This window comes from Nothobranchius furzeri, chromosome 2 (assembly GCF_043380555.1).
Source record: "Nothobranchius furzeri strain GRZ-AD chromosome 2, NfurGRZ-RIMD1, whole genome shotgun sequence".
Taxonomy (NCBI): Eukaryota; Metazoa; Chordata; class Actinopteri; order Cyprinodontiformes; family Nothobranchiidae; genus Nothobranchius; species Nothobranchius furzeri.
In genome coordinates, this window is record NC_091742.1 from 74,746,496 (window position 1) to 75,034,853 (window position 288,358).

At 41.9% G+C, this 288,358-nt stretch overlaps 10 protein-coding genes, 2 long non-coding RNA genes and 1 other non-coding gene across 22 annotated transcripts; 6 read left to right on the forward strand and 7 right to left on the reverse strand.

Moving 5' to 3' along the window:
* Window positions 1-1,866: 1,866 nt before the first annotated feature.
* Window positions 1,867-5,448, reverse strand: LOC107377112 (uncharacterized). Its single transcript, XR_001571901.3, has 3 exons — window positions 3,442-5,448; window positions 3,074-3,359; window positions 1,867-2,788 (listed from the first exon to the last, which is right to left on the reverse strand). It is a non-coding gene; the product is annotated as an uncharacterized lncRNA (long non-coding RNA).
* Window positions 5,449-17,808: 12,360 nt separating this feature from the next.
* Window positions 17,809-66,402, reverse strand: clcn3 (chloride channel 3). Of its 7 annotated transcripts, XM_070547952.1 has the most exons (16): window positions 66,262-66,402; window positions 48,741-48,922; window positions 29,162-29,322; window positions 27,129-27,228; window positions 26,457-26,644; window positions 26,209-26,331; window positions 25,823-26,029; window positions 25,636-25,716; window positions 25,315-25,567; window positions 24,928-25,220; window positions 24,658-24,844; window positions 23,029-23,427; window positions 22,706-22,922; window positions 22,077-22,152; window positions 19,672-19,700; window positions 18,039-18,174 (listed from the first exon to the last, which is right to left on the reverse strand). In XM_070547952.1, the coding sequence occupies exons 2-15, from the start codon at window positions 48,901-48,903 to the stop codon at window positions 19,683-19,685; spliced, it is 2,466 nt and encodes an 821-aa protein (XP_070404053.1). In that variant the 5' UTR covers window positions 48,904-48,922; window positions 66,262-66,402; the 3' UTR covers window positions 18,039-18,174; window positions 19,672-19,682. The 7 variants fall into 7 exon arrangements, with proteins under 7 accessions (XP_070404050.1, XP_070404051.1, XP_070404052.1 ...); XM_070547949.1 differs by lacking the exon at window positions 19,672-19,700 and having other exon boundaries at window positions 17,809-18,174; XM_070547950.1 differs by lacking the exons at window positions 19,672-19,700; window positions 66,262-66,402 and adding an exon at window positions 50,567-50,616 and having other exon boundaries at window positions 17,809-18,174.
* Window positions 66,403-67,145: 743 nt separating this feature from the next.
* Window positions 67,146-74,438, reverse strand: nit1 (nitrilase 1). Its single transcript, XM_015946425.3, has 6 exons — window positions 74,254-74,438; window positions 73,764-73,997; window positions 70,019-70,122; window positions 68,564-68,700; window positions 68,226-68,351; window positions 67,146-67,610 (listed from the first exon to the last, which is right to left on the reverse strand). Exons 1-6 carry the CDS (start codon window positions 74,328-74,330, stop codon window positions 67,341-67,343), a joined length of 948 nt encoding a protein of 315 aa, XP_015801911.3. The 5' UTR covers window positions 74,331-74,438; the 3' UTR covers window positions 67,146-67,340.
* Window positions 74,439-75,708: 1,270 nt separating this feature from the next.
* pfdn2 (prefoldin subunit 2) lies at window positions 75,709-77,889 on the forward strand. Its single transcript, XM_015946419.3, has 4 exons — window positions 75,709-76,011; window positions 76,856-76,944; window positions 77,063-77,186; window positions 77,415-77,889. The coding sequence occupies exons 1-4, from the start codon at window positions 75,931-75,933 to the stop codon at window positions 77,604-77,606; spliced, it is 486 nt and encodes a 161-aa protein (XP_015801905.3). The 5' UTR covers window positions 75,709-75,930; the 3' UTR covers window positions 77,607-77,889.
* Window positions 77,890-82,781: 4,892 nt separating this feature from the next.
* On the reverse strand, window positions 82,782-82,863 carry trnas-gcu (transfer RNA serine (anticodon GCU)). The gene has a single exon. It is a non-coding gene; the product is annotated as a tRNA-Ser (tRNA).
* Window positions 82,864-83,501: 638 nt separating this feature from the next.
* On the forward strand, window positions 83,502-88,993 carry b4gat1 (beta-1,4-glucuronyltransferase 1). Its single transcript, XM_015946417.3, has 2 exons — window positions 83,502-84,857; window positions 84,998-88,993. Exons 1-2 carry the CDS (start codon window positions 83,760-83,762, stop codon window positions 85,187-85,189), a joined length of 1,290 nt encoding a protein of 429 aa, XP_015801903.1. The 5' UTR covers window positions 83,502-83,759; the 3' UTR covers window positions 85,190-88,993.
* Window positions 88,994-113,525: 24,532 nt separating this feature from the next.
* Window positions 113,526-116,847, forward strand: six7 (SIX homeobox 7). Of its 2 annotated transcripts, none has more exons than XM_054747486.2 (3): window positions 113,526-114,133; window positions 115,599-115,762; window positions 115,889-116,847. In XM_054747486.2, the coding sequence occupies exons 1-3, from the start codon at window positions 113,714-113,716 to the stop codon at window positions 116,094-116,096; spliced, it is 792 nt and encodes a 263-aa protein (XP_054603461.1). In that variant the 5' UTR covers window positions 113,526-113,713; the 3' UTR covers window positions 116,097-116,847. The 2 variants fall into 2 exon arrangements, with proteins under 2 accessions (XP_054603461.1, XP_015801902.1); XM_015946416.3 differs by having other exon boundaries at window positions 113,526-114,121.
* An 875-nt stretch (window positions 116,848-117,722) lies between these two features.
* On the forward strand, window positions 117,723-124,008 carry zgc:101810 (actin-related protein 2). Its single transcript, XM_015946415.3, has 9 exons — window positions 117,723-118,874; window positions 119,629-119,739; window positions 120,197-120,355; window positions 121,002-121,131; window positions 121,242-121,378; window positions 121,468-121,617; window positions 123,099-123,244; window positions 123,348-123,480; window positions 123,679-124,008. Exons 1-9 carry the CDS (start codon window positions 118,827-118,829, stop codon window positions 123,847-123,849), a joined length of 1,185 nt encoding a protein of 394 aa, XP_015801901.3. The 5' UTR covers window positions 117,723-118,826; the 3' UTR covers window positions 123,850-124,008.
* Window positions 124,009-125,257: 1,249 nt separating this feature from the next.
* Window positions 125,258-181,257, reverse strand: rin1b (Ras and Rab interactor 1b). 3 transcript variants are annotated; one of them, XM_070547956.1, is made up of 13 exons: window positions 180,883-181,254; window positions 180,204-180,292; window positions 153,716-153,850; window positions 149,369-149,483; window positions 149,049-149,121; window positions 147,402-147,493; window positions 142,656-142,831; window positions 142,292-142,570; window positions 141,621-142,158; window positions 135,262-135,570; window positions 135,036-135,167; window positions 132,627-132,796; window positions 125,258-127,180 (listed from the first exon to the last, which is right to left on the reverse strand). In XM_070547956.1, the coding sequence occupies exons 3-13, from the start codon at window positions 153,848-153,850 to the stop codon at window positions 126,857-126,859; spliced, it is 2,343 nt and encodes a 780-aa protein (XP_070404057.1). In that variant the 5' UTR covers window positions 180,204-180,292; window positions 180,883-181,254; the 3' UTR covers window positions 125,258-126,856. The 3 variants fall into 3 exon arrangements, with proteins under 3 accessions (XP_070404057.1, XP_015801899.1, XP_015801898.1); XM_015946413.3 differs by lacking the exon at window positions 180,204-180,292 and having other exon boundaries at window positions 142,292-142,567; window positions 180,883-181,257; XM_015946412.3 differs by lacking the exon at window positions 180,204-180,292 and having other exon boundaries at window positions 180,883-181,252.
* Window positions 181,258-227,320: 46,063 nt separating this feature from the next.
* On the reverse strand, window positions 227,321-227,982 carry LOC129165134 (uncharacterized). The gene is made up of 3 exons (XR_008564549.2): window positions 227,825-227,982; window positions 227,549-227,642; window positions 227,321-227,425 (listed from the first exon to the last, which is right to left on the reverse strand). It is a non-coding gene; the product is annotated as an uncharacterized lncRNA (long non-coding RNA).
* A 3,773-nt stretch (window positions 227,983-231,755) lies between these two features.
* LOC139062046 (uncharacterized) lies at window positions 231,756-238,823 on the forward strand. Its single transcript, XM_070542200.1, has 3 exons — window positions 231,756-231,814; window positions 233,104-233,221; window positions 237,958-238,823. Exons 1-3 carry the CDS (start codon window positions 231,756-231,758, stop codon window positions 238,750-238,752), a joined length of 972 nt encoding a protein of 323 aa, XP_070398301.1. The 3' UTR covers window positions 238,753-238,823.
* A 20,756-nt stretch (window positions 238,824-259,579) lies between these two features.
* LOC107377037 (galactose-3-O-sulfotransferase 3) lies at window positions 259,580-261,327 on the forward strand. The gene has a single exon (XM_054748585.2). The coding sequence runs from the start codon at window positions 259,857-259,859 to the stop codon at window positions 260,952-260,954; it is 1,098 nt and encodes a 365-aa protein (XP_054604560.2). The 5' UTR covers window positions 259,580-259,856; the 3' UTR covers window positions 260,955-261,327.
* A 22,154-nt stretch (window positions 261,328-283,481) lies between these two features.
* Window positions 283,482-286,219, reverse strand: LOC107376889 (galactose-3-O-sulfotransferase 3-like). Its single transcript, XM_070548738.1, has one exon. The coding sequence runs from the start codon at window positions 286,031-286,033 to the stop codon at window positions 285,044-285,046; it is 990 nt and encodes a 329-aa protein (XP_070404839.1). The 5' UTR covers window positions 286,034-286,219; the 3' UTR covers window positions 283,482-285,043.
* Window positions 286,220-288,358: the final 2,139 nt, after the last annotated feature.

Genomic DNA, 288,358 nt, shown 5'->3' on the forward strand with positions numbered 1-288,358 from the left:
AAATAATAAAATTAACACTTGTACCTAAATTCTCCACCAGGAGCACAAGACACGATGTTTCTCAACCCTGGTCCTCAGTGTCCCCGTGTCCTGTATGTTTTCCATGTCTCTATGGCACACCTGGTTCACATATTTGCATTGCCTCCTTAGGATAACATCAAGTGCTGCATAGGCCTGTTAATCACTCATTCATTTAAGTCAGGTGTGTGGCAGCAGAGAAACAATGCTGTTGGAAACGGCAACATAGAAAACATGCAGGACAGGGCAGCGCTGAGGACCATGGTTGAGAAACACTGCCTTAGAGGTACCTAGTGCATTTTTTGTGCAGGCAGCAGTACTTTTTGAATAACTTTGGCTGTGATGATGCAATTCCTTAAATTTTTTTTATCCTGGTGTGTATTTTTGGGGAGATTTACCAAAAAAAAAAAAAAACCCTACTCCATTTAGAACATTGCATAGACAAAATAGTAACATAGACGTCCCTTGACATTTTTTGTACCATCGATTCATTCAACCGACATTTTTCCGAACAAAGCTAAATAGGGAACCTAAGTCTCCTCCCTTTTCGGTCGGTTCACGGGTCCCTGGAAAACAAAAAAAAAATGAATGCAAGTCACCGGGGCTAAAAGAGCTGTTTTCTAATCCGCTTTGCCTTACGCCCTGGATTGCATATATGTTGTACTGCAATTTAAATTAAAACTAATCATGGGTGTTTTGACCATACCTGTCACGTACTTTGAGATTTATCAGCTTGTAAAAGTTTGTAATTAGCATGACTAAAAATTAGACATCGGTACGTCACATATATGACGTCACCACAGAATTTCTCCTCTGGCGTTCGAAAATAAGCGCGTTCTTGGTATCAAAATGTGCATTTAAAATTGACGGACATCATGCGTGAAATCCATGGCTACATAACAAGTGGAATTAGAAAATAGTGTTTGCCTAAGTCACGCACATCTACTTCCGGATCATGGGTCCCCGAGGGCGTCATTTGGAATTCTAGGATGTCCAAGGAAGACATTTTGACTTGATAGTTCAAAGGTGCTGCTGTCATAACTTGTCATTTTGACGACACTGACACTTTCATTTGAAGAACAAATGATCCATTTTGATTAAGGGACTTGCTTTTGAAGCATGAACTACCCATTTAGAGCTACTGACTTGCTTTTGCAGGTTGTCTACCATGTTTTGTACTTTGGACTAATTGTTTGGAGAAATACCTTAGCAGTGGTGCAAACTTTAATACTGTTGTGAGCAATGCACCAAAGCAACAGACAGAAAACTAAACAAACTGTGGTTGAAATATTCGTCACAAGGCTGTTAAAGAAGTGGTAATGCTCCCCTCAGAGTCTTACTCCACCCACGTATCAATTTTAAAAACTGCAACATTAGTAGGCGTTGCCTGGAGGACCGAGAGGGCGGAGCCGCGGCAGTGACACACAGACGATGGGTAACGAGACGATGCTAGCTCCCTTCACTCTGAGCAGTTATTAGAAGTGGAGGACGTTTCTCCCCCTCCTTACCCAGACACTCGAGAAGAAAGGGACCAAGTCTATTTGGAGGAGACAAGCGGACCTGAGCCTTATTGTTTTGAGCTTGTGAGTTGCCTGAAACTAGCGGAACCGACCCAACAGAACCAGCTCTGAATGGTAAGTAGCTGTTAGCCATAGCATTAGAGCTGCAGGGTTTGGCTCCACGGCCCCAGAGAGCTAGTATTCAGCATGTTTTAGAGGTTTATCTGCTTCAACACACCTGGTTTTAATCAGCAACAAATAGCTGAGCTGCTTAACAGCTAATCTAACCTGTTAAAGCAGGAAAACCACTGAAACATGCTGGATAGCAGTTCTCCAGGAGCCCTGGGCTCAAGTTACAATCTGCTGCATAGAAAGTTACGAAACTACCCCATGAGAAAATTATTCTGTAATGTGTTCATTTATGTTACACAATCCCAAACAGCCCACTAAAACTGCTCTGATTTCATTATTTATTTACTGATACTAGCTGCTCTTGGTCGTAGGTGATCCTCTGGTGTCTGCAGCTGGTCTCCTTCTGGTGTCATCAGGATCAGAAGCTTCCAGAAGAATGTGCCTTTCAATGACTCTTCCCCCCTTATTTGTTATATTAATTAAATAAATCTCAATTTATATATTTCCTGTTTTTGTTCATGTCCATGAATAAAGCAGCATCGACTCTGCTGTGCATTCAATGAGTAAAGGATGTAAAATAAACACATCAAGTGTTTAATCTTTGCAAACATTGAGTAATTTGTCTTAAATACACACTCTTGTGTTATTTTTTTCAAACACTTGTAGTTTTTTATTCGTTTTGATTAATTATGAAAACAATTCAGCTCCATTTTTAGACAAGATCACAATGATGTTAGGTTATTGCTGTCAGTGTGTGAGGCTGAGTTTATGAATGCAGCAGATCAAAGAGCTCTGCCTTCATTTACTGGGCAAACTGAATCATAGCAACACACACGTAACGTGCTGAAGGAGCTATTCCACCGAAGATTATTTACCCTCTCTCCTCAGATGCCTCTGGTGGGCGGGGCCTGCAGCAGAGAACAGGAAGAGGGCAGAGTGATTGACAGCTGGCAGGGTGGCATTCTGTGTTGAGGTGGAGGTGATGAAGATGAGCTGGAAGGAACCGCCTTGGTACTGAGGTGTGATGGAGCACATGATGCTGAAATCTGAGCCAATGGGAACCTCAGACCCCTGTTTTATGGCTTTGGAGACCCCGTCAGTGGAGGGAGAGAGGAAGATCTGTGGCTCCACCAACAAACCTGGTAGCAAGATAGAAATAGCTTCAGTTTGTTATCAAACATTCAATGAAAAATGTCATGAGACTCATTAGTTGCCATGGTTACAAGCATGTATAAACATGACAGCTTCATTTGTGGGAAGGGCTGTTAGAGGACAAGCTGAAGCACAACATAGAGGGCCTGAAAGTGGAATAGACTCTAATGTTAACAAAACGTTCATCTACAGGTTCACCAGTTCCAGTGTTTTATTAGCAAGAAGTGAAACCTGCTGAAAAGTTACTAAACATGTGGAGAGTTCAGGATCACCTGAGCAGATCACCTCCAGGGTCTCATCAAAGTAATACTCATCATGATATAAACACTCTATCAGCAGAGATGCTGACTGCAGACAGGATGGATCTATCCTCTATGCAGGTCTTTGTGATATTCCTTTGATGTGTTAATCGAAACAGCAGAACCACAACCCAGGTTAGAACAAATTACAGCAGCCGAGTTCTTGTTCCAGACACTAGGCCAGTCCCCCACTGATCCTGGTCAAACACCTCCAGCTTCCCAGCACAGCGACTGGCCTCTCCCATCAACCCGATTTTATCTTAATGTGAGAAAAGACAGAAAAATCTAGAATAAATAAAATAAACCAGTTAACTGAATCAGGAGTGTAGCTCCTCCTCTACCTGAACAGGTGAGTTCAACAGCTTAACCAGGTGAGCTGGTGCTTCCATCTGAACCTGAGCTTCTACAGTCCAACAGAGCAGTCTCGTTGCCTTCACACTGGAACTCTTTGCTCCATGTTGGAGCCTCTGTTTCTCCAAAGAGCGCCCCCTGGAGGACTGAAGAAAGCCCACAGCCCAGCTCCCTGCAGACCACCTGCATCCTGCTGGTCAAAAGCACCTTCACCCACTGAGGACCAGGACTGGTCCAGGTTCACCTCCAGTCTGCCTGAACACCGGTTAATCCCATCCAGCGGTCTGACTGAGTCTGGACAGAGAGAGGAAGAGGATCAGCTGTTTAAAGGGAACTCCTGGTTTCTTCATGTCAGATATTTGATCATTTCTACCAGTTTACTAGAGTCAGCTGATGCTGCTCACATGCAGCTCAAACATTTGTCAACTCCTGGACTTAATGATGATTATTGAGCTCCTCCATTCACATTACAGAGCAGACAGATCAGACCCAGATCTACATGGAGGCTGCTTGTTATCAACACCTCTACAACCTCATGTTTTTCTGTATCTACACACAAATATTTGAACCATAACATCAAGGTTCTATAGCCTCAGCCATGTTGTTGCATCAGAAAAATACATTTAGTTCTAATATTATAGAGACGACTTCTTCTGATGAAACTTAGTTTAAAGTTCAGTTTGATTTAAAATGATTTTGTTCTGGTTTAGTTTTATTCTCCACCAGAAACACAGACAGAAGCAAATAACTCAACCTGAACAGCTGATCTTCATGGGTTTATAATAAACTCTACTTATCGGCACCACAGGTCCACAGTCCAGCTGTCTGCACACTTCAGCTGCTGATGTCAGGTTCCAGTCCAGGTCCTGGTCCACCACCTCCCACCAGTCTCCCTGATCCTTCTTCTGCAGGTCTCCATGACAATGACTAGTTCCCCGCTCCAGTCTGATTTCAGACGTCGCTGAACAGAAGCACAAAAGAAACATGAAAAAGATTCTGAGCTCCAGATATAAGAAAGAAGAAGAACCTGGATTCATCAGCTAGTTTATTCAGCTTGTGTGTTTCTAAAGGAGTAAAGTAATAATTATGAATCAGGTGAATCTTGACAGGAACGGTAAAACCAACTAAACTGCAGCAGAAATTAGATACTGAGATGAATTCTTTCTGTGTGTAACTGACGTGTGTCCAGCAGGGGGCAGCCATGTTTAATGTGACTGAGTTTCATCAGAGATGATGATGATGTCATCAGTGACTCAGCTTTTATCAGACTGATCAGCTGCGACTGAATGAAGCTAAATAAGAAAAGAATGAAAATCAGATTAAAAATGTCCAAATATTCTAAATCCAATTCAATTCAGCAAAAGGCTAGGTTATCCAGAGTTATCTCAGTAGTTATGCTGCTATAGGCTTAGATTGCTGGAGGACATTTCCGCACTCGACTACTTTCTTCTACAATTTGCTCTTTAACTGCATTATTTTTTGCTATTTCAGCTGTTAACTTTATTTTTTCTCTAAGTGTTTTTCTCCCCAGAAGAAGCTACAATGGTGTTCTGCTGAGCTGTGGTGGCCTCATGGAGGGGGCCATTGGCTGAACACTGCTGCTAACCATTTAAACATTCTCCCTCTCCTGATAATAATATTTTACCTTCTTTGACAATGAATGTGCTACTACAAGTTTACCCATTTAATTATAGATTCACTAGGATAAATACAATAAAGTTTATCTCTCACCAAATAGATAATTTACTAAGAAATCCCAATGTAACTATAGAAACATTACTTGGTATATATGTTGTGTGTGTGGATGGGTTGGTGTTGGTGTTTGCGTGTTCTGTCTTCTCGATCCCCAGTGAGTCATGGTGGATGGCTGCTTAAACTGAGCCAGGATTCTCTGGAGGTTTCTTCCTGTTAAAAGGGAGTTTTCCACTCCACTGTCGCTAAATGCTTGCTTAGTATGAGGATTACTGTGAAGTCACTGACACTAGTCAGTGACTTGATGCAATTTGCTGGGTTCCTTATATAGGAAACTTTTTTCTGATTGGCTTAATGAACTGACCTGTATGGGAATGTTTACTGTGTGAAGGTCCTTGAGACAACTCTTGTCGTGATTTGGCGCTATATAAATAAACTTGAATTGAATTGAATTCTATTGTATTTAACAGGCAGCCGATGTAGAGAAGCTACAACTTTTAACTACATTCTGTGGACTTCCTGAGAGTAATGAATTACAGTAATCCAGTATTGATGTAATAAATGCATTAACTAGTTTTTCAGCATCACTCCTGGAAAGGGTGCTTCTAATCTTAGCAAAATTCCGAAGGTGGAAAAAGAAAATCCTACAAACTTGTTAAACGTGGGATTTGAATGACATGTCCTGGTCAAAGTTAACACCAAGGTTCCATACTTTGATCTCGGAAATTAGTTTAATGCCATTCAGCTCAGGTGATTGACAAAGCAATTTCCTTTTCTGAATTTCGGGTCCAAAGATGAGAACTTCAGTCTTGTCTTGATTTGATTTTTATGTCTTCAAGACAAGCCTGTAATCTACCTAACCGATCAGGTTCATCAGGGTTAATGGATAAATATAACTGAGTATCGTCAGCATAACAGTGGAAGTTTATCCCATGCTGTCTAATGATTTTACCAATTGGAAGCATATATATATATATATATATATATATATATATATATATATATATATATATATATATATATATATATATATATATATATATATATATATATATATATATATATATATATACAGTATATATGTGTGTGTGTGTGTGTGTGTGTGTGTGTATAGTAAAAAGAATTGGTCCAAGCACTGAACCCTGTTGTACTCCACAAGTAACCCTGGAGTATGAAGAAGATTTGTCATGTAAATTTACAAAATGAAAGTTATCAGACAGGTAGGATTTAAACCAGCCTAGCGCTGTTCCTTTGATCCCTACAACATGTTCAAGTCTTTCTAAAAGAACATTGTGATCAACTGTGTCAAAGGCAGCACTGAGATCTAACAAGACTAGAACAGACACAAGATTCTTATCTGAGACCATGAGAATATAATTTGTAACTTTCACTAATGCAGTTTCAGTGCTGTGATACTCTCTAAAACCAGACTGAAATTCCTCAAGCAGATCATTAGTGTTTAGATGCTCACATACTTGGTCGGCCACTAGTTTCTCAAGGACTTTGGATAAAAATGGAAGGTTAGATATTGGTTAGAGAAGGCTTCTTAAGTAAAGGTTTGATTACAGCAACCGTAAAATCCTGTGGTACATACCCATTTACTAAGAATATATTGATTATATCTAGAATGGGGGCAGTAACTAAAGGAAATGCTTCTTTAAATAATTTGGTTGGGATTGGATCTAAAATGCAAGTTGAAGGTTTAGATGAAGCTAATATTTTTAATAACTCTGAAAGCTCAATTGGATCAAAACGGTTCAAACACAGATGAGGTTCTACAGTTACCTCTGATGCTGCCTCACTTACTGGGGAAGAAGAAATCACATTAGGGAGGAGGCTAGTGATTTTGTTTCTAATAGAATTAATTTTACTTGTAAAAAATCCCATAAAGTCATTGCTGCTGAGGGCTAAGGGAATAGATGTTTCAGAGCTATGATTCTGTGTAAGTTTGGCAACTGTATTGAAAAGAAATTTAGGATTATTCTTATTCTCTTCAATTAGCGATGAAAAATAAGCAGTTCTAGCTTATCTAAGCTTATTTTTATAAAGCACAAAACTATTTTTCCAGGATAAGTAGGACTCCTCCTGGTGTGTAGAGCGTCATGTTCGCTCCCATTTTCTAGAATTTTGTTTTAAAGTTCGTCAATGAGAATTAAACCTGGGAGCCAACTTCCTGTGCCTAATTATTTTCATTTTTAAAGGGGCAACAACATCTAAAACCACATGTAAAGAGGAATTAACATGATGAACTAATGCATCAATTTGTGAGGGGCTAGAACTGAAAATATTGCCCTCTGCTACATGCCTCTGATGCTGAGGACAGTAAAGATGGAACAGTTGATTTAAAAGATGCAACTGCATTGTCAGATAGAGACCGACTATAGTGAAATTTACTTTCATGTCTCGAGAACTCAGTTATATAAAACTCAAAGGTTATCAGAAAGTGGTCCGAGAGAACTGGATTATGTGGAAAGAACGTTATTTCCTCACACTCTATGCCATAAGTCAGCACAAGGTCTAATGTATGATGGCAGGAGTGGGTGGAGCTATGTATTCTCTGGGTAAAACCAATTGAGTCTAAGATATTACTAAAGGCTACATTGAGGCTATCATTTTCAATGTCCACATGAATATTAAAATCCCCCACTATAATGACCTTCAGGGGCGGAGTTAGGCCCAGCTACTTGGGCTGAAGTCCCAGATGTTTCATTAAAAGCCCCGGATCTAAATCGCGGAAGTAACATGCAGTACCAAAGTCCAACAGAGAGGGAGCAGCTAGCAGTAGTTTGTATACAGCCTGCCTGAGCCTCCACCACTGAAGAAGAAGCCCTTCAGCAGCCGGCTTCTTCTACACTCTGCCTGAAACGCATGTGTGAAGATGGACATAAGGACGTTTTTTAGACCAAAAGTACCGCAACAGAACCCCAGCTTTGATGAGACTGGTGTTGACTCAGGTTTGTGAGTCTTATTTGAAAATATTTGTTGTGCTGCTGGTTTGCCTAAAGTTAGCTTACTATCAGGTAAAGTTGAAGGAGAAAGAAAGAGAATATTTACTATCATCTCACACTAAACACTAACAGGAACAATACTCTGCCCTGAATATGCTTAATATGTAGCTTCAGATTAAAAATTATGTGGTACAAGACATGTATGATGTTGACTAGTGCGTGTCACGTGTGTGTGCGCGCGTGTGTGTTAAGCCCCGGATCTTCTTCAGTCCTAAATCCGCCCCTGATGACCTTATCAGTATTTAGCACCAAATCAGATAAAAAATCAGAGATCTGAACCAAAAACTCAGAGTAAGCGCCTGTGGACGATACAAAACTACAAACAAGAGTGGTTTTACAGTTTTGCAATCTGGATTAGGAAAAGTAAGAATAAGATGTTTGAACGAACTGTAGCTATTAATTGGTAAGGGATTGATTAATAGGTCTGAATGAAAAATTGTTGCTACTCCTCCTCCTCACCCTGTACTTTGAGCAATATGATGATTTAAATAATTTGAAGGAGTCAACTCGTTTAAGCTAACATAGTCCTCCTTCAGGATTCTGAGAGAGAGCAAAGAGATCTGATTATCACAAATCAAGACATTAACTAACAAAGTCTTAGAAAAACTAGACCTAATGTTCAATAACCCACATTTAATTTTTCTAGTTTTCTGCTGAGTTGAATTTTTTCTAATATTTATGAGATTTCCATGATTTGCTTTATTAAGCCTGATATTTAATCTGTGTGATTTTGGCCGTGGGCAGGACACTGTCTCCATTTGATATGATTTTAAGTCTTTTATTAACTGATGGACTAGATTCTGGTCCTTCACATCAACAACCAGCTTTAAGACCTAAAACTGATCAGTTATTTACAGAAGCAACAACATTTATTTCACTTTTTACTCATCTGGTCATCATTTCTACAGGTGCTGGTCAGAAAATGAGATTATCAGGACAACGTTTTTTATTTCAGTAATTCCATTCAAAAAAGGAAACTTCTATATTAGATTATAACTGATAACTAATGAAAACCCCAAATTCAGCATCTCAGCATATTAGAATAGCAATTAAGCAATTGCAATTGTTAATGCAAAACAAGGAGTTTTAGAAATGTTGGCCAACTTAAAAGTATGAACATGTACAGACTCAGTATTTAGTCGGTGGCCCTGCTCAGGTGTTAGGAGAGCCCATGTTGCTCTGATAGTGACCTTCAGCTCTTCTGAACTGTTGGGTCTGGCCTAATGCATCTTCCTCTCCACAACACCCCATAGATGTTCTACGGGCTTAAGGTCAGGTGAGTTTGCTGGCCAATCAAGAACAGGGATACCATGGTCCTTAAACCAGGTCCTGGTAGCTTTGGCGCTGTGTGCAGGTGCCAAGTCCTGCTGGAAAATGAAATCTGCATTTCCATAAAGCTGGTAGCAGGAAGCATGAAGTGCTCTAAAACTTCCTGGTAGACAGCTGCGTTGACCTTGGACCTCAGAAACACAATGGACCAACACCAGCAGGTGACATGGTGCCCCACTCCTGAGCTGCTGCTGCCCTAAAACATCTGGATAAGTAAGGGTGAAACAGCTGTGTGCACCTGAGATGGGCAGCCTCACCTCTGTCAGTGCGGCCCAGGGCCGCTGTGACTACATCGTAGATCATCACCAGCAGTGTGTGAAAGGATGAATGATGTGCTTTGGAGTCCTCTGAAAGGCGCTATAGGAAGTGCGGGTCATTGATGATGAAAGCCGATGCCTACCTGAGCTGCAGAGAGACACCAACACCATCAGTGCTGTGTGATCCATGTTCCCTCTGCATGTGATGTGAAGCGTCGTCTGGTGAGCTTAGTCTCTGCTCGTCTCTTTATCAGAGCAGGAGTCAGGTCCTGCCCTCTGAAGGCTTCCTGATCAAACTTTTTACATCGGTTACTTCCTGTCAGTCAGAGCTCAGGGGCCACTGATGATGTCCCAACTTCCAGAAACCCAATCAGATGTTGTAGTTTTATTAAATAAGAACATTTCAAATGTGATCAAACAGGAAGCATCAGGTTTCTTTCTTCCTGCCATCAGAACACTAAATGATGACAGAACTAACAGTTTTATTGAGGACCAGATAAGGAGCATCAGGGTTTCTATTCCAGCCTCTTCATATGACTCATACCATACCATACTTTATTTATATAGCACATTTAAAACGCAGCATGGGAGCTGCCCAAAGTGCAGCACAGGCTGGACCAAAACACAATCAATCAAAGCAATAAAACAGAAGATAAAAATACTGATCAATAAAAGCAAATAAAAAATTAGGAATACTAAGAACACAATAAAACACTAAAACGAGTCATGGTCTAAAAGCCAAATCATAGAAGAGGGTCTTTAAACGAGATTTAACAATCGCCAATGATGGAGCCTGTCCAACTATAATAGGTAAAGACTTCCACAGGTTTGGGGCAGGATGGACAAATGCTCATTTACCCCATGATTTGTGTCGCATCCGGGGAGTGCAAAGCAGCAGGAGGTCAGCTGACCTCAACATGCACGTGGGTACATAGGGAGTGAGTAGGTCAGAGAGATAGGGAGGTGCCAGGTCACTGAGTGCTTTAAAGACAAAAGTCAATAGCTTAAACTGTACTCGGAAAATGACAGTGAAGACACACCAGGATAGGGGTAATATGGCTACGGTTGTGCGTGTTTGTCAAGAACCTGGTAGCAGCGTTTTGGACGACCTGCAGCTGATTCAGGGCAGAGACAGGAGCACCAACTAGGAAGGCATTTGCATAGTCCAGGCGAGAGGTAATGAAGGCATGGATGACTGATTCCAAGTGCCTCCGCTTCAAGATTAGTCTGAGGCGAGTAAGGTGGCGAAGCTGGTAAAAGCAAGACCTCACGACTGAGTTAATCTGTGGGGCCAGCATCTAGCTTTACCCTGAGACTTGTCATGCACTGTTTGGGGCTGAAGGTTAAAGGGTCACAAACAGCCATGGTGGTTGCGGGGGTCAAAAACAATAAACTGAACAGTAGTCTTCCTTTCGTTTATCTTTGAGAAATTGGATGCCAGCCAGCCTTTCACGTCTTTAAACATGCAGCAAATCGCGAGCCCACGTTATCCTCATCCGTTGCTACATATATTTGGCAGTCATCAGCATAAATATGATAGCTCAGCCCGTGCTGATTCAGGATTTTGCCCAGTGGCAGAAGGTAGATAGAAAACAGCAGTGGCCCAAGAATGGAGCCTTGTGGCACCTCCCAAGGCAGTGGGAGACAGGAGGATGCACAGTCACCAATCTGGACAGTAATGGATCGGTTGAATAGGTAGAAGCGGAACCATTGATGTGCCACTCCCGTCACCCCAACCCAAGACCCAAGCCGGTCCAATAAAATATGGTGATCGACCGTATCAAAAGCTGCCGAGAGGTCCAGCAGGAGCAGCAGTACCCTAGACCCAGAGTCAGATACCACCACAATGTCCTTTAGCACTCTAATCAAAGCAGACTCAGTGCTATGCTGTGGTATGAAGGCGGACTGAAACACATCCAACAACGAGTTGCTGTCCATATGTGCAGAAATCTGTCCATGAACAATTTTCTCCAGGACCTTCGAGAGGAACGGGACTTTTGATATAGGGTGGAAGTTCTCATAAATGGAGTGATCTAGACCAGGTTTCTTCAATATCGGCTGAAGACCCGCATCTTTAAAAACCTTAGGGGACACTCCAGTGCTGAGGCTAATGTTAAAAATGTTCATGAGTGCCAGGCTCAGTGCAGACACTGAGTCGCGCACCAATTTAGCCAGGAGGCAGTCTACCAAAGATCCAGCTGGCTTCATGAAGCTAATCAGTTTCACTAAGTCAGCAAGATGAATGGAGCAAAGTCCGAGAAGGCAGGTGAGCCAGGCAGTTCCACATGAATGGTCAGAATTTCAGAGTTACCCTGTTTAGTAGGGGACACTGCAGACATCCTAAACCTATCAAAGCAAAACCGGATGACATTCAGATCTCATTAGATCTCCAGAATTTGCACACCTGTATCCCACACACAGCAGGGATTGATGCTCTCTGCCACTTTCTACAGAAACGGCCACCTGACTCCATGCCTCATGATCAGTTTCTACTCGAAATCTCCTGAAGAATTCTCTATAAGAATTATTTTAAAGACCTAGATGATTTGTATCTGTAAATACTAGCTACAGCGATGGGAAGCACCTTTACCACTCGTATGCATGGCTCACCATGGGACTGTGGGAAGATACATTTATTCAGGAACAGCAGATTTCTCCTGCAGATTCCCACATGAAAGATATACACTGCTCACAAAAATTAAAGGAACACTTTCAAGAAACACATTAGATACATCAGATCTCAATATGAAGTTGGATATCTACACAAATAATGACAGGGCAATGTGTTAGGAACAAAAGGATGCCAAGTCTTTGAATGGAAATAAAAGTCATCAGCCTACAGAGGGCTCAATTGTGTAGACACCCTAAAATCGGAGTGAAATGAAGATGTGGCAGGCTAGTCCATTATTTCAAAAATGTAATTTCTGCAACTCAAATTGCTTTTCAGTATCTTGTGTGGCCCCATGAGCTTGTGTGCATGCTTGACAATGTCGGGGCATGCTCCTAATGAGACAACGGATGGTGTCTTGTGGCATTTCCTCCCAGATCTGTGTGAGGGCATCCCTGAGCTCTTGTACAGTCTGAGGAGCAACCTGGCGCCGCCTAACGGACCGAAACATGATGTCCCACAGATGTTCTATTGGGTTTAAGTCAGGGGATCGTGAAGGCCATTCAATGGTTTCAATTCCTTCATCCTCCAGATACTGCCTGCATACTCATGCCACATGAGGCCGGGCATTGTCGTGCATTAGGAGAAAACCAGGACCTGCTGCATCAGCGTAGGGTCTGACAAAGGGTTCAAGGATTCCATCTCGATACCTTATGGCAGTCAGAGCACCATTTCCTAGGCAGTAGAGGTCTGTGCGTCCCTCCATGGATATGCCTCCCCAGACCATCACTGACCCACCACCAAACCTGTCATGTTGAACGACGTTGCAGGCAGCATAACGTTCTCCTTGTCTTCTCCAGACTCTTTCATGTCTATCATTGGTGCTCAGGGTGAACCTGCTCTCGTCTGTAAAAATACAGGGCGCCAGTGGCGGACTTGCCAATTCTGGTGCTCTTGAGCAAATGCCAGTCGAGCTCTACGGTGCTGGGCAGTGAGCACAGGCCCACTACAGGACGTCGGGCCCTCAGGTCATCTTCATGAAGTTTGTTCCTGATTGTTTGGGTAGAGACATTCACACCAGTGGCCCCCTGGAGGTCATTCTGTAGGGCACGAGCGGTGCTCCGCCTGTTCCGCCTTGCACAAAGGAGCAGGTATTGGTCCTGCTGATGGGTTGCGGACCTTCTTCGGCCCTGTCCAGCTCTCCGAGAATAACCGCCAGTCTCCTGAAATCTCCTCCATGATCTGGAGATTGTGCTGGAAGACACATTAAACCTTCTTGCTGCAGCACGTGTGGATGTGCCATCCTGGAGAAGTTGGACAACCTGTGCAACTTCTGTAGGGTTAAGGAATCGCCTCATACTGCCAGGAGAGAGCCAAAACTAGCACGAGTGGAAAACCAGCCGAAAAAGATCAAGAGGGAGAAACTTGAAATGACCTCTACACGTTAAACCAGTCCTGTTTTGAGGGTTTTGTAATTGTTGCCACTTTAGTGCACCTGCCGTTAAGTCCATGAACACCAATACAGCTGAAAGTGATTAACAATGCCCTCAGCTGCTTAATCAACCAGGAAATTATCAAACAGGTTTAATTGATTTCATGCCAGGTCCAATAAAAAAAGTGTTCCTTTAATTCTTGTGAGCAGTGTATATTGGTGACATACTCTTGATCTGGAGAGGCAGTCAGAAGGGATTTCAGGAATTCAAAGATTTTATTAACTCCTCAAACACCTTTCTCCGGTTCACAATGCAACAAAGCCTAGTCTCCATCAAGTCTCTAGATCCAAACATCTACAAGATCACTGATCTAGAAATGGAAACATCCATCTGTCAGAAGTCCATGAGCAGAAACACGCTGCTAAGAGTCGACAGGAGAAACTGCAGCTCCGCCATGGAGTTTGGGCCGATGGCTGCAAATACAAGAGGATTTTTTTTGTCCATGGTGGTGAGTTGGGAAAGCAAAGAAAATCCATTTCTGTGTCCCCCTCTACTGTGGACCCACAGCCTGCAGGAGTGATTCTATTCTGGCTTAAATGCTGCTATCAACAAGTCACTAACTGACAGAAGATATTTTAAACTTGAATGTTCTGCTTTTATTAACAACATCTCTAACCTGAACATAGAGTCACAAAGAAGAAGAAAACTGAATGCTTGGACACGTCAGCTCTGCTCTTCCTGTCAGATTAAGTCTCCATCTTTTAACCAGAGCATCAAGATGCTGCAGTTCTGATCATGTGACTCAGGTTTCCTGGAACAAAAGCTGATCAGAGATCAGTTTCATTCAAAGTCACTTTGTTGTGTTTTTATAACAAAATGATTTTTTCATCTTTTAAAGTTTTTCCACCTTTGGACAGAAAGTTGATCCTGCATCCAGAGAAAAATCTACTGAAACAGTCAAAATAAAAGTCTGAAGCTTTTGTGTGTTTGCATGAGGATGCTGAGTCATGTTTATCTGAGGTTATAACACCCGCATACACACACAGTTTTACTACGGTGAGGACTGAAGCTAAGGACACAATTTGTGTAAAAAAAAAATTGACTTTTGAAATATATTTTAATTTGACCTTTTGCTAGGAGTGAAATTATGGAATAGTTTGGCTGAAGAAATGAAATAAAATATTAATATTTACCAGTTTAAAACAAGATATAAAAAACAAATATTAAACATATGAATGAGGAAAAGGGGGTGAATTGTAATTGAAGTGATGTTTTGGTTTGTATTGTTTATTTTTTTTCTCTTTTCATTATTTGTAAATCACAAACCTCATATTAGCTTGTGTGGAATGACAAACACACTGTGGGGGTGGGGCTAAATGCGTGTTTACTTCTGCCTACTCCATTTCAAACACGTGACTGGAAGGATGAATTGTAGTGAAGGTGTATGCACATGTTTGAAAGAAATATACTACTACTACTCCTACAATGTACTTATTGTGCGTAGGGACCATAGTGAGTTTTTCTGAATATCTGACACTACACAAAAAATATTTTTATGCCCATTTGTGACTCTCCAAAGCCCCGACAATTCACCCCAAAACACGTCCTCTGGACTTAACACACAAAAACTGATTAAATCTTATTTTTTATTTTTTTTTATAAAACATGGCCCCAAAGGGGTTAAATCTCAAAAACAAATATTTTACTGTTTGGTGAGGCCTGAAGCTAAGGATGGAATTTGTGTAAAAAATTTTGACTTTTTAAATTTATAATTTTAATGACATATTAATCAGTCATTTTTTTGTACGAAGGGTCCCCAAAATAGCTTATGTTAAAGAGCAAGTCACCTCCATATCAACTTTTTTCTGATAAACTATATAAATTGGTCTAATTGTGCTGCAGACACATGTAGTCACGTTTTGCACTTTAGTGCATTTAAGTTAAAATTTAAATTTTCTATCTAAAACTGTCAGTGTTGTGCCGTTGTCAGGTAAAAACTCTGCACTGCATTTGAATTTAAATCTGCCATCGCTATTGGCTAAGAGGTACCCTAGGACGTTAGCTGGTACCATATGATGCCACAATGTCGTTGTGAGCCTGTGTGTGTGTGTGTGTGTGTGTGTGTGTATTTGTTAGCGACTACGCCCTCTCTGTCTGCTAGGCAACAGCATTTGTTGCATTTTTCAAACAGGAAGTGAGAGTTGAGTAAAAATCTAGTAGGGGGTGACTTGCTCTTTAAAGGAACCTCCATGGGATATACTGATCATCTTAAACTGGTGTGTTGTCCCATGACTGACATATTCCCCTCATTTGGTTGTTCGGTTAGAGCCATTCATTTAAATAAAATGTTTTAAACTAATTAGCTCAATCATCTGGTGTTACGGAGTCAGGATTCGTAGTACTGTTTCTCACAAAAATACATTTATAATAACTAATTAATAACCTGGTAGACGCTTGACTCTGACCACAAACTAAGACTCACCTGTGCAGCTTGAACATTTTCTCCTTTTAATTTAAAACATTTTTCTTTACATATTTCTCTTTTAATGTACAATCAAACAATGTAATCATACATAAAATTCTGTGCAATAATAATAATAATTCACAACTCTATTGACACTACCCATGAATTAGAAAATGAAGAAAAACATTGAGATCAGTATGAAACACAATGTTAGGCAACACCACTGGTGGACGAGGATGATGCTCCGTTTCCTGTTGGACCTCAGCAGGGCAGTCACGGGCAACACACACACACACACTTCACAGGTAAAGGCGCTTCCTTTTCCTCCAACTTTTAGCTAATCAGTGAGCTGATGATAAAGCATCAAATCAGCCTGAAAGCAGCTTGTTTCTTCTCGTTTTTTGATCAAATCAACATCATTTTCAGAAACTACAGGGATGTTTTTAAAAGCCAAGTTAAAGCACTTGGGTAACTTCATTTCATGTCGTCATGTCACGTGATTACATTTCATGTGATTACATTTGGAACGTTGGTTATTTTTGCTTCATTTTTAACATCTTTAGATCAAACAGTAAAACTTGAACCATTAGTTTAAGTTGACGGATACAATGAAACGAGGATTAATTCAAGTATTAAACTGAACAACAGCCTGAACAGTTTCTGTTACAGTGGTGCGTTCAGGTGCCAAAAAAGCCTTTATGCTGTAAAATCAGAGGATCCTAATAAACGATCATTTAGCTACCTGGAGTTCTGCCTCTTGATGTCTAAGATGTCATTTCTGGAAAACAGCAGAAACAAAGTCAGTCTGATGCTTAATCATAATGGTTCTTCTGGTTTAACAACTTGGACCAGTTTAAAATGGATTTCCAGTTTAGTTTTGCTTCAGGATGCAACTATTCACTCAGACTGATTAGTTTTATAATCCATGAATAAACTCACCCTGCCTTCATAAGAAATTGACTGGACACACACACACACACACACACACACACACACACACACACACACACACACACACCTGATATTGGCTCAAAAATGAAATTTAACTTTTTGCATTTCTTCCTTTAGAAAGCGAATGTTTTTGTAACGAAAATACAGTACCAACACTACTTCAATACCTTTCTTTTACTCTCACACACACACACGCACACACACACCTCAAGCCCTGTGTGGACCAGTTGAAATATCTCGTTTCCACGGTAATCTGGCTGGAATGTGAAGGTGAGACACACACACACACACACACACACACACGTAAACAGTTTTTTCCAGAAGACGGGCAGGTCAGAGGTGAGTGTGTGTGCGTGAACCAGGAGGCTTCAAGGTCCCTCATCGCTTCCCTCGTTTGCGGTTCATTTTGACCTTTGACCCCAGCCAGGCGAGGCACACAAAGAGTGCAAATAATGGGTGTAGCATTTCAGGTGAGGGAGTCTCAGGTGTGTGTGGTGGGACAGCATGCATGTTTGAGGTGTCTGCAAGTGCAAAAGTGTGTTTTTCTGTGTGTAAAAAGTGCATTGTGTGTGTGTGTGTGTGTGTGTGTGTGTGTGTGTGTGTGTGTGTGTGTGTGTGTGTGTGTGTGTGTGCCTTCAACACTTGACCTTTTAGTGTTTCTTCAGCAGCCAGATGATAACAGTTTTTTATTTCAATCATCCTTTTGTCCTTCCTGTGGCCCGTTAGTCTCTGGAAACCACAGTCAGTGAGGTTTAGGGTCCACATAGCGGAACGCTAACATGACAAAAAATAAACAAAACAAAACAGGTCCGTATGTCAGAGGTTAGAGCCATTCAGGAGGCACACCTCCTCCTCGTCCTCCTCCCTCCTGCCGTCCTGGAAGGAGCGTATCAGTTGAACATGATGGACTCTGGATCTTGGTTCGCCATTTGAGCCATGTGACGAAGGATATCTTTTTTTGTGATAATACCAAGAAGGCGCCTGCAGGGGGAGACAAAGAGGATGAACGGATTTAGGGATGTGAAGAAGAGCAATGCAGGAGAGAAAACAACTCCTCGTGTTTTTGTTGGCAACCTTTGGAATAATGAGGATTTTTATTAGATTTATTGGATTAAAAAGGATAAAATCAACACCAACAAAAACACAATTCCCCCAGAGAAGCAGCGGTTAGGAGAAGGGGTGGAAGCAGAGCAGAAACAGCACCCGCTTCCTCAAAGGGTGACGTTTCAGACACTACCATGACCTTTTATCTTCAGCTCAAAAAGATGGTGAGACAAGGAAGAGCTGGAATGACAGGAAACAGGAAGAACTAGAGCAAGAGAAGTGTTAGGATAGGAGATGCTACCAGAGTCAGGGTACACTCAGCTGACTGTTAATGTGCTTAAACATTAGTAATGATCAGAGCGCGAGGTAGGATTTGGTGTCAGGTGAGGAGGATCATCTGAAGCCAGGCTAGCACAGTGGAGCTGGATCCAAAAGGTCCACACAAGGGGTTTCATTCATGTAATCATTTGAAGCCTCGAAGCACACAGGAGCGAACATTTGAACCGAGGTCTGGATTTAAGCGGTGTATGTGTAATGGAGGGTAGGTGGTTACAGCCACAGTAGAGGGGGGTACTGGTAACAGCTGACACAGATCAGACCGGGTTTGGGACACCAGCAACAGATCAGATCAGTGTTCCCACTGACACCAGCAGAATCCAGCCCTCTAATCCAGGCCAGCATAGGAAATAAGACTCAACAGATCAGTTAGGACTAATCAAGTATTTGTGGTAACTGGTGGTGAATGGCCGAATATGAACAGTTTTGGAGCTAGAAAGTATGGAGGTGAGACAGATCCCTGGCTTTTTTAAATTGAGTAAAACTGACAACCCCTCAGCTGGTTGAGAATTAAATCTGTTTCTGTGTAAACTTCCTTCCAACATGACTGAGACAGACTGTTTTGTGATTATTTCACTGTAGTTCTTGCTTATTGCACCTTTAATTTAGTTTGAAAATGAATTAGAGCTAACTATTGTTTACTCGTTTGCGTCGTTTCATTTTGGAGTCTCTCAGAATTGTATCATCACGTTAATCAAATACAAATTGAAAAAATGTCGCAAAGGAAAAAACCACATTTTTTGTAAAAAACTGCTAGAACTTTTTTAAATCAACAAAGCTTAATTTTAACAAGCAATCAAATAAAAGATAAACATCTGTTCAAATACCTGTGCGACAGTAATGAACTTTTACATGACTAAATTGAGAAGGATCGGACTCTGCTGGCTCATGGGAACACTGGCAGGTTAAAGGATGAGAGCTACCCCATCAAAAATCACACACTGATGAGCTAAACTACAGCTACAGGCAGCACTCGACACTCTTAACACACGCATCAACACTACAGGTGGAGGGAAATATCAGATTTCTACAGATCATCCCCCCCTTTGTAGTAAAAGAAAACTATGATCCGCTTTCCCAAGGCGGCTAACTACTCGCCAAGTTGTTGTTTAGTTGATGCCGTCGATCTGCGGAGACCCCCGGGAAATGGTTGGGTCATGCACAAAAAATAAATAAAAGGAAAGACCATACGTTAACTTAGACAGAAATCCGCAGGTGAGTACATTTGAGAATGAAGTGATGAACTGCTGTTGTGATGAAAGGGTGGAAGGAATCGTGAGTTTTTGACTGCAGACATGCTTTGCCATGATTACTGTATTCAGCCCAGATATATTCACACCCTTCAAGGGGACCTTTTATTTGATTCGTAGGTTTTGATCGGCAGTGGCAAGTGAAAAAACAAGATCGATGATCGGTTACTTAGGAGTAGATGACTTTGGATGTTTTAAGAATTAAAAGAAGCAATTTTTTACTTGCTTATTCCAGCCAGATAAAACCAATCAATCAAATTTGAATAATTTTGGGCACAACGAGTGGGTGTGGGGTGCTAGCATGAAGCTGCTGACTCAGCGCTAAGCAGAGTTACCGTTTAATGTAGTTGAATGGGACGAGATGCAAAGCTGCACTAAGACTGTTTAGCTGAGCCCCTTTCAGATAGAAAAACCTGCTTCAATAGCAGCTTTCTTTGACTCGTGACGTGACTAACAGTCAAGAGAAAGCTAAAGGAATGATGAGCTAATGAAATGATGGGATTTATAGAGATATGAGTCACTTTGAACCAGTAACTCAAACGAAACCTACATGGACGTGGAGTACCACCTGGGTTGATTCTTGGTCCTCTTCTGTTTAATGTGCTCTTACTTGGGTCCATCATTAGACAGCACACTGTATCTGATCACTATATACTGATAATAAACAGTTATATACATAGTTTTTCTATGAACTATCTCAACCTAATAAATAACCCCAATCAGTCCTTCGCATTTAATACATATTGGTTATAATTGAAGTTGGGCGATATGTAAAAATGTTTCCAAAAATTATTAATCAATCTAACAAATGACGATGAGTGACATATTTACACTAGTGACTTTTATATAATCACGATCATTCTTAATCAGTTTGCAGAAGCAGACCACAGAGGTCCTTAATTAACCAGCTGTTTTTACTAAATGTCATTGGTTATTGGATATGCCAGTCAATAATATACTGCACCACAATTGGTTTAATCTACAGAAGTGAGAATGGGGGCGGTCCTTCTGACCTATCGACTGACAGTTGAAGACTTAGCCCCAGCAGAGGGGGTGTAACCCTTCACCTGTTGGAACAGGTAAAACGTTTATCAGAAGTTTGAAGGAAATGTAAGGATGCTAACAAAGGTTATGATGAAAACGTGCAAAAGAGACACCTGAAGGTAAGTTTTATGTTTTCACCAGTATTATGTGTGGACGGAAGACTTGTTGTGGACGAACCATTTTATTGAAATACTTTAATTGGACCCTTGTGGATGTAAAATGTTTGTTTTTGTTGCAGATGGCTCTGGTTCGTCAATATGATATGATACGAGCTGGACATTATTTTGGATTCTGCATGGTTTGACTAAAAAGTTTACCGTGCCTACAGTTATGATAGCATCCTAGATTGGCATATATCACTGGAATTGCAAGAATCACAGCTTCCTAATCATGTATATTATGTATATGTACATAGAGTGTTGCAAAAATGATGCTGATTTGAGCTGGAAGTGTGCAACAGCCTGTCCACGAGATTAATTTATGACTTAGAAAAAGAAATCTTATAAAACGGTCGGTGAATGCCTATCATCGATGGTCGATGTATTTGTCCAATCACCCAACCTTACACATAATGATTTTTTAAAGCAAAACAATTAGAAATCAGTAACTTTAGGTTGGTCTTGAGCTTTTAAAGTATTTCATTTATGCTTTGTTGTGTCTTTTTCATGCAGCACATGAGGTCATTCTGAATAAAAAGCTTGTGGAATTAATGGGATGTGGAGTTTTATTTATTTGGTGTTATGAAACTTTTGCAAAGCTATGGCCGTTATGTTTACAAAAACATAAATAATGTGTGTTCAAGTGTTAGAAGAGTCACAGATAATAAAAATATACATAAATCAGGCCTGAAAGGGGCTCTCAGGTGATGAGGGTGACAGTTCCCACTGTGGTAAACAGTACTGGACCCACAATCACCATTAAGACTTCACACAGCGAGACCAATAAAACCAGAGCAGCTACAAACTACACACATGTAGGTCAGAGAGCATCTATCTGAAGGTGTTTCTCAACAACAAACCAACCCACCAACAGGAAGGGTGTGAAGTGAGACAGAAGGAGGAGAGCCCTAATATTACTTTGGGAACTGTCAAGAGGGGTTCACACCACTTTTCATGCATCCGTTCTGAGAGTTGTGGCCAAAGAGAAAGGTGTGATAGTGAAGGGAGGGGGGTTAAAGGTCACGTGTGTGAAAGGGGCGGGGCTAGTCACCAGGGGCTCCGTGTGCTGCTTGAGCTCCTCCAGATGCTCTAAAATATTCTTCTTTGTGATGATGCCCAACACAATCCTGAAACACACACCTGTTACTAGGCAGACTGGACACGACAACAAAAACAAATAAACACAAAAAAAGGAGGCAGAGAGAAAACAAACAGCAGCACAAATCATACTAAACAAAGTGATGGAACAAAAATAAACAAAATCTGATGTTAAAATGAAATAAAATTACTCAAAAAGATGTAAATTAGGTTCATGTTATAATAATAAGTGTGGAACTACTTTATCTTTCTACGGTCATCACTGAAAACCAAAAATAAAACAGAAATAAACAACAAATTAAAAGCTGCTGCTCTGTTTATCTCCAGACGTCACAGCAAACTAAGACACCAGTAGAAAACACCAAACTAGACCAGGAGGGCACCAACAATCTAATTCTTCTACCGTGGCAGCAGTTGTGTGTTTGTGATTAGTTTATTTTTTAGTCTGCCGGCTCAGAGCAGAGACAAAAGGAAGTGCAGCACAGTGATTAGACCGACTCATGCTGGGAGGCCATGCAACACCAGCCAGTGTGTACATGAGGGCTTTTATTTGTTCATTTGCCAACCTCATCCCATCCTTACCCGTTGTGTGTGACCAAGCACTGGCGCAGCCCCAGCTTTCTGAAAATGTCCACCACGATCTCCATGGGGGTGTGGTCTGTGACGGTGAAAGGGCTCATGTCCAGGATGGAGCGCAGCTTTAGGGGTCGGGGGCTGTCGGCCGGCAGGGTGGGGGCGTGCTGGGTGAAGTACACCCTGGAGTTCAACAAGATGCCCTCCTGCTTACGACGAGCATTTTCTGTCATGAAAAAGCATAAGTATAAGAATATTTGACATTTCGTCAATTAAAAAACAAATAAAGTTATCAAATTACAGAAGCTCCTAAAACGGGCGTGCAGCTTTACCTATAGCAATAGTAATGTCCCTGCGTAGGGCGAAGCCCACCAGTCTCTGAGACTCCTTGGACACGATCACTGGGAAACCATTATAACTGGTTTCATTGATGACGCTCTGCAGCTCTTCCACTGTCAGGTCATCCTGTGTCAGCACCGCCAGCGGCGGGTCACTGCTGCGGGGCCTCATCACATCCCTGGCCAAAGTGGTGTGTGTGAATTCCTCTTTAGCGTCCAGGAAGGGGTACCCGTTCAGACGGATGTGGGCCTCGTAGATTCCCTCTCGTCCAAATGCGTCCCCGACCCATTTGCTGGTCATGACGGCAGCCATGAGGGGGACGATGTACTCCAGACCACCGGTCAGCTCGAACACAATGACGACTAGGGAGACAGTCATTCGTGTGACACCCCCTAGGGAAGGACAAGAGTAGTTCCAATCTAAATAATACAACATCTCCCACAAATACATTGTAGTAAAATGACCAGAAAGACAGAAAGAGAAAATAACACCAGAAGATTCTAGACTAATTACAGGTAAGAAGGTCTTAACCAGTCCCACAGCATGATGCTGCCACCACCATGCTTAACAAATGGCTGTGTTTTTAGCTTTCCTCATCTTGTAAGCATCACTAAAGAGTTTCTAACACTATAAGGTATTGCTTTTAAACTGGTTTCAGTTATTTTTGAACCAGAAACTCAAGAAACTTCATACGGAACATAACTCTGCTGCCCTCTGCTGACCAGAAACTACACTTAGCCGTTTCGTGGTTCAGGTAGGAACTAGAGTTTTGTAAAATGTTTTGAGTTTAATAATTGATGTTCAATAAATATTAAGATATTTATTTACTTATTTAATTTATATTGCACATAGTGGGTGTTCAGTTGTCTTTTACAGTCAATGTGACGCTAAAATGTATATATCGGCCTAATAATCGGCTTTAGATATCGGCCATCTGCAACAAAATTCTTTAAAAATCTGTGTCCGCATCGGCCTTAAAAAAATCCATATTGGTCGGCCTCTAGTAGGATTGCTAATGGGAGATCTCTACCTGCTTTGTGGCAATAGCGGTTTACTCTGTTGGCAGCTAATATTAAGACTAGCAGTTAGCTTTTTAAGTTTGCCAATCATCAATAAAAAGAGAAGAAGGAGAAGCAGTTTGTTTTTCTGTTGGCATCGTGGCGAAGCCTGTAAGTAAAAGTCAGAGAGTAATATCTTTGGAGATCAAGCAAAGAGCTAACACCAGAGAGAACATCGGTGTGGCCTACACTAGTTTGGGGGAGCTAAAGGAGGCTACAAAATAACAGACCGATGGTGACCTGGCTTTATTGCTACTGGACTTGTAAGTAATAATATTGTTGTCCAACAGTGTGGATCTTTCTACTTCGTGATTTACTTTAGTATTAGTTGGCTCATGCTAGCGTTAGCTCGTTGTTAGCGCTACTTACAGCAAACTGCAGCAGGGTTGTTTATGACAGTTGTAATTCCAGTTTCAACCAGTAGGGCAGAGAATAAAAAAACTTAAGTGTTGCTTTATTAGTCTAACCTTAGATAAAGAATTATTCAAACTGACTTTCATGTTCAGGATGAGTGAATATAAACTTTGGACTGTAATTGTAGACGCAGCAGCCTAAATGACCTACCCAGACACGCTGCGGCCCCCACCATGGCGTAGAGCCCGGGAGTGATGCAGTCAGCTCCCACCTCGCACCACTCTTTAAACAGAAACCAGTCGTGGTGGTAATAGGCCAGCTGCTCCATGGCGATGCCGACGATTCGCCCTGCGATCGCCCCGATGGCCATGCTGGGGATGAACAAACCCGACGGTACCTACGGCCGAGACAGTGAGTCGTTTTATTTTACAGTTGTTAACAATCCAACAGTCTTCCTGGGATAGGTCCAGCAGGTATTACCTTCAGTCCAAATGTGAATATAGTCATGATGATTTTGAAGATGAGGGCCAGGCACAGCTGCCACATGGCGGAGTAGACGCCGGGCCCCGCTGGCCGGTTCGGGTTGTCAGTGAACGCTTTGCTGCCGTTCATCTGGCTGCGGTACTGGCAGAGCTGTGAAGATTCCAGCGGGCCGCAGTCAGTGAACAGCTCCTTTATCAGCTCGCTGGTGTTCTGACGCGTGTACGGGTTTGGGAACGCGACCACTGCTGTGATGGCTGCCACCAGGATCACCTCCAGCACTGGGTACTTACCTGGAGAGAGAGAACATAGTCACATGTCACACGAGCAACTACAATTACACGGAATCTGATGTATGATCCAAATCCAGGGCAGGGAGGTACTCGCCAAAACGCGTGGACTTTCGCCTCCGACACCAGGCGATGTTGGCCCGGATAAAGAAGGCACCCCAGAGCCCTCCGAACACCCCCAGGAGGATGAATGGGAGGAGTTCAAAGATGTACCACGGCGTGTGGTACTCCACGTAGAACAGAACCAGGCGGCTGTTCCCAAAAGGGTTGATGGAGCGAAGCACGAAGGCTGCCACCAGGGCAGCAAAGAAGGAGCGCCACAGAGTCTTCAGAGGGAAGTAGTAGCTCACCTGGAGGAAAGATGGGTGATTAATGGTTTACGTTACATAAGGAGCGTTTTAACAGTGAGCAGACGCACCTCCTCCAAACTGAAGAGAACTCCTCCAATTGGTGCTCCAAAAGCAACGGACACCCCAGCAGCCGAGGCAGCAGACAAAACCTGAGAGGAGCAAACAAAAACATCAACAGGTGTTTAAACGCACCACTAAAAAACAACCACATGGACTCCAAGGTAGTCACACGGTGCTTAAATATCCTATTTTCACCTCTCGCTTCTTGGCTTCGTTCTTGCTGTACTTTGGAAAGAGGTAGGAGAAGATGTTCCCACAGCAGCAGGCCACGTGGACCAGGGGTCCTTCCTTCCCCAGGCTGAGGCCAGAAGCCACAGCCAGAACCAGGGTGATGGTCTTGATCATCAACGTCCACTTGCCCAGGTAGCCCCGGATGATGAACCCGCTCAGGATTGTCTTGATCTGGAGGAGCAGAACTTAGTGCTTGGTTCCCAACAGGTACTACAGTTAAAGAGCTCTGAAGATGTTTGCTCGGTTTGGTATAACATCGAGCGGTCTGTTAAGATTTCTAACTGAAAATTAACCTTTAACAGACGTTTCAAAGGGCCGTTAGAAAGCTGCGTTACCAACGTTCTCCTCACCTCAGGAATCCCTGAGCCACAGGCGTACGGAGCAAAGACTTTGACCAGACAGACGGCCAGGAAGGCGAAGGACAGAGCCCAGTAGATGTACATGAAGTAGTTCATGATATATGAGCCGGGGCCCTGCAGAGAGGGAGAGGAAGAAGTCAAAAATGATGAGTGTACATCTGGGGGAACAGTCAAACTTCGAGAGGACTAGATATTTGATGCCTTGGTTTGTTTTTTGGCAGCAGAAACATTTCGTCTACCTCAGCCTGCCCCAGTATTAGCTCAGCCCAGCTCTTCCACTGCGGACACTTGTCCCTCTCAGCAAAGGTGGTCTCGTTGGACGTCCAGCAGCACTGCTCGTGGTTGAACCACATGGCGCTGAGACACACGCCCTCCTTCAGGTCATTCATCCAATCGGCAGCAATGTCAATCAGGCCAGCCAAAGCCCCTAGCAGGGGGACGGAGACAGGAGAGGACAGACGTCAGGCAACAGGAACCCTTAAACCAGCTTCTTTTTGTTACTTTGATCTAATAAATGTAAGAATAGACAAAACTGACTACATTTTGCATTTTCATCATACGCCCTGGTCATATATAAAACACAAGTGTTGTTGCAGTGTCATTTCAACGAGTCCCAACCCAGTCAGAATCTGGTCTTAACCAAGAAAGGCTTAAATGTGTCAGGCTATCCAGTAACATGAGGAAACTACTAAATTACCGACACAGATGTCAAAAAACGCTCACAGATTTTCTCCGTTATGGTCCCTTCTGGTCAGATTGTGTCTAAAACGACTGGAGCGTGTTTGGTGAGGCTCTACAGGACCGACTTGTGAGGAATGCTCATAAAAGACGTGCAGCAGAAAACAGAGAGATGGAGCAGAAAGAGCCTGGAGGCAGAGCATGTGAGTCACCAGTAGAGGAGAGTTTACTACCTGATGCCAGGCCGGTGAGCGTCACGACCAGCCAGCCGGACCAGGCGTCGTACAGGCTCTTGGTGAACTCCCATGCGGACTCTTTTTTTTTGCTGTTGATCTGAACAGAAATCACAACCCATCAACACAAGTGGGTCAAAGGTTGGTTTCTATTTAGTAATCTAGTAGTTCGTTAAACTATGAGACATCATTTCCACTGTCGCTACAATAAAAATGTTTATGATACCACTTGACATGAAGAGGGCAATAGCCGGTCATAAAACTAAGTATTCAAACACTGGCGCTTACCCTCTGACAGAAGCCTCTGAGGAAAGAGTGCTGAAATACCGAGTCATTATTCGAAAAAGTCAGTGTTTAATCTTTTTGTAGCTTGAGGATCATTGTCCTTCTACAACGGAGATGAAAAATCTATGCAGGAAATATATTTCATTTATATTTGATTATCATTCTCCAAAATAATGGTTAGCTTGAAAATAATGTGAAAAGTTGCAATCGGTACCTCCTAGATTTTACTCAAAGGATGTTTTCTCTCCACCATCTTCTCTGTGATCTTTAAAGGGAAATTGTAATTTTGTCCGTTGACACGTTTCCCAGCGATAGACAAGTTGGAAAAAAACATTTTTAACCAGCCCAGTCATTCTCCTGACCCGGCTGTACTCCTTTAGCTTTAGCTTAGCATAAAACACTGTAAGTGAATGGATCCAACTAGCATTGTGAGTAAAAAGGTCCTCTGTGTTTACAGAAGCATGCGTCTTTCGGACTGCCAGTGGAAGCTTACAGCTGTGCGTTGTCATAAAGTAGTCCCAAATCTAAAATGGCACCTGTGGTTCCTTTATGTTACTAATTATTTTCACTTGTAGTCAGTCTGATCATTTAGGTCGCCAAGCAGAATTGAGATCCCTGCTGAGTTATTGTAAAGAAAGGAAAAAATCGTTAATATAGCACCTCTCAAGATAAAAATCATGAAGCGCTTCACAAAAACAAAAAATGTAAAATATAAAAATGATTTATTAAAAAATGTTAGGAAAGGGAGAAAGAAAATGAATAGGAAAGAGAGAAATCGGTGGATCCCTGGAAAAGCAGAATAAAACCAGCTCAGTGGTCTAATGGTAGTGTGTCCGCCCTGGGACTGGGAGATCGGGGTTTGATTCGCGGTCGGGTCATACCAAATACTTTAGAAATGGGATCCAATGCCCCCCTGCTTGACACTCCGCTTAAAGGGGTTGGATTGGGGCGTTAAACCACCAAATAGTTCCCTAGCGCAGCCACTGCTGCAGCTCACCGCTACCCTCCATAGGGATGGGTCAAATGAGGAGGTGAATTTCACTGTGCGATGATGACTATGTCTAAACTTTAGTAGAAAGAACAGAATAAGGAGAGGGTGGTGATGATGGTCACACCAAAGCCAGTCTGAATAGGTGTTTTCAGCTGCTTTTTAAAGGAGACCACTGAGTCCACTGATCTCAGGCCCAGGGGGAGAGAGTTCCAGAGTCTGGGGGCCACAGCAGCAAATGATCGGTCACCTTTGGTCTTTAGCCTGGTGCTGCACAACCAGTAGGCTTTGGGTTTGGCGTGAGAAGAAAGCTGACCAAGAGAGACTCTGAGTTTAAGGACTTTTCAACCCACAATGCTAGTTGGATCCATTCACTTACTGCGTTTTATGCTAAGCTAAAGCTAAAGGGGAACAACCAGGTCAGGAGAATGACTGGTTCAAAATTTGTTCTCCACTTATCTAACTCTGGGAAAAGGGTCAGATAAAATTTCAACTTTAGGTGGAATAATCCTTTAAGCAGGAGGAAGCCTGAAGCTTCCTGTCCACCAGGAAGGGTTTCTGTTACTGCTGACTGAAGCTTAGTACTACTAAGGCTGTGTGAACGGATTGTGAAGATAACTGTTAGTTCGGAGGATGTGTATGATTCATGCAAAACAGACCGCTAACTCAAACATCTCAGGTGTAACGATCTGTAAAGATCTTTTCTTACATAAAAATGTCTCGTTTAGATTTAAGAGAATCCTGATATTCTCATCCTTACCTTTCTGTGTCTCTCTCGATCCTTACACTTCTCGCGGACCCAGTCGATGGTGTGGAAGTCGTCGTAGGTGCCCACTCCAGGAATGGGCTCCTCCAGGAAGTCCAGCAGGTGGGTAGAGCTGCTGGGGCCCCCGCCCCCATTAGACATGGTGTAATTAGACCCTGAGGAGATTATGAGAACATTTAGAGTCCGAGTTCCCACACCATGGTACATTTAGATCATCTTAAAAACGTAACCACTGATAATCCAAAGGGAATCATCTCTTTGTTTTCATTACAAGGTCTTCTGTCAGTCAGTGAGATAGAAAACTGGAGTTAAAAGAAAAAAAATGAGTTCACTCCATTATGACTGACATCTGAGTCACAACTGATTGGTTAACTTGGTCCATGTCTATAGAAAACAGATTTTTTCAAATGGTTCATTGGTGACCCCGTTATACAACACATTCTCACATCCATGGTGTCAAAATATGGCGCGTGTTTGACCAAGCCTCAATATATGACGATTCGGGACGCCCCAGCGCGTCAGTAGACAACGATCAGGGACATGCTGGGTCACGTGGCTCCACTGGCGTCTCTGTTAGACGCGCAAGGTCACACGGACATTATTCCACTATTTGACCTTTCCCTCACCCCTATCCTAACCTTAAGGTCCATAAACTGTGACCTTATGGTTAGGATTGGGGTGAGGGGAAGGTTAAGTAGTTCACAAGTAGTTCTAATGCCCGTCTCACCACCGGCGTCGGATACCGACGCTCTGGGACGCTGCGTCAGCTGTTTGTCCATGAATGTCGTGTCCTGACGCGCTGGGGCGTCCCGAATCATCATATATTGAGGCTTGGCCACACGCGTCATATTTTGACATCTTGGGTGTGAGAATGTGTTGCGTTATAGGGTCGACTTCAAACTCAACAAGAGAAGAAGAACAGGTCTTTTGGGTTGTGTCCATTCAAATCCACACAGCAGTTCATGAGATATTTTGCTAAGCAAAACAAAAACGTCAGGACTATGGACCTACCCATTTATCTTATTTACTGTTGGAACAAACACCTAATTAGTCCACTGGGTAAGTGAAAGAAATGAACTCATCTTCCTGAACCTGGTTCTACCAGTTCTGAAGGCAGCCATAACATGACCAACTCATTTCTACACACATTTAAGAAGCATGAAAAAGCAGCAAAGAGGCTCAATTTCTTTACTATTTACATCACAGGATTTACACAACAACCAATTTGGTAACTGATGTGTCGTCATCCTTTGAAACAGATCAACTACAGATGGATAGTCACAAAATAAATTCAAAGAAACATTCCTTAAACATCTAATTTTTGTTCATGGGCACTGTCTGATTAAGTGAAAAGGTTTAAATCATGGTAAATGGCCTGTATTTGACATTGCGTCTTCTAGAGTCCTGGAACCCCCCCAGGCGCTTTACAACACAATCAGTCATTCACACCCTGGTGGTGATGAGCTACATTGTAGCCACAGCTGCCCCCGGGCACACTGATAGAGGTGAGGTGGCTGTACACAGGCAGGGTAGGTTAAGTGTCTTGCCCAGGGGCACAACAACAGCCGCAGACTGAGCGGGGCCAACTCCTATGCCACCATCACCCATCTCATCATATTAGAAATTAGATGTTTTGTTGTTTAATGGTAAGATTTTAAGGGGACCTTTCAAAATAAGAAATCAATCCTACTCAAGGATGTGCCAATAAAGACTCAAAGCAATGTCTGAGTGACAAATTAGAAAAAAGCCATCTAGTGACATTTGAAACAGCAAAAAGGCAGAGCCTCCTACAAGAAATCATCTGAAAGACAAAGACTGTGGTGTGTGTGTGTGTGTGTGTGTGTGTGCGTGTGCGTGTGCGCGCGCGTGTGTGTGTGTGTGTTTAATATTGAGGCGAAATGTATTCTCCTGGTCTGGGGCATTCTGCAGCATCAGGCTACTTCCTATAAACATGGTTGTATTTTGACAATAAAATCATGTCCACTTGGTGGAAGACATGCATTCTAAATACACGTAGACTCTGTAAAGCTAAACTGCACAAATAATGGGCTCTGATGTGTGTACAGCTCATACCAGGATGTTTGCCGTTAAAGAGGAGTAATTTAATAAAAAACAAAGAGAAGGTCATCCTACGCCATGTTTGTTGTGTAACTGAAGCCAAAGTTAAACTGTCTTCAACATCTGTCAACAAATCGAAACAATAGTCTCACTATTCACTAAATTGACAGAAAAGGTTACCGTGTTGTTCATCCTTATCGGAATAGAAAGTTACTTAACTTAGCATGAGGTTTCGATCATATCGTGAATTACCTGTCACAACCCAGGGAGGGGTCGATGACAAAATAACAAATGAGATAAACAGCAAAAAAAAAAATCCAAGTCACAATTAACACACTTGGTGGTTAAACTATAAAGCTATTCACCAACAATGACATCCTGGTGAGATGCTGGATTTAACCAATTTGACTTGCATTAAAAGTCTCATTCAACCATTTTTTTCTCAATAAATCTGCTGTGGTCTCTAGCGTGAATGAATGCCTTGTGAGTCGTTTGCTGTGAAAAAAGCTCAGGTGCTCCTGCTATAAGGAGTTGAAGTTTGTCGGAGGAATAAGGGGCAGAAATCGACTGTATTGTGAGTCTTACTCTTTAATAATAGTCATGATATGCAAATGTATCGCCTCTCATTGGCTAGCAGCAATGTGACAGATTTTACCACAGGATGTCATTTTCACTTCATTTCTACATAATGCACATTTCAAACTGAATTTAATTGGAAAACTCGGGCCAGATGCTTCCAAGACACATTCAGGGTTTTCACGAGATGCCATTGTTCTGTCAGAGTAAAAGTGGTAAAAACTGCTGCCACCTAGAAGTAAATACAGTAAATATTTGCATGTAAATTCTCAATAAAAATTGATCCACTGCTTAAAATATTGACTCAGTATCATAACAAAACACTGTGATATCTCAGTGCATCAATTGTTTTTAGATCTCCGACTCATACTAGACTAAAAATTGGGGATGCAAGAAAATCTTGATATGGCAATATATCACAATCTCTTTTCCTGCGATAATGTATGAATATTCAAAAGCCGTGTATTAAATTTTTGGACGAATTTACATGAAAACATTTGTGCAGTTTTTTTCTTTTGGTGCAATTCAAACACTGACAGCTAGTTGGCAGCAGAGCGCAATGGGCTTTGTTTCCACCACTGAAATGTAAATCCCTCTATTACAGTTCAGATACCTCATGTTAAACCTGTTAATTATCAGTTTGGACTGTTTATTGAATTTTTCTACGATAAATTCTGTCTAAAAAAATTGCTAATATTGTCTGGCTGAATGTGTCACAATATATTGCGCTATATCGTATCGACTCCACCAGAATTTCACCAATACACATCCCTACTAAAAATACATGCATCGGAAAATTACCCCCAAAGTCATCTTCTACAGGAAATGGTAAAGCCAGAAAATGTTGTGGGAAAAAGTTTTCCTTTTTCTTACCTGATATGAAAATTCATAACATTAACCAACATCTTCAGCACAGACCCCCTTTGTAAAAGCCAAATCCCGGTTTTAATGAAGCTAACCAAGCAAGACGTGGCAAGATTTGTGGTTGATGTTTGGAAAAACAATAATTAGAGAGAGTTCCGATTATGGTTTGGCAGTTTATAAAATAAAAGCAAATCCTTCTTTCACTTAAATACAGTAAATAACTCCATGTAAAAGTGTAAAGGAGAGCTGGAAGGATCAGGACCATGAGGTTGACTCAACAAGAGAAAAATGATACGGATGTGTGGTTTCTAGAATTCACTGATGCGTGACATTTCAGAGCCTGTAAACAAAACTACTTCACATTTGTTGGGAAAACAAGGACGGATGAAACAAAAAAGCTCTGAGGTTAGGTGACACTCAGACCAGTGTTTTTGTATTTATGATCAAGTTTCCTATGAGTCATCAAGTCTATGGAGGATAGTAACCCAGAGAGAGTGAGTGACACAAAAACAAATGAACACTAAAATTATAATTTTTCATGAAAATATAAACTACAAATGTTTCTTCCCAATGGGAGGTTTTGACATTGTTCTAGATCACAAGTGTTTGTGAGAGGAACTTCTATTAATGATGGTAGCCAGATATGGTGAGTGTCACCCATATAACATATTTACATTAACAACATCCAAAAGGCTCCAGTGACTAATTCAACATTAGTCCTTGTTTGAGTTGATCAACCACTGATCATATAATAAAGACACCAGATCAAAGAGTTGTTGCATACTGGTTGCCTTTAAACACACGAGTCAAAATTAATAACATCAAATAAAATAATTATATGTTTTACTAATATTTCCTATTTCATTACCAACTTAAATTCTGAGATTAAACAGAAAGTTGTTAAAACTTTTACATTCATGTCAATTATTTCTGTAAAAATATGTGTGGGAATGGCTGCATGTTATTGCAGCTGGTGTTTCCTCTGCTTGGTGGTCCCACATCAACACGCTTTGGTCTTGGCCTGGATTTGTACCAGGGCTGGATGATATAGGAAAAAGTTAATTGATTAAAAAAAAAATAACAATAACAATAATTATTGAAAACTTTATGAAAAATATAGAAAATATATTTTAAGTGCAGCCCTGGCCATTTTATGTAATTACTTTATGATACAACAAGTTGGTGGCGTTATCAGACTTGGTTTTTATTGATTCTCTGCAAATTTTGCAAACCACAGTTGTTTGTTTTTTTAAGACTTGTAAGAATGAAAATATTGCCACACTGGTAAACTACTGTAACCTGTTTTGGGACAATTTCTTCCACCTCTCATTGCTACAAGCTATCGTTTAAGTCACATTGCTGTCTGTTTAGGTTTGAGAGGGGAGGGCTTGGTGATGAAGTATGCTTGGGTCTGTGTTTTTGATTGGTTGGGTATGAGGAATTACTCTAGTGAAGCTACCTGATAGGTTATAATGGAAAAAGGAAACTTTTGATTGAAGTTTTTATTGATCCATTTTTTTCCCCTATTGAACCACACATCTATTGATCGATTTATATCGTTATTGAATTATTGTCCGGCCCTAATTTGTACTTGCTGTTAGCTCAACAGTCCTGTAGGATATTTAAATTTTACTTTATGATGATGAAAAGTCATTTATTGTGTTTAAATGTTGAAGTCTTGTATTTTTCCTGACTTGTTTATGCTTGCTGCTACTTAGCTGGCACATAATACTTCTAGTTAAAACCAGCACAAGCTCCTGCCAGCTCAACCTTTACAGGAAAAGTGTTTTCAACTCAGCTGACTAAAGGTTGGTTTATGCTTGACGTGTCCGCGAGGTTCGCACGGCGAAATTGCATCATTTTAACAACCATGCCCCTCCACCGTGCCTCCGCACGGCCCAAAATTTCCGCAACACGCACCTAGGAAAATTTCTAACCACGCGGACGGTCGGACGCGGAAAAACATGGGGAACCGGCAAGAACTAGTATGGCAGAGGTTTGTAAATACAGACAATTGTGTGATTTAGCTCTCAAAGATCACCGTGATCAACATGTTGTTAATAATTCTTGGAGAGAAATAGCTCGCACTGTCGGAAAAGACGAGGACGCTGTTAAAAATGCTGGAATGCCATGTTGTAAACAGTCATTTTTACTTCTACTATGGTGTAGTGTTGGATGCATGCTGTAGAGCTCCATGCTGCCCCCTTCTGTTTGGGAGAATATTGGCTCACCGCAGAGACAAGCCGCATGAACCATAAACGCTGCAAGTTGTGAAGCGCGTTCCATCCGCGAGCCGCATCACCAAGCAGAAAGTGAATGCGTCAAGCATAAACCAAGCTTAAGGAGAAAATTGAAATATTAAAGATTATTTACTTTTTTTATAAAACTGGGTCAGATGGTCAAATTTAAACATTTTTAAAGTTATTTCACATTTAAAACTTACGTACCCTGCCTTTAAGCATATGCCATCACCAAGCGGAAAGTAAACGCATCGAGCATAAACCAAGCTTAGCTATGAGACCTGAAAAAGCTCCATTCACTACAAGTGAGCCAAGTAATCAGGACAGGACGCATAAGAGCCACTACTAGCATCAATGTTATGGATCAATTATCTTTATTTTTCCTTTTTCAAAACAACACACTTTGAGCAGGGGCTCTGTACCATCTGTTTTCAAACATGCAGCTGTTGAATCCATCCTTAAAAAAACAAGTTTGGACTCATCTCAGCCTAAAAATTACAGACCCATTTCTAAATTACCCTTTATCTCTAAAATATTGGAAAAGGTTGTAGTAGATCAACTGTTAAAGCCTTATGCACCAACCCGAGCCCTCAAGTCCCACCCAGAACCTTCTAGAAGTTCCAAAGACCAGATATAAAAGTTGAGGTGATCACTCCTTCCAGACTGTTGCATCCCGACTTTGGATTGATCTTTCTTTATCCTTACGCAGCATTGACAGTCTGGACACTTTAAAAAACAGCTAAAGACCCTTTTATTTAAATTAAATTTATTTTTATTTTCTTATTTTAACTCAAATTTGTAATCTTTCACCTGTTTATGAACATTTTTAATTTTATGACTATTTTTTCTGATGCTAATCTAAATCTGTTTTGAGATCATTATGATTTTATTACTTTGTTTTATGTTGTTTTGATCTATGTGAAGCACTTTGTTATTCTATGTCTGTGATAAGTGCTACACAATGTACTAACACACACACACACACACACACACACACACACACACACACACACACACACACACACACACACACACACACACACACACACACACACACACACACACACACACACACACACACACACACACACACACAGTTATATATGATACAGAAAAATTTCACAAAAAACAAATACTTAAAAATGCAAATAGCTGAAGGCTGTAAAAATTGATACATTCTTACAGCAGAGGGGGATGAATGACCTACGGTATTGTTCTGTTTCACATCTGGGATGTCATATGTATCCATTTGTAATTTTTTAATATACATTTTATTGTAGAAATCAATAAATATCAGTTATTGGGCATAGCAGCAATATTAATATTGGAGATTGATATTGGCCCAAATTTTCATACCAGTGCTTTTCTAATTTGGACAAAAAGAAACGGTTTTAATTTGTAACAGAACATATAAAATAAATACTAATTACAGACCAGGCCTGATGCTGCACTACTGGGCAACTGTCAGCTGAATAAGAGGCTTGGAGCCCAGCGATAGTGACGACATGGAAATGGAAACTGAAGGGGGAGTGTCTGCAGCGGCATGCGGCCATGGTTCAAAGAGCGTAAAGACAAAAGACACACTATTAAGGGTTTGGTTCCATTGCATCAGCTGTGACTATGCACTTTCTGTTTAAAAGAACTGAAAGCCACGCCAAGTGCACACACAGGTTTGCTACCAGATCCTTATCTAGATAAATTCAGCCCATTTTACTGAAACATCTCAGCTGTCCCCCCACCCCTCTACTCCACTATTGCTGAGTAAATCAGATCAGGAGGGTTTAGAGGCAGCTGGGTTAGACACTCTGGATCAGCAGGGTTAGTCTTCTCAGCCATCATGTGATCATAAAATGACCCCAACAACCTCACTGCAGCCTGAGGAGTCCTGCTGCTGACCGATGCTGGGATCTCTGGATTTACTGGGAGGGCTGACCAATGAACGCACCAAAGTCTATAAATGCGGGAGTTTAGGAGGAAAAGAAACAACTTTGTGCATTCACCACTTCTAAAACTGTTGAAATGAAAAATAAAATAAATGCACAGTTTGGACTAGGGATGAGCGAGTACACCACTATCTGTATCTGCTCAACCATCTAAATTATCTGTGTCTGTATCTGTACTCGGAATGGGCGTGGTATAACCCGGAAGTGGGCGTGGTTTACATCAATATATTATTTTAAGTCTGAAATTGATATGGAATTATCAGAAGTTGATATGTGTATTGTTTATTTGAAAACTATTTACAGAGCAGCCTCAGAATTCAGATGAAATATTTTTGATCACAATAGAAAAGGAACTATTACAGAACAAGTGTTTCAATAAAATCAGAACATTAATATTTAAGTGCATGGATTAATACATCTGAACTCATGCAGTAGGAACTAGGAAATATGAAATGCTAGAACCAGACACAACTTAATGTATATTTTTTTATTTTAATTTGATTAAAAAGATTTTTTTCTTAACGTTCTTGGCATTTTGCCCCACACAAAGTTAAACAAAACGATGTTGATTAAGGTGTGTGTGTGTGTGTCTGAGAGAGATGGAGAGGGTGAGAGGGAGAGAGATGGATATTTCAGGGTATTTCAGGTTAACGACCTCAGGATGACTGAATCACTATGTTTTTGTTTTGCAACAGTTCAAATCTCTTCATTTGAACTTGACTTCCTATTTGCTAATGAACGCAATGAGGAAAATAGTCATTTATCTAACACAAGCAACCAGAAAACTGTTTTTCAAGCAAAAAAGAACAAAAACATCTCTGTATAGCCAGAAGAAATGGCCGCATCCCAGACTTAGTAGCAGTGTTTTGTCTCCGTTCACCCACTGTCACAATCAATCAAGGACCTAGTGAACACACACACACACCCCTCTTACGCCATAAGGAAAACACAGAGATGATAAGACAGTTCATGGACTAAAAAAGCCATGACGTAAATCATCAAACGTAATCTAAACTTGCTGAAGCAGTTCAACCCGATTTCATCCAACAGGTCTCCTCACAAACATACGTGTACAAATGCACAACGCTCAGATCAACGTGTTTCAGGAGGGAAAAGGCTCTGTGTTGTCCCTGTAGCTGCTGGGTACAGGCCCAAGCCATCACACTGAATCAAGTCTTTATCTCGTCATCTTTGGCACACACACACACACACACACACACACACGCACACACACACACGCACACGCACAGCTGTTAATGTGTAACATGGAGCTCAGTAGGTACACTGGTATAAGTAAGACTAATCCTCGCAGGTTTTCCTGTTTCCCTACCTCATCAGCAGCAGAGGAGGTGATTATTTAACCTGTCTGCCTGTCATGGTCTCACACTCTCACCGAGAAAGGAGGAGGAGGTCGGCCTCGCTCACAACAGAAGCGTGAGGAAATGAGCGAGTGGAAAAAAGAACAAGGAGACGTGGTGTACCTCTTCTAGGGATCTCCTGCAGGGGAATGGTGTCCCCTCCCCCGTCGTAGGGCAGATAGGGGTCGGCTGCAGCGTTCTCCTCCTCCATGTTGACAGCTAAGATGAAGCTAGGCTAAACTGGGCTAGTCTCCAATGGGATCTGCTTGCTGCTCATGCTATTCGCTGCTGCCATGCTTACTAAAGGAAGACAAGCAGAGCTGTGAGAGCTTGAGAGAGAGCTTGAGAGAGAGAGAGAGAGAGAGAGAGAGAGAGAGAGAGAGAGAGAGAGAACAAGTGTGTGTATATGAGAGTGGGAGAGAGAGAAAATATGTGTGAATGTACAGCAGTACTCTCTCTCTCCCCTCCCTTTTCTGTCTTGCTCACTCTACACTGCAGCAGCTGACTGCAAAAGCTGATGATGTCAGCACACACGTTCACAACAGGCCGAACAGCCCCGCCTGCTCTGGTTGCTAGGGGAGATCGTCGAGCCCGGCCTGTATGGTAGAAACCACGCTGTTGGGTCACAGGGGTGTGTCTGTAGTGGGTTTAAATGGACCGGTCCACAGGGAAATAATCAAAACTTTTATTTTTACCAAATGTCTTTTTGCAGTTTGAGACTTTGCTAATAAATAGTTGAAACAACTGATAAAATTAGTAAAATCTAATTATAATCTTGCTGTTTTTTTTATCATATCTGGTAAATAATATGTTGCAATTTACTGAAAACTAAAAACAATTTTTTTTAACTTATTCTACTTTAAAGCTGCAATTGCAAATTTGATAAACACGTCAACTTAAATTTTGTCAAGCCTCTTAAAAACATTCTAACATAGTATAGCTATAAAAATATTGTGGAGATTAAAAAAATGAATAAAATGGTTCTCTCACATTTGTGAGAGCCAATAGCACGTTTCGGACTGGTGGCAACTATTGGAACATCCAGTTGTCAGTCTCGCCGAACCACAGCACTTCCCTGGGTTCTCCATTCATTATGCACTTGTGTATTTAACAACAGAACACCACTGGTGTGAGAGGTTCTCTGCTCAATAGTATCAGAGAAGGAGAAACAGCCGACTGCTACCACGTCAACTTTAGGACAAATACAGGAATCTCCCAGAAGCAATCTGGACAAGCTGGAGGCGAGCTATGGCACTCTGACTCACTCCAAATAAGAGTTACTGTAGTCCAGGTGCAAAGTTTATGAACTCATTCACAATGATTTCAAGGTCGCGTCTAGACAGAAATCATTTAACCTTAGCCAAGCGTCACAGATGATAGAATGAGGCTGCCACAACTTCATTTATGTGACCATTAAAAAAAAAGGCATCATCAGTCTTAACCACCAAATTAACAACCAAATCAATCATATGTCAAAATAAACCACAGAGGCATCAGTATAACAATTGGGACCAAAGAGCACTGCTTCGATCTTCTTTTATACCCAGAAAGGTCTCTGCCATCCATGCCTTGACTTCAACCAAACAATCCAAAAACTTTTTTGGTCGGTAAATACAGCTGACAGCCATCAGCATATTGGTGAGAAGCAATAACATGCTTCTGTAGGATATCACCCAATGGCAAAATGTAGACACAAAACACAGCACTATTGAACTATGGCCAAGGATGTCACCATTGATTCTAATACCGATTAGGGTTGTCACGATAATAAAATTTCAAACTCGATTCGATACTTGAAAAAAAAACTCGATACTCGATTTCGATACTATTTAAAAACACCAATTTATTGAACAAGTTTATTCCAAAAATAACATTCCTCAATTTATATTGCAAAAATTAAATGTTAAGAATTAAGTGTATAAAGTGCTCAACCCTTTCAAGTATGAGCATTTTTTAAAACGTGCATACAAAAACTGGCGAAAGTTAACACTTTAAATCATGAATTGTCTCACTATATATACACTATTTGCAGAGTGATGTTTTGCTGCTTAAACTCTGTTCAAGGTGCATTTTTGTCATAAGATGTAATGCCGTATGTTTTGTTCTGTACTTTTGAACAACTCTGTTGGTCAATAAAGGGAGAAAACGAATTTCTCCACAGTAGGACAAAGGTACATCTACCGGTAATCTTAATAAAAACTGATAGGCGCACGGCAGTGACATCATTAAAAGCACCGGTTAATTAGCCACAGCTAGTCTGTTTACGCCTAGAAATCCCAGACCCGCTCCAAACGAACAGGGGAATCACGTTAATGATTCCTAACAAAACCTTTCGACATGAAGATGTTTTGGTGCAGATAATGTCTTATTTAGAGGCTGCACCATGGGTGCCCGTCCGCACCCGTTATATGGATATACACTGACGGCGATTCGCTGATGGATCTACGGTAAATACCCCAGGGAATCCAAGTAGCACCAAAGTTGTCAGCGTGAGTAAACAAACGTACTGCATGCTAGAAATTAAGTCCGGATTGCAATAAACGGGAGTTTTCCTTTAAGCACATAAGCGTGAATATACAACTACGTGTCGGACTTGGTATGCTAATTAAGTTGGGCTGTGAAGCGCCTCCCAAATTCGCTGTTTATGTTTTTGTTTATTTATTTGGCAGACAAAACTTGGATCGGAGACAACTCGCGTGGGAAATTGCAATGTAGCCATGCGGCGTCTTCTTCTGTTTGTCTGGGAGGCGGAGGTTGCTTTACGGCATCTGGCTGTCGTGCGTGTCGGTGTACTTGAAGAAGGCTGTGTATAATAGTCCATAATATCGATACCACAGGGATGGAATATCTAATTTAGATACCACTTTTAGTATCGATTTATATCTAGGTATCGATTTTTTTGACAACACTAACACCGATTCAATTAAAGATGGCCACCACAGTTTACTGACATAAACAAAAACATCTCCAAAACTGCCTGCAATTCAGTTAATTTAACAAAGTTGAAATACATGTACAGAATTATGTTATATACACACACATATATATATATATATATATATATATATACACACATATACATATATATATATATATATACATACACATATACATATATATATATATATACACACACATACACATATACATATATACATATATACACATATATACATATATACACACACATACATATATACACACACATATATATATATATATATATATATATATATATATATACATATATATATATACATATATATATATATATACATATATATATATACATATATATATATATACATATATATATATATACATATATATATATATACATATATATATATATATATATATATATATATATATATATATATATATATATATATATATATATATATATATATATATATATATATAACATACATATACATACAGGGTCCGAAATTAACACTCGCCAAATGCGAGTAAATTGCTCCATTTGGCGAGTAAATTTTTGAGCTCTATCTGCCACATGGCGAGTAAATGTTTGCACCAAATTAGTTACGTTTATCAGTCATCTTCCATGGATTTCTGATACTCCTCCCGCCTGCATGCAACGTACACCAACGTACGCGAAACGTGAGCACCGCACCCAACGTCATTTCCACCTATCCCATTCAATCAGTTTATCAAGTTAGCAGTTAGCTTCGTGTTAAAACTAGCGGTGAAATGTGGTGGTTTTTAACTGGAGTCAGCCAGCCTTCCACAAGAAAACTCGTTGAACTGGAAGGAAAACCACCAGGACCAGTGGCAACCAGAAGATTTTGTGAAAAGAGGCAAACTGGAGATGGTGGAGTCGTGAGACAATGGCTACATTATGACGGACACGTAGCGTTGCTGCCTTTCACAGACAACTGTCCCTCTGCGTTCTTCAGATATCCAAAAAATGTCCGTACTTCCGACTTTGTCTTCTTTGAGGGATAATAAATGTCCTGAGCACTCTTTCATTGGCCATTATTTCAGCTTTAGCTTAAAGTTTTGGTTGTAAACAACAAAGTGCGCATGTGCCGCCAGCAACTGCAGCAGATGATACGGTGGCTGGTAAGGGTCACCGCGCCTACACCGCAGCCACGGTAATCCACCGAGATAATATTTTTTTTTAAAACAAGACGGTTATTATTATTGTCTACTTTTTTACCAGGGTTTACCGCTACACCGGTTACCGTGACAACCCTAGCCCTGACACACTTTCAGATATTCTCATGGTGCAGCTGTGTTCTCCAGAGATCAAGGACTATGACCCAAATGAGGCTGTAATGCTTTGGCACAAAGATGGTGTCAGAAGCAGGAGGCCAGACTTCATGGACAGAGAAAGCAAGGAGTCTGACTAGATTTCAATGAAAGAGTTCATAAAAACATCTCTAAAAATAAATAAATAAATAGTAAAAATGACAAAAGAGTTGTTTTTCTTATTAACTGATGTTTTAATTATTTTGTCACTCTGTTTGGAATCAACATAATATAGAATTACATGCTTTAGGTATATCTAAATCATTTAGAATTTTGGCCGGTAGACTTTCATCATCTACCAGCCAACTTGGCCGGTGAGTAAAAAATTTGATTTTGGACCCTGGATGTGTGTATATATATATATATATATATATATATATATATACATATATATATATATATATATACACATTTACATTGCCCAGCCAAAACAAAACGTTTTCACCTGGATTTAACTAAGCAAATAGGTCCAAGCCTCCTATTGGATAATTCAGGGTATCTGCAGGTTTAAGGGAGCCAAATTTAAGACTTTTTAAGACCTTTTTTAAGGCCACTTTGACCAAATTTAAGCTACTTTTGAAATTTAAGCTATAATTTCGAGCTATTGCCTGGAACCGCGCAAACATGGAATTAACCATCCATCAAACTTGCACTTCCCCATGACGCAAGCTCCCACTAGCTTAACCAGCTAATGTGCTCATCTAAAAATAGTCCCCTTTCACAACCAACTGAATGTGTACGGTTCTGCTTACGCCAACATCACAAAAAATGCGGAATCCTAACTAGAAATTCACAAAATTTAATAGAAACAAAATGATTTTGTTCATTGGGTTTTTGGTAATTTAAGACCTTTGGAAACTGTATTTAAGGATTATTTGTCATTTTTAAGGATTTTTAAGGCCTTAAATTTGGAAAAGCAAATTTAAGACTTTTTAAGACTTTTTAAGGACCCACGGATACCCTGATAATTTTTTCATAGGCGATTATCAAAGATTTTAACCCCAACTGGTGTAATGAGTTGATTCTCATTTCTTAAAGGGACATTATGGAAGTTTGACAGCCAAAACATGTATAGAAATAATAAATTTCTTCTTCATACATTCTCCTGCAATGCTCTGGTCCTGTAGAATGAGCCCTGGCATTTTTACTGTGATTGCCTATTTTTCTGTAAAATAACAGAAAAAGAGAGCTGCTCGGGTCGAGCAGGCTGCTTCATGCGCGTTCATGCTCAGGCATAGCCCGTAGCATTTGCTATCTGTAGCTTTAGCAGCAGAGAGTGAGATAGTGCCAACTCAGCGACTTTGTCGCTGTTCCTAACGCCTAGTGATGGACCTAACTACAGTTCTGAGGACCCTTAGCTACTTTCTGTAGAACTTTCTTCTAGATATTTCCTGCAAATTAGCAACAAAATAGCCATTTTCGCTGCGAACCGCTTTGGTTTGACGTTGTTTCATGTGTCATCAAGGATATAAAAGTTACAGATACCGTGAATGCCACTAGTGTAGCTCACCTTGTAAGATATCTGACTCCCATACAGAAGACCTGGGTATGATTCTCGGTGGGAACATAGTTCATTTAGAGTTTCTTTTTTACATTAAAGGTATATTTTTTTACAGTAAGATGCCCAAATTTTTATTTGAGACTCGCCAAATGGCATTGAATTCACAGATAAAAAGATGTGGGTTCAACTTTCATTTTGGAACAATTTTCAAGCAAGGGAAGGGCATGATCTGAGCATGCAGGACTGACCCATCATAAACCTTTGTCGGCTGTGCTGAAGAGAAAGGTACAGAACCAAATTATTTAATTAATTAGCTGCGTGTTCTCCTGTCCTCTGTCCTCCGGGCCACACACACACAAAAGGGACTATCTCAGCTGTTATTTTCGTTAAGGAGTGTGCACGTACAGCATGCGCGCCTCGTGCACGAACCTACTATTGAAACTGCCGTTACGCTTTTGCCCTGAGGGGGCAATCGCGAGCATAAAAATTCAAAAGTCTGCAAAGTCCCTTTAAACAACCACGTTGAAAGACACACCTCATGGCCATGGAAAAGATTTTAGTCGTTTCTGTTAGTCTGCAGAAATGACTAACATTGTGTTAAGAACTGTTAAATGCCTACCGTTTTCCACCCCCCCGCCACCAGTTTGCCCTGCTTGTTGAAATCAGAAACTGCACTGATCCTGCTGCTGTTTCGTAGACCAGTTCCTTTCTAAATGGTAAAGTAAATAACCTAGTGTTTGTGGTAGTGTACAATGCCTATTGTATATTTACCTTTCAATTAAACACATTTGTTTGTATTCACATTTATTAAATCCATCTTTTGCTGCAAAAACAGCATTTAAAATTGTGGAAACACTATGTTTCTCCGCAGGAGTGTGTGTGTGTGTGTTCATTTTCATCTCTCTAGTCTGTTTAGATACACAAAAATGTTCACATTTATTAATCGTGATGTTTTATTTTGAAAATTTTCTTTTATTTTGTTAAATTTACTGGCCTGCCTCTTCTGCTTTGGTTTGACTTCCTGCCTCATTCGTCATTCGCCTATTCACAAGCTGGTGGTGATGAGCTACCATGTAGCCACAGCTCCTCTGGGATGCACTGACGGAGTCGAGGCTGCAGAGCACTGGCGCCATCGGTCCCTCCGACCACCATCAGGCAAGGGGGGTTAAATGTCTTGCCCAAGGACACAATGACAGCGACAAATTGAGTGGGCTTGAACCTGCAACAGTCTGATTACGGAGCGAGCACTTAACTCCCGTGCCACTGTCACCCCAATACACAACATTTTGAATTTATCACCTGGTGTTTAATTGTTACACAAAACCACTTCCCTCTTATCTGAAGTGAAATGCTGTGAAAGTGATGCAATGGCTCTGAGCAAAAGTATAATAAACAGGTCCATGTGTTGAAAGCAAGAAAAAGTACACAACTTTGGAAAATGAGCAACTGCGGCTTTGTGTAATAATTCAAGTCGGTTGTGGGGGAAAAAACTACCTAAACCTGCAAAAAGTGTAAAATACAGAGAAGAGGCAACGTGGTAGTGGACACCCAAGATTAGACAGGCTGGAAAATCTTTTTGATCTAGTAGAACCACCAGTGTAGCTCAGTAGTTTAAAAAGTCAATGAAAGCTACGAATTGAAGGTTTTATTACACGAAGTGACTGAAATTCTATTGAAAGACTCACAATTACAATGCACAAGTGAGAGTGACCTGGTCAAATCAATCTCTTTCTAATTATGTGGGTGGCCAGGTTTAAGCTCAACTGGGAAGGATATGGAACCTGAACGGATTATTGTGTGAAGGCTTGAATTGTGTTCTACTGGGAAACAACAGGTTCTCAATCAGTATTCAGTAATCAGGTTTACATGCAGTGCCAGAAAACCAAATAATTGTCTTGGTCCGACTGAAGTCACGCTTTTTAAATGCACGAATACGCCTCAGTTCGGCTTAAGTCAAGCCTCACTGAACTACTCCTAATCGAGCTGAGGTACCCAGATGATGCAGTTAGAAAACCGAATTTCTCTGCATGTAAGCAATATCCCAGCTTAGCCAAGCTACGGCCAGCCTGGGCACTCCCCCTTCCGAAAGTGCTAACACACCTCATGTGGCAACTTGCTCTTTGCATCACAACAATCGTACATTTGTACTGATTTCAAAAGTAAAGTCTGTCTTTTTTTAGTAATACCATTTTATTATGATCGCTAATAACAAGTCCAATGGATGGAGCTGGCCGATACTTACAGCTTAGTGCCAGATCCATCAGTTCTATGGAGGTCTGTTGGAGGTTGTGTCATCATGTCAGAGTTGTAGCTTTGACTTAAAAAGTATACGTAGATGATGTATTAAACACATGAAATTTTCACTCTGTCCTTCATATTATTGCATCAAACAACACAACGAGATCTTTCCATTCTTGTTCTTGCAATTCCCATTTTAAATATAGAAATACTGTTTGCATTTTGGTCCTTCTCAGTCAATTTTGCCTTTCAGTTCTAAAGTAAAGTCCAAACCCGATCACAGCCACTGTGTTTCTACAGTGTTTTGTAAACTCAGTGTAATGGTGTGTTATTACAAGACATAGAAAAGGTAACTCGTGGTTTTTAACTATGTTTTCAGTTCCCAGACAAAAACCAGTCATATTTAGATTCAGCATGTTGACTGGTATCAGTGTTAAATGAATAGATTATAAAACTTATTGCTTCTTACCTTGCAGCAACAAGGGTGACTCAAACTCCAGATTTTCATCTCCTTCCTCGAGGATTACAAGTGAGAACATTAATTTGCCCAATTTTTCTTTGTTATTTTTTAAGCTAACAAAAACATTCAGGTATAAATCTTTTTGGGACTACACAGAATTTGATGATGAGGCCAAATTTGTGAGATTTTCTCAGAACACACCCCGCCCCATTACACGACAATAAAAAATAAAAAACAGCAGCACAAAGACATTAATGAATAGCATTAATCTAAAGACTTCCAGGAAGACTTTCTCAAAGCTGCTGGCCTCCAGACTAGCTCACAGGACTGTTGTTTCACATGCATCAGATAAAGATCCAGACTGAACTAACTGCTAGATGAACCCAAGGAGGTAAAGTCTGCAATTGTATGTTTGACAGTATGAGAAACGAGGGGTGGTGCGGGTCTTTTTACACATTTCTTTTGCGTACCGGTTTGTTTCAACGTTCCACTGAAACTTGGCGTGCTTGTAGAAGTAACAAAAACTGTACAAGAGGATGACGACGAAGGTCAGGAAGAACAAAAGGTGAAAATCAAACCAGATGTGGAGATTCAATTTCAGAGTGAAAACACAAGCTAAGGACAAGGCAGTGAGTGGAAAATTAAAATAACATCAGATAAAAATGTCCCCATCTTTGTTACCGTTTACAAAAGAGCAACAAAGCAGACAGAATAACAATACAACATTCCAAGAAGTGCTACAGATAGCTAGCTCCACCAGTAGAAAGATGAGGCTAAATTTACACCAGTTTACAATTTCTAAAAATAGATTTTCAAATAAACGGTTATGGTATTTTTAGCTTTACAATGTTTAAAAACAAAATAAATCCCCTTACTGTGACTAGCTGTTAGCTTATCGATCCAGTCAGAATTCTCCAAACTGAGAAAGATCTGCACCAATGCTTTAAAAATAATCATGATTTCCGATTGATGGGGTGGAAAATTATGCAAAAATAAAATTTAAAGGCATATTATGAAGCTTTTTCATATTTTTAAATCATTTTCTAGAGCCAGTATGTGCTAAAAGGACCCTTTACAGAGTAAACGAAATGTCACTCAGACCCCCACCACCTCTTCTGGCCAGAAAATAGCACTAGCAACTTCAGAGTGCCACTCTGGTCTTTGTTGGACTTAGTAAAGTAGAGCAAACATAGCCAACATGCCTGGCACTGGAGTCTGGTTACAGCATGTTTCCTACATGTTTTTAGACCATGAACACAGCTGATTTGTTTAATTTAGTGATGAATCACTCCTGTAGACACTTAGGAAGGCTGGGGAGACATTTCAGTGTTAAAAACCCAAACGCACAGTGATGAGTAGTTTACCTTTTGCTTTGACTAACGGACACTAGGGGGTGCTAAAAGTAAGCCAAAACCCGTAGTCTCCTTTTAAATAATTATTAATAAAAAGCTACAGCATGACTTTTACTTTATTTTTTTTTCCTTTTTGTGCTGCAAAAAAAAGAAATCCTTTTCTGCTCCATTTGTTGGTCTAAACTTGTTGGAATTAGCAAGCGAAAGACCAAAATCCTGTAAAAACAATCGCTCTCGCTGCTCAGGTGTTCATAAAGTCGGTGTTACCATTAGCCAACTTAGTCAGGCTGCTAATGAATAATTTGTAGAAATTGAAAACATGAAAGCCTGATAGCTGAGCACAAAAGTGTTTATGTCAAGCATGGATGATGTAGGAACACACATCTAAACCCACTAAGCTAGTGACTTCACCAAGACTGCAGGGAACTGCAGGAGTTCAAAAGAGGTCAGAGCTAAACAGGTAGCAGAAAAAAAGGAATCCTGTCTCAGACAGGGTCTGCAACACAACCCTACAAATTACAAAAGAATAATCTTACAAAAGGCCTAAAAAGTAGTTTTTGGTGTTTAACTTGACAAACTTTGATAAACCAGACATCTAAAGTCTGATGATGCATTTTTTATCATCATGAATGTCTCAGAGTTATGACGGAGAAGCTCTGTGTGTCCAAAGTTTAACCAAACTAATTGCACAGTGAGGTGTCCCCCTACCTCGGGAGGCAGCGTCCCCGTCGAGCAGGTTGTCATCCTCAGTGGTGTGGAAGTCCATGACGATGCCGGCTCCATCCAGCAGCTCCTCGTCACTGCTGGCGCTGGCGATGCTGTTGTAGCTGTTCCTGCAGTAGCCCCTGTGGTACAGCTGCTCTGACTCCATTTAGCAACGCGCCTTTATCCTGAAGGAGGAGAGCGGTGTAGCCAAGTGATGTTAGGAAAATATTGTTAAATATTCCAATGGCAAGATCAATTGAGGTATACCAAGTTTCTGAATTTTTTTTTTCTGCCTAGGAATAAAAGATAAACTTTAAATAACTCTTTTTGTTGACAATAATACGCAACTCTTTGGTCTTTCAAGCCCACATGTGCAACTATATACCCAGTTATTAAAATGACACATAGCTGCATACTACCACTACCACTACTACTACTACTAATAATAATAAAATCAACACCAGCACTGACTCTCTTGTTGGCAAAAACCTCCCCCTTGTGGACAAGTTAGAAGACATAATTACAGGAAACCCAACAGGACATGGACTGAGAGAGACATGCCTAGCAGTCATCCTCACGGTTTCATGGTTACCACCACAGTTTGATTACACCAGCCACTAACCAATACTCAGATTAAAGAGAAAACTCAACTCACACTATCAATCTGAGAATAAACAAAGACGTTAGCCAGTTCATTAGTCCCATCCTGACTGGTTTTAATAACCTCCTGAAGGCAAAATTAAGAGCTTTTAAAAGGCCTTACGTTTTTGAGAAATTGTCAAAATAATTTCAATTCCTTCTGTCTGGTTTTGATTTTTAAAACAGCAGGAAATTAGAGAGAGAAGTAGAACAGTTGGTTAAAAGTGGAGTTCCCATAAAAAGTGCTTAAGTAGTGAATACTCTTCCTGCTGTAGAAACAACCCGTTTCCGTGTTTAAACAGGGTCGTTTTGTGTTTCCTGGAGGCATGCTGACCATCATATGTAGCAGTTTGACCACAAGTACAACAACTAGTCAGCTTTTGTACCTGCTGCAGCTCAAGGAAGTCACGATATTCCCTAATGTTTACCTCATTCAGCTCTATTTTACTTGACTATAAAAAGATGCACTACATTCAAAGCACACTGATTAAAAACCCAACAAAGAAGAAAGTCCCATGAGTTAGAAGAAGAAACTTTCTTTTCTATAGCGCCTCTCAAGATAAAAATTACGAGGCGCTTCACAAAAACAAAAAAATTTTAGATATAAAAAAAAAAAGAATTTAGAAAATGATTAAAAATATGTTTTTGGAAGGTTGCAGGTTCAAGCCCTGCTCAGTCTGTCGCTGTGCCCTTGGGCAAGACTCTTAACCCCCCTTGCCTGCTGGTGGTGGTCGGAGGGATCGGGAGCGCCAGTGCTCGGCAGCCTCGCCTCAGTCAGTGCGGCCCAGTGCAGCTGTGGCTACGTAGCTCATCCCCACCAGCGTGCAAATGTGTGTGTGAATGGGTGAATGACTGTGTTGTAAAGCGCCTAGGGGGGGGGGGGGGTTCAAGAACTCTAGAAGGTGCTAGATCAAATACAGGCCATTTACCATGTTTAAAATATGCAAAAACAGACAATTGTGATTAAAAAATGTAAAGAGAGAGAGAGAGAGAGAGAGAGAGAGAGAGAGAGAGAGAGAGAGAGAGAGAGAGAGAGAGAGAGAAGGAAAGAGGGAAATCAGTGGATCCTGAGGAAGGTGGAATAAGTGGGGAGAGCAGAACAAGGAGAGGGTGAAGAAGGTCATACAAAAGCCAGCTTGAACAAGTGAGTTTTCAGCTGCTTTTTAAAGGAGACCACTGAGTCCACTGACCTCAGGCTCAGGGGGAGAGAGTTCCCGAGTCTGGGGGCCACAGCAGCAAATGATCTGTCACCTTTGGTCTTAAGCCTGGTGCTGCACAACCAGTAGGCTTTGATCACTGGACCTCAGGGACCTGCTGGGGGTGTAGGGACTGAGAACATCACCAATGTATGATGGTGCTTGTTAAACTGATGAAAGTATTAAAGCCCGGCACCATACGTATAACAATCAACCAGCATATTATTAATCAATATTTTGAGTTTTTCTGTCAAACCTCAGTTCTACAGAAGAGGGAGTGAAGCCTGAAAGTGAAGCTCTAGACTTACAGGTTGATCAACATTCCAAACCTAACCTACAATAATCAGTTTTGGGTAATTACTAAAAAGAACGAGATCACATTTCCAACTCACCTAAATTAGTTACCATAGCTTTTCACTGCATGACGTAACTGACGCATTTTACCCGCAACATTAGTGACACAAAGAAACAGCTAACATGTGCAGGATGGTAGCCCTCAAGGAACAAAGTTGGTGACACCTGGTTTAAACTTTCTCTGATATGTGAAATATATAATATTTTGATGAAAACTGCAATGGTTTTAAAACATTCAAGTGAGGAAATAGAGATTTGAACTCTAAATTGACACACTTTTCTTGTTTTTATTCTAATCAGAGTAGGGTCAACAAGGGCAATGTTTTAAACATGCATAGCTCAGGGAAAGTGACAAAAGTTTTTTTTTGTTTTAAAAATAAAAGTTTGTGACCATAGCCTGCCCCAAAATGTAACCAGCAATCCCCAATGAAACAAACTCTACCCAGTGAGATAAAGAAGAAAATTCCCGAGTTGACAATCACACACATTCAATATGAAACAGGACTTCCCTCTGAGCCTTATCAAATCAGTGTCTCCTGTAAACCTAATTCAGCTGGTTTCCAGACAACCCTGAGGCAGGGAGCTTCTTGCAGAACTCGTGACACTGTGTTTGACCTCTTATTGCAGGGAAAATGGTCAGGCTACAAAAAAACCACAACTCATGTCAGTGTCTTTGTTTTTAAATGTTAGAAGAAAGAATCTTAATGTTTTATTATTATAATTATAACAAAATGCATCCTAAACAGTGTGTGTAAGACTAGAGTGTGCTGATAACCGATAGATCTTTATTTGGTGGTTATAACGAATGATAACTGTCACACAATCAGCAGCAGCAGAAGGAGAATGCATTGACAATACTACACAACTAGCTGAGCAGCAACAGAACTTATCTTCTTCCTTCTGGTCACTATGGAGGTGTTGCCTTGGCGACTGTTGCCGAGATGTGACTCAGCCTTTTGATTCTTCTAATGGACAGACTCACCTCCTCCACAGATGGCCAACACGCTGCAGTGCACATGGTTCAGAGACAGCAGGTGGTCAATATTTAGGTCACTTTCTAGCTAAATTTAAAACAATTTTTCAACAACTGCTTTAAAATGAAAGCCCTTTCATTTTAGTTTTAGCCCTTTAAAGGTGTGGAACACCAAAGAACCCTTTTTAAATCTTAGTTCTGATCATAATAAGTCACTCAGAGTTTTTCATGCAGACTGAACATGAAAACAGTCTCCTACACCAATCTCCTACATTAGCTTCTGATAGAAAATGGTCTGTGACACTCTAGGATTTAAAAAGCCTGAGAGATCTACGTCACACTGTCACTTAAACATTCAAGGATTCACGCATCTTGACCATCGACATATAAATATTGGACAATGGGTTTCCATAGCCTCCAATAACATGTTTTTGAAGAAAAATGGGAGGTGGCCACCACCGCCATTTTGACCGTGTCACAGGTTCCGTCAAGCCAAGACAATTCCAAAAAAGAGAAGAGAGGAGGAGCTGAGGGTAGGGCTGTCACGGTAACCGCAAAAATGAAATATTGCAATATGAAGAAGCCCACCGCGCTGCATCATGGGCCACCGCAATTACTGAACTTGATTCAACTCAATGATGCATGTTGAGAAGGATGGCTGCACTGGTATCAAAAGGAAACATTACTTCGCTCCTTTGGGAGCACTTTGGTTTCCAGTACGTCAGCTGCTGCGCAGCCAGAGTCCTTGGCCGAGACAGAGCTGCCACCTGCGGCAAATAAATAAATAAACGCTCGGAGACCTGCTGAAGTCCCGGACAAGCACTGCTTCTGCAACCGTCCCGAAGAGAGTTTGAGCCGAGCTGGAGCTCACTCGCTGCCTGCAGGAGGAATGCATCCACCCTAAAGAAACCCCCCTGACATGGTGGAGCAACAACCGGGAGAGATTCCCTTTGCTCGCCTGTCGCACGCAAGTATGTGTGCGTTAGTGCAACGAGCGCACCATCTGAGAGGGTTTTCAGTGTTGCTGGAAATGTTGCCACCCCTCTCAGATCCTCTCTCAAACCGTATATGGCTAACATGCTGGTTTTCCTTGTGGGTAACAAGGACGTGACAGCTATAAATCACCGTCATTCGTGTGTGAAAGTGAAATGGGGACTTGTTTGTTATTTGTTAGATGCTGCAGCCATATTTGTATTTAAAAGTTTAACCTTCTCCTGAATTTTGTTGTTTTTAATTTCACTCGGACTCAGACTGTCGGAGAAACAAATGTTACTGCGATCTGTGTTGTTACTGCCCTTTGATCTGCATTCAGTAAAGTGTTATAAAAGAAGGCACGGCAATTTTTAACCTTTTTTAAATGTGTAAACATTATGTTTAGATAGTACTGCAATAAAAAAAGTGCTGCAATAATATCGCACACCGCAATATTAAGCCACCCTGAATCACCGCAGGGGGAATTCCTCAACCGCAACAGCCCTAACTGAGGGTGGGGCTGTAAGGCTGGGATCAACTGACGACACCGGTCGAACTAGCTACAAGCTAACCTGAAGCTAACTCAAAGCTTGACTCTTTTTCTTGACTCATGGCGGGGAAGGCGAATGTTGATTTAGCATCCAGGAAACAGCAGACAATGTCTTGGCTAGAAGAAGCTATGTGTAAACATTAGCAACTCCACCACACGACAGACGCTCCTCCAGTCTTGTGTTATTTGTGGAGATAAAACAGCAATGTTGCAAGTCAGTGGTAGAGTTGCGTTGCCGTTATCCAATTTGGGGCAAGATGTCCAAATATCAGGAAATAAAACTCCAGATCACGTTTTCTGAAGCTCAGCTGTGAAATGCGCAACTTCTAGTTCAAGGAAATTGTGCACCGGTATATTCAGCATGATGTCTTTCTGCCTTTGCAGGTGCTCAGGACAAGTCTGAGGAGCTGGAGAACAGTGTGAGCGGGTGGTCATTAGTATGTTATCCTGCTCTTCTCTCCTGTGGCGTAGGAGCAGTAGCGTTACGTACTGCTGGGCCTGTAGCTTAGTTAGGGCTGGGCGATATGGCAAAAATAGAATATCACGATTTTTCCAATATTTTATCACGATTTCGATTTTATCACGATTTTTTATCCATGAATAGCATAACTTCAATTGCGTATGAAAGAAGAGAAACATTGAATAAATAAAAATTTATTCATATTAGGGATAATCAACACAGTGCTAACACACTTATATTTTAAACTCACACCAGAGATGATAAAAGCCCTGAGAGAAACAATTACAAAAATCAGTTTTTCTCGTTTTTCAAGTAACTTAACATAAATTAAAATCGTAAACATATTTAAAGTGCAAACATGTCAATTGCAAACGTATTGTGCAAACATTAACTTGTTCAAAATACTATGTAGCTCCCAGTTGCTCATGTAGTGGATAGTTAAGCTCAAATACGGCTCTGACGTGCGGCTGGACCAGAGATCGCTTGTGGTAGCAAATAACTGCGCATTCTGAATATTTTCTGCAACTCTCACTTTGCATTCAGCGTACATGCGTGGAATGGCGATGTTCGAAAAATAGTTGCGGCTGGAAAACTCGTAGCGTGGATCCAATGTTTTTATCATGTTCTTAAATCCCGCTCCTACTGTTCGCACAGGACACAAATCTTTAACCAAGTGGTACATCACTGCATCTGTCACACTGTTCCATCGTCTGCTGTCTCTGTCGTAAGGAGTGAGTTTTGAGTTTCTGTTAGCGTTTGCTGCCTGGAAGAAGCACTAGCCGCTGTAGCCGCAGGCTTTTTAGCTTTAGCTGCCAGCTGGCTCTCATTGTATTGTTTGGGATGCCTTCTTTTCAAGTGATTAAACAAGTTTGTGGTGTTGCCATCACTTGCCTTGACGCTCTCCTTGCAAATGACGTTTCGCTGCTCTTTGTCGTCTGGTGAAAAACCAAACCAGTTCCATATAACGGACGAGGCGTTCCTCTTCGGAACGAAAACCTCGCTATCGCTCTCAGCCGCGGCCGAAGCCATGTTTGTTCACACACAGGTGAAAACAAGCGGGGCACTAATATATTACTGTGACTCACTCTGATTGGTTAAGGGTCAAACAAAGGCGTGTCATTTGCCGGAGGTAAGTTCCCTTTTCATTCAGAGGCAGAATTTCAACAGCAGAGCTGTGAATCGTGATAAAAAGGTCTCTCAAAAATGACAGACCGTCAGATGTGTAGATCGTAAAACGGTCTAAAATCGTCATATCGCCCAGCCCTAAGCTTAGTTAAAGTGATCAGTAAAAACAAAAGCATACATGTAGAAATGCGAAGAAGACGTAAGTCAAGGGACAAAGCAAGAGTATAAGAAAATAAAATGCGAGGGGAAAGAGGTGCGGACAAGATGACGTTTGTTTACAATTTTTTTTCCAGGAAAGACAGCTCTGTGCATGCTCAACCAATTTAATCTGACCGAATGCTTGGAGCATGTATACTCAAAGCATGATCAGATCATTTCAGTAACCCCGGCTTTCCACAGGAGCCGTCAGCAGCACGTTACTGCAGCAGCACGTCATAGCTGCTGATAGGAACCGCTGTGGTCAACAGAACCTTTTCCACTGGAGCCGTCAGCAGCGCGAGTCGGCCGTGTCTCAGGAGCAGCATGTTGCGGCCTTTACGCGCCGGTTCTATTTTCTACGCGCAACGCCTCTGAAACGGGTCAAGCTCGACATTTTTGGGGAAGGAAATACAGGAAATCGGACGTGGAAATGGAGAGAAGCTACCAAGATTTTCAGAATAAAGAATGTACTGCCTTCCGGTTGCTTTACTTAAAAAAAAAAGTTACTAACTGTGCGTCCCTGTGAGAAGTTATCACCTAGCTAGCGGTCTCCTTTGTTTTTCAGGTCCGTATTGGCGATTATAAAACGGACAGAACACAAAACACAAACCATGCTGTAGTTTTCTCCTGCTTGTTGTTGTGTTTACTGACGAAGTCACTCGTGTGACTTCGTGCCCTGTCGGTGACAGCTGCTCCCCTGCTGCTTCGCGTCTCGTGGGAAGGGCCAAGCAGCAGTTTACGCGAGCAAGACGTGCTGCTGCAGTAACGTGCTGCTGACGGCTCCCGTGGAAAGCTGGGGTAAGCGTCCATATTAACAGAGATTTTGGAAATTTTTTATTTTTTTTACCCAGCTAATAGTTTGAGCGCTTAATTTGTTTATATCCGCGGGTAAACGAAGAAGGAAGTGACACCATCATTAGCGGCCAGCTCTGAAGAAGATCGCAGGAACGATCAAAACTATTAGCAAGGTAAAAAAAAACTTTCCTGTGTTTAAAAAATAAAAAAACTTAAAAAAGCGTTTAGAAGAAAAACACATAGAGTGAATATACAAAAGATGTTTGGAGATTTGGGATTTCCAAATAACTAAGATTTGAATCAGATTGGGGAAATTTGGCGCATGTAAATGTAGTTAGTGATATTTGAGAAATCAAACAAGTTTATAGGATTTACAGGAAGTGCAATAATTGTTTAAACAAAATTAGGCAGGAGCAAAACTTTTGGCACCATTGTCATTTGATTGATTCCAAACCCTTTAGAACTAATTATTGGAACTCAGGATTGGTTTGGTAATCTCAGTGACCCTTGACCTCCACACACAGGTGAATCCAGTTATGAGAAAGAATATTTAAGGAGGCCAATTGTAAGTTTCCCTCCTCTTTGAACATTCTCTGAAGAGCAGCAACATGGGGGTCTCAAAAAAAACCCACATGAGCTGAAAACAAAGACTGTTCACCATCGTGGTTTAGGGGAAGGGTACAGAAAGCTGTCTCAGATCTCAGCTGTCTGTCTCCACAGTTAGGAACATATTGAGGAGATGGAAGACCACAGGAACAGTTCAAGTTAAGGTTCCAAGTAGCAGACCAAGAAAAATCTCAGATAAACAGAAGTGAAGAATGGTGAGAACAGTCAGAGTCAACCCACAGATGGAGTCACTGTGCATCGTTCAACTATTCAGCACACTTTACACAAGGAGATGCTGCATGTGAGAAAGATGCAAAGGAAGCCTTTTCTCCTCCCAAAGCACAAACAGAGATGCTTGAGGTCTACTAAAGCACATTTGAGGTGAGTACCTGTACTTTTGGTATCATGTTATTAATTTTCTTCTTACTTTACTAAGAGTATGTGCTGCTGTAACGAGTGAATTTCCCCACTGTGGGATTAATAGAGTCTATTCTATTTTACAAATAGAATCAAAACATAATTGTGCAAAAAAAAAAAAAAAAAAAAAAAGGCAGCAGGGGGCAAAACTTTTACTGCATTTGTTGATAGAAGTGTTGGTTGTAAATCCTAACAGCTGCTGGGAGGAAGGTCCTACAGGGTGAGACACCGAGTCTAGATTAGAATATTGAACTTAACAATATTCTAATTGTCTGAAAATTAGAATTTGGGGTTTCATAAGCTGTAAGCCATAATCATCACAATTCTGTCACTTTCAGTCACTTGGTCAGAATACAATATAAATACAACAAGAATTGATGCATTTGCATTTTATAATTTTGCCTTTAAAAAACAAACCTGCTGTAGATTACAGCAGCATAAAGTGGTGCATTTTCATTTATTCTATCACCAAAAACCTAAAAGTACACTCTCACTTCACCTCGTGAATTTATCGTTAGGATTATGTTTACCAGACTCGCACAAACAAGCTAACGCTCAACTTATGTGTCACTCAGAAGCATAAAAGGGAAGTAGTGCTTTGTCCCAACATTTTTGCTGACAAGACTCCTTGTCTTGGTTTTACTTCACGTGTTTAAACTAGAATTGTTAGAAAAAGATCAGTTAATGGCACACACAAAGAAAATAGCCACCAGTTAAAATACTACAGATAGCCTTTGCTTTAGTTAACTTCTATCTCTGCATTTCTTGCAGAATTTTCAGTTGAATTAGTTGAAAGCAAATATTATTAATCGATAAAAATGGGTAAAGGGTTTTGGGTCTCTAAATGAGTTCTGACAAACACTAAAACATGTCCCCGTCCACAGGAAGAGTAAAAAATACTTATTGATACAAACTTTCACTGTGCACGATCAGTAAGGCTCCTTCAGCTAACAACTTCCCTCAGAAAATATCCCTTTACCTGGAAGCTAACAGTGGCTACACCCTCCAGTAGAACATGGATTTAATTATAATGTTCTTGAATGAAAATAAAGTCCATTTGAGGAATTTAAGACTGACAGAATATTTTAATGAGAAAAATCACATTTGTCTTTGACTTATTTAGATTGAGCTTAAAAATTACTGTACATCATTAAAACCGCATTAATTTAAGTTTAGATCATCACGTACAAAACTGGTTTTCCATGTCTGATAGAGAAGTTATCACTGACCCACCAAATAGAACTGAAACAAACAACATTTATAAAAAAAAAAACAAGGGAAGAGCTGAAGGCAGACATAAGAAAATGAAGCTAGCAGATTACCCAATACAGCAAGTCGATCATGAGTGTGGCATGCGTAAGGTCTGACGTGTTAACCGCCAGAGGGAAAAGTCAAACCTGCCTCAGCAGTCATACACAGAACTGTCAGCTAATAACATATGTTTATGTTTATTGTTTATGTTTATTCATTTAGCAAATGCTTTTATCCAAAGCGACTTACAATTTATAACCTATAGGGCATGTTGGGATCTGTGGGGGAAACCAGGAGTACCCGCAGGAAACCCACGCATGCATGGGGAGAACACGCAACTCCACGCAGAAAGGCCGCAGCCGAGTTTCGAACCTGCAACCTTCGTGCTGCGAGGCAACAGTGCTAACCACTGCGCCACCATGCAGCCCATATCTCAAACATAAACAGAAAAATGAGTTTTGCATTAAAGGCTCCATTAATTCTCATTGGCAATACTTTATTGATTTAATTTGCAAAATGTTTGCTTGATTTAAAAAAGCTATTTAAGGAACAAAACGAGCCAAGTATGTGCTTGTTAATGAATTTCCAGTGTAGTTTTACAACTTCATGTGTGTATCTAAAGCTGCAATAGCAAATCTGCAAACCAAGCTTGCTTTTAAACTCAAACATGGCCACAAAATTCTCATCTCTCCCGTCAGCTTTCACCCCCAGGACATGTCCCACTGACACAGGAACCCGCATTGCCAGAGTAAACAAGAGAGCACTAAACACCTGTCACCGTTTTCTAGGCACAAACATATTTTATTGTCTGTGACTTCAAATGGTGCGTTTCTTTTTCGGACTCTGGAAATTTGTCCTAAAGTTGAAGTGGTAGCAGCCGGCTGTTTCTCCATCTCTAATATTATTGAGAAAAGAACCTCTCGCATCAGGGGTGTTCTGTTGCAAAATGTGAGTGTGTATTGAATGGAGGGAACCCAGGAAAATGCGGAGGTTCTGTGAGATCGACAAACGGATGGTTCAATTATTGTGCTGGTGAAGGTTCTGTCATCCAGGTCATGGTAATCCTCTAAAAAGGGTTCAACTGAAGGCAACTGGACTTCTTTGGTTTCTTGAAGATGTTTCGCTTCTCATCCGAGGAGCTTATTTACACTTGACTCTCCCATAATCCAGTCAGAATTGACAAAGCTCCTGGATGAGAAGAGAACAGAAATCCAGTTGCCTTCATCTGGACCCTTTTGGGTTCAATCATTGGTTTCAGATCGACCTGTTACTAACTGAGGTTTTTAGACAAATGCAAGCAAACCACTTCATTAATTTTTTTATCTCCACAAAATATTTATAGCTATACTATGTTGGAACATTAAGAACGTTGGTTACGTATTGTAACCCCAGATTCTATGAGTCTAGTCGCAGCCCTTAAGCGAGCTGCTATTGGAAGGATGATCTCCGCATCAGCCAATCATGAAGAGCTTAAATGTACGCCCACCAATAGTGGGCCCCCTCGTGGTATATAACCGCAGTGACCCCACTGCTCGCCTCCAATGGCTCTTATTCCATCATAACCAGTGGGGCCAAGTGGCTTAAGGGCTGCGACTAGACTCATAGAATCTGGGGTTACAATACGTAACCAACGTTCTATTTCGTCTAGTCTTAGCCCTTAAGCGAGCTGCTATTGGAAAAAAGCGCAGCTGGATGGGTTTACGCCACACTGGTTAACACAACCAATGGACACACCCAATCAATCTCCTTTAGTGAGGGACGTTCAGCCTCAGACCAGGCTTAAAGACTGAGGCAGCCACGATAAGAGAGGGGCCCTCACTAAAAAAACATCATCCACGAGAGGATGACATCCATCTCAGCAAGGCCAATGAGGTGCCATAAGCATTCATTCAGCCTGCTGGGGTCCAAGCACTGAACGAGTGATGGAACCTGAAGACACATCTCGTAAATAATAACAAGTAAAGGAACAGGATGAAGCCCATGAAGCAGCCTGACAAATGTCTTCCATCGACACACCACTGTGGAGCGCCATCGAAGAGGAAATCCCCCTGGCTGAGTGAGCCCTGAGTGCCTCAGGGGAATCCTGCCCCGATGACGTGTAAGCGAGGGAAATGGCTTCACACAGCCAGTGCGAAAGACGCTGGGTCGACAGCGCCTGACCAAGGGAAGACTCCCTGTAGTGCACAAACAGGTTTTGTGAACGACGAATCTCCGAAGTGCGTGACACATACCGTACAAGCGCGCGCACCGGGCAGAGAAGGTGAGAAGCCGCTTCCTCCTCAGAATTATGGGGAGGAGGAAAAAGTCCAGCCAACGAAATTGACCTGGATTTGAAGGAAGCATTAATGCTTTTGGGCACAAAGGCTGGATTGGGGCATAAAACAGCAGACCCGCCATCTTCCCGGATCCTGAGGCATGCGGGAGCCACTGAAAGGGCGGTCAGGTCACTCACTCTCTTAACTGATGCTAGCGCTAGCAGCAATGCAGTTTTAAGTGACAGGAACTTGAGTGAGACCTGGTCCAAGGGTTCAAATGGGGCTTTGGATAAGCCGTGCAGAACCACCGTTAGATCCCACTGGGGAAAAAGCGGGCGGGACACAGGTCTGTTCCTCCTGACACCTTTTAGAAAACATTTTGTGAGGGGATGATTGAAAACAGATCTATCTCCAAACCCTTGGTGACAGGATGAGATAGCTGCAGCATATGTTTTAATAGTGCTGAAGGCGAGGCCCCTGTCCATCAGTATCTGCAGAAACGATAGGACATCCGCCAGCTGGCAGGAGAGCGCTTGAACATTCCGCTCTGTGCACCATTTCTGGAAAGCTGCCCATTTAGCAGCGTAAGACGCAATGGTAGAGGGCGCCCGCGCACTCTGAATCGTGGCGACCACATCATGCGGCAGCCCAGAAGCCTCTAAGCGTGACCGCTCAGCGGCCAGACCCACAACCGTTGGCCTATTTCCGGAGGATGTTTGATTATTCCATCCGCCTGGAGAAGGGCGTCCGCCCTCCACGGGGAGCCGGACACTAGCGCTTGCAGGTCCGGAAACCATGACGCGGACAAGCGCCTGGGAGCCACCAGAATCACCGGGAGCCGTTCCGACCGAATTCGGTCTAAGAGACGGGGAATCAGAGGGACTGGCGGAAACGCATAAAGGAGCGCTCGAGGGCAGGGCTGGTGTGAGAAGGCGTCCGCCCCGAGCGGAGGTCCGTCCCGGGGACTCAGGGAAAACCACAGGCGACACTGAGCGTTTTCGCGAGCCGCAAACAGATCCACAGACGGTTCCCCGAACCTGATCCAGATCTGTGATATCAGTGCGGGATGCAGACGCCAGTCGGAGTCGCGGGGTCCCCCTCTCGACAGGATGTCTGCCGCTACATTCAGGACCCCCGGAATGTAGATGGCTCTGATGGACAGCAGGTGGACATGTGTCCAACACAGTAAATCTGTGGCGACACGCAACAGAGGGAGGGATCGAACTCCCCCTTGGCGATTTATGTAGGCTGCCGCCACCTGGTTGTCTGTGTGAACTTCGACATGACGGCCCTCGAGAAGGGCAGCAAAGTGTCTGATCACATTCCTCACTGTCATAAGCTCCAACACATTTATGTGCTCGTGCGTGTGGGAGGGCCAACGATCTGCCACCGTATGGGACAAGCACGTGCCTCCCCACCCCGACAGTGACGCATCCGTAAACACAGATACGTGTGACGCAGGACGTCCGATGGGAACCCTGCGTGAGAGGATGCAGGGGTTCCCCCAGTGCGCGAGGTCCCCGCCCACTGAAGGGGGAATCCTCAACATACGTCTCTTCTGACGTATCGGGTGCACCCGGAGGCGGGTGAACCAACGTTGCAAGCGCCTCGTGTGCAGCAAGCCTAGCGGCACCACCGAATGGGCTGCGGACATCATGCCCAGGAGTTTCATGACTAACAGGGCTCTCACGATCTTGCGGGGTTGTACACGGGAGATCACCGTGGAGAGATCTGCCGCTCTTGCAGGCGACAAACGTGCTCTCATTAGGGAGGCGTCCAACTCCACCCCGAGATACACAATCGACTGGGATGGAAGAACGGAGCTCTTTTCCCAGTTTATAGAAAACCCCAGGGTCGACAGATGCTCTGTCAACCTCCTGGTTTGCCGTGACGCCTCGTCCTTGGACCGAGCGCACAGGAGAAGATCGTCCAAGTAAAATAAAACCCTCATTCCCTCCGTGCGCAGTGGCTGCAGCGCGGTCTCCAGACATTTGGAGAAGGAGCGCGGGGCTAGCGAGTAGCCGAAAGGGAGGCGATTGAACTGATATTGAACTCCCTTGAACGAAAAACGCAGAAACTTCCGGTGATTTGGAATTACTGGTATGTGGAAGTATGCGTCTTTCAGGTCGATTGACGTGAACCAATCCCCGGGGCGCACATATTCCAGGACTTGTCTCATCGTTAACATGCGGAAATGCATTACTGCTATGGAGCAGTTGAACAGGGACAGGTCGAGAATCGGTCTCATTCCTCCCGACTTCTTCGGTACTATGAAGTAGCGGGAGTAGTAGCCCGAGAGCTCTTGTCCGCGAGGGACTCGTGAAATAGCGTCCTTGGACAGAAGTTCCCGCAACTCCAGCTCTAGGGCCTGAGACTGTACTTGCGATGTGAACGTCGTCTCCACGATCCCGTTGAAGGGAGGTGGAGTGACCTGAAAATGAAGTGTGTGACCGCAATGAATGGTGTCCGAAATCCATTTGCTCATGATACAAAGGCGGCGCCACTCGTGCGCGCGCTCCGACAGTAGACGCGTGTGCGCGGTCGCGTGAGCAACGACTGAGGGTTGTGCATGCGCCCTTACCGCCGTCGCCCGTACCAGAGAACTGGGGGCGACCCATGGAGGGCTGCGCTCGAAAGGGCGAGTGCGAAACAGCTGGAACAGGCTGGTCCGCACCGCGGAGCGTGGAGTCCGAGAGTGAAGGACGAGTGGGAGCCGAGCCTGTGCACGGGGGCGACAGAGTGCCCGCGGATGAAGCCGCGCACTGTGCCGCCGCGCGTGGTCGAGACAGCGACCTGACATCTCGCCCCACCCGACGATGTAGTGAGAGCTGGGAGAGTTGGGCCCGGCCGGATGCTGGGGCCGGAGCGCAAATGGAGCGCACCCTTACGGTTGGCCGTATATTATGACTGCCTGCAGAAACATGTATGCGTGCAGCAGTGCTTGGTGTGGGGAACATGTGAGAGAACTCGGCAGAGGATTCTGCGGAGGACTGTAGGATTGTGCTCTTTGAGTGACATGTTTTGGGTTTTATTTCAAAACCAACATCAACATCATTACAATCATGTACACACACATTCCCCCCAAAGAGTCACTTCCGTGGCTGTTTTCGGCGAGGCTCGTGCACCTGGGACTGCCAAGACGGCGTCTGCTGGCCCCGCCGGAACCGTTGCCCGCCATCTCGCTGGTCCCGCTGATGCGGAGCCGAAGCGGGAGGCCGGCTCCGTGGAGCGGACGGTGCAGCTGGGCGTTTGAAGCTTCCGCGCCGTTCGTCCCATCCTCTGGCAGAACGGCCGGAGTGCGAGGCTGACCGAGGGTGAACCAGGTCTCGTACCGTAGCCGATAGTTCGGCCGTCTTCTGAGCCCTCTCAATGACGCCCCTAAGATGGGGACCAAACAGAACATCGGTGGTGATGGGGCCGTCCAGCATCACCCTTTGCAGATGTTCCGGAATGGACGGCAGGGCCTTGAGCCAGATCGCTCGCTGGATGAGGGTCTGCCAGGCAGCGATGCGAGCAGAACCGGTGAGCACAGCAGCACACAAATTGAGGATAGCATCAGCAGTCTTACTAATGACGGCTTTCGACTCCTCGGGGGCTTCCAGCTCCTCCATCATCCTCGAGACGCCGAAGGCAAGGAGGGCGATGTTATTCCCTGCAGCGCCGGTCTGAAAGGCACACTGATGTGCGCGGTCGGTGAGCCGCGTCAGCAGCTGGTCATGTTTTGAAGCGGGAACAGCTCGCGGGCCAGCGAGGTGGTTCTTGGCGCCAAACAGCGAGGCCAAGTCCGGCTCTAGAGGAGGAACGGACGGCCAGCCTTGGTCGGAAAACCCCTCGACCTTGGTGATGGGCGCATAGGTGGAGACTGGCGCCTTGAGCTTGGCAGGCTCGGAGAAGGCGGCAGACCAGCAGCTCATAGCAGCGGGAAAGCGCGGCCAAATAGGGTCTAGACAGCGTGTCTGAGTTGCCCCGAAGATTCCCGCCAAATCATCCGCTTCAGGCGGGGCTGGTTCTGGCACAGCTAGCCCCTTGTGGGCTGCTGCCGCAGAAATGATGGCGGGCAGCTCCTGGAGCAGTGCTCTTACTGCTGGCAGGGAGGAGCGAGAAGCCACTGGGACAGAAGGACCCGCTGGGCGGAGCTCATCGACCTCCGTTATGTCTAGGAGGGATGCCGCCTCGTCGTAGTTCTCGCTGTCGGTGACGTCATCCAGCCGGTTGAAGCCAGCCGGCTCCTGACCGGCGTCGAAGAAATCCAACGCCTTGTCCAGCGGGTACGAGTCAGCCACCGGAAATTCTTCGTCGGCGGCGGGAGTGAAGTACTCGACCCGGCGAATCTTCTCTGCCACGGGCAGAGCGGCACAGAATGGGCACGAGGCCTGCGGGGTCAAGGCCAGGCCAGCGTGGTGAGCCCCGAGACAGACCTCACACTTAGCGTGCAGGTCTCCGCTGGAAATGGAGCCCGACTGGCAGGTCGGGCAGGGTCTGGCGTCGCTGGACATGGCTGGTAAGTCTTCTCGGATAATCTTGCTCTTTCTGGATAAATTTGCTCTTTAAGAAGCTCTCAGCTTGGCATGAAGAGAAAAAGGAGGCGAGCAGTGGGGTCACTGCGGTTATATACCACGAGGGGGCCCACTATTGGTGGGCGTACATTTAAGCTCTTCATGATTGGCTGATGCGGAGATCATCCTTCCAATAGCAGCTCGCTTAAGGGCTAAGACTAGACGAAATAGAAGCATGAACATTTTTTAAGCTAGCTAGTTTTGCATGCCATTGTAGCTTTAAATACAGGCTTTCCATGCAGAAAATAATGCTATTTTTGGTGTTATTTACATTATTTTTGGTTTCATTTAGAGCTGGAATTGGAATACAAATGTATGCACATCTACTTTGTACTACTGTAACTAGCTGTTAGCATGTCGAGCTGATTGAATTACCTCAAAATTGAAGTTGTTCAATCTGCTATCCGCCAAAATACAAACTGTTGAGAACATTTATTCACCCTCCTCCACTTGGCCACCACGCTGAGGTGACAATTACAAGCAAGAGTCACGTTGTCAGTTGGAGTTAACTATGAAATTTTTATTTTGCAACCGACAGCGTTTCGTTTATCTGATAAACCAAGAAGTCTGTGAGTGAGGCGGGCTAACTTTGTAAACTGTGTGGTTTTTAGATGGCTTTCACAACAGAGAAACATTACAGGAATGTAATGTAGGAGAGTGCGTGTTTCTGGAATCATAATAATCAAAGGCAGCGTTTGTTTCAGCGCTAATGGTGGAAACAACCTTTTCAGAGCTAGCATAGCAGCACTTTGAGAGCGCTAGCTGCGCGTGCATGAACCGTTATATCTGTAGCCCGTGTTAGCTACTATTCTTAACGGAAATGACCAGCGATATTAAAATTTCAGAAGAAGGCATGAATGGTGGCATGAATGAATGCATGCAGTAGTTTATATCTGCAGCCGACGGCTCTGTTTCTTCACATTATCCCCCCAAACCAATTCAGACAATTCCACGCAGGCTGGTGAATTTCCACTCGGGTCTCTTTTAAGTGAGCGCTACCGAGCTGGTAGAGACGGGGCACCCTCGGAGGCTAAAGGGGCTAGCACCTGTTCGGCAGCAAGATGGATGAGGAATCAAGAGTTCACCACATTAGACAGCTACAAAGGTGAAGGAAGGGTAGAGGCAGGAGTAGTTAGCCTCAGACTACATAAATAAATAAATACACAAAGCAACGTACCTTCCTAGTGCTTCAGTTCTAGCTCGGACAGAACTATTCATCCTTCTCGTGATTTAAGCCTGAATTTGTTTAGCTTACGACACTAAAGGGTTTAACATCCTTCTCATCGAGATGGTGTTTTCATCCTTCAGCCACTATCCCCAAGTCAGTCAGTGAAGTCCACTTCCGGTTCCCAGCCCCACCATCAACAGCCCAGCGGCAGAGATCAAACACGAAGCCTCCGTCACGACAGAGGAAGGGCTGGAGGGAGATCATCTGAACAATAATTAATCCAAGGGCGGATTTTAAATGTACTGGAACGGCTAATTGTAAAGAACGCCAGTAGTTTCTCATGATGTTCATTCAGAACCAAGACTAAGTTAATAATAATCCATGTATTTTGCATTAGTCTTCTATCTTTAATCTTTATTTTGGCTTCCAAAGAACCAGTCATCAATAGCTTGATTAGTAATGATCTTCTTTCCCCACACATGCATGTGTTTTGTTCTTATTTTTTTATAGCTTTTTTATGTTTTATGTGCTGTTTTATGTAGTGTCCAACACTTGGGCTGCCTTGATTAGTGGTTTGAAAGTGCTTCATGAATAAAAGTGATGACATAAAAAAGACTCCTGATATCAATTGTCTCGACAAAAAATAAAAAAATACAAAAAAGTTGAATGTCACACAGTTAGTTCCTGTGTGTGTGGGCAACACATTTACTCTAAAACAGAACTATCAGTACATCAGAAAGTCACCAGTCAAGAACTCCAGCCATGGTTTCTTTTATTCGTATTGTCCAGCAGTGTCATTTGTAGCTCATTTACAGACTGCTAAAAGAACTTGGGCTGGGTGGATTTCTTGATCAGAACAATCAAAAGGCAGCAGAAATCAGATTATCAACAACAGTTAAGTATGACTCAAAATATCATCAATAAAGGAAAGATAGGTACATCAATCATTACATCACCAATGGTTGTTATTAAAAAAACTCATTCTTAGAGATGCAGCAGGATCTCTACAGACAAATAAATAAATAAATTTAAAAAATCACATAGACACTAAATTTGTCCATATAAATTAAACTTGCCATTAAGCCTGGTTACTTTGGGTTAGCTTTGACACAGTAAAACGCCTCATCTCTGCGGTGCTGTTGGACCGGCATGTTCCTTCTGGTTCTAACCACTCTGTCCATGTCAACCTCCACCAGTACCACACCTGGCTGCTCCCCTCCACAGTCGCCCACCACCTCGCCCCAGGGGTCCACAGCGAGGGCGTGGCCGTACGATGCGCGTTTCTCATGGTGCCGGCCAACTTGCGCTGCTGCAAAGACAAAACACTGGGTCTCGATTGCTCGAGCACGAAGTAACACCTGGAAACAAATAGAATCAGTGATGTATATTTTTATACAGTTAATTATTGGGACTGTAAGAAAATATCGATACACTGAAATATTGCAGTATTTGGTGTCATGATACTAAACTGATAACACTGGATGTAGATAGATAGATAGATAGATAGATAGATAGATAGATAGATAGATAGATAGATAGATAGATAGATAGATAGATAGATAGATAGATAGATAGATAGATAGATAGATAGATAGATAGATAGATAGATAGATAGAGATAGATAGAGATAGATAGATAGATAGATAGATAGATAGATAGAGATAGATAGATAGATAGATAGATAGATAGATAGATAGAGATAGATAGATAGATAGATAGATAGATAGATAGATAGATAGATAGATAGATAGATAGAGATAGATAGATAGAGATAGATAGATAGATAGAGATAGATAGATAGATAGATAGATAGATAGATAGATAGATAGATAGATAGATAGATAGATAGATAGATAGATAGATAGACAGATAGATAGACAGATAGACAGATAGACAGATAGACAGATAGACAGATAGACAGATCGATAGATCGATAGATAGATACTTTCTTTTTTGTTTTGTTATCAGCCCACCTCCCAGTGTGCAGCTCCTGTTGCTACGGTGAAGGCTGATGGGTAAGTGAGGATTTCAGCTCCATGTCTTTGCAAAGCAAGTGATAACTCAGGGAATCTTAGATCATAGCAGATCCCCAGTCCTACCTGGAAGCAGCCACCACAGGGTTAGTCAATAAGCATATTTCATCATCCCCTAACCCTTTGGTGCATCGCTGCTAGCAGGAAGTAAACACAATTCATGGGTAATCATGTATTTTGTAAAACTATAAAGGTAAATACACTCTATTCAGCATGTTACTTTTGCCTTCAGAAGTACTAATATGAATATTTTGTGTGATGGGCATGGTAAACTCCACCTTGCCAATTGGAGTTTGGACTGGTGACACCAGAGCTGGTCCAGGGATGGTGAAGGCACTCTCTTTGAGGGACACGCCTTTCTCTGGCAGTTCAACATCAAACAAATGGGACTTCCTGTACACAGACGTGATGTCACCTGGTACAATGTTAGAAATTGGTAGAGAAAGTGCGGAGTGTTCTTGTTGAACATATACTGCAGGAGTCAATTATTCACATGAGCTAAAGAATTATTTGAGATAAAAAAATGTTTATGTGACAAAAATGTTAGTGGGGCCCTAGAAAACTTTTTTTTACAACTGGAAACTGCTCTTTGAGTCCTCTGGAAGTCAAAATGGCCCAGGACCCCTGGTTAATGACTAAACACAACCCTATAATAAAGCCCTACAAGACTGGTTAACCCAGCTAACTCAACCAGGACATGAATATTAAATGAGCTGCATGCTGATTGGTCAGCTAACCTGATTGTTCTGTGATGCTGCCTGAAGCCCTGTTCAGTATCTGGATAACTCAGTAGGCAAGCTAAGAAGCTATCGGGCATTCATTCATAGTCTGGATATTCCCAGAACATCCTTGAACATCACGTGTGCTCCGGCATTCTTCTTTGTTGCTTCTCTCTCAATGAACAAAGGATGTTAGCAGTTGCTCAGGCTAGCATTAGCAGTAGCTCGGGCTAGTGTTCTAAAGTTAGCATTACCGCCACCAACATTTATTTAATGCCGACAGGGACAGGATGTTGGCACATGCAAATTTAAGAGTATGTGTCTTAGCTTGTGACGTGTTAAAAATCAGCTTTTGTCAGACTGAAACGTTTCTCTGTGGCCATGTCAACATTATTATTTGCATAGGATAGCAGGTCATAGAGGGCCAAGACTTTTGGTAAGGTATGTCTGACACCCCAAGCTGCCTATAATCAACAAGTGTGGATTTTAATTCTAAGACCACTTTAAAATCTTACTAGTAGATAGCTCTGAACAACATCAGTTTGAAGAAAGAGGGATTAGTTCAGAATGAAGTGATGAGACAGCAGCTAGTCACAGCAGGGCCAAAACTACTGTGGGTTTCTGCAGTTTAAAAATAACTAATGTAAAAAGAAATCATAATTCTCTGAAAAGTGACGAATTTGAGATAATCTGGAATTGTGAAAAATAAAACATGAAAAAAAGAAGAAGTCCTGAAAGACTTAAATAAATGTTGCTTTTGCCAAAATAACATTTTTGAAATGAGAATTGTATTAAAATGACAAATCTGCTTTGGAATTGGCCACACTATGACTAGTGGTTAGCTCATCGATCAAGTCAGAACTAATCTTTATCTCTGAAGTTGTTTGAGGAGCTTTCTTCAATGGGTAATATATTAACTTTTAACAGAAACTCACTTTACAAGAACTACTTTTTTAATGAGCCAGTTTCTTTGAGTGACAGAAAGTAGAGAAACGATGTTACGCAGGCGCATACCTTCATTATTGATTATAACATGACTATTGTAAATCCGTCGATCATTCTCCCAGTCATGTCCTCGTTCATGAAATCCTCCAAGAGAAAGCCACAACTCCAGTTTCCTAAAGCAAAGAGAAGAAAAACATTATGAAGCGTCGTCGTCGTCTTCCTCCGCTTATCCGGGTCCGGGTCGCGGGGGCAGCATCCCAACTAGGGAGCTCCAGACCGTCCTCTCCCCGGCCACCTCCACCAGCTCCTCCGGCAGGACCCCAAGGCGTTCCCGGACCAGATTGGAGATGTAACCTCTCCAACGTGTCCTGGGTCGACCCGGGGGCCTTCTGCCGGCAGGACATGCCCGAAACACCTCCCCAGGGAGGCGTCCAGGAGGCATCCTGACCAGATGCCCAAACCCCCTCAACTGATTCCTTTCAATCCGGAGGAGCAGCGGTTCTACTCCGAGTCCCTCCCGAATGTCCGAGCTCCTCACCCTATCTCTAAGGCTGAGCCCGGCCACCCTACGGAGGAAACTCATTTCGGCCGCTTGTATCCGCGATCTCGTTCTTTCGGTCATTGCGCAAAGCTCATGACCATAGGTGAGGATTGGGATGTAGATCGACCGGTAAATCGAGAGCCTGGCTTTCTGGCTCAGCTCCCTCTTCACGACAGATCGGCTCAGCGTCCACATCACTGCAGATGATGAACCAATCTGCCTGTCGATCTCCCGATCCCTCCTACCCTCACTCATGAACAAGACCCCGAGATACTTAAACTCCTCCACTTGAGGTAGGACCTCTCTCCCGACCCGGAGTTGGCAAGCCACCCTTTTCCGGTCGAGAACCATGGTCTCAGATTTGGAGGTGTTGATCCTCATCCCAGCCGCTTCACACTCGGCTGCGAACCTACCCAGCAAGAGCTGAAGGTCAGAGCTGGATGAAGCTAGGAGGAAAAGCAGAGACGAGATTCTCCTGCCACCAAACTCGACACACACCACACCACGGCTGAGCCTAGAAATTCTGTCCATAAAGGTAATGAACAGAACCGGTGACAAAGGGCAGCCCTGGCGGAGGCCAACCCTCACCGGGAACAGGTCCAACTTATTACTGGCTATGCTGACCAAACTCACGCTCCTCTGGTAAAGGGACTGAATGGCCCTTAATAGAAATCCACCCACCCCATACTCCTGGAGCATCCCCCACAGGGTGCCCCTGGGGACACGGTCATAAGCCTTCTCCAAATCCACAAAGCACATGTGGATTGGTTGGGCAAACTCCCATGCCCCCTCCATCACCCTTGCAAGGGTATAGAGCTGGTCCACAGTTCCACTGCCAGGACGAAAACCACATTGTTCCTCCTCAATCTGAGATTCAACTATCGATCGGACCCTCCTCTCCAGTACCTTGGAGTAAACCTTTCCAGGGAGGCTGAGGAGTGTGATCCCCCTATAATTGGAACACACCCTCAGGTCACCCTTCTTAAAGATGGGGACCACCACCCCGGTCTGCCACTCCACAGGAACTGCCCCAATGACCACGCAATGTTGTAGAGACGTGTCAACCATGACAGCCCTACAACATCCATAGCCTTGAGATACACAGGACGAATCTCATCCGCCCCCGGGGCTCCGCCGCTGTGTAGTTGTTTGACTACCTCAGCAACTTCTGCCCCCGAGATTGGACAGTCCATCCCCAGGTCTCCCAGCTCTGGTTCCTCCTCGGAATGCGCATAGGTGTGATTGAGGAGCTCCTCAAAGTATTCCTCCCACCATCCGACTATAGCCCCAGTTGATGTCAGCTGCTCCCCATCCCCACTGTAAACAGTGTGAGCGAGTTGCTGCCTTCCTCTCCTGAGGTGCCGAACAGTTTGCCAGAACCTCTTTGGAGCCAATCGATAGTCTTTCTCCTTGGCCTCACCAAACTCCTCCCAGGTCAGAGATTTTGCCTCTGCAACTGCCACTGCTGCACTCCGCTTGGCTATCCGGTACCTGTCTGCTGCCTCCGGAGACCCACAGACCAGCCACGCCCTGTAGGCCTCCTTCTTCAGCCTGACGACTCCCCGAACCTCTGGTGCCCACCAGCGGGTACAGGGGTTGCCACCACGACTGGTACCGGCCACCTTGCGACCACAGCTAGCAACAGCCGCCTCAACAATCGCAGAGTGGAACAAGGCCCACTCGGAGTCAATGTCCCCCACTGCTCTCAGGACGTGGTCAAAGCTCTGCCGGAGGTGGGAGTTGAAGACCGTCTTAACAGGTTCTTCTGCCAGGCGTTCCCAGCAGACCTTCACTATGCGTTTGGGTCTGCCAAGTCTACGAGGCATCTTCCCCTGCCATCTGATCAAACTCACCACCAGGTGGTGATCAGTTGACAGCTCCGCCCCTCTCTTCACTTGGGTGTCCAAAACATACAGCCGCAGGTCAGATGATACGACTACAAAATCTATCATCGACCTGCGACCTAGGCTGCACTGCTACCAAGTGTACCGATGGGCATCCTTATGTTCAAACACGGTGTTCATTATGGCCAAACTGCGGCTTGCACAGAACTCCAATAACGAAACACCACTCGAGTTCAGATCAAGCGGACCGTTTCTCCCAATCACACCCCTCCAGGTCAAGCTGTCATTGCCCACGTGAGCATTGAAGTTCCCCAGCAGGACAATGGAGTCCCCTGATGGAGCACTATCTAGCACTCGTCCCAGGGACTCCATAAAGGGTGGGTACTCTGAACTAATATTTTGCCCATAAGCACAAACAACAGTCAGGACCCATTCCCCGACCCGAAGGCGCAGGGAAGCTACCCTCTCGTCCCCCGGGGTAAACCCCAACACACAGGCAGAGAGTCTTGGGGCTAACAAAAAGCCAACCCCAGCCCTCCGCCTCTCACCCGGAGCAACTCCAGCAAAGGAGAGTGTACAACAAGGACAACAAGGACTTGGGTTCCAGAGCCAATGCAATGTGTCGAGGTGAGTCCAACTATATCTAGCCGGTACCGCTCAACCTCTGCCACAAGCTCCTGCTCCTTCCCCGCCAGCGAGGTGACGTTCCATGTCCCAAAAACCAGTTTTCTTGTCCGGGGATCGGACCGCCAAGGCTCCCGCCTTGGTCTGCCACCCGATCCAGATTGCACCGGACCCTTCATGTTCCTCCTGCGGGTGGTGGGTCCACAGTTGGATGAGCCCATGTATCTGGTTTGGGCTGGGGCCGGCCGGGCACCATGGGTGAAAGCCCGGTCACCAGGCGCTCGCTCACGGGCCCCAACCCCAGGCCTGGCTCCAGAGTGGGACCCCGGTAACCCTCCGGGCCGGGTACTCCGACTGTTTGACTTTACCTCCATGAAAGATCCTGTGAACCGTTCTTTGTCTCACCCTTCACCTAAGACCAATTTGTCATGGGAGACCCTACCAGGGGCACAAAGTGCCCCAGACAACATAGCTCCTAGGATCATTAGGGCACTCAAACTCCTCTACCACGATAAGGAGACGGTTCAAGGAGGAGACAGTATGAAGCAAACAAGTATACTGATTTTTAACTTCTTTGGTGCGTTCTTACTGTGTTTAGTTTCTAATTCCATTTTTGGTTATTTTTAAAACACAGGAAAGGGTTTTCCTTACCTTGCTGCTGACATACGTTTCGTTTGCGTCAGCAGCAAGGTAAAGAAAAACCTTTCCTGTGTTTTAATAGGAACCAAAAATGGAATTTCATTTTTAACTTCTTTAACATTTCACAAAGTTTCATTAGAATAAAACTCGAAATGTGTTAATAAACCTGGCAAGTTGAGCATATTTTGAGATCGTGTCTCCTCCCAGTGTCTCTGAAAGGGACAGTGTCTCTTCTCTGCTGGACCCGATGTAATCAAACCCCTCAGGCAGGAAGACCATGCAGGCGCCTCTCTCTTTAGCTTCCTGCACCAGCTGCTCACAGACAGAGAAGTTGGCTTCCTTGTCAGGGGTAGATGTCACTTGACACACTGCGGCCAACGGGGCACGTGAGCTGGACATCCTGTGGAAAACAAACTTTTACAAATCCAGTGATCACAAGATGAAGCATTTCAAGTCAGGGATGGTTGCTCCCTGATTCCTGTCTCTGTTATGTTGCATTTTGTACACATTTACTACTCCTCCAGGTGACACAAATCGTGAATATGTGAGAATTTATGCTCCATATTTTTGTTGTTTGCAGAACAAATGCACGTGACAAAATTCTTATAAAATCTAGCAGTGCGTTGTTTGGTTTCAGTACTTATAAACAAACGCACCTGTTTTGCAGCAACGTCGGCAGAGAAGCCAAGTACTTCACAGACGATCTCAAAATGCACCTGGACATTGGTCCCATACAGCGTCACCTGAGGAGTTTAAACCCAGCTGGTGTTATTATAACGTTTGGTTAACCATCGACAATTACATAACGCGAGCAGCCCCTTCTTCTCTGCGATGCAAAAAATGACCAGAAATGTACATATAGCACCCTACTGCCACCTACTGGAGACTTTTTATAACAATATGTGGTAATAACAAAAAAACAAAAATAAATAAATAAAATAAAATAAAACTTTAAATGTAATGAAAAGTCCATTGTTTTAGGATGTGGAATAGTTTTTGAGTTGGCAATGTTTTTATACTCCTAAAATTGTTTTTAAAGTATTATAAATGCATCATAATCATTCAAATATAACACAGGTTTATAAATAACTATCAAAAATACCCTTAAACCAGACTGAATAAATATATTATTTTGCAAAGCAAACGTTTGGTCTAGTTCACTAATAAGATATAAACAGCACGTATACGTCGCATTTCAGTCAACTTTGAAGACATATTGACAATAATATTGTGTGTTTCTCAATTACAACTCTTTTCGTAATCATTCTGATTATTATGGCAAAGTTTTACATTAATAAATTTAAGTTCAGGTGCACTAAACCATGCATTGTTGCTTTTGAAAACAAATTCAAACAACACATTTAATGTGTTCAATCTTCTGAAAACCCCAGAGCAAATAAAAATCTAGAGGTCTGTATGAGGTTAATCCGCTTTCAGCAGTCCTTTACAGCGTTTGAATTATAAAAATAAAAAAATGTCGATAAATGCATTTAAGTGTATTTTTGTATTAAAAATTTACATGTATTTCTTCATTTGTTTTTAATTATTGATTTTAATTTATGTACGGTGTGCTTCTGATTATTGTCTAACATGAAAACTTTTGTTATTTTTGTTCATTTTTGTTTTGCTTTTGATGTTACCTATAGGCTGCTGTAAAGCACATTAAGTTACCTTTGTATAGGAAATGTGCTATACAAATAAAGCTGTCTTGTCTTGTCTTGGCGGTGTGCAAATTAATTAATTTAATGATTAATATGTCCTTTGGCTGAAATAAAGAATATTTGAAAGAGAAAAAACACGTCTAAAACTCCACGATGCAGAAACTGCTTTAATAAATAAGCTAGATTCGGAAAATGGGCTGCATGGTGGCGCAGTTGTTAGCACTGTTGCCTCGCAGCACGAAGGTTGCAGGTTCGAAACTCGGCTGCGGCCTTTCTGCGTGTTGCGTGTTCTCCCCATTCATGCGTGGGTTTCCTCCGGGTACTCCTGTTTCCCCCACAGATCAAAACATGCCCCATACGTTATAAATTGCAAGTCACTTTGGATAAAAGCCTCTGCCAAATAAATAAACATAAACATAAAATAAAAAAGCGTATGCACGAAAAAACAAAAACAATACAAAGTTGATGGAAGTTAATAGAAATTATTCCTTCAAATGCCATTTTATTTTATGTTGAATTAAGTTGTATTTTGTTTGCGGTTCTGCTTCTGAGTTTTTACATGAAAAAGTAAAAGATGGTTGCAAAGTAATTTAGATGTTTTACAAGCCGCATTTGCACTCAGGCAATCTCATTAGATAGCTGCAGGGTCCTAATTGGCAACACCCTTCCAAGATGGCAGCGAACGGTAGCAGCACGGGTAGCAAGTCCAGCAGCAGCGCCGGCGGAAAACAGTCCGGACTTTCAGCTGAACAGGTACTCTCAATTATATAAAAAGGTTTCATTTGTCGTTACAATTATTTCTGTTGTTGTTTGGCTCAGTTTGGTAAAGCAGAACTAAAAGTATAGCCCCTAGCTAGTCTAAGCTAACATTAGCATTCCTGTCGCGATCATCTGGCTCAAAACCCAAATTTGGACATCGGGAACCGTTAGGAGTCTAATAAGGACATTATGAGAGTTTACATCAAACTCTTACTTCTAACAATTTTTACGTTAGTCTATGTATTTACGGTTTTGAAATAATGTGTTTGGTTTGGTGTGACTAAGCATAAAGCTATTTTTGTCCACCTAACCCTAATAAATTATTACTCAGACCATATTAAACAAATCACTGCTGTAATGTCTGTAATACAGTGCACTGTAGTCCGTAATATATCCTTTAACAACAATAATGGCAACATTAGAGTCGAGCAATACCTTCAAATATGTGTCAAAACCTTTATTGATCAGGTTTTACAAAAATAATAATAAAATGTAAATATTGCCATATTGTATCATAACCTTTTTGTTATTTTCTTACATATAAAGTCTATGACTCTGCGTAAATGGTGATTAAAACCATCAAATAAACAAAGTTTATGTCCACTACTTCTAAAAAGTTGTAGATTAAATCTGATAATAAAATTAAACCTTTACCATTAATGAGTTGCTGCATTATGTACATTTATTTAATAATCTTTTAAACAAAATTGTAATATGCTAATTACCAGTTATGACTTTAAGAGTTTGGTTTCAGTAGACAACTAAGGAGTAGCAGCATCTGTTTTTTATTTATTTATTATACTTAATAAAAAAATGATCAAATTCCATTTGTTTTCAGGTGGTAGCAACATTTCAGAGGATGCGTCAGGAGCAGCGTAGTATGGCTTCGAAAGCTGCTGAGCTGGAGATGGATGTCAACGAGCACAGGTTGGTGGAGCATCATCTACATTTATGTTCTAGACACAAATGTTTCACAAGATTTTGTAGGGGAAACAATCCAAAAGACAGACCGTTTAATACCTTTGCTATTTCTTTTCATATTTAGTTTAGTAATTGAGACCCTAAAGGAAGTGGATCCTTCCAGGAAATGCTTTCGTCTGGTTGGAGGAGTGTTGGTGGAAAGGACAGTAAAAGAAGTTCTACCAGCCTTAGAAAACAACAAAGAAAAGGTAATGTTATTTATTTCGGTCACAGGAATGATCAGGAGAATAAACTGAGACATTTTAAATCACTTATTTAACACCAAAATAACAATAAGTGTACATCGAGTTAATCTACATAATTTCACAAGAAAGAGTTTTGTTTATAGGTTTTGAAGTCAAAAATAAACGTTTAGGTGTCAACTGCAGGATGTTTCGTTTGTCTGATTTCTCATCCATCTTCCTCTGTTCTAATAGATTTCCAAAATAATCGAGACCATCAACACACAGATGCAGGCAAAAGGACAGGAGCTCACAGAGTACAGAGAACGTTACAATATCCGGCTGGTTGGAGAGGGTGAAGGAGAGGCGCAGGGCCAGTCGGCAGCAAACTCGCAAGACAATGAAGGAGGAGGATCCAAAAGTGGAGCAGGAGTTCTGGTCTCATAATGCTTTGAGGATGGACAGGGACAGCAGTGCCCTGTTATTTCTGCAGCACTGAAGAAGAAATGAAAACTAGCTCAAGTCAAGGAATTTAGGTGGAAAACTGAACTTTTCATAATGTTCCTTTTAGTTTTCTTGTTTAACTGTAATTTCCTGGAAGTTGTAATAATCATGGTCATCTGCTTCTCTGTTCAGTTGTTTATGTCCTCATTAAGGTCATTTGCCTTGCAGATGTTTTTTAAAATGCTGTCATACATTCAGCAAATAAATTAAAATGCCATAAAAAGGATTTTGAAGTTGCTGACATAAGTAAAAACATTTATCTTTCTCATCTAGCATATAAATCCTGTTGCACTGGGATGAAATTTTTAAAGACATTAAAAAAAAGTTAATGTCAGAATTAGATCCTTTTGCATTGTCATTAAGCATACACAATCGAAATTTATTGGTATGTCAGCTTTGAAAACGCACAAAGCTTTAAAAATGATGTACATTTTTGCGAAAAGGATGTAAAGGACTGAAAAACAACAAATAATTAAACGTGACTCATGAACAGGAGCCAGTACACAAAAGGAAAAATGGAGAAAAGGAAGAGGTTTCTCATGCTCACCAGATTATGTCATTGCGGCAGAGCCTGCCTCAACTCGACAGTACAGTGAGCTCTCACTCGGTTTTTACACTGCACACACTTCCAAAGCTTTACGGAAATAGTGCTTATGAACGCTTTCAAAGTAAAAGCCAGTCTCTGAAACGTGTTTTCAGACTTATTTCAAACGAACCATTCTAGAAAAAAAAATTTGAATCCAAAAGTGATCAACAAAAATTTTTATCACCATTTTAACTGTTTTTTCAAAACAAAGGCATATTGAAATTTGTTAAAATGTCTAAAAAACGAACAGGAGAAGCCCAAACATGGGTTTATTTAAATGAAAGACATTAAAATTTTCTTACTTTTCGTTTAGTTAATTTTTTGTTATCTTGTAGAGTAACATATAAACGGACCATATTAAATGTTACACATGACCACAGCACATTATAACAATATCACAAAAAAATAATAAAAAAACAGATTCTGTAGCCAAAGGTTAATTAGCAAACCCAGTTGGCTGGATTTTCCAATACTGCAAAGATAAAGTGAATCAGTAACGAATCAATAACTGGATAAACACTCAAACGATGTTGTTAGGACAATCAAGATGATTTATGTTCATAAAAAAAGTTGCCAAAGTACATGCGTAGGCCTATATTGTGGTAATAGCGGAAAGCTACCCTGGCTAGCCAGAATTAATAAATATATTATTGCAAGGCAAGAATTTGGGTTCACTAGGCTAGCGGAAAGCAGCAATCATAGCAAGCTAGCTAAACGACTTTAGATTTCATCACATGACAGCCCAAAAAACTAAGGTCTCCATAAAACGACTAACAGCGCTGTACAGCTTTGAAAACCTATTTCAAAAACTATATTTTAATATTAAAACAAGTCTAAAAGGTACTTATGTGTAGTTACAGAACCTAAGCTGTGTAAGCATGGTTGAGACTCGGAGGGAGACTATCCAGCTTTTTGACTGGCGCCCAAAAACTGATTGGTCCAATGCTTGCACCCAAAAGTCTGGTTCTCAAAAGTTGGAACAAATATGAACATTTGATTGGTTAAACCCTGCACGGAAATGGAACATTGAAACTGAGAGATTTCGCTCATCCCTTCAACCTGACCTCAGATTTGTCCATGCACATTTGATTATGGCGTGCTCGTAGCCTTGTGAGCTAGACCAAATAATTGCTTTGCAAAATTTAAATAATATATTTATTTAGTCTGGCTTGACAGCTAGTGTGCTTGTGCAGGCAAGCGTCCCTCTCTCCTTGCCGGAGTAAGTCTTCAGGTAGGTGTTTTGAGTTTTTATGTGTGTTTTCGTTTTGACTAAACGTTGCAGATTGGTAATTGAGAGGTGAGAAACAGATAAGTGACCATTACCAGTATTGACAAGATAAAACCTTGTTCCCTCACTTGTTCCGGTTGAGTTGCAATTGTTTATGGTTCCTCCGTACTTCACGAAAATTGCTGGCTGTTTTAATTATTTGGTCAAACTGAAGTATTTCTTTTAATTACTGTATCAAATTTGTGAAATTGGCAAACATGATCACATTTACAGTTTTTCTCAATTGCTAAAGCACAATTCCTGAAACCTTGCTCCCTTTTCTCAAAACATCAAACACAAAACCTCAGCTTCAAGCACGATTTACACAACCTCTCATTCCTCTTGCAAAATCAAACTTTCGCCTCAAAACGGTTTTAGCTGTGCTCAAAATCAAACACTACTCTCGAATCGCAAACAAATTACTCAAAATTACATATACCAACAAGCAGTCAGTAAACAGTAAACCAAAAAACAGAAAGCACAATGTTCAGGGCCATACAATGTGTTTATTGTACCATAAACAGCCTGCAGTCCATTGTGCTACAGTGTACAATGACAGTGAAAAAAAATACATAAAATGAAAAACATAGAATGACTAAACATGTTATCAATGGACCTCTTCTTGTCTGTGGGCTGGGTCAGGCCACAGCACATCATCAACATCACATGCAATATTTTCCCTCCTGAGGCTCAAATTGGGTTGCTTTCGTAAGTCCTGCTTCCCTCATTGTCAGCCCATGGGCAACAACATGGTCTATGATTGTTGCTCAAATTTAATCCATCCATCCATTTTCATCCGCTTATACGGAGTCGGGTCGCAGGGGCAGTAGCCTAAGGCGAGAGGCCCAGACTTCCCTCTCCCCAGCCACTTGGGCCAGCTCCTCCGGGGGAATCCCAATGCGTTCCCTGGCCAGGTCAGAGACATAGTCCCTCCACCATGTCCTGGGTCTACCTTTAGGCCTCCTCCCAGTTGGACGTGCCCGGAAAACCTCACCAGGGAGGCGTCCAGGAGGCATTCTGACCAGATGCCCGAGCCACCTCAACTGGCTCCTCTCGATGTGGAGGAGCAGCAGGTCTACTCTGAGCCCCTCCCGATAGAGCCAATTTCTCAACCTATCTCTAAGGGAGAGCCCAGCCACTCTTCGGAGAAAACTCATTTCGGCCGCTTGTATCCGCGATCTCGTTCTTTTGGTCACTACCCAAAGCTCATGACCATAGGTAAGGGAAGGAACGCAGATCAACCGGTAAATCAAGAGCTTCGCCTTCTGACTCAGCTCTCTCTTCATCACGGCAGACCGGTACAACTCCCACATCACTGCAGATGCAGCACCAATCCGCCTATCGATCTCACGCTCCAGTTTTCCCTCACCCGTGAACAAGACCCCGAGATACTTAAACTCCTCCACTTGGGGCAGGACCTCATCCCTGACCCGGAGAAGGCATTCTACCCTTTTCCAAATCAAGACCATGGTCTCAGATTTTGATGAGCTGATTCTCATCCCAGCTGCTTCACACTCGGCTCTGAACCGTTCCAGCGAAAGCTGAAGATCACATACTGATGAAGCCAACAGGACCACATCATCTGCAAAACGTAGAGACCTGATCCTCAGACCACCAAAACGGATGCCCTCCACACCTTGGCTGTGCCTAGAAATCCTGTCCATAAAGGTTATGAACAGAATCGGTGACAAAGGGCAGCCTTGGCGGAGTCCAGCTCTCAGTGGGAACGAGCCCGACTTACTGCTGGCAATGCGGACCAAGCTCTAATACCGGTCATACAGGGACCTAACAGCCCGTATCAGAGGGCCTGGTACCCCATACTCCCGGAGTACCCCCACAGGGCCCCCCGAGGGACGCAGTCAAATGCCTTCTCCAAATCCACTAAACACATGTAGACTGGTTGGGCAAATTCCCACGCACCCTCCAGCATCCCCCTAAGGGTATAGAGCTGGTCCAGTGTTCCACGACCAGGACGAAAACCGCATTGCTCCTTCTGAATCTTAGGTTCAACAATCCGACAGACCCTCCTCTCCAGAACCCCTGAATAGACCTTACCATGAAGGCTCAGGAGTGTGATCCCCCTGTAGTTGGAACACATCCTGCAGTCCCCCTTTTTAAATAAGGAGACCACCACCCCGGTCTGCCAGTCCAGTGTTGCTCCTTGTCCTCTCATGAATTCTTCATTCAATTCAATTCCTTCAACAACCTGTTTGCTCTCTGAACTTGCTTACATTGGTTGTCACATCATTTGAAACAAGTGAAATCTATTTTGACTGATTGTGTTCAATCAATGACATTTGTGCTCTTGTTATGGGTAAATGTGGGCCACTTGTGTTTACCATTATGGATGACATGTACATTAGAGTGCAGAATGTGTTTTAAGAATGAGAATGTGTTTAGAGTTTTGCTAAACCGTGTGAAATGGTTTAAGGTTTTGACAACAGGCTCAACAGTTAGCTTAATGAGTTCAAGCAACTGGGAACTTTCTTCAGTCAATGGATTTTAGTGTTATAGCAATTGAGAAAAACTGTAATTGCTGTTCTGCATGTGTTTGTTTCTCCTCCAGGCATCAGACATTCAGACAGTGATGCCTGGTGTCAGGTTGTTGCCATTACAGTTAATTTAATATTAAATGAAATGAGGTTTCATTTAATTCCCTCCAGTTTTAATGGTTTTATACCACACACACACACACACACACACACACACACACACACACACACACACACACACACACACACACACACACACACACACACACACACGCAAGCACACACACACGCACGTTTATTCATCAGGTAGTCCAGACAGGACAAGGTACATCGAAAGTTAAGTGAATCACGACCTGTTTGGCAGTTTATCTAACTCAGGAGTGGAGCAGTAAAGCTTATAAACACTCATCAGAAAGCAGGCAGTGTCCAGATCTTGTAAAGGTTAGGATGGACACCCTGATCATGTTCTGTCTGTGCATTTCAGATGCCGTTCTTCCAAGGTAATCTGTTCGAGGAGGGGCAGCAAGTCACTTTATGTTCTCATGCAGTCCACCCTGCAGTCTGACATGTTCATACAGTGCTTAGGTGTTTTTAAAATGAATTTTAACCTCATCAGCAACACCATAAGTAAGGGGGTGTTTGTCCAGAGGCCCTATAAATACATCTGAGACACTCACTGGGCATCGTTAGCTCGCTAACAGATATACTAAAATTTGAATGATAAAGAGGAGATTAGCATGGTCCCCTGTCAAAATATGGGTAAAATCGAATGTCGACGAGGATGGGATTCGAACCCACGCGTGCAGAGCACAATGGATTAGCAGTCCATCGCCTTAACCACTCGGCCACCTCGTCTGAATTACACTGTCTCCTCCAAAAATTTTATTTATCAGTGACAAAAAGCGAGCTAGTACGTGTCAAGACGTTTTTTGGGACAGCTTCAAAATGAGTGCTTGATTTTTAAGGGTACTTAATTTATTTTGTTGTGGCAACAAGAAATATGCTCACGTTAGTAACACCAACAGCTAAAGAAAACCTACGAGAGCGGCGCCTCTCATCCTGACACTACGGCTTACACATCGCCATGCGCCGCTGTCGCGGCAGAGGAAGAGCTACGCTACCATATTGGATGGGCCACTGACGCTCCAAACCCAAAAGAGTGGGCTACTATGCCCGTTTTTTGTGCCGCACAACCGACGCGCTATTGAAAACAGCTCACGTGGGACATTTTTGTTACTTTTCTAGCCTACTTATTGGGATTTTATAATTTATTTGTTTATTTATTTTTGTTTATGTCGTAATTATAATGCCAAGTCGTGGCCTAATTTGGTGAAAAAGCATAATAAAATGTGTTTTCATTTGGGTAAGCGCCTTCCTAAATACACTGGGGACAATAGAGACCCATCCGAGATGGCGGCCCGCTGCTACGCTAGCTCCAAAAGGCATCGCCAGTCTACGTCGCGTCTACGTAAATGATGTCTGCGCCTGTAAGTGTTGATATTTGATAGAGATGATTGAAACGTGCATCATTCCATCGCTTATTCGTGTTCTCTCGAAGCGTAAAAAGATCTGAGTTAACGCTTCTTTACGCTAGCAAACCATGAAATCAACAACAACGTTCCCCAGCTATGTGGTCTGTTGCGTTAGCACTGAAGCTTGGATGTAGTTAGCTGGAACACATAGCGGTAACCTGCTGTGGGATTGTTTTTGTTTTTTTACACAGATCGAACCATTTTTTTAGTTCGTCTGGTATGCATTTCTCCAAGAAATGTTCCGTCTTCAAAGTGGTGCTGAGTGCTCTTTTAATAGTAGCTCTGCTGCAGCTGATATACCTGTCATTTCTGTCAAAATTTCACGGTAAGCAGCAACGGTACCGCTACTCTGAGCTCTTTGGAGGCTCCGCGGCCAAGAAGAATGCCTACCCCGAGAAAAACACGCGAAAAGAGCGTCTGAGATATTCCTTATCCACTGGTGGGATCTTCGACAATAGCGGCCAGTACCGGGTATACAAAAACCTGATCAAAAGTGACTTCACCACTAATCTGATAGCAGGCTCTGACGTCAACGTCCTGACTTTAGCCACACACACCACTATCAACAACCTGCATCACCTGGAATCTCTTTTAGAAAGGTGGCAGAACCCACTCTCCGTGGCTATATTTGCACATGGCGAGGATGTTAAGTTTGCCACAGCTCTGGTCTATGCACTCAGCTTTTTCTGCCCTCAGATCCAAGCCCTGGTGGACTTTCATCTGGTCTGCCTCTCAGGAGAGATTGCCAGTTTCCCGGAACAGGACCACGAGCACTTTGCCGGGCTTGAGGACTGCGCTTCTGTCTTCTCCAGGCTGGAAACCCACAAGGATAAATACAAAAACTACGCCATCAACGGAAACATCTCCTACCCCAACAACCTCCTCCGTAATGTTGCCCGAGGTGGTACAGAGTCCTCCTATATCCTGGTCCTTGACATTGACATGATGCCAAGTGCTGATCTATACCACCATTTCCAGGCCATGATCATGAAGCGTGAGCCAGCAAGCGACGAGGTATTTGTTTTGCCAGCTTTTGAGATCCGCCATGCCAGAAAGATTCCTGCCAGCAAGGCGGAGTTGGTACAGCTCTACCAGGTGGGAGAAGTGCGGCCGTTTTATGAGGAGCTGTGTCCTCGTTGTCAAGCTCCCACCAACTATTCCCAATGGGTCAACAGTCATGTCAGAGAGATGAGTACCCTGGAAGTTGCCTACACCCTCAACTGGATTGACCCCTGGGAGCCTTTCTACATCGGCCCTCACACTGTGCCCCTCTATGATGAGATCTTCAAGCAGTACGGCTTCAATCGAATAAGCCAGGTTGGTACAATCTGAGATTGACTACCTTCCTGAAAAAACTATAACATGATTCTCAAGTAACTTGTCAACTTTTGTTCTCTTCCTATTTTTCTTCTACATCTATTTCTGCCTTCTCACCCCATTGTCTCGTCTGCCTCCAGGCCTGTGAGCTCCATGTGGCCGGATACAGGTTCTCTGTGCTGAGCTCAGCTTTCGTTGTGCACCGGGGCTTCAAGATCCAGGGGGAGTTCCACTCTAAGAAAGAAGAGGAGAACAAACAGAATCGAGTTCTGTTTCGCAGCTTCAAAGAGGGCCTGAAAACCAAATACCCATCCTCCACCCGGCGATGCTGAAAACAAGACGAGGTTTCTGTTTTTGTAGCTCTTTCTGCCCATCGTTCAAAGTCAGCACAAAATAAACGTCCTAGAGTCTTCTCATTAATCAGAGAAGAATCAGCCGGAGTTTCAATAAATCCAGTTCATTTCAAGTCTGAAACTTTGCAACGTGGAAGTTCAAAGAGGCCTAATTTAGACTGAAAAGACAATTTATAGTGATCACCAAATGCACAAACAGTCGGCTGATTGCATTTGAGAAATATGTTTTAATATTTTTCATTTGTGAAGATGCTAAAACATTAAGTAACGAAACGTTTTTAACACTTCAAGTCAATTAATTAAACATCCCTTTTCTACCTAAGTCACAGGTGACATCGCATCTGCAAAGATTTACTTTAGAAGAAGTCAAACATTTAAAAAACTAAAACTAAAAACCACAATGGTCATTGATGGACACTAATCTGCATGCTTTACATTCAAATTCAGTAGTTCTCAAGTTCTACAGATTCCAGGTATTCACTCATTCATTAGAACCAGTTGTAAAAAGTAGAGAAAAATCCAAAAGATGTAGGAAAGTGGCCTTAAATACGGGAGCGTATCTCCGTCATCGGGATGGAAAAAAAAGGCATCAATATCTCGGAATAACGAGGATGTTGCTTGTTACAATGTTATATAAACCTTGTTTTGACGGGAAACATTCTTGTAGTAACAATATATAAAAGAGGTTTTAAATGAGAAAGGTCGTAACAGTAAAATGGTGATGGTGTGTTGTGTCGTACACCTCTGCTCCACAACAAAAAGGCGGAAAACTGGTGCATAGCTCAACATATTATATTCACTAGCTAGCTATCGTTACTTACAAACAACTTACAGCTTTTCGTGCTGAGAGGTTGCACAAACGAAATAGGAGCATAAAAACACCCAAACTTTCCCAACACAAAGAAAACACGTCTAATGCAATATCGGGATATACTTATTTTTTGTATATCATTTTCTTAATGTAAAAAGGTTTTAAATTTTTTTTTTAATGTGGAAAAAGCACAAAATGGAAATCAAATTTTACTTTGAAAAGTGTAATTTAGCCAGAAAGCGGCAGTATCGCATTTTGTGTGGGAAAGAAAATCAAATATGTTTCTCTGACAAATGAAAGTTTCTTAAAATGAATGAAGAGGCTCCCTCTGAGTCCATCTTCTCCCATCGTTTCTTCTGGATGGGATTCCAACGTCCCGCGAGATGTCTGTGTTTTACCGTTATGAGAAATTAAACAGGTTTTTACGAGAAACATTCTCTTAATAATGTGTTTTAGTATCTCATAATATGTTTTATGATTTTGTGAAAATGCGATTTAGTATCTCATATTAACTGTTTTGGTTTCTCTTAATAACGTGATTCAGTAGCTCCCTATAACATGTTTAATATTTCCTAATAACGCGTTTTAGTATCTCGTAAAAACACGATTCAGTATCTACTAATAAGATGTTTAATATTTCATAATAACGCGCTTTAGTATCTCGTAATAACACGATTCAGTATCTACTAATAACGTGTTTTAGTATGTCATAGTAACTGTTTTGCTTTCTCTTAATAATGTGATTCAGTATCTCCTAATAGCATGTTTTAGTATTTCATAATAACATGTTTTAGTATGTCATAGTAATTATTTTGGTTTCACTTAATAATGCGATTCAGTATCTCCTAAAAACGTGTTTTTGCATTTCATAATACGTTTCATGATCTCGTGAAAATGCGATTTAGTATCTCATTGTTTCTCTTAATAACACGATTCAGTATCTCCGTATAACATGTTTAATATTTCATAATAACGCATTTTAGTCTGTCATAGTAACTCTTGCTTTCTCTTAACACATTTCAGTAGCTCTCTATAACATGTTTAATATTTCCTAATAACGCGTTTTAGTATCTCGTAATAACACGATTCAGTATCTACTAATAAGATGTTTAATATTTCATAATAACGCGCTTTAGTATCTCGTAATAACACGATTCAGTATCTACTAATAACGTGTTTTATATTTCCTAATAACGTGTTTGAGTATGTCATAGTAACTGTTTTGCTTTCTCTTAATAATGTGATTCAGTATCTCCTAATAACATGTTTTAGTATTTCATAATAACATGTTTTAGTATGTCATAGTAATTATTTTGGTTTCACTTAATAATGCGATTCAGTATCTCCTAAAAACGTGTTTTTGCATTTCATAATACGTTTCATGATCTCGTGAAAATGCGATTTAGTATCTCATTGTTTCTCTTAATAACACGATTCAGTATCTCCTTATAACATGTTTAATATTTCATAATAACGCATTTTAGTATGTCATAGTAACTGTCTTGCTTTCTCTTAACACATTTCAGTAGCTCCCTATAACATGTTTAATATTTCCTAATAACGCGTTTTAGTATCTCGTAATAACACGATTCAATATCTACTAATAATGTGTTTAATATTTCCTAATAACGCGTTTTAATATGTCATAGTAACTGTTTTGCTTTCTGTTAATAATGCAATTCAGTATTCTCTAATAACGTGTCTAGTATTTCTCAATAACACATTTTAGTATCTCGTAATAACATGTTTCAAGATCTCATAACGCATTTCAGTAGCTCATTAACACAATTTAGTATCTGCTAATAACACGTTTTAGTTTCTCAAAATAACATGTTATAATATTTTATAACAAGAAACATTCTCGTTATTATAAGACACTGGTCTTTTTTTTTCTTTCACTGACGGCAAAATGCTTCCATATTCAAAGACCAAAGATTGGAGTAGGTGATTAATTTTGTCAGATAGGAGTTTAAAATAGTGAAAATAAATAAATGTGTAAGAATTCATTTTTGAAAAAATAGTCTTAATTTAACATAAATGCCTCAAGAACTGTACGGACTAAACAGCAAAGACTTTTATAAAAGCATCTATAGGCCTGATTATATTGTCAGTAATGACCTCTGACCACTTGGTGGTGACTGTCACTTCAGAATTGAGTGCACAGTGACTGAATCCTGTATGGTTTCCTGCATCGTAGCTCGGGGGGTTGATGCTCAGAAGGATGTGACTTTACTCCACACCTCAGCTGTTGGCACATTTCTGATAGCTTCAGCACCTTGTGACTGCTTGTTTGTTGACTCATTAAAACAAGTTGAGATGATGAGAACAAAACTCTCAAGCCTTCCGTACAGATACTAGCTTTGTGCTAATGCTAGCTGTACTGAAACATTGAGAATCAGATGCTTATTGTCTGCTTATGAATCTTTATTGTAGCCAAGGTAAAAACCACAATCAAAAGCAACCTGTGTTATTAAGAGAGTGACTGGAAAATGCTTCTCTTAACACCATAAGTCAATTAAAAGGTAATTATTAGGTCTCAGACGTTTAGCAAACACAGATACAATTGTACAGTATTAAACCATGACAACTCATTTCTCATGTCTGTAAATGCATAAATAAATGTTCCTATTTGACTATGTTTTACAGTTAGATTGTTTCTTTTTTAATGTTTTTCCTTTTCTACTTGTTTTGCCTTTATTTATTTTAACAATGTTTTATTGAAAAAAAAAAGTATTGGCTGTACCTATTTTTGAAAACCCAAGCAAAAAACTGTAGCATGAATCTGTGTTGGATTTTATTATTGTGCTGTTTTTATGTTTACCACTATAAATTAATTTGTGTGACGTTTCAGAAGTTTTTAAAAGTGTAATTTAGTGATGTTTGTCCATTTCAGATATTTTATTTTTGTGCTTTTAGATTAAAATACCTGATTTGTATAGTTTTACCTGCTATTAAATACATTGTACAACTTTTGTAAACAGTGATTCATTTTAGTATTAGTGGTTGTATAAGACCCAGTCATAGCAGCTTCTGAACAACATCCACACTCATTGGAAATCCTTTTAGAGCACTTAGAAACATACATATCCAGTCAGTTTCCTTCAGCTGGGGGATTTGTAAAGCCAACCGCATTTCTAGGAGTATTGCTAAAATGGAAGAAGAACCAGGGCATCTACGGGTTAGAGGCTAACACGTAGAGCTACAATGGCAAATATGGAAAGCAAGCTAGCTTAAAACATTTTTTTATGACTCTAACCTTCTAACATAGCTATAAATATGTTGAAGAGATAAAAAAAAAGAAAATTATGTGGTTCTCTCATTTGTCAACAAAACCTCCACCAATACCACATTTCGGAGCAAAAGCAGCTGTTAGAACATCCGATTGTTGGTCCCACTGAACCGCCGCACCTCCCTGGGTCCTTTACTCTTTACACACTCGCGTATTTAGAACCAGTGCACCACTGGTGTGAGAGGATTTCTGCTCAATAATATCAGAGAAGGTGAAACAGCTGGCTGCTACCACTTTAACTTTAGAACAAACGGAAACACTTAACAGGATTGTAAAGTGGTCGGGTCGTCTGCTTGGAAAACCAGTGTAAAGTGTGGCACAGCTGTACAGTGGGCAGGTAGAGAGAATTGCCAAAGCTAATGTTAGGGCCACGGGCCACCCACTGCATGCCCAGTGTACTCTCCTGGCATCTGGATGGAGATTTATAGTGCCAAAGTGCAGGACCAAGAAGTGTGAAATGAGCTTTATTCCTGAGGCAGTAACGTTACTCAATAAGAATTGAGTCTGGCGTGGCTATTTTATTTTATTTTAATTCATGTATTGTTTACATTTCTTATTGATGTGTGTGTTTTATGACTGTGTGTGTAACCTGGGCGCTAATTCTCGTGTCACATGGCAAATCAAATTTACCTGCGGGTATTAATAAAGTTACCTTGACCTTGGAGTTACCTTGAACTGACATGCATTTTGGTCCCATGCCATTGAGTGATTTATAAACTAGTAAGAGCACTTTGAAATCTATTCTGTAGTTTACTGGTAACCAGTGTAGGGATCTAAGAACAGGAGTGATGTGCTCCGTTCTCTTAGTTCTTGTTAAGACTCTAGCAGCAGCATTCTGAACAAGCTGCAGTTGCTTCACATCTTCTTTGGGAAGACCAGTTAGGAGACCATTGCAGTAGTCCAACCACCTGGAAATATAGAGAGCATGTAGAGATTAAAGAGTAGCAGTCCTAGAATTGAGCCTTGGGGACCCCACATGTCATGGTGATCAACTTTGATATGTGATCCCCAGTGGAGACAACACAGCCTCTGTCTTTCAGATATGACTGGGACCAGGCAAGGACTGTACCCACCCAATTTGTGAGCCTGTCAAGGAGTATGTTGTGGTCCACTGTATCAAAAGCTGCACTGAGGTCGAGCATCATCAGGACAGATGCTTTACCTGTACTCTTAGCACTCGTTTCCTCTGGCAGTGCGGGTTTCCGGTTCTGGTGGACATGGATCCAGGGAAAGATACCCGAGAGGAGGGGTGAGTGTTCTGTGACTGTGTTTATATTCAAAAATTAGCTTGTTTACAGATGTACTATACCATCTTTAAATAGTAACTAGTGTTCACGTGTGTGTGTGTGTGTGTGTGTGTGTGTGTGTGTGTGTGTGTGTGTGTGTGTGTGCGTGCATGGACGAGTTTGTGGGTGAATTATGTCCACTTTGGAAGGTGGGTGCAGGAGGGGAACCATAATTGTCAATAGTTTTATACTTGGGGAGGGGGGCTGGGATGGGAATATGGGATCTATGGGGCCATTTTAATCTGTGAAGCACTTTGAGTTGCATTTTTTTGTATGAAAAGTGCTATATAAATAAAGTTGATTTGATTTGATTTGAACTAAACTGAACTTACATGAGAGTGTGAATGACTGTTCATGTCTTGGATTGTTTTCAGCCAACTAGGTCCAGTGCAACCTTATGTATAACATTAGCTTTTTCATCGATGTTCAAAGCTCTGACTATTCAGATACGGGCTCATTGTGATCACAATCCAAGTGTGATCACTGATTTAAAATCTTCTAATTTAAAGATGTGGAACGCTGAAATTTTTTTTAAAAATCTTATTTCTGATTATCATTCTGAGATTCTCATGCAGGCTGAACATGAAAATAGTCTCCTACACCTATCTCCTGCATTAGCTTCTTCTGATAGAAAATAGACGGTGAAACTCTAGGATTAGAAAATCTTGACAGATCTACATCACACTATCACTGAACATTCATGGACTCACCCATCTTGACTCACGACGGGGAAGGCTGTTGTTTATTTAGTGTTCAGGAAACAGCAGAGCACTTCATTTGCTAGTAGAAGCTAACTGCTAGCATTAGCAACTTCACCACACAGCAGAACTCCTTCAGGCTTGTGTTATTTGTGGTGGTGACAAAAGCGGTCACTGGTAGAGCCGCGTTGCTGTTAGCCAATCAGAGGTATGATTTCCAAATATCAGCAAATGAGACTCCAAACTAGCAACTGAATGGTCCAGTTGCTGGTTTCGTACCGAGCCCTGTTATTGTCTGAGCTTTTTGTACAAATGAGAGAACCACCTCATTCAGTTTTGTGTGTTTTTCATTTATCTCATCAGTTTGTTTTGCAGATTTGCTATTGTAGCATTAAGACCCAGATGCAGAAACCTCTAGTACAGTGGTTCCTAACCTGGGGGTCCCGACCCCCACAAGGGGGCGCCAAAGCCTCTCAGTGGGTCGCCCGGACCTCTCCACTTTAAGGGGTTAAAACTTCATTTATTACTTGTTTATAGCCTACATTTTGCTCACATTTTTTTTCATGAGGGAAAAATTTACTGATATTAAGACAGGAAATAATTAGTACAGAAAAAGTAACACACTTTTAAGAACATTTTGCTCAGCTCACTGTTTTATTTTCAAGTGTCAAAAGTTCATTAAAGATAGGACTGGTTGATCAATCACAGCCTTTACAGTAAATAATCTAGTATAAACAGTAAATAATCTAGTGTAAACAGTAATATACACATTTAAGTACATTTTGCTCAGTGTATTTTTTATGTGTCAAACGTTTATTGAAAGGAATGATTGATTTATCAGTGTTTACAAGAAACAATGTGTTCAGAAAAGTAATACAAACTGTCAAGCACATTATGCTCTGTTTGGTTTTGTTAATGACTTTGTTCTGTACTGGAGTCTACTACTACTGTTATCTATTGAATCAAAGCATATTAAAATGTGCTTGAACAATTTTATCATTTCTTAATAATGTTTGTACTGGAAGAGAGAATGGGAGGGGGTCGTCAAAAATTTTACTGGTAAAAAACAGGGTCCCTTGGGAAAAAGGTTGGGAACCACTGCTCTAGTAGAAAAATCCTATCTGTGGCCCTACCCAAGGCATTCTCCACCCCTTTCCCAAAGACCACTGAAGATACCAGCTCCTGGTAACCCTAAACAAGATCAAGCTTGTATAGAAAATGGATGGACATTGGTTCAGAAACCCAAATATCTGCTGTAGTGTCATCTGCTGAGCACCTGACATGACTTACATTAACCTGTGGTGTAACACAGCTCAAGATTGAGGTTTAAAGGCATCCCTGCATCAGTTCAACGAGCGATTATAAGGTGACTGGGGGCCAGCATCCAATTAAAAACTCCTACTTAGTAATCACAATCTGAATTAAAAGTGGACTTTAAGAAATTCTCAGTAAAGCCTCGGTTTGATTAGGACAAAAATACTTCTGAAACACCAGTTCAACATTTAAGCTACACGAACAATCAAACAAGATGCAAAACACCAGTCCTGTACGTGTTGGTGCAGCTTGATCGGTGAGCCAGCCATCTGCTGGTATAAAACGAAACACGTGTGACATTCAGCACTTGACAACTATCTGAGGCGCTGTGGCATTTTGTGGTTAAGCTTGCATTATTGGGTTAGTTAATGAGGCATCGGCACACGAGAGCTAGCATCACGCAACCCTGTGCTAGATCGACTCCACTAAGAACATCATCGTCACTCCTAAATATAATTGATTTAGTCCCTCCTCTTGAAGAAAACCTGACTTTCAGCAATAAGGAGAATAGCCTTAAATGATTTTCACATTTTGTTATCTAGGTTTCTGTTCCTTGAATTTAGTCACCGAACATTAAAAAAACTTTTGTCAATTAATTTTTTTTAGCCCAAATGACCTAATAAATGGTTGCCCCCTCTACCAGTCCCCTTACTCAGTGGGGTAATAATGTGGCAGAAGGTGCATACATGTTAAGTAGGGGTGGTGGATCAGGAGAGGCAGGTTTGGTGAGGTAAAGTGGGGTTTATCTCAACAGCTTTGGGGAGTGAAGGCTTATCTGGGTCAGAGATCTTTGTGACATACGCAATTAGGGTTGCCATCTCTTGTGTATGCTAGCAGGAGGGCGGCCTCCCGCCACTGAGATTAGCCAACATGAGGCCAAGAGAGCTTCTGGACGGAGGAGGGAACCAGCTGGAGTGCGCGATGAGCAGGCAGCGAGGTGGGGGCGTTCAAGGGTGTGAGCAGAGAGAGGGAGAGAGAGAAACAAGGCTTGTTCTAAAAGGTTCAATGAATGGGTGAAAGAGAAAGAATCGATGACCCATAATGATGGAAGGAATTTGCGAAATTAATCTACTAATGTGGGGATTTTCTCATCAAAGCATGCTCATTAAGACTATTAAAAGATGTAGCCAACAGAAGACGTTTATATCACTTAACATCAGGTGTCTTCTCTTGAGCTACTCGACTGGAAGTATTCACAACAGATTTTTGGCTCAGAAAAGCAGGAGTCACCAGAAAGTCTGGTTTTAGGTTGTCAGTCTAAATGAGAGCTGCCAATGTCACAAATAGATGTCCCAAACCCATCAGAGAAAATGCAGCGACATTTAAATTTATTCCAAATCACCATTCCTGCTAGCATACAAAACCTACTTGGTAAACATCATCCATTTTGTTTGCTAAGTTTTTGGTATCTAGTTTGAATATATCATTTATGTTATGTATCTATGTTAATTTCTGTAGAAAACCATGGCCATACGCAAATCTTACATGAGTAATCTTTGATTTTAAGTAGGAATGCTTGATATCGGTCCTTGTCAGGTGAAGTAGCAGGTGCTGTTACATGATGGGATAGCTAGGTGTATAAACAAAGGAAGTGTTGGGTGCTTTTTGTGTTGTTGTGAGCTTATAAACCTGCAGAAAATGGTACACTCGAGTTGTGTGAAGGGCTGCCATGCTATCTTCACAAGCAGGCCAAACAGGTAAATGTAGGCTGGGATTGTGTTAACTGGATATTTATATATTTCTTTGTATATATTTTCCGTATTTGAGCGTTAATTTTTTGATGGAGAAATCATTTTGACAGTCTGGAATTATCCCGACGCATACAGGTGTGCAGACATTTTAAATGTTACACACAGAAAACATTGCAGAGGTAATAAAACATATTAAGAAAAGATTCCCATCAGAACATCTGAGCATTATCTCAGACCTGGACACCATGATCAGCACAGATTGCTATCAGCGTGCTGAGGAGATGTGGAAGCAGCTCGGAGCGTCTGTGGGTCACAGGCCAGCAGCAGAAAAGAAGTGTTCCTAAGTGAAATCGATGTAACATCAATCTGTCACTGGACACGCTGGTCAGCTTCCATTTCTTGTTTTCTTACACAGTTTAGTAAAAAAAAGTTTTTTACCTGACATGTTTCAGCTAGTATCTCTAGCCATCATCAGGGATACGGCGATCTCAAATATACTGGGGTTAGGGTTAGGGTTTCCTGTTTTAAAAGGTGGAAGTTTAGACGAGAGACCCCTAAATAAACCCTAACCCTGACCCACCAGACAAGCTTGTTTATTAGGATTCTTCTAATTATATTTGATAAAAAATTTATTAAATAAACAATGCTAACAACACAACTGCATTTTTATGCTTTTAACATTTGTACCACCAGATGTTATCCTTACATTTAAAACTATGGTACTCGCTTTTAACCTTTTAACTTCCACACAAAGTAAAAAGCTATGAAAAATGTTTTATTTTTGTTTAATTGTTTGAGGCAGTGAGGGTAAAAATATAATAATAATAATAATAATAATAATAATAATAATAATAATACTACTACTACTACTACTACTACTACTACTACTACTACTACTACTACTACTACTACTAATAATAATAATAATGATGATGATAATAATATAAGGTAATATTGATGGAATAATATTCAAACTTTCCTTTTTCAAAAGGTTTATTTCATAGTTAATTGAAATATTTAACAATTAAGTAAAGTTAATTTTTCAACATGCTATAGGGACTAAAACACGTCTTTCCAAGAGTTTGAGTTAGGGTTCGGGTTAGCCTCACAGCTTAAAAAGTCAGTTTGTGTAACAAAAGTATTTTTCTATATAATTATATGCATATTTCACATAAACAAACACGTATATTTTAATAAGTTATTCACACTGACAGATTGTAGAGACTTGTTGAGGATATCTTGTTGTTCGAGGTGCTTGGATGGGATCCATTTCACTTAAACAAATGACGGCTTACCAGCCATCAGTGCCAGCTTTGGAAGAAGTTTACTTGTGTACGTACTGAAATAAAAGCCTCTCAGGCAAAGGACAGACATATCACTGTGTTCTACACCTGGTATTCTTGGACCGACAGGCTGCTGGGCATTTTAAACGTAACCAGCTAAAGCCAGACTATCCGGGCTGAAGGACAGAAGTAATGAGACGTGACACTGCCTGGGGGAGAGAAAAGGAGGACTAACAGATATAGGTAATCCCTCTCACCAAGCCAGCAAACCCCCCCCCCCCCCCCCCCACACACACACACACCTCCTACACCAACACCACAACACCACCCCTGCTGTCCCATGATCTCAGATACTACACAAACACACACAGGACACCAAGTAATCGATAACTGCCACGGTGTTTCCTGTTTTAAAAGGTGGAAGTTCAGACGAGTGACCCCTAAATAAACCATGACCATATGGTCCACACACACACACACACACACACACACACACACACACACACACACACACACACACACACACACACACACACACACACACACACACACACACACACACACACACACACACACACACACACACACACACACACGTGCGCACACACACTTCTGCTTCAACTAACATACAGACTTACTGTTCATTTTGCTCAATAATTCAGCAGCAGATGATGAAAGCCATGATTCAACAGTCCTAATGTCTGCACAACACAACTGGGTGAAAGCCAAAAACGTCTCACAGATTACTAAACAGATTTGGGAAGGCAGATTATTTTTCACTAAAGTAACAATAACTAAAAAGAAACACTTGTTATTTTTTGTATTCCTGATCAATGTAAAACTCATTTAATGTCCTTCATTTAATTAAATTGGGCCCAAAAATACCAAACTATTGATAACAACCCACTTAACAGGGCAGTTGTCAAACAGGAGATTAGGTAGGATTTATATGACAGATTAAACTGTCATCAACGGACCACACAACACCGCTTGATTCAAAATCAATATAAGCCATCAGCGAGGGGGATATTATTTGTTTTCACTGTTTGGGGGACTTTCTTGCAGCCGCAGTGCCAGAGTTTGTGATATTTTAGCACAAAACGTTGCCTGTCGACCAGACACGAAAAATCGTATATATTTCCAATCCAATCCAATCCAGTTTTATTTATAAAGCACTTTAAAAGACCCAGCACAGGAACAAAGTGCTGTACAGAAAATACATTAAAACAATTGACTAAACAGAAAACAGCAAAGATAAATAAATAAAACACATGATACATAAAATTAAAATAGCCCTATATTAAAAAATAAAAACTTGATAAAACCGCATTGAATCACCTAAACATACTTGAATAAAGTTAGTTAAAGACCAAGTTCAGTGAACAGCTGTTTTTTTTACTTGTTATTTTTGAAAAATAACTGGTCACTCTGAGTTTAAGTTGTCGTAACATGCAGACTAAACGTCAAAATGGCCTTCTACCCAAATAGTTTGCCCACCTTTCCTGCATTAGCCACTGTTAGAAGATAGATGGGGAAACACTTGAATGAGAAAAGCCAGCCAGATCTATGTCACTTTGAAAATGAGCATCTATGGACTCACCCACATCTTAGCTCAAGACAGGAAAGGCTGTTGTTGAGTTAGTGTCCAGGAGAGAGCAGAGCGCATCTTAGCTAGTAGAAGCTAACTGTCAGCATTAGCAAAATTTGTGTTTTGTGTTCTTTGTGGAGATAAAACACCAACAGCAAAGCAAAGGGAGGTAGTGATAGAGTTGCATTGTTGTTATAGGCAATCAGAAGTGAAATGTCCAAATATCAGGAAACAAGACTTCAAATCTTCTCGTGTTTATACTAGAGACCACATGTGTTGAAAAAGCGAGCGAACTTGGTCTTAACTAAAAACTGGGAACATTTCTACAAGAGGTCAGAAAGTTTTACTGAAACGGTTTGTTTAGAGGACAGCCAACCACCATCTTATACTGTTGTTGATAAATTCCAACTCTAACATAGCTAATTGTATTTAATCACCAACTACTTAAGCTAATTTTGCAGTCACCCAGACTGTGTTGAAATTCAGGGGCTGCATCCTTCGAAGGACCCCTCCTACTCAGTTGACGTAGGCTAAGTCGTCAACCGTGAAGACTGGAAACGAGTGAATTTGGATGTTTGTTCAGATTAATTGCCATGTTTACATTTGTGTGTTTACGTTTGTGCTTAGCAACTGTGACAATGTCAAACCAGAAGTTTAAACTAAACTAAACTAAACTAAATTAAATTAAACTAAACTAAACTAAAACTTAAAAAACATTTTTTTGACAAAACTCTTTCAAAAAAACCCTATGCAAACAAATAAATCCTAACACAATCCCTTTAAGCTTTTACATTTTGTTCTTATACTTAAAACTGTTCTCCTCTCCTGCGTCATTCTCTATTGTTGCTAAAAAAATCTCTTGTTCGACCCACCCGTCCTTCAAATCCTGGTAAAAGAAGGTTGCATTCGGAGGAGCCTTGGAATTCGAACAGCCTTTTGTCACATTGCTGTGACGTAAACATCAGCTTCTTAAGCACACAAATCGGAAGTGTTTCCACTATTGTTTCAATGCACATTTTGAGGTTATGTATCTGCCAAGACAAAGATTACAAATTAAAAGAGTAAAGAAAACCTTTTCAGTTGAAATGAGAGTTGTTTCCCAGAAAAGCAAATGAAAACACCCTATAGGAATCACTTCTGATAGAAAAATAACAAAAATGAAATGTCCAATCTACAAGAAAACACAGACACGCGCGCACACACACACACACACACACACACACACACACACACACACACACACACACACACACACACACACACACACACACACACACACACACACACACACACACACACACATATAAAATTGAAATTTTTTAAATTAATTTATTTATTTTGTGTCCTCCCTCCTAACTGGAAACAAAAATCATTAACAGATATCTTTAAGATACCATTAGAATACCAAATGAGTGCTCTTTTTTTATTAAGGCCATGTCAGTTTTTACCATATGCTTATGGAGAGGCTGGATGGGGAGGTCCAGAGATCAGGGGAGGTAAGACACCAAAGCAGGAATTAATGAGTATTATAGTATTAGGTAAAAATAAGACCTGCATTAAATCCCTGTAGATCCTGAAACAATTCCTGTAACACCTGTCAGGTGATGAAATAAGAGACAATCTGCATAAGTTAGAGAATCAAATGGTTATTTATGCTGCTTTTCAAAATTTGTTCAAAATATTCTTATTTTTTCTGACATTTAAACTGACTACTTCATATAATGGAAGGTATTTCACATTTTAACCTTTTGCTATTGAAGTTTTCAAAATAAAATATGTATAATATCTACCATTTTTACAGCAAAATATTAAGACTAAGTAAAATAACCAAGACATTTTAGTTTAACAATTCTTGGATTTTATTCTGTTCAGTGAGACTATTTGATGTCAAGAAAGTCAAAAAGGCTATGCTTGAACTACTTGATAAATGCAGAGCTATAAAAATGTAAATGAACAGAGTCCAAATTGTTAAAAAAAGTTTAATAAAGCTTCGTCAATACATATTTATACTGTTTAATCATTTCCCTCAATTGAAAACTATGCAAATTGTGGTTATTTTGTAGCAATAGCCTAAAGAAGTAGGTTCACAAATGGTAAACAAGACAACAAACAGTTCAGCGCAAGCAGCAGTCAGCGGAGCTATTTTTCTAAGGGCTTAAATTAGAGCTTGTCGGCTAACTGCGAGCTTGTGGTTAAGCTGATCCTCAAACAGTGAGCATGATACTGTCTGGAAGATGAAGGAGAGACAAACCTGCCAATTGTTTACCTACACTTGGAAAAAGTACACCACAATAAAATGTCATCTGTAGACACTTTTAGGTCTAAAAAGGGGGCTTGTTGTTAGGACTTGCCTGATAATTCCCAGAAACGACTTTTACCTTATTGAAGATTGAAAGCTAAGATTGGCTTACTCTGAATAAATTATCAATCATGTTGGTTAAACTCAGATAAAAGTACTGACTTAATTCAGAAACACTAGAGAAGAGAGCGATTTATAGAAATGCTCTTTTAACCCTCTGGAGGCAGGCGTTGCAGATTTGCAACGCTAAAACCTACCTACCTGGTTGCTCCACATACATATTTCATGAGCATTTTTTAACGCAGAAGTACCGCTGAAGGACTTAGTTGTTCATCCTTTTATCAAAACTTATTTTGAGCCTGAGAGGGATTTTGTTGGATTCAATTGCCGTAGAATATATAGAGAAAAAAAGCTTTAATGTTACTGTGGACGCTTTTTAGTGCTGATCAGTGACATCACTGCTGAAGCAGTAGCGATTTGCTCACGTCTGTGCAAAGTCCTGGGATGGCTGAATTTGTATGGAGACACAACAGCCGAGAGCACTGAGCCGTCTTATTTCCTGGTGAATTCCCCCTCCCAGATTACCCTGAAGTCCTGACGATGAAAACACATCTAATTTCTTAGATAATTGGGACTGAAATCAGTGGTGGACTGACAAATTAATACAATTAAAATAAACACACACACACACACACACACACACACACACACACACACATTATATGCTGATTAGACAGCACGAATAATGTACAGGTGTGCCTTAGGCTGCCCACAATAAAAGGCCACCCTGAAATGTGCACAGTTTAGCTTTTTTGGGGGGGGGGGGGGGGGGACCAGTCAGTATCTGGTGTGGCCACCATTTGTGTCACGCAGGGCAACACAGGTTGTTGATTGTGACCTGTGGAATGTTGATCCACTCCTCTTCAATAGCTGTGTGAAGTTGCTGAATATTGTCAGGAAGTGGAACACGCTGTTGTATACGCCGATCCAGAGCATTCCAAACATGCTCAATGGGTGACATGTCTGGTGAGGATGCTGGCCATGCAAGAACTGGGATGTTTTCAGCTTCCAGGAATTGTGTCCAGATCCTTGCAATATTGGGCCGTGCATTATCGTGTTGCAACATGAGGTGATGGTCGTGGATGAATGGCACAACAATGGGCCTCAGGATCTTGTCACGGTACCTCTGTGCATTCAAATTGCCATCAATAGAATGCACCTGAGTTTGTTGTCCATAACATATGCCTGCCCATACCAGTACCCCACTGCTACCATGGGCAACTTGTTCCACAACGTTGACATCAGCAAACCGCTCACCCACACAACGCCACACACGCAGTCTGCAATCTACCCTAAAGAGTGAAAACCGGGACTCATCTGTGAACGGAACACCTCTCCAACAAGCCAAATGTCACCGTATGTGAGTGTTTGTCCACTCAAGTCGCTTACGACGATGGACTGCAGTCAGGTCCAGACCCCTATGAGGACGACATGCATGCAGATGAGTTTCCCTGAGATAGTTTCTGACAGTTTGCGCAGAAATTCTCTGGTTGTGCACAATCGATTGTTGCTGCAGCTGTCCTGGTGGCTGGTCTCAGGCGATCCTGGAGGTGAACATGCTGGATGTGAAGGTCCTGGGCTGGTGTGGTCACACGTGGTCTGCGGTTGTGAGGCCGGTTGGATGTATTGCCAAATTCTCTAAAACGCCTTTGGAGATGGCTTATGGTAGAGAAATTAACGTTCATTCCACGAGCAACAGCTCTGGTAGACATTCCTGCAGTCAGCATGGACAGCAGTAACATCCCGCCCACCAAAATGATGGAGCGCTGTGATTGGCCAGAAACAATTCTGGTCTTCGCTGCTGAGGCTCTAATGGAGCATGACTAGAACACAATGTAGAGCAAAATCATTTAGCTTCTACTACTGTCTGTCTAGATTTCTGGGATACTGTAGATGTACATCCAAAGATTACATATTGGCAAGAATCTGGCAATTTGACATCCACATCACAGTACAGGGGAGACTATACAATATGATATGACACTAAAAACCAGATGATATTTGCAATTTTTAGGACTGTATTTGAAAACTCAGGTCAGGCGCTTCTATCACTTTTAACATTAAAAAGCCACTACAGTGTTTGGGGCGATGGGGCTTAAGAGTTCACCTTAAGAATTCACCTGTAGCCCCCAAGGGGAGCTACTGCCTCGGGGGCAGCAGTAGCTCAACAGGTTGAGCCGGGTGTCCAGTTAACGGAAGGTTGCAGGTTAGATCCGGACAGAGAATTCTGCTGTTGTGTCCTTGGGCAAGACACCTAACCCCTGCCTGCTGGTGGTGGTCGGAGGAACCGGTGGCGCCTGTGCTCAGAGACCTCGCTTCTGTCAGTGTGTCCCAGGGTAGCTTCGGTTACATCGTAGCTCATCACCATAAGTGTGTGAATGGATGAATGATATAATGTAGTGTGAAGCGCTTTGGAGTCCCCTGACTCTGAAAGGTGCTATACAAGTGTGGGTCATTTATCATTTAACCCTTTGATGCATAATAGTCACTACAGTGAACAGGTACTCAAAATTGTTATTTATTTGTTTTTGCTATTACGCACAGCTGTTGAAGACTTTGTTGCATTTGAGCCCCTCCGTTTGGACTTCAGTAAGCCAAGCCAACATATTTCATGTTCTGAATGCACGCTGTCCACTGAGGTGGACATGTAATAAACTATTTGTAAATTATAAAATTTTACAAAAAAATTGTTGAAATTTGTTTCATTCACACAAAGATGAATGAAAAAAACTGTTAAAAAATCATGGTTGAAGATTTCATAATTCATGCATCAAAGGGTTGTGTCTTACCACAAAATACTGTGAAAATAGACACAAATATTCCATCACTTGGTTCTTTTCTAAACACAGTGTAGTAAAGATTTGTTTATACCTTTGCATTTGTTTTACTTTGATCTTAAATCTTTATTACGCTGTGTTTAGAAAAGAATCAAGAAATGGAATTTGACAGAATACACAGATATACAGACATTATTAATAGGGATGGACAATATATTGGCATCAATATCGCTATCGGCCGATGTTAGTCATTTTTAACATATCGGCATCGGTCCGATAAGAAAAAAAAAGGGCAGATGTTATCAACCGATATTTTTTCCATCTTGTCACCATTTGTTTGCCTGTTTCAGAGAGTGAGAGGGGTAATGTGTATTTGTTTAGGCATGTCACAGTGATTGTAATCATCTCTGAAGCGTAAAAGTGTGTGGTGTGTGTACATAATAACGTAAATTCAGTTCTACAGTTTTTGCCCATTGCTTGAACACTATAGACACATGCTTAAACCAGAGTAGCATAACTTGAAGTTATTGTCACTATACCTTAAACAAAGTGTAACCATACCTTAAACAAAAGTGCTGCTTAGCACTTTAGTTGCAATTCTGCAACACACTTGGTCCTGCACATTTCACACATTTTCATACATGAGACACTTAGTTCAAAAAAGGAATCTCAGGGTACTATTGGGAAAACACATACAATCAAATTACAGAACAAATTGGGTAATTGAAAATACTTAGACAAACACCAGAAAATACTTACTCACAAAACAGAACACCAATCAGCCAGCTACAAAAAGACTCACTTAAGCCACTCTGAGAATTTTGCATGGAAGAAGGGAGAGAGAGAGAGAGAGAGAGAGAGAGAGAGAGAGAGAGAGAGAGAGAGAGAGAGAGAGAGAGAGAGAGAGAGAGAGAGAGAGAGAGAGAGAGACATGGTCGAAGAGGCCATGCAAGGACCATTATTTCTGTTGACATAAGAGCAACTTTGGTGGACCATGTCATAAACCATGGTCTGACTATGAGGGAAGCTGGGCAGAGAGTCCACCCTAATTTAGGCCGTTTCACAGTTCCATCCATAATTAGGACATTCATACTGGAAAACAGGTATGTCTCTCTACTTAGACATTTACTGTATTTCAGGATGCTCCTTTTAGAACAAAAGTAGTAGTTTTGTGAAACATACGGTATTGTAACATGTTGAGATGTTTCAGTACTGTTTATGGTATACACAGTAAAGTACAGAATCAACAGTACTGTAAAAATAAGCCAACCAATAACAATTTATTGTTGCATTTTTCTACAGAATGGCTAGAAGACCTACTGGGGGTGGATGCCAACTCCTGTTCACCCAACAGCAGGAACTTGCAATTGTCATCCTAGTCGGGCTGGAGGCAATATCACATTGTGTGCTGCCATTGGCCTCCGAGGGCTACTGCACCATCACGCCAAACTGGGTCCATATAATGCACAACACACAATCACATTTCTAGATGCACTTCAGGATGTAGTTGTACAGGACAGACCGGAGCAGCCCAGGTTTGTTGTTGTCTGGGATAAAGTCAGCTTCCATCAGGCTGCTATCGTACGGGACTGGTTCGCCAACCATGATCAATTTGAAGTTGTGTATATGTCGCCTTACTCGCCATTTCTCAACCCTATAGAGGAGTTTTTTTCTGCTTGGAGATGGCGCGTATATGACTGCCAACCACACGCCCTCATGCCTCTTCTGCAGGCAATAGAACAGGCCTGCAGAGACATTGAGGTAAGGTCAATCCATGGCTGGATACGGCACACAAGAGGATATTTTCCCCGGTGCTTAGCAAGAGAAGACATTGCCTGTGATGTTGATGAGATCCTGTGGCCAGACCCCAACAGACAGCAGGATCCATAAGGCCACTCACACAATTGTGTTTTTCTATGTTTACAGTAGTTTATTGTTTGTTGTTTTTATTTAAATTTTTTGTTGCTTTAATTGAATTTACTGCACTGTAAAGTACACAATTATAAAATACCGTATTTAGTATTTCTGGGTGTTGTGGAAATGTGCCTTCTGTGGAACAGAATAAAAACAATGGAAACAAAAGCTGGTAGTGTTTTATATAAAGTAGACTAGTGTGTTGCTGCTGATTTGAAAGTTTATTCGAATGATGCAAGTGGGTACAATTTGTCATTTTGACAAAGGATTGTTAGGTTTTGATAGCAGAGTCTCAATTTGACATAGATGTGAATGGTTTATTTACCAGTGTTGTGTCTTATTTTCTTGTGTGCAAAATTTTGTCAAGCAATTAGCAAAAACTAATAATTTTTATTCTGTACAAAATCTGCTGATTTTAGAAGCATTATTGTCAGTATATCTATATCGGCTAGGGATGCTCCGATCAGGTTTTAATCTGCCGATCACCAATACCAATCAGCCAAGAGGCAGATCATGGCCAATCAGCCGATTACCGATACCAATTACATAGATTGGCTGTAAATTGTTCATTTAGCTATGGTGAGTTCTAATGCATGTGTTACATATTAATTCAGAAAAAACATGGTTTTACTTCACTTCAAATTATGTAATATCAGTAACAATTTATAAGAAATTGAAAACATTAAGGCTCTCTTTAGGCTACAAATAGTGCAAAAAAAGTCAATATCTCACATCACCGCCTAAATCAAATTAAGTAACCAAGGATACATTCAGATACATCCAGTGAGCTGTTAAGCTCAGCATTGACACAGGACTGACATCTGAGCTCCAAATGTCACTTGTGAAACTCACAGAGGATGAGACGCTTTCTTTAAGGAGTCCCTCGATGAAAGAATACACTGCCTGGTGGAGCTCTGGAAGGGCTACGTCGGCAAAATATTTACGTCCTGGTAGCATGTAGCGAGGTTCCAAGTGGGTTAGTAGTCGGCGGAATCCGGCGTCTTCCACAACTGAAAAAGGCTGGTCGTCTAGTCCAATAAACTCGATGATTTTACGGGTAATTTGCTTAGCCTTTTGACTGTCACGCTCATATGGGCGAGTGTTTCCAAGCGTCGGCTGCGTTAGCTGCCGTCTGACTGTGGCTGCATTAGCATTAGCTGGCTTCTTTTCATTGTCTGCGGTGAGCCTCAAAAACTCACCATGCTCCGCCAAGTGTTTAGTCTTTAAATGTCGGATCAAATTCGTTGTGTTGAATTTTTTTGAAGTGCTTCCTCCGCGGGGTATGTTTTTGTTGCAAGTGTTGCAAGACGCAAACTTAATATCACTCTCGCACACCGTAAAGAAGTTCCACACGGCAGACATGTTTGTCTTTGCGGGTTTGCCGCCACGCGCATGCGCACTAAGTGGAGAGAAGCGGAAGGGTGAACTACCGGCCGGGAAGAGTAAGCGCCAGTGCCAGATCGGAAATGAAAGGCAGTGATCGGCGATCACAGATCACACACTTTTGTAGGAAAATCAGCCGATAATTATCTGTGGCCGATCAATCGGAGCACCCCTAATATCGGCAAATATCGGTTATCGGCCATAACAGTGATCTTAATATCAGACATTGGTATCGGCCCAAAAAATTTCATATCGGTACATCACTAATTATTACAGTTTTTCTCAATTGTTTACACACATTTTCTGAAAGCATGCCTCATATTCTCACAACTCTACACACAAATAAAAAAAACAAAACAAAACAAAACAAAAAAAAACACAATGGGCAAACCCCCTCAGTTAACCTGCAAAATGAAACTTCACATTCAAAACAATGTTATTTCTCCTCACAATGTGATTTTGTTATCACACAAACCATCATATGAATAGACATTTATAAGAACTAGCAGAACACTTATGTGCTCAATGTGAAACACTATGATGAATGGAAAACACGTCTTCTCCATTCATAATGATTTAAGCCTTTTTGGTTCAGTGTTACACTTACTACAGACAGTGTGTACATACATGTGTTGTAAAATATTTCAGAATATTGTTTTTACACTGAACACACAAATACATGGTAGAAATTATTTTATTTTTCCCGCAAAACACTGTACACAATGTTTATTCCATTCCCAACTAACACAAAGTTGATAAGCTGACCCTATCAATATTTTGAACCATGCCATTGTTTTCTATTATTTTTCTTTGTATTTGCCATAATGTTACGGCATTGTTTTCTAGGACCATGTTCATGATTTCAGTTACCTGTTCAGGAGACAGAAGACGTTCCCGACCTCCTCGTGTTGGTAATCTTTCAGTTCTGCCAAACAAATAGTAAAATACTGTGAATACAAAGTAGGTATACATTTCCTAAATACTGGAAACATGCTTTTACAGTATTTTTACTGTCCAACAAAACAGTCCACAGGATATACTACTACTTTACTCATTGAATACTGATTGTATTGATATGCAGTGCTGCATTTTCTAGTGAGAAGATTTCTTACCTATTCTCATTTCGGAAGGTCTGGATGATGGATGCTACAGTGTACCTGCTCAAAATGGCTGTACTCTTTTCCCAGGCTCCCTCATTGTAAGACCATGGTTGACCACATGATCAACCAAAGTGGCTCGGATCTCATCAGATATTACGGTCCTTGGCCTTCCTCGTCCTCCCCGTCCTCCTCCTCTTACTCTCACTCCTCTGGCTCTGCCTCTGTTTCCAATGTTGGCATCCATTGCTCCAAAACAGAAGAGCTCACCTGTTGCCCTTTTATGCTAAAGCTCTGATTGCTAATTGTAAAACTGTGTGACAGGTGTTTGCCCTTGTGATGAGTCAGTGTGCACATTTGTATAGCTGTGTGTTCCTTGTGAAAACAAGCCATTTTCTGCATGAAAACAGCATTCTCTGCCAACAGCAGAGAAGTGTGTGTAGTGTTTTGAAAAAAGTGTGTTTTAGATTTGCAATTTGAGTACAAAGCAGGAATTGCGCTTGCAGTTTGGCAGAATTGGATAAGAGGGTTGGTGAATTGGTTACGTGTTGTGGCCATTGCGTCTCAAGTACCAGAAAATGTGTGTAAACAATTGAGAAAAACCATAACAAACATTATTTCCTGTCTTTCACCTCTGGCGGCAGTCACTGCATGAATCTCACAAGGGAGAAAGAAGTCAAATCTGTCAAATGCAAATGGATAAAAAATAATACAAATAACAAAAAAATACCTAGCTATTTCACATTCATTAATGATTTAGTTGTTTAAATTCAAACTCTAATAAGTTCAGGGAGGACCCAAAGACATTTCACCTCTCATCCAAGGAGTTTTATTAATTTACAAGGAAAATGCAAACGGAAAGTTTGATGACTTTAGATGTTTGTTGTACTGTTTTTACTGGCACCACTGTCATGTTCCTGAGCCGAGGTGAGTGGCGCCATCCCCATCTCACTTTATCAGTCTGATTTCCCACAGGTGACAGCGGAGGGGGCCGCAGCTGCAGAAGATCCACAATCAGGGACGCGGGTATAAAAGGAGGATGGAGACACCTCACTACGCCAGATGATTGTTCCTGTATAGGTAGCACCAGCCACTCGCTCTTGTTTTGTGGACTTGTCACTCGTATACTGGATATCCTGGATTATTGAACTTGGACTGCTCTGATTGCTCTTTTAGATTACCCTGAAATCTGGTGTTGTTTGTTCTCTCCAGAATCTCATTCAACCTGACTCAACTTGCTGTTTTACTGACTGGATATTCACACCTCCTCCGCTGTGTCTGGTTGGTTCCCTTCCGCTATCAAACCTGTTTTTCTGATCACCCTTGGACTGATCTGAGCTCACCTCGGCTTCCTCACCTCGTTCTGCCGAACGTTTATGGACTCGAGCTATTGCTCACACCCCCCACAGGACTTCCCTGTGCATTTTTTGTTCTCGTTTAAAATAAAAGACTTTAAGTTCATCCTACCTGCTCGTCGAGTCAGATTTCTGCATGTCTTGGGTTAAACACGTGCCACGAGTCATGACAACTACTTCATATCCATGAATGTTTTGTGGTTTTTTTTACTATCTAGTTTTTACTTTTTAGGGTTCCTGTGTGTTTTGGGCAGTTTTGAACTGGTTCCTTGTTTTATTGCTGTAAAGTGTCCGTGTGTTTTGTGAAAGGCGCGTATAAATAAAATGTATTATTATTATTATCCATATTAACTTTATCATGTTCACTAATATTTACTGAATTACAATTCCTTGTTCTCTCTCACCTCCAAACCCTATAAATGTGGAAGTAATTTTCCTCGTTAGTTTGGAGGTTCCTTCCCCTCCTCCTGGCACGGCCTGAGAGCTAGAGCTAAACACACGTCTCTTAAAACGAGGGGAAGGGAGGATGCAGGGGAGAGACCTGTCTGAGAGGACCAGGACGCTCCTATTTAGTTGTAAATGAGCTGGTAATTAGCTCTTACACGTTTGCCTGGAGGGTATGAGTGTGTGTGTGTGTGTGTTTGTGTGGGTTTTCAACCCATTTTCCCTTGAATAGGGATAACGATGTTAAGCAGATAATACTAATTACTTCTCCTCCCAATTCCTTGTTAATTGAGCTTGGTACACACACACACACACACACACACACACACACACACACACACACACACACACACACACACACACACACACACACACACACACACACACACACACACACACACACACATCAATCCTGCTCTGCCTGTTAACAAAATCAACAAGTATTTTTAATCACGACAATTGTGTTTAAGCCATATGTTAATTATGCTAAGTGGGGATATACCACGCTCAGTGTGGGGGGGGTGTGTTGGAGGGTTGGGATTTTTTGTTCTTATGGTCCATTTCTGGTGATCCTGTGTGACTTGAAGAAGAAGAAGACTTTATTGTCGCTGGACCAGCCATTGTAGCTTCAGTTTCCTGTCCTTAGGTGACAGAAGTGACACCCGGTGTGTTCCTTTGCCTTTTTTTAAGGTTCAGCATGCCGTGTTCTGAGTTTGTATTCTACAGACCTAAGTTGTAATGAGTGGTTATTTAACCATGACACATTCATGTGTTCCCATCATTCTGCTCAGGAAAAATACAGGCTTGGAAAGACATTCTTTGAAGTTCACAAAACAATGACACATGTATTGTTTCATACCTAAATGATTTTTAAATGCAAATTTTCTAGAAACCTGTGAAACCCCTGCTAAAACTCCCACAACATCTGTTGCACCCCATCACCGTCTTATTATTCATCTTATTCCAACGGCTTGGGTGTGCTTAAGCAGATTTTGTTTCAGTCTGCTTAAAAAATGTTAAACAGATTGGGACGGGGGTTTCTTGTAATGAAGATTGAAGGGGTATGCGTGTGCATGTGTGTGCGTGTGTGTGTGTGTGTGTGTGTGTGTGTGTGTGTGTGTGTGTGTGTGTGTGTAGTGTATAAAACTTTGAAGGGTAAGATTAGCTGTGAGCATGATCTTCACAAAGCTAATTTCTCCCCTTCTGTATAATACATACACACGCACGTGCGTGCCTGCGCGCGCACACACACACACACACACACTTGACCCCCTTCCCAATCAGCCATCGACACCAAATGGTATTTTAATCTAGATTTAAGATCTAACAAGTATCAAATTATTGCCAACAGCTTACAAAGTAATTCCATGTGCCGTTTACACCCAGAGGGATAAGTTGTCTAGCCATCAGACTTTATCAAGGTAAAGTCCCATTAGTCATCACCACTGTGGCGCCAAGGCACTTGTCAGAATGACCCTCATGCGCTCCGGAGGAAAAGTAATACTGAGGAGGCCGTTGTCCAGTGCAGACCCAAGTGTACTTTATTTACATTTAACAAAATTAAAATCTAGGCAGCACAAATCCATGCCTGCCGCTCCATCCAACACTCAACTCTCTCCAACAAACACAGAGCTGTATTTATAACAGGTGTGCCTAATTGGATTGATCCTAAAACTCAGACACAGGTAAATACAAAAATACAATCTTTCAATACTCTTAAATTATACTTAAATCTTCATCTCTAAGATCTCATTAAATAATTACAATACAAAAATAGAAACATCCTTAATCAATCGTAAAAACATTCAGTGAAACTAATCTGCATTCCTGGAGCAATTTCACAGGTCACCCCTCCCATTCCTACTGAATGGAATGCTCCAGAACCTTCTTTAGGTGCTCCAGCTCCCCGGGGACTATTTTAGCTGGAACACTTGCAGAAGCATAAGGGAAACAGGTAAGCACAAACATTCAATCATTTATTTACCACTTTAAATCTTCTATATTCATACCAACTCTTCTTACAGGTCCAAACGCTTCCCCCTTTCAAATAAACATTAAAACATTCATTGAGTCTGGTTTCATTTATCCTTCAATCATAGAAAAACCTGTGTAATGGACTTGCTACATTACAACCACACACCGGTGAAATTCATCTATGCATTTGACCCATCCCCGCAAGGAGCAGTGAGCTGCACTGCAGCTGCACTCAGAAACTATTTGGTGGTTTAACGACAAAAAAAAGAAGCACGACAAAATGAATGTAAGTCAATGGGGCTACAAACACTATTTTCTAATCCATTTTGCTATGTTCCATGGATTTCACATAAGATGTCTGTAATTTTGAAAGATACATTTTGATGCTATCAAAGCTGTTATTTTTGAACGGGGGCAAACATTATTTTAGGTTTTGTGTGAAAATACATCCAGGGCTACAAATGCGCATCACCAAATTGACGTCATTGAACCAGTAACGAAGAAAAGCAGAGGAAAAATGGCTGTGAGTTCAGCTCAGTTTGAATCCTTCGACCAGGAAGACAGAACCGTCCTAAATCTCACCATGTGGTAAATTGCTGCTATGCTGGGCAGAGAAGATTCAGTAGTGATGTCATATTCGAGACATGCTGACTTTTAGTTATCAGGCTTGTCTCTTGTGGAACCAGCTCCCAGCTTTAGTCCGTGAGGCAGACACCTTGTCTACTTTTAAGAATAGGCTTAAAACATTTTTATTTGATAGGGCCTATGGTTAAAATCTGATGTTAGCCTAAATCTGGACAAGTGGGGGAGTAGAGGGAGGGGGAATGTACAGTCGGTAAAGACAGCTCTCCCTTGCCCTGCTTCCAACATGCCTCCATCTAAAAGGCTAGGTTATCCAGAGTTATCTCAGTAGTTATGCTGCTATAGGCTTAGACTGCTGGAGGACATACTGACCACTTTCCACACTCTATTACTTTCTTCTACAATCTGCTCTTTAACTGTAATATTTCCTGCAATTTCAACTGTTAACTTTATTTTTCTAAGTGTTTTTCTCCCCAGAAGAAGCTACAATGGTGTTCTGCTGAGCTGTGGTGGCCTCATGGAAGGGGCCATTGGCTTGAACACTGTTGCTAACCTTTTAAACATTCTCCCTCTCCTGATAATAACTTTTTACTTTCTTTGACATTGAATGTGCTACTACTAGTTTACCCGTTTAATTATAGATTCACTAGGATAAAGATAAAAAAGTTTATCTCTTACCAAATAGAATATTTACCAAGAAATCACAATGTAACCATAGACACACACACACACACACACAATGGGTAAGTGTGTGTGTGTGTGTGTGTGTGTGTGTGTGTGTGTGTGTGTGTGTGTGTGTGTATCTGCTCTGTCTTCTCAATCCCCAGTGAGTCGTGGAGGATGGCTGCTTATACTGAGCCAGGATCCTCTGAAGGTTTCTTCCTGTTAAGAGAGTTTTCCTCTCCACTGTCGCTGCATGCTTGCTTATTATGAGGATTGCTGTAAAGACACTGACACTAGTCAGTGACTTGATGCAACCTGCTGGGTTCCTGAAATAGGAAACTTTTTACTGATTGGCTTAATGAACTGACTTGTATTGGAATGTTTACTATGTGAGGTTGCCTTGAGACGACTCTTGTCGTGATTTGGTGCTATGTAAATAAACTTGAAATGAATTTAATCTGATTTATAGTTGTAGGAAATGAAAACGTTTACAAGCTGATAAATCTCAAAGTACGTGACAGGCATGGTCAAAACACACATCCTTACTTTTCATTCAAATTGAAGTACAACACATCTGCGATTCATGGGCGAATGGCAAAGCAGATTAGAAAATAGCACTTTTAGTCCCATTGCCATTAATTTTTTCATTTTTCCAGGGACCCATAAGCCGACCAGAAAGGCTCCCAGTTGCAGTTCCAATTTCCCATGGGCGCTTTGGCAGGGCCATCCTACCGTGGGTGGCACAGGGGGGCAAAACCCTTAAATCTTAGACCCCCTATGTGCCTTCATCAATTGTCATTGGTTGCTGTAGCTGTTTGTAAGTGTGTAAAACTCGTTCATCGTCATCATCACCATCATCATCATCACCATCGCTATCATCATCATCATCATCATCATCAACTTTATGACAGTAACATCAAAACGAGCATAGACAGCAAATGTCCATTGATGTCCACGTTCATCATTTTAGCGTCTTCTTTGTTGTTTAAACCACACAAACCCTAACCTCACTGCAGCCTTTCAGCTTTAATCTCCCCATGTCTACTCTATGTCTGCTTTCAGAGGTTCTGCTGTACAATAAAATTAAACTTTTTAAATGAGATGGTCTACTGGTATATACCCGCTTCGGGCTACTTTGGACAAATAAAGTGTAATATGTTTTGACAATAGCTGACAGATGCTTAAAGGGTCCTTAGTCTGATTAATAAGAAAATTGTACTAAGACTGATTAATGAGCTACTGAGATCAGGACTGAACTAGGCTGCAGATTATTAACACTGTCCTGACTTGCTCTGTCATTTACATCGGCGTCCAGGGGTGTTAGCATTATGTCGCCGTCTGAAGTGAGGTCACGGAGGATAATTTATCTGCGACCTATGTCTGCTTTAATTACATGGGTATTAGCTGGTGGGGGAATGATACTGACCTGTGTCTCAGATTTATCTTTTGATTAAATGTTTTGGGCATTTAATGACTGTGCAAAGACTGGTTAAGAGGACCAATAAGCTTATAAATATAAAGCTTTCGAATAGCTATAATTTGTATTCCTGCCCACTTTTGCTTCCTAGCTTCATCTGCCTCTAAGGCATATCCTCAAGATCAGACCTTTTAAATGATCTTTCCTCACTTGTTTGCTCACTGCACTCATCCGGGCAGTCAATGAGTCCTCAGGCTAAGCCAAACAAGCTGATCAGCCAGGCACCTCTGCACATACTACCCCCCACTAAGAGGCTAATGGCTGGGATGTTTAATCCTTCTCAAAACAACCACAGAGATGCTAATTGTATCTATCTATAAATACAGTCAACCACTTGTCCTCTTTCTTCATTTGTCCCCTGCTCCTCCAAAGGTAGCATCACGACGGACTTCCCCGAAGTATCAGAGCAAGTACCAGGAAAGGCACAGGCATGCAGGAGAGGCTGCACGTGTGAATGAACTAGAGGTGGATATACCATTTTTGGGACTTGCAAACGTTTTCTGAAGCGGTGAGGTGAGATGTTCCCATTGCCGATGTTTACGCCAGACCAGGTGGCTCGGGTGTGTGAGAACCTGGAGGAGACCGGGGATATCGATCGCCTCGGTCGTTTCCTTTGGTCCTTGCCCGCTGCTGTCCCCGGCTCTGCCGGGGAAGCGCTCAATCGACACGAGTCAGTAATGCGAGCTCGAGCGCTGGTCGCTTTCCACAGGGGAAACTTTGAGGCTCTTTATCAAATCCTCCAGAGCCACAGGTTTACACGTGAATCGCACGCCAAGCTCCAAGACCTGTGGCTAGACGCGCACTACAGAGAGGCGGAAAGACTCCGAGGGCGGCCGCTGGGGCCGGTGGAGAAGTATCGAATCCGCAAAAAATTCCCTCTGCCACGCACCATTTGGGACGGAGAACAAAAGACACATTGCTTCAAGGTAAAAACTCAGGTAGAGATTTTTTATTGACTTATATTTAATCCCTGCTGAAAGCTGATGATGGGCGGGGTGGGGGAAACAACGATCCAAACCACGTGCTTCCTTGTTTTGGGGCTACACAGAGGGAACATCCTCACACCACTTAGACACGGCAAATCTCATTCTCGTGTGAATGTGATGTGTCGCCTGATGGCTGAGGCCAGCCGCCTGTAGCTTCTGAGCTCTTAAGGTGATAACGTTCAGAGCCACAGTTATCCTCATGGCTTCAAGTGTAAAGTGCGTCATCCTTCTGCTATGAGATCAAAAACATCCCACAACAACAATCGTGTAGGATCTTTTACTTTTTTTAAATACAAAAGACATGCTTGAATCAAAATGTTATTATGTTGGTACATTAAAAAACTCAAACTGCACCATCGTACATAAAATACAATGCAAATATTGTTTTGCAGCTATTTCATGATGCCCATTCATTGACATTAATCCTGCCCAACTCACATTCAGTCTGATTAAGCTTCATAACCTTCAATCTGCTACAAAAGTCCAAATTGAAACTTACGTTACGGGTGTCCCTAAAACAACAACATGGTTTTACAAAAAGGGAGAAGAAAGAGACATCTTGTGTCATTTAAAGATTTTCTTGTCCAAAAAAAAAAAGGACAAATATAAATAAAATACTGTTTAATTTGAAGGTCAGATATTTTATGAGGTATCATGTGAGAAAAATCTGAGCAGAACCAACTCTACCTCTCTGTTAGGAGCTGTGAACAGCTGTGTACATGATCACCCTCTGGTGGTAGTTGCTCGTTATCATGTAATCTTTAGCCTCAGGAGGGGATGTGCTGGCCTTCAGTCTCTTAAACATCTTAACACTATCCCTTTTAACTGCAGGAAAAGGTTTTGTGTAATTCAAATAGTCCCTATATACCATAAATCCAAGCTAATGCGTTAATCCTACATGAAAGATAGGGCTATTCACTGTAAGAAATAAAATGTTGAAGTTTCTTAACCAAGTTATATGAACTGGCTTCACTAAACCCAGTTGCTTTAGTGTAAAGAGTAGCATGCATTTACTTTTAATGAAACAACCTGTAACAATGATTATTACGCTTTACAATTAAGCAACGAGGTTTAATGGAACCAGTTGACATAACGTTATGTTTTTTCAAATTTTTATTCACCCTATGTCTTATTGATTTTTAGCTGTTATTTTTGGGAATTTTGTTGTATTTCCTTTTTATCTTTTATCTGTGTTCGACATGTTTGTATAACGCCGGTTTAATTAACCAACATTTTTAGTGTACAGCGCCTTGTTTGGTTGTAATGCCTTATGAATAAAATTGGATTGGATTGGATGTATAATTCCCTTTTTCATTTTTTAGAGTGTTGTTGAGCTGCTATGTGATCTCCTCATGTCAAAGTATTTCAAACAGGTCAGCCTGCGCTGATTTATGAGACGTACATGTGCTTTGTGCAGGAAAGAACTCGCAGCTTGTTGAGAGAGTGGTATCTTCAAGATCCCTACCCTAATCCGTCCAGGAAACGCCACTTGGCCCAAGCCACAGGACTCACGCCGACACAAGTGGGTAACTGGTTCAAGAACCGGCGCCAACGAGACCGTGCTGCATCAGCAAAGAACAGGTAACTCACAACATTTCAGTCGTCTGGAAAGAAATTCTTGTTTACTTAACAAAGCGGGTCAACAGTTTGAGACTTAAGGAAACAGCAAAGGTCAAGTCATGGAGGAAGCTCTCTCTCTGTACCCAGGCTCCAGCAGGATTCTTCCCTTATGCCTGAAGGCTCACACGAAAGCTCCCTTGAAGAGCGCCACCCCCACCCCCACATGCTGCCCGCCTCTCCTCGCCACCTGGGCAGCCCGGAGGAGAGCGACTGCAGCACCGAAGCCGAGCGCAGAGGAACAGGAGCGTCGACTCCAGAGATCTCCATCAGCAGCGACAGCGAGTTTGAGTCCTGAGACTTCCGTTCCTCCAGACACCCAGGGAAAACCTTTTTTGGACTCATGACAGTGTTTCAGACTCAAAGGAGTTTTGGCTAAGACCACTTCCATGATGTATCGGAGAGAAAGACACTTATATGAGGATGTAAATGTGGGTGTGTTATATTAGTATTTAGCTGATCATGAATCGGCACTATAGACTGGTAAGCAATTATGGGTAAAAAAAATATTTTAAAGCTTCAGGCAAAGTATATTTTTTCAATAATCTCAACTGATTTTAGTATTTTTGTTAGACATAGGTCTTTTTGCGACTTGTGGTTTTTAAAAGCTACATCCATTTGCTCTAAAAGTTGCAAAAACACAATTAATAATGCCTTTCTTGCTTCAGTGTGAGTATATCAATATGCACACTAACTACTCAGGATTGGGCGGAACAAGGAGAGTGAATCCTGCAGACAAATTCTATTTTTTTTAACAAACAATAAAGCAAACACATGGAAATGTGCAGGCTTTATATTGATTAGGTTTAAATGACTTTATTTTTATTGAACAAGTTAGTTTTCCAGAATCAGGAGTCAGAGAAGAACTTAATGCACTCATCTGTTCAATGCTCTATGTGCCTATTTTTGCATAAAACCCAGTCTTCAGCGACACTCACAGGCCTGCTGTCTGTCTTACAACCATCACATCTCACCACACATGTCTACATTGCATTGAAACTGCATTTTGTAAATGTTTTTGTGTAAATAAACAAACATATTTTTATCCACTTATCGTGATTGTACATCTATTTATACATTTAGGTCATTCTGAAGTCCTCAACTTGAACTACTGCCATCTTAAAACGAGATTACAGTGGTTCGTGTGAATGTTCTATTACATAAATTTGCACCAGTTTTGTATAACTTTTTTATTCACATGGAAATCTTTAGCTGTTTACAAGTATGAATGTCACTAGCAGCCACAAAATCAAATCAAATCAAATCAAACTTTATTTATATAGCACTGTTCATGCACAGGATGCAACATAAAGTGCTTAACAGATTAAAATGACCCATATAACCCACATTCCCTCCCTTTCCCACACTTAAAACAGTTATGACAGTTTCACCCCCAATCCACACACCATTCTCACACACACACACACACACACACACACACACACACACACACACACACACACACACACACACACACACACACACACACACACACACACACTCGTCCACATAACGCATTAAAAGACCACAGTAAACACGGCTGAGCTCAGATTGGACAGGTAATGAAAGACACGCCATCAAGGGAGCCATCTGCCTCGACAGCAGCAGATCGACGGCAACAGCCAAGACACCAATCCAGGGCGCCCTGGGAGGGAGGGTAGCAACCCCTACCACTACCTGGGCACTACCCAAGGAGCGCCCCAGCCGCCGCCACCGACCACCGGTCCCGAGGCAGAGAGCTACACAGAGGAAACACTGGAAGGATTAAAATACGTGACATGTAAAACCACAAAAGCTAATATGGATAGCAAAATATCCAATAAAATGTGATTATAGAAATAAAACAACATAAATGTTTAACACAACATTAATTAAAATAAATAAATAAGTAAAACAAGCAATGCAATAAATAATAATCAGTTCAAAGCTAAACTAAAAAGGTGGGTCTTAACATGAAGAATCTGAATATTCCTGCAGAAATGTCTGTAATATTCATCAGTTCTGCAGGAAATATGTACAACTTCTGCAAACAGAAGCATTTGTTTTTGTGCAATTTAGTTTTTAAGCCAAGACAAACAAACATTATTGTATTGTTCTTTGATTATTAATTCCATTTTGCAAATGCAGCAAAGTTGAGATCCTAAAACTTCGATGACATCACCACCTTGCATTTCCACATGCTGAGAGTTGATGCTGGAGGCAGGCGTTGCAGATTTGCAATGTTAAAACCTACCTACCTGGTTACTCCACATAAGTATTTCATGAGCATTGTTTTAACTCAGAAGTACCCCTGAAGGACTTAGTTAATCAAAACTTATTTTGAGCCTGAGAGAGGGTTAAAAGCAGCTGAAACTCACTTGTTCACACCAGGCTGGCAAATCAGCATAATACTGTCGCCCTGGAGTGTTATGAAAGTGCCATGGCGGTGTGGGAATTTTGCTGCATTTGTGCCGCCACGCTTATAGTAGAGTAATATCATCACAACGCTTGACTTGTGAATGCATATTATGCCTTGGTGCAACAGAAAGAGGTGTCATGATCACTTGGGTAGTTACTGCCGACTTCCGTCCGTACACAGAATTAAAAATAAAAGTAAAGGTTATGAAGCGATTGTGTTAAAAATTCCATAGCAAAACGTTACTGTGACCTGGAAATGACTAAAAAACCAGGACGCATTTCACCAGAGGTCTGTAACAACCCACCTGGAGAGAGAGAGCAGGCTTCTCAGGCATTTAGGGAGTTCACATGTTGTTAATGATAGAAAAATAACAGCTTCACATTTAATTCCAAACGCATTATAAACAGCAACAAAAACTCCAGCTGCTTCACACACAGAAAACAATGCTGTTTCCCCTCCTCCGTCCATGGAAAATGGGTGACTCCACCCACACACCAAGACTTCTTCCTACCTGTCAGCATTCTTCTTGCTATACCTATGTGAGCTCGCCTGTGCTGTTTTTATTTGTTAGTCTGACTTCTGCTCAGACAGGTGGGAGCTATTTGAGCTGCTTCTAACATTTGCCAAATCATGGACAGCCAGGGGAGGAAAGTGGTGGTGTGTGACAATGGAACAGGGGTAAGTTAAACCCAAAATGTCCACAGGCTTTTACTGCAGCTTGTTACATCTGCATCATTCTTTCTCCTTTCCATTACCTTGGAGTTACTACTACTATATGTTAATGCCAACTCACTTGTCACATGTCTGACACGAACATGCTTTCTCATACATTGTTAAATAAGAAAGCCCAGCAGGGTGTGAAAGTGTGTGTTCACAGTTTCCATGTTGTCTGAACTTGTCGCTGCTGTCTTAACACACACACACACACATCCTTAAATGGTTATGATGCATTAAACTGAGTGCACATTGGATGAGAAGCAGGAAAAGAAATCTGAGAGGCTAAAATACGAGTTTAAGTACTACTAGTTTTTGTATTTAGATGATAGTACTACAATACTACTAACTTTTTTTTGTTTTTTTCTTCTAGTTAGGAATGTATTGTGTTGCTTCAGGCTAAGGAATGTGTTATTGGTACTTAGACAAGTCGAGACAGTAAAGTGGGAGGTGTGGTCTTGACAGACCGTCTGTAGGTAATTCCATGCCGTTTAAAAACTGTGTAGTACTATATATATTTAAACATGCCCTCAATGTGTCTTTTATAGTTGCATTCTTCCAGTGTTGCTCCACTTAAGAAAAATTAAACGTTTTCTGCACGTTAAATTCAAAACAATGAAATAAATGAAGTTTCATTTTCAGTTAAAATGCAGAAACGAGAACATTAAAGGTGCATGTAAACAATAAACTTGTGTGTTTTTTTCACTTCCCTTCATAGTTTGTCAAGTGTGGCTTTGCAGGGTCCAACTTCCCACAGCACATCTTCCCCGCCATGGTGGGTCGACCAATCATACGGTCCTCCACCAAAGTGGGAAACATTGAGATCAAGGTGGGAACTGTAGATTTCACTAAACTGTTTATTGAAGGTTCACATAAGGAAAAAACTTTAAAACAACTGAAATTGCTAAATGGATGCAAATTACATCAAAGGACATTAATATGCTTTAAAGACAGTCTTCAATATATATTTTTTTTAAATATGCATTTAAAAAAGGAAATTGTAAGTAACCAACCAGTTACAGAAATCTCTGCGGAGTATTTCCATCAACGTTATAAATAACAGACAGTTCGCATGGCATAAGAGGTCCAACCTGGTACTGGTGAGGTGTGCTCAATGAACTCTGGAAATTCTATTATGGCTTTTGGTTTTAGTTAGCTACCCCAAGATCATCAGAACCCCCCCTTTGGTCACTTTTTAAAGAATTTTCTGTTGTTGACCCCTAATTAATCATGAACTCTTCATTTTTTTTAGTTCTGTTCTCACAAGTTCTGAACTCTTCCACCAGGACCTGATGGTTGGGGATGAGGCCAGTGAGTGCCGCTCCATGCTGGAGGTGTCCTACCCCATGGAAAATGGCATGGTGCGTAACTGGGAGGACATGCTGCACCTGTGGGACTACACCTTTGGCCCGCAGCGCCTCAACATCAACCCATCGGAATGTAAAGTATGGAAACAGATGCAAGTGCTTGCCACTTTTTGATCTGACAGTTTTAAAGTGACAGTGTGTAGTTTCCCAGGTGATAGAGGGCAGCACATACCTAAATGATTGCAAGCAAGCATTACGTTTGTGTTTGAGTAAGACCTTACCAACGGATGGCCACTAGGGTCAAAAATCCCAGGGAGCACAACCTCCAGCAAAATAGCAAAAACATCAGATTCCCTTTCATCACTGGCAACGAGTGAAGATTAAAAGTGTAAAACAACAATGTTTATTAATGGTGAAAGCTTTGTAACAATTTGTTACAAATCAGTAAATGTGTTTTGTCCTTGCGGCCTTCCGTAGAAGGAAACACAGCTTCCAATATGGCGTCGCCCAGAGACTTAGACCCGCTCCCATGCATTTTAGACCAGATTTTTATGGGTATATGTTATAAAACTGTCAATATTTTTCAAAAAACTGGGCATCTTTTAATTCATTTACAACAACATTTCAACGAATATTTCCAGAGATTAATGGTAAAAACTACACATTGTCACTTTGAAATAATAAAACCAGGACAGGTAACTGTCTAAAAATCAAACGGATAAGTTATTTTTATTGGTGCAGGAATCACATCTTAGTAATTGAAGTCTATGATTTTGTCTTAAAGATCTTGCTCACTGAACCTCCCTTGAATCCCACAAAGAACCGTGAGAAAGTAGCTGAGGTGATGTTTGAAAACTACCAGTTCCACGGCATCTATGTGGCTATTCAGGCTGTGCTCACTCTGTATGCTCAGGGTAAGAAATTAAGTGTTACGTCTGTGTCCTGCTTTCACACTCCCAAACCCTCCTGTAGTTGTCAGATATTTCCAGATGCAACCAAAATAATGTTTGAATTTTGCCTCCAGGTTTGCTTACTGGCGTGGTTGTGGACTCCGGAGATGGTGTCACCCACATCTGTCCAGTTTATGAAGGCTTTTCTTTACCCCATCTCACCCGCAGGCTGGACATTGCAGGGCGAGACATCACACGCTACCTGATTAAGGTACGCTGAAAAAACACCAGTGCCAGAAGGCCGAATCACAAAAATACAAGCAAACATGCAATATCTTACACGCTTTAATGTTCCATCAGCTCCTTCTGCTGCGCGGCTACGCCTTCAATCACACAGCTGATTTTGAGACAGTGAGGATGCTGAAGGAACAGCTCTGCTATGTGGGATACAACATTGAGCAGGAGCAGCGTCTGGCCACAGAGACCACCTTTCTGGTTGAGTCCTACGAGGTATATTGGTCATACGAGCAACTTCCACACATTTTGACAGAGTTAAATTATGCTGAAATAGATATGTGAATCTTGCTTAAAGGCCTCCTGGAGGGTACGTGGAAGTTCGCCCAACCAATCTACATGTGCTTTGTGGATTTGGAGAAAGCGTTCGACCGCGTCCCTTGGGAGGCCCTGGGGGGTACTCTGGGAGTATGGGGTACCAGGCCCTCTGATATGGGCTGTTAGGTCCCTGTATGACCGGTGTCAGAGCTCGGTCCACATTGCCGGCAGTAAGTTGGACTCCGCCAAGGCTGCCCTTTGTCACTGATTCTGTTCATAACTTTTATGGACAGAATTTCTAGACGCAGGTGGTGAGGGGATCTGTTTTTGTGGACTAAAGATCGAGTCTCAAATTTTTGCAGATGATGTGGTCTTGTTGGCTTCATCAGAACGGAGAGGTTCTCAGACGAGTGTGATGCAGCTGGGATGAGAATCAGTTCCTCTAAATCCAAGACCATGGTCTTGAGTTGGAAAAGGGTAGAATGCCTTCTCCAGGTCAGGAATGAGGTCCTGCCCCAAGTGGAGGAGTTTAAGTATCTTTGTGTCTTGTTCACAAGTGAGGGAAAGATGGATAGCAAGATCGATAGGTGGATTGGTGCTGCGTCTGCAGTGATGCGGGCGTTGTACCGATCTGCCACGGTGAAGAGAGAGCTGAGCCAGAAAGGGAAGCTCTCTATTTACCGGTTGATCTACGTTCCAATCCTCACCTATGGTCATGAGCTTTATTAGTAGTGACAGAAAGAACAAAACTGCAGATACGAACGATGGAAATGAGTTTCTCCACAGGGTGGCTGGGCTCTCCCTTAGAGATAGGGTGAGAAGCTTGGTCATCCGGGAGGGGCTCAGAGTAGATGTACCGCTCCTTCATGTTGAGAGGAGCCAGTTGAGGTGGCTCGGGCATCACATCAGGATGCCTCCTGGACGACGAGGTTTTCCGGGCACGTCCAACTGGGAGGAGACCCAAGGGAAGATCCAGGACACGCTAGAGGGATATGTCTCTCGGCTGGTCAAGGAACATCTTAGTGTGGTAAGGTGGAGAAACGAGGGCCCGGGCGGGATTCGATCCCCAGACTCCCGGGTGAGGGTCACGCGCGCTAACCAGTCAGCCAAAGGGACATCCCCTTGGCCAAGTAGCCAGGACATATGATCAATCGGGACACTGTCAGGACGATCACACTGCCACATTAGGATTCCCCAGGAGGAGCTGGCCCAAGTAGCTGGGGAGAAGGAAGTCTGGGTCTCCCTGGTAATTAAAGGGGAAACATGTGAGAGACAGTTATTGATATAAGGACATAATTTATTGTTTCATCAGCATATAAGTACCTTCAACAATAAGTGGTTTTCTACCATTGCTGTATAAAAATTATATGAAGGATTTGTTGGTCTAAACTTAACTTTTAAATATTAACATGTAAGTTAATCTGCCATCTTTGTGTCAGCTTCCTGATGGTCGGCAGGTGAACGTTGGCGGGGAACGTTTCGGAGCACCTGAAGCTCTCTTCCAGCCTCACCTCATCAACGTGGAGGGAGTTGGCGTGGCCGAGCTGCTTTTCAACACCATCCAGGCTGCAGACATCGACCTCAGGTCTAAGCCTCCTCCCTGCTCCACAGTGAAGCTCCACAACCTCTAACACCCTCTAACGGAAGATGCCAGTAGTCACACATCTCTTCTGTGTTTACTCAAACAGGGCCGACTTTTACAAGCACATTGTTCTGTCGGGCGGGACCACCATGTACCCTGGCCTTCCATCCAGAATAGAAAGAGAGATCAAGCAGCTCTACCTGGAGAGAGTTCTGAATGGAGACACGGAGAAACTAGCAGTAAGAACCCAATTGGTGCTGATGGCTCGTGACACAACACTTATTATGCAGAGGTGGAAGGCATTGTGGGTCCAGCTGCTCGAAGAGTCCATATTCAGTGATGGGTTGATTATCCAGCGTGGTAAAATCAGGACATGACAGATTTCTGAGTCCACTGTAGGGTTTACTAACGTCTCACTCTACTCTTCACCTCCGCAGAAGTTCAAGATCCGAATCGAGGACCCTCCTAGACGTAAACACATGGTGTTCATGGGCGGCGCTGTGCTGGCCAACATCATGAAGGACAAGGACACCTTCTGGCTGAGCCGACAGGAATACCAGGAGAAAGGCCCGGGAGTGCTGCAGAAGCTCGGAGTTGGAGTCAGATGAAACAAAAACCCATCCATCTGACTTCCTAAGCTTTTACTTCAATTCTTTTACAGTCGTTGTTTTGAGTCATGAAACTGTTGTCTCTAAAATGACTGGCTTTTCTAATCAACAATGGAAAGAAATGTTGAAAATAAATAGGAACTATTCTTTAAATGCAAACTTTGCAAATGGTTTGATCTGATATTGGAGGTCTGGTGTGAGAGCATGTGAAGAGGGTCAGATACGTGTGTCTAATGCTGAAAGCTTGAGAGTTGGCAGCCTTACGAATTCCATTTAAACAACCCCAATGAGAAGTGTACACATTTATAAAATAGTGTTGCTAGGACTGCTGTAATATTTTGATGATTGGGGTCATTTAAAGATGGCAGCAGTTCACTGGCCACACTCAAACTAGCCACAAGCTCATCAGTGATGTAAATCTTAATGTAACAATGAGCTTTTTCCAGCTCCCCCCTACTGGTTGAAAGTGGAATACCTGCCGTAAACAACCTTGCTGTAGCTTGCAATAACAAGCTAGTACTAACATGAGCCAACTAATATTAAAATAAACCACAAAGTAAAAAGATCCACACTGTTGAACAAAAATATTATTACTCACAAGTCCACTAGCAACAAAGCCAGGTCACCATCAGTCCGTGATTTTTTAGTCTCCTTTAGCTCCCTCAAACTAGCGTAGGCCTTACTGATGTTCACTGTTTTTAGCTCTTTGCTTCGCTTCCTAAGACTTTACCCTCTTACATTTACTTCCAGGCTCCACCATGATGCCAAAAGAAAAAGCAAACTTCTTTTTCTTCTTGTTCTTGTTTTTAATTGACCATCGGCAAACTGAAAATGCGAACCACTAGCATTACAGCTAGTAGGACACCTGCCTGCTCCACAAAACTATGTAGTGTGACTTTTGCTCAGCAGAGTGCTGCAGAGTGGTGTCAGATATGAAACCGGTCATGTTTTTAACCCAACAATCACTGAGATCAATGTTAAAGTATTTAGTGTTACTTTAATTTCCCAAACAGAGGTTGATCATGATGCTAAAATGGTAAAATGTTAATAATTTAGAATATTTACATGCAAAATACCTTCTAACGTGATGTAAATTTCTCATTGAAGGGTACAAATAAAGAAAAATATCACTAAAGTTAAAAACCTGAATGTGATTTCTGTCATTCTGCGACTGAAAGTTGCTCAAATTTTCGTACATTCCCTTCGTTTCTCGTCACCCAGGACAAACACGTTATCCTCAAACATTACAGTTTTTAAAGATACACATGTTGATTTGAATTGATCCACATCTAGATTTTAATATTAAATCCAGGCATTCAAAGGCAATCAGTTGAAGCCAATATTGATGAATTTGCTGCCCCCTGGTGGTTGAGTCCTTCAGCACATCCACCTCACAAGCACACTTCGGTTCAAAAGAACAAATGTTGCAATTTTTATTGCGATAGCGAGTTTTCTGACAAAATACAGTTGTGTGTTTTTTACACTGAAAAGAAATAATGAGCTCTCACAGTGAACACATGCTTCACAGACACACACACACACACACACACACACACACACACACACACACACACACACACACACACACACACACACACACACACACACACACACACACACACACACACACACACACACACACACACACACACACAGGAACAAACAGGCATACATACAAAACACACCCGCTGAACCTTCACGTTAAATGAAAAAGCATGCAGTAATGTTCAAAACACACCAAAGGACCTTCTCAGCTGAATTAAAAACTCCAGTCATGCTGAAAATCCAAACTTTCTTGTCTGCCCAACAAACCGAACAGCTAAAAGTTAGTTTTAAATACACAATCTGCTATTTGATATTGACGCTGAGTCAAACGGTCAATTGGCGGTGATGGTTTGCGGCAGGATTCCCCAGAAGCTGGTGACATGGACATTTACATTCTTCCAGGCATCTTGAGGTCCCGGTTTATTCGTCAGTGTTGTCTCGTGGCGCATCACATTACAGAGCGGCCGAGAGACACAACCGAACATAAAAAGCGGAGAACGTGGAATGAACGCAGTTCTGAGAGGCTTCAACTCTGACATGGATACATTCGTGAGTCAGTTGTCCAGGAGAGGTGATGGGATGTACCCCCCTTTCCTCCCTCACATGATTTAGAAACAAAGAGCAATCGCTTCCCACCAACTTGCCCATTACTCCACCTGCTAAAGCCATGTGAGAGATCTGAAAATCTGTGCTTTTGTTCCACTGATGAGCAAAAATAAAACTGTCCCTGTGGGGCACAAACAGCTGATTCGAAGCTCCCTTTGAGCTTAAAAACTGATTTCCTCCAAAGTAAACACTATTATCTCACAAAATGACATCTGGAGTAGGTATTCTGTCACTTTGGTACTAAGGTTTGGTCTTCTTGGCTTTACCGCTCTGTCGTTGCCACGACTACGGCTTGCATCCCCACCTTCACACTTCACCCAGACATCTGCAGACTTTTACACACAAAGTGAAGCAATAATACATCCAAGCGTCTTTTAGGTTTCGCCCAGAACTACGCTGTGAAAGGGTTACATCACCACGGTGGACATTTTGCCTTCCAAAGTGAGGAAAGTGCTTTTGTTTCCAGGCAACAGTAGTCTCACAGAATTAGTTTTTGGGCTTCAGCCTCCTCGTGCTCTAATGATGTCATCCCTTCACGGCGCAACTCTGGGTTCATGTTTCACATCACAATCAAATCCATTTATTACACATTTTCCACAAACAGTACACTCCTTTACACTGGCAGCCTCACCAAAGCGGCACAACTTTTGCTGAGCTGCTCCTGCTTTGATCCGCTTGGGAAAGAGTCAGGAGTTGTCAGGAGGAGGGCAACGTGTTCTCGATGACAACAATGTTCTGATCCACGACGCCGAGCGGCAACCGCCGGAGAGAAGAGACAGAGAGAGAAAGAGATGGAGATAAAGACCAACCAACTCCTCCTGCTCTTCCTCCCTCCCCCTTCCTCCGTGCCTCCCACTCACTCCTCACACACGGACTCGCTCAGGTCCACGGCGCCACCTCTGGTGAGCCGCCGCATCTTGCTGAAGTCGTGGTCGGTCCTCAGGTAGGAGAGAGAGGGGCCCCCTTCGCTGTGGCTGGCAAGGTCCTGGGGCTGGGCCTGAGGCGGCAGGGCCCTCATCTCGCCGCCGCTGCGCCAGTACAGGGTGTATTGCTGCGGGTCGGACACTCCGAAGGTGGCGGCACACAGCTGGGCCAGGGCCTGGCTTGTCTCCCCGGCCCTCCACTGCAACGTCCGCACGGTGCTCCGCTCCCCGTCCTGGAACAGTATCCGAACGCACCTCTGCAGGGGAGGAAAGGAGAAAAGATGCAGAGAGCAGCAGTGAATGCATATTGTGTTTATGACAAACAGAGGTCAAGAGGCGTATGGATCGGGGTCAAATGAGGGGGAGGAGAGAGGGATGGAGCCAGAAACGGAGAGAAAAATGTGGACGGTGATAATCTGACAATAAAAAATCCTGAAAGTGTCTAGATCAAAGCATCACATTCAAATCCACTTCTTCTAACGGCTCTTTTCTCAGCTTTCACAAACTTTTAAAATCAGAAAAAAAGAGAAAAAAAACCAAGCAGCTCTGGGGAAATTCTCTCTCTTTACTTTCATCCAAACACTTTTCTTTTCATCCCAAAAGAGCGAAAAGCAACTCAACACGAAAACCAACAAGCTGCATCTCTTCAAAGGCTTCGGCTATTATATAAGCTGACATTCAACCACCTACAGACGGCCTTACAACCCTCTCCTCACACACAAACACACCGCGACAATCCCCTCATCAAACATCCAGCCTGAAGAAAACCAAAGCAAATCCTCTTCTCTTCCCCTACACACACACACACACACACACACACACACACACACACACACACACACACACACACACACACACACACACACACACACACACACACACACACACACACACACACACACACACACACACACACACACACACACACACACACACCAACAAGCTACCTCCCGCAGCACAAAAGCAAAAGTGGCCACACAGGTGGTTAAATAGAAAAATCTGAAACACACACACAGCAGCAGTCACAATCAACAGGTCAGCTGTCCTCCAGCAAAACTCACAGAGTCACTGAGCTCCTCGCTGTCCGTGTGCATATTGTGTTTGCCTGCTTCGATGGGTAGATGCAGCTCAATAAATTTCATGTTATCTGACCGCCCACCTCTTCATAGCACTTGGCTCACTGATCCCCGCCTGTGTCAGTGGAGAATCTGGCTGCCCGGTGAGTTAGATCGGCTATTTGAAGCCAGGAGAGGCACCACGTGACAAGATAGAAACGTGGATGATAATGCTTTGTTTTTTTTTTTCTAGATGGCTTCTGGTGAACCGTTCCACCAACCTGGGATCAGGAGGGTGATACAGGGGAGTGTAGGAAATGAAAAAAACATGGAAGCCAATGTGTGCTGGTATTTATGTGAGCTGGAGGCTTCTGATCAAAGGATTACCTTCTAGAAAGGGCTGAAAAATAATCCTCCCCCCACTGTGTCCCGTTTGAAAACAAGCCAAGTGTTTGTTTCACTTTTTAAGGAAGACTTCCTCTTTGAAAATCTTTTCTTTTTTTACTTAAGGAAAGAATTCAGGAAATTCCCCTAACAAAACGCAGTGACCTGAGGTCAAAATTTGAGTCTAATTTGAGCGGCTGCTCCACCGCATCTGCGAGTTTCACAGATGTAGGACAATCAGATGATGACGAGCGTGCTTCACCATCAGAAAAAGTAATTACAGTAATGTCTGACCCTACTGCAGGTGGATTATTTCTGCCTTTGCTTTTGCTAATTCTGGCCTGATAGAAGACAGAATAGGTTTGAAACAGGCTGAACTTACAAAAGGCAGTTTTCCTTTATAAAGAGAGATAACCTTGTAATTGTATAAATTCATGTGAAGGTTGAACAATTCTGTTAAGGTTTTGGTTTCACACAGTGACACCAGTTATGCATCTTTTCATTGGAAGCACTGGATTAGATTCTGTGTTTTTAAAATTTCCACTGTCTTTTACTTTTTTGCACATCCTGGCCTCACGTTGTGTCCTTGGGCAAGGCACGTCACCCTCCCCGTCTACTGGTGGTGGTCAGAAGGGCTGGTGGTGCTGATGGTGTGGTAGCCTCATTTCTGTCAGTGTGCCCCAGGGCAGCTGTAACTTCAATGTACCTTATCACCAGTAGTGTGTGTGTGTGTGTGTGTGTGTGTTTGTGAGATTATTCTGTAAAGTGCTTTAAAGTCCCTGACTTAGTAAAGCACTATTCAAATGTGCAATATTATTATATCACTAATAACCCTTGGGTCCCTTTAATAATGTTGCATGGTGCACTAATCAGCATCAATAAACAAAAGATCCTTTATTAAGGTTCCCAATGTTGTTAACTATTAAGTGTCCTTAAGGTTAGGACATAGGGCTGGGGTGTGTGTGTCCTGTTTAGTAATGTGTTCTTTAATATTAACATTCATATTAAGCAGTTGTTAATACTTTAGTAGTTTATTAATGCTTAATAATGCACCAAGTAACGTTAACTCGTTCAATGCCATTGACGACTAAAGCTATCAATTGTGTTGTGTAACAGGGAACGAGCTTGTGCACCGTGAGAGTAAACATCATGGCTCTACAGCTGATCTTCACCCACGTGTGTCACACATCTCCAGATCAGGAAGCAGACAATCCATGAACTAGGAGATCGTTTTTGGATGTTGCTTGGAAGAAAGCGAGGCGCTAACCAGAAAAGCTCCCGCAGCTCACACTTCAACAACAGATTGTGAAAGACTGGAAAAAGCTAGAAACACGCTGATTCTTCCTGATGTAAGAAGTGAGTCCACTTGTTCTTTTGGTAGTTTTGTTGTTTACATGATCATAGAGCACAAGGTTCTGTGACGCTTCAAAAGAAGAATAAAAATGCTGAAAAACGCTGGCATTCAAGGGCTTTCTGTTCACATAACAGCCGGCAGTGAATGAGTTAATAAATGGATCCTTGTTGTAAAGTGCTACCATATTATTATTATTATTATTATTATTATTATTATGTGAAAAAGTACCCCCCCCCCCCCGAATTGTGAATCAATTGGGATTATCAATTCAATTCAAGTTTATTTATATAGCGCCAACTCACGACAAGAGTCGTCTCAAGGCACTTCACTTAATAAAAATTCCAATTCAAGTCAGTTCATTAAGCCAATCAGAAATAATGTTTCCTATATAAGGAACCCAGGAAATTGCATCAAGTCACTGACTACTGTCAGTGACTATATCAGCCACATCCAGGCTTGATTTCTAACAGACCTTTAGCATAAAGTAATCAGATCAATTAAACCTGTACGACAACAGAAACAATCCCAAAAAGCAACCCATCTTGCGAGCTGCGTTGCTATTATCCAATCAGAAGTGAGATATCTAAATATCAGGAAATGAGTCCAGATCCTGTCGTGTTCAGCTCACCTCTGATCTGGCTTAATTCTACTTCCTGAAACTGTTGCGCTAGAGCTTCATTCCCACAGAAATCAACTCACAAAGCATTCAGTTATACTAGAGACCACAGCAAATGTGTTGAAAGAACAAGTGAACTTGGTATTTGAAGCTAAGGTCGGAGGTCAGGGTCCAACAATGAAAAACATCTTCTCCAACCCTAACCCCCCATGGGCTTCCAAAGCCAAAACCAGCTGACTAAAAATGAAAGACAAAAAGACCTGTCTCTTATTTACAACAACAACAACAGAAAAACATCCCAAGGCTTTTGGGAAAATGTTCCGTGAACTAATGAGACAAAAATGGAGCTTTTGGAAGGTGTGTGTCCCTTTGCTTTAAACATCTTTGGTATGTTCTTGCTGTGTCCAGTTTCTAATTCCATTTTTAGTTCTTTTCTAAAACACAGAAAAGTTTTTTTTTTTTACCTTGCTGACAGTTTTGTTTGCCGACTGCAAAATTTCCTAAGAGCTGACACTGATGGTGGCGTCAATTCCTACTCTTGTTTATCCGCGAGCAGCAGAGGACGTTGTCGCCCTCTGCTGCCCGCTCTTCCCTCACCGATGATGCAGTCCCACGCACGATCCAATGGGACAATGGACACGACCCCATCGTCTCTGTTCACCTCCCATTTCCCCTCAAAAACGTGTTATTGGAGCCTATGGAAATGAGTTGTCCAGTATATATGTCGATGCCTCCACCTCTGCCCACCTTCAGTGTCCCAGCTGCAAATCATCAGCTAATGACGACTGATGGCTTAAAGGACTGCAGCTTTCAGTTCTCTGAGAGACAACCACAGCCTAAACACCTGTTCTTCTCTCCTCGGTCCTGGGATCATTTGGTAGTAAACGGTTTAGCATGTTGATAAATTTGGTTAAGAACTTTGGTAAATTCAGTGTTTAGGATAGATAGTTCTCTTGTTAAACCCTTTGGCAATTAATAGCCGTTTTTCATTTAGTGATCCTTTTCGTCTGCTCTAGAGCTTGAATTTCAGTTTCCTTTTTCAGCCCTAGAGCTCGCTTTAGTTTTGTTAGACAGAATAATATTTAGGATAATTATAGCCGTCGAGATTTGTTTTAGTTATTTAGCTCTGGCATTTTAATTTAATAAAGATATTCTCGTGTTTTCTTCCTGGAGGCCTTTTGCCTCAGGTGTTTTGAGTTTTCTCCGTCGCCTTTGTTTAGTTAGATTAGGGTGCATTTTCGTTTAGTCATTTTATTCCGGTCAAGGACTGAGTATTTGTGTTAACCCCTTTGTTAATAAAATACATTTTATTTACACTCCCCCTTTCTCCGCACCAGTTCTTATTTTACCCCTCTACCACAACGCTTAACATCATCAGGGTTTGTAACATAAATGGGGGCTCGTCCGGGATTTGAACCCGGGACCTTTCGTAACCAGGATTTCTGCTCTCTGGTAGAAAATACTCAGGTAAAATATCTGACCTTTGACCTTGAACAGGCAGGCCATGCTAGAAAACTCTCCAAACAGCTGAATTAAAACAAATCAGGAAAAGTGAGGGGAATGAAATATCTCCATGGTGATGTAAGAGACTCATCACTAGTTACCACAAATGTTTGCTTACAGCTGTTACCAAAAGTGTTGTAACCAGTTATTATGTTTAGCAGGGCCAGGGTTTGTTTGCTTTCTCTCAAAGAATGAAATTATGATTTGAAAAGGGAATTTAGCTTTTACTCAGTTTATCTAACTGACACTGAAATGTATTTACCTATGTGATCTATCTAAGTGCTACAAAGAAGCAAAAGGAGAAAACATTTTGTATTTATGTACTTTACTCCCAAGCCATTAGTCACAAAAACGTGTAAATAAAGGAAGGTTTTTTTGTCATGTTTTTGTGCAAATGCTGTACGGATATTACTTACTTATCTTTTCAGGTGGAATGCTGCAGTTTGCAGGCACCGGATGGCACACTGACATAAATGAATCCCAGTACATTTATGTATTCAAAAAAGGTCAAATCAATAGTTCTGCTGGAGAGAAAACGAGTCTCTGAGAAGTAAAATATGAGGTTTTGTTATTCAGCTAATATTTGTCCAAAATAAATAAATAAATAAATAAAAATAAAAAAAACAATATAAAACTCTAAAAGTAAAATCATATGAAGATGTTCTAAAATGACCAACAGCAAACTTGATCTTTTAGATCGTTATAGCTACAGACTAAAATCCTTGACTACATTTGTGATGCTAACAGTGTTTCTTATTGTGATACTAAAGCCCAAAGCAGCTGGTCCCTACTTGGCTCTGCTGATTCTCCTTTTGTTTCTGGGCCTCCAGGCTCCGTCTGCAGCTCCACTCCTTCAGGGAATCCTGGACTTGTGGCGTCAGGCTGCCCGAGAACGGCTGCCCCTGTTCCAGGTTCTGGATCAGACACAGGCTAACATACACACTGGTCAGGTAGTACCCACCTGGAGAGGAAATAAACAGATATAGCAAGAAAAATGGTATATAAATAAATAAATACAAGGCATGCATTGAGTTTCTTTTTTTATTTGGGACTATTATTGGGTCAAGCGAAATCTGCTTTAAAACTACATGTCATGGGCAAAAAAAAAAAGGTCAGTTTAAAAAAACCCATGAAACAGCAATCTATGAGTTCATTACATCCACAGACTAGATAACTGTAACGGACTGTTCTTTGAAGTTTTTTTCTTTATATTATTCCCTGCAGAGTAAGTAGTTTCAGATATAGAATTTAAAATTTCCCGTTTACATCATGTGAGTCTTTTAATTTGATGTCAGTGTTTTTATGTTCTGGTTTTGTATTGAAACAACACTTTGGACAACCCAGGTGTCATACATTTTAAAGTGCTTCATAAATCAACTGGTATGGTATTGTAGTGAGGCAGATTATTGATTGTATAGTTTGTTTAATCATTTTTAACAGTGATGTATTTTCATTTATGTGATTAGCTATGAGACAACCTCTGTAGATACCAGATGTGATAGAGGTGCCGTATCTGTTCCGTAGCCACGCGCCTCCTAATGATGTCCCACAACATGATTGGCTGGATGTTGACGCATTGACATAGAAGATTTTTGTTGGTCGTGCATTAAGTTGGCACATTATGTGCTCCTGTAGCCAGAACTAAGTGTTGTAATTCTTCTTGGTAGGAAACTTCCATGAAGATAAATATCATTACCTTATTTAACTGATATTTAGTCCAATAAATAATCCCAGACTGCACTCCATAAATAAAAAATATTATTTATATACTCAAATTCCTTCACCCGTATGGGAAAAATAACAATAACAAAAAGTTTTGGGGATTCTTATGGAATGCAGGGCTGTTTTGAATAACTTTATTGAACAAAAAGCAAGAAAACAACATAAGAACAAATGAAGTATGCTACTTACTAACAGCCAGGGGTGCTAATTATCTAAATAAATGCAAAAATGCACATATAAGAATTGAGTCTAATTTCAATTTTAGTGTTCATTTGGTAAAAAATTGGGGGCAATGTGTTGTGTCTGGTACCTACACCTCTCAACCTCTAGGAGTTGTTGTAATCCAGAATAATTAGTTACCTGCTTCCTTCAGAACATAGTCGGTGTCTTCTTTAAAAAAATCTAATTTAGCTCTTAGCTGTCTATTTATTATTATTATTATTTTTTTTCAAAAATAGATCTGTTGTCTGGTATATCATAAAAAAGTGTTTCTCTTTTCTTTTTTGACCAAAAATGGCATGAGCCCAATGCACCATATATCTCCCAATGTTAGGAGCAGAATCAGTCAAAGGCAACTCAAAAATTTCACCTAACATTGTTTAAAATGCAGTGATAAGTATTATTTCTGCTCCCAAGAGTGATTTCACTTTGGTTCCTGAACATTTTCCACATATTTGAGTCAAACCGCAGTAAAAATTGCTGCACATCTATTGTATCACATCTTTATTTTGTTGTTGTTGCAAATTTAAAGTCATGTTGAATTTAGAGGATCTAGTGGATTTTTGAGCTCTACATAAATTATACTTTGCAGGATAGAGTTAATCACTCATTTTTGACACATTTGCAGTGGTCTCTAGTATAAATGAATGCCTTGCGGGAACAAAAGCTCTGGTGCTCCTGTTTCAGGAGCTAGAAGTGAGCCAGAGCAGGGGTGAGCAGACAGCAGGCTCTTATTTGCTGATATTTGGACATCTCGCCTCTGATTGGCTAACAGCAACACGACTCAGTTTGCTTTGCAACATGGAAGTATTAACTAGATAACACAAGCCTGGAGAAGTTCCGCTGTGTGGTGGAGTTGCTAATGCTAACAGTTAGCTTCTACTAGTTGAGATGTATGCTGTTTCCTGGACGCTAAACCAACAGCAGCCATCCCCAACGTCAGTGAAGATGGGTGAATCAGTTTTTCAATGTGATATGAAATTGACTGGCTTATGTATCTGTATCGGTAGCTAATGCAGCAAATAGGGATAAAAGACTGTTTTCACATTCAGCCTGCATGTGAAACTCTAAGTGATCGATCACATTTCAAAATATCAAGTAAAAACAGTTTCTGAGTGAAGATACAAGACAGCTTAGCCTGATAATCATGTGGTTACTATAAAAAAAGCAGACAGCTGATCTGGTAGTTTGTTGAGAAAAAAAAAACAACAACAAAAACACAGATGACAGCTTTTTTTGGGTCAGCGTTTGGGTCAAACCTTCTCCACCAAGCCAGGAGGGCTCCAGCAGCTCCATCATGTACTCCACCTCTATTAAGAGTTGAGGCCGGTTACATTCCACTATCACGTAAGATAACGATGGAAGGAGGTCATCCCAGCTAACTTCCTGTCCTGAAAAGACAAACGAAACGACTACCATTGATTTAGCATTGAAATGGGAGTTGACCATTTGATTGTAAACATTAAAAGTATCCAGCAGTCTCACCGTGTAAGGTTCCCATGGCCTTGTGGACATATTTGCACACCTGTAACAGCAGGAGCACTTTGTCAATGGGCGAGTGCGTCCGCTGCATCAGAGTCAGCTTCTGCTTCACCTTCTCCACCTCCCGGCTATCCGGGACTCCGGTCCGTACGCCGAGCTTCTCCATGGCTGCGTCCCCTTTCAGGCGAAGCATGTTCTGCGTGAGGCGTTGGATGGAGCTGTCCTGATTATGCAAAGCCATCATTGCTTTCTCAAGGTGGCACCTTAGAGGCCTGAGGATGCAGGAGAACATGGCCCTCTCCAACGCCAAGTCTATAGGGAAGAGGGAGGGTTCAAATTTTAGGAAAGAAATTAATCCATTACTACAAATGCTGGTGTAATCATTTCATTTGTATAAAAGCTGTCTTCCACAAGCAGCACAAGTCAGAGCAGATTTGCAAACATTCAGACATGTTGCTATCCAAGAGCCTGTAATTTATCATTTGTTTCCAGACCTCCCAAACACAAACCTATTGTGCTAGAACAATAAATACTAACGACAGCTAAATTGCACCACTGAACACTCACAGTGTGTAAAAACTGAGTTAATCTTATCCTTGTAGCATTTTAACTTTTTTCTTTGTTTTAGAAAATGTAGTTTTTCACTCTTCAGCAGTGAATTCCTCATTTTTGTTAAGAGTCGGACAACAAGCCTGATGAAATGTGTCAAACCACACATAATAATACATCTGCAGTCATTCTCAAAACAAAATTGAAACGCTAAAGTTGTTTTCAGCAACTGTTGTTCAATAATTAACCCTTAAGGACCCGTGGTGTCACAGTCTATTTTAAGCTTCTGCAAAATTGCTTCTGGAGTTCTATATTCAAGTTAGACAACCCCGAAGTGACATTCTGTCCATACAGAATTAACTTCTTTATTTGATTTTATATATTTTTTTCTACATGTTGATGCATTTGTTGTTTTCTGTTTCAAAGGATTTGGGTCCTTTAGGTTTAAGGCCAGAATTTTGCAGATGTGTGAGAGTTCTAAGGGCTGGTTGAGTCAATGCATAATTCACTTGATGCAGAATCCCCAAAAATAATTTTTACCACATGAATTCATTCATTTTGTTCAACTGTCAAAAATCCATAAAAGTAATTTCAAGGTGCCCATGCATTTTCCCTAGTTTATTAGACTTTTCATCTTTTGTAAACAGTGTCCTCTTAAGTCCTTTATCCCTTCTGAAGAAGCATCACAAGTGAGGACAAACCCATCTTTAAGACAGTATCAAAATGAAATCAGCTTCCTTCTATTAAACTTTTAAGACTGCCACATCCTAGAAGGGTAAAAGTCTTTACAAGCACGGATTGCACAGATTGCACCCTTCTAAATGCACAGAAGACAACAGAGATTGTTGTGGACTTTAGGAAGCACACAGTCCCACTCCCCCCAATAACCCTGCCTGACACTCCCATCACGATGGTGGACTCATGTTGCTTCTTAGGCACCTCCATCATCCAGGACCTCAAGTGGAAGCCCACCATCACCGCCATCATAAAAAAGGCCCAACAGAGGATGAACTTCCTGAGGCAGCTGAAGAGATTCCTGTCAGCACAGTCAATGAGGCAGTTCTACACCGCAATCATCGAGTCCATCATCACCTCTACAATCACCGTGTGGTACACTGGAGCTACCATCAGGGACAAGAAGAGGCTGCAGCGTGTTGTACGCTCTAATGAGAAGGTCATTGGTTGCAAACTCCCCTCCATACAGGACCTGTACACCTCCAGAACATTGAGGCGTGCAGGTCGGATCACAGCAGACCCGTCTCACCCTGGACACAGTCTCTTCGACTCACTCCCATCTGGCAGAAGGCTCCGATCCATTCGGACCAGAGCCTTTCACCACAAGAACAGTTTCTTCCCCTCTGCTGTTGGACTCATGAATGACAATCGTAGACCTGCCCACTCCAGCTGCTTGGTCTCAGTCACATGACCCTGTGTTGTGTTTTTACCAACTGATCTGCTCTGACCTGTTCAGAAGATCACTTCTCTAATTATTGGAACTTTATGTCATTATTTTTTCATGATTCTATTCTTACTTCCTATAATTACTAATCCCTCATTTTTATCTTTCCTTTTGCACCAAGGACCGCAGCAATTTCCTAATGTTGTGTTGTGATTTCTCACACAAATGCCCTTCTAATTCTTCTGATTAATGCCTTGCTACACTCTACCTAACCTATCAGAACATAGCTGGTAAGTTTGCCACTTCCTTCAGTTTGAAGAGTCATGATGGTGGTCATAAAACAGATTAATCTTGCTTTTGTACACCTTCTTGCTCCCTCAACAAGCATCATATGTCAACAGCTCATTCCCACAAAGTTCCAACAGAATTATAGCCTTTTTACATCGATTCATTTATCATCTGGTGTCCACCTCTAGCAATCATTGAGTGACTAGTGGAGGGCACCCTGGACAGGTCTTCAGTTTATCCCAGGGACACACAAACACAAACAACCAGTCACACACAGTCCAACATACATATTGTTGGAGAAAACCCATGCATGCATAGGACCGTTTCCACTATCGGAACTTCAGGTAATTTGAACAGAGATACCCAGCAACTGAGTAGCTGAACTGCAGTATGTACTTGGAAATGGGTGCTGGGTGGGACTTATGGTTAACTCATGCTGATTGGTTCAAACTCAAAAGGAAATTACATCACACGTCGCCAAATAACCACCATTTGTAAAATTAGAAGAGTTGCTGGTGAAGTAGAATGGAAAGAAAAGAAACAAGAATTTCCTAACAACAAACATCAAAATGTGAGGCCGAAAATCCCCATAATTTATGTTGCTTTTTGGTCCATCACAGCGCTGGTTCTGGACATTGAACGCCACTTTTTATGTCACACAGCCGCTCTCCTTGTCCCCTGAATGTATAAAATGACAGCGTGCTTTCACAGAATAAAACAAAAAAATTATATTACTGTCCATGGATGCCTTTTGGCGCTGATCAGTGATGTCACTCACTGACCAAACTGGCGTGATATGCTGACAAAATGGATAGCAAACGAATGAAAGGACTGAGACATCATTTTTTCTCTGTCACCTTCTTCCTTACCAGAAATATCCCAGAAATCCTATGATGTAAACATGACACATATGGAGAATGTGCTAACTCCACACAAAGAAGCTGTGCAGGCAGGATTTGAACCAGCGATTTTCTTGCTGTGAGGAAACAGTGTAACCAACTGCCTCACCCAACTGCAGCCTCTTGTAGACATTTTTGTGTCTGCTAATATTGATTGGCTGTGACAGCCATCTTGAATCCAGTTGACTCCAAACATTGTTGCAGCTGTAGATGTACGTCCAGTTAGCATTTTCTAAGGGTTTCATTAAAATATGTCCATTGTTCATGGATTGTTTTTCCAAGACACAATCTACACCCACACAGGAAAAAAACCTGATACCAAAGCACAGAGCTCTGTATTACACCAGTCCACGTTCGTGTACTGTACACATGCCTGCGTGCCTTCACACGTGGAAACACTCTGGGTGATTCTCCTGAAGCCAGTGGGCAGCCCTGACTCAATATTTTCCACTTATCATCAATTTCGTCCTCTCCCTCCTGTGTAATCCCCCACATCTCTCCATATTTACCTCACCACCCCTCGTGGTCAATCCCTCCCATCTCTTTCTCATTTCCTTCTGTTTACCATCTTTCTAAAGTAATATATCACATGTAATTTGATTACAGACTTGCAAGATATGAGCAGCTTAAAAACCACAAATACTTTTTAAAGCTGTTACATACAAAAGTGTAACAGATTACATTTCCCAAGTAACCTGCCTATTTCCATGCCTCCCTCCCACCCTCCCCGTGAATCGTGCTGCTTTTCAAGTGAGCGTGGGCCACTGATATCTTTTTATGATAAACGAGGGGGAGAGAAAAAAAAATGCAAATGCCTCCCACCGACGCAATGAGAGATAAATTGGAACCACGGCACAGAGAGGAAGGAAAGGAGGAAGGGGGAGAGTGGAAGGCATGCAGCGGACGGCCGATCTCCCCTGAAGCTTCAACACAGCCAGGCAACCGTCGTTCATCATCACACGATCAAACAACAACAGAAAAAAAGAGAAACACACCTGCACGCACACACTCGGGAACACACAAAGCAGTAAAGTAAAGGAAAGCCTGCACACGGGGCTGTGAAAAACCACAGTCCTTGCAAAGTAACACCCTGCAGTGTCTGTAGGTAAGGCGAATCAAACTGAACGGGATGTGTTGAGGGTGCTTCATGCAGGGCTATCCTAATGTTTATTAAAAAAAAAAAAGAAAAATAACACAACACGAGCTCCCCTTACTCCATACAGGCTACTTTGTGTTGACCGTGTCTTTCACCGGAGACCGAACATCCCACCTGTTTTCAGAAAAAGCCTGTGTGTTTCCACAAGCCTGCATCCTCTGGCAATGTCTGTGTTGAATCACTGATTTGTTTTCTACTTGTCTTCCTTTTCATGCCACCAACTATTTATATATTAAAAATGATTGATTAAGAAGGGTAGAGTCCAGCCCAATCAGCAGAATTTAATCACACAAATAACTTCATTAGACTAAATGACTTTGAATAATGTTAAAAAACTATTTGACATTGAATTAAATGTACATTGCAGTTTATTTCATGTAGCTGAACCGTTCACTTTGAAGAGTCTGAAATTCTGAAGTTCACCTCCAACCTTGAGATCATGATTGTAGACTTAAATATACAATAAATATAAATAAAGTGGAATGCTCCCTATAGGAGGGTTGGGATAGACTTTCTGTCTCTTGGTTTCTTGTTCAGAGGTTGGATGAGTAAAGACAAAAGACCAGTCGATTAAGGTTTGTCATCGGAAATCAGGTGTTGCTTTGGTTTGTTATGGTAAAGAAAAAAACTGAGTAAAAAGGACAAAGTTCTTAATTTAGCAGTCCATCAAATGTTCAAACCCTCATTTCTGATCAGGAGATTTGTATAGAAAGAAGGAGATCCCGTAAACTAGGAACTCCTCACTGGAAGGAGATCCCACGACAGACCCAGAACTCCGTAAAGGCACTATCCTTTGTCCTGGGAACACCCTGGGATCACCCAGAAGGGTGCTGGAGAATGTTACTGGAAAAGTGGGATGGCTGGGTTATACTCTTGGTTCTGTTAAAGCTGTAATATGCAAACAAGCTAGGTCTTGAATGCAAACACGATCACTGAACACACACCTCTCTCCTTGGGTATTTTCCCTGAGACTCTTCTGCTGGAACCAGAAATCCACAATGCCAGAGTAAACGAGCCAGCGCTAAACACCAGTTCCCATTTCTAAATGTCTTCTGTTGTCCGTTACTTCAAATGGTGTTTTTCTTTTTTGGACTCTCCTAAAGTTGAAGTGGAAGCAGCCGGCTGTTTCTCCTTCTCTGATATTACTGTGTGGAGATCCTCTCACACCAGTGAGTGTGTAATGAAAGGAGGACCCAGGGAAGTGCGGAAGTGCTGGGGTTTGGTGAGACCAACATTGGAAGAGGTTTTTAGACAAATGCAAGTGAACCACTTAATTAATTGTCTTCATTTTTATCTTCAATTTCCACAATCAATTTATAGCTGTACCATGTTAGAACGTTGTTAGGAGGCAATCAAAATGTTTTAAGCTAATTTGTTTTCAACATTTGACAGTGCAGCTTTAATTCCACAATCCGACTTTGGAAAAGTGATCAAAACTGCTTTGATATACAGTTTAATCTGTCTCAAAATTTAAACTAAAACCTCAAAATAAAAATTTATTCTCACATTGTTCTAATGAGATGACTACAACATGGAAACATTTAAGTTCTTAATAAACTTTTTTTTACTCCTCACCTTAAAAAATGGGCAGAAATTAATGTTTCTCTTCTATTTGCTCCCTTTCATTCTTTTATTAGACAGGATTTTTATGTTTATGTTTTCTTGTGTTGTGTCTTGAATGAAATAAAACTGAAAAAGAAAAGAAAACAAGAAAATAAATGAAAACTCTGTTTGACATCTTCAGTCCCAGTGCTGTACAAATATATTTTTGAACCACCTAGTCAATTTAGTAGAGCAATAAAATATATATTTTTGTGACAAACTGATCATTAAAGCTTCCTTAAATCCAATAAAATTGTGTCTTGAAAATCAAAGTAAAGGGTGGCTAGGGTTTTGACCCAAAGGACCACATCTGGCATCTGGGCCATGTCAGGAACCTGACTTGGACTGTCTTCTCGGAAAAGCCGGGTTAGACTTGTGGTTAACTCATGCTAATTGATTGTAACTCAGTGGGAAATTATATCTGCAGACGTCAACAAACAACCGGCTTCGTAGCAAAGCGGGTTCATACCTTTCTCATTCTCAGGCACTAGTGTTTCAATGGGAGGCTCCAGCTCTCTGCTGTCCAGCAAGCAGCACTTTGCCCGTGACAAAAAGAGGCGCAGACTCTGCAGAAGTTGCACAACCGTCACACAAGATGAAGAAGACGATGAAGCAGAAGCCAGAGATTTAAGCACCCCTCTCTGCTCCAGGAGGAAGTCCTGAACCATGCCCCCAAAGACCGAGCGTCTGTCTCTGGACAACTCCTCCACCAGCCGAGTCAGACGCTTGTCCGGAGCAAAGAAACAAACGAAGGCTTCGCTCATTCGGTGCAGCCCACCGCGGCCACGAGAGCGAACGAGCGGCGGGCGTCGGTACGTGTCTGTTTGGGTTTGGGCCATGCTTTCACGTTCCGGATCTGAGTCATTGTCCTCATCCATGCTGCTGAAGGAGCTGCTGCTGTCGAGCTCGGCTAAAGATGGAGCCGGTCGACGCTCCAAGGCTAGAACCGTTCCTTCGATACCCTGTTCCTGCTGGAGCTTTGGTGGCGCATCCACAGGGGTGGAAGTCTTGAACAAAAAAGAGAAATCAACCTTCAATTGATGTGAGAACTTTCAGCTGTTTGAAAATTGCATGAAGACAGAGGAAAAAAATCTGTACTCGTGCATCTAGATTGGTATAGTCTGAAATAAAAGCCCTTACTTGTGGCACATAGACAGGCATCATGTCATCTTCCTCTGCGGATCCTGGCGATACCGCAGGAGTTCTCCTCAAGACGCCGGCCCCTGCATGAACTCTCCTCTGTGAGTTGGCCTTGAGTGGCCCCTCTGGTCCATCCGGTTGCTCCATCGATGGAGAAGGTGAGTAGGATCCAACTCCCTCCAGGGACAGATTCATGGAGGTCTCTGAGAGTCTGAGCCGCATGCTGCGCTTGAAGCGGTTTCGTTTATTGGAGGCACTGTTGTTCGTCTGTTGTGGCTGCTGAATAAAAGAATTCAAGACTTGTTAGGAGTTCCAGGTTATTTAAGTAGCTAGAAAAGGAGTTGGTACTCTTCTCCTAACTAACCCTGCAAACGTCCATCTGGAGAAAGAGCGGGTTGATGAAGCAGACTTTGCCCTGCCTGCCTTGAGTCATCAGCGCACATCGCTCCTGGTTCATCTGGGCCTGACTACTGCTGGTGGATGCAACCGGACCCAGAGGTCCGTTTTGGATGTCTACAGCGCTCGGTGAACTCCAGAAGTCTGGTAGAAGGTGGTATAGAAAACATAGTTTCTGTTAAAACTTCAATTTTTATTTGAATAAATACAAACAAATGTGATGGAAACTTTTGGAGATCTTTGCAGTTTTACTGAATTAAGACTAATCAGCTCAAACTCTAACACAGATGGTGAAAAAAAAGATCACATAGCGTCCTCTTGACCTCCTTGATAATTTAAAGTACAAACTTCTTTAGTGTACTTCTGAATCACAGAAAAATTGCAGACAATTTAACTGTATGAACTCATCAATATTTAAGAAGGTATGTCTACATTTACTGGTGTTAGCCTAAAAAGAAAACAGTAAACTAAATGGATAAAGATAGCATAGACTTTTAGCAACTAGTTAGAGCAGGGGTGCATAATCCTGGTCCTGGAGGGCTGGCATCCAGCAGGTTTTGTGGTTTTTCTGCTCCAACACACTTGATTAACTGATTGAATCACCTGTGCAGCAGCTCATCAGGCTCTGCAGAAGCCTGTTAATCACCTGCTGATTGAAATCAGGTGTGTTGAAGCAGAATTAAAACTAAAACATGCTGGATACCGGCCCTCGAGGACAAGGATTGGGCACCCCTGAGTTAGAGATAAATAACATCACACTGATTTAATAAATGCAAAACTTTTGTGAAAAGCTGTAGGCCAAATTATGCAAAGGAAAACAAACTTGGACAGTCATGAAACTTTCATGCAAAATTTCTTGTTGCCATTTAGTTGCAAAGTGCCCCCCTTCAGTTTCAGTTTGTTTGCATTTTCCCTTAACTACTCTTAACTTGTCTCACATTTTTTGCATGTTCTGACTCACAGAAACTAAACCAAGAATAGATCCGAAATGACTTCCAGCTGCATGGGCTGACCTTGTGGGGGAAATTCCAACAACACAAAAATGAGAATCTGGGACTTGTGAGAAACTTGAGAGCCCTACCAAACAACTTGAGACATTTTAGAAACACCTTGAAGAAATGCCATATTCATAGGGACTTTGTGATCTGGAGGTGCATCTTTGAAGCCACTGGAAAAGCTTGACATCCACACTAAACATTTGCTTCTTATGAAATAATTCTGAATTTAGCCTTTCAGTCACAAGCTGTTGTAAATTTTGGGAGAAATGTGCTAAAATGCTGCCTGTTGTAGAAAATCTTAATTAAAAAGCTTTTTTGTGAAATGATTGGATTTCACCATCAGGTGACACCAAATGACAAAAAGGAGCTTTAATTCTGAAGTTAACAGGTAACCAGTGCAAGGAGCTGCAGTGAGGATTTTACCGATTACAGTTAGTTTGCAGGTTTTTAACACATTTTGTAAAGAAGGAAAAAAACAAACAACAGCTAAACAAATAAACTAAAGCAAAACAAACTGCGAAGTAAATAGATGAGACCTATTTAGCAGAACTATGTTATTACGGCGTCTGGTTTTCACGTTAGGCCATTATGAAGTCACACCTCACTCTTTGCTACTGCAACACAACAGCACATGTTACTGTGTTCAAATAGCAGCAAACTGGCTACAACAATTATGGTTGGTTTAGTGGCAGTGAATAAGAGAAATGATCCGTTTTAGAAGCAGAAGTATTAAATACAATATAGTGTGTGGAATATTTCAACACTTGTGGAGAATGGTGATTACTAAATTGAGAATAAAACAAGGGAATACCTAAAATTCACGTATCCATTATTAAAGGTTATCTCCTCATGCAAACCCCCACATATATTGCCCCACTCCTCCCCACTTAGGTAGTCCCTCCTCTGCACTGTAAAAACTAACACCCTGTCTCTCCCTGTAGCTAGCAGGAAGTTTAATCTCCACAGGTGTAAATTAGTGATTTCTTTCTTATCTAGTCTGCACATAAGTTAATGCTTAGAACAATGCCGGTGGGAGGAACTGGATTCCTGTTGGGTCTTCCTAAAGAAGATTTTAATCGGCAGAAACAGTTAGATTTTATCAACAGGAGCTCTCAAAAAATCGAGCCAGAATGTGATCGTGATTTCACAAACTACTTGTCAAACCACCAGCAGTACCAGAGTGGGTTTTCAACCCTAACCCTAACCCTACTCACCTAATGGCCAGGACAGCGTACAACAAAAATGCCATCATCATCATCATCATCATCATCATCATTATATAGCACCTTCCAACTGCCAGAAAGTGAACCAAAGTGCTGTACATGCATTAAAGACATCGCTGACCCATACAATGGTCAACAAAAATAGACATCAAATCAAATAAGAACAGATAAGAGCAAAGTGATAAAATGATCAATTAAAACATAATGTTAAAAAAACCAAGTTAAAATAAGTTCAATAAAACTGGCAGCACTTTGCCTGTGACAAAAAGAGGCGCAGCTAAATTATCTAAAATTATGACTAGCTCATGTGCTGAAGGAACACCATTGTATAAAAGTGAGTCTTCATCCGACTCTTAAAAACCGGCAGTGAGGATGCTTGAACATAACCAAAATGCTAACAGCTAGCTGAATGTTAGGTGAGTGAGCGTCAGTGACAAATTGGGAAATTAATTCACCCCAGGCAACATTTCTGAGAACCATAGCTACTTTCTGGATAGCTGTCGTTGATATTTGTCACGTTGCAGGTTAGGAGGAGGTTAGGACCCAAGATGCAGATAACACCAGAAGACACGAGGCAGGAGCGGTTTAAAAGTAAAATCCTTTTTTATTAGGATGAGGAACCAAAATATCCAAAAAGGGCAGGATGCCAAAAACCAAAGTCCTGAACACCAGGAGAGCGAAAGCTCACATAGAAAGCTCCCCCCTTGAGATCCGTTTCTTTCGCACGCAACTGCGAGTTTGAACCATCCACTTGCAAAAAATGCGTGTCCAACCCCTTACCCTTACCCAACCTTTACCCTAACCATAACCCTGAAACAAACATAAAAATTGTGCTACACATAATACTTAAAACAATTTAAATTATGCAAAACACATTTTTGGTGTCAGGGTGGTTATGGTTAGAATAAGGGTTAGGTTAGGGTGAGGGTTATGTTCTATGAGTGGGTCGTTTCCACTTGCAGATGGGTGCAAAAGAAACAGATCTCGAGGGGGAACATGTATCGACATAACACCGGCATGGCGATACGTGGATTTTGAAGCATTAATTCTGCCTCACTTGGTAGTTATAACGTGATAATTGTCTGTCTTATAAACGGTGACTAGGCCATGGCTCAACAGAGTGAGGTGTCATTACTCCCAAGCTCCGGCTGGCAACTATATTGAAAATGAAAGTAAACACAGGTAAACAGTATCAGCTGGGATGATAATCTGGAGCAATGCAGCGCTCCAAGAGTTTCTTTCCGTTAGACCTGGAGCTCAGATCACCAGAGACTGCATGGGACTGCAGAGGACAGACGCCTTTAGGAGCGGCTTGTTAAAAAAATCTCAACAAGCGCGACTTTGATAAAGTAAAAAGCAGGTTATGTCCAGATAAACGAAAGTCCACGGCAGTGCAGAGCCCGCCCCCATACCCATCGGGTAATTGTTTGTAAAAAAGACACAACTGCGCAACATTCCCCGCCATGATCTGACCCATTCTGAACGACCTAAAGCTCCCTGATTCCACCACGACGTTGCAGAAAATTGACGGCATTCTTCTGTAAAAACGGCTTAATTAGGTTGACTAGACATTTCAGCTGCTAGATTAAGTTGTTTAAAACACAAGCTCAAAGACAGGATGAGAGTTTAAGTTTTGTTTTTTAGACTGTGAATTAAAATGAGCACTAGGGGCTGTTAAAAGCAAGGTCTTGTGCCAGTATGAGTGGGTGATTTCAGGGAAGTGTTGTAATTGCTAGTTGGACTCTCACTCTGCAGGCGAAGTTAAACCTAACTGTGTACTATTGCGTCGTATCAGGGAATCTGAGGAATGTTTGCAATTCTGAAGCTGACCCCCCCCCCCCCTTCCTTTTGTCTTTCTCTTTCACCTCTGTCTCCGTGTCTAGTCGGAATTATAAAGCAGGCAAAAAACAATGACAATAAAGTTTTAAGTGTCAGGCGTGGCATTAAAGCAGAAGCTTGAGAGTAAATCTGTAAGGCTTCTCGCCAGCATTCAGACATTAATTCTGTTTGCTTCACAACCAGACAGGACACGAGAAAAAAAATAAAATTCTGAAGCTGACCAAACCATTGTACAACTCGCTGGCATCTTGTCACATCCGTGTAAAAATAACGATACAAACAACAACAATCTGGTGTTCATATTGCTAATCACAAGCGGGATGCTTTTCTGTTCCTCAATCAATGGACTGTATTGTGTGACAGTAGCCGCTTCCCTCTGGTCATCCTGCTTCATTGTCCAATGGGGCTACAACTGAAGTGTTGCATTTATGGCCCCTGAATAGCGTGGTCCGGGTCGGTTGTATGGCCAGCTTTTACAACAGAAGCCAGACAGAGAATAGCATCGTGACCTGCTCCAACCCATCCCAGACCCTTAAATGGAGCTGATGCTTATATGTCCCTTTCCAAGTAGTACCCAATCTTTCACTTGTCTCACTCTTTTTTTCTTAATCTGAACGGATTGAAGGAGGTGAAGAAAATGGATCATTTATTTACCTTGTCCCATGTGTGAGATAGCCTCCAGTTGTCTGTGTGTTGTAGCCTTAGAAATGGCCTCTGGTAGCTGAAGAGGAAAAGGTAACACATCCCTGGGAAACATACATATGGATTTGTAAGTATTTTCAGAGATATTGTTGAAAACATTGCCAAAGGTTGCCATTTATGGGAGCTACCGTGTTTTTTTAGAACCAGAGTTTGTGCACTCAAGATGTGAAACTAAAAATCCCACATAGATAACTTCTAAAATAAAGGCGTATTTCTTTAACCATCAAATATCTACATGCATTTAGTCTTCATGCCACAGAAGGATAAGAACTACACAAACTACATAACTGCATTAACTAAACTACATCAATCATCAGAAGTAAAAAAAGTGTTTAAGGTGAATATTTTATGTTTTAATCAGAAAAATGGAGCGTGAGATCGACGCGCGGATTGGTGCTGTGTCTGCACCAATCTGTCGTGGTGAAAACAGAGCTGAGCCGGTCGATCTACGTTCCTACCCTCACCTATGGTCACGACAGAAAGAACAAGATCGTAGATACAAGCGGCTGAAATGAGTTGTCTCTGCAGGGTGGCTGGGCTCTCCCTTAGAGATCGGGTGAGAAGCTCGGTCACCTGGGAGGGGCTCAGAGTAGATCCGCTGCTCCTCCAAGTCGAGAGGAGCCCGTTTTGGTGGCTCAGGCGTCTGGTTAGGATGCCTCCCGGACGCCTCCCTGGTGAGGTTTTCTGGACACGTCCAACCAAATGAACCAACACATTCTCACACCCAAAGCGTCAGGAGAGGACGCGCAGGGACACGTGTCACCGCGGGCGTCCGTATTTGACGCCCATGGTGACGCGGACAATATTCCTCGAACCTCTAGTGATTTAACCTTCCCCTCACCCCCATCCTAACTTTAACTCAGTAATTTTCAATTAAGCTTTGCATGTGCAAGCTGGTTAAGGTTAGAATGGGGGTGAGGGGAAGGTTAAGAAGTTCAGAAGTCGGTCAAATATCCGTCTCACGGCGGGCGTCGGATACCGGCGCTCTGGGACAGTGCATCCTCAGTGCGTCCTCTTCTGACGTGCTGAGGCACCCTGAATCGTCATATTTTGATGCATGGTCACACGCTCATTTTTCGACGCTTTGGGTGTGAAAATGTGCTGAATGAACCAACGTTTTCCTTGTACTTTGCCATGTGTATGCTGAACTGATGGCTCAGAATGTAGCAGATGTTTACATGTGTATAAACTGCATGGATGCTGCTGTGATATGTGCTCTGTCAGAACAGGGAACTGGAGCTTAGCATATTGAAACCAGTCCCCAGAGGGCTCTTGATTCATTGTGGCTTTAAGGTATTTGCATCTGCATTAAAAACATTTAAACTTCATATAAAGTGAGCTACTAAACATGAATGACACTCCCTAGTTTGAAAATATAACAGTACAATTCACAGCTTTACTCCGGAGTTTTGATTCTGACTTCAAACTAATCAAAACCTGATTTCTATTCAGTATTTAACCCAAAATAATTGGAGTTCAACAGGAAGGTAATGTAATAACAAAGAGCTTGAATTAATCTCTTTACAAGGAAAAAAGTTCCAGCGATGTGATTTTCTACTAACTTTAATCCAAACTGTGTGTTTTATTGAATGGTGTTACCTGCTGATACAGTAGAAGGCCACCAGTCGACACAAATCGGGGAAGCTGAGTGCGGAGCTCTCCAAGGCGAATGCTGGGTGGAAAACAAATAGATTGACTGACAGGAATGGAGGCAGAGGGAAACTAGTTATGTCAAAAATAATACAGAGCAGCCACTCTGCAGTGGCACAGTAAAGCTCTGCTAGGATGATGGCAACTTTTTAGAACTTCTTCAGATGTTCAGGCTCTTATAAGTCTATGAAAGTTATTTGTTTTTTCTCTACAAACATCTTAATTAAAAAATCTCAAACTTTTTGAGTCAGTTTTTGTATTTTACTCACTGGAGTCTTCCTCACAGATGAAGCACTCCTTCACAGAGGAGGCGCTCCTGTCCACCGACACTCTCAGACACAGCACCTTCCTCTGAGTGGAGCTGCATTTACGCACTAAAAACGTCTGAAAAACACACGAGTAGCAAGAATAAGATGGATTGTTAGAGCTGATTTTAGACTTTCTTTAAAAATAGTTAAAAAATATTTAGGGATGCAAGAGATGAACTCAAACATTTTGTAAATGTCAGTTAGCTAGACTCGTGAGATGATGAGACAGAGGCATGTCCAGGTGGGACACTTGTTTATGCATGGGTGGCACCTATAGTTAAGCTTTTATTTTGAAAGGAGGATGTGTCATCCCTCACAAAATAATTCATTGAATGTCTTCTGCTTCAGCCCAATCCTAATACTCGCAATTCCCAAGTGTCCCGATTCTCAAGGGCAGAAGTTGATCACACTCCTTTTGCACCCTTGATCTACACTTGGCCCAAGTCCACATTCATGCGGACTTCTAGGAAGGGTATTACCCACAATCCACTGCTGTGTGGGAATTTTGAAAAACGGCTCAAGTGCCTTTTCTTAAAATATGTATTTTCAAATGAGAGACATTCATTTTAAGATGTTTAATGACATTTATTCATGTTCTGAATGTTTCAGACTAAGATTTAATGTGGACACCAATGCATTTAGATTTAGTCAAATAATTGTTTGTTTGAAAGTTGTTAATAGAGATTTTTTAAAAAGTAGCATAAACAGTAACCGGCACCCCAGCATGTGTCACAGTCGGTGGTTGTGTCCGAATCTGTGGGAAGGATGCTTGTAAGAGCACATTTTGAGGTCGATGACGTCACAGCGCAGCGACGGATACTGTCCGAATTCCAAAAATACTCATTATCGCGTCCTCAAATGTGTCCTCGCTCCGCCCACATTTCGAGGACGGGTCTGTTGTATCCTCACAGAACAAGGCTATCCCAGCATGCTTTACGTGCCGGCTGTGGATTTTCAACAGGAAGAGAAAATGGGAAGAGCTACGAAGTTTTAAACGTAAGTTTGTTAAAAACTAGCCGTAGAAAACAAAAAAAAAGTTAAAGTGGTTCTGTTTATAAACATTTTTCGTTTTATATTTGTTTTTAAAATTACATTGTAGGCAGAAATAGGCCAGAACAAGTTTGTATCGCGGGTCCCGTAGTTATTTCCGTGTGTGTGTGTGTGTGTGTGTGTGTGGCGAATTAAACTTGTCATTTGTTTTAGGGACAACAGAGCATTTTTATTAAGCTTAGAGGTGAAGAGTGAAGCTGTTTACACACAACCACAGTAGTTCTGCTGTGAAAAGTAGTTTTACATTCAGGGATTTACACAGCTGACACGTTTTAATGAAGTTAAAATTGTTTGTGTGAAGAATATAATTTTTATCTTCTCGTGTGGATAAATGTAAAAATGTGTTTGTTGCCTTTTTGTCAACTGTGGTCTCTGATTTTCTCTGTAGGACTGCAGGTGTCCAGGGTCAGGAGAAGCTTTACCTGTTGGTCATCCTGGGAGAGAGGCCTTCTACTGTCATCATGTTAATGTTAATTAGCTGTTTGATATTTGAACACGTTTATTAAAGCAAATACTAACTGATAACACTTTCTGGTCATTGATTTTATCACCAGTTTTATTAATTACAGATGTTTTTGAACATGTTACATGAACAGAAAATGAAAAGATGGCAAGGAGACAAGATTATTTATAATAGGTTACACTTATTTACAGATCAAAACCAGTATGGACCAGTTTTGTACGGTTAAAGCAGGATTAACCTGAGTGACTCTTCCTGGATCATTTATTTAAACTGAGTGAGCAGGAAGTCTTTAACAGTGTAGCTGGATCTGCTGCAGGAGGATCCAGACATGGATGGAGGGCTGGAGCAGACCCGTGGCTGGGCGTTTCTGGTCAGAGGAACATCATACAGGACGGTCTGCAGAGAGAGCTTTGGGACGCTTCCTCTCACTGTCCACTCCATCGTCCATCTACAGGGCCTGCTGGACTGGCTCAGATGACGGCTGTTACATCTTTAAGACGTATTCAGAAATATGAAATGAGGAGATGGTTCATGGATCCGCTGGTATAACAACTGTGACTCTTCAGCAAATAAAACCACAGTGTTGTTTTTAATAGAGGTTCCTACATAAATGACTTGCCTGTTAACAGTAGTGGTGGTCTGCTGGTACCTCCTGCAGGACAGAGCACCACTGACCTCCTCCACACACATCTTCCTCGGGCTCATCCTCCAGACCCACAACTTCACCAGCACCGATGCAGATGTGCAGCAGAGTGCATGCTGACCTGTAATAGAATAAAAAAAAGTTTTTTTCATTGAAAAATGTACAACAAAACCTGCAGTACACTGGTTCTGTTCAGTTTAAAGAAAAGCAGCAGGGAAAACTACAGAGAATTTACATTTTTAAAACAGATCTGATCATTATTATGTTTATGTTTATGTATTTAGCAGACGCTTTTGTCCAAAGCGACTTACAAGTGATAATCGGCATGTTGCCCTTGAGGCTAACAACAACAATAACAACAACAACTTGACATCAATCATGGATATTAGGCTTAAGTTGAATAAACAAATGCATACTGAAAACACTCCAATGCTATTTTATTAAAAAGCCTGTTTTTTAAAGCATTTTACCCCCATTTGATGCAAAACAAGAAGTTTTAAGGTCCAGTTAACATTAGAAAACAACCTACTGCATTCAACATTTATAATGGATTTGGTTTATATTAATTACCTACATGATAATACTCTGTAGTAATGTGTTGTGTACGTTTAACAAGTTCATTCTGTAGCTTAAAACATACATGAAACCATCTAAAGTTAACATGTAAGTCCTGAAAGCTTCTAGAATAAACAAAGTTACTTTACCTGAAAACGGTTGTGAAGAAACGCTGCTGATGGACGTGAAGCTGCTGTAGCTCCTTAATATTCCTGCTCCATTTTTGCTAGCTTTAGCATTTTTCCTTTGCGTGTAGCTGCCGCCACAGCTGTGACCGGACCTACGGGCCACCGTAGAGGTGAAGGCTAGAATGTCCGAATTCAGAGCCGCTAGGTTCCGGTCTTGGCGGTCTAGCAAGGACCTGGCCTTGCTAGATCGGCGAGGACCCGTACTCATAAGCATCCTGCCCGTGGATTTGGACACACCCATTGACTCTATGCTCCTGTCCCAATTTGGCCCACTTGTGTACTACACACACGAAGCCTTACTGTGCACCTCTAAGTGCACTTCACTGAAGGGCGTAGGGTGCAGTGCAAGTATTGGGATTTGGCCTTCTTCTGCTTCTTCCTCTAGCTGTTTTTGTGGCAGTTGGGAAGCCACTTCTTGGTGCATTACTGCCACCAACTGGAGTGGAGTGTGGAACATGACTATGAATACTATTTAAATCAATATGAAAAAATAATAAATTAAATTAATAATACTCAAATATATGGGGCTAGAAACCAATGCACACTGCCACCTATTTAAATTTAAATGGAATACAGTGGGGTGGCACATGGGGTGGCCAGCAAGATAACAAGGGTGGCACGTGCTTCTCCAGATTACTGGACACATCCCTGCTGTTTGACAACACTGAATAACACAAAATATAGCTTTACAATTACATTCAGCAAAAATCCATGGCTAACTTTTAAGAAATTTGATGGATTGCGTTAATTCGTAAATGTATCAGGACCAGGAATAAAAATTTCTTTTTCAAGGGACTCCTGGTCAAGACAGCAGCAAAAACAGTTCCAAATAAAAGAAGCACAATATAAAAACAGATAACATAAACATCAAGGAAACACAGTTTACAATCTCATTTCATCTCAACACATGTGCATCTGATAAATAAATAATCCTTTATCCCAGTTTTGAACTGTCATTGCTGGTCAATTTTTTTATTTAAAATATTTAAAATAAAATTATTCTTCTGTATAATGTTAAAAGCATTTTTCAATTTATCTGTGGCAGTTGCTAAGGGCGAAGCAGAACAGTACAAAACAGTGCCATCAACATAAAAACGTCACTTAGCATCAGTTTTGTTTTGACACAAGTTATTTATATAAATTGTAAATAAAACAGGGCCCAAAATAGACCCCTGGGGGACACCTTTTGATGTAAACACATTGTCTGAAAACACACTCTTTGTATCCGGCCCGTGAAGTAGTTGCCAAGCCACTTGACCACTTTTGAGGACAAGCCAAAATATTTCTCACTGATAAAAATGGCCAACATATGCATCTCCCTTGTGTCTATAGTTTTATGAAGAAAGCTGCTCCAGAGGATGATTCTAATAATTTATTAAGATGATCAACACAGCCGACAGGGTCCTCACCCCAATTGGCTCTCTGAGCAGGATGTAGAGGGCGGAGTCTTGGTTGAGGGACAGCTGCAGCCACACAGGGTGTGTGAGCAGCAGACGATCCAGGACACTGAAGGTCCGCTGAGAAGTGCTGGCCACCTCCTGCATCTGCAACACACAGAGATGGAAATTAAAGCATGTTCAAACAATCTGTTTGCTTTAATTAAGTAAATTCTCTTCCTGGAGATACTTCCTGACTATATTTTAGTTGCAAATCCATGTTTTGATTGTAGACTTTAGCAACTGACTGTAGAACGTAGGGACATAACTTCCCAGGGTTAATATTAACTCTGCAGCCAACCACTACGGAGCCCTTGTCCTGCTCTGACTTCAGCTTTCAGGTTTTGAGGTGACCTTCTATTTCACTCTGTCAAAATTTTTATTGAAGTGTTTAGAATCAGGTGTTTATTCGTGTTAGTGATTTTAAGTAGAAAGAAATAAACCCAGACATATAAAATGCTGATTCCTTTTGGTGAGAGCACATGAAGATTCAGATGCTGTTTACAAAAAGTATTTAGTTTTTTATTTTGTTTATTCTGGTAGGTTGTATAAAATTAAATAGTGTTTTAAAGGGGTCCTATAACAAGTTTTTTTTAAATAAAGTTAAAGTCCCATAGTCATCATCACACACTGGCAAAATTACATGTCCACATTTGACTCATCTCCTTGGGCAGCAGTGAGCTGCACTCAGGAACTATTTGGTGGTTTAAACCCCCAATCCAACCCCCTAAGGCTGAGTGTCAAGCAGGGAGACATTGGGTCCCATTGTTAAAGTCTTTGGTATGACCCGACCAGGAATTGAATCCAGATCTCCCAACTCCAGGGTGGACACTCTACCACTAGGCCACTGAGAAGGTCCAGTGGTAGGTCTAACAAATGGTTCTTCAAGCCTCTATGTGGAAAATACTATGTTGGGGGCTCAAAATGGCCCAGAAGCCCTGATAAATGTCCAAAACAAAAACAAATATCTCGTACGGCTCTGGCGGCTGCTGGTTGCAGCCATCAGGTAGTCTTCTGCGCCTCTGGAGAGGGGGGTAGGTGCTTCTCTGGTGGCTGTCTCCCTGAGGTTTCTGTACTTGGGGAGACGTATGGATCTCTACGGCTTGGAACTCCACCATCTTCCACACGTTTTTGGGGGCAGATCTGTGGCTCCTCAGACACACTATTGGGCACTCCTATAGAGAAACTTTACATATACAAGCACACAGGTGCTCACATGGTGCTCTCACAAGGATGGACTTGAGCATTTGTATCACCTGTGTGGTGGCTGTGGTTCGCACTAAATGCACTATGAATTATTACTGTGTGTTTCTTAGCAAAAATAGTTTTTTATTTATCCTCATGTAGTTGATGCAGCATTATTTTGGTCATGTTGTATTTTTGTGTCCCCTTCTCTCTCTCTCTCTCTCTCTCTCTCTCTCTCTCTCTCTCTCTCTCTCTCTCTCTCTCTCTCTCTCTCTCTCTCTCTCTCTCTCACTCTCTCTCTCTTTAGGCAGGTCTAGAAGCGGATTCTTGAAAAATGGTGCTCACTTGGAATGGAGCGCCTCACAGCAGTTTATTTTTCTTTATGAGACAGATTGGTTGGTGGCCACTTGGTGTGTGATGAGAGCGGGAGGAACATCGTTTGGCAGACGCTTTTATCCAAAGCGACTTACAATTTATAACCTATAGGGCATGTTGTGATCTGTGGGGGAAACCGGAGTACCCGGAGGAAACCCACTCATGCATGGGGAGAACACGCAACTCCACGCAGAAAGGCCGCAGCCGAGTTTCGAACCTGCAACCTTCGTGCTGCGAGGCAACAGTGCTAACCACTGTGCCACCATGCAGCCCATTTGTTAATGAACTGCAGGTTTGTGACCAGACATCATCATGGGTTGATGGAGAGAGGAGCACTTTAGTCCAGCAGAACACCTGTTAATTTTTGTTTTTATTTAGTTTTCCTCACCTGGACAGTCCTGCATCTACAGACCAGTTTTAACTCTTGTGCTTTCATTGTCTGCAACAAATTGTCCATCAGACACAACTTTTCTGTCTTTTGGTAACTCGTCTTCCACTGAAACTTTTTTCATAGCTGCTAAATATTTAAGGCAGCTTTACAACCTTCTGTTCATTCTGCAGTCTGCCAAAGTGTTGTTCTGCGTTTCTGAGAGCTGCACACCTCTCCTGCTGCGTCTGCCTTCAGCGCAACAAGAAATGCTGCTAAAAGGTTCTTTAGTAAATGAACATGGACTGTCCTGTCAGGACGAACACATCTTTATTTATTCATTTATTTATTGTTTCTTAAATATATATATATATATAAATGAAACGTTCAGAAAAGTGTGTGTGCTTTTGCTTATTTTTGGATCTTTGGCGTTCGGTCACAGCTTTAGTTTCTCCCCGTCTAAGATTGGCTTGCTGCTGGATGTCACTATGTGTGGGCTGCCGACAAACTCTTGCGAGCGTAGCAGCAGATGGTTGCCAAGGCAACCTGGGCCTACACATCCTAGCAGGCATTCCCACTCACTCAGCGAAACACCCTCCTCCTCTTCGACAAGTTGGAGATGGACGCACACTGTGAGCTGGTGCACGCACGCGCACGCACGCACACACACACTCACATACTCTTTGCAAAAGGGCGACAGGTTCTTCCATGGTGCAGAGGTGTTCTTTTTCTAGAAATACATTTCTTTTATTTTGTGAGTTTAAGTTTTTTTCCCATATAATTAAGCCCGTATGTTGTGTAGATCTCTCACATCAAAGCCTGGAAGCAAGGCAGAGATCACGTGTTGCATGAGAATAGCGTGCATCCAATACCAGATATGCGTTTTTCATGTGTTTTGCCACCTCTTGTACCCTATTACATAACTGTCCTCCTCTCTGGAGGGAAACCAGTTATCTGCGCCGCTCTGCAGCACCATCAACAGAAACAGGTTATCCCTGGAGGTTGGAAATCAGGCGTTAGGTAACAATTACAGGTTTCTGCTGACAGCAGAGAAACCAAAACAATGGAAACATAAATCAGGAAGAACATTTTAATCTAAAGACTCAGCAGTGTGTGAAACGATCTCCCTGAGGAGGCGATCCTCATCTCAGCACTGTAGGATTGTCAAACTTTTGACTAACGTGAGGGAGGAGAGCGTTTGAGGGATGCTGTCTTGCTTTTCTTACAGCTTTACTATAATAAGTCACCATGTGTTGACAGGGATTTCTCACATCACACATCCATCACAGCTGAGTGTACAAACAGACAACCATCCTGTTTTACTACACACAGAGAAGTACAGACCATCACATGTGCAAACAGAGGGGCCCTCGGCAAATCATGTCTCAGTCTTTAGACACAAATGAGGTTTCCTTATGCAACCATAAAAAGAGATGTGCTACCTCAGCTTTGCATCGTAAAACTAATAGAATCCAACGACTCTCAACTAAAATTGTATCTCAGTCAAAAAGGGTTCAAATGAAGGCAACTGGAATTCTTTGGCTTCTTGAAGACGTTTCGTTTCTCATCCGAGGAGCTTTGTCCATCCTGACTGGAATGTGGGAGAGTCAAGCTGTCTGTTGTTATTTAAAGAGCAAGTCACTCCAAATCACCATTTTTGTGCTGATAAACTGTATAAATGAGTGTCTAATTGTGCTGTAGACAAATGTAGTCAATAATTCGGCACTTTAGCGCATCTTAGTTAAAATTCAAATATTCTGCGTAAAACTTTCAGCGACTGTCAGGCAAAAACTCAGCACTGCATTTGAATTTATGTCTGCCTTCGCTATTGGCTAAGAGGCGCACTATGATGTTAGATGGTACATTATGATGTCACAATGTCTTGAGTGTGTGTATTTGTTAGAGGCTCCGCCCTCTCGGTCTGCTAGGCAACAGCATTTGTTGCATTTTTCAAACAGGAAGTGGGAGTTGAGTAAGAATCTGGCAGGGGTGACTTGCTCTTTAAAGAGCAGAAACTACTCTGGGTACCCCTCCTCTCTACCCCCTGATGAGTCGTTGGCCTTTATTGAGAGGGAGTCATTGTGTTGATTAGATGCAGGAGGGTGTTACCTGTTGGTGAAGGTTCTCAGTTATCCAGGTCATGGTAAACCAAAAGGGTTCAAATGAAGGCAACTGGACTTTGATTTCTTGACGACGTTTCGCTTCTCATCCGAGGAGCTTTGTCAATTCTGACTGGAATATGAGCGAGTCAAGCTTGTAAGCTGTGTGACCTAAACTGAAACTGTTTGGGTGCTGGACGGGTGCAACCTAAAGCCGGTTTCACACTGCAGGCATCAGCGGAACGGAAGAGCAGCGGGGCAGCTCACTCGCAAACTTCAAAGCGGTCCTTTTCACACCGGGAGAGTCTTGGCCGCGGCACGGCTTTCTCGCTGCGCCTTGCAGTACCCGCGAGATTCTAAATTCCCTAGAGACTTCCAACACCTTCCTCATCGAGAGATCCCAACCCCCGCGAGGAATCACACCACTGCACTTCTCGAAAGAAACTGGTGGTAAACAAAGCCGTTCGGACACACGTACTGACGTAAGTTAGACATAACATCGCAACGTTGCGTTTTATTTTGAAAATAACTGGGGGTTTTGCACTGAAACCGTGTGTGGTTTCCTGGCTCGCACTATGTGAACTGCAGAAATTCACGTGTCCCAGAAGCGGCTTGCGGAAAAAATAGAACTTGATCCTATCTTTAGGCTTCTGGGACGCGCCTGGAAATGGCCGCGTCGCGGCTGGTTTGAAACACTCCATAGACTATAATTGGATTCTATTTGAAGCGGTGCCGCTTTGCTGCCGTTCCGTTCCACTGATGCTTGCAGTGTGAAAATGGCGTAAGACATGATACAGGCAGGCTGGTGAGAACACTTACGTCTTTAATGAGAAGCACGTGGACGCTGAAACAATGAACAGACAAGACACACTGGCATGAGAGGGTTTAAATACACGAAGAGCTGGGACCTTGGGTGATTGGGAGAGACAGGTGGGAGCAATTAACATAGACACAGGACTGAACAGAAACTGGGGAGACAAGACAGTCGTGACCAAAACTTTCACCAGCATTGTAGCTCAATATCTGTAAAATTGATTGAGTTTTAATATTTTCTGTTCATTTGAACGGGGTGGCCATTTTGAATCTGGATTACTCTACAATCAATCACTTGTAGAGGAACATCTAATGATTCTTTTCTGAGAATTTCATTAAAATTCAGAAAGTGGAAATATTTTGCTAACAGACACAAACAGGAAAAAAAAAATACCCCATTTGCTCTTTGGCCTTACCACAACAGGTGATAATTATATATTTTAGGAAAGTTTATGTCTAGTCAGTTCAGAAGTGCAAAAAAATCAAACAGGCTTAAATCTTTTTTATCTTAGACCCTCTGAAGATCTCCTCAATCAGAAGATTAAGATCAGAATCAGAAGATCAGAGACATTTCAAGATGGTGGCAGTCTCAGAAGTCTTGTATTGGCTCAGACCAGCCGTTAGATCATCAATCCTATCACATATAGGGAGCCTGAGTCTCCTCCGTTTCCGGTCGGCTCATGGGTCCACGGAAGAACGAAAAAAATTAGTGCAAGACAACGGGACTAAAAACGTTTTCTAATCTGCTTTGCCTCACGCCCTGGATCACACATATGTTGTACTGCAGTTTAAATGAAAAGTAATGATGGGTGTTTCAACCACGTCAGTCACGTACTTTGAGATTTATCAGCTTGTAAGAATTTGTAATTAGCATGACTACAAACCAGACATCGGCACGTCGCATATGTGACATCCCCACAGAAACTCCTCTCCCTAGCGTAGCTGCTACTTACCAAACGACCTCATTTATGGTGGGTTTTTTCCTCCTGAAGGAAGGGTTTCTAGTTCGCTAAACTTACAGCCATTTTCTCTTTGTTTTTCTCTGTGTCTGGTTGGATGATGTCACTCCCCATTGACTTGCATTCATTTATTTCGTTCTTTCGGGGACCCGTGTTCAAATAGATGTGCGTGACTTAGGCTACTGATGGTGAAGCTATAGTAATCATTTATAAGTTTTATACAGAAAAACATCAAAATGACCCAAAGTGTCACTAAAAGATAAAGCTGTGCTTTAAAATCTCACAGGAGACGAAGACATGAAGAAATCCCCTGGTACCTTTCAATGAACTTTTTTCTGCTTGTTGCTATTTTAATCTTCTTCTTCCTACCATTTAATGTTAGTCACTCATTTTGTAACTATTTTAACTTTTAAAAGGGCTCTCTGTAAAACTCTAAAATCTGCACCAAACACTCTGAAATTCCCCTGTGGCTTGTTGGAATAAATTAATGCTACTGCAGTGGTTCCTCCTTGTCTAAGTTGTCACCAAAGTTGGGTCTGAAATGTTCGCCTCACTATCTCTCTCACTGCACCACTGCTGAGATGACTAGATAGCAGAAGCAGCATGGCCAGGTGTGTTTTGCACAATCAAACCCTACCTGAATATCGTGGTGCTTCATAATTCACAGCTGTCATATATTATCATAGGATAGAGTGGTATGCACACCTGAATGTGAGGCAGTTTATTTAGCTGGATGTGGTCTGAGATGACTGGAAATATCATCTATGTTAACAATTCTTTGCAAACAAAATCTTCCATAATATTATTTAGTTTAAAATCATCATTATTAATATTTATATTATTATCCATGCCTTTATATTACGTTATACGAACTGTGGATTTAGTGCATACCTGTAGGCTAAATAGCTGCACTAACTGCAATCGTTTCATTGCTGCCAGACTCAGCCCAACATATTTAGGGTAACCGAGCCGTGATTAAACAAAAGCATGCAGGACAGACTCGAGATGCATCCTAGACAACATCGGCTTGATATTCGCCCAGGGCTGGGAGATATGGCTTAAAATCAATATCACGATATATTGAGAATTTCACTCGATAACAATAAATGGATGATAACTACGGGTATGCGCAGAAACAAAAGTTGTCCACTAGATGGAGCTGTCACATGTATTATTTTGAGTCACCTTTCTCCGTGACTGAAGCTGGTACAGCTTCTTAAAGGGGCATGAACGCTACCAATCTACACACATCTTTTCATTTTTTATTATCAAATTTATTGACATGGAAAAAATTATCTCGATAAGAATCAGAAAATTTGATAACAATACATTTTTGATTTATTGCCCAGCCTCTGACCGACACAGATGGAAAAGCATAAACTAGTCTTAACGTGAAGCATGAATCAACTCACCGAAATGTGGTTTCTCTTTTCTTAAACCTAACCCAACATGGATTAAAGAAATTCACCCCCTCAGAGTTGTCAGGGCTGTAAACTAGATTTATTAAACCTAAAATGTTTTCTGAGCCAGGCTGTAAACATGTTTATTCCTGTTGTGAAGTTGGCCTTTTTAACATGGGAGTCAATGGGAACCTGCTTTGTTTTGGATCCAGCCCCAGGAGCAGATGAGGAGAAAACAGCAATTGTTGTCACTTCTGCGTTAAAGTAAATGAGGCCGAGGTTCCCCCTTGGACAATCTGATAAATATCACAATTCAGGGGAGACAATACGATATATTGTGATAATAAAATGAATAGAATGGCAAGATCTTGTTATTCTGTCAGCAAGAAGATGGTAAAAACTGCTTCCACCTAACAGTCGGAGTTTGAAATGCACCTCATAGAAGAAATGAGAGCGTGTGAATTCTCCATACGAATGCTTTAAAATATTGATTCAGCTCCATAACACAGAATATCACAATAGTTCACTGCATCAGTGATTTCACACCTCCGTAAAACTACAGACAGATGTGACATGAGATGCTCATGAAACAAAATGAAAATGCTGAAAAATGATGACACAGGGATTTATTAGTGATGCTGATTTATTTTTACTGACTTACCTTGTTCAGATATAATCATGGCAGAAAAGCCCAACAAACCCACACAATTTAAAATCGTTTTGTAGGTGTTTCACAAAATGAGCAGATCTCTATTTCTCTAAGAGGAAGAACAAGTCTTTTTAGGATACCAGACATATTTATTATTTTAAGGTTCAGCAAAAAACAATGTATCTGATTAATTATGCGAGTCGGAGAGGGCTTGCACAGTCACCTCCCGGTGTAACCGGACCCAACCACCGGTCTAACCACCCAACGGCAAACAAACCCACAAAGGGCTTCAAGATGAGCAGAAATATCTAAAGAAACAAAGCTGGGAGCAGGACCCAAGTGTTTCACTAGCCATTTCCAGGTCCGCCTTACATAAAATGCTATGCTGCCCACACACGCTGAAAGACTTATGTAATTCCCTCAGAGAAACAGAGAGAGGCAGTAATAGAGAAACAGAGGAAAAAAGATAAAAGGATGAAAAGAGGAGAGAAAAGCCTGCGCTTGAAATGAAAGCTTGATGAGGACAACTCCAGCAGGCTTGCAGCGCTGAACTTCAAGTTGTCAGACTGGAAAAGTGGAATCAGCTGAAAGAGACGTAAACGATAAATCTAATAGAGCGCCGGAGGGCAGCAGCAGCAGGGAGACGGAGCAGAACATCTGATGCACCTCACAAGAAATACATGAAGGGATCATTACAAAAAAACTGAGGAGGAATGCAGTGAAGTACACTGATTAATTCCACATAAATATTCTCCATTTTTATTTAGGCACATTGTTAAATTTCGCCTTCTCTGATAAGCATATAAATTATAAAATGAAGCAAAGCTTTACATCAGTATAATCTATTAGAAATGACACTCTGACGCTAACGGCTTTGACCTTTTTCAGTAAATCAAAACAAACACTAACACTGTGCGTGGGTCTTTGTCAGCTGGACACTATTTGGGGGCTGACTTTCATCTCTACATCATGAAAAACGTTCAACAGATCCTGTGAGTAATTTTTGCCTTTTCATTCCTACACAGAAGGATTCAGTGTTGAGCTCTTTTTTTTTCAGAACCCAACATTATGTTCAACCTTTCGGGCCAAAACCGTGGTTGAAAAGCTTGTGTGAGAAGGAGCATTACAGAACAATAAAACGGAAGGCTGTTGATGGGTATTTTTGAGAGGAAGCATCAGATTTTACTGTCCAAACTGTTGACTGACTGACAGAAACCTGAGTACACCTTTTAGCAATAAACTGGAAAGAAATTTTAGCATGAAACAAACACTGGATGGGAGGACTGACCTGAAAGCTGGCTGAGTGAGTGATGGCAAACTGATGCAGTGACTCAAACACTGAACAAAAGAAATATTATTTCCAGATCTGGGAAACAAACACACAACAGGTGCTGTGACTATCAGTGTTCACCACTGCTTTTTAGATTTTTCAGGTTTTTGGGAGCGGATCAACAATTTTGTCGTCAGCTGGCGCTCATGTGATAATAAATTATATTTTAAAATACACATTATGAAATCCTCAATAAAATGGTGAGGGGTGCATGTGGGATTGTCTCATATTCTCTCCAAGTCCAAAAACCTGTGGGGTCAGGTAATCCCATCGACATTAATATAGGGTAATCCTGGTGACCTTAATTGCTCTTGCACACCCCCTGGTGGTGGCTGAAGGATGTGGCAATAAACAAACACACCACACACACACACACACACACACACACACACACACACACACACACACACACACACATACATTAATTGGAAGAGAATGATAGACCATTTTTGAACACAGCCCATTGATGATCTCCCTACATACTTAAAGGCACACTTGGCAGTTTTCTTTGCTTTTAGCACTCCTTAGTGTGCCTTATTAATTCTCTGTGGTCAAACCAAATCTATCTCCTCATTGTGTGGCGGGTCCTAAGCTTTGGAACGAGCTTCCTCTCAGCATAAGGGCCTCCACCTCTGTTGCGGTTTTTGAGGCAAGGCTAAAAACCTACTTTTATGATCTGTCTTTTAATCTTTCTAACTAGTTTTATTGTTTTACTTATAGCAATCTGTGTACTCACTGTATTTTTAGCTGTATCTTTTAATACAATGTTTCTATTTTCTGGACTTAATGTTTTATGTTTTTACTTGATCAGTGTAGCGCCTTGGTGGCATCTTTTTGCCTGTAAGGTGCGATTTACAAATAAAGTTGAGTTCAGAGTTGAGTTGAGTGTTCATCTTTTTAACACCTTAATCTAACAGTTAAATGTCTCCCAGCCTTCCTCATTGTCTACAGGAGCGGTTAATCACTAAATGAAACAAATCAGCTGTGTTCACGATCTAAAACATGCAGGAAACCTGCTGGAAGCAGACTGCAGCACCAGGTATGCAGCTTCATTTGTTTCTAAGTCCAACAGACCGCCTACCAGTCTGAAGTTGCAAGTGCAGTAGTCATTAACCCTGTAAAGGGTCATTTTAGTGCATACTGGCTCAAGAAAATGATTTATAAATATGAAAAAGTTGCGATGAATGGCTTTAAATCCGTTTGTTTTAAATGTTGTCATTGACAAAATACTTAACATACACGCATTATGGTGGTTTATGATAAACAGATTTTATTTGACATAGTACCTTCTACAGTTCCACAACCCCCCAAGGCATGTTACAACTACATCAATCAATCATTCATTCACTCACACATTCATACTGCATGGTGGTGATGAGCTAATGCAGCCACAGCTGCCCCGGTGCACTCTGACAGAGGAGAGGCTGCTGTACAAAGGTGCCGTCAGTCCCTCCAACTAGAGCCCTGCACTGTAGCCCGAGTCCCGAAGCCCGGCCCGCGGGTCGGGCTTCAGGCCAACGACTGTGTAATTACCTCGGACACGGGCCGGGCCGGGCGCCTTTATTTTTAATCGAATTCAAAAAAACCTGAAACAAACGCAGCAGCACCTGCCTGCTTCTCGCGCACCCGTTAGCTCAGTTAAGGTCCGTGTGGTTTATAAATGCGCCGATATAAACAAATTCTCAAACTGCTGATTGAAACATGTGCCCCTATTCTAATATGCCATTTTATGTCCACTTTGATGTCAGAAACCATTCGTTTATTCCCATGAAAATGGCAGCATTCTATTTTTCTGTGAATAAATTCGCTCTGCGGTAAAAAAAAATACAGCATTCATTGCCGTTGTTTTTCTAACTGCAGAACACATTTTCAGAGTAGATTAAATTTACAAACGCATCCAATTAATATAGTGTTCGTAAATTTTATCTGCCGCTCGAAAAATACGCTGTTAGAAAAAAGCTGCATTGATGCTGTTTTTCTTTCTTTTCTTTTTTCTTTTTTTACTGCAGAACGCTTCTCACAGATAATTAGAATGCTGAGCATTCTATCACGCTAAAACATTATGAAAGGTAAAAAAAAAAAAGTCGGGCTCGGGTCGGGCCAGAGAATCCTGAAAACCTTTTTGGACCGGGTCGGGCTGGGGCTCCACCCCCTCGGGCCGGGCCGGACACGGGCTCAGGTTTTAGGCCCGTGCAGGGCTCTACCTCCAACCACCATCAGAAGGCATGACGGGTGAACACAACGCAAGGCAGGCTGGTTGTGAACCTGCAACTCTCTGGTTACAGGGTGGGCACTTAACTCCTCTGCCTCCATCACCCTGCAAATATCCACTAGATCAGGGGTTCTCACACTTTTTTTAGGGCCAGGGAACCCTTAGAATGGGGAACACCATCCCAAGGAACCTCCTATATGTTGTGGCCAGGTTCAGGGGGGTGTTACCATTTTAGGTACCTCACGGTTTGATAAGATTTTAATTCAGGGTCCTATTCGATTATAAAGTTAAAGTCTCAGTAGTCTTCACACAATGGGGAAATTTGTTCTCTGCATTTGACTCATCCTCTGAGAGAGCGGTGAGCTGCAGACACAGCCGCATGCGGGAACTATTTGGTGGGTAAACCCCCCAATCGAACCCCTTAAAGCTGAGTGTCAAGCGGGGAGGCACTGGGTCCCATTTTTAAAGTGTTTTGTGTGACTTGAATATGGATATGTACCCATGATCTCCCAGTCTCAGTGTAGACACTCATACCACAAGTGCACTGAGCTATGTTACCATTATATACACCATTATGAAACAATCATCATGATTTACACCATTACCACAGTTTTGTAAGAATTTCCTTTCTACAGTTTAGGTTTTATTTTCATGCCATGGTTTTTGCAAATTAATTCAGCACACCTTAACTCAAGTTACCAAATACCTTTTACTCCCCTATCTTACTCATGTTAAACTGAACACATACCTACATACTAAATCTACGGGAAAATGAAAGTAAACATGGGCAGAGTCAGCTGAGATGGCAAACTGGAGCGATGCAGAGATCTGGGAGCTTCTGGATGAAGATCTGAAGTTCAGATCACCAGACCGTTCACGGGAACTGTGAAGGAGAGCAGCTTGTAAAAAAACTTAAGGATCGTTGCTTCAATCTGCATAAAAAACTAGCTAAAGAAACGTCTGTCATGGCGCAGACGGCCCCCACACCCACTTTATAACATCCATCCATTTTTGGCCGCTTATCTGGGGTCAGGTCGCGAGGGCAGCAGCCTAAGCAGGGACGCCCAGACTTCCCTCTCCCCAGCCACTTGGACCAGCTCCTCTGGGGGAATCCTAAGGCGTTCCCTTGCCAGCTGAGAGACATCTCTCCAGCATGTCCTGGGTCTTCCTTTAGACCTTCCCTCGGTTGGACGTGCCCGGAAAACCTCACCAGGGAGGCGTCCAGGAAACTTCCTTACCACTTTATACCACTATCTCGTAACTTTTGAGAAAAACACATTACTGCCACAGGCTGACCACTTATAAAAGACCAAAGGCTTCCTGATGATGACTCGACTTGTAGCAAAGTAGTTTTGTTAAAAGGCCGGAGTTGTGGGAAGGTTTTGTAAATCCTTCCTCGATTGTTGGCTGGTTAATCAGAACAACCACCGGCTTCTTCCCTTCATCTAACTTGGGATTGAAACCTGTAAGGTGCTGTCTAGGGGTAGATCGGCCGATATACTTCCTTAGTAAAGCCGATTTAAAGTCAGGCACATCCCCAGGCAGCCAGGTGCTGCTGCAGAATAGAATTTAAATGTATTTTTATGTTCCTGAATAACATATTAGTGGTCTAAAAATATTTTCCAACAAAAAATAATTTTTATTTATCAGTTTAGAATATTTAATACTTAGTAATTTTACTGATTTATTTTATTAACTTTAGTTAGATGTCTGATTTTGGTGCTGAGCAGAGCACAGAGTTAAGATTTAACAGCTGGTTAAATTTAGAGTTCAAAACTGATTCAGCTTCAGAAATTTTGCGCATCAACTGATGGCATTGTAGCATGAAAATAAGGAGGAAAACGTCTAGATATTGGCCCTGGGACACCACCGGTCCCTCCGACCACCACCAGCAGGCAAGGTGGGTTAAGTGTCTTGCCCAAGGACACAACGGCAATGACAGACTGAGCGGGGCTCAAACCTGCAACCTTCTGATTACAGATAAACAAGCTTCCACCATTGTTGTTTTTTGTTTTTCCACTGGTTTTTCCCCTAAAGTGTCTGGGGGGCAAATTTGTTTATGAACCTTTACAAATCGTTATTGAATTGGCACGTGTCATATTGCGATACATTGGTTACATGGAGAATCAGCTCACCATTAAAGTTCACTATTTGTTATTTCTGGGGCATGTACGTCTGACCCTTTCGTTGAAAAAAAAACCCTTTTGTTTTATTCCTTGAATTAAGGTTGCTTCATGATGACATGCTCCTTTGACGTGGCTGTCTTCACTGCTTCGTTGGCACTTGGAGACACACACGGTTTGGTTATCCATGGTCATTCTCTGTAAAGCCAAACTCCACACTACTGTTATACCTCTAACTTTAGCTAGTTTAGGTTTTGAGTTTTGACATAAAATTATGACATCTTATCAAGAATGATGAAGAGAAGTTTAATAAACATCATTAATATGCTTTTTAAACCTATTTATTCATAGCAACCGACATTTTTGATAGCTGAGATTATTATCTAGCCTAATTTTGAAAGAAAACAATATTTTTTTTATATAAAATAAGTTTCAGGTTTCCATAAACTGGTTAAAGAAGCCTCCAGAGCAGCCACAGCAGCATCCTGAGAGCACATGTAAACTGCTGAGTTTTTGTGTAGGTGGATGTGGCCATAATGATACATAGCAGAGCATGTTTCCAACCAAGAAATAATGATTAAGGCCTACTTTCATAAATCTCAAAAGTGATTTTTTAAGATAATACAACTGAAAAATGCTGCATGGTATACCAATAATTATCATTTAACTACAATGAGCCTTCCAAGCATTCAGATCATGTTTGTTACCCTGAAATGAACCAGGAGGAGGCCTAGTTAAACAGGTCCAGAGACAGTTACAGGAAACAGCACAGGGAGGATGAGGAGGAAACTGAATCCTTGATGACATCTCCAACCCCCTCAACACTGAGCTGATTCAGCTACTAACTATGTCCAGCCTCTGCCACATCATCAGCGGTTCTGCACCTTGTTCACAAAACAAACTTGCAATGATGGTGACAGTTATGTAGTGCACTTTGCTCCTTGTCACATCCTATATTTCCATCTGGAGCCAGAAAGCAGAAACACAGACCGCCATTAGAAATGTGTACAATTTGTGGTCAGCATTTATAGATTGTATTTGCACACATGCCAAAAGGTATTTACACACCCTATTGGCATTTTTACAAGCACTCAACAGGTTTTAATTGATATTTAGTTGGAACCTTTGCACACACTCATTACAACAATGTTCTAGCACTCCGCGACTACATTTGGCAAACTGTCAGTCAGCAGCTGTGGGCATGGACATGTTGACAGGTGACTGAAGTAATGTCTGAGAATCGCAGAGATGACAGAGTTGTAGCAAATGCTTTGTGGTCATTATAATTCTTCTGTTCCCACAATAAAGACAAACTTATCAAACATCAAGGTTGAAATCACCAAAGTACGGGAACAGAGTTAGTCGGTGCAGCCTGCAGGAGTCTCCTCTGATCCCTGAATAACTGATGTTGAACTTTTCTTCACATGACCACATTTGGGTCATTTACTGGCAGAAACAGGTTCAAAGTAAAAATCAAAATAACAAAATGTGTTTTTCTAGAGACTCATATTTGTTGTTGTGGCAGTTGCTTAAATTTTCAAACAACTCATAGATTAAAGGTTCACTCATTTAATTAATACGTTTGCAGTGGTCTCTAGTGGGAATGAACGCCTTGTCAGGTGTCCTCTGGATACAAAAGCCCTGGTGTGCCTGTTTCAGGATCTAGAAGATTGTCAGATCAGAGGAGAGCCCCAGACGACAGGATTTGGAGTCTTATTTCCTGGTAATCTGATTGGCTAACAACAATGCAACTCTACCACTGCCTCTGTGACTTTGCAACATGTTTTATCTCCACAAAAAACGGAGGAGTTCTGCTGTGTGGTGGAGTTGCAAATACTAACAGTTAGATTCTACTAACTGGGAGGTTCTCTGCTGTTTCCTAGATGCTAAACCAACAACAAGTGTCAAAATGTGAGTCGGGATGGGTAAGTCCATGAATATAGAGACAGTGTGACGTAGATCTGTCAAATTCTAAAGTTTCACCATCTATTTTCTATCAGAAGCTAATGCAGGAGGTCGGTGAAGGAGACTGTTTTCATGTTCAGTCAGCATTTAAAACCCAAAGTAAGTGAATATAATCAGAAATATTCAATAATAAAGGGGTTTTCAGTGTTCCACACCTTTTAAAAAAGCCTTCCTTAAGATCAGAAAGCTTAAGTAGGGTTAGTGCACTGTAAATATTACAACGTTACGTTAGTTAATCTAATGCCATTAAAAAACAGTTGAGATGCTTCTGCATGAGAAAAAAAACAGTATTCAGGAAAACTACTTTACTTATGTCTCAATTAAGAAGAAGCAATAACTCTTTTATGGACACTTGTTTGAATGATCCCGGCTTTCTACCAGGATGTGCAATCGTTGCATAATGTCTGAGAACTATCCCCCAACAGCTGCCGTTATAGTCAATAGTTGTGTTTCCACTGTGGGTGTCTCAGATGCGTCCCAGATGGATAGTTTCACAGTGCTCTGCTAAATGTATGCTTCAGGCCTTGTTTACATTTAAAGAACGCATCAATCTCAGCTCGGGCCAAACAGGCAGTCCAACACAGGAGCAGTGTAACGCATCTGGCAACTTTCAAAATAGAAGGCTGAGTTCCTATTGTTTAAATAGTGAAAAATAAATACATCGTTACTTGTGACCCCTCCCTGGTGGAGGTAAAAAGAACAGAAAATAAACTACAGATCTTTTGTAAGGAAGAAATAATAAAGACAGGTACTTTGAGCTGTAACCTCTATAAAGATGTAATGAAGCCATCTTACTTTTTACTACTGCATGCCGTCCTGTGAGTGTAAATCCTTTTGCATAACAAATATAAGGTGATTCCATCTTTCGGTTCATTTTAAAACACAGAAAAGTTTTATTTACCTGCAACGTTTCGTTTGCGGCTGCAAACATCATCAGGCTGTTTGCAGCCGCAAACGAAACATTGCAGGTAAATAAACCTTTTCTGTGTTTTCAAAAGAACTGAAAGATGGAATTTGAAACTCAACACAGCAAGAACACACCAAAGAAGTATGAGGTGAACTCGGAAATTACTTCTAACTTTGTAAAAACAGCATGCTTGTGCATAAGGTTCATCTCTATTTAGTCTGTAAAATCTCTCATTTGCACAAGAGTGACCATGAGGGTGGCTAAGAATAGCCGCTAGCCCATCACTGCATGTGTAGGATGTCTTATGGAACAACATAATTGCAGTGGACTATAAGTATCCACAGGGGGCAACGGTGGGCACGAGGGCTTGTTGGCTGATGACAGGTGTCCGTTTTGATGCTTGCTGGAAAAGTGACTCTGCAAAGCCACTCATGGCCAGTAAAAAGAGAGAGAAGTGAGATCTGCTTGTTAGTATGTGTATTTCTCTCTCTGTGTGTGTGAACTCGCACAAAGGCATTAGTATGAGTCAGATGCAACACTTGAGCTGCGAGAGAGAAGGGGGACTGTTAGCATAACTGTGAATCTCCTAAATTGTAAAAGCATATCGGCTAACTGGTGGTGCTGAATCAGATGGAGGACCATCACGGATAGTTTTGAGACCAGAAGGGTGTGTGTGTGTGTGTGTGTGTGTGTGTGTGTGTGTGTGTGTGTGTGTGTGTGTGTGTGTGTGTGTGTGTGTGTGTTTGTGTCAAAAGGGGACACAAATAGTGACAGGACACTGGCCTGTGGGGACCTTTGCTATGAGGTTTAAAGCTATGGTTTGGTAATGGATTATGACATTTAGGAGTATATTTATTCAGTTAAACTTTTTTCCAAAATAAAACCAAGAAGTGAAAGAACAGCTGGAACAATAAAAAGAACAGTTTGCATTCTGATAGATGTCAAAAAATAAAACAAATTAAATGTGCGTTAGTAGCAAAGCAAATTATATTGGCACCAAGGTAACAGGAAAAATAAGTAATATATTGTATTATTATATCATCTTTGTACATATGTTCATTAAAAGGCTAAATAACAGACCAACCCAAAAACTTTAAAAAGTGAATACTTTGTATTTCTGGATGATCTAATCACAGCAGCCACACACAGAGAGAGAGAGAGAGAGAGAGAGAGAGAGAGAGAGAGAGAGAGAGAGAGAGAGAGAGAGAGAGAGAGAGAGAGAGAGAGAGAGAGAGAGAGAGAGAGAGAGAGAGAGAGAGAGAGAGAGAGAGAGAGAGAGAGAGAGAGAGAGAGAGAGAGAGAGAGAGAGAGAGAGAGAGAGAGAGAGAGACCCCTACACCCCCACCCTAAAAAGCAACCAAACAAAAAAATTATCTATTTACTTACAAATTCTTAAAAAGAGATGGACTCATGCAGCATAAACAAAAATACCCATTAAAGGAGCTGTAGTTTGCTGGTGTGGTGGTTTTAAGGGGACTTAAACGTTGCCACCAGCTTGCTAAATTAACATTTTATCTTTAACTTGTTCAGTTGCAAAGTACAACCTATAACAGTGATTAAATCCTGCAAATGAAGGTATTTTCAAAAGAAAAAAGCAGAATTTTGCAGGACAGGCTTCAGGAGTTGTAATAATGCATCACTGTTTTAAAATTTAAAGTCAACAAAAAATACAAAAATAGCAACTCATACGCCGTTGTTCTTCAGTATGGTAGGGATCTGAACGCAGTCTTGCCAGAGACAAAGAGAGATCACTCATCCTGTGTTTTCAGATTGTGTTAGAGTGACCACAAGAGGACAAAAGCCTGCATTATTAGTGTACTCCGTTGCAGGGAGCCTGTGGAGTCCCATCTCCTCATACAGTCATTGAGACAATGCTCTCTGTGGATTCAGTTATTCATGCATCCTCTTATGAATCAAATTAAATAAAAAGTATTATGGTAATAAGCTATGGTCACACTATGGAACTAATTCATGGACTTAGTTTTATTTATTTGATCTTTATTTAACTCTTCTGTTTTTTAAGATAAAATTAAACAAATTTCAGCTTTAAGTCACAAAGTCTATATTCCAACAATCTTGGCTAAAAGGAGTGTGAAGATGAGTCTATAAGCAACGACTCTGCCAAAAGTGTCTGACAGTGGGGGAGGGGTGTTATAGTGGCCATGTGTGGCTTTGGACGAGACAAGCTGACTGACCAAATATTAAAGACATCTTACTGATTGATTTACGGGGTAAAAAGTAAACTGCACCTCCATGCTTGATATGATTATAGATATTGGATAGACTTTTTCTTTGCTTGCTTTATAGCTTTTTATGTGTTTTTAAGAAAATTGTGTTTTCATGGTCCCTTTGTTACACATTTTCTCAGCAATCTGAGGTTTTTTATTCACCTTCATCATTAAAATGTCATTTTATGAATTTAAACACTGAAAGTTTCAAGAAGGGTGTGTTTTTTCTTGGTTTTGTAATGAACATGAACATCTACCGAAGACAAATTCCTTGTAAATGTAATTTTACTTGGCCAATAAATCTGAAATCTGAATCTGAATCTGAAAATGAACATTTTTAGATGGGTAGATTAAATCCAAATAGGTTTTCTTCCACATGAATAAATGGACTTTTCACGCTGTATAAATCAAGTGGTGAGTGAGATATAAGAATCTTAAAAATAAAAGCATAAGTGAGTAGGGCCCCTTGGGGGTCTTGGCGGCAGCCATGGGTTGCTGCCTGCTGGCTGCATTGCCCCTGAGTGGGTCTGGGTGGGGGCCTGGGGCCCTGGGGGCTCGTGGGGGTGGCCGGCCCCATGTGGGGATCTGGGCGGGGCCTTGGGGTCGGGTCCTGAAATGTATGCTGCCGGGAAGAAGGCGGGAACAGGCGGCAGTGCCTGGCCCGGCCTCAGGGGCCTCAGGTAAACCATGGCTCCTCTGCTGTCCCATCATGGTGGAGGGGGATGTCCAGGAGGGGGAGGACCCAACTTTACCTGGATGTCCTATGTCTTATATATTCTGGAAGCTATGCAAATGCAGGGATGGGAGTAGATATTCTGCTGGGATGGGTTTGCGTTGGTTCCCTCGGACTCCGTGGAGCTCTGCGATGCTGCTGCTTTGGGCCCTGGCAAGATGGGCTGGGGTCTCCATGCCCTGGGTGGCATTTTGGCAGCGGCGGTGCCTATTGGGTCCAGTGGGGGAGCGGGCTCCCTGGGACAACCAGCCATTCCACCCCATCCCCACACACATGTTTCTCCTCCTGCTCCCTCACATCATCATACAAACTTGCACATAGGACCTCGGGGGGTGGAACAGTCAGGGAGTGCGGGTATGGACCCCATTTCCGCATTCCTGTGGCAACCTGCCCCCCAATTTTATTTGCACGTTAAATAATTCCACCAACGACATTCCACGCAAACACACACGTAGGGCCTTGGGAGTGAGCACATTCAACAGCATTTGGCAAGGGGATCTTTCAGCCTCATCCCAAGTGCGGGTGCCCACTTCCAATTTTAAACCGCACTTAGACACAGAGGACTGTGGTGTGGTGGCATCAGCTGGCATAGGCCAGACGATGCCTGCACTGCCCGGTCACCACATCCACAAATACACCTCATCAACATGCACCAACACTGTATTGGAGCAGGGGGAGTGAGACTAGGGGTCTTAGCACTCCTCTGTTGTCACTTGGCTTCCTGGGGCTGGAGGCAAGGAGGGGGATCTGGCCGTCTGACTTGGGTCTGGGTGGTGGGTCGGTTAGCTCTGCGTTGGGTGGGGGGAGCCTGCTCATCAGCACCCCAGCAGGAAGGGTTGAACTCTGGGAAACGATGATGGCTGTACCCCATGTGCAGCAGTACCAGGACCAGAGTGAATAAGGTGTGTATGGAGAGCATGAGTGGGTGTCTGGCGTGTATTTTTTTATGTCTTAGGTTGTATGTGTAGGTTGTATGTGTATGTGAGAGCATGAGGGAGGGAGTGTGTGACTGTGTTTGTGTATGACTGTATATGTCAGGTGGGGCCTTTGACTCCTCCCCTCTCCTGGGACTTCTTTTGCTGCTACACATGTTTGCCTCCCCTCCCCCTGCCACACTTGGTGTGGAGTGTGGTGCCTTGGTCTGCCTGAGTGTTCGCGGCTCCCGGGTCAGGGGGTTTAAGATTTTTGGCATCTGCCTGATTAATCTCGGTGGCTGCCTGGTGGGATCTGAGTGCCTGGGCTCTGTTGGGACCCAGCAGGTCTGTTTGCCTCTGGGTCCCGGGTCGCTGGGTTCCGGGCTCAGCCGACCTGGGGGTGGGAGGCTGTGGGCGGGCCTGTGGGCTTGCCGCTGATTTCTCCCGGGACTCTGCCGGCTGCTGGTTGTGACCCCCCGGGGCAATCCTCTGCGCCTCTTGAGGGGGGGCAAGAGCTTTTCTGGTTGCAGTCTCCCTGGGGATCCCTCTGCTCTGGGGCAGCTCCTGGATCTCTAAGACTTGGAGCTCCTTCCAACTCCTACACATGTTTGGGGGGCAGATCTGTGGTCCCTCACACTCTCTATTGGACACTCCTAAAGAGAAACCTTGCATATACAAGCGCGGGTACGTACACAGGTGCTCACATGGTGCTCTGATAAGTATGGACTTGGGCACGTTCAACACATGTCTTAAGGCTGTGGCAGACACTTAATGCACTGTGATTTATTATAGTTTGGTTGTTCAGAAAAACAATGTTGATTTTATGTTTCCTCATCAGGTTGACACAGTGATTGTTTGCTCCTGTTGCATTGTTGTGAGGTGTTTTTCTTTTATTCTCCTTCTGCAGGTCTAGAATCAGACTTGTTCATCATTGATTGTTTATTTTTGTGGACTGATGAGAAATCTCCCAAAGCCTCTTGAGGTCAAACATGCCTTTATAGTAAACATAGAGGAAGAAGAGTGCCCAGTGTGTTTCTGTTACCTTGCTTTCTGATTGTCTACAAGTTTATGTTTATGCTTACGTATTTAGCAGACGCTTTTGTCCAAAGTGACTTACAAGTAACATTCAACAAGCAGCAGGCTCAAAATCTGAGCAAGACAATCCAGCATGTCCAAAATCTCAGATTCATGATTGGAGCAGGTCCTTCTGAGCAGGTCTGAGTGCTCTTAAGACACCACACGACAGGAATACGTCTCGTCTCGTCTCGTCTTCCTCCGCTTATCCGGGTCCGGGTCGCGGGGGCAGCATCCCAACTAGGGAGCTCCAGGCCGTCCTCTCCCCGGCCTTGTCCACCAGCTCCTCCGGCAGGACCCCAAGGCGTTCCCGGACCAGATTGGAGATGTAACCTCTCCAACGTGTCCTGGGTCGACCCGGGGGCCTTCTGCCGGCAGGACATGCCCGAAACACCTCCCCGGGGAGGCGTCCAGGAGGCATCCTGACCAGATGCCCAAACCACCTCAACTGGCTCCTTTCGATCCGGAGGAGCAGCGGTTCTACTCCGAGTCCCTCCCGAATGTCCGAGCTCCTCACCCTATCTCTAAGGCTGAGCCCGGCCACCCTACGGAGGAAACTCATTTCGGCCGCTTGTATCCGCGATCTCGTTCTTTCGGTCATTACCCAAAGCTCATGACCATAGGTGAGGATTGGGACGTAGATCGACCGGTAAATCAAGAGCCTGGCTTTCTGGCTCAGCTCCCTCTTCCCCACGACAGATCGGCTCAGCGTCCGCATCACTGCAGACGCCGAACCAATCCGCCTGTCGATCTCCCGATCCCTCCTACCCTCACTCGTGAACAAGACCCCGAGATACTTAAACTCCTCCACTTGAGGTAGGACCTCTCCCCCGACCCGGAGGTGGCAAGCCACCCTTTTCCGGTCGAGAACCATGGTCTCAGATTTGGAGGTGCTGATCCTCATCCCAGCCGCTTCACATTCGGCCGCGAACCTACCCAGCAAGAGCTGAAGGTCAGAGCTGGATGAAGCTAGGAGGACCACATCATCCGCAAAAAGCAGAGACGAGATTCTCCTGCCACCAAACTCGACACACTCCACACCACGGCTGCGTTTAGAAATTCTGTCCATAAAAGTGATGAACAGAACCGGTGACAAAGGGCAGCCCTGGCGGAGTCCAACCCTCACTGGGAACAGGTCCGACTTACTACCGGCTATGCGGACCAAACTCACGCTCCTCTGGTAAAGGGACTGAATGGCCCTTAACAGAAAGCCACCCACCCCATACTCCTGGAGCGTCCCCCACAGGGTGCCCCTGGGGACACGGTCATAAGCCTTCTCCAAATCCACAAAACACATGTGGATTGGTTGGGCAAACTCCCATGCCCCCTCCATCACCCTTGCAAGGGTATAGAGCTGGTCCACAGTTCCACGGCCAGGACGAAAACCACATTGCTCCTCCTCTATCTGAGATTCAACTATCGATCGGACCCTCCTCTCCAGTACCTTGGAGTAGACCTTTCCAGGGAGGCTGAGGAGTGTGATCCCCCTATAGTTGGAACACACCCTCAGGTCACCCTTCTTAAAGATGGGGACCACCACCCCGGTCTGCCACTCCCTAGGAACTGCCCCCGATGACCACGCAATGTTGTAGAGACGTGTCAACCATGACAGCCCTACAACATCCATAGCCTTGAGATACCCAGGACGAACCTCATCCGCCCCCGGGGCTCCGCCGCTGTGTAGTTGTTTGACTACCTCAGCAACTTCTGCCCCCGAGATCGGACAGTCCATCCCCAGGCCTCCCAGCTCTGGTTCCTCCTCGGAATGCGCATTGGTGGGATTGAGGAGCTCCTCAAAGTATTCCTTCCACCGTCCGACTATAGCCTCAGTTGACGTCAGCAGCTCCCCATCCCCACTGTAAACAGTGTGAGCGAGTTGCTGCCTTCCTCTCCTGAGGCGCCGGACAGTTTGCCAGAACCTCTTTGGAGCCGATCGATAGTCTTTCTCCATGGCCTCACCAAACTCCTCCCACGCCCGAGATTTTGCCTCGGCAACTGCCACTGCTGCACCCCGCTTGGCTATCCGGTACCTGTCTGCTGCCTCCGGAGACCCACAGACCAGCCACGCCCTGTAGGCCTCCTTCTTCAGCCTGACGGCTCCCCGAACCTCTGGTGTCCACCAGCGGGTACGGGGGTTGCCACCACGACTGGCACCGGCCACCTTACGGCCACAGCTAGCAACAGCCGCCTCGACAATCGCAGAGTGGAACAAGGCCCACTCGGACTCAATGTCCCCCACTGCTCTCGGGACGTGGTCAAAGCTCTGCCGGAGGTGGGAGTTGAAGACCGTCTTGACAGGTTCTTCTGCCAGGCGTTCCCAGCAGACCCTCACTATGCGTTTGGGTCTGCCAGGTCTACGCGGCATGTTCCCTTGCCATCTGATCCAACTCACCACCAGGTGGTGATCAGTTGACAGCTCCGCCCCTCTCTTCACTCGGGTGTCCAAAACATACGGCCGCAGGTCAGATGATACGACTACAAAATCTATCATCGACCTGTGACCTAGGCTGCCCTGGTACCAAGTGTACCGGTGGGCATCCTTATGTTCGAACATGGTGTTCGTTATGGCCAAACTGCGGCTTGCACAGAAGTCCAATAACAAAACACCGCTCGAGTTCAGATTAGGTGGGCCGTTCCTCCCAATCACACCCCTCCAGGTCAAGCTGTCATTGCCCACGTGAGCATTGAAGTCCCCCAGCAGGACAATGGAGTCCCCTGATGGAGCACTATCTAGCACTCGTCCCAGGGACTCCAAAAAGGGTGGGTACTCTGAACTGATATTTGGCCCATAAGCACAAACAACAGTCAGGACCCGTTCCCCGACCCGAAGGCGCAAGGAAGCTACCCTCTTGTCCCCCGGGGTAAACCCCAACACACAGGCAGAGTGTCTCGGAGCTAACAAAAAGCCAACCCCAGCCCTCCGCCTCTCACCCGGAGCAACTCCAGCAAAGTAGAGTGTCCAACCCCTCTCCAGGTCTCGGGTTCCAGAGCCAATGCAATGTGTCGAGGTGAGTCCGACTATATCTAGCCGGTACCGCTCAACCTCTGCCACAAGCTCCGGCTCCTTCCCCGCCAGCGAGGTGACGTTCCATGTCCCAAAAACTAGTTTTCTTGTCCGGGGATTGGACCGCCAAGGCTCCCGCCTTGGTCTGCCACCCGATTCGCATTGCACCGGACCCTTCATGTTCCTCCTGCGGGTGGTGGGTCCACAGTTGGACGAGCCCATGTATCCGGTTCGGGCTGGGCCCGGCCGGGCCCCATGGGCGAAAGCCCGGCCACCAGGCGCTCGCTCACGGGCCCCAACCCCAGGCCTGGCTCCAGGGTGGGACCCCGGTAACCCTCCGGGCCGGGTACTCCGACTCTTCATTTTAACCGCCATGAAAGATCCGTAAGAAGGTTATCTTTAAAGCCATTCAAGCCAGTCGAAAATCGACATTATCTTTCCTCATAACCTCCATGTTCCGTTTTTTCTGCCTGACTTTTAAAGCCGTGTTTCCAACATAGTTCCACTTTGGATGACATTTTTGAAAAGGGGGAAATTGGATGGCTTAGTCCCCCAAGCCCTTTCAGGATTTTGCTAAGATCTCATCACACTGCGACTGCTTCGGCAGTGATTGACATCACTGATCAGCACCAGAAGGCCTTCACGGACATTAGTAACATTAAAAGTGGTTTTCTTTAAAAATACACTGTACTTTGATCCATTCGGAGGATGGGAAGAGCAGCTGTGTGATGTAAAAAGTGGCACAGTTTTTTTTACTGTGTTCTGTGAGGCAACAAAGCTCCATGAATTACGACGTGAGGGAAATGACGCCACGTTTTTTGGAGCTGAGAGTTTAGAAATGGTGATTTTAAAGCAACACTAATGTTGCTTATTTTCCTTTCCTTCTACTCTGCTTCACCACTAACTTGTCTAATTTTACAAATGGCATGACATCTTCTGATGTCATTTCCTACCGAGTTACAACCGTTTAGCAAGAGTTGACCAGAAGTCCCACTCAGCAAACCTACCAGGTCATTCTGAGTACCCATCAAGCTACTATATTGGTTCCTGAAAACGGCCCGAAAAATGGTTTTTTTGGCTGGACCTCTGACTTGGAAACCCACAAATTCTAGTGAAATTACCCAGATGTTTGTGAAAACTTGCTTTTTGCCTGTTTCTTGCTCAGTTATGCTTCCTTATTTTACTCAACCATTTTTGGAGTTACCGCCTTCCTCCTCCTGCTGTATTCACCTGTAACTGGTAATCTATCATCTCCAAAGGCACAGCAATCGTGGTTCACTGGAATGAGAAATTATGAATTTTGTAACCCTTCATAAACTTGAGTAGAGAAAAATTGCATCTCCAGTTGGTGATGACCAAAAGAGTCTGTTTCCGAGAGTGAGACAATCTAACATTACTGAGGTACATTTATAAATATGTGATGCCCAAAACTTGGCTTCTGATTTTCTAGCGATTTTACCACCTGATCCAGACTGATAAAAATGTAAAAGCAGGCCTTAGGGATGAAACTTTTTTAGGTTTTGGATGACACCGCCATCCCTGAAGCAGCAATGGGGAAGCCTGCCATGTCTACATGAGTCAAGTTACTGTAACATGTCTGTCTGCGCAGCACTTCCAGCACAGCGGACAGACTGCTCAGCTGAGGACTGAACGCTGTCCAACAGCTCCTGAGCGTCATGATTGGGCGAGTCTGTGATCTCACTCCTCCTACACAACACAGGGCATGATGCAGCCCCCCCCCCCCCCCCCAACACACACACACACAAATATAGGCACATTTGGTCATGCCACCTTCAAATTTACCATGCCACACTCAACAGTCGCAGACTTTATGATCCACCAAAAACTGTTTTAAAAATCAAAGCAGGGAGATTCAGATCACAGCCTCATCTGCATATAAATGAAACACACACACACACACACACACACACACACACACACACACAAAAACGAAATTCAGCACAAAAGTCAGAAAAATGCCACTTACAGTAATGTGCCTTACTAATTTAACGAACAAAACAACAGCAAGGAAGTGGGAACATCACAGCCACTCCTACGCAGCCAGGATGGCACTTCAGTTTTTAAAAGTTATGTAACAATCCACTGGTATGAGATTACACTCACTTTGCCCTCCTAGACGAGAGAAAAAATACTCAAATTTCTGAGTCTGAGTGGATAATTGAATGCTGTCCTGTCTCTCAGAAAGGTGCAGTCTGTAAAAACAAGTGGATGAGTTGATATTAGAAGGGAAAAACCCTGGAGAAAACAATCTGTTATAGATTTTACGTAAAATAATAATAATGCAACATAGCTCATTAGATTATGAGAAAAAAAGCTGACTAGCAAAAAATATATTTTTATTTCTACCTTTTTTCTTTCAAATCCAACCTGAATTGATTAAAATCCATTTGAAAAGAGAAAAAAAAATCTCCAAAAACTGGATTTGTGTAATTTTGGGAGGGAGGTGGTCACAGATGAATGAATTGGTTGAGTTGCAGAGTGGCTTGAGTGAATAGACATGAATTACTAAGCTGCATTGTTTACCAAGACGTTCCCTGCTGACCGGAAACTACGTGTAACAACAAACGCCGACGCGCTTTGAACTTAAACGCGATGCGGACCTTCAAAATGAGGAGAAAGGAGAACATCAGAAAGCTGGAGAGCTGCAGGCATTCCGCATGTGCCAACTCTCAGGCGCTCCCAAGTTTCCCGTCCTCCTTTTTTTTCCCCTTTTTTTTCTAATCTTGGCAAGCTCGCGCACTTGTCTTTGACGGGCGCAAATTGCGCCAGAGAAATCTCTTACCTTGTGTGTGAAGGTGGGAACAGGTGTTGGCGCTGCTGCTGCTGTCTAATTAAGGAGTCCGGCAGAGTTGAACGGAGACGCTGCTGAGTCTGTGAGTCCGAGCACCATGCTGTGTGGGAACAACGGGCTCGGCAAGGAGAGGAATAAAAATAATAAATAAATGAATAAAAATAAATTTGCACACCAACGCTGGGTGACACCAGGCGGAGGAGCGCAGGTTTTTAAATTCTCTCTGAGCGTCTGAAGTGATGCACAGTCACAGCAGAGACAGCTTGTGTGTGCCCCCTCTCCCGCCTCACACACACACACACACACACACACACACACACACACACACACACACACACACACACACACACACACACACACACACACACACACACACACACACACACACACACCAATCACATCATGTCACACTCTTTCGTACTAGCACCATAGGGCGTTTACCAGCAGTCAAGTCTCTAAGGAACAAAATAACCAATAATGGTCAAAACTTCGATACCAGTATGATAATCAGTAAAGAGATCATTTTACATCAGAAACATTGGATTATGACGTTTAAAATAAAAAAAAAACTATAATAAACATCTGTGATGTTAATATAGTAAAAAAAAATCAGAGGACAGCTAAAGGGACATATATTCACAAGGAAGCTGCTCAGTCCCCTGCCTGAGGGAAGCAGGGTGAATACTGCATGAGTTTGATGGGTGGGCCAAAACACTATCTATCTATCTATCTATCTATCTATCTATCTATCTATCTATCTATCTATCTATCTATCTATCTATCTATCTATCTATCTATCTATCTATCTATCTATCTATCTATCTATCTATCTATCTGTCTGTCTGTCTGTCTGTCTGTCTGTCTGTCTGTCTGTCTGTCTGTCTGTCTGTCTGTCTGTCTGTCTGTCTATCTATCTATCTATCTATCTATCTATCTATCTATCATCTGTCTATCTGTCTGTCTAACATCCATCTGTCCTTCCATCCATCCATCCATCCATCCATCCGTCCATCCGTTGGTCCGTCACACAGATGTATAGAACTAATAGAGTAGGGAAAATTTGTTAGTTGTTGCTGGCTGCATTCCATTTAGAAGTAAACCTCCTCATTAGTTTTTTTTGTCGCTGAAACAACCAGCCTCCACACAAATAGCCTTTCATTCATGAAATCCATCGATCTGTGCTATAGCTGAATGTCTTTTGGTCAGTATTTATTGCTGTTAGCTTTTTTGCAGAAAATTAAAATGACTACCGGTATGCATGTATTTGTGCTATCTTTCTGACATCTTTGTGTCATTATGTGATTTATATTTTATCTATTGCAGAATTTAGTTCTATAATTGTAGTTTTGAGGGAAACTGACCGCAGCCTCTCCTTCCATTTACTTACCATGATGCTTTGAGTGGCATAAAATCTATGTCGTTTCCAAACTAAAGGAATCTGTGAGATACAATGATCAGAACTGTCACAGCAGAAAAGCTGTTAGATGCGTCACCGAACCGGAACTGGACATTGACGCACGTTGCTCTGTAAGAATCTATTTTTCTGTAGAGGCTATTTGTGGACAGCGGCATCACAAATCTACCACATTCTCTCTCTTTTCAACACACTGCAGGTGAAGGAATGTGTAAGTCGGGTTTAGTCCACTCGGGGGCGACAAAGGCCGTGTGTAAAAGCCTGATCCAGAACCAGGAGGATGGACAGATGAGAGATCCACTGTGGTGGTGTTTTTTTTAAATTTGTGACTCGTGATGATGCAACACTAAAAGGTTATTCTACTGCTAGATAAAATATTCATTTTAATGTATTTTAGGAGACATATTTTCTGACATCTATGCAGATAAAACCAATTAAACGCCTTTCTTTTGAATCCAATCTAACATGATTAACGTCACGCTATAGGCCCATATCTAAAGCACTTAGATGATCCGGGGCAAACGAGTGTGGGCTCAGTTAAAATACATGTTTTCTTTATTGATTTCTAAATGAAAGTTTAACACAATAATGCTCCAGCTTACACACACTCTTCATAATTAATTTTCCTGACAGCAGGGCTTGCTGGGGCTCTGCCAGCTCCAGATGTTATTTAGATTCTGGCAGCATATCATTCCTCTCTGGGTCTCTGCCATCCATCTAATGTCCACATTCATTCCTCTGCACACACGTTAGTCTAACTGGGTTTGTTTCCTTGCCATTTTCATGCCACTGTGGAAATGTGCTTGCAGAAGACACAAAACTGTGGCTGGAACTATCGCTGAGTTAGTTTACTGTCTATAAACACCTGATAAATTGTGGTATGTGTAGAAATGGATTTAAATCTCATTTCAGCCACATAAAAAATGAAAGTGATGAAATTCTAATCAAATGGTGTCCCAACCACTGGGACGTAATTTTGGGGGGGGACGGGTGGGACATGTCCCCCCCACTTTTTCAAAAGGCAGTTTCGGTCCCCTTCACTTTTTTCCGTCCAAAAACAATGTTACGCTCCATTAAATGGATTTAATTGAGCACTAGGACCGAAACGGAAACCGGTTTCCTATTAGACCCACCCAAAAGCTAATCTATTGGCTCTGCTGATACTTGCTAACGTATTATTGGCTGTTGCTGCTGTCACTCAAGTTGTAAACAGAACGTGCTCACGTTGTTTTGCTAGTTTGGAGCCGCTAGGGAACACCGGTACTGAGTCACATCGTCAACTAGACGCTGTGTAATATCAGAGCTCAGCTCAGCTTCCATTACATAACATTTGAATAAGTGTTCATTTGTGAGTCTTTGGTAGTTATGCACAGCCAGGCGGCAGCATGTCAAGAAACGAAAGTGGATATAAGAGACTTCTTTCAAAGTCAAAACGTAAGTTGGAACATGTGACACCCCTGCATTAAGCTCAGACTCACCTCCTCCTTCACAAACATACTCAAAACTAACTTTTACAAACTCATCTCCTCCACATAACTGACTCCTCAGACACAATTTATTCGTATTATTATAATTATTATTATTTATTATTATTATTACTATTATCATGATTATTATTACTAGTAGTAGTAGAAGTGTAACTTCAAAACTTTTATCATTTAACTTTATTGTAAACTTATCTATTGCAATGTATATGTTCACATTAAAAAGCTCTGAAAAATGAACAGTATCATCGTCAACAGATTTTTTTTAAGCTTAATGTCAAAGATGTACTCTTTTCATTAGATTTATCTTATTTTTTCCATTTATTTTTTGTGTGTTGAAATGCAACAACTGTTTAAACACGTTTAAGGGAAAAAACATATTTAATATGTTTTTATACACTCAAATTGGTAATGAATAATTTACACATTATATTAATAATAATTGTGAATCATACTAGAACCATCCTGTAAATATTTCTGTTTGTTCCATTCCAAAATCTCCCACTGTTTATAGTTCATGCATCTTTTTTTCAGGTGACTGACAGAGATGCAGGAGGAGAGACCGGTGAAGGTACAGCAGGAGAGGCTGTAGGAGATGGAGGACGAGAGCCTGGAGGAGATGGAGCAGAGGCTGGAGGCTCACAGGTGAGGTTGAAATAATGAAGATACGATAGACATAAAATTGATCATTGTGACAAATGTTAGGGTGATGATCATGTGTAAAACATTAGTTCAGCATGTCCTCTAACACAGCAAATGAAATAACGGCCAGATCTCAGGAGGGACCGTTTATGTATAAATACTTTTTATACTTTTGACTAGGCCTGGGAAAGTAACACATTTTGCTGGATGATATTTTGTCCAACAAATTGTTGATGATAAACGATATCATTGTCAACATTATCTAGACCAAAATAACCACTAATATAATGTTAATATATCATAATAATGCAAGTACACCCTTTAAAATGCAACAAATAAACCTTCATTTAACATTGAAATGTCCAGAACCAGAACTTCTAAATGAATAAAAATAACAAACAAAAATTAAATAAAAAAAAGAATCTCACTCCCTGTTAGAAAATGTTGCACCAAAAACAATAAAAAAAGACCCAAAACAATAAATACAATGGCCTATCCATTGTCAACAGCCAAAACTGCACTTCAATAATGATAATAAATATTAATGATAATAGAGTTGTACATTTTTTAACTTTGATATATATATATATATATTGAGGATGGAAAAATTATTGAGATGGGCATGTGACGTGTCAAAGGGTCTTTACATAACACCCCCACCCCAAATCCGCACAAGCCTGCTGTGTCCCCCCCACTTCTGAAATCAAAATTTCGTCCCTGCCCAACCATTTCCGCTTCTGGTCAACAACAAGATGGCGCCTGTGCTTGGCTTAGCCGCAGTCACCGGCCACTTTTTCAAACTTTTCTCCACTAACCTCCTCTTTTCCACCTTGCTCCTGTCTGCGATCCTCTTCAGTAGTGTCCCTGCTACCATCTCCTATGATCGCCAGACTCTTTTGTCATTCCGTTTGTTCACGATCGCCCAAGACGCACTGAGGACGTACCATCCTGTTTGCTTACCTGAGTGGCGCACTGGCCCGGAGCCAAACGACGGTCCTGAGCTGCGCACCTCCAGATATGTTTGTCCGGTCTCGGGAAAACGTCGGAGGAAAGAGGTAAACGAGCAGGAATCCAGGTGAGAATAAGACTTCTCGTAAAGCGTGGTTTATCTAGTAAACATCGGCGTGATCTTCTAGCTTCTTGTCCTTTGTTTGGTGACCTGAGCGCCACTTCCGCATTCCCGCCAGGCCGCGTTGTGGCGCGGTTCATCCGTCCAAGTTTTTTAAGGTCAGTTTATCCTCATTCCTCAGTGGTTTCTCCTCCTGTTCCATCCATAAGTGGTTTTTATAAACACCGTGGATCGAACCCCGCTAATTTACGTCCACTAACTCCAGCTGTTTCTGTAGTTTCTGATTCCTCCTCACTCAGCATGGCTCTATTAAATACCTGCTCTGTTAACAATAAGTCCTTCCTGCTCAATGATCTAATTCTCTCTAAAAACCTGGATTTTCTGTTTCTGACTGAAGTTTGGCAGCAAACATCTGATTATTCTGGTCTGACTGAACTCTTCCCGAGTGGTTATTCTTTTCTTAGCCAGCCCCGGGGTTCTGGTCGTGGTGGAGGCCTAGCTGTTGTTTTAGAGACCATCTTCCATGTAGCTCTACAACCTCTGGTCACTTTGCTTCCTTTGAACTGCAGCTGAGTAAAGTTGGGCGTAAGGACCCATTCTATTTCATCTAGTCTTAGCCCTTAAGCTAGCTGCTATTGGAAGGATGATCTCAGCATCAGCCCATCATGAAGAGCTTAAATGTACACCCACCAATGGTGGGCACCCCTGTGGGTATATAAGTGGAGCAACTCCACTGTTCGCCTCCGTTATCCCTTCAAGCCAAGCTTAAGCGCTTCCTTTAAAGAGCAATTATCCAAGAAGCATTCTCCTACCATGACCAGCGACGCCAGGACCTGCCCGGCCTGCCAGACGGGCTCCATCTCCAGCGACAACCTGCACGCCAAGTGTGAGGTCTGTCTCGGGGCTCATCACGCTGGCCTAGCCTTGACCCCCCAGGCCTCGTGCCCATTTTGTGCCACTCTGCTCGTGGCTGAAAAGATCCGCCGGGTCGAATACTTCACCCCCACCGCCGCCGAGGAATTTCCGGTGGCTGACACGTACTCGCTGGACAAGGCCTTACAGTTCTTCAACATTGGCCAGGAGCCGGCTGGCTTCAACCGACTGGACGACGTCATCGACAGTGAGGAGTACGACGAGGCTGGCTGCCATAGCCCTTATTCCCTCCTGGAAAACACGGAGGTCGACGAGCCTCGCTCAGCGGGTCCTTCTGCTCCAGTGGCTTCTCATTCCTCCCTGCCAGCAGTTAGAGCACTGCTCCAGGTGCTGCCTGCCATCATCTCCGCGGCTGCGGTCTGCAAGGGGCTAGCCATGCCAGAACCGGCTCTGCCTGAAGCAGATGATTTTGCGGGAATTTTCGGGGCAACACAGACGCGCTGTCCAGACCCCATCTGGCCGTGCTTCCCCTCTGCCATGAGCTGCTGGTCCGCCGCCTTCTCCGAACCTGCTAAGCTCAAGGCGCCAATTTCTACATATGCGCCCATTACCAAAGTCGAGGGCTTCTCCGACCAAGACTGGCCATCTGTTCCTCCACTGAAGCCGGACTTGGCCTCGCTGTTTGGCGCCAAGAACCACCTCACTGGCCCGCGAGCAGTTCCCGCTTCTAAGCATGACCAGCTGCTGACGCGGCTCACCGATTGCGCACACCAGTGCGCCTTCCAGACCAGCGCCGCAGGGAACAACATCGCCCTTCTTGCCTTTGGCGTTTCCAAAATGGTGGAAGAGCTTGACGCTCCTGACAAGTCAAAAACCATCATTACTAAAACTGTGCTCCATTTGCGCACCGGCCCTAGCTCCCAGCCAGGTCCAACACATTCCGCTTCCCCCACAACGTAGGGTGGGATGGGATGTCATGGCGCTGTCGCGACCACGCGCGGCGACACAGTGCTCGGCTCCATCTGCTGGCACTTTGTCGTCCCCGTGCACGGGCCCGGCTCCCACTCGTCCTTTAACTTTGGACTCCACGCTCCGCGGTGCGGATCAGCCTCTTCCAGCTGTTTCACACTCGTCCTTTCGAGCGCAGCCCTCCATGGGTCGCTCCCAGTTCTCTGGTGCGAGCGACGGTGGTAAGGGCGCGAACCCAGTCCTCAGACGTTGTTCACGTGACCTCGAACACGCGTCTGCTGTCGGAACGCGTGCAAGAATGGCGCCGCCTTTGTCGCATGAGCAAATGAATATCGGAGACCATTCATTGCGGTCACACACTCCATTTTCAGTCCGCTCCTCCTCCCTTCAACGGGATCGGGGAGATGACGTTCACTTCACAGGAACAATCTCAGGCCCTGGAGCTGTGAGAACTTCTGTCCAAGGACGCCATTTCCCAAGTCCCTCGCGGACAAGAGCTCTCAGGCTTCTACTCCCACTTCTTCGTAGTACCGGAGAAGTTGGGAGGAATGAGACCAATTCTCGACCTTTCCCTGTTCAACTGCTCCATAGCAGTAATGCATTTCCGCATGTTAACAATGAGGCAAGTCCTAGAATACGTACGCTCCCGGGACTGGTTCACGTCAATAGACCTGAAAGACGCATACTTCCACATCCCAGTAATTCCCAAACACCGGAAGTTCCTGCGCTTTTCATTCAAGGGAGTTCAATACCAGTTCAATCATCTCCCTTTCGGCTACTCGCTAGCCCCGCGCACCTTCTCCAAATGTCTGGAGACCGCTCTGCAGCCATTGCGCACGGCGGGAATGTGGGTTTTATTTTACCTGGACGATCTGCTCCCGTGCGCCCGGTCCAAGGACGAGGCGTCAGAGCAACCAGGAAGTTAATAGAGCATCTGTCAACCCTGGGGTTTTCCATAAACTGGGAAAAGAGCTCCATCCTTCCATCCCAGTCGATTGTGTTTCCCGGGATGGAGCTGAACGCCTCCCTAATAAGAGCACGTTTGTCTCCGGCGAGGGCGGCAAATCTCACCACGGTGGTCTCCCGCGTGCAACCCCGCAAGATCGTGAGAGCCCTGTTAGTCATGAAACTTCTGGGCATGATGGCTGCAGCCCACACTGTGGTGCCATTAGGTTTACTGCACACGAGACGCCAACAGCATTGGTTCATCTGCCTCCGGGTACACCCGATACGTCAGAAGAGACATATGTTGAGGGTTCCCCCTTCAGTGGGCAGGGACCTCGCTCACTGGGGGAATCCCTGCATCCTCTCACACGGGGTCCCCATCGGACGTCCTACGTCACACGTATCTGTGTTTACGGATGTGTCACTGTTGGGATGGGGGGGGGGGGGGGGGGGGGGGGGCACATGCTTGTCCTAAAGTTGACGGATCATTTGCTGCTGTGGCCCCCAGACTCTGGAACTCTCTCCCCCCGAGCCTGAGATCAGTGGACTCAGTGGTCTCCTTTAAAAAGCAGCTGAAAACTCACTTGTTCAATCTGGCTTTTGTGTGACCTTCACCACTCTCTCTTTATTCTGCTCTCCCCACCTATTCCACCTTCCTCAGGATCCACTGATTTCCCTCTTTCCTACTCACTCACATTTTTTAATCACAATTGTTTATTTTATCTCATTTTAAATATATTTTGAAACATTTTCTAAATGCTTTTTTATATTTTTACATTTTTTGTTTTTGTGAAGCGCCTCGTGATTTTTATCTTGAGAGGCGACATAGAAATGATATTTTCTTCTTCTTCAATCATCATGAACTCTGAACATTGTTAAATTTCCAGAAAACATAACATAGATTTGCATATTTTGATTAGAATAAATCAGCTATGTTTATTTTATTTTTACATGCTATCATGAAAGGCAAATAAAAAGCCTAGCCAAGGATCATTGAGCACTGGTTCAAGACTGAACTGGATAAAAGCTCAACATAGTGGGAAGCTTTGCAAGTCGGAGTGGCTGTTTGTTGTGTTTTAACATGCAAAATCACAACCACTTGCAAATTGCAAGAACAAAGTAACTCCTGTAACCAGCAGATGCAAAGCAGCAAACACAAGCATCTGGTCTTGTGAAAGAGAGACGTTGTGGTTAGAGCTTGACCCAGGCTCCAAACTCTTAAAGATATTGGCCAGAGGCAAAATTCCTTTGAGCGGCATGTGTAAAGAAGTATTAAAACCTCAGATGAAAAAGGGTTTTGGATTTTCCCGGCTGGAATTTTAAGAAAATCTGATGTGTTGGACTGGCGTGGGAAAATAGAAACTAACTTCCGGTCTAAGCCCTGGGCAGCTGGTGATGTTTCACAAGGAGATCTGCAGAAACGGATATAGTAAACAACCCCCGACTGGTGTTCCTGCCTCAGCATTATAGCAGAGAACAATGTCATCAGCTAGATGTACCTTCTGAAGCCTCTGCTAGTCAGTCAGATTGGTTTTTTTGGTAACACTTTATTTTAGGGAAGACAAATTAACCATTAATTAGCTGCCAATTAATATGCATATTAGTGGACTACTAAGTCTGAATTAGTCAATATTAAGCTACTGTTAGGTGCTTATTACCAATGCTGTAATTCTAACATTAACAGTCCATAAATTAAGAGTTTTTTTCAAAATAAGCCATTCATAATGGTTTATTAACTGAAAGTTACTGGTTTGTTGCTGATTAATGCACATACTAATTACCTCAAATCAATAAGTGACTTTTAACGAAGTAATTCAAGGGGAACATATTCTTGCCTTTAAATGGTTAATTAATACTAAACTACTAGTAATTAGGTATAAACAAAATCTGACTTTAGAATGGGGAACATATTCTTGCTTACAAGTGGTTGATTGATTGTTGTTTAGGCTCTATTAACGTGGAGTTTGATGTTTATTTACATAATACCAGTACATAATATTTTTGGTTATTAATGCAGAATAACTATTCCCCTTGAATTACTTCTTTAAAAGCCCCATATTGATTTGGACTAATGAGCATGTGCGTTAATCAGCAACAAACCGTTTACTTTCAGTTAACAAACCCTTATGAATGGCTTATTTTGATAAAGCTCTCAATTTATGTCCTGTTAATATTAGAATTACAGCATTGGTAACACGCACCTAATAATAGCTTAATAATGACTAATTTAGACTTAGTAGTCCAGTAATATGCATATTAATTGGCAGCTAGTTAATGGTTAATTTGTGTTCCCTAAACTAAAGTGTCACCATTTTTTTCTCTAGGATACGGCAAGGAGAACTGATATCGGATTACCGGAGAAGTTCAACCGAACTCCAAACCCGCTAGCAAGATGTCAGTACTGGAGGTGCAGACGTTGTTTGCACCAATCCAGGATGGCACGGAGGTTCTACCGGTCCCAGGAGGATGTGTTGAGAAATATGGGGATCATCTTTTAGATTATACTTGTGTGTGAGTGTCGTAGCTTTCCCAAATGATGTGTTTTTTTTCCTTACCAGAGCTAACACGGGTGGCAGTGTTGCTGCAGTCATGCTAACAAAACTCGTCTGGAGTCCAGAAGTAATGGTGTATTTCTAGATGGATTTATAGATGTAGGTTAATATTTTAGATCAGACCTATATGATTTAAATATGCATGTAGCACATTTGAACCACTACTAGTTATTTTATTTATTTTTTACTAGTTATTACTTTTATGTTCTGTAATAATTAAGAGCACGGAAGTAAACAAAATACAGTCATACACAATACTAGCAACAGCAGCTACCTTGTTTTACACGTTGGAGTGACGTATGCGGAACACAGTTCTTCACTGTCTGGAGGAGAGGATTTGGATTTTCTGTAATGATTTATGACAAAAGTCCTTAACAAAATGAAAACTGAACCCAGTTCATATTTATATAGACGTTAAAGTGTAGTTAAACTGATTTTCTACAGTTTTAATGCTGACTCTGGCCAATATCTTTAATGGTGCCACTAAGGGAGTTGCAAAAAGTTGCAGAAATTTCTCTTTTTATTCCTTTTTGTCATTTATTGCCGTTGATAGCCTGGTGAACTTGTAAAATAAGAAACCAATGTAGGTGTGTATCAAACACAAATTAGTTTTGATTCCCTAAGAGGGACCTATCAGGTATTGAGTAGGTGCATATTTAGCTATTTTTTTAAGCTTTTACTTCTAGTGTTTGTGCTGTAAGATGAGACACCTGCTGTACCAGTTATCCACCTATGTACCAATAAAATGACATATTTGTGTCATGAAAGCAAGACTCAAATAACCTCCCTGGATTACAAGTGGGTTTGGACACACTAATCTTTTATATAATGACCTGTAATGCAAAACCTAAACAACAACAATCAGAGAACGCCTCAGATTTGGTTGCATTCCAGCAGTGTTGGTACCCATCGCTGCTAAACAGGCAGTTTCACTGAAACTGTTCTAATGACTATCATATACATGACAAGGTAATTGCTCCAATATGTACTACGATACTCCAGTAGATTGAAGACATTACCACTAAACCTAAATTAAATCTACATAATACTCTCTAAAACAAGTTTTTAAATTGTTTGGCAGAAATCTATCAAATTGCTCCACATTTGAACTACTACTAGTTATTTAAATTTCCTGTAGAAGCTAGCCGTGTTGCTAAGCTAAGGTTAGCTTTAATGAAAACACCAGCTTTAAAGAAGGAATCCAGAGTCTTCCTCCTTTTCAGGAATTACGTATGCTTCTTTAGAAATCTGTGAAAAGGATTGTCTTACCTTGTGCTGTGATATAATTGAGACAATATGTTATATTTTAATTTATATCTATTTGCTAAACCAGCTCCCATCCCATAGAGCTTCATGCAATTTGAATTGAGTGCTGCTCAGCATTAGCCAAAAGGGTTAAACATCTGTTTATGTACACATCAATCACAGAGTGGGTGTGAGCAAATGCAGAAGTACTGATGCAGAGTTAGCGTCATTGCTTATGGACAAGTAAGGCCGAGAACATACTTGCCTTTAATCTTGCATATGCGTACTTATCCGGCTGCCTCGTGTAACTTACATTATTTTGAAGTGTTGTTTGTGTGCATCTTCTGAAATCAATTGAAATTTGCAAGTGGTAATACGCGAGTAACCAGTAGGGGGAGTTGACAAAACGTGAGACATACTCGCCGTTGTTACGCCGTCTCTGGTTTAGCTGGCTAAAGGTGCACTTTCACACACAAGAGGCATTTCTTCCATCTGTAATCACAGAAGTAGGGATATATTTTTTTCTGCCTGTAGACCAGGGGTCCTCAACTAATTTCATGTCTTCAGCTGAGGGCCGGCTTTTCTTCCAGCAGACACGGTGAAGGCCAGATGCTCTTCAAAAGTAAAGTTCAAGTGGAACAGAGTAGAATATAATAGACTTTATTGATCCCACAGTTGGGACATTCACTTGTTACAGCAGCAAAAACACTTGAGAGAATAATTAGAAGAAAAATAATAACAAAGGTACACGTATATACACATAGGCAGGACACTAGTATTGTAACCTTTGACCACTAAAACAATGAATATAAATTAAAAACTTGGGTTCCAACACTATGCAGCATACTGCAAGAAATACGGACATGCAATGTAAATGCGGTATAGCACAACAATTGAACACACATACTGAGTATTGCATTGATGTTATTGTGTAACAGCATAATGCCAGTACCAGTTCAACTGAGGAGTTATGCACTCTTACTGCAGAGGGGATGAACTATGGTAGTGTTCTGTTTTACATCTGCAATGTCTCAGTCTCCCTCTGAAGGAGCTGTCCATGGTCTCCACGGTGGAATGCAGTGGGTGCATTTACCATCTAAACTGTTTTGGTTGTGGTTGGAATGTGTTTGGAGAATGTAAACAATTATTGATATCTGCAACATGAATTTTGCTGCTAATCTTAAAGGGTTGGGGGCCAGGTGGAAAGGTCTGGCGGGCAGGATGTGGCCCACAGGCCACCATTGAGCTTCCCTACTCTAGATGGTGTCCTTTGACCAAAAAAACTCTAGATTTCTGCATGAACTGTGATACAGTATCAATATCTTCATTTCGCATGTTTGTTAATAACAAAAATTACTTACCTTGCTACTTTTGAGTTAAGTTGCAGTATTATTCTTTCATCACATGGGGGCTGAATGCATCAAGGCTGTAGAGATCTTATACTGACTTCTGTATGGGACTAAATTATTTAACTGCAGGTTTCAAAGTTACAGAAACTTACAGAGGCTACAATTCCTCTTAGCAGCATTTCTGTGTTTGAGTCCTGCTCAGTTGGGCTGTACTACACAGGATTACACTTGCTTTTATTAATAATTCATTTAACCACCATCCAACCAGGAGTTGGCACATTTTGCGTGCCCTGCCCAAAATGAGAAATTCAATTTAACCAAAGAAGGAACCAAGTCACTTCAAGGTCGGAATGTATAACATGTTTTTTTAATGTCCTATTTTGTCAAGCTGCAGTCTGCTGAACACCTTCGGGGGAAAGCTGTGCTTCAGATGTTGTGCAGCTCAGAGTTCTTCGCCTTGACAGGACAGCCTCCTTTCTGCTGCAGCTTGCACATGCCAGATCTCTGCGGGCTGGCTTAAGAAAAGCCTTAAGTGTGTCAATCAGCAGCAGGCTAACAAGACACTGCTGATGGTATATCACACACACACACACACACACACACACACAAACACACACACACACACACACACACACACACACACACACACACACACACACACACACACACACACACACACACACACACACACACACACACACACACTTAAGTTTGTGTATTGTAAAAAAGCATTGGTACAATAAGATCAGCATTTATACCATTCAACCCTTGCCACATCTCGGATGAATCCTGTCATTTTTATCTCTCCAGCCTGTAGTTGATGGTGCAGGGAAGTTTTTTTCTCATGAGACTGATTAGTTGGTGCCCCCATCCTTCGCCCATTAGATTCTCTATGCATGGTGTGTGATGCATGTGGGCGGAGCCCTACACTGCATAAAAATAATACCCAAACACAGTCAACAAATCAAAAAATTATGACTGCTTTGGAAGCCTGTGTCCTGCTTGCACTTTTAAGCTAGTAGCACAAGTTCAGCTATGTTTCAGCCATTAGTGTTTATGCTAGCAGGCTATTTCTGTTGAACCACTTAATGGTTCATCATACTTGCTCAACATGTTCCTAAATATCTTACCCCTACTGCACACTGGAGGCACAGCAGCGCAACGCCACTGCTTAAAATTAGAGTCGTTTACACACCCCCATAAGCTGGTTTGAATCATTCAAACAAGCCATGACGTGAACATTGTCAGAATACCTATAAGCGGCACACCGCTACCAGTAGGATCGGGTGCCTCTAAGACACAACAATTTCCGCAGTTAACAAATGGCTAGACAGGAAAGGGGCCACAAAGATGGGCCTATTGAGTACCGCTGCTCTATCTCTTTAACGAAATTAGTATATTCATCAAACTTTTGTCTGCTGCCTCCTTGTGGAAGATCTACATAATGCGTGGGTTCAATGCAATTTGTCCAATTACTGTTGTAATAATGTATATTTACCTAATGAAAGGTTTTCAACAATAGTAAAATTGTTTTACTGACATTTGCCTGTTAATAGATAATTTTCTGAAGAAAAAAATCTAATTGTAATTAAACATTAAAAGATTAACAGGTCTACAAATGGACACTAGGGGGTGCTAAATTCAAGCCTGACCCACCCAGTTCCCCTTTAAAAAGGATGGGCAAATAGGTGACTTTGATGGCAATCATAATAAATTTGATTTGTTTGTATGTATCTGGTTCATCAGACACCATCAAACATATAATAAAGTTGCATTCTCACACAAGCCAAGCACTCTTGATAAAGAGTCAGGCTTGTTTGTGTCCCCGGAGGCTAGTGGGATTTGTTTCTGGATGGTAAAACAATGAACAGGATAAACATTGGAGCTAAATTAAAAATAGCCTCAACTGTCTTGAATCACAGGAAATCACCTCTTTGCACATCACTTCAGACGCAGAAGGGTTTACCCGTAACATGCTTGGTTTATGGTTTTTGGAGGTTTATTTGGACTCTTTTATTTTCTCGAGTGGTCAAAAATTTGTGTTGTTTGTCTTGTAAGATATTCTGATTAGCATTTGTTTCATGGCTGAAGCTGAAAGAAAGAAAACTCTTTTATAAAGCGCAAAAATCATGAAGTGCTTCACAAAAACAAAAAATTTAAATATAAAAAAGATTTCTATGAATTATTAAAAAATATGTCAGAAATTACAAACAACATAAACAATTGTGATTAAAAAATGTAAGCCATAATGACAAAAACCTTTACAACTTCCACCTTTTGTGAAGGTGTGTGTGATTTCTTTCCTGTTATTATACAAAGAGTTTCCTATTGTTTGTTCCTTTTATTCACCGTTAACCAACCGTTTGGTGTAGCCATGTGTTTCACCTCCAGCTTGGCTTTTCCCAGATTTCCTGTGCCCCTCAGGTCAAATGTGTCACTGTCTGAGTCACATCACTGAGATGAAATGCAAGACTAAATATGCCATGGACATTTTTTATCTGTCTTTTTTATTAAAGACCCCATCACCACCACTAGTTTCTCTCTTGGCCTTGACCAGGACTGTCAAATATCTAACTGACGGCACAAGACAAGTACAAGAGCTTCCTGTTGCATTCTGAAATTTGTAGTAGACACCCATGAGCTAATTATAGCATGCACGAAAATAATCACAAAGGTTATATACTGGTTATTCTGCCCATGAGTGTTGAGCTTGATCTTCTGAAACCTATTCTTTGGCTGAGTTCCATTCCTTTAATCTACATTTTTTATTGTAGATTTTAACATCCTCCTTCTCACATATAAAGCTTTTAACAATCAAGCTCCATCATACATCAGTGACCTGATTGTTCCATATGTTCCTAACCGAGTACTTCACTCTCAGACTGATGGTTTACTGGTGGTTCCCAGAATATCTAAAAATAGGATGGGAGGCAGATCTTTTAGTTATCAGGCTCCTCTCTTGTGGAACCAACTCCCAGCTTTAGTCCGTGAGGCAGACACCTTGTCTACTTTTAAGACTAGGCTTAAAATATTTTTATTTGATAGGACCTATGGTTAAAATCTGATGTTAGCCTAGATCTGGACAAGTGGGGGAGTAGAGAGAGGTAGAGTGTACAGTCGGTAAAGATGACTCTCCCTTGCCCTGCTTCCAACATGCCTCCATCTAAAAGGCTAGGTTATCCGGAGTTATCTCTGTAGTTATGCTGCTATAAGCTTAGACTGCTGGAGGACATACTGACCACTTTCCACACTCTACTACCGTACTTTCTTCTACAATCTGCTATGCAATTTCAGCTGTTAACTTTATTTTTTCTCTAAGGGTTTTTCTCCCCTGAAGAAGCTACAGTGATGTTCTGCTGAGCTGTGATGGCCTCATGGAGGGGGCCATCGTCTTGAACACTGTTGCTAACCATTTAATCATTCTCCCTCTCCTGATAATAACATTTTACTTTCCTTGACATTGATGGTGCTACTACTAGTTTACCCGTTTAATTATAGATTCACTAGGATAAATACAATAAAGTTTATCTCTTACCAAATAGAATATTTACTAACAAATCACAATGTAACCATAGACACACTACTTGGTATATATGTTGTGTGTGTGTGTGTGTGTGTGTGTGTGTGTGTGTGTTTGTTTGTGTGTGTCTGCTCTGTCTTCTTGATCCCTAGTGAGTGTGGTGGATGGCTGCTTATACTGAGCCTGGATCCTCTGGAGGTTTCTACCTGTTAAAAGGGAGTTTTCCTCTCCACTGTGGCTGCATGCTTGCTTAGTATGAGGATTGCTGTAAAGTCACTGACACTAATCAGTGACTCGATGCAATTTGCTGGGTTCCTTATATAGGAAACATTATTTCTGGTTGGCTTAATGAATTGACCTGTATTGGAATGTTTATTATGTGAAGTGCCTTGAGACGTCTCTTGTCGTGATTTGGCGCTATTTAAATAAACTTGAATTGAATTGAACCCTACCCCTATCCTTGCATACACCAACCCCCTTTGCAAACACATTCCACTGCAGCATGGGAAACCCCTTCAGAAAGTTGATATGCCATGAATCTGCACATTAGTAAAGGATATTTTCATGCACCAAATGGTATTAATGCCAAACGCATTGGAATACAATATTGCAGTTTTCGTTAGGACAGTTAAATATTTGAAACAGAGAAATGTGATAATGGTTTAAAATGTTTGTTCTGTGCTTATTGAGAATAACAATACGGTTGTACGGATTCGGGTCCTTACATTGTGATTCAGCCACAGCTGAAAATCAAAGAAAAACTGCAAGGAGCAGATTACAAATCTGTGTGTTTAGCCTGGAAGACCATGCACATTTACCTCTGTTTTATTTCAGAAGGAACCACCCTTCTGAACATATTGAACATTACCCAACAAGTGTGGGAAAAGGGTGAAATGCTGTCTCCTTGTCATATTTATTTGTTTAATATTGAAGTTTTATTTCTTCATGCATGTGAGTCAAACAGGCTAAAGTGCAAGTTAAGCATCTGCTACAAACACTGAGGAAAACAGAATTACGTCAAAGTAATAAATCAAAATATTCGTTGCATTTGTGGATAGATCTTTATCTTTATTCTGGTACAAGAGCCAAGAAAAGCACAGTTTGAGAACATCTTTCCTAGAGCAGGAACACTTTTGTTATTGTGGCAATAAAAACAACAGCTGTTGATCCTTGACGCAAAGAATGCAATCGTAACTGCCTGGGTGTTTTGTATATTTCACATATAGACATGTTAGACACTAAACTAATGCTGTGCTAAAAGAATGTGCCCAAAAAACTGAGTCATATGGGGCGCCATCAGTGGAGCAAACCAGTCAGAAATGGTTAACAGAAATGTTTTGGGTTTTTTAGCATTAAGAGAAGATAAGCGTGACATCCTTTTTCATAGTAATATTTTCACAATGTCATTCATTTAGTTAAATATTTAGTTAGCAGTGTCAATTATTTAATTTGGAGTTACATTTATTTTACAAAGTTACAGTAATAATTTGTTTGCAAACTAAATATTTAGGGCAAAGCTATTGATTTATTTTCCAAACGAAACATTTACTTTGGCGCAACATGTAGTTTGAAAAATGAATGAATAGTTTGTGAACTATTCCTTGAACCGTCACCTTATCGTGGTGGAGGAGTTTGAGTGCCCTAATGATCCTAGGAGCTATGTTGTCTGGGGCACTTTGTGGTAGGGTCTCCCATGACAAATTGGTCTTAGGTGAAGGGTGAGACAAAGAATGGTTCAATGGATCTTTCATGGAGGTAAATTCAAAGAGTCTGAGTACCCGGCCCGGAGGGTTACCGGGGTCCCACCCTGGAGCCAGGCCTGGGGATGGGGCCCGTGAGCGAGCGCCTGGTGGCCGGGCTTTCGCCCATTGGGCCCGGCCGGGCCCAGCCCGAACCGGATACATGGGCTCATCCAATTGTGGACCCACCACCCGCAGGAGGAACATGAAGGGTCCAGTGCAGTGTGGATCAGGTGACAGACCAAGGAATGAGCCTTGGCGGTCCGATCCCTAGTCAAGGAAACTGGTTTTTGGGACATGGAATGTCACCTCGCTGGCGGGGAAGGAGCAGGAGCTTGTGGCAGAGGTTGAGTGGTACCAGCTAGATACGAAAGGGTAGCTTCCCTGCGCCTTCAGGTCGGGGAATGGGTCCTGACTGTTGTTTGTGCTTATGGACCAAATATCAGCTCAGAGTACCCACCCTTTCTGGAGTTCCTGGGACTAGTGCTAGATAGTGCTCCATCAGGGGACTCCATTGTCCTGCTGGGGGACTTAAATGCTCACATAGGCAATGACAGCTTGACCTGAAGGGGTGTGATTGGGAGGAACCGACCGCCTGAACTCGAGTGGTGTTTTGTTATTGGACATCTGTGCAAGTCGCAGTTTGGCCATAACGAACACCATGTTTGAACATAAGGATGCCCATCTTAGACTTAGACCATAGACTTTGTAGTCGTATCCTCTGACCTGCGACCGTATGTTTTGGACACCCGAGTGAAGAGAGGAGCGGAGCTGTCAACTGATCACCACCTGGTGGTGAGTTGGCTCAGATGGCAGGGGAAGATGCCGCGTAGACCTGGCATATCCAAACACATAGTGACGGTCTGCTGGGAATGCCTGGCAGAAGAACCTGTCAAGACGGTCTTCAACTCCCACCTCCGGCATAGCTTTGACCGCATCCCAAGAGCAGTGGGGGACATTGACTCCGAGTGGGCCTTGTTCCACTCTGCAATTGTTGAGGCGGCTGTTGCTAGCTGTGGTCGCAAGGTGGCCGGTGCCAGTCGTGGTGGCAACCCCCGTACCCGCTGGTGGACACCAGAGGTTCGGGGAACTGTCAGGCTGAATAAGGAGGCCTACAGGGTGTGGCTGGTCTGTGGGTCTCCGGAGGAAGCAGACAGGTACCGGATAGCCAAGCGGGGTGCAGCAGTGGCAGTTGCAGAGGCAAAATCTTGGGCGTGGGAGGAGTTTGGTGAGGCCATGGAGAAAGACTATCGATCGGCTCCAAAGAGGTTCTGGCAAACTGTCTGGCGCCTCAGGAGAGGAAGGCTGCAACTCGCTCACACTGTTTACAGTGGGGATGGGGAGCAGCTGACATCAACTGGGACTATAGTCGGACGGTGGAAGGAATACTTTGATGAGCTCCTCAATCCCACTGAGGAGGAACCAGAGCCAGGAGACCTGGAGATGGACTGTCCAATCTCGGGGGCAGAAGTTGCTGAGGTAGTCAAACAACTACACAGCAGCAGAGCCCCGGGTGCGGATGAGAATTGTCCTGGGTATCTCAAGGCAATAGGGCTATTGTGGTTAACACATCTCTGCAACATTGCATGGTCATCGGGGGCAGTTCCTGTGGAGTGGCAGACCGGGGTGGTGGTCTCCATCTTTAAGAAGGGTGACTGGAGGTTGTGTTCCAATTATAGGGGGATCACACTCCTCAGCCTCCCTGGAAAGGTCTACTCCAAGGTACTGGAGAGAAGGGTCCGATCAACAGTTGAATCTCAGATTGAGGAGGAACAATGTGGTTTTCATCCTGGCCGTGGAACTGTGGATCAACTCTATACCCTTGCAAGGGTGATGGAGGGGGCATGGGAGTTTGCCCAACCAATCCACATGTTTTGTGGATTTGGAGAAGGCTTATGACCGAGTCCCCAGGGGCACCCTATGGGGGATGCTCCAGGAGTATTGGGTGGGTGGCTTTCTGTTAAGGGCCAATCAGTCCTTTTACCAGAGGAGCGTGAGTTTGGTCCGCATAGCCGGTAGTAAGTCGGACCTGTTCCCGGTGAGGGTTGGACTCCACCAGGGCTGCCCTTTGTCACCGGTTCTGTTCATTACCTTTATGGACATAATTTCTAGATGCAGCCGTGGTGTGGAGTGCGTCAAGTTTGGTGGCAGGACAATCTCGCCTCTTATTTTTGCGGATGATGTGGTCCTCCTAGCTTCATCCAGCTCTGACCTTCAGCTCCTGCTGGGTAGGTTCGCGGCCGAGTGTGAAGCGGCTGGGATGAGGACCAGCACCTCCAAATCTGAGACCATAGTTCTCGACCGGAAAAGGGTGGCTTGTCAACTCCGGGTCGGGGGAGAAGTCCTACCTCAAGTGGAGGAGTTCAAGTATCTCGGGGTCTTGTTCACGAGTGAGGGTAGGAGGGATCGGGAGATCGACAGGCGGATTGGTTCAGCATCTGCAGTGATGTGGACGCTGAGCCGATCTGTCGTGGTGAAGAGGGAGCTGAGCCAGAAAGCCAGGCTCTCGATTTACTGGTCGATCTACATCCCAATCCTCACCTATGGTCATGAGCTGTGGGTAATGACCAAAAGAACAAGATCGCAGATACAAGCGGCTGAAATGAGTTTCCTCCGTAGGGTGGCCGGGCTCAGCCTTAGAGATAGGGTGAGGAGCTCGGACATTCGGGAGGGACTCAGAGTAGAACCGCTGCTCCTCCTGATCGAAAGGAGTCAGTTGAGGTGGTTTGGGCATCTGGTCAGGATGCCTCCTGGATGCCTCCCTGGGGAGGTGTTTCGGGCATGTCCTGCCAGCAGGAGGCCCTCGGGTCGACCCAGGACACGTTGGAGAGGTTACATCTCCGATCTGGTCTGGGAACACCTTGGGGTCCTGCCAGAAGAGCTGGTGGAGGTGGCTGGGGAGAGGACGGTCTGGAGCTCCCTAGTTGGGATGCTGCCCCCGTGACCCGGACCCGGATAAGCGGAGGAAGATGACAAACAAGTAGTTTGTGATATAAATATGTATGTATTACCTAAATATTTCATTTTAAGCTAAATATTTAGGTTGCTAACTAAAAATTTTGCTCCAAAATAAATATTTAGTTGGGACCAAAATATTTATTTTTGGGGTAAAAAATATAATTCGGAGCTAAATATTCAGCTCTTAAAATTAAACATTTAGTTTGGAGCTAAATATTTAGTTATCAAAATAAGTATTTAATTTTGGAAATGAATACTCAGCTCTGACCAAAATATTTATTTTAGAGATAAACATATCAATCCAAGCAAAATATTTAGTTAAGAAATGAGATAGTTTGGAAAATAAGTATTTGTGTCTGACCTATACATAATGAATATTTAGGTTCAAAAGTAAATATTCATTTTGTAAAATATGTTTTTATCTCCAAATGAAATATCTAGGTAGCTAACTAAATATTTAGATAGGAACTTTATCGTGTATTAATGTATAAAAACATGGTGAAAATATGAGTTAGAAAATGTAAGATGTAAGATCATTTCTCTTATGACAAGCTAAATTATGACTGTTTGACTTTACAAATGGCACCCCATAGAATTCACTGTACCAGAACATTTTCAATCAACTCTTTACTTTGTGTTGTAAAGATCTGAGATTAGTTCTTTTAAAGTTGTCTTTAACAATTTATACCGTAGCTGCAGGTTGCTCCTTAAACACCCCGTTTGGAGAATGAGATAAAGAGATAAATTAATCAGACTAATTTTGTCTAATTTTGATTAATCATCCTATGATAAAATTAACCTCAAAAGCCTTCAGTAATGTAATAGGAGTTTCTATTTTACAAACATATAAAAGGAAATGTGAGAAGAGGTAGGCTGAAAAAAGAGGGAGAACTCACTGAAACGACACATTCTAAAAATGTTTTGACACCAACATCTGCCAGAAACGCTTCACGTCAGTTGACACCTCCTGATCTCCTGCAGCTGTTGTGTTTTTGCTGCACATTCCTCACAGATGTTCACTTCATCTGAAACATTGGAGCTGGGCTAGAAACCTCAGATTACATCAATAAAATGCACTGCTTCTAGCTGTAAACGATGCCAGAACTCATTGTTCATGGAGACTTCATTAGCATGACAGTTTTTGTGGGCGTGACCTTTTAGAAATGAGATGGCAACACTTTACAGCTGACAAATAGGGGATTGAAATAAATCAGCAGAGGTGTGACCAAGTCACTTCTTTACAAGTAAGTCACAAGTCTTTCCAGTCAAGTCTCAAGTCAAGTCCAAGCCAAAGACAACCAAGTCCAAGTCGAGTCCAAGTCCTTAACTTTGAATTTTCAAGTCATAATCATTTCATCTGTCCCAACTTCAGTTTAATGACAATGATTATAAATAAACTCCAGAAATAAAGCTTCTTAAAGCTTCATTTATTTGCTCAAACAAGCAACTGAAACTGATTATAAACAAAGTGCTGCTGCATTTAGCAGTACAAGATCAAACCCAAAACGAAGAATGATTTATGATTTTCGTCCATGCCGTGTCACTTTTGTGCTAAAATGTCAAATACACTCAAGTCATCAAGTCATCAGATACAAGTCTATTCAAGTCGCAAGTCATTGGCGTTCAAGTCCGAGTCAAGTCGAAAGCCTTTATAGATTTTATCAATTCAAGTCAGCAGTCATTAAAATAATGACTTAAGTCTGACTCAAGTCCTAGTCATGTGACTCAAGTCCACACCTCTATAAATCAGTGGCATGAAAATGACAAAATAAAGGCAGGATTGTATGAATTAACCCAGTAGACTTCAATTAATCATCTGCTCAAGTACAATACTCAGCTACACCAATAGGGGGCACAAACACGACATAAAAATTAAATAGATCTCCAGTTTTTCACATTACGTAAAATGAAATAAACCGAGAACAAATAAAAACATGTTGAACAGCAGCAACTACAGGAATGACTTCAGTTCTATATTAAACGAATGGTGAGTGTGTGTGAAAAAGAGAGTGAGAGAGGGGTTGTTCAGCTCCTTCTACACATTCAGTGGTGCTGATTGGCTAAAAATTCACCAGTTCTCCCTGGCAACACAATATCATTCACTGCTTAGCGGCAGTTCAGGGGCACTTTTCCCAACACCCCAGGAGTGAAACTATGTGTAAATAATTCAGATGACATGCAGGCACACACAATTAAACAAAACAGACACGTTTATTGTAAACATAGGTACTGTATTTTCACGACCATAAGGCACACCTAAAAGTCTTAAATTTTCTCCAAAATGTATGCCGCGCCCTATGGTGCGGTGCGCCTATTGTGTTGCTGTGAGACGTGAACGTAGTAGAAGACAAGAGGTGTGGCGTGAACGTGCGGACGTGAGCGAAGACTGACCTGTAGATCTGCCACATCATCATCAACATCCTCGCTATTTGCCTCAGACTCCGGCTGCAAGTCTCCGTCCACTTGCTCTGCTTCCAGTTCAAAAAACAGCCGTACTATCTGAACTGCCTGGTGGACATTTGTCCTACTCATCATCCTTTATTAAAGCCTAATAAAAGCCTACTAAACTGCAGCGACAATATATCTGTCCGGATCGTGCCAAAATATGAAGTTTACCGTCAATATCTGTCTAATTGTTTGATGTTACTCCGTTCACGCCACTTCTTTCCCCGCAAAGCGGCTCCTTTTTGCGCACATCTCGTTACTCGTGCAGCCTTCCTCTCTCTCTCAGCTACATGATGATACTTTTTATCAATTGAATATGTGAGACTTCCACCAACAGCAAAAGGATCTCATGTTTTTGTGGGGTTTTTATGTTCACAAACACATTCCCTCTCACGGATTACTAAACTGCTGTTTTGACATGTTATCAGATTGTCTAAAAATAGATCGTTTTTTAGTTTAGTATAACTCCGCTTTTACGTTGCCTATTAACAACATTTAAATACTGGGGTGTAGTTTATAATCTCCTTTTAAAAGCTGAATTGAAAGCGAAACTCAGGGAGGCAGAGTCTTGCTGCTACAGCGTCCCAAATCAGACCTGTTCAAAAGACGCGGATACGCGTTCATGGACCCCAGAGGGTTAATAAAACACAATTTAAATCACACTATTTTCTTAGGCCTATTAATAACACACATATGATTATGTTCATGTGGAAAGTTTATGTGGTTAAATCCACCATCTACCGGTAAACACATTCTGAACTTCAACACAGCGCATCGGCGCTTGAAGCGGCGCTGCGAGCTGCTGCGACCCAAAAAGTACCAGAACCGCTCACGGCGCATGCGCAACCATGCATCAACACTGCTCTCCTGCTATTTCCCTAATAACACACGCTGTTCGTTTTTATTTCTACACGTTTTTTTTACTCACAAAGATTGTCAAGAAAGCGTGTTTGTCGTGTTCATGTCAAATTAAACGATCACAAAACACAGATTTACTTTCTTTATTTCGTTTTCCTCATCCCACCCCCATAAATCCCTGTGTGTCCTCCTGCAGCACTCCCGGTGTACGCCCGGCTTTAGTAGGAGGGAGACCCGCGATTATCGCTTTGTCGCGCATGTCTCATTGAAAATGAATGGAGGAGAGGCGAAGTTGCCTCCCGTGTGTCTAGGCCATTAGAAGAGCACGAGCCGTCAGCGCACGCAATGAGGAAGTGCACGTGCGCTCTTGTCTGAACCAGGACTAGACCAGTAAAGTGAAGCATGCTTTTGGCTGTTTATAATTTTCACAATGTCTGGTTTGCACTATGTTCCGAGTCCCGAGCCCGCACAGATGTTTTACTGGTACGTTTTACTGCGCCCGCGCCCTGTAACCCGGTGCGCCTTTTGTATGTGTTAAATACCAAGAAGACACCCATAACTGAAGCTGCGCCCTATAACACGGTGTGCCCTATGGTCGTGAAAATACGGTATTTACTTTGTTACTTCTTAGATTACTTTCTATTTTCCCATCAGAGAGGGCGGCACCCTAGTGCCAGCTATGGTTAAGCCACCACTGACTTTTACCTTTACAACAGTTTATATTACCTCATGAAATTACTATAATCAGTATCAGAATGGACTGGCCTGTCTGGCATCTTCCAGATGGGCCACTTACCAAATGTGGGCTGGTCCAACTGACCCCGGCCAGCGGACCTTGCTCTGATGGAGGAATGCCAGGGCTAAATTGTCGTCCCAGTTCACCCCTGATTAGTAAAGAACTCGTACTAATCATCCCAGTTGCCTAGTGGTAGAGTGTCCACCCTAAGACTAGGAGATCAGGGTTCAAATCCCAGTTGGGGTCAATACAAAGACGTTAGAAATGGGACCCAAAGCCTCTCTGCTTGACACTCAGCTTTAAGGGTTTGGATTGGGGAGATAAACTATCAAATAGTTCCTAAGCACAGCCACTCCCCATGGGGATGGGTGAAATGCAGCGATGTAATATCACCAGTGTGTGATGATGACTAATCAAAATCAAATCAAATCACTTTTATTGTCACGTCACATGTGCAGGTACACTGGTACAGTACATGCGAGTGAAATCCTTGTGTGCGAGCTTCACAGCAACAGAGTTGTGCAAAAATACAGTAATGTAAAAACATGTAAAATATAAAATTGGCTAATCTAAATATACAAATGAATTAAGTAAACAATAAGATAAGAGATATAAATATACAGAGGCTGGTATGTGCAAAACAGTGGCATTAGTGTACAGTATGGAGCGTGTAATGTTGGAGTTTCAGTAGTGAGGGTGAGGTGTCTGCGATGTGTTCAGCAGTCTGATGGCCTGATGGAAAAAGCTGGCTCTCAGTCTGCTGGTTCTGGACCGGATGGGACTTTAATGATGCTTAATAATACAGACTCAGTCATGTCGAAACTTAGTTACAGTTTTTCTCAGTTGCTAAAGCACAATTCCTGAAACCTTGCTCCCTTTTCTCAAAACATCAAACACAAAACCTCAGCTTCAAGCACGATTTACACAACCTCTCATTCCTCTTGCAAAATCAAACTTTCGCCTCAAAACAGTTTTAGCTGTGCTCAAAATCAAACACTACTCTCAAATCATAAACAAATTACTCAAAATTACTTATACCAACAAGCAGTCAGTAAACAGTAAACCAAAAAGCAGAAAGCACAATGTTCAGGGCCATACAATTTGCTCATTATACCATAAACAGCCTGCAGTCCATTGTGCTACAGTGTACAATGACAGTGAAAAAATACATAAAATGAAAAACATAGGACTAAACATGTCATCAATGGACCTCTTCTTGTCTGTGGGCTGGATCAGGCCACAGCACATCATCAACATCACATGCAATATTTTCCCTTCGCTCAAATTGGGTTGCTTTCTACGTCCTGCTTCCCTCATTGTCAGCCCATGGACAACAACATGGTTCATGATTGTTGCTCAGATTTCATTGGATAATTCCACTCTTTGTCCTTCTCTTCCTCTTCCTCTTCATCCTCCTCTTTCTCTTTCTTGCCCTCCTCCTCATCCCCCACCTCGCATACGCACCCGCCCTCTCACATGAATTCTTCTATCTATTGTCACACTTTCTCATTCCCACCTTCAACAACCTGTTTGCTCTCTGAACTTGCTTATATTGATTGTCACATCATTTGAAACAAGTGAAATCTATTTTGACTGATTGTGTTCAATCAATGACATTTGTGCTCTTGGTATGGGTAAATGTGGGCCTCTTGTGTTTACCATTATGGATGACATGTACATTAGAGTGCAGAATGTGTTTTAAGAATGAGAATGTGTTTAGAGTTTTGCTAAACCGTGTGAAATGGTTTAAGGTTTTGACAACAGGCTCAACAGTTAGCTTAATGAGTTCAAGCAACTGGGAACTTTCTTTAGTCAATGGATTTTAGTGTTATAGCAACTGAGAAAAAAACTGTAATATGCTGACATTCTTTGGAAATGTTCATATAAGGTAATGAAATAAAAACACAGCTGTTCTCTTGCACAGCAACACCTACATAGGGTGAGAAAATCAGCCCTGAAACCCACCAACAGAATACTAACACACTCCACCCCCAGACTACGTATCACCAGAGCCCCTAACATGGATTGCATAAGTCCCTTTCCACAGCTACCAGTGGGTTGTTTCACAGAATACCTTCCAGTCAACAAAAATGATGGAGAAATCAGATAGGTGAGTGTGTGTGTGTGTGTGTGTGTGTGCGTGCATGCGTGCGTGTGTGTGTGTGTGTGTGTGTGTGTGTGTGTGTTTGTGTGTGTGGAGGGGGTGGGTGGATGTGTTTGCAAGAAAAATACAATGAAAGCTCATCCTGATGGAGAGGGTCTACTTGAAGCGAGGGAAGTGTAAAATGATGACAGGCTTGACGATCACACCTCTTAAAGACTAAGTTCTCCTTTAAATCCTGGAAAATGAGTCAGAGAGCTGAAGGTGATTGACAGATGGATATTGCTTACAGCAAGTGTTTTTACATGCACCACTAACATGCAGAAAGTTTCTCTGCAGTCATCTAAAGTCAAAGCAGAAACCGCCCCGAAAGCCTTTAAAAAATACAAATCTTGACACTTTTTTCATATAATCTTCTTTTCTGTTTGTAATTTAGTTTACTTGCTGGGTAGAAAAAACTACAGTATCTAAGAAAATATATACTGATTAATATAGATATAAAGATATATCATGTAGAGTGACTGAATTAAAGAACCTTTTTACAGGCTAGTTTTGTCAGTTCACTTTTTAAGATTGTTTTGTTAAGCCCCGTTTTAAAAGAAAAGTCTGAATTTCAGTAACTGATTTTAATGAAAATTTAATAATAATAATAATTATTATTATTATTATTTGGTAGACACTGGAATCAGTAATACAACCATAAATCTGCAGCTGGCAGACAGTGATGTTTGCCCTCGCTAAAGCGACTAAAACTCCCCAGATGCTTGCATGTGATGAACCATCTGCCCTACAAAGTAAACAGAGAATAATAAACAGAAAAATAATCTTAGAACTATTATAGTTTGTGGCTGAAGGGAGACAAATAATTTTGTGAAAAAAACTTTCCAGCCTCTTTTTAGCCTCAGGGACCTGCCATATGTTTGTCTAAACATCTCATTTCAACAGCAGACGGGTTCAGCTCAGGACACTGCCTTCAACTTTGTTTTGTTCATGAGATACGACCTGTGAAGGATGTCATGCTCCAAATTTTTATCAAAAATACCCGACAAAGATAGCAATGGGGTGTGAAGACTCGTGACACCAACATACCACCAGCAACATGACATGCGGGTATTTCATCAGTCAGATGGACTTCGGTTACAACCTGTGAGACTCGTGTGGGTGTGGAGTTTATGAGCTTTAGGCTACGTGCTGTGGTAATCTGACTTAAACGTTCCAGACTTCGTCACGTTCAAATAATACGAAAAAGATCAAATAAAAGCCTTTTATTCCCTGTAAACAAACCTCTGATTTTCGTGTTTGGAATTAGAATTACTGAGAGGGAGGATCAAACACGGACGTTAACAAAACCAGGGAGAATTTCTGATCTATACTTTGTTATTAAATGCTGTAAAACAGAATAATTAAAGATCGCACTCAGTCAGGAAGTGAAAAAGATCATTAATGTTTATCAGCCTGCAGCTGTTGAATCCTCTGTAGACCTGCAGCCTCCACCTACAGCCTGCTGTTTGCTTAGATGAAGAGTTCTACATGTCCTGCTGCCGTGCACCAGACTCTGACCCCAGCCCACACAGAAGAGCTCAGAAACAAAACGAATGCTTTGTTATCCGCACAGTAAAACCAATTAGAGGAAAGAGGAAGAGAGATGCGTTTTCCTTTTGAGCTGCAGACGAGCTATGCAGCAATTATGTATACCTACAATAATGGAAATACACATGATTAATAATATGTAACCTGGTAAGTTAGAGAGCAGATTTTCACAAGATCATGATGGTATGAGATGACGATGACATATTTTGAAAGATCTTAAAGTCATTCTCTCTTTGTCATTGTGCTGACTGTTGCATGACTTTGCATTTCTGGGTTGAGTGAGCTGGTCGCGTTTGTCCTGATTGCTGATAAACTGAGTTGTATTTGTGACAAACAAAGTAAAACCTAAATTGATAAAAATAAATGACGTCCTTCTCAGGGACGGTTTCCATGACAATGGGCATAAACAGTTGTGTGTAGGTGTAGTGGTAAAAATACGCTAAACTTTCATTTACATTGGAGGTGTTCCACCAGGCTAGAGACCAAAGGTGACAGATCACCTGCTGCTGTGGCCCCCAGACTCCGGAACTCTTTCCCCCTGACATCAGTGGACTCAGTGGTCTTCTTTAAAAAGCAGCTGAAAACTCACCTGTTCAGGCTGGATTTTGTGTGACCTTCATCACCCTCTCCTTATTCTGTTCTTATTCCTCCTTTCCCAGGATCTACTGATTTCCCTCTCATTCATTTTATTTTTCCCGTTCCTTACATATTTTTTAATTCACAATTAGTATTTTTCCTCTTTTTAAACATATTTTTAATAATTTTTCAGAAATCTTTTGTACATTTGCATTTTTAGTTTTGTTTTTATGAAGTGCCTCGTGATTTGTATCTTGAGGTGCTATAGAGAAGATTGTTTTCTTTCTTTCTTTCTTTCTTTCTTTCTTTCTTTCTTTCTTTCTTTCTTTCTTTCTTTCTTTCTTTCTTTCTTTCTTTCTTTCTTTCTTTCTTTTTTACCATTACAGTTCAAGTGTTAAGAGTCATGGAGATACAAAGGAAGGTTCATCTGAGTGCGATGGTGTCACATTTTTTATATGGTTAATAATGTTTCTTTTTTTAAACATTAAGACTAAAGTCACATAGTTGTCACACACACTGATGTGGGGAAAATTGTCCTCTGCATTTGACCCATCCCCTGGGGGTTAGTGAGCTGCAGACGCTCTGGAACTATGTGGTGGTCTAACCCACAATCCAACTCCGTAAAGCGAAGTGTCAAGCAGGGAGGCATTGGGTCCCATTTTTATAAAGTCTTTGGTATGACCCGACTGGGATTTAAGCTCTGATCTCTCAGTCCTAGGGTGGACACTCACTCACTGAGTAGCCAAATTCACATAGACTCCCACTAGATTTCAGCCCTCTTTAAAACTCAGCGAGAATAAATTGAACACGTCATATCTCTCACACAGAACACTTCCAAGGTTTGCTGTGAGGAATTAACACACGCAGGTGTGTGATTACCACCCTAATAAACCACTGACAGCAGCTTTAACACTTCCTCTGATCGTATTTTTCTTCAAATGTTCTCAAGAGTTTTCAGGTCAAAATCAAGCATTTCATCAAAGAAGATCTTCTGATTTTCAGACAGTAGCCAAGCTGGCATCCTGCCAAATTCCTTCAAAAAGTGTTGCCATTTTTGCTAAGGAGGCCATGTTGGAAATCCTCTTTTTGAACTTGTGACCATGTGGTATTGTTATTACCTCATGAAAACAACCTCCAAACCCGTTTTTAGCCGCATTCATGCATTTTCCTGTAAAAGCTACTTATAGTTTTACTTGGAAAGTTCTGAAAACGCCTGAATGAAAACTACTTTATTGTTTTATCATGGATCAAAGTGAAAATTAACACATGAATGGAGGGTAGAGTTATAAATGCCCACCAATGTCAAGAGCAAATCTACGTCTATGATGCAGGCTGACAAAATAACTCATACTTCATGTAAATGACATCTCAATTGGGCCAGTGGTAATATTATACCATATATTGTGCCAACCTTTGTTGTGAAAGGTTTTAAAAAGCGCAATCTAATATCTGATAGCTGTTTTAAAAACATACTGATGTGTTCCTGACACTGCGTTCTGTTTAACAGGATCTGTGTACTTACCTGTTTTCAGTACCTTATGAGCAGCTGCCAGATAACTCTGTAAACAAGCCAACTCCTAGTTTGTACACAGTCTGGGGAAGATTGAGGTCCCACATTGGAGAATTTAGCTCCTATCCTGTCAGAAAGCCAGTGAGTGTTTGCTTCAAATAAATTCGACATGTGGGAACAAGACAATAAAGGTGAGTTCACTGAGTTCTTATTTCAAGAATAAATCAAAAGCACCGCCTTCAGGTGTAATAACATTGAACTATGCTACTGGGCAGAACTGCTTAGCGTTGTTTCCCCACCGCAAGAAAAGACTAAGTTGTGGGGTGGATTTCCTTCAAAGGAGTCGATAAAAAAGAAAACAGGTAAATTTGGTGTGACGTTGAGGGTGCCTCCCACCTCTCATTCACTCACAGTTAGAAATAGACCCTAGATGAGCTGGGATTGTTATTGTGTAACATAAAATAATGATGTAAAAAATCTTTATGGCTTTGTTGGGAAAAATATGCAAAGAGATTCAAGAAGCAATATGTAAGAATTCTACAATAAATAATCACAAAACAACCAACTAATGTCTCAAGCGTGTTAGAAGGAAGGTTACATTCAAACAGATTTCCTTCTTAGCTGGCTGTTTTTTTGTTTGTTTGTTTTTTAGAGGGACATAGTTAAGTTTACATCATTGAGTTTTTGAGGTCGCCATGTCTCTGGTGAGCTAACTGTTGCACTAGCATTTTTAATTCTACACCGGAAGATGAAAAGCTCCAGAGTTGTTTCAAGAGCTGAAGCCAGTAAACCAAAGCGGCCCAGACGTTATTTTACGTACTCCTAAGTAGCCACAGCATAATCTGTTTTGAAACAGGCTACAGGCTAGCATCGAGCTATTAATGCCAACAGTTAATTGGAAGCAAATAGTCAGCCCTAAAAATATCTCAAGCTACATTTTCAATTACCAACTGGATATTACATTGATGTATGTGTGGGGATATAAATGAATGAATCGCGGCATTTTGCTTCATTTAATGAGTCATTCAGAACTATAACTGCAAGCTAGCAAACAACCACACTTTCTCCAATGCTGGAGAAATGCTACCATAATAAGGGGAGTAAGTACTTTACCGTGAAACACCCAAGACCGCTAACACCAGATGTCTCAACGCATTTATGTACTTATGCACTTAACTCACTGTGTATGACTCATATTTGTAGTCATCTAGAATCATCTGATGCTGGCAATAACCATGAAACCCAAGGGAGGGAAGTGACAGAGGGATTACAGCTAATTTGACCACAAACCAAATTTGACCACAGGATGTCATTCGTATTTCATCTTTGCATCTTGCACCTTTATAGGTGTGGTTTCTTCATTTAATACATAAATTTGCAGTTGTCAAAATTTGCCTCCGGGAACAAAGTAAAGAATCTTGATGTTATCTTTGACACCTGTTTGTTATTCAAATCCCACGTTAAACAGGTTTGTAGAATTTTCTTTCTCAACCACAATATTGCTAAGACTAGAAGCATCCTTTCCAGGAGTGATGCTAAAAAACTAGTTCAGGCATTTATTACATCAAGACTGGATTACTGTAATTTATTACTATCAGGAAGTCCACAGACTGTAGGTAAAAGTCTTCAGCTTGTCCAAAATGCTGCAGCTAGAGATCTGATGAGAATTAAAAAGAGAGATCATATCTCTCCTGTCTTAGCTTCCCTACATTGGCTACCTGTTAAATTCAGAATAGATTTCAAGATCCTTCTTCTCACATATAAAGCTCTTAATAATCAAGCTCCATCATACATCAGTGATCTGATTGTTCCATACGTTCCTAACCGAGCATTTCACTCTAGACTGCAGGTTTATTGATGGTTCCTAGAATATCTAAAAATAGGATGGGAGGCATATCTTTTAGACATCAGGCTCCTCTCTTATAGAACTAACTCCCAGCTTTAGTCCGTGAGGCAGACACCTTGTCTACTTTTAAGACTAGGCTTAAAACATGTTTATTTGATAGGGCCTATGGTTCAAATCTGATGTTAGCCCAGATTTGGACAAGTAGGGGAGTAGAGAGAGGTGGCGTGTACAGTAGAGAATACAGTCAGTAAAGATGGCTCTCCCTTGCCCTGCTTCCAACAAAAAGGCTAGGTAATCCAGAGTTATCTCTGTAGTTATGCTGCTATAGGCTTAGACTGCTGGAGGACATACTGACCACTTTCCACACTCTACTACTTCGTTCTACAATCTGCTCTTTAACTGTATTATTTTCTGCAATTTCAGCTGATGACTTTATTTTTTCTCTAGGTGTTTTTCTCCCCAGAAGAAGCTACAATGATGTTCTGCTGAGCTGCGGTGGTCTCATGGAGGGGGCCATTGGCTTGAACACTTGCTAACCACTGAAACATTCCCCTCTTCTGATAATAACATTTTACTTTCGTTGACATTAAATGTGGTACTACTAGTTCACCTATTATATTAATTATAGATTCACTAGGATAAAGATAAAAAAGTTTATCTCTTACTACGTAGAATATTTACTAGGAAATCACATTGTAGCCATAGAAATACTACTTGGTTTTTAAGTGTGTGTGTGTGTGTGTGTGTGTGTGTGTGTGTGTGTGCGTGCGTGTGTGTGTGTGTGTGTGTGTGTGTGTGTGTGTGTGTGTGTGTGTGTGTGTGTGTGTGTGTGTGTGTGTGTGTGTGTGTGTGTGTGTGTGTGTGCGTGTGTGTGTGCTCTGATTTCCTCATCCCCAGTGAGTCGTGGTGGATGGCTGCTTATTCTGAGCCAGGATCCTCTAAAGCAGGGGTGTCAAACTCAAACTCACACGGGGCCAAAATGAAACTCTGGGACGGAGTCGCGGGCCAAAATTAATATTTTTTGAAAAAGTGACGGCAAATTTGCACATTTTCTTTATCAACATATATGCAATTTTTAACCTTTAAATTTGGAAACAAACTTATTTCTGCATTAACACTGAATGTGGAATAACCAAATTACACACGAGCAAGTCCGTTTTAAATAAAAGGCATCAGTGGTATTCATTACTTGTGGTATAATCAGCATTTTTTAAATCTTTTAAATCTTTTCTCACGGGCCAACAACAAAATAAAAATATCATTTTATCTTAAATGAAAATGCAACATCTCACCTGTTAACGTTCATGTTTTGGAGCAGAAAACGAGCATAAAACCTAAATATTTAAAGCTCAGTTTGCTCCACTGGTTTACTGTGATGCTCACCTGTTCCAGCCAGATACCTGCATCATGGGGTTGATCTGAGCTGAGGAGGAGACTTCTGTTGTTTTGTTCATCTTCATCATAATAATGACAACATTAGATGACAACAGGTGCTCACATAGGTTTGTGCTGATGAACATGTCTGAGCAGCTTGACCATGTTGTTGTGTGTCGGGGAGGAAAAACAACGACAGCAACCACAGAGCCGTGCTAGTTTGAGCGTGTCGCTGCTCGTTGGAGTTATATCAGCTCTGTCTGGACGTTAGTTGGAAAACTTTCTCTTTCAGTTGTGAACACATTACTGAGCGGCTAGAATCTCCGTTTCTGGGCTTCAACGTCAGAAAATAGCTGAGTCAACTCGGCCCTGAGTGAGAGGAGTGTAGTTTGTCCGAGACAGCGGAGCTGCAGAAACCGGCAGAAGACGCTGGAAAAAACACAAAGGAGGGGGCGCGTCGGCTCCGCGATGACACTGCAAAGCATCATGGGAGTTGAAGTCTTTGCGGTAAAATCGGCCAGCGGGCCAGTTTTAATATATTTTTGATATTTATCTCGCAGGCCACATAAAAATGCTCCGCGGGCCGCATCTGGCCCGCGGGCCTTGACTCTGACATATGTGCTCTGGAGGATTCTTCCTGTTAAAAGGGAGTTTTCCTCTCCACTGTCGATGCATGCTTGCTTACCCCGGCTTTCCACAGGAGCCGTCAGCAGCACGTTACTGCAGCAGCACGTTACTGCAGCTGCACGTCATAGCTGCTGATAGGAACCGCTGTGGTCAACAGAACCTTTTCCACTGGAGCCGTCAGCAGTCGTCAGCAGCGCGAGTCGGCCGCGTCTCAGGAGCAGCATGTCGTGGCCTTTACGCGACGGTTCTATTTTCTACGCGCGACGCCTCTGAAACGGGTCAAGTTCGACATTTTTGGGGAAGGAAAGACAGGAAATCGGACGCAGAAATGGAGAGAAGCTCCCGAGATTTTCAGAATAAAGAACGTACTGCCTTCCGGTTGCTTTACTTTTAAAAAGGTTACTAACTGCGGCCCCGTGAGAAGTTATCACATAACTAGCGGTCTCCTTTGTTTTTCAGGTCCGTATTGGCGATTATAAAACGGACAGAACATAAAACACAAACCATGTTGTAATTTTCTCCTGCTTGTTGTTGTGTTTACTGACGAAGTCACTCGTGTGACTTCGTGCTCTGTTGGTGACAGCTGCTCCCCTGCTGCTTCGCGTCTCGTGGGAAGGGCCAAGCAGCAGTTTATGCGAGCAAGACGTGCTGCTGCAGTAACGTGCTGCTGACGGCTCCTGTGGAAACCCGGGGTAAGTATGAGGATTGCTGTAAAGTCACTGACTCTAGTCAGTGACTTGATGCAATTTGCTGGGTTCCTTATATAGGAAATTTTTTTCTGATTGGCTTAATGAACTGAAATGTATTGGAATGTTTACTGTGTGAAGTGCCTTGAGACAACTCTTGTCGTGATTTGGTGCTTTAGAAATAAACTAAATAGAATTTTTCTCTAGTGGGAATTAATGCCTTATAAGTCATATTCAGGGGGAGCTGAGATGCACCTGTTTCAGGAAGTACAAGTCAGCTGGAAGAGAAAGTGATTTTTATCCTGAGAGACGATATATAAATGATAGTTCTTTTTCAGACAACGGGATTTTGAGTCTTATTCCCTGATATTTGGATGTCTCACCTCGGATTGGAAACGAGTACCGTGATTCTACCCCCGACTCTGTTTGCTTTGCAACTTTGATGTTTTATCTCCACAAATAAAAGTCTGATCGAGCTCAGCCGTATTGTGGTGTTGCTAATGCTAATGGTTAGCTTTTGCTAGAAGTTCTCTGCTGTTTCCTGGATGCCAAACCAACAACAGACTTCTCTGTCATGAGTCAAGATGGGTGACTCCATGAATGTTTAATGACGGTGTGACGTAGATCTGTCAGGCTTTTCTAATCCTAGAGTTTCATCGTCTATTTTCTATCAGAAGCTAATGCAGGAGATAGGTGTAGGAGACCATTTTCATGTTCAGCCTGCATGTATTTCATGTACTTTCTCCTAAAGCAAATGATGTCCCTCAGTCTCTCAGTAGCCTGGCACTGAACCCTCTCCGGTTTCTTGGCCTGACAAAAAAAAAAAAAAAAAAAAAGATCTGTTGTGGTGCTGCATTTTCGGAGCAGAACCTGATGGACTATACGGGATCTCTGACCCCCTCATTACCTCCTCCTCTTCTTCTCTCTCTTTTTCAAGGCCCTCTCAGTCATCATCCATCCCAACAGTTTTCTCACACTTGACTACAATCCTCAGAAAGCTCAGTTCCTTTTAAATAACCATGTTGGAAGAAATCCTTAAGGATCAAAGTGTACACTGGTCCTGTTTAGTTTGGTACATCTCAGAGTCTGACAGAGGGAGGAGGACGTGTTTGACCATGGAGGGGAGAGGGCAGACTAGTGGGCTGCCTTGTTTTAATAATGAAGCAGCCTTAAGATTCCTTCCTACATCATTCAGAAGACTCAACTTCACTTTCTGCTCTGCAGCTTCCTGATGTCACCACCACTGACTCTTCACACACACACACACACACACACACACACACACACACACACACACACACACACACACACACACACACACACACACACACACACACACACACACACACACACACACACACACACACACACACACACACACACACACACACCTTCTCCTGGTTTCTGCAGACCAGCTACAGTAAAACAAACACACTGATGCTTGGGTGAGTGATGGATTAAAATTGTTTCTATTCAGTCTCATCAGCAGGCTTATAGTTCTGGGGCTCAACATCAGTACTTATTAGTTTTTTGTTTTCTTCACTGTCATTTGAAATTCTTTAGTTTGATTAAAATCAGTAAACAAAAAGTGTGAGTAAACGTGAATACAAAAATTGATAAACTGTCCATAAACTCTCTATGACACAGAGGATTGACCAAACAATGTTTTGTCCTTCACTGGTTTTTTAAGATCATCCTACTCACTAGCTTTTGGTCGAGACAACTGAGACACTTAAAGTCACTTTTATGACACAGAAATTTAACACAACCACCAAAACACAAGGGACTGTCTTCCTGTATTTCACAGAGATGTCACTTGGTCCAAAACCTTTACAGATTGAGGCGTGTGGCTATGAACATTTATGCAGAATGAAAAGTGTGACAGCATTTTTTTTAGGTTGAACTGAGAGGACTAAACTGGTTTGGTGACTCACGACTGGGTCATGTGAAGCATAACTGCAAACTAACTGTAACAGTTCAGCACATTTTCTTACCACAGTTTTTCCACACAATGTCTCAAAAAAGTTCAAATCTGATTGCCAGCCCTCACAGTTTTCTGACTGCAACACAAAGGAGACGCACATTTGCCACAAAGCCTCATGATCGTAGTCTGGCAAGCCATCCTATGTGAATATGTAGTCTGGCCATGACCCATAAACAGATCTCAGTCATGAGGAGGGATCTATGGCTGTCTTTCAAACTGTCTCTGCATGGTATTGGACAGCAAACAACATGATGTTCTCACCGCTGCGGGTGTTAGTCAATGAGCGGTCCATCATACTCTGTCCACACAGATACATCTTTTTCTACATAAAGGACTTGAGTACCTCTATCTGCTCTAAATAATCCAGTGTTGATGCAGAAGATGTTTTCAATGAGCCATCACCATCTTTGATTTTTCACCCAGTCATATCATCCTGTCCACCAAACCCATAGAGACTGTTCAAGCCTGCTGAGGCTCAAACGGAGCGTGGCTAGACCGACCTCCAAAGCCAAATCATTAAGTCTCTGCTACGATCTGTCTAGATTTAGACCATCACGACCCTACGCTGTATCCAAACAGATGTGATTAGAACTGAAAGGAGGAGGAGGAATATTGATGCTCATTTGCTCTTGTGAACTTGATACTAACCAAATAGGTTTAGTAAGTGTACTTTAAAATCCTTGATGTAGTTTCTCTGTTCGTGTTACAAATCTCAGAGAGTGAAACTTGATATTCTGATTACAGAACATGATAGTTGACTATCGAGCAGAGTGTTGCTTGTGTGTGTGTGTGTGTGTGTGTGTGTGTGTGTGTGTGTGTGTGTGTGTGTGTGTGTGTGTGTTTGCGTTTCGATCTCAGCCATCTGCAGAGGCCCAGGAGGACAGCAGTCATGGATTTAAAGAATGTTGATGAGAGGAGTAACATGACCACTCTCTCCAGTCCTGCTTTTACACTAAACATCTACTTTCGCACACACACGTGCATGTGCATGCATGCACGCATGCACGCACACACACACACACACACACACACACAGTCACATGTAAACTAGTCAGTGTGAAGGAAAAAAATGAACACCATGTATCTTCTATGATCACCCGTGCAGAGCATCATCATTAACCACACATCAAAATACAAAGAAAGAACATTTTTCCTAGCCTGACCAGCCAGACTCGTCCTCTGTTTAATTCTACACAGCGAACTAGTCTGGTTACTCACAGACAGAGAGGAACACGAGGGGTGGGACGACCCAGCTCATAAATAACCAGTCAGAAAAAAGGCGGAAATGTCGACTGTACCACGCAACGCTAGTGTTTTAGCTGTACTCAAAAATGCTGAGGGTGCAAACATCTTTCTCTAGAAGAAAGGCTTTTAGCACTTCTACTTGTTGTGGTTTTAAAGACATGTTCAAGTCGTTTAGAACAGAGTAATGTGCCACAGCGAACTCCGCTTAAGTCGCCATGTTTATGAAAAACTCGGCGTTATGGTGTGTGACTGATTGGCTCGGTAGGGGGTGGGGTTATTTTAATGGGAGAGTTCCCAGACCTAATGCTTCCCATAAAGAAGCATGAGGCTGGCTGGTCAGGCTATACTTTCCTAACATTTAAATTAAAATGGTTCAAATTGTTTTTTTCTTGTTTTGGTTTCTGTGGCAGTGTTTTGTTGTTTAATACAAGAAAACAAACAGAAAAACTGTACGTGTGTGTGTGATTGATTGTATTCTTATGCTTCTCACAATAAACAAATGGAAAAAAAAACGTTCAAATTCTCCAATGTGAACTTTTTCTCGCCTAAATGGTGAGCGTGAACAAAAAGCAGGAGACAATCCCATTGCCAAAGTGCTTTTACATCTTAGCTTTGTGAATGTCAGAAATGAGTGAAGGTTCTTGTTAGAGCATCAGCTCTGAGGCGTTTTAGCAACTCTACTCTCTGACAGCTACCACCTCTGGACGTTTCATTACCAGACAGTCATTTTCTGCATAATCTTGGAGGGTGGAAAAAAGGGTCCTGCTATTTTTGTAAGGCAGAAACTATGAGAGGAATAAAGTAAAGGAAACAGTCACCACTGGCTAGTCTCTAAATCATCACCATCATTGTCAACTCAGAGAAAGTAATCAGCTTTATTTGTATAGCACTTTTAACAGTCCAAATGATAACAAAGTGCTGAACACTACACACATAAAATAATTTACAAGTATCGACGCTAAAAAGAAAAATTCTACAAACAGTACTACTAAAACAATAAAGTCACTAAATCACTAAATGAAAACAATACTTATAGTGCAATGTGCTTAAAAGCTAGTGTGTAAAAATGCTTCTTAAGCCCTTTTTCAAACACTTTGACTGAGGCCATTCTGATGGTCAGTGGCACTAAATGACCATCAGAATGGTCATTTAGTGCCAATAAATTGAGTACAATATATGTGTGAACCAGGGCGTGAGACAAAGCGAATTAGAAAATAGCATTTTTTCGTTCTTCTGGGGATCCATGGGCCGACCGGAAAGGGAGGAGACTTAGGCTACCTTTGGACGCCATAGAAGGAAGGTAAAACATTGTGAGAGACGATAGATAGATAGATAGATAGATAGATAGATAGATAGATAGATAGATAGATAGATAGATAGATAGATAGATAGATAGATAGATAGATAGATAGATAGATGATAGATAGATGATAGATAGATAGATAGATAGATAGATAGATAGATAGATAGATAGATAGATAGATAGATAGATAGATAGATAGATAGATAGATAGATAGATAGATAGATAGATAGATAGATGATAGATAGATAGATAGATAGATGATAGATAGATTGATAGATAGATAGATAGATAGATAGATAGATAGATAGATAGATAGATAGATAGATAGATAGATAGATAGATAGATAGATAGGTAGATAGATAGATAGATAGATTGATTGATTGATTGATAGGCTGCCAGTAAACCAGGACAAGGGTCAAGTGGCGGCGTCTAGACTGAGAAATGCATGTGCAGATGGAACATGCTTACACTGAGCCTCCTGACTGATGTAACAAATTTTAATTTAAAACATGGACAACTAAGAAGAAGAAAGAAGAAGAAAATATCATTTCTATAGTGCCTCTCAAGATAAAAATCACTAGGCGCATAAATGTGTAAGTACTGACCTACATTGCACGCTTCACTATACAATGCATCAACCCCATGCATTACTCAGACAGGTTCCTCAAAATTCCTCAATTCATGCCAAGGGAAAAACATCTGTTGGATGACTGGCTGTGTAATACCTATGAAACAACACATAGGGATCATTTTCTCCTCCAACCTTACATCCAATGAAGGCCCTGGGAGGAATTAGTCAGCATTTTTATTGCTTTTTCACATGAAAATGATTGGTGATTTAAAGCCCAACTAAATTTAAATTGCACAGGGGAAATATGACATGTCAAGAGAATACAGAGTATTTTATTAGAAATCTAAAATTAGTTTAGGTTTTTACAAGCAGCAAAAGTCACATTCATGGATGTCTCCACCCTTCTTCATAACTGGTTGTCACATATTGTTCCTCCTCTGATCCGTACATCATATCTTTATTTCTTCTCCAGGTGAACAGCTGCTGTCATAAGATGACTTTGATTATCATAAGGTTGGGTCACGTACACTTCAGAACCATTTATTACATTTGAAATTTGGTCTTATTTTACTTTTTACCTCAATTATCTGCCTTAGCAAATACTAAAATAAAATGTAGACTGTTCTTCATCTAGACCAAACCACTCCTCAGAGGCATCGCTGGCTCTGAGGAGTGGTGCTGAAAGAGATTGCTTACTGAAGGGAAGCTGGTTGAAGCTTCATAGCTTTCCCCAACACACGTACCTTGTGGGACATCCTTAAACAAAAATAACAACAGTAAATTGTAACGGGATATGTAACGGAATGAACTGACGGTTTTCCACCTAAAAGTCATTTTCCCCTTCTCCTCAGCAAGAACTAATCTGCATGAGATATTGCTTCAAGGTCTCATGCATTTGCTTTTAAACTGTTTTCCTTTCCAGCGCAAGAGCAGAATGAAGACAAGGAATAAACAGCCACTATTCACTTCCTTGGGAAAAGTATTTCTCTGCATTTGATCCATCACTGGGGAGCTCTGGGTGAGGCTCAGATCCCTGCCCAAGGAATAAAAAAATAAAAAAAAGATCCACCAGAGCTTCACCTTCAGCTCAGCAGACAACCATTTTCCCCCTTTTGTACCTTTCACTGCTGTATTGATCTAATTGGACTTTAGGAGTTAGCATAGATGGCATGGCATTCCTTCATCCTGCTGTTGTGCTGGGTTGTCTCAGGGACATTTTTTTTCCTATCAGCTTTGGCCAGAGTTTCGACGTCGTCGTCTTCCTCCGCTTGTCTGGGTCCGGGTTGCGGGGGCAGCGTCCCAACTAGGGAGATCCAGACCGTCCTCTCCCCGGCAACCTCCACCAGCTCCTCCGGCAGGACCCCAAGGCGTTCCCGGACCAGATTGGAGATGTAACCTCTCCAACGTGTCCTGGGTCGACCTCGGGGCCTCCTGCCAGCAGAACATGCCCAAAACACCTCCCCAGGGAGGCGTCCAGGAGGCATCCTGACCAGATGCTCAAACCACCTCAACTGACTCCTTTCGATCCGGAGGAGCAGCGGTTCTACTCCGAGTCCCTCCCGAATGTCCGAGCTCCTCACCCTATCTCTATGGCTGAGCCCAGCCACCCTACGGAGGAAACTAATTTCGGCCGCTTGTATCCTCGATCTCGTTCTTTCGGTCATTACCCAAAGCTCATGACCCTTAGGTGAGGAATGGGTTGTAGATCGACCGGTAAATCGAGAGCCTGGCTTTCTGGCTCAGCTCCCTCTTCGCCACGACAGATCGGCTCAGCGTCTGCATCACTGCAGACACCGAACCAATCCGCCTGTCGATCTCCCGATCCCTCCTACCCTCACTCGTCAACAAGACCCCGGGATACTTAAACTCCTCCACTTGAGGTAGGACCTCTCTCCCGACCCGGAGTTGGCAAGCCACCCTTTTCCGGTCGAGAACCATGGTCTCAGATTTGGAGGTGCTGATCCTCTTCCACAGTTTGATGCTATCTAACTTTCAGACATCCTAGCTTTGATATATTATAGGTCCCACAGATTCCATTGATTCTACAGTTATTCATTTATATTTGCAAGGATCCTCTTAGTCACCGTAATTTCCGGCCTATAAGCTGCTATTTTTTTCCCCTGTGCTTTGAAGCCTGCAGCCAATATCATGATGTGGCTTATGTGTAGATTTTTGTTGGCCAACAACCACTAGAGGCACTCTCCAGCAGTAAAGTGAGACAGGCACAGCAAAACATTATGCGCAGAAGAAGGCACTCTATGATTTAAAGCAGCCCGTTTACACATCAGGCACACCCTTGTCATGGAAAGCACACGGAGGATTGCATATGCTGCAGCTTTCAAGCTAAAAGCGATCGATCTGGCCAAAACAAACAAGGAAACAGAGCCACTTCACGGGAGCTTGGCATAAATGAATCAATGGTGCGACATTGGAGGCGGCAGCGAGAACTCAGTCAATGTAAAAAAACGACAAAAGCTTACAGAGGAAATAAAAGCAGATGGCCGGAATTGGAAAACATTCTTGAAGACTGGGTGAACACATAAAGAGCAGACGGCCGAGGTGTTTCCACTGTTTCCATTGTGCAGATCATTACTAACCAGGCATGTTTTGTGTGCAGTTTTTATTTTCTAATAATCCAGGGCTTATTAATGCTGTGTCAGCGCTGTTCTTTTCTTCTAAACATGCAAATTACTGGTAATAATGTGTCAGTGCTGTTTTTATTTTATAACCATCCAGAAATATGAACGCTATCAGTGCTGTTTTCTTTTCTAAACTTGCAGGCACGTTCAACCGTGTTTAAAATTCATTTTGTTGAATTAAAACAACAATGAAAAACTTCCGTGTAGAGTCTTTCTGTCTAATTATCTTATGTCATGGCCATACATGCATTGTGCGTCGGAGACCTGCATGTGGCTGCTGCGCCACGGCTTGTATTTGAGTGTGGCGTGTGTGTAGAAAACCTTTTTTTGCTGGTGCGGCTTATATTGAGGTGCGCTCTATAGTCCGGAAATTACGGTATTTCAGAATTAGTCCTAATTTTGTTGTGCTTTGTCTTTGATGTTTCTCATTTCCCATTCATTATAGTATTTTGCAGAGGTGTGGACTTGAGATACATGACTTGGACTCGAGTCAAACTCGAGTCAATATTTTAATGACTTCTGACTTGACTTGATAAAATCTATAAAGACTTCCAACTTGACTCGGACTTGAACGCCAATGATTTTCGACTTTAATCGACTTGCATCTGTTGACTTAATGGTGATTTGAGCATATTTGATATTTAGCACAAAAGTGGCACGACATGGACAAAAATCATAAATTGTTCTTCGTTCTGGGTTTGATCTTGTACTGCTAAATGCAGCAGCACTTTGTTCATAATCAGTTACTGTTGCACTTTCTGCATGTTTGAGCAAATAAATTAAGCTTTAAGAAGCTTCATTTCAGGAATGTATTTAATATCATTGTCATTAAATTGAAGTTGGACAGATGACTTGATTATGACTTGAAAATTCAAAGATAAGGACTTGGACTTTACTTGGACTTCCACATCATTGACTTTGGACTCGACTTGGACTTGGTTGTCTTTGATTTGGACTTGACTGGAAAGACTTGTGACTTGCAAAACAGTGACTTGGTCACACCTCTGGTATATTGGTTTTCGATCACTTCCCTTTTTCTGTGGTTATTAACCATTTTTTGAAAGACGCGTTTGCCTTATGTCTCATGGTCTGTCAGCAATTTGTTTTTACTTTCTAAATTCTTAATGCGTCGTTGCACTTTTAAAGTAATTGTTGATATTTGAATCTGCTTCCTGCAAGCCTGCAGAAATGGGTCCTCCCTTCTAACACATCACATAACGCCCGGCGATTAGGACACACTGATGATATTGGCTTGACACTCTCTTCAACTATTAACTTTTTTATTGTTAAAAAGGATCTGGTCTTTTCCAGGCTCTAAAATAATTCAAATCTCATTTGAAGTTTACAAAACTACACAAAAGATTCAGCTCAGGTGTATTTTTAATTCCAAAAATTCTGCAAACCCCCCCCAAACAAACCCAAAACAAACAAAAAACATGTTTTGTGTTCCCACGCTCTGTGTGTAATCAGTAAATCAGGGTTTGGACATTTTCCACGAGGGCAGTGTGAGGACACGTGTGGGAATGAAAGAGTTGATTTTATCTACTGATTTGTTCATGAGAGTTTTTCTCCAGACAGTTACAGCTTAGATATATTTAGCTCCCCCCCCCCCCACCCCCCCCACCCCCACACCCCCACCCCACACACACAGCAGCAGGTAAACGCCACATGACATTAACCTGGCCAGCCATCCTATATATGACAATATTTAGTCGGGCCACGGTACGTTGACGGTTCTCAGTGGAGAGGCTGTATCTACGGTGGTCTCCACATGCTACTGGATAACAAACAAAGTGATATGCTGACCGCTACAGATAATAATAATAATAATAATAATAATAATAATAACAATAATAATAATAATAATAATGATTAATAATAATACTAATAATAATAATAATAATAATAATAATAATAATAATAATAATAATAATAATGGATAGAACTTATATAGCACATAGGACACTCAAAGATGCTTTTCACACACTCTCACATTCACACACTGCTAGTGATGGTAAGCTACATTGTAGCCACAGCCGCCCTGGGGCGTTCTGACAGAGGCGAGGCTGCCATTTTGCGCCGTCGGCCCCTCTGACCAACACCAACACAGGCAAGTTGGGTGAAGTGTCTTGCCCAAGGACACAACAGCTGAATACCCCTGGCAGGAGCTGGAATCAAACCCATAACCATGAGGTAACCTGCTCTACCACCTGAGATACTGGTGCCCCAAGATGTCAGTCACTGAGGCAGTCTGCCATTTTCCATCAACAAAGACGCATATATATCATTTTTCTAAATAAACTTCTACCTCTATCTGCTCTCAAATAAAAACCCAAATCTAAAAAAAAACAAAGTTGATGTCAACGCTTTTTCAAAACACCCTTTGGCATTTTTGTTTTTCAGCCCACCAACAGAGTGCTGTGATTGGCCCACCAAACCAATAGAGTGCTTTGATTGGACCACTACTGGCGTCAGTCAACACGGCAGCCTGACATACATGTGACAGAAGCAGGGAGAAAGTCTAAAATACATAGTTTTTTTCTAAATAAACGCGCTGTGATTGGCCAGTCACGATGCTGGCTGCAATTGAGGAGGTTTCAGTGGAACATTGCAAAACAAATTATATAGAGCTCTGTTGCTCGTCCTTTGTGAGAGTATCGGCCTGTTGAAGCAATTATACAAGCTAAATGTATGCATCACACCTGCCCACACAGCACATGTGCCAACATGGCTGCCCAGGCATTTACGCATATGAAGAAGCAAGGACTAAGGCTGTGTCTCAATTCAGGGTCTGCATCCTTCGAAGGACCCAGCCTACTCGGCCGACGTGGGCTGGGTCCTCCGTCGGCTGGGTAGACCGGATGTTAACGGCTGTGAATTTGGACAGGCCTAGCCTTCGCGAACTCCCTCGGCGAACGTTCCGTCGCCTAGCAACCGTGGAACCGCTGGGCAGAAGGGAGAAGGAACTTTAAACGATGGAGCTCGACGTTTTATTTAGCTTTTTAACCCCCAGAAACCCAAATTTAGAAAACAACTGCAAATATTTTTTTAACCTTTCACATGTTGTTCTAGGAGGCCAGATAAACGGGCCTATTTACACATTTTAACAGCCAATAGTGTTGCAGAACTGAACAATAGGACCTATTAGCAATGTAAATGTGGTTTTAAAAAGAAAAAAAATGGGGAAGGTTTATTCTTGTAGACTTAAATCTGATGTTGTAATATTACAACCGTGGGTCTCTGGGGGTTAATCATTTCCTTGACTAGTGGAGAACTAATTCAGAGAAAATACTTTCAACAAGCTGAGCCTGAGCAAAGATGTGATAATAGTTTTTAATACTTTCTAAGGGTCTTAATTTGACCAAAACCGATTTATCACCTTTTAAGACTTTTCAAGACCCAGCGGATACCCTCTAGTAAACAATTCTCATTTGTAAACAAAAATAAAATTCAAGAGTTTAATGCAGAACTGATTTTGTTTAGATATTTCTTTTATATGTACATGTTTAATCTTCCTTAACCATTTTTTTCTAGCAAAGTAAAAAGCTGTCAAAGTTCTTCCTTCTCTCCTGGGCCCTCTGCTGCTCTGCCTCCCTCTGCAGCCTCATGTCCTCCCTGATCAGCTCCAGAAGCTGGTCATCGCTGTCACCTTCCCCTGGATGCCCATTTTCTCCAGAATAGTCTTAACAAACATGTAAGAAAAGAAACAGGAAGAGAAAAGAGGACAACGGGTTATTCCTTTCATGTTTTCGCAGAAAAAAATAAACTCAAACGAGTTTTTTTTAAATATGAGATGTTATTGTACCTCCATGCCACAGCCGCCGAATACTTTGCTCCGGTGATCATGTGGTCCATCTCCGCCCTAAGCTTAATAAATTCCCTGGTTTTCTCTTTTGTTCCTAAAATACAAACTTCTATTAAAATCAGGGGGAAAACGTAGCGGGAGAAGTACAACACCGAGCGGCCGAACATACGAGCCGAGACCGCAATACAAGCTCTTTTACTGTAACATTTCTAACTAAAATAACGTTCATGTATCACAAAAAGTCCTTAACCTGACAGTTTTCAAGTTTATACTGACATTTATATGCGCAATCCTCTCCGACAGCTCCCGCTTCACTGTCCGCCATTGTTTTTAAGTTTTTCTGCCGGCCGGCCCGCAAGGCATCTTGGGAAATGCTACCTATTGAAGGATACACCGGACCCATCCTTCATTCAGGCGAAAAGAAGGCCGCATTCGTCGACCACATTTGAAGGAGTCTTCGAATTGGGACAGGCCTAGTCGCGGCGCTGTGACGTAACCGGCCGACGAATCCGGCCGACGTAGGATGCAGACCCTGATTTGAGACACAGCCTAAGAAAGGCTTCTGTTCTCATCTATAGACAATGATTGCAACAGAACAGTGTAACCAAGCAGAGAGAGACGCCCATCATTGCTCTGCGAGTATCATGATGTAAACGGTTTGGAACATTTCCCAGATTGCATAACTGTTTCTCATCAGCAAGAACAATTGATGCAGCTTCGTTAGACCTTTTAGGGAAGAATTAATTTTGCTGTTCTTGTTTAGACCTGATTTACAGGCTCATCTTTGTAGGGTTTGAACAATTGAAGGTCAAAGGTCATCACAGTAAATGTGAATATTACAACACTGAAAGACTGTGAAGGTATAATCCACCTTAATACTGAGTGATAAAAGCCAAAGCACATTACCTTCCTGCTAATGGATCCAACAATTACCTGTGAATGAATGTTCATTACACTGTTCACATGGCCCTTCTGTTGGTTCTTTCTTTTCACTTTACCTCCCATCGTTTTGCTCCTGGTTCCTGTGTCCTTTTCAACACTTCTGTCTCAGCATCACCCTTGTACTCTGATTTTGAATCTGGTCGATATTCTCATCAACACCTTTACTGAATCTTTATCCTACTCTCCTGCTCTTTCATTAGATTTGTTTCCTCACTCGACTGTTTCCTCTCTTGCACATCCCAAATACAATCAGTCATCAAACCATGTCACATAAAAGAATGTTTGTTGTTTGTGCTGTCAGTTTTTCAGTACACAACAGGAACTACAAGCTGCTGAGCAATGTTACATCTGGTATTTTCCTGGAAGCCCTTTTTCTGCTCAACACAGAAGCTTAAGTTGCCCAATTGTTCCATCCTGGCTTGTTAGCAGAATTGGATAAGGGGGTTGGTGAATTGGTTACATGTTGTGGTAATTGTGTCTCAAGTACTAGAAAATGTGTGTAAACAATTGAGAAAAACTGTAATAATGGCTACTTTAATGAATCTAATCAATCATTTTTGGGGAAAGCAGCTTCTAACCAACATATTTGACCATTTGAAGTTAAAATCCACGAAAGAATAAATCATAATACCTTGTTATGTTTTGTATTCTCGCAGTGTTGCGTAATCGATTCACACATCACACTAAAACAGGTTCACCTTGTTCAGTACTTCACAGATGATTCAATTCAATTCAACTTCATTATCGGACTCAAGGTCCGCATTAAAAAGAGAGATAAAAACTATACAAAAGATTATAAAAGTCATGCATACCAGTGTCTCCACATGGATGACTGGTAACGCACTGCACTAAAATGGGGATCAACCAGCATCCGCACAAGTCGGTTCTTAGAGTTATTCAATCGCAAGATAAACCTGTACATCAAAATCCTCATAATGGCTTGGAAGGTCCTGACATGAGCATTACAAAATAAAAGACTTGCACTACAGGACCAAGGCTTCCCTAGCAGAGTCCTAAATGCATCTTTGTAGGCTACTTTAAGCTTTTGCAAGCTGGCTTTCTTATACTTACACCACAAAGGTGCAGTATACAATGGTGTGCAGTAGGTTCTAAAAAGGTGGATTTTTATCTTATCAGAACACGTGGAGTTTCCTGACCAAAATGTTGGCTTGGGCATGCAAAGCGCGACATTGCCGGTAAATGTCGTCATCGTCACAGAGCTGATCTGTGATGATATGACCCAAATTTTTTGCTTTGTCACTGACACTTATCTTCTTGTCGACCAAGTAGAAGTCTGGCAAACAAAGATCCTTATCCCCTTTGGTTCGACAAATCAGCACAACACTCTTTTGCATTAAACTGCACATCGTACTTCAGCCCATATTCAGAGCATGTGTTTAGCAGCTGCTGAAAACCAGCACTGCTGGGCGAAATGATGGCCAAGTCATCAGCATACATGAGAAGATTAATCAGATTGTTACCAATCATACATCCAGTTTTACATTTCTTGAGTTGATTTGACAAATCATCCATGTAGAGGTTGAACAGAGCAGGTGACAGTAGCCCTCCCTGACGCACCCCGTTGTTAACACCAAAGGGGGCTGATGTGGTATTGTCCCATTTAACTTGCATTGTCTGATTAGAATACCAGTATGCCAAAATCCTCACAATGCTATCAGGGACACCTCTTTCACTTCATTTACAAAAAAGCTCAGAGTGGTTGACCCGATCAAATGCCTTAGATGCATCAATAAACCCCATCATCACTGAGGAGTTCTGTCTCAAATAAAGATGAGCTGCTTCCTTCAGGCCATAGATACACAGATCTGTTCCCAGCTTGGATTTAAAACCAAACTGGTGGTGTGTCGTTGTTATATAGTGAGAAAGTCAATAAAGCAATATCTTTTCCAGTACCTTAGAAATAACACTAGCTAAGGCTATTGGCCTGTGGTTTTCCAGGCTCCCAACTTAACTAGCTTTGATTTGGATGACAGGCACTAAGGTAACAGACAGTAAAGAGTCAGGTAGCAGACCATGGGTCATGAACCCAGAGAAGCAAAGGGCCAGGAGTACAGCAATCCTGGAGCTTGCAAACTTCAGATGTTCTGCTGAGATGTTATCTGAGCCTGTTGCCTTGTTGTTAGACAAGTGTGCTATGGCTTGTCGCACCTCACAAGGAGTGATAATCACTGCTTCCCTAATAGTAACATTTCCTACCTTGTATGGCTCACCTTTGACACAGTTATACAAGTCAAAGTAGTGCTGCCTCCATAACTCTGCTATATTATCAGCCCCAGAGACTCCTCTATGGCACTGGGCAGTGCAGTATTAGTCCTGTTCAGAGTCCTCACCTCATTCCAGAAGCCCCTCACATCATTAGATAAAAGCTTTTCAGCTATAGAGTCCACTCTCAAGTTCTGTTCATGTTTTACAATGTAGCGAATGGCATATGTATATCTCGCTCTGGTAAGCTTTTTATATTCCAGGACCAACCCTGGGTCTTCCTGCTTGGATCCATGCCTGATGTGCTAGCTTAGCTTCTGCTTGATGTGTCGCCAAATACTTGTTCCATCCTGGCTTGTTGTTTTTAGCCTTCGCACATGTAAAGTATGGGCTACTGCAATCATAAATAACATCAATAATACCTTCATACATTGTACAGAGGTCCTTATAGAGAGCTATATCATTACAGTTGAGATGTGTACACATAATTACATGTCTGGGTATATGTACATTACTCAAAGCAGTATCAGATTTCAAGCAATATGCCTCAAGATCCTTTTGTGAGAGTTTGGACCATTCCATCATAACTTTAAAGCCCTTGTTTACTTTTGTAATTACCTCTGGAAGACCTCCGACTTCCAGCTGCATAACAAGCGGCACATGATCAGACACAGAGTAGTTGTACATCATCTGCATAGATTTCAATCCAGCATGGGCATCAGCAGTACTGATGCAATGATCCAGCCATGATGTTTATATAGGTGAAGAAAACCCAGCTTCCCATAGGTACAAGCAGGTGGATTCAAGCTCCGCACCATAATGTAAGTTTATTTTTCATTTCTGTCCTTTTCATTGAACATAAGCAAATACTCAACCCACCATATTTAAATGACAGTTTTTCTAAGTTAATAGTATGGGATAATTTAGGATTGAAGAAGGGCTGCACGGTGGTGCAGCAGATAGCATTGAAGCGAGAAGGTCCCAGGTTCAAATCCCGACCTGGTGTCTTTCTGTGTAGAGTTTGCATGTTCTCTATTTGCACATGTGGATTCTCTTCGGGTATTCTGGCTTCCTCCCACAGTCCAAAAATATGCCTGTCAGGTTATCTGGTCTCTCTAAATTGTTCTTAGGCGTGGGTGTATTTTTGTTTATGTTTGTTTAGTGATTCATGTTATTTTATTGTAAACAGCCTGTCTCTGCAGCAGTTTTCAGAAAGACGGAGTTCAGTGTTCGATTGAAGCATCAGTTATATTGTCATGCAAAACATCACGAAAGTCTAAAATAAATACAATGATTTGACATAATTGCTTGAATATTTCACCAAGGAACACTATAAACACATTTAATAGTAGTATCTTACTGGACTGTTGGAGAATAGAAGACTAGAAGACCCAAAACTCAAACTATGCAAATTTTTATTGTGAATTCAGTTGACTAAACTGGTACTTGACTCAGAGGTGTGACTTGTGGCATCAACAAGTCATCTCCATGTCATGTTTTTGTTCTGCTCAGCAACTGAACCAGGTTAATTCACTGTGCTGATTGAAATCACCTGGTTTATTTGCTGAGCAGAACAAAAACATGACATGGAGATGACTTGATGATGCCACAAGTCACACCTCTGGTTGTGACTGCTTTACATAAAGTTGGGTCATAGGAAGCATGTGACGTAAATGCAAACAAACTGAAGCAGTTTAGCAGATCTTCACCTCAAAGCTTTTCCACAGATTGTCTAAATTGTGCCACAATCTGGTTTCCAGACCATCCCAAAGCTGTCTAACACTTTCAGAGTTAAGAAAGGAGTTTAAATTAGGAAGCAGTCGCTCCACCTGTGGCTATGTTGTAGCTCATCACCATCATTGTGTGAGTGTGTGTGAATGGATGAATGATACACTGTAGTGCGAAGCCTGAAAGGCGCAATACAAGTGCAGGTCATTTAACATTTATCGTTTAAATCAGCAGTGTGATCATCATCTACAGTGGACAGGTGGGATTTAAGAGAAGATGCAGAATCTTTAAAGGTGTAGGGTTAAGTAAATTGAGTAGGAGCTCGATATATATATATTAACTCTACTTATGACCAATAAGCTGGCCTTTATTGTGCTTTAATCAGAAGATTCTAGGAGCCTTTATTTATTAGGGGATTGTACTCACTTCGTTTTGATTCAGAAAACAGTCAGGTTTATAAAAGTAAAAATTTATTTTACAAACAATTAAAACATGACAAGTTAGCATTTACTGTGATGGATGGAACTAGATATGATGTATGAACATACGCGTGAATGAGATGCTAGTCAGAACTTCCGTATCTAGGAGAGGTGAGTTCTGGATGTAAAATAATTTGGTTTGCGTTAAGCTACGAGGTTGATTGTTATCAAAACCACATCCAGACGCAATCTCACTGTGTTCTACGTACCCAGGTGGAGACGCCCTTTTCGGATCCGAGATGTCAGGGGGCTCGGAGGCCCCCAGGTACCGAAGTCCGTAGATGAACTGCAGTACGACCAGGTCAGTCCAGAGTCATCTCCAGGTAACGACAGTTGGAACTAGTTTGCGTCTCAGGAATAACTCTTAACACCAACTCAGTGGCCTAGTGGTAGAGTGTCCGCCCTGAGATCGGGAGATCAGGGGTTCGACTCCTGGTCGGGTCATACCAAAGACTTTGAAAAAATGGGACCCAATGCCTCCCTGCTTGACACTCAGCATTTAAGGGGTTGGATTGGGGGGTTAAACCACCAAATAGTTCCTGAGCGCGGCTTGTCTGCAGCTCACCGCTCCCCCAGGGGATGGGTCAAATGCGGAGAATAAATTTCACCACACACCTGTGTGTGTGTGACGACTAAATGGGACTCTTAAGGAGTTGAACAAATCAGCTTGTTCTGCAGGAACTATCTTGTTGTATCAGCTTCGCAGGTGCAAACAGGTTTTGACGACGTGTCAAAAGCTTTGGTGGGTTAAAGAGGTTTTTGCTTCAGGTGGCCGGGCCTGAAGCTTCTCTAGAACTCATCACCAGCGTAATCTGGTTTTAAGGTTCTCATGTTATGATTGTGTAGCCAACCAAAGGTTGACAAGTTTGGATGTTGCCAAGAATATCAGAAACACGCCTTCTTTGACCCGGAGGCTCTGACCTGGGTAAAAGGTTAATTATGTGTCATGGACTTAACTTTACCTTACTTTGTACTTGTGTGAGTGCAAATGTTATGACCTTGTCAAGTAAACATGCTGAAACAATCATTGAGCAAAGATGAATGAAACATTTCATTATTTATAATTATTATAAGTAGCAATAAACAAACGTTTATTTAATGATTAATTGGCTTAAGTTTCAGAAGTTCATATTTAATTTTGAAATCTTCTTTCTTCTTTGACGCAAGTTTAGTTAAAGGGGTGCTCTGTGAGGGACCCAGGATGTCAACAAGCAGTTTGGGATCTTGTGGCTTGTTGGCAGCTAGAATATAAAATCCACTTCATAGGATTGAATTAGGTCTGTAGATGACCGATGACCTGTAGGTCATCTGTAGGTGAAAACTGACCATTTGTGGACATTACAAAGGTGTGGAACACTGAAAAATTATTTTGTTAATGATTATTTCTGATTGTAACCAGTCACACTGAGTTTTAATGCAGGCTACATGAAGATATACATTAAAACTAGGATGTGAAAAGCCTGAAAGCGTCATACTGTCACTTAACGCTCATGGACTCACCCATCTTGACTCACGAAATGGAAGGCTGTTGTTGGTTTAGCATTCAGGAAACAGCAGAGCACCTCTTGGCTAGTAGAAGCTAACTGTTAGCGTTAGCAACTCCACCACATGGCAGAAGTCCTCCAGGCTTGAGTTATTTGTGGAGAGGAAACATCCATGTTGCAGACCAAACAGAGTCAGTGGGAGAGTTGAGTTGCTTTTAGCCAATCAGAGGCAATATGTCCAAATATCAGGAAGTCAGACTCCAAATCCTGCCCTCTGAAGCTCTCCTCTGATGTGGCATTCTGCTAGTTCCTGAAACAGGTGCACCAGGGCTTTTTGTACCCAGAGTACGACTTACAAGTCATTCATTCCGACTAGAGGCCACTGCAAATGTATTAATTAAACGAGTGAACCACACTAAGTCTAAGTGAGCATCACACAAGCATCAGGAAGAGGAAAGATGAAGATAAAACGAAAAAAGGAAAATTAAATGTAAATATAATCTACAGTATTTTTAGTCAGTGCAGCTTTTGAAATCCCTGATCCTTTGATGCAGTTTCTCTGTAGTGTTCAGAAAAACTCAGAATGAAAGTTGATATGTGAGATATTTGTGTATGAGTGTGTGATCTTAGCTGTCGGCAAAGAGCAGCAGCCATTCAAAAAACTGTTAGTGGAGGAGAGATGAGGGGTGGGATGAGACCACCCCCTTTCTCTGCTTTTATGGTAAAGACACACACATGCAGGCAGATTTGATTTTCATGCGATGAGTTCACCAGCTTCATTGAGTTTAACATTTACAACACATTTGGCACAACTAGTCAACCTTTGTGACGTGAGCGTAACTTTTAGAGATCTGACCGTAAACACGAGAGGAGGCCGAGCAGTTTTCTGGCTCTGCTGACACACCAATATCTGGCGCGTCATAGCCTCGCACTGATTGGTGGAATGGCGCAAACTGTGACTAGCTCGATTTCTGATGATTGCTTGGGTGAAATCCCGTAATTCTAAGAGTTTGTGAAAAAGCACACCGACATCTTTTATGATGTGAGTGGAAGTGTCTAAATATGGAGGTTGGCCCTGTAACAGTTTAACACCTGCTTGCACGGATTTTTCGTCAGAAAAGCGAGATTATCCTGCAAAAAGTCTCTCAGCCAATAAAGAACCATATATGCTGACCGATTAGCTCATCACCATCTTCTTCTGGATTGGGCAAGAGCATGGGGCGGTGCCTGGTCCTGGCTCAGGGGCCTCAGGTGGACCTTAGTAACTTCTGAACTGGCAGGAACACTAATATTCCATCACAGGTGGATTTTGGGAACAGGGGTCAGCGAGGAAGCTGGCTCCCTGGAGGGCTTAGGCCCCCCAGCCTTTCTTCCCCATCCTCTGACATTTTCCTCCTCCTGATCCTTCACATCACCACATAAAAATGCACATAAATCTTATGGTGTGGGCAAGTTCAGGGGTGCGGGTGTTCATGGCTCTGACTCTTGAACAAATTTCCTCGAGAGTCAAGTCAAGTCAAGTTTATTTAAATAGCGCCAAATTACGACAAGAGTCGTCTCAAGGCACTTCACATAATAAACATTCCAATTCACAGTTCATTAAGCCAATCAGAAATAATGTTTCCTATATAAGGAACCCAGCAAATTGCATCAAGTCACTGACTAGTGTCAGTGACTATACAGCAATCCTCATACCAAGCAAGCATAAAGCGACAGTGGAGAGGAAAACTCCCTTTTAACAGGAAGAAACCTCCAGAGGATCCTGGCTCAGTATAAGCAGCCATCCTCCACGACTCACTGGGGATCGAGAAGACAGAGCAGACACACACACACACACACACACACACACACACACACACACACACACACACACGCACGCACGCACGCACGCACACACACACACACACACACACACACACACAAACACAAACACACACACGGACAAGTAATGTGTCTACAGTTATATTGTGATGTCTTAGTAAATATTCTATTTGGTGAAAGATAAACTTCATTGTATTTATCCTAGAGAGGGATTGGACTTTCCTCTGGAGTTGCTCCCAATGAGAGGCGCCAAGCAGGGATGGGCATACTTGTTGCCCCCCATCTTGGTGCCTGTATGTTGTGGGGGGATGGTGGTTAGGGATGCTGTCAAGTCGAAACTCAGCACAACTTGAAGGGAGTTGACTTTCAAATACTTTAAAGGAAGAAGCATTTTCTAATATATATTATAAATCCAAATTCAGCTAAAAGATACTGAGAAAATAGTTTAGTTTTCGTGCATTTCACTCAGCCCTATTTGGTAAGAAAGAAAGAAACAATCTTTTATATAGCAAACATAAAGCTCTACAAAAAATATGTAAAAAGCTAAACTAAACTAAATATATATATATATATATATATATATATATATATATATATATATATATATATATATATATATATATAAACAATCTGGTGTACAGATTGCTTTATTATGTCATTTTAGCAACTAGCTGAAACCCTAACCCATAGCAGCCACCTCTGGAAGGTTTATTAACAAAAAGCAATTTTTAGTTGAAAGACTTGTGCGTATTTAACATTAAAATTCCCTTCTGTCAATTCCTGTTTTAGTCTTTTTCAAGGCTGATTAAACCGGGTTAGGGTTAGCAAGTGCCACCTACAACACTTAGCACTTGAGATGCAGTTTGGATGAGAAGGGGTTAACATCACTTCATTAGGCATGTTTTCATTGTCGGAACTTCAGGATAATTTTTAGGAGGAGGAAATTTACAGGGAAATATGACGGCTCGGTCCTCTCAGTTGCGTCTCCATACAGATTCAGTCCTTTCAGAACTTTACACAGACGTCAGCAAATCACGACTGCTTTGGCAGGGAGTGATGTCACTGAGGGGCGCCATTCACAGTAACATTAAGTTTTAGTCTGTCAAAGTACAGGATCATTTAAAGCTGTTTCAGCGAATCTACAGAACAAGCTAGGTTTTTAAAGCAAACACAGTCATGGAACATTTACTCCTCCCCTCTGGGATCTCCCCTGAAATGCTTCTGCCAGAACGGGAAACCCATGATGTCAAAGGCCACAAGATCGTGCTAAACACCAGTCACCTTTTCTAGGTTCAAATCATGTTATTTAAACCTTTGGGAGCAAAGGTAGACACAGTATATGATCAAACATTACCGTTGGCACTACTGAGATGTAATTTTTCTCGAATACAAGTCATTTTTATCAGCCTAAATTCGTACCTGGAAATTAAACGGTTTGTTTCAGTGAAACTCCGCCCACGTCCACTCTGACAAAATATGCCTACAACAACAGCATCTTAACTGAATCAGTTGTTGTGTTGGCAATGGTAGTCCAATGGTAAAGGCAACTGTCTGAGCACTCTAACTACTGCTTCCGCTTCCGGTCGGTAACAAGATGGCGCCTGTGCTTGGCTTAGCCGCAGTCACCGGCCACTTTTTCAAACTTTTCTCCACTAACCTCCTCTTTTCCACCTTGCTCCTGTCTGCGATCCTCTTCAGTAGTGTCCCTGCTACCATCTCCTATGATCGCCAGACTCTTTTGTCCTTCCGTTCGTTCACGATCGCCCAAGATGCTCCGAGGACGTACCATCGTGTTTGTTTACCTGAGCAGCGCACTGGCCCGGAGGCAAACGACGATCACGAGCTACGCACCTCCAGATATGTTTGTCCAGTCCCGGGAAAACGTCGGAGGAAAAGAGGTATACGAGCAGGAATCCAGGTGAGAGTAAAACTTCTCTTAAAGCGTGGTTTATCTAGTAAACATCGGCGTGATCTTCTAGCTTCTTGTCCTTTGTTTGGTGACCTGAGCGCCACTTCCGCATTCCCGCCAGGCCGCGTTGTGGCGCGGTTCATCCGTCCAAGTTTTTTAAGGTCAGTTTATCCTCATTCCTCAGTGGTTTCTCCTCCTGTTCCCTCCATAAGTGGTTTTTATAAACACCGTGGTTCCAACCCTTCTAATTTACGTCCACTAACTCCAGCTGTTTCTGTAGTTTCTGATTCCTCCACCTCACTCTGCATGGCTCTATTAAATTCCTGCTCTGTTAACAATAAGTCCTTCCTGCTCAATGATCTAATTCTGTCTAAAAACCTGGATTTTCTGTTTCTGACTGAAGTTTGGCAGCAAACATCTGATTACTCTGGTCTGATTGAACTCTGCCCGAGTGGTCATTCTTTTCTTAGCCAGCCCCGGGGTTCTGGTTGTGGTGGAGGCCTAGCTGTTGTTTTCAGAGACCATCTTCCATGTAGCTCTACAACCTCTGGTCACTTTGCTTCCTTTGAACTGCAGCTGATTAAAGGCACAGTCCGTAAAATGACACCGGCAGGGTGAGAAGGAGGAGATTTTTAAATTCGAACGGCTGTTGCTCACTCCCCCGCCCTTCCTGAAAGAGCCGAAAGCCACACCTCCTAATGTGCACGTGCAGGAAAAGCCGAGTCAACACCAGAGTATTGCGTCTTTGTAATAGAGCTGAGGTAGTGTTAGCAGTGGAGTTATCTGAGGTAAGAAAGTTGTTTTTAACCAGCACATTAAACACTTACTGTTTACAAAAGGCATTTTATAAAGAATATCTATAAATATATTTATATTTTAAAATACCAGTAACAGTTAACAATCTATATTGTAAATAAAATTAATCCTATCAAATTGTTAGCATTTGTTACGAGTAATTAGCTTATTTTTAATTGCTTTGCCATTCATGATGGGATGAATATATCAAAGCATATAAATAATTTATGTGGAAATCATGAATAAACACTGCATTCTGTGTAGTCCTCCTATAATCATGGTTGTTTTCATAGTTTGTTTATTGTTGGTTTAGCCCTAATTTGGACTAGATGTAAACCTGATCTGTGTCAAAATTGATTAATATGCAAGAGTAATTTTTATATTAGTATAATTATTTAAAAATTCTAATACATTTTAGAGTTCAGTGATTGAGGAATCCTCTGAAGAAGTTTGAACCTCCCATTGCATCCTCAAGACGTGGTGCAAAAAGGAGATGCCCACCATCATCTCAAATCCGTGGTGCATCCAGATGCCGTGGTGTTTCTAGAGGCCGAAGAAGTGTGAGACACTCAGCTGTGGACCTTGGAGATGAAGATATCCCTCGAATTCGGAATCTTCGTTCCGAGCGAAGACTTTGAACGTGTAAGCATAACAATATTACACTAAATTATCCTAAATACTGTTGCTGTAGCATCTCTTTCCACTTTTGTAGCAACACATACAGAACCTGAACCCTCAGCAGGCTATTGACATCCTTACCATGGTGCTGGACAGGCACTGGTGTTCTCTTTGATGTACTTGCCCCTCTGGTCCATCTGCCACAACACCTCCAACCAACCTTCATGGCGTGTATAACTGCAGAGAGATGCCAATTGATTTGGAAAGGAAATGCTGCCAACAGCCTCCCCAGACATGTATTTCAACTGTACCACACATGGAGGAGTTTATTCTGCAAAATGGTGTTCTTCGCCTGGCCAGAACATTGTGGAATGAGTTTCGAGCAGTTTATGAAGACCCGGACCCTGGTGAGGACAACAGACAGTTCCGCCATGCCGCTTACAGTTTGTAGCTTCTGGAGGATACGGGAAAAACTCCCTGACCCCAATGGTAACTACACTGGTTTTCTTCCAAGATGATTGTAAATAATTGTATATATTTAATATTTTACATCAGTTTGTTTTTTATATATTTGTGTTTGATGCTCTAATAAAGTGTTCTAAAGCATAAATCTCTGTTGCATTTGTAAAAATACCATAAGTGTTAAAACTCCTGCACAACAACAAAAGCTTATATCTACCTCCAGCATTTTACATACATTTTTAAATTATTAGTCCTTATTTCCCAAAAATATATCTTTATTTTCAAACAAAAAAAAACAGGAAACAAAAATAAAGAAGGTTTTGGGTTTTCTCTTGCCTCCCCCAACACCTATGTCTGTGGCAAAGTTTTACCTGTAAATACAAAATAAACTCAATTAGCAGTGGACTATTGTGTGGAAGATATAAGGCAGATAATGTTTTATTATACCATCACCGCGAGTCCGTAGGTGTTGTAGAAGTTCCTCTGTTGATGGTGCAGGAACTCCGGACAGCAAACCATAACGCCTTGGATCCTCAGGCCTTAGCTTGTAGCGTCGAGGAAGACCTTTCTTGCTTGTCAAACGTTGGTTGACGATCATGGTTTGGATCTCTGGGATGCAGGAGTAGCCTTTTGCCACCTTCTCAGAATACAGCCTCCAGCATCTAGATTTTTTGTTGAATATTTTATGGTATCTGGAATGACACATACCATAACTTGTAGTATCCAACAAATTAGCTGAAAAAGTGTTTCAAATTAAATGAAAGGAATTACCTTATGTGTATTTAAGGTGTGTAATCCTCATCACCGCCGTCATCAGTACCGCTGTCCATCTAGATGGTTTTGTCCTCCTCTGAAGACGAATCAACTTCTGGTTCTCTGGTGACCATGTGTCATCTGATGACTCTATCCTGAATACACACAAAAAAATTTTTTAGTATGGAAAATTAGACACATTTTGTTAACATCTGAATACTTACACAGAGTTTTGAATATTATTGTACTCTTCCTCGTCAATGTTTTCTTCAATTCTCACACAAGATAACCTACAAAAGTAATTATTGGTTACTTTTCCTGACAAATGTGACAGCCGTATACAGATAAAACCTTGTACGTACATTTGTGAAGATCCTTCATTTTCAGTTTCACCTTGTTCCATCACCTCCTCCAAATTATCATACCTATGAAAATAAAATAAAAGCACAAGAATGATTAGAATCAATACATATTTTGTCATTTTGAAGGTAATAGACCTCGTCTATTGGCTGCCATCATCACCCTCTCCTTATTTTTCTCCCTCTACTTATCACGCAGTTCTCTGTATCCACTGAATTCCTTCTTTACAAATAATTTCCTGTCTCCTTCTTTACATTTTAAAAACACAATTGTGTTATCTTTTTCTCATAGACTTTGTTTAAAATAAAAATATAAATTTTTATTTTAATATTTTTAATTTAGTTGTGAAGCGCCTCAAGAGTTTTATCTTGAGAGGCACTATATAAAATATAGTTTTACTTATTTATTTCTATACATTTTTTATAGTCATTCGTTATCCCATTTCCAGAATTTCTTCAAAATAACCCACCACTAACTTAAAACAAACAGAGGCAAAACAGCTGTTCCATCGTTGGCCAGATGCTGAAAAAAACGCATAAATCTGGCTTTGTTGAAGTTTCACAAATCAGGGAAAGGTTTCACAAATCCCACACTGTGTTTTATTTTATCTGCTATTATAGTAGAATAACCTAGAACAGGTTTGAATAGTGTAGGGGCTGTACTTCTTGAGCTACTGCTATTATAGTAGAATAATCTAGAACAGGTTTGAATAGTGTAGGGGCTGTACTTCTTGAGCTACAGCTGTTCCATCGTTGGCCAGATGCTGAAAAAACGCATAAATCATGCTTTGCTGAAGTTTCACAAATCAGGGAAAGGTTTCACAAATCCCAAACAAGGTTGTATGCAATCTGCTCTTATTATAGAATAATCTAGAACAGGTTTGAACAGTGTGGCTGTTGTAGTTTGTGAGCTAGAGCAGATTAAAGATGGTCAGAGTAGAGAAAAATTGGGTGTATTGACCCTTTAGCCGTTTTCCGAATCGGAAGCTAACTTCAGCCTCGTACTGATATGGCCTATAGTTAAACGCCACACTAATCATTAGCTCCCATACAAATATAACTAAAATCCCCTTTCGTTACTCAAACTTCTTCCAAATATAGCATAAATAGTTAAAGAGCAAGTCACCCCTTACAAGAAGCATATCACTCCCAATTCATGTTTGAAAAATGCAACAAATGCTGTTGCCTAGCAGACCGAGAGGGTGGAGCCACTAACAAATACACACACTCACGACATTGTGACATCATAATGTACCAGTTTACATCACAGCATACCTCTTAGCCAATAGCGGTGGCAGATTTAAATTCAAATGCAGTGAAGAGTTTTTACCTGACAACGGCACAACTCTGACAGTTTCAGGCAGAAAATTAAAATTTTAACTAACATGCACTAAAGTGCAAAACTATTGACTACACGTGTCTGTAGCACAATTAGACACACATTTATATAGTTTATCAGAAAAAAATTATTGATTTGGGGGTGACTTGCTCTTTAAAGACTAACATCGATTCATGTCGACTTAGCATTCAAGCTAATGCTACATTAGCCAATAAGACACTAAGCATACAAAGCTTGTTTGCTCTATTACTTCTTTCAGTGAAAGAAAGATTTTAAGTAAATTTATCCAAAAAACAATAAATAACTTACCTGTCCAAAAGATACTTTGCCAACTTCATCCGTTTTCAGGCCAGATCACGAAACAGTGAGCCGAGTGAGGCGCGTGACACTGCTGTGCTTGTGCACGCTGAGATCTAATGCTCGTTCTCGATGATTGACAGCTGCCCCCTGGTGGTAATGCAGCGCTATTGGTCAACGCGTTAGGCTTTTAGAAATATTGGCTGAGCTCTGCAGGGCAGGGGATGGACTTAGGAGAAAATTGAAATTTTAAAGATTATTTACTTTTTTAAATAAAACTAGGTCAGTTGGTCAAAATTAAAATTTTTTAAAGGTATTTCACATTTAAATCTTGCATACCCTGTCTTTAAAGTCGGGCGTAAGGACCCATTCTACTGTGCTGTGGTTTATCATCCATCTGGTCCAAACAGTTCTTTCCTTCAGGAGTTTAGTGACTTTCTATCCTCCACTGTGAAGCTGTCCAGACTGGTGATTGTGGGTGACTTTAACATCCAAGTTGATGATCCCTCTGATCACTTTGCCATGAATTTCTCCAGCCTTATGGACTCCTTCATCTTTACCCAGCAAGTTGGCCCCACACACACCAGGGGGCACACTCTAGACCTTGTTTTTACCCTGAGTCTAAATGCTCACAGTGTTTGTCCTGAGGACGTTTATATTTCAGATCACCATTGCATTTTCTTTAACTTGTCAGTTTCTGCATCCTCACCTCCTGCTCGCCGTATGGTTAGTTCTCGTTTTCTTAATGAGAGCACAGCTAGCAATTTTTCTGCTGCTTTTGATCCACCCTGTTCTTCTGATAACGACCCAGATTCCTTAACTTCTCAGTTTAACAAGCACTGCTTCTCCATTCTGGACAACATCTGTCCTGTCAGAACCAGATCCGTTCCTGCAGTGAACCCTACTCCCTGGTTTAATGACAGCCTTCGCAGCCTGAAACGCCAATGCAGAAAAATTGAAGAAAACCCATCTCCACGTCCATCTGCTGCACCTAAAGGATCTTCTGACATCCTTTACCTCTGCAGTCAGAGACATTAGAGTTTCCTATTTCTCCAACCTGGTGTCCCAGAGCAAAGGGAACCCCAAGGTGCTGTTTAACACCATCAGCAGCATCGTCTCTCCTGCCTCTCCTACAGCCTCCATCCACTCTGTTGCAGACTGTGAGAACTTTCTGTCTTTCTTTGTGGACAAAGTCAATAAGGTTAGATCAAGCATCTCTCCTTCAGCCTTATCGCTGCCTCTCCTGACTCCAACCAGGCCCATCATCCTAGATAGCTTTGCTCCTGTTTCTTTGCCTGAGTTAACCAAACTACTTAACTCTATGAAGACCTCTGCATGCCCACTAGACATCTTACCCTCATCTTTGTTTAAAAGTGCTTTTCAGTCCATCGGTCCCAGCGTGCTCTCTATAATTAATGCTTCTCTGGTTTCTGGTCAGGTCCCTGCTTACTTTAAGAATGCTGTAATCCACCCGCTTCTTAAAAAAATGAGTCTCGACCCCTCACTCCATAGCAGCTTCAGACCCATCTCTAAACTCCCATTCATCTCCAAGATCTTGGAAAAGGTTGTGGCTAAACAACTCACAGCTGCTCTTGATGAACATAACATCTATGTTTGCTTGCAGTCAGGTTTTTGTAGAGCTCATTCTACTGAAACAGCTCTTCTTAGGGTCTCTAATGACCTTCTGAATCACAGTGATGCAGGGGACTGTTCTGTTCTGGTCTTGCTGGACCTGACTGCAGCCTTTGACACTGTTGACCACCACCTGCTACTGGAGAGGCTGAGAGACTGGGTAGGCCTATCAGGATCTGCTCTGGAGTGGTTCTCCTTTTATCTCTCTGAGCGTTCCTTTTCTGTGGCCGTCTCCAAGTTTAGGTCCTCCACCACCTCTCTTACCCATGGTGTCCCACAAGGTTCTGTGCTGGAGCCTCTGCTCTTCCTCCTCTATCTGCTTCCTCTTCAGAACATCCTGAGCTCCTTCAAAGGAATCTCCTACCATCTTTATGCAGATGACATCCAACTGTACATCTCCTTTAAGCCCCATGAGATGTCTAAGCTGCAGCTGTTACACACCTGCTTAGACTATCAAAACCTGGATGGCTGGGAGCTTTCTACAGCTGAATGAAGATAAGACTGAGATCCTCATCTGTGCCCCAGACAAGCTGGTTCCCAAAGTCAGAGACTCTCTTGGTCAGCTTGCTTCTCACACCAAACCTTCCGTCAGGAATCTTGGCGTGACCTTTGACCCAGCTCTCACCCTGGATTCTCATGTCAGTTCTCTTGTTCGCTCATCCTTCTTCCATCTCAGGAACATTGCTAAGCCGAGTCCCATCCTGTCCCGCTCTGAACTTGAGACAGTTCTCCACTCCTTCGTCTCCTCACGCTTAGACTACTGTAACTCTCTTTTCACGTGTCTGAGCAGAACCTCCCTGAACCGTCTACAGGTGGTTCAGAATGCCTGTGCTCGGCTTCTGACCAAGTCCTCCAAACACACCCACATCACCCCGCTTCTCCTCCAGCTTCACTGGCTGCCAGTCAACTTCAGGGTTCATTTCAAGATCCTGGTTCTGGTCTATAGGGCCTTACATGGACAAGCACCATCTTACATTGATGATCTTCTTAGTCCCTACACCCCCAGCAGGTCCCTGAGGTCCAGTGACCAAAGCCTACTGGTTGTGCAGCACCAGGCTAAAGACCAAAGGTGACAGATCATTTGCTGCTGTGGCCCCCAGACTCTAGAACTCTCTCCCCCTGAGCCTGAGATCAGTGGACTCCTTTAAAAAGCAGCTGAAGACTCACTTTTTCAATCTGGCTTTTGTATGACCTTCTTCACCACTCTCTCTTTATTCTGCTCTCCCCACCTATTCCACCTTCCTCAGGATCCACTAATTTCCCTATTTCCAATTATCTCTCTCTTTCTTAACATTTTTTAATCACAATTGTCTATTTTTGCACATTTTAAATATATTTTTAGACATTTTCTAAATGCTTTTTTATATTTTTACATTTTGTGTTTTTATGAAGCGCCTCGTGATTTTTATCTTGAGAGGAGCTATAGAAATGATACTTTCTTGCTACTACCAAGTCTGCTACATGACATCAGTTGCTTAAGCCACATATCCTGTACTGGCCAGAGGAGACAGGTTTCAGACCAGAGACTAGCTTCCAGGAGAGGAGCAGGGCCTCATTAGATTTCCTTTGAAGCATTGCAAGACTTTCAAAATGAAACTCTAAATTTGCAACTGAAACAGGAGAATGTATGAATGCAGCCAAAATGGGGTTGTTTGTTTAATTCATAAAGAAATTATAATATCACATGATGAAAAGCTCCAAAAAGTGAATTTTCATCATTTAACTCCTTTACAGCAGTGTGAATGGAGTGTGTTTGCTTGTGCTTTTGTTCTTCTTTTCATTTTACCAACACCGATTATGCTGCTAAGGCTGCTGATGTCATTTCCTACTGAGTGACAACCAATCAGTGTGAGTTCACTAAAAGTTACAAAGGTTTTGAAATGGCCCAGAAAACATCCCATTCAGCCGGTCTGGTGAAGTGGAGATACTTATATGCCAAGAAGTTCCAATACAATAATCCTGAAGTTCCAATGGTGGAAACATGCCTCATGATTGCAGATGGAAGAAGGGGACTGCTTCACAAGAACTGGGCTGCCTATGACTGTTTTGGGATAGAGGAGGAGCAATAATTACATGTGCATTCTTCAACAATCTCCCAAGACACCCCCTTCAGCATAATCCACCGTTGAACATGAGAAGCTGTGAAGTGTGTGGATTTGAGCTACAAAGAATACATTTGGTTTTCTCAACAGTGCTGGGAGTAATGCGGTACAAAAGTAATTAACTACTGTAATGCATTGCTTTTTGCTGTAATGTGGTAATGTAAGGCATTACTGGGAATGAAAATGGTAATATTTACTCGGTACAATTGTCAGTAACGTAGTAATTACAATGCATTTTTAAACCCAGAATCAAGATGCGTTTCTTAAAAATTCAAATTGTGGGAAACCCGAAAAAAGATCCAGTATCTGCATATATTACGTCATTTATGGACTCAGCTTTGCGGGCAGAGAGGACGCAGCAGTAACGGCTCAAATACTCCAGCTGCGTCCTGCACGCGGCCACTGTAACATTCACAAAATCGCTCCACTAAAGCAAAATAATTATCTTGCGATCGTTCATATCAGCGCATGTTCTCTGGTATTTTGTACTTTTCTGACGTGCTTTGCCTCAGCTGAGTTCATAATCTGTGCCCCGGTGATTTCAACTCATTGCTGCTGGAGTACCCCGCATGTGAAGATCCCTTTGGCTGATAGAAAGTAGGAAGTCTAGGAAACTGTTTTTCTGGAAGACTGAGAAAACATGCAGCATGCAGGAAAGTTAGAGAGAGAAAGGGCAGGAATTTATTCAAATAAAATCAAGAAAACAAAACAAAGTGCTTGAAAAGAAAAAAGGTAGGTAGATATCCCCAATACACATTTTTACCAGTGAAAAGCAATAATATATAAACATTTAATATTTATACATGTGATGGAATCAGATCACCCTCAAAAGTCAGTCCCACATCCAGGGCCGTATCAAGGCATTTGGGGACCAAGGCTAAAAAGATTTGGAGCCCACCACCTCACTCCCTGCTCAGTTCATATAAGATGGCAGCATGCTGGGAGAACAGATTGTTGTTGCTTTTATTTAATTAACAATCATTTTAAAGAACTGTTTTAACAGCAATCCTAGCGCAGACACCACATCACATTCCACCGGATGTGTCACGAGTTCAACGGGCATCAGATTACCAAATTCATACTGAAGTTGTTTTGTTGAAAGTAACTTAGAGTAATGCAAAAGTAGTGTGATGCCTTACATTTTAAAATCAGTAATGTTGTAATGTAATGAATTACTTTAAAATGAGGGTAACATGTAATAAACAATGTATTACAGTTTTGAAGTAACTTGCCCAACATGGTTTCTCATTGAAAGTTTTTTTACACTTCACAATGACATCACTAATCATGGAAAACTACAGCGAAGAAGTGAGTTAAAAATAACCCCCACACGCTCTAACTCTTTTCTGCTGTCCAATATAGTTTTTCACACGTGATACATAACAACTGAAACAGGTTTGGCCAAGTTCAGTGGTTTGTTTGGTTTCTGTTACACGGGAGATGAGCACCCAAATGTGCTAGAGGGGATTACGCATAGGGGCTTCAGGTCTGTAATCTGACTTTATTCTCTTGTGATGTGTGAAAATGACTAAAATTACTGTTAATTGAAACCAATATAATCTGGGATCATTTGAGTTTCTTGCATTTCTTTAATGTTTTGACAGACCTGTTACAGTAATGGAGTTTGGGCTTTTATTGTTTTGAGTCTTGCTCAGAGGTGCTCACCAGCAGGCAAACCAATAGCTGCCTACTGTCTAAGGGAATTTATTGAACCCTTTGATACATAATGGTCACTACAGTGGACAGGTGCTCAAAATGTTTTTTTTTTTTTTTTTTTTTTTTTGCTATTAAGCACAGCTGTTGAAGACCTTATTGCATTTGAGCCCCTCCATTTGGACTTCAGTAAGTCAAGCCAACATATGACATGTTCAGAATGCACGCTGTCCACTGAGGTTGACACGTAATAAATTATTTGTAAATTTTTAAATGTTGCAAAAAATGCTGTTGAAATTTGTTTCATTCACAAATATGAATGAAAAAAAGTTTAAAAAATCATGGTTGAAGATTTCATAATTTATTCATCAAAGGGTTAACTTGATTTAAATGGTCTTGTCCACTTTATTTCACTTCAATGCAGCCTTTAGTTTAGGTACATTCAGTGAGAATAACCCTAATGTAACAATGTGATGCACTTCAACACTTAAAAAATGTTTTCTTTTTTCACAAATTGATTTATGTTCCTCTGTTCCACTCACTAAAGAGGCTGTTATCTTCATTGCTTAAACCTAACACAGTGCCCTACTTGAAATGTGCTTGAATGTACATTTTACTTAAGCCAGTATCAGTATTCCTAACTTTTTTTTATCACTTGTGTTTGAATTATTACAGGGAATAGCTGTTGTAATATAAGAAGCACCTTTCTGTCCTACTGACAAAAACTAACGCACCACACAGCCCGTAGTGGTGATACCATTTGTTCACAAATGTGACAAAGCTATAGAATTCCAAAGAGGGAGGGGTTTGCTCAGACGGTCCACTAACGTTCAAGTTTTAATGGAGGAAACTTCTGGCAGTTGTTTTATTTTATAGTGTCTTAGACAGAAAGTCATAGATCGCCTTTTCCAAAATCAGCTGCACATGCTGACGTATTCGATGTGTTTGATAAGGATGAAAACACAAGAATCACAACAAATTGTGAACAGGATAGTAAATGGATGTGCTGAGGGACAGACTGCTGATGAATGACTGTCTCACAAAGAACAACCAGTTTCTTTAGTTTTTATTTTGCTTTACAATCTAATTTGGGGGGAAATGTTGATCTCCAACCCTGAAATTGAGTTGAATCTCTAACCCTTTTTAAAAGTGTACAGTTATTGATTCCCTTGGTGAAAGTATTGATCTGAATGTGACCCATCACTGAGGAGCAGTGGGCTGTCATTTGTTTGGTGCCCAGGGAACAACTTTCAGGGTCCAGTATCTTGACAAGGGAACTTGGTTTGATCCACCGGGTCCTGAGATTGAGCTGCTCACATTCAGATCAGTGGGCGATCTCCCCTCCCACGTGTGTCCCATTGATTACCTGGTTGAGCTACTTTTGGCTGGTTTGTGTGCCGGACTAACTCTGGGACATCTTGGATCCTGTCTGCTCAAGCCGACCTTGGCTTCAGTGGTTTTTGAACTTCATCATGGAGTATCTCAGTAGTCTTTCAGCCTAACCTTCTCCAGTTGCTGGCTAAACTTTCTTTTTTTTGTTATTTACCAAAGAAAAGAATCATAATAAGATATTTTTAATAGACCCTACCTGTCTGATCAGGCTCCAACATCATGCAAACTGATTTTCAAGCGTAAATAAGCACAAAACAGATTTCACTTCTGATTTTTCTGTCTTTTTAATTGTTTTGGTCTCTCACTATCACTTTGGTCCATAAATATTTGTGTCTCATTCTTTATCTTTACTGCTCTCCTGCTCTTATAGGTATGTTTCCTCACTCAGCAGTGTGCTGCAACACATTCTTACACCCTAAGCGTCGAAACATGACGCGGTGTGACCAAGCGTTTGTTTCCGACGCGTTGGGAGCCACTAAGCGTCAGGAGGCGAAGCGCTGTGCCAGAGCGTCGGTTTCCGACGCCCGCGTTAAAACGGAGATTTCACCGACATTTCACTTCTAACCTCTAGCGGTTGAACCTTTCCCTCACCCACATCCTAACCTTAACCCAGTATGTCAGTGTAAATTTTCCATTAAGCGTGTTTGAGAGGAACGACGAAACGTGAAACAAAGCCTTGCATACGCAAGCTGGTGAAGGTTAATATGGGGGAGAGGGGAAGGTTAAATAGCAAGAGGGTAAAGGTTGCAATTCGGTCAAATGTCCTTTTACCGCGGGCGTCGGATACCGACGCTCTGGCACACCGCGTCACCTACCGACGTACAGGAGCTCCCCACGCATCGGAAACAAACGCTTGGCCACACGTGAGATTGTATTGCAACATTAAAGATGTGGTAAATCATTGTCAGCATTGTTTTCTGCTTTTTGTGCTTTGCTTTTCTCCATTCATTTTAGCTTTTTTCCACTGTTTCCTCTTTGTCTTCCACAGCCCAAACAAAAATACCCCAAAATGCCACAGAAAAAGATATTTGTGGTCCTTCTTCTTGTTTGTACTGTCAGCCTTGTGGTTCACAACAGGAACTTCTTCAGCTGGTGAGTGACTCTAAACAACTGAAAACTCTGACAATGGAGGGAATTTGTCATTTTATCTTCTATTAAAATAAGTAGAGGCCAGCCTCATAATAATAATGAGTGCTAGATGTGGCAGAGCTACTATTTAGCCTCAGAAACCAAATAATTAGAGATGTGCTAGATGATTTTCAGCACTGTTTTCTGTTATTTGTACTTTCTCTATTCATCTTACATTTTTTCCACACTGCTTATCTTTACTTTGAATGTCTCTTCTAGTGACTGTCCTACATTTGTGTCAGGAACACATTATTCTAACCTGACTTCCTTTGTCTTTAATCTAAGGACCTGGGAGGCCATCCACCTGGAGTACTCAGCCCAATACTCCCACACAGCCTCGGACGTGAAGCCAAAGCACACCAGCATAGCCTTCCTCGAGACCCAAAAATCAACCAACAGCACTATTCAGAACATGTATGCATGCAACACTTTGACCTTTGACTTGGGTGGAAATATAGACCAACCAGCAACAGATGTAGCTTATGCAAGGGCCTTTGTGATAAGCCTAATATACACAGTGCATTTTTCAGCTGTCACGAAGGACTGCTTCATGTCATAGTAGCCAGGGGCGGCGCTAGGCCCGGCTACTTGGGCTCAAGCCCTGAATGTTTTTTGAAAAGCCCCGGATCTAAAACATGGAAGTAACATGCAGTACCAAAGTCCAACAGAGAGGGAGCAGCTGGCAGTAGTTTGTATACAGCCTGCCTGAGCCTCCACCACTGAAGAAGAAGCCCTTCAGCAGCTGGCTTCTTCTGCAGTCTCTGCCTGAAACGCATGTGTGAAGATGGACATAAGGACGTTTTTTTAGACAAAAAGTACCGCCACAGAACCCCAGCTTTGATGAGACTGGTGTTGACTCAGGTTTGTGAGTCTTTTTGAAAATATTTGTTGTGCTGCTGGTTTGCCTAAAGTTAGCTTACTATCAGGTAAAGTTGTTGGAGAAAGAAAGGGAATATTTACTATCATCTCACACTAAACACTAACAGGAACAATACTCTGCCCTGAAAATGCTTAATATGTAGCTTCAGATTAAAAATTATGTGGTACAAGACATATATGATGTTGACTAGTGCGTGTCACGTGTGTGTGCGCGTGCGTGCTTGTATGCGCGCGTGTGTGTTAACCCCCAGATCTTCTTCAGTCCTAAATCCGCCCCTGATAGTAGCTTCGTTTACATGCACCAAATGTCCCCTATCCGATACAAAATCTTAGTTAATCGGAAATCCCAAATCTCTGTTTACATGGACACTAACTAATAATCCCATCATGCCCTAAGTATGGACATCAATCGGAATGATAACCACTTCTCTTAATCATAATGGAATTTCATTCTGATCAGGCCATATCGGATCAGAATATTCCGACATGTTTACATGAAGAATTTTAATCTGATAGGGCATTTGTTCTGATTACTTGTGCACGTGTAAACATGGCTACTGTGAGGTGTCACGCTGCAAGCTCAGGAGGATTGGACCCAAAGAGCAGAACACCACAACTCAAAGCTGGAGAGGTCGTATAAAAATAAAAATCCTTTTATCAGGAAAACCAAGACTGCAGGACTCTAAGCAAGGAATAACTAAAGTTCTATAGACGAAAAAACCAAAAGCTCACTCATGAGCAAGGGACTATAAATCTGTAGAGGACAAGGCAACGCTGACAAAAGACAATGGACCAACAAACACTGAGGGACAAGACAGGGTTTTTAAACACAGAAGTAATCAGGGGAACAGGTGACAGGAGTGAGGAGTGAGATCTGGAGGGAAGACAGGTGCCATCAATAACCTAAATGGGGGAAAGAACTGAGCAGGAGGGAAGGTAAACATAAACCTGTAAAACACTGAATAACTAAACCTAAAGACTAAGGGCAAATATAAACAACTAATAACTAGAGGAGGATTAATACAAAATCAAATAGGAACTACCAGGGAGTGACTAGGGGGAAACATGAGGGAAGCCTAGAGAGAGCTGGGGATCATAATGAGTGCGTTTACCTGCAGCCAGTAACCCTTTTAAAACCCGAATATTCACAATAACCCGGTTCCGCAGGTCCATGTAAACACTGCCAAAAACCCGGATATGCTCATAACCGGGCTTTTAAAAACCCGGTTACTACACCTGGGGTAACCCTTTTCTGACCCGAATGTTTGGTCGTGTAAACGCATATCGGGATATCCCCATCAAAGCGTGTGTTCTGCGCATGCTCTGTTCGCAAGGAATCTTGGTCTTTTGAGTAGCGAGACGTCTTGTATGCACCAGAACACCGGAAGTAAACAACAAGTTGGGAGCAACATGGCTAGTCGCGGCACAGCACCGCACTTTTGGAGTGACGAGGAAACTAAAGCGCAAACAAACGCGGCCGCTATCTCTTCCGAACTGGGAAACATGTTGTTGTTTTCACGGATACCGGAACAAGAAGAACCAGAAATGACGCTTTTGTGTCTGGACGTAGTCCATACGTCCTGACGTAGTCCATACGTCCTGACGCTACCCCAACGTCCGCATTTAAATCGGGTTATGCAAGTTAGAGGTAACTCTTTCTATTTATGCTTGTAAACGGGTTATTCTGATCAACTCAGAAACCCGAATACCGACTTTAACCCGATCATAACCCGGATATTGGCTGCATGTAAACGTAATCACAGAGACACAAGGGGAGAACCTGGAGTGAGAACAGGAGGGGGCTGGGGATCAGAGGGACACATGAGGACTCAAGAGAGGTGCCACACTATACAGCCCAAGATTTCAGAGAGGCAAACAGCACAATGCCTCACTTTAGCAGGCCACGATAATGTCATCTTCACTTCATAAACTCACTAGTTTTTTGCATCACTCCTAGAGTGTATTTACATTGGTCCATTGGAGACTGAAGAGCGTAGATTTTCTGGCAATGTTTCAAGACTGAGGCTTGATTTGGTCTGGAAAGTATTCAAATAGTTGTCGGCCGGCTGCTTATACAGACCTGAAAATTAACTTCATGTTCCATGTTCTTCATCACGACAAGAAATTTGCGTAACATGGCCAAAAAAATTCACAAGTGGAGAGAGTTTTCTCCTTGGAGATGATTTCTGAGTGTTTTTTCTCGATTGCTTAAACACATTTCTGAAAACAGTAAACACATTCATAATGTCTCACCCAATTTCCCAAACATCGTATTTTCATGTCAAGATGAAGCTCTACAGTCAAAACCATTCACTCTTGCTGAAGAACCAAACTTTGCCCACAGACATCACACACACAAGGCCTCACAAACCCACACACAACATAGTCTTACACCATGGTGCAATACATTAAAAACTGGCAAGTTATGTTGTTTGTGGTTCTTCCCCACTGAAACCTTTTCATCTGATGAACACAAAAGACTCAGCCAATGTAAATATAGTTGCACATATTTATTCACGTATACAATACAACACTCACCACAAACATTATTTCCACCTCAGCATCCTGTCTTTGGTCTGGGTCAGGCCAGAGTGTCTCATCCCCATCACAGGCTATATTGGCCCTAGGCGGTGTTCTGATGACAGAGGCAACAGTAAAGCAACTTACATTTGGCTGGACTCATTGTCTCGTTTCCCCCATCTTCCTACCATGGACAAGGACAAGGTCAACTAAAGTGGCTCGAATTCCATCCAAGACCACTTGTCTCCTTGCCCTTGCTTTTACCCTCCACCTCCTCCTCCACCTGGTGTCCTGGACCTCTTTCTCCTCCTCCACCTCCTCCACCTGGTGTCCTAGACCTCCTTCTCCTCCTCCACCTTTTCCACCCTGGTGTCCTAGACCTCCTTCTCCTCCTCCTCCACCTCCTCCACCTGGTGTCCTAGACCTCCTTCTCCTCCTCCACCTTTTCCACCCTGGTGTCCTAGACTTCCTTCTCCTCCTCCTCCACCTCTTCCACCCTGGTGTCCTAGACCTCCTTCTCCTCCTCCTCCACCTCTTCCACCCTGGTGTCCTAGACCTCCTTCTCCTCCTCCTCCACCTCTTCCACCCTGGTGTCCTAGACCTCCTTCTCCTCCTCCTCCACCTCTTCCACCGTGGTGTCCTAGACCTACTTCTCCTCCTTTTCCTTGGCATTTCTTTGGATCAATTTTTTCAAACCTGAATGAGCCGGCATTGGCCCTTTACGTAATCTATCCATCAAAGTTTCTGATTGGTGTGTGTTACATTGTGACATCTAGTGTTTCCAGATGGTTAATTGTGTGCTAATTGAGCTCAAGCTGCACTGACTTCTGTTATCATTATTGACTGCTAGTGCTTTCTAAATGACCACATGGTGTCAGCAGTGAAAAATGTTGGTATTTGTGTGTAGAGTTTTGCACTAACAGTTCATCAAATCTGACGCGTTTATAAAAGCAGGAGAGTAGTGTGTATGGTTCAGGGAAATGGGTGTGCTATTTAAAAAATATCATTACGGTTTTTGGAATTTGAGTTCAAAAGGTTGGCTATAGTGTTCAATCAATCGAGAAAAACTGTAACAAATCTCTATGGCTCTTCGTCATCTCCTCTCTTGGGTTTTGAGGACATTCTGTACATGAAACTTACTATGTGAACAGATATGTCTAATAGGGCCATCAGTCCTGAAATTTTTTTAATCGTGCTGAATCAAGAGTTTCATTGTTAACTCATGATTATTCGCAATTATTCCCAAATTACTTAAAGATTGTAAATGTTCCATAACATGGTATTTTTCATGTTTTTATTGCTCCTTTAGGTTGTTGAAGCAGACATTATATGCAAATGTATGTTTGTAGTTGCAACAATTCCAAATAAAGACTACTAGATAAATATAATTTCTTCCAGAAATTATGTTTGAATGCTGATTGCTGAAAATGATAGCTGAAGCTGCTTAAAGGTAATTGAGAAATGGCTCAAAGCATAAATGTCTGAATTCAGTTAAAACCTGAACAGTAATGCTGTTTAAAAGGTATTTTAGCAGAAATAGTTTAATACTTGAATTATTAGAAAATTTAAAGCAGAAATCAAACACGAAGAGCTGTAGTTTAAATCATGAAACTCATAGTTAGAATGCAAACATTGTATTGAGCGTGTAGTGTGAAAAAAGAAAAAGAAAACAAAAATTTTGAAATTAAGTCCAGCTCTTTAGCTGCTTAAGTTAGATTATGAGCTGAAGTAAAGTTGAAACAGAGGTGAAATATTCAGGTATTCGCAGAAATTTGTGAACAAAAAACAGCAAATTTTTACAGTTTCACTGAATCCTAATAAATACAAAAAACTGTCTATAACTTCAGCTGCAATCAAACCAAAACTGTAAAAGATATTTTAAAAAGCTGCTTCAATAAGTTTGGTTCCAATGTCTTGTGACCTATTATAATATAAAGGATGTGTCTAGGTTCACTTCTGTTGACATACTAAGCTCAGAAACAGCAGTAAGTAATAGGCTGGATTTAAAGCTTTCTACAATAAGTCCAATTGGCTCATCTCTGTGTGATTTGCATTGCTATGGTAGTAGTTAATATAAAGCATCTTTAATATTGTAGCAAGACCAGCTACCTCTTTGGGTCCATCTGTTGTAGGCTTCACCTACAGTGGTGTGAAAAACTATTTGCCCCCTTCCTGATTTCTTATTCTTTTGCATGTTTGTCACACAAAATGTTTCTGATCATCAAACACATTTAACCATTAGTCAAAGATAACACAAGTAAACACAAAATGCAGTTTTGAAATGATGGTTTTTATTATTTAGGGAGAGAACAAAATCCAAACCTACATTGCCCTGAGTGGGCGACGGCGGCACAGGAGTTAAGTGCTCGCCCCATAATCGGAAGGTTGCAGGTTCGAGCCCCGCTCAGTCTGTCACTGTCGTTGTGTCCTTGGGCAAGACACTTAACCCACGTTGCCTGCTGGTGGTGGTCGAAGGGACCGGTGGCGTCAGTGCTCGGCAGCCTCGCCTCTGTCAGTGCGCTCCAGGGCAGCTGTAGCTACATCGTAGCTCATCACCATCAATGTGTAAATGTGTGTGTGAATGGGTGAATGACTGATTGTGTTGTAAAGCGCCTTGGGGGGTTCCAGGACTCTAGAAGGAGCTATATCAAATACAGGCCATTTACCAAAAAGTAATTGCCCCCTTTGTTAAAAAATAACCCAACTGTGGTGTTTCACGCCTGGGTTCAATTTCTGTAGCCACCCCCAAGCCTGATTACTGCCACACCTGTTTCAATCAAGAAATCACTGAAATATGAGCTGCCTGACACAGAGAAGTAGACCAAAAGCACCTCAAAAGCTAGACATCATGCCAAGATCCAAAGAAATTCAAGAACAAATGAGAACATAAGTTATTGAGATCTATCAGTCTGGTAAAGGTTATAAAGCCATTTCTAAAGCTTTGGGACTCCAGCGAACCACAGTGAGAGCCATTATCCACAAATGGCAACAACATGGAACAGTGGTGAACCTTCCCAGGAGTGGGTGGCCGACCAAAATTACCCCAAGAGCGCAAAGACAACTCATCCGAGAGGTCACAAAAGACCCCAGGACAACTTCTAAAGAACTGCAGGCCTCACTTGCCTCAATTAAGGTCAGTGTTCACGACTCCACCATAAGAAAGAGACTGGGCAAAAATGGCCTGCGTGGCAGATTTCCAAGACACAAACCACTGTTAAGCAAAAAGAACATTAGGGCTCGTCTCAGTTTTGCTAAGAAACATCTCAATGATTGCCGAGACTTTTTGGGAAAATACCTTGTGGACTGATGAGACAAAATTTGAACTTTTTGGAAGGGAAATGTCCCGTTTCATCTGGCGTAGAAGTAACACAGCATTTCAGACAAAGAACATCATACCAACAGTAAAATATGGTGGTGGTAGTGTGATGGTCTGGGGTTGTTTTGCTGCTTCAGGAACTGGAAGGCTTGCTGTGATAAATGGAACCATGAATTCTACTGTCTACCAAAACATCCTGAAGGAGAATGTCCGGCCATCTGTTCGTCAACTAAAGCTGAAGCGATCTTGGGTGCTGCAGCAGGACAATGACTCAAAACACACCAGCAAATCCACCTCTGAATAGCTGAAGAACAACAAAATGAAGACTGGAGTGGCCTAGTCAAAGTCCTGACCTGAATCCTATTGAGATGTTATGGCATGACCTTAAAAAGGAGGTTCATGCTAGAAAACCCTCAAATAAAGCTGAATTACAACAATTCTGCAAAGATGAGTGGGCCAAAATTCCTCCAGAGCGCTGTAAAAGACTCGTAGCAAGTTATCGCAAATGCTTGATTCCAGTTATTGCTGCTAAGTGAGGCCCAACCAGTTATTAGCTTCAGGGGGCAACTACTTTTTCACACAGGGCAATAATTAAAAACCATCATTTCAAAACTGCATTTTGTGTTTACCGTAATTTCCGGACTATAGAGCGCACCTCAATATAAGCCGCACCAACAAAAAAAGGTTTTCTACACACACACACAGATGCCGCACTCGAATACAAGCCGCTGCGCATCAGCCACGTGCAGGTCTCCGGCGCACAGTGCATGTATGGCTATAACATAAGGTAATTAGACAGAAAGACGCTACACGGAGGTTTTTCGTTGCTGTTTTAAATCAACAAAACAGATATTAAACACGGGTGAACGTGACTGCAAGTATAGAAAAGAAAACCGCACTGAGAGCATTCAAATTTCTGGATGGTTATAAAATAAAAACAGAACTGACACGTTATTACCGGTAATTTGCATGTTTAGAAGAAAAGAACAGCGCTGACACAGCATTAATAAGCCCTGGATGATTAGAAAATAAAAACTGCACACAAAACATGCCTGGTTAGTAAATAAAACACACTTGCCTACCAGAAGAAGTCATTCGCTCTCATCTTCCTCTTGCGCACTAAAGCCATTAAAGTCCTCTTCTTCAGTGTCGGAGTTGAACAGCCTCAGAGGAGCTTTGTCACATACCTTTTCTGTGGCGATGTCAGTGTCGCTGTCCGTGTTGTTGTCATCATCCCCGGGCGAAGCTGGCTTGAATGAGTTCTTCCCGCTGCCGTCTCCAGCGCCAAACCATGGATGCATTCATGCCAAGCTTACGTGCGGCAGCGCTGGTTCCCTCCTTCACTGCCAGATCGATGGCCTTCAACTTAAATGCGGCGACATATGAACTCATACGTGTAGTTACCATGATGAGGGGGTACGATTTAGAAAAAAATTCTTCGTCGTGCCGGCTGCTTGCATGTGCTAAATTAAAATGAGCACTTTCTTAGATTTCCACTTTCGACTTCCACCTGTTTCACTTTCTGCTAAAGCGCCCCCTGGCAGGTGAAGGAAAATCTTCAGTAAAGCCGCATCTCATTATAAGCCGCATGGTTCAAAACGTGGGAAAACAGCAGTGGCTTATAGTCCGGAAAACACAGTACTTGTGTTATCTTTGACTAATGGTTAAATGTGTTTGATGATCAGAAACATTTTGTGTGACAAACATGCAAAAGAATAAGAAATCAGGAAGGGGGCAAATAGTTTTTCACACCACTGTAGGTCTTTTATGGTTGCTCCTCTTCTGACCCCTGATTCACATCAGACGCAGAAGCGGGACGATGTGCCGCGAAGCGCCGTGGAATGAAGAGCGATTATATTTGGCACTCTTGTTAACCTATGGTCTTGTTCACATCAGCTGCGAAGTGCGCCGAAGGTTCACGCCGTGCAGCGATCGTTCTGGCATGTGCTCTATTTTTATCGCGAGCCACTTCAGTTCTGGCTGGAAGTCAAACCAAAGCAGAAAAGGCAGGCTGGTAAATTTAACAAAATAAAGACATTTTTCTAATTAAAACACTGCGATTGATAAAAGTGATAAGGAGAGATACCACAGGTCATTCCTTCATACATCTGTAACATTTCACTACAAGTATCACCACCGACATGTGCAATATTACTACTACTATTGTTTATTATGTGCAATAATGATCTTGATTATCTTAATTTACAATTATAATCTTGTACGACATCTTTTGTGTTCTACTGCTGCTATCCTCTGTCCTTGAGCTGTTGCAATAATGCAATTTCCCCTCTGAGGGACAAATAAAGGTATTCTTATTCTTTGCTTCTGCAAGTTTGTCATATTGCTTATGTCTTTTCCAGTTAGTTCCAGTAAATTTCCTGAATCTTTTGAATCTATCTCTAGCATAAAATAACTTTTAATTTTCCTTTATAATAACTTTTTTGACTAAATGTCTCTTTATCTCCATCCTAAGGAACATGGATGTCTTTCATCTTGGTTCGGCGATCTCACCCCGTAACAACACCCAGCATTTGAAGCCTAAGCACACCAACGTAGTCTTCCTCAAGACCCACAAAACAGCTGGCACCACCGTGCAAAACATGCTATTTCGCTTTTGTGAGCGCAACGGCCTGACAATGGCATTACCAAGCTGGAGGTGTGATCATCAGTTTTGCTACCCACAGTTCTTCTCCTCTCAATTTGTCCACCCAAACACGTTACCAGCAAACATGATTTCAAACCACATGCGATTCAATGAGAACGAACTGAAACGCTTGATGCCATACAATACAAAATACATAACTATTCTGAGAGAGCCAGCTTCCACGTTTGAATCTTTGTTCACTTACTACAGTGCCCATGCTGAGGCATTCAGGAGGGTCCCCGGTGGCTCTTTGGAGGCATTCCTAGCAGACCCCTTACGGTACTATCAGCGGGGAGGAGGAAATGACATGTACGCACGTAACACTTTGACCTTTGACTTGGGCGGAGACAAAGATCGGCCATCAACAGATGTGGCCTATGCAAAAGCCTTTGTAGAAGAAGTGGAGAGAGTTTTCTCCTTGGTGATGATTTCTGAGTATTTTGATGAATCTCTAGTTCTTCTCCGTCATCTCCTCTCGTGGGATTTGGAGGACATTCTGTATGTGAAACTTAATATGCGAACAGAGAGGTCGAAGAAGAGTCTTTCACCGGGTCTTCGTGAAAAGATTCGTGCCTGGAATTCCATAGATACACATCTTTATGACTACTTTAACGCCTCATTCTGGGTAAAACTGTCCAAACTGGGTTTAGATTACGTGGCAAAGGAAGTGAGTCTTCTTCAACAGGCTCAGGAGAGGCTCATGAATAGTTGTTTTAATGGAACGCTGCCTGTTCCCCTTAAAGCTTCGGAGATCAAAAACAAAGAACTTCGACCCTGGCAGCCAAATGAAAATGTTGACATACTTGGTTACGAGCTCCCATCAAATATCAGCTCTGAGGCAAAGAGACGCTGCCTGAAGTACATCTTGCCAGAGGTCCCATACACAACCAAGCTTCTTTATTCCCAGATACGACAAAGATTTCGAAATTAAACACCACAAAAATCAAACACAACAGACTATTCACAAAACTCCAGCTCGTTATTTTCAGGTTCACTGCAATCTATGACTGCTGTTCAACACTCTGGCCTCCGCTTCAACAAGAAAGTCTAATTCTACACCAAAGCCTGGTTGTTGGAGGACAAAGGTGGGACATTTGTATATGTGAATGTATGCAACCCTGTGACAGCATAAGTCTAATCATTGTGACCTACAAGACAGAAAAAGCTGTTCACATCCAGTCTTCCTGGTCAATGAATGACCCAGTGTTTGGTAACTGTACAGCCAGTGTCAACTGGGTTGGTTAGTCCTTTGAAAGTATGCAGGCCCAGAATTTGGACACAGCCACTTGTGTTGCTGGCTAATGGATAAGGTGTGAGAATTTGGTACACGTCAGTACTAATGATCTGTTCAAATGTTCTGTAACCAAAAATTTAAATAAGAATACATATACCATTACACCCTTAATAGTAATACAAGCAGAGGCTCCACACCGCCCGGATAGCCCCAGTCGGCTCCAGCCTGGCCCGGTTGATTCCACGCATCCTTGCTTAGGAATGCCAGGAATGCAGTCAGAGACGTTCTCAGCTCCTAGGTAATCAGCATGATAATGCATTTCGAATGCCTTAAGCCCATGTAGGCTGACTCGGCCCACCAATTGGAGGCTTCCCTTAACACTGTGCGACTTTTTCACTCGTAGCACTCAGCTTCAGCTCAAACTGTATGACTTCCTTGGAGGGCAGATCTCACAAGTCATGTGCTCACACTGTACGACCCAGTTCTCGGATGCGACCTGACTGCTCACACTCTACGTCTGGTAGCAACACGTCGGCCCTAAAAATATGCTTAAAATAGCAGCTTTTACACAACACATCGGACTTTTTTGTCTTGTTTTGCCTGTTGTCCTTCGGGAGTGCTGCCACACAGGGATTTATGGGGGTTGGATGAGGAAAACGGAATAAAGAAAGTAAATCTGTGTTTTGTGATCAGTTTAATTTGACATGAACACAACAAACACGCTTTCTTGACAATCTTTGTGAGTAAAAAAACGTGTAGAAATAAAAACGAACAACGTGTTATTAGGGAAATAGCGGGTGAGCGGTGTTGATGCATGAATGCGCATGCGCCGTGAGCGGTTCTGGTACTTTTTGGGTCGCAGCTGCTCGCTGGGCCGCTTCAACCCTCACGAGGAACGAGCAAAATATCAAACACTCCAGAAGTCCGTGCGAGCTCACTATTGCTGATCAGTAGCTGGTCACGTGTTGTTAATCGCCTCTTGTAACCCCCCTGTATACTCCACGACGCTCAGCGCAAAACTCGCCCCGATCTTGTGGATTCTCGCACGAGTGGAAAATCGGCTCAAAAAAGTGAAATGTTGCACAGTGTGCTCCCGGCTTAGTGGGAGGCATGACTTTGAGCTGGCCTATCAGTCAGCAGTGGGTGTGTTGGCTCTGGTCAGCCTGAAGCAGACCACCTCAGGAAGAGGGCTGAAAAGCAGTCTGGTTGCACCCTGAATGCATGCAAGCTATGCTAATGTGGGCACTCGCTATCCTAATGTGGGCACTCTCTTTGCTATCCAGACCATGCAGAGCCGATGCTGGTGGGAAAGGGACAAAAGAGATCAGTTGTTGCACCTGCAAAGATGGTTGTGAGTTCACCTTCAACCATTAAACACAAAAGTACAAAAATATTTCTTTTCTTTACATTGTCCAAAACCATAGGCAATTTGGGAATAGAGCAGAAAAGTTTTGGGAAAAAATTTAATTGTGAATTTGATACAGGAAAAATACACTTGGAAAAAGGACCAAATATGCAGATGCCCTGCTCTGTCAGTTCAAGCACAAGGCTTCCGTAACCCAGCCACCCCACTCCCTATTTGGCAGTAGCTGTCACTGCTGTCACATTTTTATAATAAATGATAAGTGGCCCACACTTGAATAGCGCTTTTCAGAGTCAGAGGACCTGACGCACACAGCCAGCTTTACACTATAATGTATCCTTCATCCATTCACACGCTGATGATGATGAGCTACAATGTAGCCACAGCTGCCCTGCGGCTCACTGACAGAGGCAAGGCTTTTGAGCACAGGCTCTGTCAGTCCCTCTGACCACCACCTGCAGGGTGGGTTAAGTGTCTTGCCCAAGAGCAAAAGAGCAGAATTCACTATAGGGAGCCAGGATTGAACCTGCAACCTTCCAATTGGACAACCAGCTCTACCTCTTGAGCTACTGCAGTCCTTAACCTGGGGTAACCCCTGGATGTGTAAAACACTTGACACACCAGATCCTGACTGAGTTAGTAGCACTGCAGGAACCCCACAACACAGTAAGACCTCCCATTTTTACCATGACTCAGAGAGAGACCGAGCACACATTCAGGGAAAGAACCTGTGCTTCCTTAGCATTTCACCTCCTTTGTTTCAATTTCACAGCCTGTAATCCTAGCTGTCGCAAACTAGTGAGGCACCTCCCTCCACTTATAGTAAGTCACCAACGTTTTGTTATCATACTCCGTTTTGCCTTGGTTCATTAACCGTAGTCTGTTAAACACTTACTGTCAAAATCAAATTTAAATATTGACTTGTGTGTTTCCACATCAACTCCTATGTGCTAAGGTTACACAGCTGTACATTTGCCTGAAGGTCATTGTCAAGCAGCATAAAGCTCCTTAATCTAATCCAAAAAGGACGTATAGATAAAACAACTGGAATATTTCTCAAAGCTTAGTGAGGCTGTGAACCCACTGCCATCCTTTACAGTCAAAACAGACTAAATTATTCCTGCCCTTGTTTACAGTAATATGGGGTGGCAATATGTAACTTGAAGGCTAATGTAAAAATGATGAATGTAATGATAAAGTGCATGTGTGAGCCTAATGTTGTTTTGACAGCCCTAATGATGTGCCAGTGTCAGTATTGAGATATTAGGCTTTAAGTTGTTGTTGCTGTTTTTTTCTTGTTTGAGTGAGTTTGTATCATGATGGTGAACATGACTGGAGAACTTGGTCGCAGTCAGGGCTACTACAGAGGGGATTTGACTACTTTGAAACTTTACATTATGTTCTATGAAGGCACCATAACCTGAACTAACAAGTGTGAGGAACAGAACAAAGATAAAATGAGAAAAAATAAACTCAAAATCAAATAGTGACAGTATTTCATATGTGTAATGTCACATTTTCTCAATTATTCTCCACCTAATAAAAGCTGAAAAAAAATTACTATAGCTAGCTAATAATCCAGGTTATCTCAGGGGTGAACTGTTCTTTCACACACTCATAGCATGATGCAAATGTTGGTCTTAAAACAAAATTTGTGTTAATCCCCAACTACAACCAACAGCTCCTACTAATTAAAGTGGGAGAGGAAATGGGCCTTTATAAAACATATAACACTAACTGAAACCCTGGCCCTGCCTTTCCATCGAATGCTTAATCATCCTGTAACATTGGCACAGTGTAATACGCAGCAAATAGCCGTTAAGCCCAACTTATACTTCTTCATCAGCTGAGTTGCAGAGTCGTCATATGCACGGGTGCAGGCGCGCAGATAGGGTAGGGGATGGGGGGATCAGTCCCCCCAGATTCAGATCGACCCCAATCCATCCCCCGCACTAAGGCCAGAAAGAAAACAAAATCTGAGGTTGTAAATCTATCAATCAATCAATCAAAGATACTTTGTTAATCCCAGAGGGAAATTGGAGTTTCAGTACACACAATTCAGAGATCAGACATACATACATAGGCATAGACACATGACAAGAATTGGTGACTGTAGTCATTCGCAACCCTGAGTCGCGCTACCTTAATAGAGATAAGAGGGTTACATGAGGATTGGTTCAGATGGAGGGAACAAAAGGCACTTCAGAGTTACCCTCCACCGGGAAGGCAGCTTTCCTCTGCAAAAAAAAACAAAACACCTCAAACATATATGCAACAGACTTCAGACATTACACAACATAAGTGTCCCCTAGATGGGGTGGTGGGTTGGGACTATCCCTACTTCAGTTCCTGCCACGATAGAAGCAGCACATGTCACCTCAGTGTGGATAGGGGGAGGAGCATTGAGGGTTGGAGGGTTGCAGTGACCCTGGAATGTTTCAGCAGCCTTCCCGCAGTCCCACCCGGGCTGGAATAGGAGACAGAGTTGAGTTGCCATAGCGAAGGCACATTCTACATATCTTCTGAGGGGGGAGTTTTCGTTGTAGCCTTGCAGGCTCAAGGGCGCCAGATTCCAATTAGAATTTGTTTTGGGGCCAGACAGAGATAATTTCCTCTCTGTCTTACAGTTTGTTGGTCCTCAGCCTCTCAAAATCCCAATAATGGACATTAAACTATCCCAATCCGTGCTGATTTGTCCACTCTATCCTTGATGGCATCCATCTTCTGTGCCAGTGAATGAATCTCGACCAAAGTTCCAAGCTTATGATTCATCTAGACAATTATGTGAGTCTGTGAATTCACAGCACGGTGCAATCCATCTCTGAGCTCGGGGATCAGACCAATATTCCTCGACAGCTCGTTAATTTTTACCGGTAAGCCAGGTAGCCTCCAATGCCAATCAGCAGGAAACCCGACACCAACACCATGAATATCCACACATACCTAGATCATAGTTGTGCCTGTTTTACTGTCATTTTGAAGGATTATTATTTAAATGTGTGTTTTTACTACATTATGAGTAGAAATGCTAATAAAAACTCCCAATTATACAAACAAGTGAAACTGGAAAAATTAGAATCTGGTGCAAAGTCAAATTTATTTATGTCATTCAACTAGACAGAGAGACTAAAGGCTCAGGAACCCTTTGCAGGTGTTTTCTATTTGTAATTATAAATTTTAGTTGATTTGGGTTTTGTTTCATATCACACAGTGACATTTGAATAATTAAAATGCATTTTTTTATTAAAAGCTTTAGTTTACAGTAATAACCATGTCTAATGTTTGATTCTCTGTCTCATCATTTTAATTAAAAGTTTTACTTTGAGAGCACATTTTCCTGATCTATTAAAATGTGATTAATTTAGATTAATTAATTACAAAGCCTGTAATTAATTAGATTAAAATTTTTAATCAAGTCCCAGCCCTAATTATAAGACATGGAAGAAGTTCATATTGATTTAAGAAATAATTCTTGAATTTAGCAATTGATTCGAGCTGGAGTTCTTCCTTCTGTGAAGGCAGACAGATGGGACATTGGGGAAATAAAGTTATTGTTTATCTTTCAGACTAGCAGTCTGTTAATCCCAGCTGGTGTGAAGCCAGACTCATTTAAAAGAAACACATGCAATGTTGTGTCTCCTTTCTGATCAGATGTTGAACAGATGGTGAAAGGTCAGGCTGTACCTAAATTGACCATTGCTGGACGCTACACTGTACTTGGAGTAGGCGTGGCCCAACCCGGAAGTGGGTGTGGTTTACATCAATACATCATTTTAAGTCTGAAATTGATATGAATTGATCAGAAGTTGCTATGTGTATTGTTTATTTAAAAACTATTTACAGAGCAGCCTCAGAATTTATATTAAATGTTTCTGATCAAAATAGTAAAAAACTATTGCAGAACAAGTTTTTCAATAAAATCAGAACATTAATATCTAAGTGCATGAATTAATACATCTGAACTCATGCAGTAGGAACTGGTAAGCATGAAATACTAGAACCAGACACAACTTTTTTTTATTTGAATTTGATTATTTAAATTATAATTTGATTCAGTCTCAGCTGAAGTACCTTCTGTATCACTCATTGTATGAGAGAGAGAGAGAGAGAGAGAGAGAGAGAGAGAGAGAGAGAGAGAGAGAGAGAGAGAACCCGAGCGGAGCAGAGGCAGTGACCGACGTTTTCATCTCTGTCTAGTCAAATGCACCACATACAGTAAGTTATGAAAAAAGTTAATTTAAATATTAAACCGAAAAAGAGGCGAGTCGAAGAAAACTTAGAGAGTACTGAAGAAACGTGAGCAACAGTGAAGCAAGCACACAGAGATCCGTTACCATTACCATTACCATTACCATTTTATTTATAAAGCGCATTCAACATGGCATTACAACCAGACAAGGCGCTGTACATTAAAAGATTACAGTTAATTAACACGTACAGAATGACATTTAAAGCATAGTTTATAAAAAAAAAAAAAAAAAAAAATGAAAACAAGAAAATAATAGAACTAACAGTCGTAAAACACTAAAAACACAAAAGGAATGTGAAACAACAGATAAAAACATATGAAAGAACCACAGTAATACAGATGTTAATTATAGTTCATTCTATTGTAGAAAGAATGCAGATGTCGAAAGTGGTCCATGACTATGTATTATATGCAAGGTTGAAGTAGTGAGTTTTCATGCGAGATTTAAAAATGCTAATTACTGTCTGTGTGTGTGCGTGGATGGGCCGGACGCGGACTGAGCTCCCGGCTGCAGAGTTTTGTGTTTAGGGAGGGGCAGGCGCTCTATGTGACTGGCCAATCACAGAGCTTGAAGACAGTCAGTTACCCAATGAGAATTTTCCTTCAGCATGATTACCGATATTAACGAGTTTTACTCGTTTCATGCTCGTATTTGTCAAAAATGCTTTAACTGTACCGGATACTCATCTGAAATGAGTATGCGGCTCATTCCTAGTAAATGACACATAAATAGTGCCAACGGTAATATTTTGTCATATGCTGTGTCTACCTTTGTTCTCAAAGGTTTAAAATAGCATGGTATGGAAACTTTTAAAGCTAGAATTGAATAGAATAAACTTTATTGCAGTTGCTCAGTGGAACTAAATTGCAGGTGGTCCACCAGCAACATTGCACAGGACATCACAAGAGATAAGATAAAAAATGATACACAAAGACTAATAATATACATAGGGTAAAAGGTTTTGAATGCAAAATAAATGACCCAGGGAGAAAGCTGTTGCTGTGCCTAGCGTGATCTAAAGTAGCTCTGTTCTGAGTCAACAGGTTGAACAGGTGGTGGGCAGATGGGGTCTCCATGTATCGCCTTGATCTTTTTTAGGTATCAGGATCTGGAGATGACCTCTAGAGAGGGCAGGGGTCAGCATTTCTGGGCTGTGTTTATGACTCTCTGCATGGCCTTCCTGTTCCTTGATCCTAGATACCAAACACTCAGCGAGTATGTGAAGGTACTCTCCACAGAGCATTTACAGAGGTCAAGCAGCAGCTTCTGGTCCAGGCCACACCTCCTCAGAATGTGGAGCAAGTGCTGGTCTTTCTTCATCAGGGCCCTGATGTTGGCAGACCAAGAAAGTTTAGCAGAAGTGGTGGTACCCAAGAACCTGATAGAGGGCACACACTGCACATATTCTCTGTTAAGATGAGAGGGGCGTGTTTGAGGCTGTGTCTCCTGAAGTCCAGTAGGATTCTTTAGTTTTCTGTAGACTCAGGTTATCACTGAGCGCCACGTGGTCAGGTTACTGATCTCTGCCCTGTACGCCATCTCGTCACCTATTGTGATGAGCGACACTGTAGAAATGCTTGCTGTTAGTATACATGATAAAGTGTGTTTTCTGCCCTTGTTGCACACTTGACATGCTGGTGGAGACTGGGAGGAACAGCCTTTAACCCTCTCAGGCTCAAAACAAGTTTTGATAAAAGGATGAACAACTAAGTCCTTCAGGGGAACTTCTGAGTCAAAAATGCTCATGAAATACGTATGTGGAGTAACCAGGTAGGTAGGTTTTAACGTTGCAAATCTGCAACTCCTGCCTCTAGAGGATTAATCATGCCTAATTAATGTCTGGGTGTGCCCACCGCCGTTGTTTGGTTAGCACATGATAAAGATGGTCAATTGCTAGTATTGGCATCTGGTGGAACCAAGACCCCACAATGCGGGTCTGAAATTGAGGCCAATGCGGAAGTGAAATAAATTGCAGCTCCACCCTCATCCGCTGGGGGCTCGTGTCAGAAGCGAGCAAATCCTCATTGACTCCCATGTTAAAAATGCCAATTTCACAGCAGAAATAAACATGTTTACAGCTTGGTACCAAAACATGTTGTAGGTTTAAATGATCTAGTTTACACTCATGACAACTCTGAGGGGGGTGAATGTTTTGTCACTCTTCTGTTTAAGTGTATTAAAAGCCTAAAATTCTGTATAATTGATGAGCATCAGACCCACGTGACCGCAGAGCTAGCTCCGGGGAAAGGCCTCAGTAGAGCCTCGATCTGGCCTGGAAATTGTTCCGCGATTTTTGGTCTCTGAACTTAGATATTAGTTGTAGCGTTTGTGTGTTCTTTTTTGGATGGTACTTGTGCAATCATTGGACAAAATGACTTGCTGTGGTAGAAATTGCACTAATAGAGCGTCCAAGGAGTCTCCACTTCATTTTTTTCGGTAAGTAAAATTATATTTATGTATTTTAGGTCACTGCCACTTTTGCACTAGCTAAGCTTATCAAAGTAGCGAGCTAACTACCATTTTAACATGTACTGTTTAGAGTAGAAGGAGTTACCGCTCATCTGGGAAAGGTGCTGGATCAAAAAGTGGAATAAACAAAATAAGAATCCGCTCACTTCAATCTGCGATGTAGGAGTTTATTGGTCAAGCTTTCGGTCAGAGACCTTCATCAGGCGCATATCTGACCGCTGTGGCTCCTGTCTTCTCAAGCTTCTGCAGCACCTGTCTGCTGCGCGGGCTGACCGCTTGTGGAGCTCTCAGACTCGGAGAGAGACCTGACCACAGAAATACTGCAGCTCGGTGAGTTGGTTGATAGTGCTTGATGTTAGTCTCCAGAAGTCTGTTTGCCATCAGATAAACTCACTCGTTTTTTTTTTTTTTTTTTTTTTTTTTTTTTTGCATATTTGTAGAATAGTTGTGGTGGGGAGCGACTAAATAATTAATTTGTCCACAAAGAGCTGCGACCGGGTGCCCTGTTTTCATGGGAAGTAGTGCAGTTTAATAAAATCGAAATTAGTTAATAAAATTGATTATTAAAATGTTCATATCCTATCCAATAAGTTTATAGACTCAAATGTTTCGTTTGATATATTTTTTTTATAAAATATGCATTTTGTATTACTCTTTATCCTAATTTTAGACCTTTTACTACAGGTCATGATAAGCTATTAAGTATTTTAAACCCATATGCTTAAGTAGTTCTTTGTATAAAGTTTTCCTCTAGGTGATCCAGAGAGGCTTGACCTTTGGGTAAGCAACCAAAGAAGAGAGTGCTGGACTCCCAATTCACACTCCCGCTTGTGCAGTGAACACTTTGAGAGTCATCACTTCACCACGGACTCCAGGGTACAAACACATTATTTCATATTTTGGTTAAGATTGATAAAAATTGAAGCATTAGCTGTATAATAGACAGATGTTACATTGCTGTGTAACAAAAACAAAAATTCCCCCTCCCTTGAACTGTCTGTGACTGAGGCTGTTTAGATGGGGAAACAATCACGTTATTAATTTCCATATAATTCTATGGATATTTATTCTGATAAACAAATAAAAATTTTATCAGTCTTTAATATGTATCTTTATGTATTGGGATGAATGAAAAATATTCATGTTAAACTAAAACGTTAGGCATTTAAGGAGAAATTAACAAAATAATAAACATTCTACTGGTGTCAAGTAAATCAAACTGTAATTAAAATGTATGTTTTCAAAGTCTGGATTCTGGATAAGATCTAACAACATATTCTTTATAAATAACAAACATTCTCCACATGGCTTTTACACACACACACACACACACACACACACACACACACACACACACACACACACACGCATGCATGCACGCAAGCACGCACAAGCACACACACACAGTGCTCTGGTGTACCAGTGGGTTTTTGAGATACAGAAATTGACCTTGTCTGATGTGTGTGTATATGTGAATCTCTTTTATTATTTTATTTTAGGGGAGACTTTGCCTGAAGGACACAGCTGTACCTACAATCTTCTCTTCCTTTAAAGAGCAAGTCACCCCCAAATCAACTATTTTTTTCTGATAAACTATATAAATGCGTGTCTAATCGTGCTGCAGACATGTGAAGTCAATAGTTTAGCACTTCAGTGCATTTTAGTTAAAATTTAAATTTTCTGCCTGAAACGGTCAGTGTTGTGCCGTTGTCAGGTAAAAACTCTTCACTGCATTTGAATTTAAATCTGCCACCGCTATTGGCTAAGAGGTATGCTATGATGTAAACTGGTACATTATGATGTCACAATGTCGTGAGTGTGTGTGTATTTGTTAGTGGCTCCACCCTCTCGGTCTGCTAGGCAACAGCATTTATTGCATTTTTCAAACATGAAGTGGGAGTGGAGTACACTTCTTGTAAGGGGTGACTTGCTCTTTAAGGTCAAAAAACATCTTCCAAGAAGGAAAGTACAGGTAAGTAGGAATGACAAGGTAAGTGACAACCCCATTGGTTTTGTAAATAGTTTTGAGAAGGTTGCAGATGTAGATGTAGGGGAAGACAGTGCCATGAAAGTTGCTGTTGATCTGAGCAATATAATGATGTGTGAAGACTCACCTCAAGAGGTCTTTGTTACTCAAAATGTAACACATGATGACATTCCTCTGCAAGCAGTTGAGTGTGATACTGCTCATTTTGGTCACAGTGTTCAACACCAGAATGACTCAGACTCTAGTCAGTTTAACGCTCTGCCATTACAGCCAAATAGTGTCCTTGTCACAATCTGCCCCTGCCTCCCTGACTGTGTCTCTCCCCTGCCTGATTAGTCTTTATTGTTCTCACCTGCCCCGTGTTAATCCGCCCATGTGTTCCTGATTTTCCCCTGTGTATTTATACCTCCCTTCTTGTATCAATCTTTGTCGGATCATTGTTTGTTGTCAGCATTGTTTTTGTTCTGCCGTTCCCGCTCTGACATTAAAACTACTTTTATTTCATCCGTGCCTGCATTCCTGCCTCCTGATCTGCTCCACCACACATGGTCCGCCGCCATCCACACACTCAACGTGACAATCCTGAGTGACCATTGCTATCAAATCACAGAGTCTCGCAAATCGCTTAAAAGGAGAGTTCTGAAAAGGTACGTGCAGTTCAGAAAAAGCTTAGATTGCAATCCCAGAAGACAAGGAGATTGAAGGCAAGAATTTCTTTTTTGAAAAGTGTCACCAAAATTCTTCAGAAGAAACTTCTAATATCAACTGAATGTGCCTCTCTTCTTGATGGTTTGGATGGTGTTCCAAAAGAGTTGTTTCAGAAAATAAATCAGAAGAAAAGATCATCTTTTTCTAAAAACTTGATTCATTTTGCAACTACACTGCATTTTTACTCTCCTAAGGCTTATGACTATGCTAGAGAACACTTTCACTTCATTTAGTGCTTCATTTAATCAGCCCTTTGCAGCAACATCTGCTGGTGTGAGTTGGAACATGGCAGCTAAGTCATCATAATAAACTTCATGTCAAACCTGTGCAATAAATAGGCCTAAGTGGATTGTGTGTTTCATGCGGTCCCTTTGAATGCATTTGTGGATTATGCTGATGTCCACATTATATAGGCTACTACATGGGATTTACACAAGCACATTAGGTGGGATGCCAGTGATCCAAATTTTTTTAACATGGTATTTTTATTATTTTTCTAACAATCATTTTTAACAAAACATTGAAACAGCCCAAACAGCATAAAACAAGACCCCCACCCCGCTACGCTGGACCAAACTCAAAGAGGAAAATAGACATAAAACAAATTCCAAAGAAACACTCAAACAAAATATAAATACGATCTTAACACAGCACACACACACACACACCAGTCACACTGGGCTCCCCCGGAAGCCTCTGTGTAATTTGTACCCTGTCACTCTCCACCCATTTTAAGGTGATGTCATGAGAGGTCAGGTAACTGAGGAAATACTCTAGTGAAAAATGAATGACCATCTCACTTTAGTGCATATATCAATTCCAGGACAACTGGGAGTGTGGCTAACTCTCCCACCACAGTTATGTAACGCCCTTCAGAATCTTTATGCTCACTTGAAATGATCAATTGTAAATGATTATCAATTATGATCACGACCCGTCTCGATTTAGAGTTGAAAGTTGACTGAAACACCCGACCAGACAATTTTTTTTCTTAAAATGAGACTCATGTGCTGAACAGGTATGCGTCTCCTGTAAAAAGGCAATGTCTGATTTCAACTGTTTTAAATGAGCCATGACCTTCCAATATTTGAAAGTATTATTAAGGAATTTAACATTCCAGCTCACACATCAGGCACCCGCGTGTTTGTCATTGGACCTACATGAAAAGTGTCACATATGAAACCTGAACCGAGGGAGACATCATATGCTAAATCCATGGCACATAACAAACAGGATTGCATTCATTCTTTCGTTCTTCCAGGGCCCCATGGTCTGGTGTCGGTAATAGATCTGCTCAGGCTCCCACATTGGCTCGGGATCATGTGCCTGCTGATGATGTCACACTACAGAAAATGTACTTGGCTTTCATGGATACACTTTGGAAAGAGTTCAGCAGTTTTGTTAATAAATTCTGACCGCGTGTATGTTTGCTTTTTAACAGTAATTTGTTAATAAAACACCAAATTGTCTTTGTTTTGTAAAGAACTACATAAAACCAACATCAGAATGCCAGTTCTTATATGTGAACATTTTTAAATGTACGTATTTACATACTTAGCAGCCATTTCCGTTTGGATAAATGTGACATTCTTCTGTTTATTTCCTTAGTTTTTATGTAAATGAATCCATTCATTCATTCAAAATGTTGCTTGCTATTTGTTCATTAAAGTTATTTTATTTATTTTGCCCCATTTAATCAAAATCAAGAGCTGCTGAGGGTCTTTGTTTATCAGTTGATATATTTGCTTTTATTTAACATTTCCTTTGGCAGTTCAAACATATTTTCCCCAACAAGTGTTGGTTTTTGGACTGCAGGACTACAACCGTTAATTAGTTTGGACCAGTCAAATTCATTTTCAGCGTGCTAATGTAACTTTTACAGATGTGGTATCATAACTTGCATAAGTCTTATGTTCAGCCAATCATCTACTGTAACGTCATCTGCAGACACAGGACCCTGAGCTGATCCGAGGCTGACACCAGATGGGCGTGACTTAATGATCAGCTGTTACTTTGTGTTTCATTTGCTCGCATCGAACTGGGCAAAAGAGCTTTCGTTCACTCTGCTCCTTCTGCATGGAACAGGCTGCAGGAAAACTGGAAATTAACCGAGTTTATCTCCTTAAGTACATTTAAAACCAGACTGAGAGCCCTTGAGACGGATTCCCTGTTTTGTAACTGCCTTCTGTCATTTTGTACATAACACGTCTGTGGAGCTGTAAATCTTTTTAACTGTAACTTTTGCAGCCTTTTGGCCAGGACTCCCTTAAAAATGAGGCTAAATAAAGAATAAATAAAATCATATGAATAAAAATGGCACCATTAATACAAGTCAAAATGACAAAACCCACAAAGCACTGAGTTTTGAAAGCTTTCATTTTGAAAAGTGACAGTAAAAAAAACTGTCCCGTGATCCAGGTAAAACATTGCCTTGTTTGTTATCAGTCAAGAGGTTTTCCGCAAAATGATGCAAGTCTCGTAGTGAGGCTTCGTGGATGGCTTCATGGACGGCAAACAACCTTCCTGCTCAATACAAGTCATGAAGGCTAACTTCATTTGTCCCATCACTAGTGGAACCCCTAAAGCCGGGCGTACACTGTGCGACTTTTTCACTTTTTTGAGCTGATTTTCCAGTCGTGCGAGAATCCACGACATCGGGGCGAGTTTTGCGCCGAGCGGTCGTGTAGTGTACAGGGGGTTACGAGAGGCGATTAACACCACGTGACCAGCTGCCGATCAGCAGTCGTGAGGTCGCACGGACTTCTGGCGTGTTTAATATTTTGCTCGTCCCTCGTTAGGGTATCGCACTGTTGAAGCGGCGCTGCGAGCAGCTGCGACCCAAAAAGTATCAGAACCGCTCACGGCGCATGCGCAATCCTGCATCAACACCGCTCGCTCGCTATTTTCCTAATAACACACGTTGTTCGTTTTTGTTTCTACACGTTTTTTTACTCATAAAGATTGTCAAGAAAGCGTGTTTGTCGTGTTCATGTCAAATTAAACTGATCATAAAACACAGATTTACTTTCTTTATTTCGTTTTCCTCATCCAACCCCCATAAATCGCTGTGTGTCCTGCAGCACTCCCGAAGGACAACAGGCAAAACAAGACAAAAAAAGTCTGACGTGTTGAGTAAAAACTGCTATTTTTAGCATATTTTTAGGGCCGACGTGTTGCTACCAGACGTACAGTGTGAGCAGTCAGGACGCATGCGAGAACTGGGTCGTGCAGTGTGAGCACACGACTCGTGAGATCTGCCCTGCGAAGAAGTCGTACAGTATGAGCTGAAGCTGAACGTTGCGAGTGGAAAAAGTCGCACAGTGTACGCCCAGCTTAAGAAAACACAGGTGAAGCAAACTAGAGGCTAACATTGACCTAACAATTTAATGATTAATTACAAGCAAAAATCTCAATTTATTTTTAAGGTGAGTCCTACACAGTAAATTGATACGTAGATTGTCCTATTTAGTGATAACAATTGGGTGTTTTATGGTAGGGAGCACTTACCACAAGCATTACGGGAAATGTCTCTTGAATTAAAAAGTGTGGTTGTTTGCTGTTATGATTCTTAATGATTCATTAAAATAAGTAAAATGCTACAATTTTCTCATTATTCACTTCACTCTTACATTTAATTGATAAAGACTTATTGGTATTTGAAAAAGTAGCTTGCAATATTTTTAGAGTTGACTGCTTCTAGTTCTCCACTAGTATTGTTAGCTCAACATTAACCTCCATTCTGCTTCCCTGATGTTAACCCTCACAGGCTCAAAATAAGTTTTGATAAAAAGACAAACAACTAAGTCCTTCAGGGGTACTACTGAGTTAAAAAATACTCATGAAATACATATGTGGAGTAACCAGGTAGGTAGATTTTAACTGTTGCAAATCTGCAACGCCTTCCTCCAGAGGGTTAAAGGGGAATTAGGCAGTTTTGACTTGCTTTTACCACCCTCTAGTGTCCATTTGTAAAAGCAAAAGAAAAATGTCTCTCCTTGCTGTGCGTACCTTGATCTAACAGCTGAAATGTCTCCCAGCCTTCGTTAGTGTCTACAGGAGTGATTAATCACTAAATTTAACAAATCAGCTGTGTTCAGCATGTAAAACATGCAAAAAAACACGCTGGAGGCAGACAGCAGCTCCAGGTATAGCTCTGGTACTTTAAACAACTCTGGAGCTTTTTGCCAGTCGATGTTGAATCACAAATGTCGGCGCTGCTGCATTAGCTCGCTGCAGATTTGGCAACCTCACTGAGTGCAAACAGTAAATAAGGCTATCTTTTATTTATTTATTTATTTATTTATTTATTTATTTTGAAAGGACAAAAACTGACAACCCCGCAGCCGACTGAGAGTGAAATCTGTTTCAATATAACCTTCCTTCTAACATGATTGATACATTATACTGTTTTCTTATAACAAGTTGTTCTTAATGTTTTAAACTGATTTTCAGTTAAAAATGATATTTTGGGCTTGTTTTTTTTACTTTATAATAAAAAAATTACATATTATGCAAACTGCCTTTTTGCATCCTTTTGTGTTTATGGGTTTCTACTGCCTCCATAATCACTCCAAATGCAAATACAAACCACCAATCCATTATCTGTCAGTGTTTGGTTTCAGGTGGTTTTCAGATGGCCTGTATTTACATAGCGCCTTCTTTAGTCATCCACCTGGCACAGCCGGTTTCCTCCAACCATCTGCAGGCAAGGTGGGTCAGGTGTCATTGACACCAAGTGTGACTGACTGAGTCGGGCAGTCACCTGCAACCCTATGATGAGACGGGCACTTAACGACTCTGCAACTGTCGTCTGCAGATTTAAAAAATATATTTAACTCCTGATTCATTGACTTTAACATAATTATTGAAAAAAATGTCTCTTATATTCCCCTTTTGCCCTGCCGGAGGGCCATTTGGCCTATCCGGGTGATCATTCTGACCTAGAGCGGGTTTGCTGCGTCATACTCCTGAGGTGTCTCTACATAATGACAGTTATTAGTCTGATTTGTTCGTTCCTGCTTCATTTCAGCTCTGCAGCTCTTCTGCCTGCTGTGGTGGTGACTGAAGCTAAAAGTGGTCCAGCTTTGTGAGTCACACAGCAAAAGGAGGCAGGGCAGCACAGAGGTTTCAGCGTGTTCCTGCCGTCTGTGAGTCAGAGTGTTTTGGAACAAAGGTAGGATCACAGGAGGCTGGTAGGGTGGGCTGTTAGAGCATCTGATCTTCAGGAATACGAGTTCTTCCTCTGAAGCACAAGAAGAATGTCCTGAAACCAACTCTTGCCTTCTCCTTTGGGAAAGAAATTGAGTTTTACATAAAGTTCTCTTGGATCGAGACTGAGTCAGCGTTGACTTTCTGACAGAGCTCCACGGTTTTATCAGTTTAAACAAATTTTAGACGTGAAAAACAGAAGAACAGCTGAACATTTTCACTGAACCAAAAAATCCTACTTTCTGCTGTGGACTCTGCAGTCAAAGCTGGACTGAGGTTACTGGAAGCCACATGTTTCTGTTATAAAGCCCCAAAGCTAGGACCAATCAGATGCATTTAATCAAATATACTAAATTAATAGCTCCCTATTGAAGCTGACCCAGAGCTAAAAGCTTCTTTTATTTTCTTTACTCGTTTCCATGGTGCTGGCTCCTGTGACATCAGCTGACATCAGCAGGCACCAGCAGGATTCAGATCAGTTGTTGTTGCATGACAAGATATAAACTTGATATAAATCCATGTTGATAATGTAACAGTTACTCTCTTTTCTTGGATGTGATGCAATATTTCAGTTTGGTAAACTTCAAGTTTATGTCAGCAGATGGAGTGATGAAGGAATGGGAGAATCCGGGATGAGAGGAAACTCTGATCACCCACGCCAGATGGCCGAGACTGTGATCAAGATTTATTTTTGCTGGAGGGACAGGACAGATGAGCAATTATCAGTTGTTGTTTTGTTGTTGTTTACTTGAGGAAATGAAGGAGAGCAGAGATCAGCTCTAATGTCTGTGACCTACTTGATCATGAGCTTTCTGTGTGAAGCCGCATTTAGGGTTAGAGTTTGGCTGTTACTGGGAACTCAGAGCTTTCAATGTTCTCCTGATAAAAATCTTGGTGAAAGGAAATTAAGAATGATTCTTCATCAAGATGTAATATTTCTCAAGACTGAGTTTTGTGTTGGGCTGCACAGTGGTGCAGTGGTTAGCACAGTTGCTTTGCAGTAATAAGTCACATCTCTGCCTGGGGTCCTTCTGCAAGGAGTTAGCATGTTCTCCTTATGAATGCATGGGTACTCCTGCCTACTCCCACGGTCCAAAAACATGACTGGCAGGTTGATTGGTCTGTCCAAATTATCTTTTGGTGTGTGTACATGGTTGTTTGTCCTGTGTGTTTCTGTGTTGCCCTGTAATGGACTGGTGACCTGTCCAGGGTGTACCTGACCTGCTTGCCTGGAGGTTACTGGAGATAGGCACCAGCCCCCCTTGACCCTACGTGGATAGGCAGGTATAGAAAATAGATGGATGGATGATTTTTGTGTCTGCCATTTTTGTTATCTAAAGGGGTTTAATGAAGACAACTGGAACTCTCTTGACCAGTCCAGTTGTCTTCATTTAACCCCTTTAGATTACCATCGCCTAGATGACTGAGAATCGTCACTGTCATTTTTATGTAGGTTCATACATCACATCTAGTTGCACCCATCACAGTAAATGCGTAGTTAACTTGTCATGTTTTAATTGTTGGTGAAATAAATTCTTACTTTTATAAACCTGACTCTTTTCTGAATCAAAACGAAGTGTGTACAATCCCCTGATAAATAAAGAATCCTAGAATCTTCTGATTAAACACCGTAAAGACCAAGCAGGGTTGATATTCTATATTTAAAGAGTATCACAGCTTATTGGTCATAAGTAGAGGTAATATATATTGAGCTCTTAAAGCACTCAATTTACCAAACCCTACACATCCGTTTACCCCATCACCCTGGAAACGGCGAGAAGATCCGGCCGGACGATCACTGGATGTGTAGGAGAGTAACATACGTATGTATTTTGGTGCTTTTAAAGCTTGATATACTACCCTGTACTTTGACGAATATGATGTGAATTTCCATATAAATATGGAGATCCAGTCTGATTGGTCTTTGAATGTTTAACCAGAAGATTTAGAATTCTTTGTTTATTCAGGGATTGTAAGACACTTCGTATTAATTCAAGAAGAGTCAAGTTTATAAAAAGCAAGAAATTTATTTTCTAAACAACTTAAACATGACAACTCAGACACTTTATGTGATTAATGGATCTAAGTGGATGGAATGTGAGGTGTGACGATGTGTGAATGTGATGTTATCAGAACCCTCGTATCTGAAGGAACTGAGTTCTAAGTGGGAGTGAATTTGGTCTGCATTAAACTAACAAAGTTGGTTCTTATCAAAAACGCATTAGACGCAATCTGTCGAGTCTACGTACCCTGATTGAAGACCCCCGTGGTAGATCCGGAATGTTGAGGTCCGGGGACCCCAGAGGTACCAAAGTCCGTAGAAGTGTAACGTGATGAAGGTTCTCTAATTTGTGGCAAAGAGCACAGCTACACAGCTGGGTCAAGCTGGGTCAAACAGTACTTTTAAATCCACAGATTAAACAAGGAGCCACGATGTCTGCTCAAGATCATATCCATATCTGCTGCTGTTCCATCCCAGGAGAAGGACACTTCAAGTTCAGGATGATAATAATTAGATAATAATATTAATAAAACTCATTGATTTTATTACTGTTTATTATGATCATCATAAATGACCACTTGGTTCAGTATAAAGGTATTTTAATTACATGAAATGAATTATTATGCTTTGGGTATAATAATGATTAAGATGATTATGGTTGATGACAATAAAAGATGTGTTCAGCAAAGAAGGTCAGTTCACCTTATCCATCTAACACAGAGTCCAGATAAATGATAACTGCAACACATGTTTTTGACGCATGATCAAAGCTTTCTTGCTGAGAGAGTGGGCGTGTCCTGGGAGCTTGGTAAAACTGTAACCATCACTAGCTTCAGTCCAGTCCACTTGAACCAACATCATCCTGAGGAGATGGGACGGCCGCCCTGACCCTCTGCCAAGCTATTCCAGTCATGCCGACAAGGATAGTTAAGAATAAACAAAACTGTAACCAGCTAACGAAAACTCTACCCAGAGTTGTTGATTTCTGAGTTAAGTTAAGACGAGAATGTCCATCTGCCAAACGCTTGACAACTGTGTACCCGGGACATCTCTGGACCAGATGATCGGACACTCACGTCTCCCCTGCCGGACCGAGTGTCATCTTGGATGAACACATCCTCCTGATCTCTGGATCCACAAGAGGGTCTCCTGTTTGGGTGAGGTAGAACACAGGAATGCGTTTGATGCTGTTTTCTCTAAGTGAATAACTCAGTTAGCCGCAAAACATCATTTCCATCCAGAACGCTTCCAACTCTCTGTGAAAGAAACCTTCTAATAATTTCATTCACGCATCCAAACTCGTATTCTCAATTTAGCTTCCATCCAGCCACAGGTTTGCTTTTAAAACAAGTTTAATATCAAAGTTGTTAAAAATTGTCATTAAATTGTCATCCATGAATTGTCGTTTATAATTGTCATTTCAAATCTTCAAGTTTAAAATTGTTAGTAATAAAATTCCTTCATATTTAAACTTGCCTCATTATTGAAACGAAACGCAGAAAAGGTTTAATATTTCTGGTTATTAGAAAAGCAAAGATCCCTAGCTTCTGATTCAAAATAACTTTTGCTATTAAATTTAATTATCTAAATTAAACATTAATCCTTGGATTAAACTTAGACCAAACAGGTTGGTGTATGAACTTAGATCGATGTATAAGTATCCGAGATATTTATACATGATCTAAGCCTCATAGGTTAATCTGATTGGTCATTTTTCGGAATCTCCAACTGAATAGCAACAGAGGTGATTCCCGTGTGTAGTTTAATCTCTACATAATAAACCGCAGTGCCGACTAGACCGGTCTCGGGATGTCTCCAGGTCACAACAGTTGTTATTTGCATCTTAGGAATAATTCTTAAGGAGTTGAAGTTGGTTCAGCTTTATTCTGAAGGAACCGTTTGCGGTCAGCTGTAGCATGAAACAGGTTTTTGACAGCTTGTCAAAATGTGCTCTGGGTTAAAGAGGTTTTGCTTCAGATGGCCGGTCCGAAGCTTTCTCAAGAACTCACAAGAACTGACTCACAGTGAAGTGAGCTCTGTTTTAATGATCGTCATATTTTGATATACTAACAAATCAGAATTTGACATGCAGAAAGGGTTTTACCAACAAACATCAGAAAACATGCCTCGCAACAGATACAGGAGCTCTGATTGGTGGAACAGAAAGCAATGTGTCAGGATATTAGCTTAACGTTGTCTTCGTCACGTGTCTGAGGGTGTGAGCTGTCAGAAGATGGTGATTCACTTCTTAAATCTAAAAATACTGATCATAACATAATAATATTCATTTCATCCACAGTAATTTAAGCACAGATTCATCAAAACATTGTTGTTATTCTTCAACCATTATTGTTCATTCAACCATATGATTATTTACTCATCTTGTTCATTATATGATTTGATTTTGAAAGTTCAGCCATCTTGTGCTGTGAATAAAAACCAGCCTTAGATAAGAGTGAGCTTGGAGGGACCTTGGCGAAGCAACAGTTTCTTTCTCGCAGATTAAAGCACCAGTTAAGACTTATGTCTCCAAATGACCTGATACTGAAGAGGTGACCTGTAGATGGATAAACAGACCATTTCTGGAGGCTACAGATGTATCCTTCCGCCTTCTCCCAGGTGGAACAGATGTGGACTGATTTACAATCATCACTTCGGGAGTGTAAAAGAGAAGTTAATTCTCCATTTGGGGAGCTACTTGTAAACATGTAGTCTCCTGGTTTTGTTTGAAGGCTTAATTTCTGAGAGTTGGGACTTTGCTTCTGTGGTGTTTAGACTCTTTTTAAATTTGAAATATACTACTTAGCCATAGTTGTGACCCAAGGTTCTTTGAGTGATGTAAATGGTTGTTTTGCCTTGTTTGCCCCTGCTCCTGTTAAACTCCTCATGTGAACTAAATTCTACTCTCTTGTCTTCAGGATGACAAGTTTATTTTTGGTTTAATTGCCCAGCTGGGGATTAAACATTTGCCGGTTGTTGGTTCTCTTCTTTTACTCTTTTATTTTTACTTTGGGACTGTGTCTACTAATATTTATGTTAGAATTTCCAGTCCTTTGGCTGATGTATTTATCCTTATGATTAAGAAGGAATAAATCCTTTGTTAAACGAGTTCTTTATTACTCCTGCATGTTCTGGGTCAGACTGGGTTGGATTAAGCGATTCCCCAAACCGAGCCAAGTCAATGTCTGTTAACAAGACCATAACACAACTAATGGGACTTTAATGCCTGCATATTCCAGCTGATTACCCAACAGGGACAAGAGCATCAGAAAGCCTGGTTTTAGTTAAACGTAAAGGTTGAATTATCTTAATCCAGGCCACTGTCTTAATGAGACAATGTGTAATTTTTACCTGTAAACTCTGGAAATATCCATCAATATGTTGTTGAAAATGAATGATCACCAGTTGTTGAAAATATTGGCAGCTTTGTAACATATAACCTAAAAAATCAGGTTCCTGTCTTCAGCGGTCAATGGGCAATCAGGCGAGGCACACCCTGGACAGACAACCAGTCCATCGCAGGGCAACACAGAGACACACAGGACAATCAATCGCAGACACACTCACACCTAAGGACAATCTGGACAGACCAATCAACCTAACAGTCATGTTTTTGGACAGTGGGAGGAAGCCGGAGTACCCGGAGAGAACCCACACATGCACAGGGAGAACATGCAAACTCCATGCAGAAAGACCCCAGGCCGGGAAGCGAACCCAGGACCTTCTTGCTGCAAGGAAACGGCTCTAACCGCTGCGCCACTGCGCAGCCCTCCTATGATATATTTAACTGAAATATTATATTGTAACAACCAACAATTTATACAGGAAAATCATAACATTTTTGCATTCCAGTGTAAGTTACCTATTACAGGTGGAGAATGGGACAGACTAAAATAAGCACTGACTCTGCCCATTCCTTTTTGGGTTGTACTTCATGATGATATTCTAGATATTTGAATTTTCTGTTGATGTGACAGCCAAAAAAAAGAGAGAAGAAGAAAAAAATAAAAGTCTAATTTAAGTTTGCTCATTTATTTTAAAATTCACTTAATTCATTTATAATCCCAAAGCTGTATGGACTCTGTTCTGAGTCCTAACATTTACCCAAAACCTGTCAGCCAAATCAGCATAAGGAAATAAATAAATAAAATACTGTTTATGTTTTACAACCTGACCAAATAAACAGGAAATAGAAAAATAATCAATACTGCCATGACATCAGATTTGCATTATACTTGAGACACAAAAATGTTCTGAAATAAAAGCAAAGTTTGACTATATAAAAGATCACCTCATATTCAGCGTGGCAGTTTTCAAGGAAACAGCATCCAATTGAGGGATCATATCATGAGTCATCGTTGACAAACACCTTTTACAGTCAAGGGCACCTCGCCAAATCCTTTATGTATAAATTAAAATTCAAAGTTGTGTGAAAACCTTAAAAGCATTAGTTTCAGAAGTTAACCCCATCTGTTAACACTGGTAGTGTAGCACTGAAAGACTTAATTATGTGTAAATTTAGCTTCATAATGGCCGTCTGAACATAGATTGTTTCCTAAAGTTAACCATTTGTAGACATGCAGCCAATGAATAGTTTGAGTTCTGTTGAAATTGGTTGATTAAAGTTATTTTGCCCACAGACAATGTTGACTCCAACAGTTTCTGGCAACCTTTGTGAGCTCTGGTGATTTAACCAACGTGTAATCTGAGCTCAATGTGAATGAAACTGATTGGGTTATAACATGTTTTGTAGTTTATAAAGTCAGTTGGCTGTGGTGGCCTTCATGAAATGGGTGTACCCCAAAAGTAATTCAGCTGTGCTTTACTGGATGATGCTTACATTTAAACTGCTTTTTAAAAAGTCCATTCATTTCAAGAATAGGGTTAGGGTTTGGGATGGACTGGCAGCCGATTCAGGGTGTTCAATAACTACTGGAGATGGACACCAGTGCTCCATGGCCCTGAACAAGATCAAGGACATTGGGTGATGTACATCAACAGCTATTCTGAAATGAACATGAATATATAAAAAATTCAATACATTCAACCAACTCTAAAGTACAAGTTTTACAAACAGATTTCCTTAGTTGACCACTTTTAAATAAAAACTCTGTCTGGTCTACTGTAGCTGGCATGCAGAAACCAGCCCAGGGGCGGATTTAGGACTGAAGAAGATCCGGGGCTTAACACACACATGCACGCACGCGTGCACACACACGTGACACGCACTAGTCAACATCATACATGTCTTGTACCACATAATTTTTAATCTGAAGATACATATTAAGCATATTCAGGGAAGAGTATTGTTCCTGTTAGTGTTTAGTGTGAGATGATAGTAAATATTCCCTTTCTTTCTCCATCAACTTTACCTGATAGTAAGCTAACTTTAGGCAAACCAGCAGCACAACAAATATTTTCAAAGAAGACTCACAAACCTGAGTCCACACCAGTCTTATCAAAGCTGGGGTTCTGTTGCGGTACTTTTGGTCTAAAAAACGTCCTTATGTCCATCTTCACTCATGCGTTTCAGGCAGAGTGTAGAAGAAGCCGGCTGCTGAAGGGCTTCTTCTTCAGTGGTGGAGGCTCAGGCAGGCTGTATACAAACTACTGCCAGCTGCTCCCTCTCTGTTGGACTTTGGTACTGCATGTTACTTCCGCGATTTAGATCCGGGGCTTTTCATGAAACATCCGGGGCTTCAGCCCAAGTAGCCGGGCCTAACGCCGCCCCTGAACCAGCCATTGAGCCAACCTTTAGCTTAGACCCAGTTTTTGTTTGGGTCTTCTGTAACTGATAAACTAAGAAGGGCTTGTAAGGTTTTGGTGGTGCTGCAATAACTGTGAATGAAGAAACATAGGTGTATAAGATACCTCTGGCATGATGTACTTGAGACAGAGCTCCTTTGTTTCAAGGCTGATATTTGAGGGGAGGTCATAACCAACTATTCCAACGTTTTCGCTGGGCTGCCAGGGGCGAAGTTTCTTGCTCTTGATTTCAGAAGCTGACCGCAGAAGTGGCATCTGCCCACCAAAACAGCGTTTTATTAGCTTCTCCTGGGCTTGTCGAAGATGTTTCACTTCCTTCGCCACAGAATCTAGACCCAGCTCTGACAGTTTGACCCACAATGAGGCATTAAAGTAGTCATAAAGATGTGCGTCTACAGTATTCCAGGCACGGATCTTTTGAGAAAGAGCAGGTGAAAGACTCTTCTTAGAGCTTTCTTTTCGCATATTGAGTTTCACATACAGAATGTCCTGCAAATCCCAAGAGAGGAGATGTCGAAGTAGGACTAGAGATTCATCAAAATACTCAGAAATCATCACCAAGGAGAAAACTCTCTCCACCTCTGCCACAAATTCTTGTGCATAAGCCACGTCTGCTGCTGGCCGATCTTTGTCTCCACCCAAGTCAAAGGTCAAAGTGTTGTGTACATACATGGCATTGTCCTCCTTCGGCCAGTAGTACTGTAAGGGGTCTTCTAAGAAGGTCTCCATGAAGCCATCAGGGACTCGCCTAAATGCCTCGGCGTGGTTGATGTAGTAGGCAAACAAAGATTCAAACATAGAAGCTGGCTCTCTCAGGATAGTGATGTATTTTGTATTGTTTGGCATCAGGTTTTGCAGTTCATGTCTATTGAAGCGCATGTGATTGGCGATTATATTAGGTGGTTGTGTTTGAGGATGAACAAACTCAGCAGAGAAGACATTTGGGTAGCAAAACTGGTGACCACATGCTGGTTTGGGAAATGCCACTGTCAGGTTGTTGCGCTCAGCAAAGCGAAATAGCATGCTCTGCACAGTGGTGCTGGCTGTTTTGTGGGTCTTGAGGAAGACTATGTTGGTGTGCTTAGGCTTCAGATCGGAGTCTGTGTGAGTGTAGGAGGGGTACCCAAAATGGAAGGCCTCCAGATTCCTTAGATTAGAGACAGAAAAATTAATTTCAGGTTAAGAAACTGTAGAAAAAGATATCCAGTAACAAACAAGTGCATAGTAAAGAACTTTGCACAGTAGATTTCAAATAACAGAAAACAAGGAAGACAAAAAGCTAACAATAGTTTTATCTATTTATATCTTTTATGTTTTGGTTTCTGCATCAAAATGGCAGCACATGTCCAAGTATTCATTTACTTTATGAAGGTGGCCTTTTTAATTGTTTCAGGTGGAAAATGAACATAAATTTCTACCATCAGACTTTTCATTGTGTTTAGCAGAAATATGGGATTTCAGAAAGATGCCAAATGTATGATGTGTTCATATTTCAGTCACTCACCAGCTGAAGTAGATGCTGTTGAAGACCACAAGACTGAGAGCACAAATGAGAAGGGAGACCACACATTTCTTCTTTGACATCTTTTGATGCTAGTAAGAATAGGAAAAAGAGTACTTCACAATAGCACCTCGATAAAATGGCATAATTTGACAGAAAAAATACTTTGATAGCAATAGAACAAGGAATCTGCTCGGACAACAGCAATGTCATGCCAATGTGTCCCAGGGTTGGTTTCATGGGATCTATTATGCAAATTTAACTTTTTGCATCTGCTTGTGTTGCCATATAGTTTTGAACTGCCTGTATAAACACTTCTAGCTAAAAGAAAAACAGTCCATCAATTTTCTGTCAGTCTTCGGTGTAGGAATTATATGCCTAAAACTCGCCTTTGGAAAAAATAAGAAAATACACACCCTCCTTCACCTGTCACATTCCTAGTCACCAAAATTGTTAGGGATCTAACATTTTTGTTTACTATGACTTTTAAACCTTTTCCAGTGGCAATACTCAGCGTGATTGGGATTGTGGGGTCACAGTTTGGTATTTTCTTCTACTTCTCCTCTACTTTTCAGTCTCTGCTCCATTGTGATTGCAAGGGCTGAGCCGGGCTGGTGTTGTGCCTGTAAGCTGCTGATTGGCTAGGAGGCGGAGACACTTGATTCAGATGCAGACATCATATATGTAGATGCCCCGTGGACTTAGCCTGGCCTGCCAGACTCGTCCTCTGTTTAATTCTGCACAGAGAAAGGGTCTGGGAACTCTCCTATTCCAATAACCCCACCCCCTGAGAATTCTAACTGAGCCAATCAGCACTGAGTAGCGTACGTCACACACCATAACGCCGAGTTTGTCATAAACATGGCGACTGAAGCGGAGTTCGCTGCGGCTCTTTCCTCTGAACACGTCTTTAAAACAACATTAAGTAGAAACGCTAAAAGCCTTTCTTCTAAAGAAAGATGTTTGTGCTGTCGCCAGACGCCATTTTTGACTACAGCTAAAAAACTACATTATCGCGGACGTCACACACAGCGATGCTCAGTTTCTCATAAAGATAGCCCCATTGACTTGCATTCTTTTTTTTTTTTTTTTTTGTTCTTCTAAGGATAAATGAGTTGACTGGAAAGGGAGGAGGAGGCTTTCAGGCTTTAAAAAAACGAGCTGCTGGTCACCACCTTGGATGGGACTCCATTTGCCCCCAGTGCAATTATTTCCACTGAGGAAGGTGATAACCCTACTAAAAAACAGAAAATCAGACATATGGTTAGGGATGTAAGAAAATATTTATATGGCAATATATCATGATATTTATTCCTGCGATATTATATCGATAGTCAAAAGCTGTGTATCAAATGTTTGGAAGAATTTACATGCAAACGTTTGTGTATTTTCTTTTCTTTTGGTGCATTTCAAAGGCCAACCGCTAGTTGGCAGCAGTGTACAATAGATTTTAATTCCACCACTGAAATGTAAATCCCTCTATTATGGTTCAGATACTTCATGTTAGACATATTACGTATCAGTTTGGACTGTTTATTGAATTTTACTACAATAAATTCAGTCTAAAGAAATTGCTAATATCGTCTGGCTGAATATATCGTAATATATTGTATTGTCTTCCTATATCGTGATACATATCGTATCGCTAGAACTTCATCAATACACATCCCTACATATGGTACAGCATGATAATAAAAATATAAATGAAATTTGACTAAATAAATATAAATATAAAATCCAAACATCCAGCCTAGAAAAGTCAATTGTAATCTCACATGATCTGTTTTCAATGGTACATCAGCTGTGCAAATAATGAGCATAGTTGCTCACTCTGCATTGACTTCAGC

Bases quoted from the DNA above. Each gene is read 5' to 3' on its own strand.
- clcn3 (XM_070547949.1), bottom strand. From the start codon at position 48,903: ATGGAGTCAGAGCAGCTGTACCACAGGGGCTACTGCAGGAACAGCTAC. The intron at 27,229-29,161 runs GTAAGGATGAGA...ATTTCTGTTCAG, and splicing joins ATCGAGAGAGACACAGAAAG to ATCAACAGCAAAAAAAAAGA. The intron at 18,175-22,076 runs GTGACTAGCCCC...CTCCCCCTGCAG, and splicing joins AGCAGCACACGGAGCCCCTG to GCGCCTTCTTGGTATTATCA.
- nit1 (XM_015946425.3), bottom strand. From the start codon at position 74,330: ATGGGACCAATGTCCAGGTGCATTTTGAGATCGTCTGTGAAGTACTTG. The intron at 73,998-74,253 runs GTGCGTTTGTTT...TGTTTTCCACAG, and splicing joins CCGACGTTGCTGCAAAACAG to GATGTCCAGCTCACGTGCCC. The intron at 68,701-70,018 runs GTATGCGCCTGC...ACATTGTACCAG, and splicing joins TGTTATAATCAATAATGAAG to GTGACATCACGTCTGTGTAC.
- pfdn2 (XM_015946419.3), top strand. From the start codon at position 75,931: ATGGCAGCGAACGGTAGCAGCACGGGTAGCAAGTCCAGCAGCAGCGCC. The intron at 76,945-77,062 runs GTTGGTGGAGCA...TTTCATATTTAG, and splicing joins ATGGATGTCAACGAGCACAG to TTTAGTAATTGAGACCCTAA. The intron at 77,187-77,414 runs GTAATGTTATTT...CTGTTCTAATAG, and splicing joins TAGAAAACAACAAAGAAAAG to ATTTCCAAAATAATCGAGAC.
- b4gat1 (XM_015946417.3), top strand. From the start codon at position 83,760: ATGCATTTCTCCAAGAAATGTTCCGTCTTCAAAGTGGTGCTGAGTGCT. The intron at 84,858-84,997 runs GTTGGTACAATC...GTCTGCCTCCAG, and splicing joins GCTTCAATCGAATAAGCCAG to GCCTGTGAGCTCCATGTGGC.
- six7 (XM_054747486.2), top strand. From the start codon at position 113,714: ATGTTCCCATTGCCGATGTTTACGCCAGACCAGGTGGCTCGGGTGTGT. The intron at 114,134-115,598 runs GTAGAGATTTTT...TGCTTTGTGCAG, and splicing joins GCTTCAAGGTAAAAACTCAG to GAAAGAACTCGCAGCTTGTT. The intron at 115,763-115,888 runs GTAACTCACAAC...CTCTGTACCCAG, and splicing joins GCTGCATCAGCAAAGAACAG to GCTCCAGCAGGATTCTTCCC.
- zgc:101810 (XM_015946415.3), top strand. From the start codon at position 118,827: ATGGACAGCCAGGGGAGGAAAGTGGTGGTGTGTGACAATGGAACAGGG. The intron at 120,356-121,001 runs GTATGGAAACAG...TTTGTCTTAAAG, and splicing joins TCAACCCATCGGAATGTAAA to ATCTTGCTCACTGAACCTCC. The intron at 123,481-123,678 runs GTAAGAACCCAA...TCACCTCCGCAG, and splicing joins GAGACACGGAGAAACTAGCA to AAGTTCAAGATCCGAATCGA.
- rin1b (XM_070547956.1), bottom strand. From the start codon at position 153,850: ATGCAGGAGGTGGCCAGCACTTCTCAGCGGACCTTCAGTGTCCTGGAT. The intron at 135,168-135,261 runs GTGAGACTGCTG...TTGTCTTTTCAG, and splicing joins GGCCATGGGAACCTTACACG to GACAGGAAGTTAGCTGGGAT. The intron at 132,797-135,035 runs GTTTGACCCAAA...TTTCCTCTCCAG, and splicing joins CTCCTGGCTTGGTGGAGAAG to GTGGGTACTACCTGACCAGT.
- LOC139062046 (XM_070542200.1), top strand. From the start codon at position 231,756: ATGTGGATTCTCTTCGGGTATTCTGGCTTCCTCCCACAGTCCAAAAAT. The intron at 231,815-233,103 runs GTTATCTGGTCT...AACCACATCCAG, and splicing joins TCCAAAAATATGCCTGTCAG to ACGCAATCTCACTGTGTTCT. The intron at 233,222-237,957 runs GTCAGTCCAGAG...TATGATCGCCAG, and splicing joins ATGAACTGCAGTACGACCAG to ACTCTTTTGTCCTTCCGTTC.
- LOC107377037 (XM_054748585.2), top strand. From the start codon at position 259,857: ATGGATGTCTTTCATCTTGGTTCGGCGATCTCACCCCGTAACAACACC.
- LOC107376889 (XM_070548738.1), bottom strand. From the start codon at position 286,033: ATGCTATTTCGCTTTGCTGAGCGCAACAACCTGACAGTGGCATTTCCC.